Genomic DNA, 288,358 nt, shown 5'->3' with positions numbered 1-288,358 from the left:
CCAACTCTACAATTATATGATGCACAAAAGCCAGGTCAGATCATTCTGTTTTTGTCACATAGAGTGTAACCAAAACCAAAAGTATCGGCTTTCTTTTTGCATGAAAAGTGGTGTACTAAGAAAACAGTGATTATTTGGGATGGTGGCATTGGAAGTGCATTCCACTATATCTGTAAAGCCTGGATAAGTTGGAAGTTATTTCCTACCTCCCTTTATCCCCATCCCTATGTCACCTACCAGCTGAACTGCTGTTTCTCCTGGCCTCAGAGAATGTATACATTGGCGGCGGCTGCAGCAGCAGCAGCAAGCAAAGGAAGGGATGAGACAGGAAGGAGCCAAGCAGGGAGGGAAATGGGTGTAGAAAATCAAGATGGGGGAGCCTAGAGTGAGGATTGGAACATAGTAGAACCAGGAATTGGGCAGGTGGTGAATGGGCGGGATGGCTAGGGAGTGGGAACCAAAGAGTAAGAGGAAATGGGAAAGAGGCTAGGCCCATCTCTTCACCTAAAACTACAAGAACCTCCTGGAGACAATGTGGATCTCTTAGACTTTGCATTGCATCCACTCAATCACTGTATCCTTGGAAGAATCACAGAACAGCAGCAGAAAAATTAATCACGTTGCTCTCCTTTTTAGAAAATCTCTTGTGGTTATATTAATGTAGCTGGTCATGCTATTGAGGGGAAACCAATTAGTTTGAAAGATATTGCTATAAGCTTCTATGAGGTCCCGTATAAATCCAGTTGAAAAGTTATAGATATAATTAGCTAGTATCTTCTGCCATATCAGGATTGCGGCATTTATTTTGCATTGAAATGTTGTGAATGTTCATTGACTCTAGCATTTAAAAAGCAAGATTCCTGTACAAAACATCCAGTAAGGGTGAGACTTTCATCTTGTGTCTTACAAATTTCATTTCCCAAGGGCCAGGATTAAAAAAAACCCACGCTTTTGTATTCTTGTGAGGTAATTATAACGTAAATATTTAACACAGGTCACACTTAGATAGAACTCTAAATGTCTTTGGAATTGCTGTGCCTTTTGAAACTGGTCCACAAAGGAACATAAAAAGATTGTAATGCTTTTAAAAAAGCAAACAGATAAGAATAATCAGGGGAAATAGGTCAGTGAAATATGCTATACATTTTGAGAAACCTGCATAGATTGCAGCATTTATAATTGAACATAGTCACTGAAAGAACGATGAAATGGTGAACAATGAAGGACATGGCTTAAATGGCTTTAACTATAGCCTTTAAAAAAATGTATAAAAATGCATGAGATTAATAAATGAGAGACAGAAGAGAGTGTTTGACGGGAACAAGGTGAGGATTGATTCGAACTCCCCTTTCACATTTGTGTCATCTTTATTTCAGTATTATTTTTATTGTAAGAACCTTTTAATTGTACCCTGCTTTCCTAAAGTAGACTAAGGGTAAGCCAGATAAATAAACAAAACAATAACAAAACTCATGATTACCAGGATGAATAAATACTGTATTGTATCCTGAAGGCAGCATGGGTGGGTGGAACTCTGAGCAATAGTACTAAAGGGGGAGGGTATACCTGTGGCAAGGTCCTGCTTTCCAGAGTGGCGCTGTTATGCATGCCCATGGCAGGTGGGTGGGAGCATGGAGAGAGGGAGCATAGCAAGGAAGTTTCTTGCTAAGCCAAGAAAAAGGATTTATGGGAAGGACTCAGGCTGCAGGGAAATGTTTAAGCCCTGCCCCAGTGGTAACATACGAGCCCTCAGGCCTCACCAATTCAGGACCAACCCATTCCGAATCTCACATGTTCATGCAGGTCTGCCAGTTTCTAGTACAGAAAACAAGCTCAGTGATGCTCTGTTCATATGGAAGTGCTGGAAATAGGTACCTCCAGCATGGTGTCATCTGTAAAATGTCATAGCAGGAAAATCTCTTGCCTCCAGGACATCTTTCAGCAAGAGGGTCCCATACCCTATTTAGATAGTGAATATTTCCATGATACCTGCTAAAATGGAGACAGTTATATTTACTCTAGCAAGGGGAAGCAAGGCGTTCTATTCCCCTCACCACATACTCTCTGTCTCTCCCCCCAAACTGGCACTCATTGGCTACTGAGCATGCCCAGTCCTCACTGGTGTGTTTTGAGAAATCCTCCCTTAAGTTTGCAGTTTTGCAGTCATAAGAGTTCTAGTGAAAATACTGATACTGAGAATCTGCCCAGATCTGTAAGAACATGTCTGTATAATGTTTGCTATGGAATAGAGAAGATGTGTCCAGGCCATGGGAGAACAGTTCAAGGTGATTCCCCCCCCCCCCGAGACAGTTCCACAGCCTTGCCTACCCATGAGCTCAGTATGTTCTGTTCCTTTATTTATAGTGCTCAGTGTCCGCTTACCTTATTAATTCACTCATTTTGAATTATATCTGTGTCAATTTTACCTGCCACTCTGAAATGCCAGGGACCCTGACTAAAAACGCTTCTGTTTGGAAGTCAGCCACATTGAGTTCCAAGGAGCTTACTGCCAAATAATTGGGCTTTGGAAATGTGAGATACAAAAGTAGTATATCTGGTCCTTTTTGTTTTGCTCTCATTCAGGCCTGGATACTTACAGTGACTTGAATGTGAACTACTGCCATTTTAATGCTGCTTTAAACTTTCACACAGCACACAGTGCCAGCCACTGACCCAGCAACATGTATGCCAGCTCAGCAGTGAATAATCACTTTAACTGCTCTGTGTTTTTCTTCTTCATCCATGAAGCAGAATAAATGCTTTTGGCTTGTATAATGCATTCTTATAGCACTCTGTCAGATCTCTTGTTTGTGATTTGGGGTTTTCATAACCCCCACTCACCACTCACTCTTGTGTGTGTGGGTCTGTCTGGAAAAAAAATAAGAGAATATATATATCTGCCTTACAGTCCAATCCTATAACAGATCTACTCAAATGGAAGTCCTATTGAGCTCAGCTGGGCTTTCTCTCTGATAAGTAAGTCTAGAACTGCAGATTTTGCTTTGTATAGATCTACAGTGTTGACCTGCAAAAATTAGCATAGTACTCATAATTGGTTATTTATAACAACAAGCCTTTAGTTTTCAGTATAAAGTCTAACAGGTATTTTTTGTTGTTGTTAAAAAAAAGTTGTCCAGTTAAGTACTAATAGACGAGTAACATAGCACTGACATATGTTGAGTTTAGCATTGCAATAGGTTAATCATCGGTCAATGGAACCTCAGTTTACACTAACTGCAGTTGAGCAATTAAAATGTTGGCTTCCAGTGTCTAGAGATTGACATGGGAAACTGCTGCCTATTAGCTCTTTCGGCCTATTAGCTCTTTCGGCAGCCTTTGCTACCATGGGTGTTTGTCACAACCAATGGACCTGGCAAGCTTTCTTGGCACTCCTTTTGAGGGCTTGCATTCCTTCCTGGCAGGAAGCTGGTGATAGTGAGAGGTTGTGGTTAATTACCCAAGGACCTTCCCTCTGGGCCAACCATTTATAGTTGCTGCTTGGTCCAAAGTTTTTAAGAGCAAATTTGTAGCTGATTGTCCACACCTTCCGCCACATGTCACTGTTATTAGAGAGTGGGTGTGGGATTTTCCTTTGCACGCTAATTGTCTCTTGCTGCCCCATCTCTCCTCTGAACTGAGCTGGCAGACTGACAGCTCACACAAGTTAAAAGTGGTGTCATGCAGCAGGTGGCTCCCCACTCACGTCCACCATGGTGGTGGTACTAAGACTGGGCCGTCCCCTATTGTCAACGTTTAAGCTGCTCCTGCAACTTCATATTTGGACTATTGCTATACTAGTTACCATATTTTTCCATGTATAAGGCGCACCCTATTTGGGGGGACTCAGTATTAAGAAAATGGGGGGGGGGGGTTGCACAGAATTGTTGATCTTTGAGGGGGATTTCCCAGAGTTGTTAAGCTTTTTTTGGGGGGGTGTCAAAAATCACTCACACAAGGGCCAACGCTTACACTCGCACGCATACCCGAATAAACCTATTGTCAGCCTGCTTGACGCAAGCAGCCGCCGATCGCAGTGCCGATTGCCGCAACAGCGCAGCAACACACTATCGACACCAGCCCTTGCCGCAGCAAACAATCACCCACCCTAGCACCGCTACAAATCTCCTGCTCACGGCTGCACCCAGTCTCCCCTCCCACCAATGCACCCAACTTTTTAACATACTTTTTCGGTTAAAAAAAATCATCTTATACACAGAAAAAATGGTATATGAATAATTGTTGCGCTTGTCATAGAATATCTGTTAGTTTTTGAGAAAATATTGAATAGCCGAGAGTGTGACAATGACCTCTCCCCACCCCCGCCCCATGAATTCAGGCATGAGAAGCTGCCTTATGCTGAATCAGACCACTGGTTCATCTAGCTCAGCATTGTCTGCCTTGAGTAGTAGAGGCATTCAAGGATTTCAGATGGGATCTCTCCCAGCCCTACTTGAAGATCCTGGGGATTGACCCTGGCGCTTCCTGAATGCAACTCAAGTGCTCTGCCCATGCACTATGACCCTCTCCTATTGGCCTTCTAAATCATTGCTTTTCTCTTATTTCAAATGGCCAGCATTTCCTCTCAGGCATAATACTGTGACTATGTTGGACTAAACCGCTGTCTCTTTCTCTGCCATCCTAAGGGCTACTAAAAGAAAAGAAAAAGAAATATTAAATTCCTGCACCATATTGCCTGGAGTAACTTCTGGAGTAACACAATGCCGCATGTTAGCTAAAGGTTAACCAAATTTCCCTCCATGTGGGGTAGGAAAAACCCATAGCCTTTTTTTAAGGAAGGTTTTGGTTTACCATACTAAAGGAAGGGACCAAGTATTTTTTCCCTCACTAGTTTTAAACTTAGAAAGAAGGGGGGAAAGTATTGCATAGCACCTGGAGCAGGTATAAGGCATGTCTCTGCTGCAAATGATCAGAAGTAGGCAGCGGAATTGATTGGTTCAGCACTAGTATTAGCATATGGTAATTACGTTCTGGGTTTCTATAGGAAGCCTAAGATTGCAGTAAAGATTTTTTTGTAGCCATTCAACTCTCAACTTTTGGATGAATTTCACTCTTTGAAGGCTAAGTATACTTTCAAAGACATTTTACAGATATCTAAAAAAAATCCACTCTGGATTGAAATAAAGCATTTCAATGAAATATATCCATTAAATATTGTGTGAAGTTGGCTCTTTTTATCATTTGAACGTACCTTTGCATCTGCTTTTTATTATTTAGACCTTTTCTGGCCTTAAACCTCCCCTTAACTCAGTTTAGCAGTCTCCCTCCAAGAGAGTGTATTTTTGACACCACACAGAATAAAACTTGGAGACTGATAGTCTGTGATCAGATTCCATGCGACAGACGTGATCTGCTTCTACTTTATATTGCTATCAATTTATGGCTTTGTTCCTTAAATAGTTATGCTTCTTCCACATTGTAACAGATATATTGAATTATGTATGTTTGAGAGGTATTTCAAGGAATCTTAACTTTAATCATTATTCTTATCTTGTCTTAGGAACCCATAGTTTGGCAAGAAAAATAGCCTTTCAATATGGCAATTATTTTCTTATCAATTTCATATTTTCATATCCTTGTGTTTCACTGGCATACAGTACTTGACTTTACATTTTAGCTCTGCAGGAAATATTTTAAACATTATTATTACAAAGGGAGAAATCAAAAATCAAAGTGAATTCTCAGTACAATGCTGTGGTGCAGGAAGGTGCAATTGCTGTTAACAGCAGCCTGCATTATACTCTAGAACTAACTCACAGCTTGACAGAAAGTCCCTGCTGGGGAAGAAATGTAGGGGAACTGGCAAGAGTTTTACCACATTTGCTTCCTGCTGCTAATAAGCTTTAACCTGTTTCATTTTTATTATGCTTACTGTTTAGATATTTTGCTTCCAAAATTATTTCTGTAGCACTGAGAATACTTTAAAAGGATTGTGGCACGAAGGACCATTTTAATATTTAAGACTGTCAGCAAGGGAGATTATAGGCCGTAATGAGTAAGGTGGCTGCCTTCTGCTTATTGTGATTTCAAAGTTCAAGCACTGAACTCAAAAGATTAAGGATAGCGAGTGGCTAATACATACAGTTTGATGTACATTTTACTGCTCTGGAAACAGTATATTTATTGGTGTTCTTTCTACTAGTCTGATATATTTGCAGATTTTTAATTTTTTCTGTATGCAATATGTATGTATGCATTTAATTATATAAGTAAGTTTCCTGTTAGCTCTGTTGGTTAGAGCTTAGTGCTAATAAAACCAAAGTTGCAGATGTGATCCTTGTATGGGCCAGCTGCATATTCATGCATTACCGGGGTTGGACTAGATGATCCTGCACCAGCCCTGGCACCACTACCATAACGTAAGTTATGGACCCTCGTACCTACGTGACCGCCTCTCCCGGTATGCCCCGTGGAGGACCTTAAGGTCCATAAATAGCAACACCCTAGAGGTCCCAGGCCCCAAGGAAGTCAGATTAGCCTCAACCAGAGCCGGGACCTTTTCAACACCGGCTCCGACCTGGTGGAACTCTGTCTCATGAGACCAGGGCCTTGCAGGATCTGATTTCTTTCCGCAGGGCCTGGCCTTCGGCTTGGAATCAACTTGATCCCCTTCCCCTCTTTCCTTTTTCCTTTCTCCTTCTGTGATGGAACTCCTATTTGGGGACTTCCCTGGCTTTTTTCTGGCCCATGTAGGACCAGTCTGGATAGTTGGCCTTGGTGAAGATTTGACGTTTTCATCCCCAAAAAGGTTTTGATATAAGTTTCTACTGAAATGAGGTTGCATTTTAATGTATTTTAATCTTGTTTTTAAGTTGTATTTTAATCAATTGTTTTTATACCTGGTGTTAGCCGCCCTGAGCCCGGTCTTGGCTGGGGAGGACAGGGTATAAATAAAATTTATTATTATTATTATTATTATTATTATTATTATTATTATTATTACCATAACGTAAGTGAACAGCCCAGTACCTTTAGGCCCCACCCTGTGCCCTCCAGGTGTTTTGGACTACAACTTCCATCGGCCCCAGCCTCTATTACAGTCAAACCTCGGTTGTCGAACGTAATCCATTCCAGAAGCCCGTTCGGCTTCTGAAAGGTTCGACAACCGAGGCGCAGCTTCTGATTGGTTGCAAGAGCCTCTTGCACTAAAGTGGAAGCTGCATCAGGCTTCCGAAAAACTTTCGAAAACCGGAACATTTACTTCCAGGTTTTCGGAGTTCAGGAGCCAAAACGTTCAGAAACGGAGCCATTTGACAACCAAGGTTTGACTGTACTCAGAAATGGCCACTGCATAGCAGCAGTAATTTCCTGGTAGCAAGTTGTTTGTGTATGATGGCAATGCAAATCCAGGATTTCCCCCCAATGTTTGTGCATTGAAAAAGTTTACAATAGTATTCAGTACATATGAGGAGATGCTCATCTATTAAAAATGCTTGCTTCATAGAGTTAACTGCCACTGGAAGCAATTTGAGGAAACTTAATAAGGCTGCCATTTTTTCTACGCTACCCGTCCGGAAACTTTCTTGGCAGCTAAAAGGCCAGAATTTACATTTGCTTACAATTATTTGATTGTTAAATAATTAGTCCCATTACTTTTTTTTTCTTTTCTTTTTTTGCACAGATTACCTGTCTGCTACTTTTGCTGTCCAAGGAAATGGAGATTCTTTGTCATTTGGTCTATTCTAAATTAAAGAAAATGAATACTGAATTGCTAGTTCTATAAAGAACGTGATGGGATCATGAAAGTGAAAGATAATGCTACCTTAAGGAGTTGCAGTTTTTCAAAAAAAAATCTTCAGTGGCAGTTTTGATTATGATAGTGACAGGATTAATGAGCCTATAAATTATACATTTGAAAGTTTCCTCACAGTGTCTGCATAACAAGAGTGCACCGGTTTAAGCTTCAGAACAAAGTATCCTTACCAACAATAGGTTTGTCACTTGCAAAGTAGAGATTCCACTAGGAAAACTGCAGAGGAAAAAGTCAAAGTCTTTTAGAAAAGAGAAAGAGAACTCGGCTTATTCACAGCTATATCAATGGACCATATAAATCCCTTGAGTGTTTCGGTTATTCCAGTGGATGAATCTGCCTGGTAGTCACATCTGCAAGCTTGTCTTGTAAGCATCCCAAAAGTACATTACCCTACAATTTCTGCAAATTATCTGCAATATATAGAATAACCGTTTGTGCCATTTGAAAACTGTTCCCAAGTTCAGTTGTTTTTGAAAGCAAGTGTCACACTTTCCAAATGAAAAGGCAACTAAGTTTAAAACTCGCAATCCTGCCCTGACCTTTCAGAGCACTGCATTCGGTTTTTATTAGTTCCATTGATCACCTGATTAGAGGTTTCTTCTGTGTACAGCAGTCTATCTGAATAGCAGAAGCTGTAGGATTGGGCACTTAAATTGCTTAGTGTTTTAGAAATAAAATCCATGAGATTGAAGCCGCCAGGTGTTTTTCTCATTCGGTCTGTTATATAAATTTGAGAGCAGATTTTCTATAATCTATCTTATTATGTAGGTAGTTATGCTGTTGTTTCCCATTTTCAAATAAGAAATACTGATTGCAAAGAGATAAACATTTCCTTGGGTCCTTAAGGAGCAGGTATTACATGAAACTGCTTGCGTTCATTTTTGCAAGCTGCCAGATTTTGTTTCCATAAGGTTTCTTCCTCTTTAAAAAAATGACATGGCTAAGTGTTATACATTGAGGTTGTTTGCTGAAACAAGGCTATTGTATATCCGTGAGTAAAATTCTATGGTTGAGTTTAGCTGGTGGTGCAATTTGGACGTTTTCTTTTAAATAATTGAACATATTATCTAACATTTGCTGTGGAATTTCAAAGGATGAGACTACCATTATGCACAAGAGGAACAAGGACTGAAGAGCCATATAGCTAGAAAGCAGGAGGAAGGAGGCGGGGGATAATGGTTGGCTAAAAGCAGGGTTTGTCATGGGAACAGTCTTCCTGCACTGATTGTGTCATCCTAGCAAATAAGCGACTACGAAAAAGAATCCAAGCTAGCATTTCACTGCTCTTCGCACTACTGTTACTTGAACTCAAGTCTACAGAAAGACTAAGCAGTTGAAAAATATAGCATAAACCTGTAAACTGGGGGAGGCTGGGTGATTCTTATCAGTGCTAGGTTCTTGGCTCTGTTGCTGGTTTCCAAAATGGAAACATTCATAATCTGTAAATTAATACAAATAGGTTGTGGCTTATTCAAGGAAAGGACACAGGCGAATAGCACAGTGTTTTATTGAGAGCAGAGTTTTATTGATTGTGAGCAGCAGCTGCGGAACGAAGTCCCCAGCTTGCAGAGATCAATTGCACTCAGTTACAATTTGGAAAATAGGTACTAAGCGATCAGTTGGTGGAAGTGCTGATAGTGGTACAAGAAGCTGCAGTGGTAGAACATGCAAGTTCTAATAAGATGAGGCACAATAGTGTCCCAGTTACTTCTCGGGTAATTTTTAGGATCTTCATGTAAAACGATGGTCATTAATGACAGGATGGTCATAAGTTCCAAGTGGGTACAGTGGTACCTCGTGTTACAGATGCTTCAGGTTACAGACTCCGCTAACCCAGAAGTAGTATCTCGGGTTAAGAACTTTGCTTCAGGATGAGAACAGAAATTACACGGCGGCGGCAGCAGGAGGCCCCATTAGCTAAAGTGGTACCACAGGATAAGAACAGTTTCAGGTTAAGAACGGCGCTCCAGAATGAATTAAGTTCTTAACCCAAGGTACCACTGTATTCAGAAAAAAAAGGAATTGCTTACTTAATACCAACCTGAATCTAATTTTGTAGGGTTGTTTATAAATCTGCCAGAGCACTGTTCGTGTGGTTGCCAACTGTAGATAATCAACCAAGGAGGCAGGATTTCTATTGTCTTGCTCCTGGCTACCAGGCAGTGATCCAAAGGTTTAAAAGAGTTTGTGCATATACATGTAAATTCTGTCCAGATCTTTGGATGAACCCATGGAGGTCAGCAGCAGTGATGGTGTGTGTGATCCCACTCTTCCTCTCCAGGTGTTGATTAAGAACAGGAATTTTATAGGCCATATGAAACCACTTGCTCGCATATCTCAAATTCAGACTCATTCCGAGTCTCAGAATCATAGAATCTTAAGAGTTGGAAGGAACCCAAGGGTCATCCAATCCAACCCCCTGCAATGCAGTGGAGTCTTAAAATAATGTTGAACTATATACTTTTTAATCTAAATTATATCATGCCTGTTCCCAGTTTACTGAAGTCTATTCATATGTCGCCCTTTAGTCTAATGCTTGCAGAACCAGAAATGTTTTAAAACACCTGTGAAGATAATGCACAACTCAGGCTTTCACAGACCTCCAGGGAAAGGTTCTTTCGATTAACACTACCTGTGATCTTTTAAAGAAGCAGCCCAAGTTCATATACTGGATATCAGGTGCATAGCCAGTGCCTTTTTTTGGTATTATTATCGTGACTGCTCTTGGTGGGTTGTAGCAATTCTGAATGAGATTCTTTTATTTATTTCTTGCAGATGAGTTCGTTCTTTCAATTGTATTGTGAAAACTTCAATAGAAGAAGAAAAAAGATACATATGAGCTAGTTAAGGAAGAAGCTTTATGCGTTGAGGCCCAAGGAAGCAGCTTGGATTGTGCCAAGCAGGCAAATTATTATTATTATTATTATTATTATTATTATTATTATTATTCATTTATACCCCACCCATCTGGCTGGGTTTCCCCAGCCACTCTGGGCAGCTTCCAACCGAATATTAAAAACAATACAGCATCAGACATTAAAAACTTCCCTAAACAGGGCCGCCTTCAGTTGACTTTTAAAAGTAAAATAGTTGTTTATTGCCTTGACATCTGCTGGGAGGGAGTTCCACAGGGCAGGCGCCACTACCGAGAAGGCCCTCTGCCTGGTTCCCTGTAACCTCACTTCTCGCAGTGAGGGAACCTCTAGAAAACTATAGAAAGTAATGAGATCAGCCAACCACATTGTACATCAGACATGGCATCTGAATAGTGTTTCATGTAGTCGAGAATGAATACCGAATTTTTCACCCTATAGGACGCACTTTTTCCCCTCCAAAAATGAAGGGGAAATGTGTGTGCTTCCTATGGGGCGAATGCAGGCTTTCGCTGAAGCCTGGAGAGCGAGAGGGGTCGGTGCGCACTGACCCCTCTCGCTCTCCAGGCTTCAGGAAGCTAGCCACAAGCCTTGCAAGCCCGGCGGGAGTTCCCGCAGGCTCGTAAGGCTTGCGGGCAGCAGCCTGCAGCCCACAAGCTCAGGGGACAGCGGGGAGGCGCAGCGCCGCCATCCCGCTGTTCCCCGACCTGGTTTGGATTCCCCAACCTGGTTTTTTGGGGTAAATAAAGGAATTTTTTCCCCTTTATTTCCCCCCCCCCCCCAAAAAAAACTAGGTGCGTCCTATGGGCCGGTGCGCCCTATGGGACGAAAAATACGGTACATAATCTCCTACGTGCCAGAGGATGATAATTCATGTTTTGGTCCCAATCAGAAACCGAATCAGAACATGAATCCATATAGCTCAGTCTACTCTGACTGGCAGCAGCTAAGGTCTTGAGATGGAGTCCTTCCCAGCCCTCCTTCAGATGGTTTAAGTAGAGATGCTGGGGTAGAAACTTCTATTGTGCTCTACCACTGAGCTCTGGCATGTCTCCCTAAGGGTTGTAACCTTCTCAACAGGTGAAGCTGGTAAAAGGCATTCCTGATCAGTGATGCAACCTTAATGCAGGTGTACTTGAGAACATTTCTGGCCATTGGAATCCAATCAGGCCAAGTCAGCTATCATTTTCTCAGCCTTAGCTGTACTTGCCTTTTTAAGTCCAGAGACCACTGGATCAGGGTGAGAATGGCAGGAGGTGGTGTGGTCACTGTACCCATGCACATCACAATTGCAATCTCTGAACAATGTATTCAGTGTCATTACATTTGCACTGAAGAAAAAGGGGCAGGATTCAAATTCTGCAAAACGCACAGGCAATATCATGAGAACATGAGCACCCATCCCTGTCCTTTCAAGAGCATCATTATGTACATCTGTCAGGCTTGTTACTCATGCCACCAACATTGGTAGCACTTGCAGCATTTCTTGAGTTACATAATTCTAAGGCATGGCTTGGATAATTTCTGTGTTGAGAGAGACTGAGATACTCAGTAATAAAATAATCTAACAGGATATAATTGGAAACGGTTTCTCAAACATTTCTCTGTTCTGCAAAACTAGCCTCTCTGTTTTTAAAAACAAGTTGGAGGCCATTTGACTAAGAGTTTCTGCAGCACTGGTGGGGGCGAATTAAATTACTGGAAGCTCCATCACACAAATTCATACTTTAAAGGTTGAGGCCTCCGTAAAATGTGCGCTTACATGAATATGTGGGCGCATGGTGCACGGTCTTTCACTTGCAATGATGATCATTTGTTTGAGTTTGAAATTGTACTTTTGCCTTGGCCTAATTCCTGTGTATTTCTTTCCATATTCTAAATGGCAGTTGAAGGCAAGCAGAAATACAAAGTAATTGATTTAACAACCTAAGACAAGTACAAGAAAGTCGGAAAGTTTTGTCTCAATGCTTGACTTGACCCGAGACAGCTTTTTAAGACTTATTTTCTAAACAGTACCTCAGCACCTTGGGCCAACCAAGTGGCCTTTAAGCCTGAATGAGCATGACTTTTTTTCTGTACCATAAAGCTCCAGTATTCATCTTTTCAAACTGTTCTGCAGTACTGAAAGCAGAATTATATTGACAAGGTTAGAATTCATCTCCTGGAGGGAGAATTCTGTGCTACTGTTAAGTGCTAATATAACATTTATGTGTTGGTACCTTAATAACAGCCCCAGCTTACCTAATGAAACTACTGAAAGCAAACAGTACTACTACTCAGCGAGATTTTATTATGACTGAAGTGACTGCAATTTGAGGCAAATTATCCCTATTTTTGTTCCCATATCAAACACAGACATGCTAAAGAAATTGCTACAAGTTTTGGTGTGGAATTAGACTTCACTATCGTTAATCTAGATGTAAGTGCATTTTTCATGTAAACAGCTCACGAGGGTCAAGCAGCAGAGACTTTGCTGTGGAGGAAAAATGCTTGTCAATAACTTTGTGAGTGAATTTTGAAATAAAGTGTCTGCAACCTGTCATTATTCCTTCCTCTCGAAGTCAAGAGTGAGTGGATGAAAATTGAGCATGTGAATTGAAAGCAGAGTGAGTGTTATGGCCTTATCGACCCCAGGTAAAATTACTGTTTTAACTTGTAATTATTTTTCCATTCAGGGCTCAGACAATGGGCCGTATTTACTATTCTGAACTGCAATGTAAGCAAATTGGTATATCAAAAAGTTGCTACCAATACATGGACAGGCAAAAGGAAGCCTCAGTTTTTAACGTTGCTTAGCATGTGGTTTCTTTCAAGAAATGCAAAAGAAAGTAAAAGGTAGGAATATTAAAGTTTTTAAAAAAATTGAAGAAGAACAAGATATATGTGTAAATAAATTCCATCTACCCCTAACAGACAGGGCAGCCTCTCATCACTGTGGCAACAGAGGCTGCAAGGCCTTTCTGCTCCTTTGGCTTACAAGAAACTTAGATCCCCAGCAACCCAACACTCACCCCCCCCCCACCATAGCCCCTGTGGCTTCCTGCAGTGCATCTCAACATGTGGCCAGCAGGTTGGATGAGTTACGGGCATTATGTGAATGGGTTTGTTCCTGTACTCTCAAATCAGGGACCAGCACACAGTCCATCATTATTACTCAAGGTTTCAGTGAGTTCTCCAGGCATGTTGGCAGGGGATTCATCAGCCTTGGAGCCTGCTCTGTCTGGGGATGGAGCTCAGATATCTTAGAACTGGGCAAGTTGCCAAGCACTTTCTCTGTGGGGGCGGGGGGAGCATTTAAAAAATAATAAAAAATCTAGAGCTTTTAAATACTCAGAGTAGTCTTGTCAGATGGCAAGGGTGGCTGCTCACAAGTAACCAGGCAGGACTCCGACCTGTCTTTTACAGGTTTTATTTAGGTGCAAACTATTTACAGTATAGAACCCCAAAGTTCATGTCTGACTCAATCGCTAGCAGAATCCGGGAGTGCCTGTTTCCTGGACCTCCTCCAGCATAAAAGCCTCGTTACGCCCAGCCTTTTCCTTCCATCTTTGTGCTTTAGTCTTCTGCGCAGGGTGGGCGACAGAGGGGGCATGCTTCCCTCCAGGCTGGCTTTGCCAGAAGTGGTGCTGAGGCTCCCACCAGCATCCTCTGGTCCTTTCACTTCTTTCCCACTGGAGGTGGGGTTTTCCTCATCACCAGACGAGGAACTGCTTGGCGAGATTTTCGGAGGCTCCCTGTAACACAACTGCCCCTCTGTTTCCCACCCCTGTTCTGATGGCAGTTCCCTGACAAGTCTCTTTTAATTTCTAGGCAGAAGATGAAGACATGAATAACGATGTGCCTGCCGCATATGGAGAACTGGCTGTGATAGTGGTACCTTCCCTTCCCAGAGCTGCCTCTATTGAATGGCATGTCATTGCAGCAGTAGATGAGCAACAGCAAAGGCAGAAGGTTGTGCTACTGAGGTCACTTGAGAACTTCCAAATTGAATGTGAAGCTGTGCAGTCCTGTGCATCTTGTAGCACAGCTATTTCCATGTCCTTAAACCTGACTTCACCATCAACATCTACAATCAGCTTAGACAGTGTCCTGCATGACGTGGTGGAAATGTTTAAGCAAGCAGTAGAGAAGCTGTCAGGAGATGGTGACACAACTCCTTTGGGTTTTAGAACTTTCTACCGAAAGAATATCGTTGACATGGAGGCACTAGAAGCAGGTAAGTTTCTGACTTGTCTACATACATATTTGTAAGGTAAAAGTAAAGGGACCCCTGACCATTAGGTCCAGTCATGGCCGACTCTGGGGTTGCGGCACTCATCTCACTTTATTGGCCGAGGGAGCCGGCGTACAGCTTTCAGGTCATGTGGCCAGCATGACTAAGCCGCTTATGGCGAAGCAGAGCAGCGCATCGAAACGCCATTTACCTTCCTGCTGGAGTGGTACCTATTTATCTACTTGAAGTTTGACGTGCTTTCGAACTGCTAGGTTGGCAGGAGCAGGGACCGAGCAACGGGAGCTCATCCCATTGCGGGGATTCGAACCACCGACCTTCTGATCGGCAAGTCCTAGGCTCTGTGGTTTAAACCACAGCCCCACCTGTGTCCCTTTACATATTTGTAGTCGCCTCAAAAAAATACCAATTTCCAGAGTGGTAGCCCTGTTTGCCTGTTGCAACAAAAATAGCAAACAGGCTTGTGGCATCTTGAAAACCTAATCAATTTAGTCTCTCTGACCAATTTAACCAAAGCTTTCATGGGCTAAAGCCTGTTCTGTCAGATGCACAGAGAGAAATCTGTATGTGTACTGAATGGCAATTAGATGAAAAAGTACAGTAATACAATAACTGAATAACTAGAACTTAAATGCATAGTAAATAGGCCTAGCAATGCTTTACAGCAGCAGCTTGGTAGTAATTTACTCGGCGCATCAGAGATGAATGTGTAAACAATACCTGTAGCTTGTGGTGAACCAATAACGGGCCAGTACCCACACAAAAAAATACTTTTCGACAAATCTGACACCAGAAGCTTATTCACCATAAATCTTGTTGCCTGTGGCTTGCTCATACTTCTGACCTTTTCTCATGGAATATTGAAATGTGAACGATCCATCAGATCAGGTCATCATTTGTGCCAGAGCATAATGGCTTAGCTCCAGAAACAGGCTTAGCCAAACTTCCCATTTAAAGTGGGCTTTTGGAAATGTGTATTTAGAGTCTCTCAAATGCTTGGTATATAATCACAGATTTATTTTGGATTTTGGCTAAAATACAATGTGTAGAAAAGAAAGAAATCGGACCCATTTTGTGGTTTTAGACTTTTGATGATAGTACAGAAATCTTGCTCATTAAATTGGAAGAAGCTGCCCAAGGACTTCAGTGATGATGCCACCCTAAGACTGTCCCCTAAACAGCCTTGGCCCAATATAACTGAAGGAGCATCTCCACCCCCATCATTCTGCCCAGACACTGAAGTCCAGCGCCGAGGGCCTTCTGGCGGTTCCCTCACTACGAGAAGTGAGGCTGCAGGGAACCAGGCAGAGGGCCTTCTTGGTAGTGGTGCCCGCCCTATGGAACACCCTCCCACCAGATGTCAAAGAAATAAACAACTATCTAACTTTTAGAAGACATCTGAAGACAGCCCTGTTTAAGGAAGCTTTTAATATTTGATGAATTATTGTATTTTAATATTTTGTTGGGAGCCACCCATCTGGCTGGCTGTTGTTGTTGTTATTGGACATGCGTCAAGAAAGAACAGTTGCCGTATCATTGTAGTCCCCCCCCAAAAAAATCTTTGGTTTCAGAGGATAAAGGTAGCAGGAGGGCTACCAGAAGATAAGATCAGCAAACCACAATAAACACTAATGTCCATACAATACTTCATGTATGTGTATGCAATAGTTAACTGGATCAGGATCACTGCTTGTAATAACGTTTAGTGGCAGTTAGAGAAAATTACTACTAAACACATGAAAGGGTGAGACTTATCATCATGCATAGTGAGCTAATGAGTAGAAATTCTGTTAGAGAAAGGAGACAAGTTCTGTGTGAAGAATTTGCTTCCACAGACATAATCCTTTAAGATTGATAGTAGCTCAGAATATAATGGAGAGTTTCTTATCCCATGACATGAAAAAAAATGGTGTGTTCTTTTTTGTGAAGAGAGAGGATGAGCATGTAGGAACCTGAATTTTGGGCAGAATAACCATGATCTTCATAATGCTATAATTCATAAGACATTAGCTGGACACTGGGAAATTCTTCCCATTAATTCCCCTGCTTGTACAGTGGTACCTCGTGTTAAGTGCTTAATTCATTCTGGAGGTCTGTACTTAACCTGAAACTGTTCTTAACCTGAAGCACCACTTTAGCTAATGGGGCCTCCCGCTGCTGCCGTGCCACCAGAGCACGATTTCTGTTCTCATCCTGAAGCAAAGTTCTTAACCTGAGGTACTATTTCTGGGTTAGCGGAGTCTGTAACCTGAAGCGTATGTAACCTGAAGCATTTGTAACCCGAGTTACCACTGTATGTGTAATAGCAGGTTTGAGAAACCCACAAAGTGGTCCAGCATGGATCCACCACTTGGATCTGTTGCTGTAGAAAGAATCCTCTTACACCTATATGCCAGGGCTGCAAAATAGCTGCAGATCTCATTTTATTCTTACAAAAGCTAGCAGAGTTTTGTCATTGTCTTTGTGAGTAGAGATCAGGCTTCCATTGGTGACTCACATATGCGCAAACATTTTTAAAAAGATATTTGCAAAACTCAACTGATCCATATTAATTAGCTGACATAAATGTTAGCCCTCAAAGATTGTACTGTCCTATTTTTTTAAACCTAACCTGCAGCACTATTCAAAGGAAATTCAAGTTGACATTGCTTAATAGATTTAAAATATAAAAATAGAAAGCGATAAAAGTGTGGCATAGAATAAGCACAGCTAATGCATGAAGCAAGGAATGAACATATAGCCTGACAGAATATTATTTATTGTGCAGTGCTTTGTTTAAGAGCTGATAGAACATGCATCTAGCTTGCAAATTGTGTTATCATCTTTTCTCTTGCAAATCCCAAATGTTTCAAGAGATGTATAATGGTTCTGATAATAAGCTATATAGTTTTTTCTTACATTTGACAATAGGGTTTTCTTTTTAAAAATGTAAGTATACAAGGAAGAAAGATTAGTTTGCAGTAGTTCTAAGGGTATGAATAGGTAAACTTGATCCTGTAAATTTGTTCTGTCTGGGGCAGCTAAATTTTGTTTATTTAAAACATTTATTATTTGCTCTCCTGTACGGCAACAGTCCCAGAGAGGGGTACGTTAAAAAGTTCAAATACAATGCGTATGATGGAAAGAAAACCAACGCAATAAGAAACCAATGACTCAGACATTAATGTTCAGCAAACACACGGGTGAAAATGTATGTCAGATCCATCTAGGAGTTCCACAGCCTGGGTGCTATTACGGAGAAGGCCCTCAGTAATGACATAAGAGCATAAGAATCTTGCTGGGTTAGGCCAAAGGCCCACCTAATCCCACAACTTGTTATCACAGCAGTAGCGCTCTTCCCTCCTGTGGCTGGCATTCAGAAGTCTGCTGGGAGAATTCAACATAGTGCTACAGCAATCATTACATAAGTGAAAGCACTACAGTTTGCCAGGCAGAGTAAATCACTCCTCTCTGTTAGGATATTCCATTTCACCTTAAGGTACAGGCATGAGACTGTTGTGTGTCACATGTCTGTTTACACTCCAGCACAGCTTGCTGGGAACTACCGTTTGTGTATAGCTTTTGCTTATGCTACTTGCTTTGGACATGAAGGAGAGAAGACATGTTTTTCCTTTTGTCCTGATGTATGCTGAATAAATATGCTCAACACAGCCTCTTCCTGCCACTTGTGTTGCGCAACGTTATTTACTCTGCTGAGTGTGCGTGCCCAGCTTCTGAAGGCTTCTGAAGCTAGGGTCGCAGTTTCACACTGATCCAAGGATTGGAGATCACCCAGCACACCGGCCGGTGGGCTGGGGCCAGCTGGAGGCCTGCCAATTGCCCCCGATTCCTTGGCTGCATCCCAACACTCTCCTCCCCCATGAGCTGCTCTGGGGGTTCTCCCAACCCCTCCCCGCAAGCCAATTCCAAGGTGGAAGGGAGGGAGCTAAAGCCACATTGCTCTAGTCAAAGTCATTGCACAGGCTTCAACTAGTGGGACTCATTAGTTGAATCCGGCACACTGCTGGAAGTGGAAGTAGAACACAGCAATCTTGGCTGGTAGCCATGATACCCTTACCCTTCATCAATTTGTCAAATCCTCTTTGGAAGCAATCCAAAATTGTGGCTACCACTATGTCTTGAGGAAGCGAATTCCATAGTTGAACTGTGTACAGGCGGTGACCCATTTTGCGCATGTCCAATTGATGTGCCACCGCTGAGGCACAGGTTCTTTTGGGCCCGGAAGATGGCAGGGCAGGGGGGGCTTATGTGTGCTCCACTGACGCACGTGGGGGCCAAAATGTACTGTTGCCAGCTGTAGTGTGTGGGAAAGTGATTTCTCTGTACTGAATCTCCATCATTCAGTTTGATTGGATGGCTCTGAGTTCTAGTATCCACTTCATGCAAAATCATACATCTCTCTTACTCACCTTTTTATAAATGAAAACGGCCCAGATGTTGTAACCTTTCCTCCTTCCTTACTTTACCATTTTGGTGACTCCCACATAATCAATATCAGATGGTTATGGTGCTCCCTGTAGATCTTAATGCATGGGCAGGTCTATATGAGTGAAGGTTCTCCAGGCCCCAAGTTGTACATAGCTCTGTAAGTCAACATGAGCACCTTGAACTTAGTCTGTAGCATACTGGCAGCCAGTTTTCAGAATCGGTGCTAATGTGTCATCATATAGCAACTCCACCAGTGCATTTTGTGCTGACTACATCTTCCAGACCAGCTTTAAGAGCAACTCTGCATGGATCACATTACAGTAATCCAGTGCAGTGTGACCAGGCTATCAACGGTCATAGCATGAAAACCAGCTAGAGCTGATTGAAGGTGACCTTAGCCATAGGGGGTCATGAGTCACCTGCAACAGTTCTGGATCTAACAGCATTCTCAAAATACATACCTATCCTTTCAGGAGAACCGGTAACCTGCCCAATTCCCAGATTTGTGAATCTTGTCAGAATTGAATCTCAGGATTTTTTGGTCTTTATCAGGCCTCTCACTGCATCCAGACATGTCTAGAATCTGCACAACCTCACCTATAACAGATAATACAGAGAAATAGATATGTATTGTGCCACAACAGCCAAAGGTATTCAGGCGATTGATATATTGGTGGCATACACCTAGGAATATGTCAGTATTGTTCAAATTAAGCCTTTGAATTCATTATAACATGACCTTAAAACAATTTTCAGAAATCTTCTGTTAAAAAAAAAAGCATCCTAGGTTAGAGAATCAAGGTAGAACCTTCATGTCAGAGCTTTTTTGCATATTCCCTTGAAAACCTCTTTTTAAGTATTTTTTAAATGATTTTTAAATAATATTTATATATTTATATTAATTATTACTACCTTTTTACTGCCTGCTTTATATTTAGATGGTGTAAATTGCTTTTATGTTAATTTAACATCAACACTTCTGATTTTATTTTTTCCTGTTTCTACTTTATATGTTTCATGCTAATTCGGCTTGAAAATAAAATTTAAAAGATTAGCTGTTTACCATGCTGGGTCTTAAATGGGGTGGATTTTTCATTCTGGCATTATTTCAAGCCTTGCTTAGGTTTGCCGTTAGTTTAGGGGCCAGTTCACACAACCACTTCATTGCATGATGGCTTTGCAATGGTTTGACTTTTGTAATGTGTTCTGCTTTACCGATTGGATGCCATATTCAGAAAACCAGTCATGTCTGAGACCAAACTTCACTGTCTTAGGCAATGGATATAGCTCAGTTGTAGACTGCACACACTGCGTGCCAAAGTCCCCATGTTAAATCTCTGGAATTGCCAGGCAGTGCTGGGAAAGATTCTTGTCTGAAAGCCTGGAAAGCAGCTGCCAGTCATTATATGGAGTCAGCCAAGATGGTATGGACTACAATTCCCATCAGTCAGAGCCAGCACTTCCATTGGTCAGGGATTATGGATATTGTGGTCCACAAGATCTTTCAGGTGCCATTTTAGCTGCTTTAGTATGGGCAATACTGAATTAGATGGATCAATGGGCTGACTTCTATGTTCCATGTGCTATTTCTTTATTTTACAGTATAGTGCCTTACCCCTTAAGTTAGGTAGAGCCTGAATTATTTTGAGCATGTTATTTCCTTACCCTGTCTATAACAATTCCAAGAAAGCTTTCTATAGCCCTGCTTTTCAACAGTCTTCGCTGGAAATTGGAACAAAGACAAACACCAGTTAACAACAACAAAATGATCAGAGCTTTAGTAGCCATTTTGGTCCCACAAAGCAAGAAATCTGAAGCAAGTGAAACAATGATGCTCATTTTAACCAAACAGAAACCTTAAATTGGGTTCAGGTGTGTATATGTTTCAATGTTGCATTAATATTTACCTAGACGTGACTGATGTCTTACAGCAAAATATCTCAAAGTAAGTTATTGATGCACGGTTAATTAGATTAGTTAGATTTTCCTGATATAAGATTGAAATACAAAAATATTTTTTGATCTATTCTTGTTCTTTGATCTGTATCCACCCCTGAAGACGTAGGCAAATTCCTGCCGCTCTTCTCTTCAATGCACACTTGAAGGGGAAAGAATGATGCTTAGTTTAAGTAGTAGAACTTGAAGTTATCAGGGGCGGGGAAAAGGAAACTCTGCTGCAAATCTCAAATGAGCTGCTAATTAAAAGCATGTATTTTCCCCTCTTTTGTCACAGAGAATTTCCATGTTCATTTAGGCAAGTCCAAGTAAATTAGAGCGGCCCATTGCAGCTGACAAAGTAAGATGAGAGCTGAAAATATGTGCTCTCCATGTGTTGTAACAGATTACGTGGTAGTATTATAGCCAATGTTATTGATGTCAGGAGAAGCTAAAGGTTTGTGATGCAAATGTGAGAAAGATAGCTTTCTGTCAGCCTAAGATGAAATGTAAAGTTTTATTGAACCAAGTGTGGTCCTGATGGTGAACTTCTCTGAGGCAATCCCTCATAACATATGAGAGCATTATAGGCACCGTGCTGAGACCACAGGATGTGTCGGAAGCAGGGGGATTAGATTAAGCTGACATATATACTTAGTAGGATGCTGTTACGCCTTTAGAAGGCTTTAGCATAAATTCTGACCATTTCTTTCCATATTCTCATTTCCATAGCACATTAATATAAATAAGTTTGAGATGATTTGCCTGTACCATCCAGACAACTAGGTTATTCCTCAGCATGTGAACATTCTCACTATTAAGACTTTGCGAGCCTCATTCGTACAAAGTATGCAGAAATGTCTCTGAATATTTAACAGGGATTGAAAGAAATCTCTCGTTACATAATCCTTAAAAAAAGAGAAACAAATCACAAGAATAGGAGCAGATACTAGGCAACATAATAAAATGGCTATCTATTCCTTGATCTGGTTTATCACCATGCACCACTGTGAAATCATCTGCAGAGTAACAGAACCTTAAAAGGAGTACCTCATACGTAAGATGAGGTAAAGCAAATAGAACAGATCTTAAAACTCAGCAACAATGCCAGCTCAATCCCATTCTATAGAAGGCGTCATTTTTGATAAGGTCTAATAATACGTTCCCCAAATGCCCAAAATCAGAGTTTGGGAAATCTCTAGAGGAATTCCATCATTGAAGGCAGTCATAAAGAGAGCCCATCTCTATGCCTCTATACTAGTTCATAGATAATAAACTCAAGAGGATACTTGCACACAGTCTTAACAAGTGTAATAAACCTTGGGAATTTCTAGGGTAGATTCTAGTCTCATTTGCACATAACACTATGCTATGATTTGCTGAACAGACAAGAATCAACCTTGTGGGTGAGCACAGCTCCCTTCACCTAATGCTGGTTTTGTTTTCTCATCATTCTTGCCCACTCCTCTCTAACAGGGTGAGCGTCTGGGGCAGGCTGCCTAAATTAATCAGGATTAAGAGAGAACAGTGGGTTTGAGCATTATAAGAAACCATAGTTAATGCAAGCCAAGATTTGTAAGCCAGCTTCAAACCATGGCTTCATATTCTGTTCTGTTGGCTGCAAAACAAACCGTAGTTAATTGGCCATGGTGGGTTCAACATACAAACAGATCACATAAACAAACTGAGGTTTAGTGTTACATGAGAACTCAGTTCACACTTCACTCTAAACCTTGGTTCAGAAACCAGATTCAGACATCACTGTTTGAAATGGATTTGCCAATCTTGCTTTGTGCCAACTGTGGTTTGGTATGATATCTGAATTGATAAACTAGAGTTAGAGCCATGTTTGCTCTATTTCCAGATGCCGCTGGAGACTAGAATGCTCAAAGTTATTGTTTGCCTATACATTTGGAAGATGGTGTGAAACCATGGGACTGAGTATCAAAATGTGGTCCTACCTGAGAGGAGGATTTTTACGATTTACCCTGGATGAAAACATTTTTTCAGGATAAGATTAAATTGGGGTTCTGATCCAGCATTTGCATTGCATGCTCAAATTCTTCGCAAAAACCTTTATATGTTCCTATGCTGTGTTATCCCTTCTAATATAACATGAAACCTGAAAATGTGCACACACACAGAGAGGGTTTATCCCACTGTGCCATCATCGGATATGAAGATGAGATCCATGTTGAACACACCTTTAAATGAGCATTACACCATTACTTAGAACTGTTTTATAAAGGGTTTCTAAGTCCCACAAAAAAGTGGATTGATTCATTTTAAAGAAATATTTCCAGAAACAATCCTGCTGGTGGTTAAACAAAATGTCTTGGAAAATGTTCTGTGCTGTTATTGATGTGAAGACTCTGGTTTAAAAATAAAAAATAGTATTAGCACTGAAACCTCTAATTCAGAGTTCACATCCCAAACAAGTCCTTTCCAATTATAACCTGAGATATTTTTTCTGAGAAAAATTTATCACTTTTGATCTTCTTACGGCTTCCTCTTAGCCACAAAAATGATTGAATGGGAAAAAAACCCTCAAGGTTACAGAAACTCAGCCTTGAATAAAAATAATATCTTGCCTCTAGCTTACTTGGCCTTTAAAAATACACTTTTTGGTTCTAGCCCTTACACATTACTGAACCAGGTGATCAAGGTCGGAAAAAGGATACTGAAGTAGATAGATCCTGTGTCTTAATTTAGTCCTAAAAACAAGCACCCCCCCCCCAAATCTCCCATCACTCAGATTGATTTATCTCTGCCTTTTGTGCAGCCTACGATGACACATTCCTGTGGCACCTTATCTATGGAAAGATTTTCTTGAAAACGGACCCTTAAATTCAGTGTTCTTTTCGTATGTTGCAATTTGTGTTCCTTGCCAATACTAGCAGTCCCTACTCCCCAAACCCTACAGCTTCTTCGGTCCCATCAGCTGTATAAGCAGTAAATGTCTTTATCCCTTCAGTTCTGGTGTAGTGGTTAAGAGCAGTGGACTTGTAATCTGGTGAACCGGGTTCGATTCCCCGCTCCTCCACATGCAGCTGCTGAGTGACCTTGGGCTAGTCACACTTCTTGAAGTCTCTCAGCTTCACTCACCTCACAGGGTGTTTGCTGTGGGGGAGGAAGGGAAAAGAGAATGTTAGCCGCTTTGAGACTCCTTAGGGTAGTGATAAAGCGGGTATCAAATCCAAACTCTTCTTCTTCTCTTCTTCTTAAAAAGAATTAATTTCAGACCCATCCTGTGGGAGGTCAGGAGAGTTCTCAAGGCCCTGTTCACCAGTGGCAGTGGCCCGCCCCTCCTGTGCTGCTAAACACTTGAGCAAAAGCCGGATAACAGCCCTTACTTTCCAGCTAGGCCTCAGAAGTCACAAAACAGAAAATGACAAAATGGAATGCAAGCAGTGATTGGATACCTATAATATCTTTGTGTGCACCCAACATTTTTTGCTCAAATCGCCTTCCCAGAAAGTTGAGAGGCATCTGAAAATACTTTTATCTGGGAGACCTTTTATCAGGGACATTCACTCCTGTCCAAACAGCCAACCCCCTAGAAATTGCACTAAAGTAAAGGCACTCTCAGTGCAGTATTAGGACCACTCTGATATCAGATACCACTATCCTAATGCACTTTGTGTGCCCTTTTCACATATTGAAAATTATGAGCAAAAATAACAAATGAGACCATGCTGTAGATTTCAAACTCTCACTGTTTGGTGCACACATTGCCAATTAGTTAGTTTAAAGGGGTTTTAGGCCCAGTGTTAGTACGGAAACTGCTTTGATCACCCTGTGTGATTATCTCTGTTGGGAGAGAGATTGGGGAGGGGGGGATGTGTCCCTGTTAATTCTCCCAGCAGCTTACCGTACCATCATCCATGATGTCCTTCTGTAGCAGCTGTCAGAGTTGAGGGTGGATGGTTCCAGTCCTTCTTGGATGGTCATTTTCAGAGGGTGATGCTTGGGGAATGTCCTTTGGCCCTACGGAGCCTTCAATGTGAGGTTCTGTGGGGGATAAATTTTATCCTTTATGTTGTTCAGCATCTAGATGAAGACATTGAGTGGGGTCATCTGGAGATTGGGAGTACCTTGTCTGCAATATGCTGATGTCACACAGCTCTGTTTCTCATTTACATCTGCAGGTGTGGCAATGGATGTGCTGGACTGATAGGTTGCCTCAGTAATGGACTTGGATGAGAGCCAATGCACTGAAGCTCAGTCCAGATAAGGCACTGTTAGTGGGTGTCTTCCTAGACGGAATAGATAGGAAGCTACCTACCCTTGACAGGGTTAAAGTAAAGGTAAAGGGGCCGACTCTGGGGTTGCGGCGCTCATCTCGCTTTATTGGCCAAGGGAGCCGGCGTACAGCTGCTGGGTCATGTGGCCAGCATGACTAAGCCGCTTCTGGTGAACCAGAGCAGCACACGGAAGTGCCGTTTACCTTCCCGCCGGAGCGGCACCTATTTACTTGCACTTTGATGTGCTTTCGAACTGCTAGGTTGGCAGAAGCAGGGACCGAGCAATGGGAGCTCACCCCGTCGCGGGGATTCGAACCGCCAACCTTCTGATGGGCAAGTCCTAGGCTCTGTGGTTTAACCCACAGCGCCACCTGTGTCCCTAACCTTGACAGGGTTACACTGCCTCTAAAGGAGCAGGTACATAGCTTAGGGATACTTCTGGGCCCATTGCTGTCACTGGGGACTCAGCTTTGCCCCTATCTGGATAGGGGTAGCTTAAATTTTGTTGTCTATGCTCTGGTAACCTCTAGGATATATTACTGCAATGCATTATAAGAAGGACTGAATACAATTCAGAAACTGCAGCTGGTCTGAATTCCAAGGCCAGGTTGTTCACTAATCCTGGCCTGACTGCACTGCCTACCAGTTAGTTTCTGGGCCCAATTAAAAGTGTCGGTCTTCACTTATAAAGTCTTATGCAGCTCAGGACCCTAATACCTAAAGGACCGCCTCTCCTTATATGAACCGACACATACCCTGCAGTAGAGTCCCTTCTTCATATGCCCCCTTCATGGGTGGTCTAGAGGGTGGCAGCATAAGAAGGGGACTTTTCAGTGGTGGCTCCCTGCTTGTGGAATGTTCTCCCCAAGGAGGTTTGCCTGATGCCATTTTTACATATCTTTAGGCATCAGGCAAAAAAAATTCATTTTTTGTCATGCCTTTAGCTTTTAATTATCTATGTCCTTTTTGCATAATGGGGTGTTTGAATTGCCGTGGCAAAAAAAAAAGCAACTAATAAATTTAATGAATAATTATTATAATAATAGTTATAGTTTACATAAATTAAAATACACCAGAAGATTTTATATTTGACTAATTGCACCTTATTAGTTTTCACAATGTTCACAGAAGAGGGCACAAGTATTATTGTGAGTATTAATGTAATCCTGCCCGTGTCTACTCAGACGTAAGTCCATGTTCAATGTGGGTTACACCCAGGTGAGTTTGGTTTGCATCCTGAGAGAAAGTCCAAAGAAGTGTCAGTGCTAAAATGAACTTTAAAAACTGATCCAACCAAAGTTAAAGCATTTTAATCTGTTTAAATGAGAGTGAATGGCAACACAATACAATATATGTCTTTTTGAAAATAAGTAAGATGATGAACTCATTATGGGACTTATTCCCAGGAAATTGTGTATAGTATTCCATACTGAATCACATCTTCACTCTCCCATTGACATCAACAGGACTTAACTTTGGCTTTGTTGTGTTTTGTGATTTTCTCCAAAGCCCTTGTAATTTAGGCTGAATGGAAACACCATGGGCCTCAATGCCAAATGTACAGAGGTGGAAATTTCATTTTAATTCCTTGGGCTTCCTGTTAAGGAAAATACAAAAAGTGCCAAATGTAATAGCTCAGGCAGCAGAACTTTGCTGCTCTTCCAAAAAAATAAATAACTAATAGCTGGCAAAATTGGTACTTGAGGAAAGGAATAAAATTATGATACCTGTAACCAATTAGGGAACAGTGCCTTGATTCACTGCGGTGTGCTGTAATGACATTTTAAAAGGGTACATGTGGATAGACTGGGCTCCTTGCCACAGAAGAGGCTTAGAAACCCTGCCAATACCATGCCCATTCAGAAACCTATATGTGGAATGGTGGTTAATAGAATGGCAATTTGTATTATTTACCTTATTCTTCAGTTATACAGTGGTACCTCAGGTTAAGAACTTAATTTGTGCTGGAGGTCTGTTCTTAACCTGAAACTGTTCTTAAGCACCACTTTAGCTAATGGGGCCTCCCGCTGCCCCCGCTTGATTTCTGTTCTCATCCTGAAGCAAAGTTCTTAACCCGAGGTACTATTTCTGGGTTAGTGGAGTCTGTAACCTGAAGTGTCTATAACCTGAAGTTTATGTAACCTGAGGTACCACTGTACTGCTATAATGCCATCTTAGGACTCCTCACTTTTTTCCCCTCCCAGAAGTTCTACCTCTCTATAAAGGAATGTGAAAATGTAATATGGAACTACAGCAGAGGGCATTTCTCCACCAGAGCACTGATATGTGTAGGGCAGCTGTGGGCAACCGTTGACTTTCCAGATGTAGTTCCCACCAGGCCCTGTCAGCATCGCCAGTAGTCAGAGATTATGTGTGTTCTCCAGCGATGTATGGGAGGCTACCGATTTCCGACCTCAGTATAGAACAAATCACACAATTTCATGTTCTTGTTTTCAGGAACTCTGTCGAAATAATTTATCTGCTTCCTTGTTGCTATTTATTTTGGCAATTTTTAATAGCCATCCCCACAGGCATGTGTGCATATACCCCCTTTTTCTGTGTACTTTGGGGCCTGTTTGAGTCATTTTTCGTTTAGTGACCTCTGTTCTTTCTTTAAGCATCTTTGCTTTCCAGATGTATCCAACTGCCGTATGCTGTTCAGGGTAAAAGATCAGATGCCATAGCTGAAAAATGGACACGCATACATGTCTCAGAAGTTGAGAGGACTACAGAGTCTTAAAAATAAACAGCTTGGGATTTGGGATTTTAGATGAAATAGACACCTTGCTCAGTTGCTCCTTGATCAGATTAGCTTGAGTTTAGGCCATTTATTCTTGTTCTAGTAGCATGTTGCTGATAAAAGCTGTTCAGAAATTATTGCTAGCTGCTGCTGTGTCCTCATGTTACATGTTTTATTATTAGTGCAAGTTTGAAAAACATATTTTTGGGTTTTCTTCATAAGACAAACTTTTGTGTTTAAATTTTATATATTTTCAAAAATTGAAAGAATAGGCCATGATCCAAAAACTAAGCTTTATGTTACAGCTTGGACAAACAAACAGATTATTCTTTGTTTCTCCCCCCCCCCCCAAAAAAAAAAAAAACCCCAGCATATTTCCCATCAAGGTTCAAAGATGGCTTTTTAATGAGGCATCTTTGAACCTTGATGGGAAATATGCTGCTTTTTATTAAAGCAAACAGGAATTCCTTCATGAATGTCAATGTGATACAGGTTGTACCCAAAATCTCACTGCTATATAGTGTGACAGGTTCAGCATTATTATTATTCATTTCATTTCTATAGCACTTTATATTTTTAGGGGGGAGAGCTCAAAGCACATTAAAACATCAAATAAAACAATGTAGAATAAAATGTTACTAATATAAAGTATACATTCAAAGCAGCATAATTTAACAGGAAACTAAAATAAAACTAAAACCTGCAGGAACGTCTCCGCCCCCATACCCCCATCATTCTGCCCAGACACTGAGGTCCAGCGCCGAGGGCCTTCTGATGGTTCCCTCACTGCAAGAAGCCAAGTTACAGGGAACCAGGCAGAGGGCCTTCTCAGTAGTGGCACCCGCCCTGTGAAACACCCTCCCACCAGATGTCAATGAGAAAAACAACTACAGTGGTGCCCCGCAAGACGAACGCCTCGCAAGACGGAAAACCCACTAGACGAAAGGGTTTTCCGTTTTGGAGGCGCTTCGCTAAACGAATTTCTCTATGGGGTTGCTTCGCAAGACGAAAAAATCTTGCGAGTTTCCGTGGGTTTTTTTCGCTTCCCCCCCCCTTTCCTAAGCCGCTAAGCCGCTTATCAGCTGTTCCGCTGATAAGCCGCCTCTCAACTGATCGCTAAAAGCCGCTAGACCGCTAATAGCGCTAATCCGCTAAGCCGTCAATGGGCTTGCTTCGCAAGATGAAAAAACCGCTAGACGAAGAGAATCGCGGAACGGATTAATTTCGTCTTGCGAGGCACCACTGTATCAGGCTTTTAGAAGACATCTGAAGGCAGAGCTGTTTAGGGAAGCTTTTAATGTTTGACAGAATATTATACTTTAATATTTTGTTGGAAGCCGCCCAGAGTGGCTGAGGAAACCCAGCCAGATGGGCGGGGTATACATAATAAATTATTATTATTATTATTATTATTATTATTATTATTATTATTATTATTCAAAACATTTCAAAAGAAAGCATTACTAAAGGGAGTCAGATATAATATGCACATTAAAAACGGCATAATCCACAAGAGACTAAAATATTACCATAAACATGGAACCTACATTGCCAATCCTGCCAGTGGTGGTTCCTGGTGACCAGTGGTTGTAGAATCTCAGGCTTGGGGATCTGGGTCTGCGCTATGCCAATATGGTCTTTGGTCTCTTCAGAAGCCTCTGCTTTTGTAGTTACAGTCAGGGCCCCACCCTCCCAGGCCAGGTGGAAAAAGGCTTGCAAGACAGGGAGCAGGTCTTCCACGACTCACAGCCAAGAATAGGAAAATAGGTGTGTACAGTGGTACCTCAGGTTACATGTGCTTCAGGTTACAGACTCCGCTAACCCAGAAATAGTGCTTCATGTTAAGATCTTTGCTTCAGGATGAGAACAGAAATTGTGCTCCGGCAGCGCAGCGGCAGCAGGAGGCCCCATTAGCTAAAGTGGTGCTTCAGGTTAAGAACAATTTCAGGTTAAGTATGGACCTCTGGAACGAATTAAGTACTTAACCTGAGGTACCACTGTACTGCTGGCATTATAGACACTCTGTGTGTGTGGTATGAAATCTTCAAGCAGTCCCCTGTACAAATCACAGAACTCCCCACATTATGGAGAATTCACAGTTGTGGTAAATTCTGTGACGACAGAAAAATACTTTTCCATGCAAAATGTAAGAAATAACATTTCCCATATCAGAAGCATGCATAAGATCTTTTTAATTTTTTCAACTTGTTCAGAATTAACCAGTATGGACAACCCCAATGAATTCATGAGATGCTGATTAGTCTCCCTGAACATTGCATGGATTTGTAACTCAGTCAGTCGTGGTGAGCCGAAATGATCTAAAAATAGGAATATGTGGTTTGCATATTCTGAGCCTGTCAACCACACTGGATACAAAAGTTTCCGATACAAAGCTTCCCAAACTGTTTCAGCGTTAATTATTGTTACCCTTTTGCAAAATCCAATTTCACCCTCAGGTGTGAAGGCAAGCGGCAAACATCAGACAGGGGAAAAAATCCCCTATGAGAGACTATATAGACTTGGAAGGGAATCTAGTTCAAAGCCCCACTAATCTGCAAAGCACATTGAGTGACCAGTAGGTGGGACACCATCTCTCAGCCTATCCTGCTTCACAGAGTTATGGTGAGGATGGAGATGGGGAACTGTGTATGCTATCTTGAACTCCTCAGAGGAAGGCTGGGGTGTTGATTTTGCTATCGTCGTCATCTGCTTCAAGGCAGAACTTTGTGAGAATATGCTGCCTGTTTTCAAGTTCGACAAACCAAGTGCCACTGTGCTTTTTATGTGGGTGGTCGGGGTTTTTATTTTATTGAAGCACCTTTTGAAAGGCATACTCTGACTCAGAAGGAGAGGATTTATGGAAACTGTGCTTACCGTTCATATAAGTGTAGCAATTTTGTTCTGCCACCTACCACCCATTTAACGTTTTCTTTTTCCTTTTCACATATCTTTTAAAAATGCAGCCATTACAGGGGTAAAAAAAAAAAAGTGTAGTGGGGGGGGGAACATTTTTGCCACTTGCTCTGTAACTTCTAAACCCCAAAGATAGTTTTATATAGCTATAAGAAAAGTTCAGGAGAGAATTTTTTTTAATCTTTTTAAGTTTTGCCTTTGACATCTGGTGTGCTATAAAAGATGTAGTGCAGCTCTTAATGTTATTGTCAGCTGCTTTTGATACATGCAAAGCACAAAGGACCCAGTTATACATGTGAAATTTTGCCTAACTTTAGCAACAAACCCATCTTGAATTTTCCTTACATGTTTTAACCAGAAATGCAGCTTTTAACAGCCAGTATGCCAAATGCCATAATTGTGTTCCAGAGAATCACAGACAGTCCAAATATTTGATGTGATTTCCTTCTGAGAGAGCTTCAGTGGCCTGGGAACCATAGTTCCACATGTCCATGAGTGATGCAGATCATGTGGGACTTTTCTACTCAGCAGAGAGGGAAGGTGCGAGTCACGTGAGAATAAACCATGGAATCAGTTCCACGCACGAGGTTTCGTCGTGAACACATATCACATACGGGATCACACCCAAAGGAAGCTGCATGAGAGCAGCCTAGGGACAACAAAGAACTGTAACAAGAAGATACTATATAGCAAGTCGTAGAAGGCCCTGGGCATACTAGTGGTGCTCACTCTATGGGATTGCTGCTTTTAGAGAAAAAGCTAACATGGATCCATGATGTATGCACATAATTTTTACATTTTTGATGGAGCAAAATTTTGATGGGGGTAGGTTTTCCCAATTAATAAATGAGCAGAGGGTCGATTTAATATATGGAAGACTCTTGATGAATCAGTTACTGTCACACAACATGCTGACGCTCAACATCCAATGAATTTCGGAGAAACCACCAGTGAATCTAATAGGAAGCAAGTTTAATATGATTCACATTTACTATTAATGTAATGTGAAACTATTAAACTTTTATAACACATGATTTTTTTTAAAAAAAAGTTAGTTTAATCAATGTCTATTAAAATATGCTAGAAAAGGGGCACCTACATGCTTTCTTGGTGGAGAACAGAGCTCTCTATCATCTGCCTAAAGTTACTTGGACTTAAATATTCAGTGCTGGTCAGTATCAGATTTGCAGTCAGACCAAAGAGCCCCAATTGCATTGTTTATATGTGACCCCCCTTGCTCTCCACTTCAGATATTTCAGTGGGCATGGTATACTCATTCCACACTCACCTCTGAAGTCCTGTTCACTGTACAATCAACAGAAACCTCTCAGGGGCATATGAGCTACACATGATTGAGTTTAGATATCTTTTACATATGTCCCTGCTGCTCATGCTTTTTTCAGTATCAATGTCAGTGCCAAAGAACGATTCCTAGACAATTATTATATATAGGTCAAATCACAGGTTATTAATTCCTTCGGGTGTTACTACTGTGCTGCTTTGTTGGTTTTCTTCTCCAAAAAGTGTCTTTGGCTTACGTTTAGAAAATCAGGGTGTTTGTAGCCTGGTTCCTATTCCACACACTGGAATCCTAGAACAATTCAAGTGGAAAACAGCTTAAGTTAACTTGAATATACGAGACTTGGTTCCATCCGATTTCACTTTGCGTTTGCGGTTCTAAAGCCCACAAGCTGTTAAACTATCTCAGTGGGGAGTTCATGTAGCGTAGTACTAATCGTGTAATCTTGGCACAATTACCTTGGAGTATATACACTATTGGAAATAGTGAGGCATGTTTCACTATTGAAGTAGCAAAATCTTCCTCAGGGTTGTCATGAAAGAGTGTGAATTATTAGGCCTCTGGTTCAAATTTTTGCTAGGCATAAATTCTCTAGATGTCCTTCTCTCTCTTCCCTCAGTTCATCCTTCACGTCCTGCTGTGCCCCCCACCTGTAATATGAGGGTAATACTGACTTATCTTGAAAAGCTGGTAAAATGATTTTCGAAATAATGTCAGCGAAGTGCATTCCGCGATTGACATGGGCTTAGTCCAGTCAAACAGACACTCTCACATATCCTGTGCCTCTGAGACTAGGCAGTGCATGGCTTTCCAAATGAAACAAAGGATTTAAGGACTAGTGCAGATGTCTCCACCTGCTGTTCACTTCCCTGCTTTCTGCTCCATCAGGCCTTGTGGAGATCAGCTACCACTAGTGATGAAACCAACAGAACCCCAATCAAGATGGTTAAAACCTGACATTCATCAACATTACTCCAAGGCTCCACAACAAAGACTTGCCCTTTCCAACTTAAGTGTGCAGAATCCCATAGCCCATGCAAACCCATTATCCCCACTTTTTAAATCACAGGTATCTTGTAGCATTTACTGACTGCAGGAATACAAGGATGTAAGCCTGGGTAATCGGTAGCTTGTACTTGCTTAATGACAACATGATATCCAGCAAGGTTCCAGATAAAATGAAGGATGCATGATCAGTCATCTGCTGCTGCAGCAAACAGCATGTGGCCAAAATCAATCACAAAATGTAAACACCTTCCTGCTGTCAGAACTCAAACAAAGCATCCTACAATCAAAGCGGGGCAGGGGGTAGGGGGAATAAATTCCAGGAAGCTGATGAGAGAAGGAGAAAAAACAATGTCTGTTTATTGATGCAGTGGTGATCCTTTCTAAATGTGGACTGAGTAAAAGAGCAAAATGTTTGAATTCCAGATTCTTCAGTGTACATACACTACCTAACCTGCTACATTAAAACTCAAGCTTAAAGTCTAATCTTAAATTTATAATAAATCCATCGTCCGTCTGTCCCCCCAAATGCAAGTACAAGCATTTAGGTCTTAACTGTGGAGAATTCGTCTATTGTTTTAGGACACAGAGACAGGGAAGGTGAGACGGAAATGAGAGCTTTGTTATCCTCAGAGATGATAACTTTTGGAGTGTGGTAGAGAATAAGCGACTGTTGGTGTTGGTGTTTTTCAAATAGATTTACATTCTAAGTGCCAGAGTGGTGAGCATCATTTTGTACCTTGAAAGTGTTTTTGGAACTTGCTGTGAACATAACGGAGGTTTCTGCTGCATGTTGTGTTTGATGAAGGGTCCTCCTTTGCGCGTCCTTGTTGAAATGAATGGGAGTTTAATGATACTGCATGGTATCTAGCTCTGTAGGAAGTGCTTGATTGGTCTTTGTACCCTTTGCCTGATCTAAGACCTCTTGAGTTCAGTTCCTGGCTAACATATAATCAGAGTGTCATAGTAAAACGACCTCTCTTGCTTAATATCTTTGGTACCGTAGCAGACTCCCAGGCACCATGAGGAGAGTGTAATCTAGGTATCAGACCCCTTTTTCTACCGGAGGGCTGCATGATCACAGGTCAAGGTCACATTCTGGCCAGAAAAAAGCACTCAAGGAAGGCACAGAGCAGGGCCAGTGAGTGATATGGTCTGGGCAGAAGGGCATTGCCTGAGGAGGGGTTGTGGCCTAGTGAGTTTCCTGAAGGCCAGAAAGACTTGGAGGGCTGCATTTAGCCCCCAGGCCTAACGTTCTGTACCACTAGCGTGAGCTGAAACACCTGTGCTGTGCCGCTACTTCTTCTAATGGCTACTTAGTTCAGACAGTACATTTGGAAATTGATGGTTAGAAGGAGTCCAAAATGTCTGAAATAGCATGCTTTACTCTCCCACCCCCAAAACATCACGAAAGTCTGCTTGATTTATCCCAGTTTGGTATATTACAATAGACATGGGAAATTCAAGTGGTCGTATTGTAATTTTAAAAGTCTGCACACGGATCTCCTCTGGCTCCCATCTCTGCCAGGAAAATTTTTCCTGTTGTCAGTCAACAGAATGTAATATCATCTTGGAAAAGAGTGGACGTTTAAAGTGTAGAACTGACTTTTGCCCCTTTCAGCATTTTCCTACTTCTGGTCATTCCGATTTCTGCACAGAAATAATAAATTGTACACAAGTTACATAATTTATTTATTAATTAAATGCATTGAGCCTTTACTTTTGGATAATTATTATCCTGTATCTAATCTTTCTTTTGTTCTTCAATTTCTTGAACATGTTCTTTTGTGTACTATTTCAACAGTTTATTATCTCTTTTTATCCTCTTCAAACCGGTTTCCAGGCCTATCATTCAATAGATTATAGCACTTTCACTAACCATTTTTTCCCCTTTTTCTGTCCAAACAATAGCAGTCATTTGTTTTTATTTATCTGTAATTAAAAATTTTATCATATTGAATCTCCTCATCCTATTGGGGTTTAGATCCCTTCAGGGTGGTGTACAACATAAAATCAAATCGATTCCAGCCCTAAATTCCAAATGTTGGGGAAAGGGGAAGTGGTCTGGGATTGATCTGCAAGTGATGCTGTGTGCTGCCAAGAAGAGGCTCTGCAGGAGCTCTCAACTCTATACAGCATTATTTTCATTTTCCTTTGCAACCAGAGATCATGAGGCTTCTATACAAGTCTCACGGCATCATTCACAGCTGGAGACCTCGCGGAGCATCATTTTCAACAAGAGATCATGGGGCATGTATCTAAGACCTATGGCTGCAAATGGAAATGCTATTGGTGTTGGTGGCATGCTATTTAGCCAAGCTAAGCTCAAAATGGCTTTTCTTGAACCATATTTGGAGGCCACTTTGTTCAAGGAGATGAGTTTGCATTCTGAACTTTTCCTCTCAGATAGCTGCCCCGTCTCTAGTGATTGTATTTACATGACTTTGGATGGATCTAGTCTTCTGCCATGTCTTAGTGCCTGTAGTTGCATTAAGTGCAGTTATGTTCAATTATGATACGAAGTGAGAACAAAAAAGGTTGCAATTACCACTTTAGACAGCTAGAATGCCTTTAGCCACATTTGGATCCCACTTATCTCTCTCAAGGAGTGCGTAACATTGTTGGGCGGGGGAGAGCTTTTGTTTTGACTATGTCATTCTAGATGGAAAGTAAAAAGTTACTCTGTGTTTCTTGAGATTTTTATAACATTTTAAATACCTCTAGTGGCAGTATTTTGCAATACTGTTCCTGGCTTTGTGTTGATGTTTTGCACACCGGTTTTGAAATGTTGACAAAGAAAGGCAGTCGCCAAATCTGAAAAAGAAGCAAATGGAAACCACAGAAGAAGAAGAAGAAGAAGAAGAAGAGGAGGAGGAGGAGGAGGAGGAGTAGTTTGAATTTGATATCCCGCTTTATCACTACCCGAAGGAGTCTCAAAGTGGCTAACATTCTCCTTTCCCTTCCTCCCTCACAATCAATACTCTGTGAGGTGAGTGAGGCTGAGAGACTTCAAAGAAGTGTGACTAGCCCAAGGTCATCCAGCAGCTGCATGTGAAGGAGCGGAGACACAAACCCGGTTCCCCAGATTACGAGTCCACCGCTCTTAACCACTACACCACACTGTTGGGAAGAAGGATCAAAGGAAGCGGGAAAAGAGCTTTGCCCCTCTTGTTATTCCACCCGACAATTTCAATTTTCCCCTTCTGCCACTCATCCAATCAGCTATTCATCCTCTGCCGCCACCACTGCTTATCATTCCTCATCACCATTTACATCAGTGGGAATTTGCAATTTGCAAATCATCCATCCCAATTTGCAGCTTATCGAAGTTCCATTGTAACTCTCAGGGTTGTTTCCCCCCAATTTAGTTAGGAAATTCTTATCTTCAATAGCATGTTTTGTAATGAGAGCCTGCTTGGCAGCAAAATTTGGCAAAGGCCACATTGCTATTGCTTGCTTATGATAGGCATCATAGGGCTTCATTTGGTTGAGTTGGGCATGTGGTGTGGATGAAGGCCTCCTGAATACTGAAAATGATAGAATCATGGAATTGTAGGTGTGGAAGAGACCCTGAGGATTATCTAGTCCAACTCCCTGCAATGCAGGAATATCCATACGGGGATCAAACCTGCAACCTTGCCGTTATCAGGACCACGTTCTCACCAACTGAGCTACCCAGACTGGCCATAATAATGCTGCTCTATAGTCAGTTTAGTAAAGGAGCTCATTCTCAAGGCCAATCCATCCTTAGATTCTAAACAGAATTTAAAAGCCATTCTTAAGGCATGCAGGGTAAATATTAGCATATAGGGGTTCACTGCATTGGGCAAGCTTAAGATGGTCATATCTGTTGGAAGAGTGGCATGTGTGATCTCTCTAGGAGATGAGACTGTGTTGTGATGTCAGCGTTGTGAGCTTTGCTCCTCGCATAAATGCACATCTTTACATGTGTGCACCTGTGTGCTAATCTAAGAGTGGACTTACGTTTCTTATGAGAAGCGCAAACAAAATACACACAGTCACTGGTTGCACAGTCATTCCATAGCGGTAGAAAGAGAGGAAGAAGAAGAGTTTGGATTTGATATCCCGCTTTATCACTACCCGAAGGAGTCTCAAAGTCCCTTCCTCCCCCACAACAAACACTCTGTGAGGTGAGTGGGGCTGAGAGACTTCAAAGAAGTGTGACTAGCCCAAGGTCAACCAGCAGCTGCATGTGGAGGAGCGGGGACGCGAACCCGGTTCACCAGATTATGAGACTACCGCTCTTAACCACTACACCACACTGGCATAGAGGAGAGAGAGAGAGACCATGCAAGTCAAGACAGCACTCTGACGCAGGTGAAACTGAGCTTGTTGAACTGGGCTTTCGGAAACCATATGTGGGGTTTACACAAACTTAATAGCCTTAAGTCAGATGCTCTGGTTCTTAACATTGTATTGAGCTACCTTTATGTGATAAAATAGAATGGTTTTCCTTGTGATGAAAGTAAAGGGAGAACAAGCAATGTAGAGATAGGCGCTAGCATTCATCAGTTCAGGGCAAGAGATTTGGTGGGAGTCATGTAATGCTATAAACTGGAAAATATTTGAGAAACGTATTCACAGAAGGCTTGAATGGTATCCCCACCTAAAGGCTAAATGTTCTGCATATTTGATATTAATTGCATCTGCTTCATTAATTTTTCATAAGGCCTTCGGGCAGCTGGGGGTGGGGGGTTGTTGTTGTTTTAATCGGATCTTAAAGGTACTTTCTTAGTCAGCCCTCCAGCACCATCTCACAGTTGTGAACTGGAATTTGATACTCTGGGTCACTTAAAGCCGCTTGCTTCCTTTGCTTTCTGGATCTCAAAGGTGATAACTTGAGCCAGTTCCAATAAAACATCACACAATGGCTGTTCTCTAAAGTGCATGAAGTCTTCAGCCCATCTTTGATATGCTTTGGATGCTCCTTTCAGAACCTTTTGGATGTGTAAAGCATGCATAGGTGGCCGCTTAATGAGCAAGCGTGGCAGATCCCCCTACAGCAAAGCTTGCAGCAGCGCCGCAAACCATTTAACTTTCTTTTGTGTGATTTTACCTGTTTCATTACCTTTTCACTTAACTGAGCTTTCCTTCCACTGTTTAATAGTCTGTAGCAGTGGGAGATGAGAATTCACTGAAACGTAGAACACAGAAAGGAAATGTGGGTGACGAAATGAGACAATTTGTATAAAATGGCAACAAAATTGTTCTTTTTAATATGAAATATTGTACTTCTCTTTAAAAAAAAACCCATACAAAAAAACCCACACCTTATTTCCACAGGCCTGTTTTAATTGCCCAAATTAACTGAGGATAGCATTAAGCAGAATTGAAAAAGTCCACACAGCAAATTTGCCATACGGCTTAAAATAGGTCTTCTTCCCTTTATGCAGTATATTATCAATATAAAGAGGCTCACAAGGGCAATTGCTTTTCTAAATTAATCATTTTCCTAAGGCCATCTGCTTGCCAAGCATTTCAGTCACTCAGCTTCACAGAATTCTTGGTGGTACTTTTACTTGAAGTGGTTCCATCCGGCTGCCACAAGAAATACACAAGGGAATCTAGACCAGCCGAGGGCTGCGTTAATCATGAGGAAATAAGAAATGCTCATAGAAAAGCAAAAATGGGAGGAGGGAAAACGGCAGCATTCCACAACCTGGTGCCCTCCGGGTGTTCTGGACTACAATTCCCATCATCCCCAAATCAGCATGGCAAATAGTTCAGGGTGATGGGAGTTGTAATCCAAAACATCTTGACGGCATCAGGTTGAAGAAGGCTGCAATAAGGAGTAATAGTACAGAATGAGACTGATTTTTTACTATCTAGTCCTATGTGTACCGCTGTGCAGGTAAGGCGAAAGAAGTAGCTGATCATATGAAGGAGCAATGAGAAATGTGGATTTGGAGCAAGCTCACAGAAGTCCATGCATTTTTGAAGCTGGGTAGAAGGAGAATAGGAAGGCCAGCAAGGCAGAGGAAAAATATGCCAAATGTCAGTTTGAAATAACATTTTTTTAGCCCCGTTCTCTAATGTATGATTATTATGCTCAGCAAAATTTTACACAACCTTCCAGCACTGATTGTTTCTGATGCTATGTGTGCACAAAAACCAAACCTTGTCTTTAAAACTTTAAACTAAAGTTTTATTTCTGGATATGGTCATGTGTGTTTGGTAGGGCCTCCAAGCATACCTGGCACACACCAGGATTTGTAGCCCCATTGCAGTGAGACACAACTGGGCCTAGTAACTTAATGCAGTGGAGCTGAAATGACTGGCACTGACCGTCACGAATAGCAGAACTGCATAATGCACAGTTTTCTCTGACAGATTGGAAGTACTATCCTAGTAAGGTACAACTAGGCCAGGTAAGGTAAGAATCGGTTGAAACAAACAAGCTAACCCCTTATTTGTATCCTGAGCAAAATTGTGATAAATTTTCCTAGGCAATATGTCTGGTCTAATAGCATTTATTTCCCCTCCTATGTTCGACAAGGGAAGATCCATCTACTGTTTTAAGGTCTCAATTACTATCTCCTGTCAAGGGATAATGTGTAAAAATATGCAAGGTCTTTAACATTGTACAGCCCTTAAGTGCTTGATATGTGAATTAGTTGCTTTAAACTGTTACTCTTTATACAGATCAGAATTATCTGTGGCAGTTAATGGATGTATCAGAGAGAAGAAATATGTCCATTAATGATACAGAGGTTTCCAGAAATCCTTGTTAGGGGAAATAAATAAAGCAAGAGATTAGTGCATAAAGATATTTTATTATCATTTCATCACATACCAGGTGTGTTCTTTCAGGAGGACTCTAATTCAGAAAAGCTTGAGGTCCATAATCACATAAAGGACCAGCCATGTTGCATATAGCATGCTTCTCGGTGTTTAAAACTATGCGTTAACAAAACAGCTCTGAGCAGTGCAGTCCTATACAGTTCTACTCAGAAGAAAGTCTCAGAGCTTACTTCCAGGAAAATTGGGGGGGGGGGAGTGGAAGCTCATTCCATTACAAAGTTGCTCAAATGAACATTTAATATATGCATAGTGATTGAAACAGTTATGTACAACTGGAAAGTAAAAATGGTTTGGCAAAGATTACTCACTATATCACTGGTGGCTGAGGGCTGAGGGCCAATAAGCTGAATCTAAATTCTGACAAGACAGAGGGTTTGTGAGTGGGTGGTTCCTTTGTACAGAAATTGGAAATATGAGTAGGTTGGTAGTCCAAGCGTACTCATGGAACCATCTATGTCAGTAGAGTCCCAGGGGCAATCCATGACTTGGAATGCCTTTCATCACTTTCAGGTGACTTGCCAGCTAAGGCCATTATTGGACAGGAATAGCCTGGCTGCTATAGTTTTCTCGGTGGCTGCTCCCGGACTTTGGAACTCCCTCCCTAGAGAAGTTAAACTGGCTCCCTTCCTGTCGTCTTTCCACTGGCAGGTGAAGACTTTCTTGTTCCAACAAGCTTCTCAGAATTGACCACTTTTAATGAAAGTGCCTTTATTATTGTTGTTGTTGTATTGTAAGTTTTTAATAGGAGGGTGAGATTGTGAGTGTTGTAACTCTGTGAATACAACAGCATCATGTGCCATAGGACTCCTTAGCATGTGGCTGCATCACATGAACCAGGCCTTAGCTCTATCCTAGTAAGAAACACTATCTAGCCTGAGTTGATCACCCTTATGTCCTGTTGATTTCATAGGAAGAAAGAGTTGGTTTCAATGGGATTTTCAGAGGTGTGACTTGACCTGGATTGTGCTCAAGGGCATTTATTCAAAATGCTTCTTTAATAGGTTTTTGTCCTTCATTTTGTTAGTTTATTAAAATGATTGACACCAAGCAGACAGAACTTGAACCTTAGAGTTACAGCTGCTTGTTATTCAGAGTAATTGAGATAACACTGCTGATACTTGATTGCTTGATGTAAAGAGGGGGGTATTAAACTATAAACAGAGTGAAACCACAATCAAATTGCACTTTTGTCATAAATAACATCAACTGTCCAGAGAATTAGATATGCCTAAAACTTGCTGAGAGGTTAGGACTGGGAAGCATTCACATTTTAGCCTTTTGCATTTTACATGCAAGATAAATATTTAAACTCACATTGGATTTAAAAAAAATAAATCTCTCTATGAATATTTTTTTTACAGTTCTTTCACCAGAGCCATTTTTCGCCCGACTTAAAGAGATCAGCCATGCAGCTTTTCCCCCCAGTAGGCCAATTAACTATTTTGACTGTTTTACGTTTTACTTACAAAATTCCATGAAGAATAAAATTGTATTAGGGACTAATTGGCCGCCAGATGGTATTATTATAACTGAAGCAGTGTCTGTTATAATGTAGCAGTGTTCTGCACCGTGATTTTAACTATTTCAGGCAACAGGTGATGGGTAATGATATTGCTTTAATGTATAGGGTTTCCCCTCCCCCCCTTCTTTTTAACATGTATTATTCTCAAGGGAAGAAAACCCTGTTCAATAAGGCTGTAAGTTTTAATCCATTCATCAACATGATTAATCCGTTAAAACAGAGATGGGGAACCTGCAGCTCTCCCAGATGTTGCTGGACTACAACTCTCATTCCCTGAGCATTGACCAGATCTGCTGGAGCTGCTGAGAATTAAGTGTCTCACAACATATGTAATGCCGTAGCTGCCCTGTCCCAGAGGTTTGATCAAAATTTGCCCCCTAGGATGGCTACAAGCAAAGAGATTTGAGCCTGGGATTCTTGAAAGATCTGCTACAGTTCAGGACAGTATTCTGCTGGTCCTGCTGCTGCCACACTACCTGAATCTAAGCCATTGTTTGGCTTAGCATTATGTGCAAACTGGGCCACCAAGTCTCCTTACAGTGGTACCTCAGGTTACATACACTTCAGGTTACATACGCTTCAGGTTACAGACTCCGCTAACCCAGAAATAGTGCTTCAGGTTAAGAACTTTGCTTCAGGATGAGAACAGAAATCGTGCTCCAGCGGCACAGCGGCAGCAGGAGGCCCCATTAGCTAAAGTGGTGTTTCAGGTTAAGAACAGTTTCAAGTATGGACCTCCGGAACGAATTAAGTACTTAACCTGAGGTACCACTGTACTCTCTTCCTTAAACTGACATGTTTCTAGGTGTCTCAACTTTACAATTTAGACTACACCTACCCTAAAATAATCTGATGACTCACTAGCTGCCACCGTCTTCTGAGTTAACACAGCAGTAGGTCTCAGACATTAGGGGAGGTGAATCTAACTGGGATAACAAGATAGCTCCTGATCTCTGTCCCATCCTTCTACTCTGATTGGGAAATTGCCCTATTCAACTTAAAGAAATAATAATAAGCTTTTCTTTATACACCTTTATATGACTTAATCTGATTAGGTTCTTAAGTGACTGACTGAGATGCTAGTCTATCAGCACTGTAGTTCTGTTTATAACTGTTGACAAAACTTTTCATGTCACAATATTCAGTAGTGCTGAGAGCTAAATTATAGGTGGTGGCAATACTAAGTATTTTAACGTGGGGAAAAAAAGTCTCATACAAATCAGTGGTGTCTACATTGGAGATGGACCAGGAAGAGGAAGGAGGAAGAGCAGGTGGGGAACTGGGAGGCTGGCACCCAGCGATGAAGGATGGAGGTCCTCCCCTTGTTTCTCTAGATGTCAGAGACAGAGAGAAGCAGATCTACTGGCTCTTCTCCACACTTCTGGCAGAGCACAGAGACTCGTCCAGCAGTGGGGCACTTAAACATCCAAGGGCTGAACAGGAAGCGGTGGAGCTGGAGGCAAAAGGGGAGCACACAATCACGTCGCGGGGTACCACTTTCATGGGTGGAATCAGGTGCATCTTCTCAGATGGAGCTCACATGGCAAACTCGTACAGCAAGAGTTATGTCATGTGAGCTCACCCCACTTTGTCTTTCAAAACTTAGTGGAGGGACAAGCAAGTTGATTCCTACCTTATACCTTTCTCCATCTTTTTTGGCAATTGCCAAGGACAGGGGTAATGTGAAATGTGCTCTGTTTGCAAAATCATCACACAATTTTGTGGGTTTGTGGTCCTGGGGTAATGCAACCTTAATTAAAAGGCATTTTTTTCCTGCCACAAAAACTATACCATCGTTTGTAAGCCCACCAGGTGAATTTAAAACTGAATCCCATTGATGCAGCTAAGTGTGTCTTTGGGGAGAATTTTGCAGAATGGTAGATAACTGTTTTTGAAAAAGTTCCACATGTCAAGCTACAAAAATACTAATACACTTAAACGTCCCAAGTGCCTTATAATGAGATCATCATTGCAACAATACATTCAGGTCCTGCCATGTCTGAGCAGTGTTCTAAAGTTAGCAAAGAAAACAATCACACAATTGGCTCCAATTTCCATTTTACTTTAAAAGGTTGTGATCCATAACCCTGTGGCATTGGTGTCTATCTGTGTGTGTGTGTGTGAGAGAGAGAGAGAGGGGGGGGGGTGTTCTTACACAGAAATGCAGCCATGATATATAAAGCCCCAAATGTCTGAAGCAGTATTTTTTTAAAAAAAAACAGCCCTGCATTTTAATTTGTTTTACTCTTCCTTCTCAAAAGGAAATCATCCTGTTTTTATGTAAAGCCAGTTATCACAGCAACAGGCCTTAGAATTTAAGGACATTGTAATTGAATCTAGGTCACTAGGTCAAAAGGTAGAAGGAACATTGGATATAATGAGAGAGAGAAATGTTTGCATGCAGCCCTTGCAGTGAGACTGTGTTGTGCTGTGTGAGAGAGGGAGGAGAGAGAAGGCTTGCAATCTAATCACTTTAGTGTATGGGTTATATTCAGCCCATAAACTGCTCATTATTCATACAAGAAGTATGTGTTTAATGATTAAGACCCCAAGGGTTTAGTTGATAGAATAATCTGCATTTCTAAAGAAAATGTAAGAAGTGGAACTAGAACACTGGCTTTTAGTTTTTTAAAACAATATCCCCAATTTCCCTATCCATTGGCTGTCTCAGTTGGATATATGTATTGTGCGGTCTTGATCTAATAATGGCTAATTATGCAGTTGTTTATCAGCTCATTTGAAACATTTTGAAATTCAGTCTAGCTCAGCAAATTGCTTGTGCTTAAGGCATTTTCTACATTCTAGAAATTATAATATCCCCAGAAGGCGAAGAATTAATAATAAAAATCCTCTTTTGTAAAAGATTATCATTGCAGAGCAAATGGAGCATATCCTTTCCCTATCCTGGTGCATTTAGTATTCTCATTTTTTTTCCTGGAAAGTTTGATAGAAAGGCTATGTAAGGATCATGGTTTTTATTAAGCTGTTAAGAGATATGTTTACTAAACGAGGGCAGCATGTTGCCATTTCTGCAGTAGGTGTTGCCATCTAACGTCTCTCAATATTTCTAACATAGACAAAAATATAGCAGGCAACCTGACCCTGGGATACACACAAAGGACTTGGCCACTTGACTTAAGTCATGGGTAGGCAACCTAAGGCGCGGGGGCCGGATCTGGCCCAATTCCCTTCTAAATCCCATGGACGATCCAGGAATCTGTGTGTTTTTACATGAGTAGAATGTGTCCTTTTATTTAAAATGCATCTCTGGGTTATTTGTGGGGCATAGGAATTTGTTCATTCCCCCCTCCCCAAAATATAGCCTGGCCCCCCACAAGGTCTGAGGGACAGTGCACCGGCCCCCTGCTGAAAAAGTTTGCTGATTCCTGGCTTAAGTAGACCCAATCATAGGTTTGTGGCAGGGAGATAAATTTTAAGGTCATAGGTGAAGAAGAATGTTGGACTAAGCCTAGCCTTAAGAGTTTAACATACCATCTGGAACAGGAAGGAGGAAGCTGTGGCCCTCCAGGTGTTGCTGAACCACAACTCCCATCATCCCTGATCATTGGCTGTGCTGGCAAAGGCTGATGGGAGCTAGAGTCAAACAACATCTACAATGCCATTGGTTTCCTATCCCTTCTCGTTGAGGTGTCCTCATCTTACAATTAGAAGCAAAAAAAGAGAAAGAATTCCCAGTACACCTGTGAAAATGAATTTTAAAGAGTGCGAGGAAAGGTTTACTTTTCATCAGTGCTTAAACACCCACCCACCCTACTTACCATACTGGGGGGGGGGAGTCTCAAGAGATAATGAGTCCATGAAGCTTTTTGCGATCATCAACCAAATTACACACTGATGCCATGCAGCGCAGTCCTACGTGTGCTTTCTTGAAAACACAACAGAGCTTTTCCCCCAGATAGATTGTAGGCTTGTCTTGAGAGGCCAAGCACCTCCATGTCATCAGTTAAGACAGGTGTCTTGCCATTTCAAGCGATAGAGGTGCATTTCACATCCTAAGGCAGCCTTTCTCAACCTGTGGGTCCCCAGATGTTGTTGAACTACAACTCCCATCACCCCTAGCTAGCAAGGCCAGAGTTCAGGGATGATGGGAGTTGTAGTCCAACAACATCTGGGGACCCACAGGTTGAGAACCGCTGTCTTAAGGAGCATATGGAGAGGCTGCCCACCTGCAGGTGCTGGCTGTGGGCGTGAATAAGATTTGCATGAACTATTTGCCCCAGAGCAGCTTCCATGTGTTTTAATAAGCCCTGCTCCAAGACAGTTTCCCATTAGATTGTGCCTGTGATTCCCTGACCAATCCTTTATTCTCGTTGACTAGAAGCAGTTTATTGTGCTACAATGTGTGTCGTCTGAAATGTGAACGCCTTTTTTGTTTATAATATATACACAAGGAAGTAATGGATGCAGAAAGATTGAATGCCAAGAGGCAGGCAGTTCATTTGAAAGACACATCTAGAGTGTGCAAGTGAAGTAAAAGCCATTTATAACGTCTTCAGAACTTCAAGCCTGAATTATAGGTTTAGTAATCAGTAGCTACCCGTCTACTCTGTCATTTTTTGGTTAATATATTGCATAGGAGAGACTTATAGCACAAGTTTTATAAGCCTGCAATAAAAATATAACAACTGTTGTATTAAATTATTTAAGTTGTAAACCATTGTAAAAAGGAGGGAAAGTTTTATCGACATGGAGGCAGAAAAAATTATTATGATAGAGTGTAAAATGTATTGTTGCTGATTACTAGAGAGTTTTTGCCCGGTTTAGCATATTGTAAATCTTTACCGTGCCTTCAGAATAAAACATTTTATGAGAGGGGTACCTTTAAATAAAATACTGGTCACTGGTTAAAGATGAAACCACAATAGGATTTATAATTTGCAAACAAATCTCTAGAATTTGACTGGCAAACAGAAACTATCTCAGAGGCCAAGAAGAAGGCAAATACTGAAAGTGTGGGGGATCAATGGATTTAAAACTTCCAGATTTCCCTGGAGAGAAATGGAGTATAGGCGAATAAATAACTATGCACTGTATTTCCAAGGGAAAAAAGTTTACTGCTTTAATATTTTGCTTTATAGCTCATGCTAGAAGTAGAAAGCAATAACTTGGAATCACGATACAGAGCTATGGATTGTTCGAAAATACAACATTTACCTAAATTAGTTGCTAAAACTTTAAATAACCATTATAAAGATTGGTTTATCCCACAAAATAAGTAAACTTGGATGTCCATATTATATAGTAAAATGATTTTCTTTTCTATATTTTTTCCTCTGCCTCCTTTTCTTATACAATAAAATACCAAAGTGTAGAGGGGTATATTTTACTGTTTACAATAATGTGTTTCTCTAACACATTTCAGATGTTCAAATTGCACTGTGCACATTATCTCGGGAACCTTTACAACAACCCTGTATGGTGAAGCCTGGACTATTATCCCAGTATTGCATATGTGAGGGTTAGGGAAATGGCGTCACTGAAGGTTGACAGGTAGTGAACTTAGACAAGATGCTAATGGCACTTGGGAGTAAGCTGTTGAGATCAAAGGGCTTTACTCTCTGTTAAGTGTGCTTAGGATTGCAGCATTATGAGAGCCAGTGGTTCAAATTCCAGGGTTCAAATTCCCACTCAGTCATGAAGCTAATGGGATGACCTTGGGCCAAACTGCCTCCCAGCTTCATCTACCTTACAGGGTTGTTGTGGGCTCAGTGCTATACATGGCTGCTTGGTGATAAATTAGTGAAGGTTATTCCCAAGTATGGGGACGCGGGTGGCGCTGTGGGTTAAACCACAGAGCCTAGGACTTGCCGATGAGAAGGTCAGTGGTTCAAATCCCCATGATGGGGTAAGCTCCCGTTGCTCGGTCCCTGCTACTGCCAACCTAGCAGTTCGAAAGCACAAAGTGCAAGTAGATAAATAGGTATCACTCTGGCGGGAAGGTGAACGGCGTTTCCGTGTGCTGCTCTGGTTCGCCAGAAGCGGCTTAGCCATGCTGGCCACATGACCCGGAAGCTATACGCCGGCTCCCTCGGCCAATAAAGTGAGATGAGCGCCACAACAGCAGAGTTGGCCACGACTGGACCTTTACCTTTACCTTTATTCCCAAGTATTCTGGCATGGGATTGCAGCATTAAACACACTTGCGAAGGTAGTGAATGCTGTTAAATCTAGTGAAACTTGTTTCTCAGTTAGAATGTTTAGAATTGTGCTGCTGCTGTTGTTTATTTCATTTATGAATTGCTTCTCAAAGCACTTTTACAATACAATAAGAGCATATATAAAGCAAGTTCATATATAAAAACAATTAAAGACCTTTATGTATTGATGAGCTTGTGGTCAGGTGAGCTTTGAACTGGTGAACGTATGTGTAGTTTTATTTTTTATTGATTTATTTAAAAGAATATTTCTGAGTTGCCAAACCATAAGACAATTCATATCATAAGGGCATTAGAACATCACCAATTCATAAAATGCTGAACAAATAAGCAGCACTGAATCAAATTATTATGTTACACTCTTGGGGCACTTCCAAACAGGTGTTAATTGTGGGAATGGTGCTACTCATGCAGGCATATTTTTTGCGGCATCCACATGACATTATTTACCGTACATCAAAATGCCAGTCCATACTCCTCCATTTTATCCAGATATCTAATGTTAAAAGACGCGGGTGGCGCTGTGGGTAAAACCTCAGCGCCTAGGACTTGCCGATCGTATGGTCGGCGGTTCGAATCCCCGCGGCGGGGTGAGCTCCCGTCTTTCGGTTCTAGCTCCTGCCCACCTAGGAGTTCGAAAGCACCCCTAAGTGCAAATAGATAAATAGGTACCGCTTTATAGCGGGAAGGTAAACAACGTTTCCGTGTGCTGCGCTGCTGCTGGCTCGCCAAAGCAGCTTCGTCACGCTGGCCACGTGACCCGGAAGTGTCTCCGGACAGCGCTGGCCCCCGGCCTCTAAAGTGAGATGGGCGCACAACCCTAGAGTCGGACACGACTGGCCCGTACGGGCAGTGGTACCTTTTGTTGTTGTTTAGTCGTGTCCGACTCTTCGTGACCCCATGGACCACAGCACGCCAGGCACTTCTGTCTCCCGCAGTTTGGTCAGAAGCGGTACCTTTACCTTTACCTTTACCTTAATGTTAAAAGAAGAAAATGTTGCCCACAACCTGCTTGCGTTATCTGAATGTCTCTTTGCTAGATTAAGCCACAGTGTGGAATCCCCATGAGTCACTGCACAATACTTTGTCATTATTATTATTATTATTATTATTATTATTACAGTGGTACCTCGGGTTACATATGCTTCAGTTTACATACGCTTCAGGTTACAGACTCCGCTAACCCAGAAATATTGCCTCGGGTTAAGAACTTTGCTTCAGGATGAGAACAGAAATTGTGCTCTGGCGGCACAGTGGCAGCGGGAGGCCCCATTAGCTAAAGTGGTGCTTCAGGTTAAGAACAGTTTCAGGTTAAGAATGGACCTCTGGAACGAATTAAGTACTTAACCCGAGGTACCACCGTATTGGTATTGTTATTGTTATTATTATTGTTGTTGTTATTATTATTATTATTTGTTTTTTGTACCAAGCCAATACGAATGGGTTGCCCCAGCCACTCTGGGTGGCTTCCAACATAATATATAAAAACACAACAGAGAGACCCTAGAGACCAGAGAGAATCATATGGCAGAACCAAGTTTTGGTATTCTGGTCTTATTCTTAATGGATTGTTGTTGACATCCATATTGTTACTATTTTGTTGTTGGAAGTTTTGCCCTAGTTTCAAAGAGGATGGGATCCAATATTTTAAGCAAGTAAATGATTTGCTTAAGTACAAAAGCATGCTGATATAAAATTGGTGTTACTGTGCTCTGGCGAAGTAATCTATCAAGCCTTCCACCCCACTGGAGGGTTTTTCTCACCCCCTTCCATGTACTAGTGTACATTTTAAAAAATGAGGATCTGTTTCTATTGTTACACACCACCCTCAACCTCTGCCGAGCAGTACTAAGGTTCCAGCGGTTCCAGACGCCCGCCCAGAGTTGTGTTTCCGTTGCAAAATCAAGGAACATAGGAGTCTGCAGTGTCTTAGGAAATATGGTTTATTCACACCTATTTACAGCTGAAACCTTAAATGGAGAGGGTGCAGAACATTACACCTGAATAATGTATCTCATTGCTCCTGTCATAGCTTCAGCAAGCTTGAGTCGAAAGCAGCCAGCCATGGCCCCCGGTCTCTACCAGCCAGTGCACATGGAGTTCTGCCAATTTTTCGTCCCCGTTCCCAGAACACTTGTCAGAAACCTCTGTATAAAAGGACAACTTTTTTCTGTGTCACATCACACCCACGTTGGGCCTGGCCTGGCAGCCTCCCTTTTGGTTACCCGGTAGGGTCTTTTGTCTTGTTAGTGACTTTTGCTGTGGGCCATCAACTCCCTTTGCCTCTCTATCTGGCAGAAAAACAAGCTCAGCCTGTCAACTCACCTTAATTATCAGCACTCTGATTAAATCCCAGCACCCAAAAATCTAGAGGAGTTAATCTGGCACCCTGGGATCTGGGCGATCTCTGTTCCCCCATAACACTATCATAGTAGCTTTAAAACATTTATTTATTTTTTAATCTAGTTTTTATTTAAAATAACTGTTCTCATTATTGGATCACTGGAATTCACGACGTTACTGGGAAAGATTTTTGAACCTCCATTAGACCCTGTCCTCTTCACTGACATGTACTTTAATGATGGGGGCCTGATATTCACTGACAAGTTAGGGCCTATGGCAAATATAGTACCAGTGATGACCACAGATTGGTTTAGAGAGTGGGCATCTTGCTTCATTTTGCAACTGACACCTCTTATTGGATGTTTTATTTCCCTCTAGCAGTACTGTAAGATTATTAAAACTGGATGCTGTGGCCATGGGTCACAGTAGGGTTCCCCCTCCCTCCATGAAACAGGTACAAGAATAAATCACAACAGTGTTTCACTGTGCCTCACAACTTGGCCTTCTTTTTTATGGGGATATCTTCCTTGCTGAGATAAAGGTCACCTCTCCATCACTAGCCCTTCATGTTTCTCAAAAGTGATTAGAACGTCACATCAGTTTCCGTTCTCAGCGCCCTTCATTTAATAAACCCAATATCAGCTAGAGCCAACTTCTGCTTATAGCCTTCTTTGCGGATGTGGCTTAAGGCTTCAGAAATCAAAGTGCTGTTCTCCATAGTAAACACAAAGTAAAGTAGCATGGTGCTGAATCATTACTGATTCATATGCACGTTGTGTGTCATAGATGCCAAACCTCTGAGAGGTTGCCCTAAGCAAATTAGTACGCTTGCATTTGTATGGTTGCAAATTTATTAGCAAAATAAATTTGATGGAGTCACTGCCACTCACTGTCCTAAAAAAAAAAAAAATGGCTCAAGGAACATTCTGATTTGCACACCCTTGGTATTGATTATGATGTTTAGGAAGGGTGTGCAAGTGCCTATTTTTTCTCGAGAGTGACTCAAATGAAATTCCACTAGTTTATTTCACATAAGTCACCAGATACAGTAATAACGACTTCTGGTAATTGCCAAACTAGTTGTGGGATTGAACCTGTGACCTGAGAATGGCTTGCTGTGTATCCCGTAACCAATCCCCTAAGCCATCCATTACCCTCTTCCAGGCAGCTGTGATTAAACTGTTCTGAGAAGTCAAAGCTGGATCAATAGAAATGATCTACAATGAATGAATCATATTTAGCATGTTCAGTGTGGTGGTTGGTGCTTTGGTCACTGCATGTGGTTTACAGTCTTGGGGAAGACTTAATCCTACGACTTTATGGCTGCAGTCCTACATTTAACCTTACTGTAATGTATTGACACAATCAAGAACACGAAATGCAAATAACTGGTAAGACCCATTGCTTCTAACATTGTTCTCAGTAGCTTTTCCAACATAATTCTTTATTGTTCTCAACAATAGAGGCTGGAAAGAAGTATGCCTTTAGGTATGGTTTAGCTTTAGATCCCAGCTTAGCCTTGAACTCAGGCCCAAAGAGGGGCTTATAATGATTAGGATCACAGCAGGTGTGGATGGGAATTTAACTCTTTCTTCCCTTAGTGTAATCTTTTGAAGCTGTTATTTGCTGTGGAAGAGGCATTTTCCTCAGGAATGTAGCAGGGAAACAAAAGGTTAAATCGCAGCCGCTGCCACCCATGCCTGCTGTGATCCCCATTCTTTATAAGCCCACACTCCAGAGGTGCAGAATAAATGTAAAGAGACAATTAATTTCATCTCTGTTTAGGGTCCTCAGTGGCCCTAAGCAAATAATTCTACTTCCCTTCTGTAAAATGGATCTATAGTATATGGAATAATGAGCTAATGAAATTAGCATTTATACACAGTTGTGTTTTCTTGGATATTCAAAGCACTTTGGCAATCATTGAAAGCACCATGGAAAGTCTTAAAGTATTCTTATTTTCTCATATTGCAGATGGGAGCATAAAGGGGATAGAGAGAGTATCTTATTTAAGCCCATCCAATGAGTTTGTAGCCGAAATTGTTTTAAACCAAGAATTTCATGATGTGAAGCTCACACTCTTTATCACCCCAATATATTGGTGTCCACACACCAGATAAAAAAAATTCTAAGCTTAAAGAGTTATGAACATGAAGTTGTCAAATCTTTGGGGACAAAGAGGATAAATTCAGGCACACATGTACAATGTCACTCGGAATCATTCTCTTCTCTAGAGGAAGTCAGAGATTATGCTAGCATCATTCCGCTTGGAATCTCTAGACAACATAAGGTGAGGACAACACATGCTGAGGACAAGCAACATGATATACCTGCAGTTTGCCAAAAAATGGCATAGATTTTGTGCACCTATGGTCAAAGCAAACAGTATTCCATTTCTTTTAAGCATATATTGGTCAGCATTCCATTGTTGTTGTTTTTATCTTCATTCGGCTATTTCCAGCTTTGAAACTATTTGGCATAGAGAGTACGATGATACCCAACAAATGTTGGATTTATTTATTTTTTAAATCATCCTAGGATGTCAGCTCACTTAACAGACACTGTTACAACAGAGTCCATGTGTATCCACTAAAGGACATATTTGCTTCAGTATGTCTCATGACAGCTTCTTAAGGGGGGGAAATATTTAAGTGAATTTAACACTTGTGAAAGGTGCCAGATTGACGGCCCTGGAGAAAAGTCATTGATTTACAGAAGGCACAGGCAGAGCTTTCCAAACACTGCCCTAGCAAAGTTCCCAGCTCTCACCTGAAGGCTTTACTTACCACCTCTCAGATTTTGCAAATCACTGCCAGGTGATCTCAATACTAGCTAGTGCTTTGGGATTGTGTACCGCGATAAGCAGTTGTAAATCAGTCACAGGAAAGAAAAGGCAAAGGGTTGTGTCTCCTCCAAATGTGCTGCTCAAGCTGATACAATTTAGTATATGCAGGTTCACTGGGGGGAAATCTGCATTGCCAGCATGGCACAACTAATTACAAGCGCAAACCCGCAGAAGGAAGCATTAGTAGCAGCGTGTACAGGTCAGGTCAACGTTTTATATAACGAAATGTGTGGGAATAGCAGGAGGGAGGTCCCCCCCCCCATCTCGTTAATAACTTGGCTCTGGCTCACTCATATCTATCCATATAATACCGTATTTCTCAACTTGCAACACATCAATACCACTCCTTCAAAATTCAGAATTGTAGCTTACATGCCAGTAGCCATATACCCTTGAGAGTCTCAAATATCACTCAGGCCCCATAGAACTAGTGTGTAGGGGAATTTGTATCAATCATTTGATGAATAATGGATGTGGTGTTTTACTGGTGTTACTTTCTTAGTAATCATAGAGACTGGTCTTCGAAGTATAGCACTCATGAACACCATTCCACTGAAGTGTGTACTTTGTGGCAGTAAGTGTAATTTTATAGTCAAAGGGTTGAATTCAACCAAGACCCCACTTACCTAGGAGTAAGACCCATTCAGTTCCATAGGATGTTCTTCTGACTAGGGATGGTTAGAATTGCACTGTAGGTTACATTCAGAGTAGACTCATTAAATTCAATGGGAACAACTAACTCAAATCCATTTATTTCAGTAGGTCTTTTCTGGGTGTGACTCAGACAACATCTCAAAAGTTAAAGCCTAGTCTTTGTCCTCTAATCATCGTTTATACACATCTTTCAGAGGAATTCTAGGTTAATGCAAGATTCGTGTCATGAATATGAACTCTTCTCTCCCCTAGACACCCACCCAAGAAAAGCTTCTTAATTCTTCATTCAACTAGCCATATTTGATTGTGCTGAGCATGTGCACACAAGTCCAAAATAACAGCACATGCGACTCCATCTTAATGAAGTCAGCAGTGCCTTCTTAGTGTTGGCACCCAGGTTTTGGAATTTCTCCCAGGTCCTTTTGCCACTCCCTATCACTATTGTCTTTCAGGCACTGGCTGCAAACTTTTTCTTTTTAGAAAGACCATATTGGATTTATATTAACTGATTTATTAAGGATACAAAGTATGCTGAGCAGAATCCAAGACAGTTGCCTCTTTACCTGAAGTGGGCTAGAAGGATCCTGTGAAATATAAATATAAATCCATTATGCTCTACACTTGAGGGATTATGTAGTCCGCATATGCCTCACACCATATACAGGTGTTTTTTTTCTCCACAACAGTATGTGAATCAGCCCTTTTGTCTCAGCAAGTATAACTGAAAGCTCTCTTAAGTGAGGAGTGGATATATCAGACCAATCTGTTTCATGTGGATAATTTTGATGAGACTCAAGGCTGATTTAATGTCCAGAAACACCAAACAACTAAGAAGAGATACTTCTCACAATAATCTTGAGGAGATAGCAACATTCTGTGACATCTGTATCAATGACTATGGTGGTGGTAGAGCTTGGGTTTTTTAGTTCGGAAACTGCAGTCTGAAAAGAAGGGTTCTTTGCTGTCATTGTTTCTGCTCTGAAGCGGTGTGGTATGATTTTGGGTATCCATAGAAAAGAGAAGGCGGTGTGGCGGTGGGGTTGTTGTTTCTTAGATTTGGTTTAGTCACCGTCAAGTCTTCATGGAAAGAGAAAGGGGGCTGGTGTGCTCCCACCTCTTTTGTCTTGAATTACAGGGTTTAGTGAGCACAAATCCTATAGAGTCCACAAAGCTCTAATTAACACCTACAGTGAAAAATCTATTGTTAAACTGGTCATTAAGCAAACTTTACTGTGGAAAAAAAAGAAGTTAGCATGGTGGCCTGATAAAAGGATGTACTGTGTACGATGACAGGCCCATAATTGAACCTTCTCTAAAAATAACATAAATGCTTTACAGGGTTTTTTATTTATTTATTAGGCTCTGGGGGAAAATGGTAACCATCTACTTAACTTTAAAAGAAAGTCAAGAATTTTTCATTTCCTCAGCAAATGACTCAGCTCTTAGAAAGCACAATTGCCATAAATGTTAGTGCTCTCCCTACTCATGACAATAGTATCTGTCTTTTCCCTTACAGACTTGCAGGCCAAATGATATCATCTTCTGAGGCCCTTCTCGGGGTGCCCCACTGCCCTTGACTCTCTGAGACAGAGATATGTGGTTTCTCCTGTGGTGGTTCCCCAGCTGTGGAATTTACCTGACACTCAATAATCATTCTGTTCCTGAAAGCTTATAAATATGAAGTGGCTTTATTGCCTATAGTTTATCTATATTTATTGCTGCCTTTAACTGGAGGCTTAAAAAAAAAAGGAAAGGCAGGATGAAAAATATATTTAAAATGAAACAAATAATTCTCTTTCTCATTTTTGAGAAGAGTATGGCCTCTCTGGCTTGTGTGATCTCTCTGACCTTACTGGCCTTGCTGCATTTCATTGGAAAGACAGTGACGCCAGTTTTTCTGCATTTCTGCTCCTTTAGTAACTTGGATGAGGCAGAAGAGCCTTGATTTTATTCTGGGACAAAAACCAGGTGTGCAGTTGAACTGCAAGAAGCCATTCTGGGTCAGAGGACAGCAAGATAAGGCCTTTGCTGAGACCTATTAAAGTGCATGAGATAGTTCTTCTTGCACGTCTTAGAGACTGAGGGAGGTCACTGAGGGTACCTTCAATGAAGACTGGCCTGCTGTCCGGACAAAGAAGGAAAGGAACTAAAGTTTACATTCCCCAACTGACTCCCTTGTGCTCAGGTCTGCCTGGAAACCAAATTGTGTCTGGTTTCCAGGAAGAGGAATGCCACTTACATGCGCTAAAGAAGAAGAAGAAGAAGAGTTTGGATTTGATATCCCGCCTTTCACTCCCTTTAAGGAGTCTCAAAGCGGCTAACATTCTCCTTTCCCTTCCTCCCCCACAACAAACACTCTGTGAGGTGAGTGGGGCTGAGAGACTTCAAAGAAGTGTGACTGGCCCAAGGTCACCCAGCAGCTGCATGTGGAGGAGCGGAGACGCGAACCCGGTTCCCCAGGTTACAAGACTACCGCTCTTAACCACTACACCACACTGGCTCTCACTGGCTCTCTAAAGAGGCTAATAGCAGTCAATACTGAACAGGAGGGTGGGTGGTTCACTGGAGCTTCTCAAGTACTTCCAACAGCCTGTCTTCTGGCTTCAGATCTATCAAATGGCCAGGGCTGGGAGCAGGACACAGTGTTGTCAGTAGCTGCCAGGACCCATTAATGTTGACCCATTTGACCCATCTGCCCATCCTCCATTGAGGATCTATGAGGTGGCGCTGAGTACATCTGGCAAACCACCCTGCCTGCTCACTTTCTCACAGTGCCCTAAAGAGCCAATGAAGCATCATTCTGGGGCATTGTGGGAAATGGAAAACGCTGGACATCTTCCCGGCCATTGCCACCAAGTTCATGACTGGAGAAACAGAATGAGAGGCACCTTGTTAGGTGACCTATTATTATTATTTATCAAACCTAATAACAGCATTAGTTTCCCTTCTCTTTGTTGTAGAGGGCAGGCAGAGCAATTGAACTCTCTGGCCAGTGGAGTCTATAAAGCTTTGGTCTTCCACTGGAAGAGCCTGGGCGGTGTGGCTAAAAGGTGTTAAATTCCTCAAAAGCTACACAGTGAGTGTCTGTGGGCACAGAGTGTGGCCCTCTTGTGTGAGAGAGAAAAGGAAAGTGATTGGGCTGCCATAAGTGAAAAATTGGGTGAGAACGGTCGCTTGGACCATTGGTTGTTTAATCCGTTAGAATGATCTGCATTTGTTTTTTACCTAGGTATTTGGTAAAATTGGAAATTTACATTTTTGTCCCCATTGTAGTTTTGCCAGTTTCCCTTATGGTTAATCTGTTGCTTGTTGGGCCTGCTTATGTGATTTTTGTAAATTTTGTATATCCTGTTTACGGCTACAGTGACAGGCTGCAATCTGAAACCACCCTGAGATGCTTGTCTAAAACCCATTCAGTTCCAATAATATTAAATATGTTTAAGTGTAAGTCTTTCTAACGTGACTTAGAAGTAAAAATAAAAAATTGAATAGCCCTTTTTGGTCCAAGCGCCTTGTTGACAGTCAGCCACCCCTCTGAGGACAACATGCCAGCATTGGGTGTGGCTAAGGTGTATATGTGTGTGCACATGTGCACTTGCACCGCACATGTGCAATCACCACATGTACAGCAGATCCTCTCAGCAGGCATACAGGTACACAACACACACTCCCTCTCTCTTCTCAGACATGCACAGGGACACACACAGGGACACACAATCAGCTTTTCTAGCACCAGGGGTGGAGAGGCTGACTTGTGTGCTGCCTTTTGCTCTTAAAGAGCAGACAGACGGCTTTATCTGCAGTCCTAGTACTGCAATGTTGAGCACTGTGATGGGAGGATCTCTAAAGAGCAGGCAGAGTGCTTTATGTCCTGAACAGATTGGGAGATACAGCTTCCTGGGGCTGGCGGGCCATTTTCTGCGGGTTGGTTCCCACCCCCCATTTTAGGCTGTAATCCTGTACTGTACAGCCTTATCTAGGAGCAAATCCTGTTGCACTCAGCGGGGCTTACTTCTGAATAGACATGCTTAGGACGCACTGTTAGACCCTTTTATCAGGAAATAATTAAGTGGCAAGTAAGCTTATTGGCTTCCAGAGAATTATTTGGGAGTGAAAAGCAATCCACCTTAAGAGCAAACTTAAAAGGAAACAAGATTTGTTGTCTTTTTAAAACCACGTTCAGCAACCTGAGATGCTGCGACAAAACAGTTCATTTGTGCAGAAAATATATTTCCTTTCCTGCTACTGTTATTTTACCACAAAGTCAGAGATGCTTTTTTAGAGGCCTCGAGCTTCCTCAAGTTTCACGTTTTCATTGCATAGCTGATCATTTAGGGGACAGGCTTGTTCCAGACAGCTTTAATTAAACTGTGCTGCAAAACCAGATATAGATCAATGGAAATGATCCATAACAAGAGGCTAATCATGTATTTAGCAGTGTTCAGTCCAGTTCAATCACCTTCTCCTGTTTCTGTGGCTTTACATTCATGTGGCAAAGGCTGAGTGTTTGCATGTATTTTTTTCTTCTTAATCCATCCCATTAGTGGCCATATGCTTGGGCTTCAAGGGAGACAAGACCTGTCTGCAATCTGCCAGGGATTTAGAGACATCAATAATTTGTGAACAGTCATGTTGGTACTGGTCGAAGGGTTAAGTGCTCAGCACGCCAGGGGCACCTCTGTGGGGAATGAAACTCTTAGTTGACTGTTAGGAACCTGATCCCCTGTGAAGCTTCTCTTCAAAGCACATGCTGCATGTCAAATCCATACAGCTGAAGCAATGGAGCTTTATTAGCTCTGGGATTTAAAGACCTGTGCTAAGTGATATAACAGTGTATTTGGTTAAAACACAGAGAGGAAAGGTAGCAAAAGGAGCATGGCAGGGACAAATGAAGAAAAAAATTCTAGTACTCTGGCCTACAATTGTGCTCTTTCTGAAAATGTCCCTCCTCCGCTTTCATTTCAGAGGACAGAGACTAGTCCTTGTGTTTCTCTGCTATAGCTGCCAATGGCAGGAGCCTTGTTTCTGATCTAAGGCATGGATTTGGTTTAAACTTGCACTTAAGCAACAGCTTACTGCACTGCAGCCATTGTATAATGTTAATAGAGCAATCTGCAGGAAAGCATATTGGCCCTCTCTGCCTGAATTAGCTTACATAAAAGCCATCAGGATGACATTATATGTGTGTATCTTTTTTCCTTTCTAGTGGGGAACACTTAAGTAGCTAATTTGTGATTAGTGTGCACTTTAAATCTCAGAACATAAAAGTATTTCTCTCCCCTCCCCCTTCTTCCTATCCTCATAGGTTTCAGTTTCTAAAGGCTGCAGTAGTTTTGCCAAATATTCTGTCAGGAAATAAAATACTTTACTTTTTTGATGTGGTTTTAGTATTGGGCAATTGCTTAATTGAGTGATAAAAATTAAATTTAGTGGAACTTTTGTTTCAACATATTCAAGGAAGAGAAATGGATGCAAATAATGCATGGGTTGACAGCTTCGCTCCCAGTCCAATGATAGCCCACTGAAAGCAACAAAAATTCAAAAAACAGTGGCAGGCTTATGTGCCAGTGATTTCACTGGGAGAAAGGCAATGCTTTTGCTAGTTTGTGCTCTCAATGGGTTGCCTCTCATCCACTTGACAAGTGTGTGCAAATGTAACTGCCGTGTACATTTCCAGTTGCCTCATTGCAATGGTGCTTAGCTGACCCTGAATGAGCGCATTGCTGGAAAACATAGACCAAGTTGTTTTAAACATGGAACATGAAGTCCTTTTGACTTCTGAGGCAACTATTGATCTTGGGTTCAGCTCAGTCAATATTCACCTCTAACATCAACCATTTCCATCTGTTAACCCCTTCCAAGCGATGCAATATCTGCATGAGAAGACCTTGGACAATGCTCTATTCTCATAAAGCTATTAAGTAAAATAATAATAATCACCAGCAGCCGCATATCGTTTCTGAATGGCATGGGTTGTTGACAGCTCTGAAGTCGTATGGAAAGGATAATATTTTCTGTCTATGTTGCTAAGCTTTGTAATGGTATGAAACATTGCATTACTACACTTGCAGTATTGTAGAATCTGACAATGGGAGGCCAGTTAAAAGCCAAATCTAGCATCTTCCCCCCTCACCAGTGTCCTTCAGATTTGTGCTCTGCTGCACAGATATAGAAAATATTTTTAGCCACAAAAGTGCAACATAGTTTAGTAACTACCACTTTCCTTAAAAGGATGCACTATAACTTGATTAAGAAAAGGAGTGTTTCTTGCAATTACTTTCCCATCATTTTCTTAAATTATCCTCATACATTATTTGAATGAGCTGGATTTGTGGTAAATCTCATGAAATCTATTAATTAGCCCGTGGATCTCAGCATCATGAAACATTGGAGGGGCAGTCATATTTGCCAGCAAATAAATAAATTTGTTGAAAAACAGTCTTGAATTGAGTTCTTAAAAAAAAGTTTATTAAACAAAACAAAAAAGAAGCGATACAATATAACACCTAGTTAACTGTTCACAAAATGACATTTCACATTTCTACACATTTAAGAAACATTCATATTGAGGCTGCATTGTTATTTGCACTTACAGTTAATTCCAATGAACAATGGGGGGTTACTTCTAAACAGGCACATGTCTGCACTGTAAAAAAAATCTAGGAGGAATTTTTTTGGGAACTCATCTTATTTCTTTGGAGGTGAGTGTTAAAGATAAATCTGCATTATGGCACTGCCTTATTTGCTCCCTCTCCCTTATTAATTAATTGGATACACCACACCTTCATTACTAATCTGCATTTCTTGTATATCTGACAAGAAAAATAAAAATACAAAATTTGTCTCATTCTGCGTACATACACAGCCCATCTGAAAACAATGAAACAGCAGCATAGTGCAGAAGATAAAAACTGCAATCAGAATAAAAACCCAAATCTGCTGAAAAGGGTTTAAAAGCCTAGCAAAATATTTGCCTGCCCCTGAAGTGATAGCACTTGGCCCCTGTTGATTATGAGGGTACCCAGAGAAGAGCCTCGGAAGAAGATCTCAGTGCGTGACTGGATTGGTATAGGAGAACCAGCCTAATAATAAAAGACTTGCACACAAGTATTATCAACATAAACCTAAGCATATAGAAATGCAACATATTTCAAGAAGCCTATAATAAACCAGTAAATAAGAACAAAAGCAGAGTACTAAAAATACACAGTACACAAATAGGAGAATATTCATAAATAAATGCTAGTTGGCATCAAAGCTCGTTGACTGCTTTTGTCTATTGCCAGAGCTCATGTCTCAGTCTCCTGTCCGTGCTATAAAAAAATCAGATGACAAGAACTATAAAAGAGGATTGTTTACTTCTACATTAATTACATAAACAGCTTGCATTTGGAACCAACTTGCAGGTTCCAAGTTGTCTTTATTTTATTATTTATTAAATCACAGTACCATTTGTGTGGTTGAGGCAGTTTTTATGTACAGCACATCATAGAAAAGAAGTACTGGAAATTATGATATTACCAAGTTCCTGGCTTTTCAACCAACAAACTAGGATGAAACTGTGGGGAAAGCTCTCCTGCATTAAGCCGCAATCTGAACTTCTGCATAAAATGTCAAAGGAGCTGTGCTGAATCATACCAAAGGGATTTTTTTGGTTATGTTGTTTTTGAATGCTTAAATGAGTTGAAAGGTATCAATGGATCTGTTTATTTATCTTGCAGGGCTCCGAGGACATCTCGAAGAGCAAATGGGCAGGAAAACACCAGCTCTAATTATGGTACCTGTGATGGATTTACCCAGTAACAAAATTATTCACATAGTGTGTTGGCTCAGCCAGTAGCTAAACACTGAGCATTGGCCTATTCATTCCACTATAAAAGCAAGAAGACATCACGTGACCGTACTGAAAATGATGGTGGCGCATTAACAAGCAGGCCTGTCTGTACCTGAAACTTTTGGCAAAAGATACCATTTTCCCCATTTTTCAGCATGGGAGTTTTGGAATATGGTATCTGACAGGGAATTTAAATGTCACATCCATAACTCCATAATCTCTCCTGCCTTGTATCTTTCATAACCAAGATCAGATCATACTCCATTGCTTTAACATAACCTTTATAGAAGACTGCTAAATTTACGTGGAAAATCCCTTAATTACATTTATACATCCTTTGATAGTTTTGGGGAAGATTCTCAACATGTTGCCCTTAATTGGTAATTTCCTCATACTGGTGTACCTTCTGTTGATCAGAGTCTTGTTTCAAGGGAATGCACTATTTATGCTGACACAGCCCTGTTAAGCTTAATGTACTGTACTGTCATAAGTACAGTAAATGGCCCCATATTGCCTGAGATCCAGAGTCCTGTACACACATGAGGATCCCATCATTAGCTCTGAGAGGAAAACAGCTGCCAAAGCTCAAGGGGCTCATTCATGCCCCATAGCAGACTGCAGGAAAACCTAACTGAGTACTCAGAATGGATCCACTGCCAATTTGTTGTAAAAAATGAAGCCTCCAGAGAGTGCCTATTAGTATTCATAGCATGCAAATACAAATCCATCGCCGCAGCTCCAGCATTACTGGTACAGCCTTCCCTAAATAGACATTTCCGGGGAGGGGCATCTGCAAAAGGCCATCTCCTGCCTCGCAGACAAGATGGGAGAGCTTTACCAGGCAGCAGTGGCAGCTTCAACTCAGCCTCCTGGCATGGTGGCAGATCTCTAGATTGGGATTACCAAATGGAGCCTCTTGACTCGGGGACTTTTCCTCCTCCGCTGCACACTTTGTCACATGTGATGGTAGTGGCAGCACATGTTCAGACATCAGCTTCTGCCTGGGGGGGCATCATCAGCTAGATGTCTGCCATTGAAACTAGACCTTCTAGCAGCATGCCTTCAGACAGGGATTAACTTCTCAAAAGTCATTTGGACAATTCTGGACTGCAGTTGGTGCAAATGGAGTTAAACTTGGTGCACTTACAGAATATGGAAGCCACTCTGTTCAGTAATTCCATGGAGAATCTTTTCGCTAAACCAAGGTCTGAATTTTGCTCCCATTGCCTTTAATGTATTATTACATGACTTTCTTATGGATCTGGCTGCCAGGATCTTCCTGCAGCCATAAGATAAAAGTTTTGCCTTGTGCAAATTTCTGATTAAATTGATCCTGCTTTGAACTGAGCTTCTGGCTGTGTTTTACAGCATTTTACAAGCAACCCTTTTCTCACTCCCATCAGACAGTTGTTGAGGGCTGGATGCCCCCTAGAAACTTTCGCAGCCCAAAATTTATGTGAGTGAATTATACTCACAGGCTTAATTTGCCAGTATCTGCAACAAGCCCACAGCTGAAACCCACTTTGTTTCGGTGAGGCTGTGCCCTGCTGCTGTGAATGTATTAAGAGGTTTCTCCATTGCTTCATCCCATATTGATTATGGCACAGGGACATTCCATCTGAAAGCAGCAAAGCAGCTCTTTATACTTCATTGGATGGAGAAGTTTTAAGCACATCACAGAATTGTAGAGTTAGAAAAGGGTTGTGTGGGCTATCAGATCCAACCCACTAGTTCAGTGCAGTAAATCTGGAGCTACAACATTCCCCACGTGTCTGCCCAGTTTCTGCCTTATGTACAATAAGAAAGAGGACCCACCTCTCTAGCTAATTTTTTCTATTGTCAGACTCTGATCCCTTCAAGAATTTTCTCCTCGTGTTCAACCCAAATCTACTCTCCTGTAGCTTAGGCCCATTCAATCTAGACTTTGTCCTAGTCTGTGTGGCAGAACGTTATCCAGGGCAGAATACAACTAAACACTTATCCAAGCAGTTTTGCCTGAACAGCAGAACTTCACCGCCCTATTTACTTCCTCTGTGTCCCTGCTCCAGAAGGTTGGGGGGGACCCAGAACTTATTTAGGGGGCTCAATAGGAGATAAGAAAGGGGGGAAGTTCTGTTGCACAGCCCAAAGTGCTTGCATTAGTGGAGCTGTTAAGTATTTGTAGACCTAAAATGAAAGCATTTTTAGGTAGCATAAGACAGGTCTCAATGGCTCCATTTTGATTATGGAACTACTTGTCCTACAAGGTATGGCTGCCCCCGCTCCCTCACTGTTTTCCATTGTTTACTAAAGACAATTTCATTCTAGCAGACTTTTCTGGTATGTGACAGATAAAAAATTTTGCTTCATTTTGACTGCTGGGTTTGTCTCCTTGATCTATGTGTTTTCTATACCTGTTTTCACAAATTTGTAATATTTTAAGTTGTGAGCCTGCATGGTGCTGCTGCAATGGGAGTACAGGACTTCAACATTTTAATAAAATAAATGGTTGTGGTTGTTGTTGTTGTTGTTGTTTAAATTTGTATACCACCCTATACCTGCAGGTCTCACAGGATAAAATCACAATATAAAAACACAAAATACATAATCAAAATAAAAGCAAGGACAACCCAATAAAATAAAAAGGGTTTCCTTCAGTCCTCTCTTCTTTAGACCAGGCATGCACAGTCCCTTAAGCCTCTTGTATGCCTTGTTTTCTGTTCCATAGCCCATCTTCATTGCCCTCCTCATAATCAGTTCCAATATGCCTGTATCCTTCTGAAAGTGCAGCACAGGGTCCAGTACTCTGAATGAGGTCCTAGTAACACAGAACCAAGTGTGACTATTATTTCACAGGACTGGAAATCTATGGGTGATATCCATATGCTGATGGAAGGGAATCCATTAGCATAACGGAGAAGAAGGCAATTTCCAGTTTACCCCTCCCTATAGTGCCCTACATACCCCCTAAACCTGCTCTTGGCAACCCCCAGCACTGTGGAACAGATACAGAGGGAATCACAAGGGGGAAGGAAAATTGGCAAAAATTGCCTCCCCACTTCCTCTGACAGATTCCAGCCATAATTGGATACCACTCTACGGTTTTATTAATGGATACCTAAATCGCATTAGACTTTTTTGCAGCCTCATCAGATAGCTGACTCATATTCAGCTTGTGATTGATTATAATCCCAATATCCTTTTCATGTGTACTACTGACAAGTCTTTTTGAAAGAGGAAGGCATAGGCGTGCTTAAAAATTGTCCCAGCACAGCCTGAATGTTGGAGGTCACATTTCTTTTTCTTTCTTTTCTTTAGTGAACAACACCGTGCTGTAAACCAATGTACTGGCACATCGGTCAAAAGCAATATTTATTTTAATCTCTACAACTTTTTCATAACTGGCAAATGACTGGGGTATGTTAGTTAAACTTTTTAACCCTAGCATATCATCTCTCTCTCTCTCTCTCTCTCTCTCTCTCTCTCTCTCTGTTTATCCCCACCCCACCCCCTTTCATATATTGTGGCACTGAAATAATTTTGCAAATGATACAGGCTTTATATTTATCAAGACAGTTTTAATCTCATGTTTCTATCTTTTGTTGCTTCAGAGCAAAGAGTGAACAGGCAATAAGTTAACAAACAGAAAATGGGATGAAGGTCAAAGCTTTCAAGTGTGTCTGAGCTGGCTCACAGCTACTCCTGAAAAACGCAGCACTATGATCTGCACTAGGTCCACATTTAAAACAGCATTGGTTAAGGGTTCTGAGAGTTGTTAGGAGACTCCTATTCCCTTCAGAGAGCTGCAATTCCCAAAATTATCTGAGAAAAGAGATGGATTATTAATTCTTGGTACCTTTAACAAACTACTGCTACACCTGCTGAGTCTGAGGGCCCTTCTCCTGCCTCTCTCCACCAGGCCTAGGACTGATAGACTACAAAAGGACAGCTGCTGCGCTGCCCAGCAGAGATACTGGTTACATTCTTTTAAACTGCTTTTTAATTGTGTGTTTTTATAATAATAATAATAATAATAATAATAATAATAATAATAATAATAGTTTTTAATTGTTTCTAACTTTTTGTGTGTGTGGAGGGCTGTTTCTCTTTATATTTTGATTGTGTATGTTGTGTTTTTATATTGTAATTTTATCTTGTAAACTGCCCTGAGACCTGCGGGTATAGGGTGTTATATAAATTTAATAAATAATAATGATAATAATAGTAATACAGCTACCAGGATTCTTTGGAGGAAGTCGTGGCTGTTTAAGGGGGTATAATACTGCTTTGAATGTATTTTGCAGATGGGGCCTGGCCTGTTTTTTTTTGTACAAGCCAGCTTCATTTCCATCTTGGGGAACCTCCTGCAGATGCAGAACGGCGAATAACCGAAAACAACAGAGCAGCAATTGCTATCAAAGAACTCTAGGGTAGCATCATAAAGGAACTGGGAGGAGTTCATAACATAGTTCTTTGCCACAGCAGCTTCAACTCTCCCAAATCTAGGGCACTGCTGATGTGGGAAGAAGCTGCATCATGGGCAACCATGCCCTACGGCCTGGGTGTTACCCCAGTGGTCCAGGAAGAAGCTGTGCTTCTGCATCTCCCACATTACTTGAGTAACATCCCTATGTTGGATTGCGTCCCATGTGTGTATCTGGATAGCTCAGTGGTTTCCATCACATCCGAGGAGCCTGGAAACTGTTTCAAGCATATTTCCTCCTCTTACTTGTAATATTGCTTTCATTTTAAGAGAAAGGTATCAAGGTGCTATTTATTTGTATAACCTGCACAAATGATGGCAGGCTTTCAAATATGTCAATATGTGGTGTGGTTTTTGTTGCTGTTTTCAAAATAATAATGCCTACTATTTGAGTTTCAACCCTTTTCCAACCATTTTTAATGTCTACTTATAATTTTATATTGGGTGCAAAAAAACCCACTGGTCTAGGCAGGGGTTGACAATTGAATAAAAGGAAACTTATAAAGGAAACTTTATGGGAAGGCTTCTGATAACACTGACTTTTTGTCTTTGGAATATTTCACATTTGTTCCCTGTTGTATATCAGCCAGGTTTGCTGAGTTTTTAAACAGGAACAAGGCAATTTGTTCAATATTGATATGCAAGTTAGGTGCTGCTTCACTTAGAGACCCGGGACTTACACAACAGAAGAAAGCGTCTTAACACCTTTTTATCTTTTTTTAACGCTGAAATTCTTTCATTATAACTACCTGGCCTGCTGGAAGAGAGAAATTTCAAACAGCACCCCTTTTTTTCTCTCCTGGTCTCTTTGTAACCAGATTGTGTGTTCTGACGTGGGAGGAGAAATGGAGTAAAGAGGTTTAATATTTGAAATTTATAAATGCTAAAAAAACAAAAAGCTACACCAGATTGACAGTGCAATAGATTTTACCTAGACAGGTTTTGATCTCAGGAGTGTAAATACGAATGCCACAGTAAGACATTAGTTTTCAGGGCTTAAAAAAATAGATATACAAACAAAAGAAAATTTTTCGGTTTCCTTGATTTGTATTAAACCCTCAGGAAAATTTACAATTTATTCATGTTATGACTCACAAGGTACGCCAATGCTGCAAATGCAATCTTGAGAGAAAGAGCACTTCAATCCAAAAGGGAATCTGTGTTAACAGTATGCAACCTGGAAATTCTTTTTCTCTTTCTTTCTTTCTTTCTCTCTCTCTCTCTCTCTCTCTCTCTCTCTCTGTGTGTGTGTGTCTTTTTCAGTGTATGAAGAGATGAGTATCAAGACAATATATTAGTAGTAATAATAACAACAACCATTACATACAAACAATTTATGTTATAGGTAACCGACCTGAATAAACTTCCTGCATGATTAAAGCTGCAGTGCTATCTATACACACTTACCTGGGAGTTGTTGTTTAGTCCCACTAATATAAATTAGACTAACTTCTGAGTAGACATGCATCAGCATGTGCTACAAAGTCTTTAATTACAGAAAAGGAGATTAAACGGAATGATTAAGCAGGACGACAGGAGGAAAACTAGTGGAATATAACTTTCTGCTTCTCTCTTCCTGAAAGCTGTCGAAATGATAGCCTCGATGCTAGCGAGCCTTTGCAGTACACATGGCTGAGCTGCCATAAAAGCACCAGAGCCGATCTTCCTAGATAGGTTAAAAGATGACACTGTGGTATTTTAAGCAGGGATTATTTGATTCACCCCTCCCCAAGTTTTATAGGGAGGTGAATCAAAATCTGATTTGTTGCACCAGGTATCACTGGTGCATCTGCCCAAGCTTTGGAATTTGTGCGGGTGTTGGAAGCGGAATGTCTCCTGGGGAAAAGAGAGGTGATCTGAAGCAAGCGATTCTCCTTCAAGGATGCTCTGTTCAATCCATTATCTCGCGTTGGTGTGCTATAGTCTACTCTATCAAAATACAATGATTGAATAAAACATTTTATCTCAAATAAATGAATGCACTGATTTAATAAAGATTCTACTGTGTGGTATTATAGTTCCCCAGATGAACACTGAAATTTGAAATGTGCAAGGTTTTCAAGTGTCCAAGTTAAATCATGGCGGCCTCTCTAAAATCGAGATTACTTCTACAAACCCAGTTAAAATAAAAACTACCCTCCGCTTTTTGATTAGACTCTGGCACTTATTTTTAGGTAACCTGCTTTTACTATTATAACTGTCTCTGGCACTGGAGATTCATATTAAGAAGAGTTGACAATTTACTAATTTATGATCTCTTTCCGTGTATTTTAGTGTTTTTGGCAGGCTAGCCAGTGTTGATGTATTAGCTAAGCATTCAAACTACAGACTTGAGATCTTGAAAGCTTTTTTGAAAAAAATATAACTTACTTTCATCTGAACACTGAATTTTTTACACATATTTAAAATTTTAATTTACAAAAAAAAGACTGGATACCTGAGAAATGAACCCTTGTGTTACATGCAAATGCCCCCCCCCTTTTTTTTGTTGATACACTCCTTCATCTTTTATTCTGGTTTTGGGGTGGATTTTTGTCAATTGTTGTTTTTCAAGTCATTCTTTCTCCGTTTCTTTGAATTGTGTACAACTGCTTATTGGCAATACCTAGAACAGAGAGAAGGGGATGCCTACCTGTTGTTCTTGGCCTCCATAATCACTGCTCATTGGCAATGCTGATTAGGGTTGATGGGAATTCTAGACCAAGGACATCTATAGCATACCACATCAGCCTACCCTCCAACATTTCTCTGATAAAAATAAGGACGTCCCATTCCATAATGATAATTTTACTATTTATACCCCACACATCTCGCTGGGTTGCCCCAGCCACTCTGGGCACCTTCCAACATATATAAAAACATAATTAAACATTTTAAAAACTTCCCTATACAGGATTGTCTTCAGACTGCTTGTACGTTGGATAACTTCATACCCTCCAACATTTCTCCAATGAAAATAGGGACATCCTAAGGAAAAGTGGGACATTCCAGGATCTAATCAGAAACAGGCTTTCATAGGCTTCAGATAGTTGTGTATTTTCAAAAAGTGGATATTAACTATCCTATATTTATAATAATAATTTTTTCTTTATACCCCACCCTTCCCAGTTCAAAAAGCAGGCTCAGGGCGGCTAACAACAAATTTAAAACACTTTAAAACAATTATAAAAGCAGCATAAAATACAGTATAAAAATATGAATAACAATAAATTTCAAAAATCAATTAGATAATCCCCAGGGCTAGCTGGCTGAATTGGTCCTACCTGGGCCAGCAAGGAGGCCAGGGGAGAATTAGCTGTGGGGTCTCAGAGTGGGTGATCTTCATAAAAGGGGATGGGGAAGGAAGAGAATGGAAATAAAAGATCAGGCTGAATTCAAATTAAAGGCCAGGCGGAATAGCTCTGTCTTACAGGCTTCACGGAAGGAGGTTAAATCCTGAAGGGCCCTAGTCTCATGGGACAGAGCATTCCACCAGGTCAGAGCCATCACTGAGAAGGCCCTGGCCCTGGTGGAGGATAGTCTGACTTCCTTAGGGCCCGGGACCTCTAAACTATGGTTATTCATGGACCTTAAAGTCCGCTGCGGGGCATACCAGGAGAAGCGGTCCCGTAGATACGAGGGCCCTAAGCCACAAAGGGCTTTAAATGTCAAAACCAGCACCTTGAACCTGAGCCTATACTCCACCGGGAGCAAGTGCAAGATGTGTGATATGAAAATACAATACTTTGGGGTCAGTCATTCATGGATAGGGGGCCAGTAAACTGAAGCTGAATCCTGATAAGATGGAGCTGCTGTGGATGGGTGGTTCTCATGTCCAGGAATCCAATGATCATACAAAATTATGCATAATTTGGCGAAAGTGGGTAGAGAAAAGTTCTTTTCCCTCACAATACTTTCTGGGACAGCTGAGTAGGAAGAGCATGAGATTCAGGGTTGTGGCTTCGAGACCCACATTGGGTAAAAGATTCCTGCTTTGCAGGCTGTAGGACTTGTTGACCCTTGTGAGCCCTTCCAACTTTGCAATTATACAATCTAGAACTCAAGGCCATGAAGCTAAGGATTAGAAGATTCGGGACAATCAGAAGAAAGCACTTCTTCACACAATGCACAGCTAAACTATGGAATTTGCTCCCACCAGAGGTAGCAATGGCCATCAAGTTGGTTGGCTTTAAAAGAGGATCAGAGAAATTCACGGAGGACGAGGCTAGCAATAGCTGCTAGCCATGATGGCTGTGCTCTCCCTCCACCCCTGGAAGCAGTAAGCCAAGAGCTGTTGCTGGGGATCACAAGTGGGAAGAGTCCTCTTGCCCTCAGACCCTGCTTGTCGGCTTCCCATAGGCATCTGGTTGGCCACTGTGGAAACAGGATGTTTAACTGGATGGGCTAGTGGCCTGATCCAATATGCTTCTCTTATGCTTTTAATGCAGTCTATGTAGGCCTGCCTTTGAAGATGTTCTGGGAGCTGCACCAAGTGCTGAATGCAGCTCCTAGGATGTTGAGTGTGGCAGTTTGATAGAACCATGTAATGAGAGGACAGTAGAAGAAGAATAGATGAGCCTTCTTGTGTTTTGGCTCATCTTCCTCTTTTTCTTTTTTTCTTTTTTTTTCTCTCACCCTCCTTCTCTCCTTTTTTTTTTTTCTTTCCCATAATGGCTTATGTTTTATGCCATGTACTTCGATATTTTCTGTAGTTTTTTAGATTTCTTCATTATTACTACTATTAAGGAATTTTCTTTTGTAATTTTGGTTGTCTATATTTAGATGTATTTGTTTAAAGCAAAATAAAAGTATTAAAAAAAAATTTAAAATGAAGAAGAAGAAGAAGAAGAATTTGGACTTGATATCCCGCTTTATCACTACCCGAAGGAGTCTCAAAGCGGCTAACATTCTCCTTTCCCTTCCTCCCCCACAACAAACACTCTGTGAGGTGAGTAAGGCTGAGAGACTTCAGAGAAGTGTGACTGGCCCAAGGTGCATGTGGAGGAGCGGGGATGCGAACCCGGTCCACCAGATTACAAGTCCACCACTCTTAACCACTACACCACACTGGCTTTCATTGAGCTACCAGGCCCAATTTAGGGTGTTTGTACAGGGTCTTGGGTCCTAGCCACACAGAGGCTTTGTACTCAGGGACCCAAGAACTTAAAAGATTCCTAACCGCACTATCACCTTATGATCACCAGGGGAGGCCCCATTGGTGGTGGTGGTGCTGATCAGCTGGCATTGACCCATGGCTTTAAATATATATTTGTATTGTTTTTATTGGTCTGCTGCTGTGGCCTTGGGCTCTTTTAGGAAGGGGGGGGGGGAGGATAATTTCCCTAATAATTACTGAAATTTGTTGGAAGTTTCATATTTAAAGGTAAGCGTGGGCTGGGTTATGATTCAGTTTGATAACATTGTTGATATCATGGGCCACCCTCTGCTGTCATTTTGTGCCAACTTCACCTGAAAGCAGCATGGACCTTCTGACTCCAGGAATACTTCTCCAGAAGGAGGACCTAGTGCTTTTTATGGGACTTTCTATGTCTCGCTTTCTCACTTTCTCTCTCTCACTTTCTGAAAATGAGAGAGAGGAAGAGAACTGCTTCTTGAATATATTTACCATATACAATATGGCACAATCAAAAATGCTAATATTGAAGTGGGACTTAAACTGCATTTTCACCTTCCTTTATTCCTCTGATTTCCTTCTCCATGTCTGATTAACTTGTGTCCTGCTGTTTACACTTCAAGAACGGGGCCTCCAAATCTGCTGTGTATCGTCACTCTTGAGTGGTTGGCAGGTAACTCGCTGCCATTCCTTTCATTTAACACAATCTCAAGGAATACGTGGGAATATTTACCTTGCAGCCAAATACACTGATCATAATAAATGAAAGTAATCATGGACACCTCAAATGAGTCATTAGAGTGTTTCCTGCCTTTGAAAAGCTGCTTTAATAATGTTGATTGCCTTGCAAGGTAAAAGGCACGGTATAAATTAGCTCATTGATGACAGCATGGAAATCTCCACATGGTGGTCCTTGACAGCATCTCTGTTCTTGAGGCAGGAATAAAAGATAGTGGCTTTCAGAGCCAGGCGTTTAGCCCTAGTCTATTTTCAGGTGTGTGGGGGTAATTATCTACATCATATAACTATTTCGATAGCTAAACCAGTTACCCCCCATTGGTGTTTGGTTTCCGCAGTGCAAGACACAACACTCTTTATAGCACAGTCCCCAGTGCAGACAAAAAGCTTTCCTGGGGTTGAGATCCTGCCACTCACATAATTATTTCGAGACAGACAGCTCCATTACTTCAGTGCCTGCACTTCAGAAGAGGAATGGAAACATTAGGAAAAGTTTTTTTCTTTGATGTAGAATATGCTGCCACTTTTTTGTTATTAAAATAGGAGCTAACGTTAAATAAATAAAATCTTGCCTGGAGGCTTCTGAAAACTAATGTTGTGTTTTGACAGTGTTGGGTCCCCGCCCCCCCATTCCTGAAAGCATTGTGCGAGTTAACTTAGGACTTCACGATTTTTGCTTCTTGCTACATATACTAAACTCTCTTCTTTTCATCTTCCCCCTCCCCTTTGCATCCTCTTCCAAGCTCATGTACAAACTCTTGGAACTTTTATTTATCAACTCCATTATTAAATGCTTTCTCTCCCCTCCCTCCTGCCTCATATATGTGCAGACTTTTCTTCTCCTAACCAGGGGTATGAGCACTCATACCAAGCGAAGGAAGCAAGGGCTGCTCTCCTTTCTTAGATAAAGGACTCTTGAAAAGATATTGAAAAATAAACCAAGGTTGCAATCGTATACACCAGGAGCAAATTATACGCCTGTGGCCAGTGTTAGAAACTCAGATATATAAGCTAGTTGCCAAAATGGAATGCCTAGTTGCCATTTGGGGGCCAGACGGCTCAAAAGTCATATTTTTCAATATGACTCTTTGGTTCCACAAATTCATTCTGATTGTGCAGATGAAATACAGTGGTACCTCGGGTTACATACGCTTCAGGTTACATACGCTTCAGGTTACACACTTCGCTAACCCAGAAATAGTGCTTCAGGTTAAGAACTTTGCTTCAGGATAAGAACAGAAATCTTGCTCCGGCAGCGCAGTGGCAGCAGGAGGCCCCACTAGCTAAAGTGGTGCCTCAGGTTAAGAACAGTTTCAGGTTAAGAACAGACCTCCGGAATGAATTAAGTACTTAACCTGAGGTACCACTGTATAGCGGATAGGATTCTACAGGATGTGTTGCTAGTGTGTGAAAACAGTCAAGATCCAAGGATCCCCAGGCACTCACCTCCAGGTGATGGAGACGTCAAGCGCCATCCTGGCACCCAGGCATCTTCACTTGGTCACAAGTGGTGAATAGCCAGGTGAAAAATGTGCCTGGTGGATTTCGAACGTAGCCCTCCAAATGATGTTGGACTCCCATCAGCCCTAGCCAGCATGACCAATGGGAAAGGAGAATAAAATTGTCATCCCAAAACATCTGAAGGGCCAGTGTTTCACTGCTCCTGCTATACACACTTGGAAGTAAATCCTGTTGCAGGCATAGAATTGTGCTGTACATGAAACAACCTAGAATTACCTTTTGTGGGGCGGGGGGGGGGGGGAAAGCGACATAAAGAATTTTATTTGTATGTATAATGGATAAGTTGGAACTTTCCGGGTGGGGCCCCTTAAAATTAGCTCTTAATATGCATTGGGTTGAGATTGGAATTCCCTTTTACAATGGGGTATCTTGGCAAATGGCAGCCAGGATCCACAATAAGGCAGAAATTGAATTACCACATATGGTGTTCAAGCTAGGGTTGCCATATGCCCCATTAAGCAGGGTCTGGCCAGACATCACTGAAATGTCCAGGGAAATTGGTAGTCTAGATTTTGGTGATTTTCATTAAAAATAGCTCAAAAACTCAACAATCATAATTCAAGCTTCTGAATCAACCCTAAGAGTAGGCAATCTTGTAGTCTAAAAACTGTCTAAAAACTGAAGGGAGGTCAGTTTGAGATAGGCTTGCCACACGTTAGGAAAATTCCTGACAGGTTTTTGGGTGTAAAAATGACGATGTGATGGAAAAAGAGTGAAAACAGCTCAAAAAGCTTAAAATCTTTTTTTTTTTTTTTAAGTTGAACGATTTTGGGGTCTTCCTAAAAAAAAAGCTCAATAACTTTGCGGGTGTCAGGAATGTTACTTTTTGAAATATATCAACCCTAGTTTGAGAGAGCAAAGCTGGCACAGACCTTGGGGCAAGAGACAGGAGAAGGAAGCAAGGGAAATATAGCTGAATAAAGCCATACACAAATGAGGCAAAGTAGCTTATTCCCTGTGGTGTTCTGGTAAAACATGGATGGAGGTGGCGAAATAAGCTCCCACTTAGTGGGCCATTCAACCACATTTCATTTTGACTGTTTCAAGTATGTAACAATATGTGCTAATACACATACACAGGACCTCCATATGTATATATGAAAAAAATACATGCATTCAGAATTTGAAGAACCATAAAGTTTAATGCACTGTGAACAGTGCTAAGGCACATTGGCTCCAATTCAGCTCTGATCTTCTGTAAGAACCGGGTGGGGAAATGCATATCCTGTTTTTCATCTAAATGTGTATATTCAGACTGTTCAGTAGGGGCTGCGTCTGCATTGTGGTTCAGATGTGAAACTGTGACTGTTGAAACCTGCTTCCAGTACAGCTCTCCCTTTGCCTTACCACTCTTCTTGCAAGTTTGCTGGTTGTTAGCATGTACCCAAATGAGCCTTGGGGGTTTAGAGGACAGTTCTTACAATTTCCTTTTCCTTTTGGCCAAGGGTGGTGGTAAGGATACATTCCAAATCGTCACCAAAATCTGGAGTCACAATGGCACCATTCTTCTTCGTAAAATCTGATTGCATCCCTTTTTAACTGGAAACAATGAATCTGCAACATCACCCCTCGGGTGTATTCTGAACGCTTATGCTGCAGCAATTCTGTTGAAATTTGGGTCTGGCTGATGGGAGATGGTCTGGGAATCCTGTGTACAATCCACTGAGCTTGATGGAGAAAGGACCGGGCATAAATATAAATAAATAAAACCCCCATGAGTCCAACTTACCCAATATAAACACAAGAGATGGAATTCAGCTAAGTATTACTCAGAGTAGACCCACTGAAATTAATGAACATGGCTAAGTTACATTGATATCCTATGTTTCCTAGAAGAAGCTCTGGGTGATGAACACCTGTGAGGCAAGTTAGGCTAGAAGTCAGTGCTGGCCCAAGGTCACCCAGTGAGATTCATGGCCGAGTGGGGATCTCAACCCTGATCTCCCAGGCCCTACTCCAACACTCTAACCCAGGGGTCCTCAAACTTTTTAAACTGGGGGCCAGTTCACTGTCCCTCAGACACTGCTGGGGGCTGGACTATATTTTGGAAAAAATATGAACGAATTCCTATGCAACCCGGCGCGGCGTTTCATTGGCAGAGCCGCCGCCGCTTGAGGTGCTTGTTCCCATTCAATGCCTCAGTCAGTCCCCACTTCCTGAAGTAAACCCAGCGCAGCGTTTCAGCTAGATTTATGAGCCTGGCGGGCCGGATGTGGCCTGCAGATCATAGTTTGAGGACCCCTGCTCTAACCATTACGCTACACTGGGCCTCAAACTCTTTGAAATAGTTGGCCTTTATCTAGGTGTCAGAATTAGGAGCAAATAGGAGTTCTGCTCATGGAGAAGGAGTGCTACACAACTTGACATGTCTGACTAGGCAGTACTTCATAATGGGAATTTGACTGAGCTGCCACACTTGATAGCAGAAAGGAATGAAATTCCCCCCCATCCCCCCCCCCCATGGATTCTTATTTCTCTTTCAGGAGAAAAATCACAAGCCCCGCTCTGAAGACACATCAAGAATGGAAAAGATCAATCATAGAAATTGATCCTCACGGTGTATTCTTTTTACTCAAATAGAGCTACTGAAATTTCCATAGGTTCCTGTGCTTCGTATGCCTCATAATCTTGGCTTTATTTCCAAATCCTGGGTGTTCTGGTCGCTTTCTGAAGCATTCACTGGGCAATGCTGCCTCCAAGTGTTCAAGGTGAAGAAGGCCACATTTAACAGTTGCTCAGAAAACTTTGCCACATGTCATCATTCTCTGCCGATTCGGAATGATTAAAATGCTTGTTTCTGGTGCCCGTGTTATTAAAAGTGCACTTTGTTTTTGCCCTAACAATGTACCACTCGTGTGACCTAGAATAAACCCATTTATGATCAGAAAATTTGGATTTTGTGAGGTAATGCAATTCATATTCTATGTGAAAATATCAGCTGTGAGTTACTTAATATACTCAGAAAAACAAGAGTTAAAAACATTTACTGTCACAAGCACAACAGAGGAAGACCACCATCTACAACCCAATTATTTTAAAGAATTTCCTTCAATTTTAAGCCACTAGCTCTAGACCAACTAGATTTGGATTGCATTCTGAAAAAGGAACTAAGTCAGGGCTGGCTAACCTATGAACTTTCAGCTGTTGTTGAACTACAGCTTCCACCATCCCTAACAACTAACCATGATGCCTGGGGCTGATGCAGTTTGGAGACAAGCAAGATCTGAAGGGCCACCAGTTCCCCATTCCTCATCTAGGTCATTCTCTCATTGTTTTCAGTTGTTTCCTTCATCCTGTAGCTTCCTTCTATGAAGTTACATCAACTGCATTAGCTTATTCAACATGAGGTCAGATAGTTAGGTATACTGCCTGTGGTGCTAACTGCATCACTTGGAAGTCTGTCAGTTTTCTGGCTTTTTGTTTCTGTTTTGTTTTTGTTTAAAGGTAGCAGATGCAGGGGCCTGTGACAGCAATACATCGACACCATGTGCTTTTTCTTACCTGGCATAATCTCAAGAAAATGTATGATTTTGCACTGGGAACAATGGAAGGGCAGATAGGGGTTAAACATTGTCTTTTCATACCCAGTGAAAATGCTCCTTCCTGGCACTTACCTACTTACTTACTTACTTACTTACTTACTTACTTACTATTTTATTTGCTTGTGAAATGTGCAGCCCATCTTTCTGCCAAATGGTGCCGTAAATAAATAAATAACCAACCAGCTAACCAATGGGCTATCACATGATATGTGATTTGGCTCTACCTTGCATGCTCTCTTTCAAATAAAGCAAAAGAAGAGTTTGGTTTTGCTTTTACAAACCCAACAACAGTTTCTTCCTTGGTAAGTATTAGAACTGAAACACCCTGCAGAAGTTCTAATCGCTTTTCTTTGCATCTTTGATTTAGTTAGTTTTAGCAAGACTCAGAACAGCAGGAAAGGCTTATACATAAAATATAAAGAAGTAAGTGCATGCTCTACTTGAATCTTTTAAAAAGGAATTCCTAGTAGATTGCTTGGGCGTGGAATGGGAAGTTACCACAATGCTTTATATGGATAAGAACACATAATTCTTTGACAGCAATATTTTGCAAGTTCTCTAAACACTGCTCTGATCTTACTGTTGATGGTGAGAGCGCACACACCAAACTGCAGTTATGAGAAGTGATGAAGGTGGAAGAAAACTTGGGGCTTAACTTCCATTGTGTGTGATTCTGGTAATTAAATTTAAGGAGAGAACAGATGAGAAAGACACAGACCAACTATTTGAAAGCTTATCTGAAAGTAATTAAACTGGATATGCAAAAAGGGTAGAAATTTTAGAGTTGAAGTGGACTGCTTCCGAGGGCTGTTTCTAACTGAGAAATACTTCTACTTGCAATGTTTCTAATGGTCTGAATCGTCATTCAGGCACTGTGTAATATTGTCTAGTAAGAGAACATTTCTGTCGGCCAGAACAGTCTGCTACTGATCTTAAGGTGATCAAGGAATGTCAATAGGAGGTTCAGAAGTGGAACTGCTGGAACCAATAGGTTTCATTCTTTTCATTTTGGCCTGAATAGAGACAATTGGACTCAATGGGACTCACAGGCGGGCATAAAATTTGAAGTTCCCCTGGATTGCATTTGTGTTTGAAATGATGAAAAACGGCCACAGGACCACCTCTTTCGGATGTGAAAATGGCCAAGTGGTATTCAGTGACTTATTCAATAGCCAAGAATGGTAAGAATCATCTGGAGGAAAACTGTGTGTGTGTGTGTGTGTGTATAAACTCTTATAGAAAAGTAGAGAGAGGTGAGTAACAAACTTGTGAACAAGGAAAACTCATTTTTGCACTTTCTGTTCAGAAACCACTGGAGAAATGCTGTTTGTGATCCAGGTTACTGAGGGGTAGCTTGTAAACAAGAGCTTCCCTGTCAGCTCACTCAAGGACAGAAAAGGGAAACCAGGCAGAGAAACAACCTGCCTTCTGGAACAATGAGAGGCATGGTTTGGCAGCCCCAGGGGCTCTGATAAGATGTGCTTCCTTCTAAATATTTTAATGAGCTAAGCAGCGGGCATTCCCCGTTGAACACTCTCTTCATGGCTGTTGCTAAGCAAAACCAGTGTAAACATTGTTTGTTTTTTAAAAAACAAATTCTTCTAAATCTTAAAGGTACTCAGGTAGCTTTTCAGAAACCACCCCAAGCAGGTGTGCAGCTGAGGTGAAGCCATTCTTCAGCAAACACAAGGCCACCTCTTCACCCTGCGTCCTTTCTCATCTTCCATCCATGAGGATTTAAAAAATCAACATGGAGACATCACTATCCAGTCTGCTCCCTTCAGGGCAATCCTACATTTTTCAAACAAGTCCACCCTGTTTAGGGCCTGATCCACACACATTCAGCAAAACCCTGTGGTAAAATACTTCTGAGAGACCATCATTTCCGACTGCAGGCAGAAGCTCCAGGTCTGAATGTTTCCTCATAGGAATGGAACTCCATGCACACCGTAAAGGAGCACAGCAGGAAGAGGGCTAAACTGGAATCTTACTCCCCATAATCTGTGTTTTCTACATGCAAGGAAGGTGTTGTTAGTTACTTACTTACCACATTACTATCCTGCCTTTTCTCCATTTGTAGAAATGTTTTTATTGTTTCTAAGTTTCGTGGAAATCTTATTGTATTTTATTTCATTCTGGGTGGAATGCTATGCCTTGCTCTTCCAATTATTCCGTCTGAGCATTGCAGCTTGCCAGATGGAACAATGCTCCCCCCTCTCCAACCCCCATGTTCTGGAGCTTCTGCAAACGCCCTCCGCAAGCCCATTTTGCACAGTGCGAGGGGCAGGGGTAAAGCCTCATTGTGCAAGGAAACATCTCATTCAGGGCTTCCACTGATGGGGCTGGTTAAATGAGTCCCAGCACTTGTTTTTCAGGCTGGGAAGCAGTTTAAACCTTTGTAAAATAAATAAAACATTGACAGCAAATATTGGTCTCTCCTCCTCTTGTCTCTCTCTCTCTCTCCCCCCCCCCCCCCCATTTTATCCTCATAAAACAATCCTGCAAGGTATGTTGGGCTGAGAGAGCGACTGGCCCAAGGGCACCCAATAACTGTCATGGCCACCTGGAGCTTTGAACCTGGGATTTCCTGGCCCTAGCCTAACACCCTCACCCTACACAACTCTGGCTCTTTAACACGCAGAAGGCATTTCACAACACAGTGCCTCACAGCAATCCGAACTGGGTTCAACCCTTTCGTCACAGACATAAATGTGGGGAGGATGAGCTGAAAGAATACTTCTGATGTGTGACGATGTGGGTTTCAGGACACATGGTTAATAGGTTATGAAGTTCTTCCCCCATCCGCCACCCCAATCCAGTCCCCATTTTTTCTTCAGCCACTTTCTCTCTGCTGGATTCCCACAGCATTTGGAGTGCAGTTAATCGCTTGCACAGGAAAGGGGCTTTCATAAATCACAGAGGCAAGCAGTCAAGGATTTTTCATGCATTCCTTTCCTATGTAAATGATCTGTAACTTTCTTGTGAATCAGGCCCATCGATTCTCACTTGCACACACGCTGCCCTTCCCCTCCTCCCCACCAACCTCCCTGCACGACTCCCCCCCCTCTCCCCCCCACCCCACTTGCTGGATTCTCAGAATTGCAATCTAAATGGCCCTGAAACATTTGAAGACGATTAAAGTTTAGCTTTGCATATCAGTGACCTACCAGCAATTCCCACTAAAGCTCTGATGTATATACTGCATTTGATCTACAGCTAGATGATTCAGAAAGAAGTGATTCCAGAAGTGCTTTCTTCCCCCACAGAGTACTGGAAAAATGCCCTCTGGAGACACAGCATAATAGCAGCTATTTCCTATGAGCATCCTACAGGCCAGGGACACTCCAGTAAGTTGCCAGCCATTGCCTTTTGGCTTCCTTCCTGTTTTGCACAACACATAAATCACCAGGACTGATTTCTTCTGTCTTATTAGCAAGATTTAAGAAGCTTAATAAAATACATTTGGCAAGTTATACCATTGCTCCTCTTATATTCAGCCACTATACATTTTTTTTGTTCTTTAAGAAAAAACATAACCCCTATTTCCTCTGGCAGAAAGCAAAGGTTTATAACAGGATCTTTTTTTTTTTTTTTTTTTTTGCAAGTAATAATCATGTTATTTCCTTTGCTTAAAAAAAAGGGGGGGGAAGCAATACTGAAGGCAACGGAAACCAGCTTAAAATCTGTGGTGTCTCTATGGGAGCCAAATCAGGGCAGGGGGAGGGAAGCTGTGTGTTTCGTGGAGGTTCTCCGTGCTTGGACATGGTCAATCCTATCAGTGAAATGCTTGTGGTTGAAATAGCATGTGCATGTTGAATCCTTCATAAGAACATGGGAAGGACTTGCTGCATCAAGCTAGCACACCCTCCAATGTTTCTCTGATGAAAAATCCTATTATCATTATCATTATTATCATTATCATAATTAGAATTATATTTAGACCCCACCCTTCTGACAGGGTTGCCCCAGCCACTCTGGGCAGTTTCCAACATATATGAAAACATAATAAAACATTTTTAAAAAAAAAACAAAAAAAAACTTCCCTATACACTGGTACCTCAGTTGTCGAACGGAATCCGTTCCAGAAGACCATTCGACTTCCGAAACATTCAACAACTGAGGCGCAATGGGCAGTTGGCAAATTCTATTGAGGAAAATGGAGAAACATGCCTCGGAAGCTGTTTCGACTTCCGAGGTGCGTTTGAAAACATAAGCACTCACTTCTGGGTTTTTGATGTTCAGGTTCCTAATTGTTCAGCTTCCAAGATGCTAGAAAACCGAGGTTCCACTGTAAAGGGCTGCCTTCAGATGGCTCGGGGGGTGGATAACTCAATAATAATAATAATAATAATAATAATAATAATAATAATATATTTATACCCTGCCCATCTGGCTGGGTTTCCTCAGCTACTCTCCAACGTTTCTGTGATGAAAATAGTGAAAATAGGGACCTCCTGAGGAAAACTGGGACATTCTGGGATCAAATCAGAAACCGGGACATCTTCTATAAATCCAGGACTGTCCCTGGAAAATAGGGACACTTGGAGGGTCTGAGCTAATGAGTCATCAAATTCAGCATGCTGTTATCACAGAAGTCAACCAGGTGCCTATGGAAAGCCCAAAAGCAGATCCAGAGCTCAGCAGCACTCTTCTGCCCTGCAGGTTCCCACAACTGGTATTCAAAAACATACTGCCTCTGACCAGACAGAGACTTTGGTCTTTCAGATTTCAGTGGTGCCCTGTGGAAAGCCAACATTCAGTGCCTCCTTACCTCTTGCCTTCCATTCTGCTGAATTCACTATGTCATTGTTCTGACGTCCTGCCGCACCCCCTAGGTTAGGTGCCCGGTGTGGCAGAACTGGCTGTGCTGCCTTAAATCCACCTCTGCTCGGGCAGAAAAGGCAGAACATAACCTTCAGGGTTAGTCTTTTCCTCCTCAAATTGGCCTGTTCCTCTTTTAAAGCCATCCACATTGGTGGCCATCAGAGCACCTTGTGGGAGCAAATTCCACAATGCACTCTATGAAGAATTACTTTCCTTTGTCTTTCCTGAATCTGCCAACATTCAGCTTCATTGGAGACTAATATTATGAGAACGGGAGAAAAACTTTTCCCTATCCACTTTCTTCATGCCATGCATGGTCTACTATGTCACCTTTTCTCTAAATTGAAAAGCACCCAGGGTGGTATTAAACTAAAATTTAACTCAGATGAGACAAGGAGCGAATGGGATATCACCCTTTCTTAGATTTGGAACACCTTTTTTTTCAATATTTGGGTGAAATCTTATTTCTTTTTCCACTGTGGAGAAAATTTATTATTGTTATTATTTAATTGCTTTAAAAACATTTCTAGGCAGGTTTTCATTTTAAAAAACCCCAAAGCAGTTTGCTACTGTGGATGAATACAATCATGGGGAAAATATATAAATACTATAAAGCAATAATGGTAAGACATATCAGCACAATAAAGCATCAACAAGACAGAAGGCAGTTTAAAATGGTCAGGGGACCACCAGGGTCAAAAGGTATCTTTTTAATGAACGACAAACACACAGCAATACCACAGCAGTACCCACCTCTGTTTTGCCACAAGGTGGAATACTGCAAGTCATGGATCCTCTGAAGATCGTAGTGATCTGACAGGTCTACATTTTTTACCTATTTTAGTCTCCAAGAGAGATTCATGTGACCAAATATTGGTGCTCAACTGGATGAAACTGGTTTATACTATTTAAAATTTACTTTGGGACTGTCCGATGAAAGAACCGCAAGGCCCAGTCCTGTTTTGGCTGGAATTGTTCATCTTTCCTAACCAGTCATTTATAATGATAAATGATGAATGGCGAACAAATCGAATTCCAAAGATAAAACCTCAGTGCAAATTTATTCTGCATTACTCAGCATTGTGTCCATTTGAAAACAGATGTAGGTGGTCCCAGCAATGGGAGGGTGAATCCAGACCTGCCCAGTTACCTTGTGGGTATGTTGTTGTTGTTGGCATCCATTTGTCTTGATAGACAATGGAGTGTGCCTCTGGGGATGCAGTCAAACTGCTGCACTAGCAGCATCAAAATGATTTCCTTGGGGTGCAAGCCTGAGCCGTGTGTATGGAAGTCCTGAGCTTCCCAGTAGACAAGACCACCTCCCCCCTCTCTGCCTCACAGATGTGGTCCATAGGAAAGCAGAGCAAGATGTTTGACACCAGCTTGGCTGCAGGAGTTGCCAGAAGGAGGCATACAAGAGAGTTCTTAGGGACTCCACTCTGGATTTGTGTAGGGCTTACTCCTTAGCCTTTTAGAGCCAGCATGGTATAGTGGTTAAGAGCAGTAGACTCCTAATCTGGTGAACCGGGTTCGCGTCCCTGCTCCTCCATATGCAACTGCTGGGTGACCTTGGGCTAGTCACACTTCTCTCCGAAGTCTCTCAGCCCCACTCACCTCACAGAGTGTTTGTTGTCGGGGAGGAAGGGAAAGGAGATTGTTAGCCGCTTTGAGACTCCTTAGGGTAGTGATAAAGTAGGATATCAAATCCAAACTACTACTACTCTTCTTCTTCTTCTTCTTCTTCTTCTTCTTCTTCTTCTTCTTCTTCTTCTTCTTCCTCCTCCTCCTCCTCCTCCTCCTCCTCCTCTCCCGAAGATGTCCGCAAGGCAGTGGAGGTTTAGGATGAGGGTTTTCCTTATCCTACCTTCCCAGGATGATGAGCCCATTTACCCGTCACCTCCCTCTACAACACATGCAGAAACAGTCTTCTTTACCATCGGACCCACTATTGATCTAGTTTGCTCAATCCACTGGAGCCTGTCTTCACAAATGTCTAAGATTTACGCTCTGGCCCCATGGCTGCAAGTAGCAGCAGAAGCTTTGGAGCAAAATCAAGATGCTGTGTCATCTAGACTGCCAGAAACCTCTCCAACAACCTGTTGTGTGCCAATAGCAGCACAGAACTAGATAAGACATCAGAAGAAGAGTATGACCCTACGGCTGGCTGTAGTATTTATGGGGCTCAAGGGTTCGAACAACAACTGCCCTCCAACCACCATTTGGGAAAATAATTCCCAGTTCCAGAACTTCCAGAATTACCCCAGGGATCAAAGGCACAGTGGTCAGCCTGAGGTCTTCTATCCTTGTTCCCTACTCAAGATGAAGATGCTTTTCTTCTCATGTGCTTTAAGTTAGAAACTTGTTGACATGCCAGAAAGGGGTGTGGTAGCAGAACCAGTGGTAAAACTCCTCAACTGGGGCCTAGCAAGTGCTGTAGCAAGTCTGTCTCCTTCTCTGCTCTTTACTGGACAACTTCCCATATTATAGGACTGCCAACCATTTTAGGCCAGCAGGCATGTTTGGTATTTTGAGAGAATGTTCTGCCTGCCAGTCATAAAAAGGATGCCATTGGACGGATGGCATAATACAAAATGGCTGCAGCATATAAAGGAGCAAAAAAGAGACAAGACCACAAAATCAAACAAAAAGACAGGCAGACAGGAATACCCTCTACCTACCCATCAAGGGGGGGGGGGCGCGTGCACCTAAATCAGCTACTGCCATACTCACTCACAGAGAGAAACTCCTAAGTGAGAACGATTTGAGTGATAGTTTTTCTGCTTTTTGTTGATTAGTGTTCCTAACATAGATCCAATGTGCTTGATTTGCATTTTGTGATTTTCCCTCCCCCTTGTTTTATATCGTTTAGATCATTTCTTGTACTTTCATAATATTTATAGTTTGTTTTGTATTAGGAAGTGAATGTTGTCATGAGCCGTTTCGAGCTCAGCTGTGTTGCTGGGAAAGTGACACACCAAATCAAACCTTTCCTCCATAGGCCTGTTTATGAGTAGGTGGTGTTCAATACAGGAGAGGCCAAGCCAGCGCGAAAGGGAACTGGGCAAGAAAAGCAAACAGTCTCTTGTGCACTGTGGATTTATGAGGGGACAGTGACCTTTTGTGGACACTCTAGAAAGTCCTGATGGGCACAGTGGCAACTGCAGGTGCTGCCATAGGCAACCCCTGCAAGTATCTTGATCCTTGACACCCTGAGCGGTTCCTCTGCCTCTCAGGTAAGGCAGAACTTTAAGCCACGAGGCAGGGGTAGAAGGACTGAGGCATGACTATCAGTGCTTATCATACCTTACATAGTCTGTCAAAGTGCCCATCAGAGGAAGGAAGCAAACAGGTGAGGGATGCAGAATAGTTGCTTATCAGTGCTTGTATTTCTTATAATTCTCAGCTTCGAAGCTTCACCTTGTACTCTTGCGAGTTCCTCCCCCCCACCCCACCCCACCATACCTGTTTGAGGAGGTATCAACATACAGTTGTCATTGGTCCTTTGGATTTTATTGCTTTGGACATTTTCCAATGCACAAGTTGCCGAAGCTTTCATGTCAGTCATGATTAACCATTCTCTCTCCCCCCCTTTTTTTTCTTTTTTGCTTTCTTGCATGCTGGTAGGTGTAGACAAGGCTCTGCCTGTCAGGATACTGCTGTGTATGATAGGTGAAGAGCCGCGGTAGCCTGACAAACAGAATTATCACAAAGTCATTTTCCACTCCTGAAGACTGGATTCCTCCTATCTCCTCAGGAGATGGAAGACGCTTTGTGATCTTGGGATCAGTTGCTTGATTAAAATGACAGAGCTGGTGCGAGTAGGTGACATTCTCACCTTATATAAAGAACTTCATATGCCCCTCAGTTATGGGACTCAGCAGCAGTTAGTGTATTAACCTGGAGCTGCTCCATTTCATATGCTAGTATTTAGAAGAAGAAATTCTCCAGTGTAGTTTATCAATCAAGATAAAATGCTTTTGTCTCTTTATAACTCCATAGGGCATCATTGATACTGAAGACTCAGAAGGCTTGTCCACAACAAAGCAAAATGTGGATTCTCACCAGCCTGTCTCCTCATTACTGTATGTATGTATTCCACAGTATGTATTCCCTATCCTGGTGTTGTCCCATACATTTCTCCCTTCTAATGAGGAGCTTTTCAAACCTAGGAAGGTCTGAATAATAAAAAAAACCCACACATTTAAAGTGAGAATGGAAAGATTCAGGTCAACACTGAGATGGGGTACGTTTTATTCCGGTGTGGGCAATCCCGGGAGTTTATCCAGCAAAGTCTTGCAGAACTCCAGTGGCAGCCAGTGATAGGACAGCTCAAAATTTTTATTATCATCATCATCATCATTATTATTATTATTATTATTACTCCGCCGATCTGGCTGGTTTCCCCAGCCAATCTGGGCGGCTCCCAACTGAATATTAAAAATAGAATCAAACATTAAAAACTTCCCTAAACAGGGCTGCCTTCAGATGTCTTCTAAAAGTCAGATAGTTGCTTATTTCCCTGACATCTGATGGGAGGGCGTTCCACAGAGCAGGCGCCACAACCGAGAAAGCCCTCTGCTTGGTTCCCTGTCACCTCACTCCTTGCAGTGAGGGAACCACCAGAAGGCCCTCGGATGCTCCTTCAGGTATACTGGGCCAAGCCCATTTAGGGCTTTAAAGGTCAGCACCAACACTTTGAATTGTGCTCAGAAGCATACTGGGAGCCAATGTAGGTATTTCAGGACCGGTGTTATATGGTCTCGGCATCCGCTCCCAGTGGATTCCTTCATTGACACTGAAGACTGAGGGTTCTAACTTGCATCCAACAAAGGCAATGGAACCTTCTGTCTGGAGGGTTTGGAACCTCCCAGAGTAGATTTAGGGGGAAGGGCATAGGAGAAAGAGAGGGAAGGAAACTTCCATTGCACAAACACAAGTCATTCTAGGATCGACACCCAAGTCATTCTAGGATCACAACAACTTTGTTGGATGCAACCTATATGATCGTTGTTGTTCATTACAGAAGAAAGAGGAGAAGTAGGGAAAAAAGACAAATGGGGTCCTTTTTGGGAGAGCCGCTCAACGAAAGTTCTTGCAGGCTACACACACACACAGTATTCTTTTTACACCCTGCAGTCTGTCTGCACTGGTTAATATTGTCAAGGGATTCCTTGCCTGACAGAATATAATTTAGGATCTATTAAATATGATTACTTGGCCTTGAAAATGATAGATATTGAACAGAATTAGAAGATCACTTTACAAAAGAAAGGTTCCTCTTGCAATCTTTCCTACGGGCATAAAATAAAGCTTGGGAAAAATCCCAACAGAATTGTGGCACTTATGGGTTACATTTATGAATACAGGGATTGATCTTCATATTTAAAAAAAACTGAGAGGGGGAACTCACAAAAAAAGGAGTAGGATGATATAGCAAATACCTGGACAGCTCTGAGATGCCTGAGACTTGAGTGGCATGTTTGCCATGTTTCACTTGCTTTAATTACAATGGGGATGGAGGAAAGTGCAATTAATTTAAAAGTGAACCTTCACATTCTGCAATGGGAAATTAATCCCTAATGGCATTCTCAAGTTTTCTCTGTTTCCTATTATATTAGATTCTGAGGTTGATTGCACCTCTGTGAGCCATTTGCCTCTTTCCCAGGTGCCCTAATGGTTGCTGCTTCTATCTATTATGGTCCTTGATTAGTACATAAATGATTTCATCTGGGCAGCCCAGGTGGCATTCACACACCGCTTGCATAGGTTTTCTGCCATGTGCCCTTTGTGGGGAAGGGCCCATGCCAGCTTTGCCTTGGAGAGCATGGCTCTCAGCCTCCACTTACACTGAATAAACACCCAAAAATCTTCTTTAATCCATAGGTTGTTCTGGGAGGAAGATTCACTTTCTCATTGGCTGGCTTCAGTGACTACGTGACTAAGAATGGGACGCAGTACTTTGCACATTGAAACCTATACAGACATTCTGATTGCAAGTGAAATCTAGGCATGAGCAGGCAGCGTGTGGATGGGCTTATTAGGCTCTGTCCACCCCTCCAACCCTGCTCATGAAGGCCAAAAGCCTGATGTGGGGAATTTATTCCAGAGCTTGGAAAGGTCCTTTTTAAAAACATCTGTCCATCATGTCAAAAAAGGAACTAATTATAGTTCATGTTCGTACAGTCGTACCTCGGCTCCTGAACGCCTTGGGAGTCAAATGTTCCAGCTCCCAAACGATCGAAAACCGGAAGTGAGTGTTCTGGTTTCTGAGCGTTCTTTTGGAAGCCGAACGTCCAGCGGGGCTTCCACAGCTTCCGATTGGCTGCAGGAGCTTCCTGCAGCCAATCAGAAGCCTCACTTTGGAAGCTGAACATTTCGGAAGTCAAACGGACTTCTGGAACGGATTCTGTTTGACTTCCAAGGTACGACTGTAGTTTGGTTCATGTTCGGATCATAGTTCAGTTCAAGTTCATCCAAATGGTCTTTGGCCAAAAAGTAAAAATCCAGCATTCAGAATACTACTAGCTGCTGTGCTGAAGTATGAAATACATACCTAAGAAAACTACGAAAACATTAATATACACATACAATTCAATGTGAATTGCTGGAATTGTTTCCCTCAGCAATCATGATTTTTAAACTTAAAGGCCCAAAGGGTCTGAAGAGAGTGAGCGAGAGAGAGAAAAGTGTACAACACGGACATTGATGATGGATAAGAAATCGGTGAAAATTTTACCACAAACAATTCACATTCAGCCTGCCCAACAATTGTGATAACTACTTTCAGATGTAGTTCAGAGACGTTTGAACTATAGTGACCTTCTAAATGTAGAAGCTCCACACACAGTTGATGACCCTTCACAGTGATTTCAGGAGCCTCCTGCTTCGTCTCTTTTGCCCTCCATTATTTGGAGGGTGAGGACAACAGGGGAAACACCTAGTCCGATTGCCCCCACTCTACACTCTTGAATACTTCTGCAACTTTGTGTATGTGGGACCAAGGCACCTCAGGGACTGTCTTCTTGCATATGAAACTTTCTACTCACTTAGATCAGGGGTCAGCAAAGGTTTTGGGTCCCAGAGGCAACATGGATTGGGCATTGCTGGAGCTGGACATACCTATTTTTTTTGCTACTGGTGTGGATAGTTTATTTTAACACTATTTGGCTTTTGTTGCTGGATTTTGATGACATTGAAGAAAACTCCCTCTGTGCGTGTGTTTTTAAATGCAAGCGTCCAAGCTATCTTATGAGAAAAGGCAGTGCGAAAACATTTCAGATAAGTAAGTATTAACACAATCTTTGTCACTCTGTTGTAAAGTTTAAGGGGATCAATTTTACTTGCATTAAAAATTGTCTTTTAGTATCTATATTCCTATTGGTGGAGTTTCTATATTTCCCAGCAGTCTCCAGAAACTGTTGTTTGGATGAGATGCGGCACAACTGGATTTTCCTATCCTCCATCCTTGAAGCCTAGGTCAGTTAGGTAAGCTGCATACCTCTGAGCTGATTGTCAATTTCAGGAAGGTGTGCAGAGCAGAACTGGGCTCCCTACCTGTCTCCCAAAGCCAAGAATTAGCTAGAAGGGGTGAGGGGAGGAATTAGATTCCACACCTGCCTTATTGAAGCTGATGCTCAGCTGGAAAACATGTTCTGTTTCATAGCGAGTCTTTGAGTATGGGAAAGCCAGCAGGAATCCAGGTTGGTGGTATAATTATGCTCCCCACTGGTTTCCCTGAAAATTTCAGTACCACTCAGCTGAGCATCACTTCAAAGAGAGCTGCAGAAATCCAGATTTTGGTGAGAGCAACACATCCCTCTTTCTCCCCAAGCTACCTACCTGCCTTTGGTCTTAACTAAGCTGGAGGCATTATTTCAGTACAGAAGCAGACTTTTCACAAAGACAGCATCTTGTCACAGGGACCAACACTCCAATGGTCTTTCCTTTGAATGAATCTTGCTTTGGAAAAGCTGATCTGAATATGGAGGAGTGGGGAGAAGTTATAGTGAAGACAAAGCGTCTTTTATGATTACAGTCACATTCCCAGTGCAAATCTGTCATGGGAATCTCCCATGCAGCCGTTGTTTCAGACAGCCTTCCTCTGATATACAAATATATATACTCAAACATAAGAAGCTTTATGGTAATGCAGACGGTGTCTAGCCAAGTTGGCAGCTTTGTAGGATATTTCTAACAGAAAAGACAAGACCATGCCATTTAAAAATTAGGTACCGTAAACGATACAGATCCTCAGTTTATGTAACCGCTGATAGAAAGCTCAGAGAGACTGATGAATGCTGCAACAGAAACAAGTAAAATAGCCTATGTCACAAAGCTCACTAAAATATTTTTATATGCTAATGGTTTGTATGAGCAGTACAAAAGGGCATTCTGTCCATGCAAGAACCCTTTGCACATGCAACACTAGATTGAGCGATATAACCACTACTAGAGAAATGGGCCTGTTGAGCAGGCCTCTCCATGTTTTGGCATGCCCAGCAAGAGGGACACCACAGAAACAAAGGGATATCAGTGCCGTGTGCTCCAGTGAAGTCAATGATTTCCCTCCCATGCATTCTATGGATAAGAAACCCTGTTTTAGCCTATACATCAGATTTTTATTGCTGACCTCAAACAGGACCTTCCTCAACAACAGCACCTAACCTGAAGTGAAATATAAACAGCCATGTAGCCAAGCACATGCGCAAGTGTTCTATCAGACTGATATACAGTGGTACCTTGGGTTAAGTACTTAATTCGTTCTGGAGGTCTGTTCTTAACCTGAAACTGTTCTTAACCTGAAGCACCACTTTAGCTAATGGGGCCTCCTGCTGCCACCGCGCCGCCGGAGCACGATTTCTGTTCTCATCCTGAAGCAAAGTTCTTAACCTGAAGCACTATTTCTGGTTAGCGGAGTCTGTAACCTGAAGTGTATGTAACCTGAGGTACCACTGTACCTGAAGGCTGAGCATCTGCAGGACGAAGCTGCATCTGTGCCAAGATGGGGTTTCTTCAATATTTGATAGATTTTGAGTGCTCTCATATCAAATACAATCACACAAGTGGAATGGGACGGTGTATGGTAATTTAAGTACAGCATCTCCTAAAAAAATAAATACTTCCTTAGACAATGACCTTCAGTACCAAGACTGAGTTTTACACGAGTGACATAAACCTCTTTCAGTAGGAGCTTGTAATGGAAATGCCGGCGTAACCTTAGCACTTTAGGTATGAAGGGAGTAATTGAATTTTGTAACAATGTAACTCCTCCATTAAGTCATTAAGTGGATTGCTTCAGTCTGTCTGACACATTTGGTAAGTACTCCACGAGTGGTTAAGAATGTCGTGAAAATAAAATCTTTTTTTCCCTGTGATTAGCAGGTTTTATATTGTTTGCCAAGCTGCATAAAATTATTAAAATTTCCTTCAATGTTGTGTCACTTTCTACATGCTTATCTAAACATGAAGCTAAATTTCTCTTATAAAATTTGATGGCCACTTACCAAACTTTGAAAGTTGTCCTAATTAAGAATCCTAAACATTTATTTTTTTTTAGGTGGGGGGAGGTAACAAAGTAAAATCCAGCCCTTTGCTCTTATGATTTGCTACCACGAAGGACCACATATATTTTGCTGTTGCCTATAAAACCTCAATTGTGTCAGTATGAGGCTCTTTCTTCTCACCCCGTAAATTTGGGGTCAGGGACCTGTCAAGGGTTGGATGCCAGCCATAGGTAGGGTCACATCCAGTATGGGGCAGGACAGCCCTTCTTTCACCCTTTACCTGCTCCCCTTTTTCCTCCCTCCTCCCCTCTTCTCCTAGGAGAGGGTCAGATCACCGCTGAATTTCCCAGATGCTTGCCTGACCTGAGCACTGTTGGAGACAGAATGCTAGGCTAAATAAGCTTTGGACCAATCCAAGAAGGCAGCTTTTATTTTTAAGTTCAAGTCATCTGTGCATATCTAATCCTTCCTTTGTAATTTAGTGAGGCAGCCCAAGCACACAAAGTTGTTTGGACTGAAAGATGACATCACAAAACACCCCAAATTTCACAGCGGCACAGCACCCAGGACCCTTCATTGCAGATCCAGAGCCCTCTCGAATAGAAGAGTTTCTCCTTTTTACATACTACTTGAACAGTGTGGTGTAGTGGTTAAGAGCGGTAGTCTGCTAATCTGGGGAACCGGGTTCGCGTCTCCGCTCCTCCAGATGCAGCTGCTGGGTGACTTTGGGCCAGTCACACTTCTTTGAAGTCTCTCAGCCCCACTCACCTCACAGAGTGTTTGTTGTGGGGGAGGAAGGGAAAGGAGAATGTTAGCCGCTTTGAGACTCCTTAAAAGGGAGTGAAAGGCGGGATATCAAATCCAAACTCTTCTTCTTCTTCTTCTTCTACAACCATGAGAAATGATTAAAGTACTGAAGTGAAGCAAATGAAAACATAGACTTATGCAGATTTCATGCAAATGATACACTTCAGTTAACAGAATGATGAAACCCCTCCTGGCAAGTCAACTCAGGTATTGTGGTTATTGGGTATAGATCATAAAAAACAGTCCCTTATGTATTAAACACTGACAAATTGGTCTCATTATGAAGTAGGACTGGAACTGATGGCATGGACTAATTAAATTGCTAGAGCTAAAAAGTATTATGAGGAAAGAAAGGTAAAAATATCTTATTTGATTCTCTAGTGTCAAATGTTGCCCCAGGAATATTTTATATGGAATGTTCTTCAGCTGCTTATATGCTTTGCATTTTTCTGCCAAACTAATTTTGGGGCCATAAGCCCAGTTAACAGAGTGATAACGATCAGTGCGCACTTACATAAGTCATACATACAATAATTTTTATGATTGACTGGATTCCTATCCTGCCCTTCATCAGGAATTATCTCATGAAGTGTTGCAACAATTAAAAAAAAACCCAGACCAACAAAATACAATATATAATTAAAATTATCCAGCATAATAAGGTAAAAGGTAAGGCAGCGAACACCTGACTATGCGGTTGCGGCGCTCATCTCACTTTCAGGCTGAGGGAGCCGACGTTTGTCCACAGACAGATTTCCGGGTCATGTGGCCAGCATGACTCAACCACTTCTGGTGCAATGGAACACCGTGACGGAAACCAGAGCGCACAGAAACACTGTTTACCTTCCCGCCACAGTGGTACTTATTTATCTGCTTGCACTGGCGTGCTTTCGAACTACTAGGTTGGCAGGAGCTGGGACCGAGCAACGGGAGCTCACTCCATCATGGAGATTCAAACCGCTGACCTTCTGATTGGCAAGCCCAAGAGGCTCAGTGGTTCAGACCACAGCCCCATTTGCATCCCTGATCCAGCATAATACAATCAATCCATTCAACTGTCCCACCCTAGATGCCTATGACTAGGAGGCACCTTAGAAGGCAGTGATAACCACCAACTTGAGTGGCTTCAAAGAAGGATTAGACATATTCATGGAGGATAAGTCTATCAGCGGCTGCTCACCATGATAGCTATGATTGGCCTCCATGGTTGGAGGTAGTAGACATCGAAATACCAGTTGCTGGGAACCACAGGAGGGGAGAGTGCCATTGTACTGTGTGCCGTTGCACTCAGAGCCTCGTGTGAGCTTCCCATGCGCATCCATTTGGCCACCCCAATATACAGTGGTACCTCTGGTTACAAACGTAATTCGTTCCTGAGGTACTACTTCCAGTTTAGCAGAGTTGTAACCCGAGGTGTTTGTAACCCGAGGTGTTTGTAACCCGAGGTACCACTGTACTTAGTTGTTGTCAGTGGCGTAGCGTGGGGGGTGCAGGGGGTGCCAGCCGCACCGGGCGCAACATTTGGGGGGGGCGCTCACACTCGCAGCTCTCTGCCCCTACCTGGCTCACTCACTCTCTCTCACTGCAGTGCTGGCTGTGCGAATCTGATCCGAGCTGCCGGGTCACCGCCCACTGTGGAGGGGGAGGGTGCCAGGCGTGCATTGCGGTGCGGAGCGGAGAGAGAGCAAGGGAGGGACTATCTGGGGGAGGGGCAGCGCTGAGCACGGGAGAGAACCACACCCGACCAGCCCAGGCAGCAGCAAGAAGAAGCTGGCAGCGGCGGCAGGTTAGGGGTTAGGGGCGCAAATTACTTGCCTTGCCCCGGGTTAGGGGGCGCAAATTACTTGCCTTGCCCCGGGTGCTGACAACCCACGCTACGCCGCTGGTTGTTGTTATACTTCCCCCCCAAAATAAGCAATACGAGATGCTGATGTGTTATGCTAGACAAATGACTGCTGAAATAGGGGCGTGTTGTTCTGTGCTGAGTAACACAGAACTGTTCATCAGGCAGAATCCGAGCAGAGAATTCTTCAACAAGCAAAAAGTGTGTCCAGGCACCAGGCAGGAATATAAGATATCCTCTCTTGGGGCAAAGGGCTACCATTGCATCCTTTCCAGCTCAATGATTCCAGGGCCACATAGTACTCTCTATTTGTTTTAAGCAGAAAACAATGGATGTAGGAGAAGAGCGCTAGAGAAACTTTTCACATTTACTGCCAATGGGAGATTAATTAATACACTCATTACACTTGAAAGCCTGGATGTACCTGGGAACACTGAGATACCCACAGTGCCATCAGTGGTAATTTAAAAATCAATTTCTCTTCTGTAGTAATTAAATGTGTCCATTTAAACAGATATAATTGATAGTGCCTGCAACTAATTTCAAAGCAGGAACCCTTCAGGGATTCTAGCGATTAACGGATATGGCTTCTGCCTTTCCCCTCAAGAACGGAACAGACATGGCAACTAAATTGTTGATTGTGGACTGTTAGGTGAACTGTCTGTGACAGATGCCACACATTAAAATGCATCAGGTACTATAGACCTCCTTCTGGAAATAGACTTCCATTAGAGCCAAATGCAACAGACTAAACAGGCTACCCAGTGCTCCTATCCATCACAGGCAACGTGCTCCTCTTTCAGGCAGTATTTACTGCCTTTCCTCCAAGGATCTCAAAGCAGTGCTCCTGGCATTCCTAACCTCCATTTGATCCCAGTGAGTGGGCCATGACTGAGTGGGGATTTGAACCTTGGTCTCGCCGAAGAATTGATGCTTTTGAATTATGGTGCTGGAGGAGACTCTTGAGAGTCACATGGACTGCAAGAAGACCTATCCATTCTTCAGGAAATCAGCCCTGAGTGCTCACTGGAAGGACAGATCGTGAAGCTGAGGTTCCAATACTTTGGCCACCTCATGAGAAGAGAAGACTCCCTGGAAAAGACCCTGATGTTGGGAAAGATTGAGGGCAGAAGGCGAAGGGGACGACAGAGGACGAGATGGTTGGATAGTGTTCTCAAAGCTACCAGCATGAGTTTGACCAAACTTCGGGAGGCAGTGGAAGACAGGAGTACATTGCGTGCTCTGGTCTATGGGGTCACGAAGAGTCGGACACGACTAAACGACTAAACAACAACAACTCCTCTGTCTCAGTACAGCCGTGTAACCAGGGTGTGGGGAACCTCCAGCCTGTGGGCTAAATCTGGCCCATGCAGGCTGTTCGCCCAGAAACCTGCCCAACCTGGTGCCAGATCTCATCTCAAGCAGTTGTGATTCCTGCATTGCAGAGGGTTGGGCTAGATGACCCTCGGGTCCCTTCCAACTCTACAATTCTATGACTTTATGATCCCTTTGTGGGATTTTAGCTTATGCAGTGAATAAATTATTGACTCTGTCTCTGTTTATTTCAAACACCTTTCCTTCAGAGTGCTCAGGGCGACTAATGACCAAAATAAAACCATAAATTAACAATTAAAAACTAAGCCTAGTTTGGCACAGCACAGCACAACAAAGACAAGGGATGAGTAAAGCAGTCTTGATCTCCTCTTTGGGAGCCTGCACGCTCATGCTAAGACATGATTTGGCTTTGTGTGACATGTGAACTGAGTCAGCATCATCAATATATAATAGTGTAGAGATGTCAACCTGGCGTTGCTAGCAACCAACTGGCAAAAAAACTTAAGCATCTTCCTGAACAGTATTTGTATTTACCCAACAACTAGTTTTATAGTCTCAGATTTGCTATATTTGCTCCATATGTTCTCCTACTGACATCTGTTATCTCATAGGGCAGGGGTCGGCAAGGTTTACCTCGCCTGGGCCGGTTCACTCCAGTGGAGATCCCTCCATGGGCTGGATCATGTGCGTGCGTGAGCGCGCGCAGCCGCAATTTTCGGTGTCTCCGTCTGCACAGACACAATTTCCAGCATCTGCGTCTGTGCAGATGCAATTTCCAGCATCTGAGCATGCGCAGACGCGATTTATGGCACTGCGGAAGCGAGTCCCCACACCGCACCGCACCAGTTTAGCACAGCGGATTGGGACTCGCCGAGCGGGGGGGCGGCTTGTGGGGCGGCTTGTGGGCTTGTGGGGGCGAGCGGGGGACGGCTTGTGGGGCGGCTTGTGGGATTGGGGGCGGCTTGTGGGCTGGTTAAACAACCCCTGTGGGCCGCTTGTGGCCCATGGGCCTTAGGTTGCCTACCCCTGTTGTAGGGGCTTGAATTCATCCCCTAAACCTTGTTGAAAGATGTCATCATAATGCATAGGTGTGGTTTGTGCAAGAAGTTGGCAAGATCACCATCTTTTGATCTAGCTGCCTCCATACTGCATGAAATAAATCACTGCATCTTGTAGCATGGCCAAAACTATTTAGGTTCCCTGTGCCACTCCACTGCTCCCATCAAACTCCCCATCACAGGCTTATATCATTTGATCAGAGTGCTTAAATTTTCCCATGGTAAGCCGCATGGTAATTCATCAGTTCACTATTTGGATAGGGATTCTAGCTCTCATTGATTTTCCTCCCTCTAAATCCCTGTGCTTCTGGCAGCGGAATAAGTAAAAAAGAAAAAGCCAAACAAAAACACTCCCTATATTTAGTGCTCATAAATATTTTTTGGCTGTGTTTCTTGCTAATTTAAATTCTTCTGCAAATAAATTTGGGGTGGCAGTGTTGTCGCTTGATGTATGTTCTGCTACCTTGCACTAGCCGTTATTTAGGATATCTGCAAACAAGAGGATCTGACTTGATTTGCAGCACTGTCAAACTAAAGAATGGTGGATACGCACAGGCAATAAATTCTATGCTTTCCGAACACCTGCTAAGGACAGTCCTCGGGAGATGTGACTTCTGAATTTTTTTGAAGATGATTATCATATGCTTAGGCCTGTAAATTATGCCTGCAGGATTTCCTGTCCTTTTCTTACTGTGAATTTTCACACACTAGCTGCAAACAACACACCTGTGCCCTCTTAACAAAGGGCAGAGAATAACTGGGAGTACAGTTGCTGTGTTTTCAGCTATTTCTTTGTTGCAAGATATTTGAGCAAGCTCTCAAATGGATAAGCTTATTTCATGGGAATCAAACTATGCGTTGCTTCTGATTGATTAATCCTTTGCTGCTGGACAAGATGCTACTCCTCTTAATACTTCCTCTTGCAGATGGTTGGCATCAATAAAGGCTAAGTGATGCTGCACAGGTGAGACATAAGCTATGGGTCAGACCCTGCAGTCCTTCTGTAGGAGAATCTTCACTGGATCAGCAAGGGATCTGCTTTTTAAGTAAGAGATTTAAGTTCAAGCCACAGTGTAATAAATAACAGTTGAAAGAGCTAACAGGGTTTCATAATCCACTCGTTAGAGTATATCTATTCTATATTTCACAGTGATTTCAAAAAGGCATCAAAAGTGCACTTGTGTTGAGCTGTCACACATCTTAAGATTGTATTTTCCCCTCCCCCCAAAAGTGCTCCTCTTATTTAATTCTTTAAAAGACGTTTCAATCATATGTTTTCAGGCACTGCAAATTATTTCACTGTCCCAACTAGCGGGGTGGGAGGCTTAGTTTGGTCAGAACTGAATATATGCTTCCAGAGTTAACGCTAAATTCATTACTTCTGGTAAATGAGCCACCATAGCGGATAGAGGGCTGTGAAAATTTGTGTCCTGGGCTCTTTAGATTCATCTACCCATGTACTATCTGAAACCCAAGATTGGTTGCCAGATTGTTTATTATTATTATTATTATTATTATTATTATTATTACCCAGCCACTCTGGGCGACTCCAAACAGAATATTAAGAACACAATAAAACATCAAACAATAGAAACTTCCCTAAACAGGGTTGCCTTCAGATGTCTTCTAAAAGTCAGATAGTTGTTTATTTCCTTGACATCTGATGGGAGGGCGTTCCACAGGGCGGGTGCCACTACCGAGAAGGCCCTCTGCCTGGTTCCCTGTAGCTTCACTTCTTGCAGTGTGGGAACTGCCAGAAGGCCCTCAGAGCTGGACCTCATCTGAGCGATGGGGGTGAAGATGCTCCTTCAGGTTTACTAGGCCGAGGCCGTTTAGGGCTTTAAAGGTCAGCACCAACACTTTGAATTGTGCTCAGAAATGTAGTGGGAGCCAATGTAGGTCTTTCAGGACCGGTGTTATATGGCCTCAGCGGCCACTCCCAGTCACCAGTCTAGCTGCCACATTCTGGATTAATTGTAGTTCTGGATTAGATGTTCCTGGAGTACAACTTCCACAATCCCTGACCATTGTCCCCAGGCTGATGGGAGTCCGAGAACACCTGCATTAAGCTGCCTTTGAAAGCCGCTATGGTAGACAAGTCCTACCAGCGCCTTGGGAGCAAGCCATGCTGAAACAGGGAAGGGAGGACATGCACCAAGCTCCACAAGACTGCTCCTTGCAGTAGGAAGTGCTGAGGAGCATGGGCAGGCTTGTACTGCACAAGCGCACAATGAAGCAGTGCCCTGGAAGAGACCATGTTCTGCTTCCTGTGGGGCCTGGGGCCTTTGGTGCAGAAGGAAAGACTATTCAAGTAAGCATGCGACTGGTGCTTCCTTCTCTTTCTAGGAGTGGAGTGTAGAAGCTTTATGTGTTTCCTTGCTTTTCTGCATGCGCACTGCTGCATGCGCATCTAGAAATGGGCACTTGGATATGCAGGTTTCACAACGGGAAGAGAGCTGAAGGAGCAATTTGTTCCCTTTTCCAGTTTTGGGGACCAGCAGGTTAAAAAAACCACATATTTGGTAGCAGGTGCATCTGCTAAGGTGCATGAAACAATTTTGCTGTTGTTATTGTTGTTGTTGTTATTTATTGGACTTGTTAGCAGCTTGTTGCTTAAGTAGGTCTCCCAGTGACTTACATTTAAAAATATAAATATAAATGCATTATACTATAAAGGAAAAAGGCATACGAAACATCAGTTAACATTGTTATAATTCAAAGCACCCACAACACTGGTAAAAAAGTAAAGGGACCCCTGACCGTTAGGTTCAGTCGTGGATGACCCTGGGGTTGCAGTGCTCATCTCGCTCTATAGGCCAAGGGAGCCGGCATTTGTCCGCAGACAGCTTCCGGGTCATGTGGCCAGCATGACTAAGCCACTTCTGGCGAACCAGAGCAGCGCACGGAAACACCTTTTACCTTCCTGCCGGAGCGTTACCTATTTATCTACTTGCACTTTGATGTGCTTTCGAAGTGCTAGGTTGGCAGGAGCAGGGACTGAGCAACGGGAGCTCACCCCGTTGCGGGGTAGCATCTCACAAAACCACAGGTCATTTTATTCATGGGTCCTGCCATAAGCTGCCTTATTTCTGCTCATGTTACAGCAAACATCAGGGAGAGGGGGCAGAAAAAGGCATTGTTTTTTCTGTCTTTCCACCCCTGTTGCAGACTAACATGTCACAATTTTAAAGAAAACAAAGCATATATTTAAAACATTTTCTTTGCACTGTTTAGAGGATCCCAGTGGAGCGTTGGTGGTTCCAGCTGAAAGGCTTTATTTTTGCCAAAGATTTTGACAAAATATGAATCATATAGCTTGATGTACAAAATGCTAAAATTTCACCAGGGTGTAAAAACCAGCCAAATATCTGGGGGGAGGCCATATATATATGTGACATCTGCTACAAACAGTTTGAACCGTTATCCAAACTATCTAGGTGTTATCTTATAGACACTGGCCCGAAGCCATAGGAATGTCATGCTAGCTGCAAAACTTACAGGCAGTTTGTCCTTCTGGAGAGACATTGGCTCACCCATAAGGCCCCTTTCAAGTGTAACATTTGTCACAAAAACTTCAAACATTTAATTGCACTCCAAAGACATCAACAGCTTCACAGTGAGAACATCTAGGGTGAGGGTGAGCAAGCTGAAAGATCAAAGAGTGCCAGGCAAAAGAGACAAAAGAGACTTGGGTCATGGGATGTTCTCTTTGCCCAAAACATTTTACAGAGAAAGAGAAGGGTGTGCAGCATCTGCGCACCAGATCTGATTATCTGCATGATGCCAGAAGGGGGATGAGCATGCATATGTGTGAGACTCTCAGCGAGATATTTCGTGCGCCATCTAAGCTGAATAGACATCCACACTATTACACATCCACACTGCCCAAAAGCCATTTAAGTATGTGTTAAATCTTTTTGCCAGTTGATACACCAGAAAATATCAAGAGATGAAACCCAATGAAGAGAATACTTCTGAATGTTCTCTTTGTCATCAGGGTTTTAAACCCCAGAACAAACTTCTGGAGCACAAACAGTTTCATGCTCCGAACATTACTCTGGATACTGCACTAGAGAGAGAGAGTCTTAGGAGCCAAATGCTACAGGCAGCATTGCAAAGTGCACAGAAATGTATTGAAACTGTTACTGCATATGACATCCATTAGGGAGATCAGCTGGGTCGTCATCACTGCATTTATGTTGTAGCAGTGCTCTGAGTGCGAACAATGTTCTGAAACAGAACAGATGTGCAGTTTGCACAAATGTGAAGGAAGTATTGTTGTTGTTTAGTCGTTTAGTCGTGTCCGACTCTTCGTGACCCCATGGACCAGAGCACACCAGGCTCTCCTGTCTTCCACTGCCTCCCGCAGTTTAGTCAAATTCATGCCGGTAGCTTTGAGAACACTGTCCAACCATCTCGTCCTCTGTTGTCCCCTTCTCCTTGTGCCCTCCATCTTTCCCAACATCAGGGTCTTTTCCAGGGAGTCTTCTCTTCTCATGAGGTGGCCAAAGTATTGGAGCCTCAGCTTCAGGATCTGTCCTTCCAGTGAGCACTCAGGGCTGATTTCCTTAAGAATGGATAGGTTTGATCTTCTTGCAGTCCATGGGACTCTCAAGAGTCTCCTCCAGCACCATAATTCAAAAGCATCAATTCTTCAGTGATCAGCCTTCTTTATGGTCCAGCTCTCACTTCACTACTGGGAAAACCATAGCTTTGACTATAAGAACTCACAAGTATCAACAGCAGGTGAGTCGCTTTACCACTGAAAAGCCCATATTTTTAAAAAAACAGACTTTGAGGAAACTCAAACATGGTGGAGAAAATGTCTCTGAGTTTCCTTTTTCATACAAGAAAAAAATGGGAAAATGGGAAAATGCAGCACTTTAGAAGTCACAATTTGGCTCCATCAAGCAAGCAGAGTTCTGGAACCAGGAAGCTTGGACATTTGCAAGAACAATCCAAAGGAAAAGATGTTTGCTCTGGCATTATCCTAGCAAGAGCCTGAAGAAACCCATTATTTAGAAATTAATCAGAAAGGTATGCTGCGAAAGTCCGCCATGGATGATCCTATGCATTATAAAGATGACTCACTTTATGGCTCATGAGATGATAGTTTCTTTGATAACCAGAAGCACTTCAATGCACTCTTTTAGCATTCAGTAAAAATATACATAATAGACATAAAGTATGCCAATGCGACAGATGTGGAAAAACCTTTCCTCCTTCTTCCAAGCTTCAAAGACATTATCTCACACAGGATAGAAGGCCTTTGGCTGTACTCGTTACAGAAAGGCATTTAGACAGTCGTCCCATTTTAAAAGACATCAGCTCACCCATACTGAAAAGAGCCTAGGTAGAAGCTGTGCAAATTTGAAAATTTGAATTTGCTTGCCTGGGAGATTGAATTTGAATCTTCAGCTTATTTTCAGACATCCTCCTTGGTCCTCTAAGTTTTGAGAGTCACAGTCAAACCATGTAACTGAAATCAAATTGGAGATAGAACTTTGTGGATGGACTCTGATAGCAAAGATAACTTAATTCTATTTGCATAATAAAGGGTTGGAAAGGAAGCAAAGTGCTAGTGATGATTTCTCCACCAGTGAAGTCCAAGATAAACCAGCGAAGCATAAAAGTTAAAAAGGCTTTAATACCATTTAAGACATTTAAAGCACCCTTTAAACTTGAAATACACCATTAAAGTCTGCCAAGCAGAATCATTTTGAATGTTGTTTCTGACAAAATATTCAGGCAAGTCTCTTACTTGAGAAGGCATCACTTTATCTAGAAGAAGAAGAAGAAGAAGAAGAAGAAGAAGAAGAAGAAGAAGAAGAAGACGACGACGACGACAATTCAGGTATGTCAGAGAGTCAAACAATTCTTGGAAATGTAATTGTACAAAATTAGATGCTTATACAATTGTGCATTCTTCAATGATTGTTGTAGCTGTGGAATGAACCATATGCCAGAAGAGGAGAAGAAGCTGAATTGGCTTGATGGTTAGAGAAAGGTCAAGCTGTTCCATGGCTAGTGACTGGTACATTGGTAGGGACAAATAGATTCCTGGGCTAATTAGCAGCAGTGCTAATTCTGCATCAGGATCCTATAGAGAACAACTGGATCCCAATGATGTTTCTGCTAGCTTGCACAATTTAGGTTTTCTCTGCATTCAGACTGAAGAAGGGCCTTCAAATCCTCAACGTCTGATGTAACATCATATTCCAAATGCTAAAGTTGGGTTCCTGGCTACCAGGAGAACATCTGTCATTAACTCCCATTGATGAAACATCAACCTATCATTCTGGCGTATTAGTGAACCATCAATTTACAAATTATGGTCTTCCAGCATTTGTAGTGATATGTTTCCTGCCTATCAAACAAATTATTATTCCTTGGGATTTACAAATTAGTGGCAACCTTCCTACTGTTAACATCAAGAGATCATTTCCATCTTGAGTTTAACAAATCTCTCAAAAGCATACCCCCAATTTACTTCTATGAGCCAGAGATGAGTATGTTTTTATGGGTGTCAGAAAAATACCTAGGTAGTCCTGTTGAAAGTGCACTTTCATGTATTAGTATTTCCCCCCAGTGTTTTCAAGCGCCTCTGCATCACATATCTGCCTAATCTTGGTTTATTAATGAAGGTTTATATTTTTTAAAAACCCTCAAAAATACATTTTCTTTACTGGAGTTAAATATTTTACTGCTGAATGAAGCTTCTATATGTCCTTTTGTAATGAACGTTCCTTTTATTGAGCAGTTTTTTAACTTTGTGTGTGTTTAGTTTCACTTTGAAAACTAAATCTAAGCCTTCTCTGATACCAGCCCAATTGTGTTGAAAGATTGTGGTGCAGATACACTAGTGCAGCTATCCTGACCTCCATGTTACCACTGGGTATGAGTCTTCCCCAAGCTCTTCCAATAGGCTTTCAAGCTTAGCCGAACCATCCTAGTCCTAAATTTCACCTCAAGTCTTCTTTGTTTATGCAGCTGCCATAACTGTTCTTCCACCAACTGTAGCCTACCTTTGGACTAGTGTGCTTGTAACTGTTCTGTGTCAATCTGTTGACCACTTGCAACATGCTGGCAGACTAACCTAATCTGAGCTGGACATTTTAAATTCAAAATACAGCCCTCAGTCTATTAATCAGGTTTCCTCAGACTCGGCCCTCCAGATGTTTTGAGATTACAATTCCCATCATCCCTGACCACTGGTTCTGCTAGCTGGGGATCATGGGAGTTGTTGGCCAAAAACATCTGGAGGGCCGTGTTTGAGGAAGCCTGCTATTAATGGATGGCTCCCTCTAGGGATGGGAACCTGGAACCCTCAAGATGTTGCTTGGACTATGATCCCATCATCCCTGGGGGGTTGGTGGCTGATGGGAATTGGGAGACCGACAATGTCTGTAGAGCCACATGTTTCCCCAGTCCTGAGGTAAAGAAAGGAGCAGGTGAACGGCATGTAGAACTTTGCCTTTTTATTCCCACAACGTGGTAGCAGTCTTGCTCCTCTTGGCATCGTATTATGGGGAGAATTCTCACATGCCAGATAGAGTGCTGGCTTGGTTAGGGGTGGGGTGTTGGCTTCCCTTCTATGAATATAGTTTGGACATTGGACACATGTGCTGGGAGGCCCTTTGGATGGTGTCAAGAAAAATGGTGGGGGAACCACCTTTGACACTCAGCCCACCATATAAGCATGGACTCAAATGAGGTAACTGGTTCGCCTGAGAATATGGCCTGCAGAGTCCTACTTAGTCCAAGATAAATTGTCCACAAAGTTTACTGTGCATTTTACTTACAGACATAGATGGTAGAACATTTTTCAGAAGTTGTCCTGAATAAATATTTATACACAAACCAGAACAGCACAGACGGCTCCTTTTAAAGTCCTGAATATTTCAGAAAGCATCTGTTACTAAACTGAGGCATCATGTACAGCCAATCATTACTGTTTAATGAGATAAACAAAGAAAGGAACTTCTGCTATGTAAAAAAAGAAAAAGAAAGAAATACACACCATTACATTCGACAAATCCAATTCATCTGAGGCGGCTGAATCCAAGAAATAGAGCCAACTAGCATAATAGTTTGCTAATGAAAACAAAACACACACATCCAGTCTTTACAATCAAGAAAAAGATCTGCTGATGTTCTGGTTAGATAGACAACTTCCACTTAAAGGTAAAGGTAAAGGTACCCCTGCCCGTACGGGCCAGTCTTGACAGACTCTGGGGTTGTGCGCCCATCTCACTTAAGAGGCCAGGGGCCAGCGCTGTCCGGAGACACTTCTGGGTCACGTGGCCAGCATGACATCGCTGCTCTGGCGAGCCAGAGCCGCACACGGAAACGCCGTTTACCTTCCCGCTGGTAAGCGGTCCCTATTTATCTACTTGCACCCGGAGGTGCTTTCGAACTGCTAGGTTGGCAGGCGCTGGGACCGAACGACGGGAGTGCACCCCGCCGCAGGGATTCGAACCGCCGACCTTTCGATCGGCAAGCCCTAGGCGCTGAGGCTTTAACCCACAGCGCCACCTGCGTCCCCTAGACAACTTCCACATACCTGGTCTAATTTACCTAAGGCCCTTTTGGCTTGCAGTGGGAACTTTCAGCTGAGCATTTCCAGCGCCATAAATGGGAAAATATACTCAAGCTGGATTGGAAAGACTTGAATTACTAAGTTGGTAATGGCCTTCAATCCTTTAACACAAACGTATGCAGAGTTGTGGATGCACTCGTGCATTTCCAACTCACTGTTGGAGCATGACTACTGGCTGGTTTGATGCAACAATAAACAGAATATTTCCCATGGTTCTTGGCAGGACTAGATCCTGGCAGCTGTCTGCAAAATTGGGATCAGGGTGGCTATGAAATTCTTATTGCCACCAATTTCCCGCTGGAAAATGAAGGAAAGGGAACCATAAAAGGTCGGTCTGGATAACCCGAGCATCTTTAAACCCTTTCTGATCAGAATGGAAGTTACAGAACAGCCTGTAGAGCACATGCTCTAAATGCAAAAGATCCCAGGTTGGGTCCCAGGCATCGTTGGTTAAACAAGGACCAGGGACCTTCAGATTGTGCTGGCCTCCAACTCCAAGCCAGCATTGGCCAGTGGTCTGAGGCAATGCAGGGGGCGAGGTTGTCCAATGATGAGTACTTCCAGACTGTGGCAATTTTCAGGTGGAATTCAATCACATGGCATCAAATTCAACTTGCACAGTTATAGCTGATTGGGAGGCATTGTGCAACAAACCCATTTCTCCAAAGGATAGGACTTTTTGCAATAAGGCAAGTGATGGGGGAAATGCACTGGGGTTACACTTGCTGTGATGCAATGCCATCAGCCCTTCGTGGAAACAGATCAGAGTGGACGCTCAATAAGCAGCTTGTCTGGAAGCATCCAGCCTCTGGGGGGCCACAAGTATGCTATCTCTGAAAAAGGATCGGACTAGCAGGTGACGAGGAGGACCTCTGTCTGACCAAGCCGAGCCAGTAGCAGGGGGCCAAATAAGGTCATTTCCTATGTTCCCATCACATTCAAGGCAAGCAGAGGAAGTGTTTACCAATGCTGTAGAAGTTTGTGGAGTCAAGGAATGTCCCAGCCTGATAAGAGAATACTAGCATACGGTTAAGAAGAAGAAGAGTTTGGATTTGATATCCCAACTTTCACTCCCTTTAAGGAGTCTCAAAGCGGCTAACATTCTCCTTTCCCTTCCTCCCCCACAACAAACACTCTGTGAGGTGAGTGGGGCTGAGAGACTTCAAAGAAGTGTGACTGCCTGGGGACACAGGTGGCGCTGTGGTCTAAACCACAGAGACTAGGGCTTGCCGATCAGAAGGTCGGTGGTTCAAATCCCCGCGACGGGGTGAGTTCCCGTTGTTCAGTCCCTGCTCCTGCCCACCTAGCAGTTTGAAAGCACGTCAAAGTGCAAGTAGATAAATAGGTACCGCTCTGGCAGGAAGGTAAATGGTGTTTCCGTGCGCTGATCTGGTTCGCCAGAAGCGGCCTAGTCATGCTGGCCACATGACCCGGGAGCTGTACACCGGCTCCCTCGGCCAATAAAGTGAGATGAGCGCCGCAACCCCAGAGTCATCTGCGACTGGACCTAACGGTCAGGGGCCCCTTTAAGTGCTGCCTGAAGGTGTCATGGTCAATAACAATTATGCAAAGATAATACTGTATTCCAGTTGGGCTCTTTTTGTATATGTTTAATTACATTTTAAATAAATAAATAAATAAATAAATCCTTATATCCCACACAATCCAGTTCCAGGGATAGCAGACATATATGGCCTGGTCCCAAAGATATCCTGCAAGCATTGCCGCAGGTTCATATGATGGGGGGGGGGGGATTTCATTACAATATACAAACACTGACAAATGCTGTGCTGCATGTAAAGTAGGAAATTATATACAGTAATGACTGAATAAAGCATGGGTAGGCAAACTAAGGCCCGGGGGCCGCATCTGGCCCAATCGCCTTCTCAATCCAGCCGGAATCAGTGTGTTTTTACATGAGTAGAATATGTCCTTTTATTTAAAATGCATCTCTGGGTTATTTGTGGGGACGGCCTGGTGTTTTTACATGAGTAAAATGTGTGCTTTATTTAAAATGCATCTCTGGGTTATTTGTGGGGCATAGGAATTCGTTCATTCCCCCCCCCCCAAAAAAAAAAATGTAGCCCTGCCCCCCACCAAGGTCCGAGAGAGAGTGGACTGGCTCCCCGCTGAAAAAGTTTGCTGACCCCTGGTAAAGCAACAAAATAAAATCCGTACTAATATTGCTGTTACATCCAACGTCCAGCAGAGGGGAGCAGCGAGCACTCCTGTTTAAACCATTTAGGCTGAAGCCATTGCACGCTGTGGCTCAAAGCTCCTATTGTGATGATCTCTACATTTTTGGGGGATGGGGCTGGTAGAGCGAGGTAAGGGCATTGGGAGCTGCCGCACAATACCACACCGTACACACGTTATCAAGATGCGCTTAAGTCACGCAGATGAAGCGAGCTACCTTAAAGCTCTTACCAGTCTACTGTTTACATAAAGCAGCACAGAAATCAAATCGTAATATCAAGCGAGCTTTCTCATAGCTAAGTGTCATGCGTATAATTATTGAGATTTTCTGCCTATATTCTTGTGTGTGTCGTGCTGAGTTCAGGGAGAGAACAAGCACAAGCTTAGTTTATTGCTGCGTGACTTAAACTAAGGGAAAAGCTCCACTCAGAGGCGAGGACTGGGAGAGAATTATAGGCGCCCAAGCAGGTCTTAAACCACTAACTTAAAACCATGAGCATACCAACAGTGTATAACGTGTGAATGTGTGTATACACGCACGCACGCGCACACTTTGGTCACTTTTGCACCGGAGGAAGTGGGCTGCAGTCCAGGAAAGCCATCCTAACAAAGCTGCAATCCTAACCCCGCTTCCCTGGGAGTAAGCCCCACTGAATTCACTGGGACTTACTTCTGAGTAGAGAGGGTATGGATTGCGCTGTAACTCTTGTCATAGCAGACACTTTCACCCTAACTTCACGCTAAACGTGAGTTATTGTCAGGTAACCGCGTGCAGGATCGCTGCTGTCATTAAATTAAATTAAATCAGGTTTGCTTGCAGATCAGAGTTACACTCTTCGTTGAAAACAAGCGGTTTTTGACGCGGCCACTTCTCCTCTGAAAGCGGAAATCAAGACACAAAACAAAAGCTCCCGCCCCTCTGTTTGCAGCAAAAATAAAAAATAATTTAGATAAATCCCCTCCCTTCTCAACTATTCGGTTGCACGCGGACACCTGGCGCTTTCCACCTTTCCAAGTGTATAATGCAGATTCTAAACATACAGGGCAGTGCTGCGCCTGCCCACTCAGAAGTAAACCCGGTTGAGTGTATGGGACTTCCTCCTTGCTAAGTCTGCATGGAATGGAACCCTCAAGGAGTCACTCGAGGGAGTGGACGTCATGCTATAATTTCTATCTCTATGTGCCCCAGCTTCTCAAGGCGAGGGGAAAGGGAAGAGGCGAACGGAATCTGTAAAGGAAGCGGAAGTAGCGTGTGTGGCGGCAGCCGTAGCGGCTTCAGTCCGGGCGGGAGAAACCATACTACGGGGGGGGGGGAGAGAACGGGCAATACCAAGCGTGGTTCTCAAGAGAGAGAGGGCGGGGAGGCTGGCCTCGTGGAAGAGGCGTGGAAGGGGCTGCTGCGCGGAAACAACATGGCAGCGGCGCCGGCGATCTCCTCGGCGGGAGCCCAGCAGGAGCCGCCTGCGCCCAAGAAGATCGTGGCTCCCACCGTGTCGCAGATCAACGCCGAGTTCGTGACGCAGGTGAGCCCCCCCCCCCCCCCACATCATACCCGAAGGGAGCAAAGGGATCCGGAAGATGCTGGGCTCAGGTGGAGAGAGATCTGGGGCACGTCCCCCTTTGAAGGGGCACATGAGGGAAGCCCCCACCCCCACTAGGGAGGATCCCTTTATCTATTGATTGCATTTGTCTCCCACCTTCAGTTCCCCCCTCCAAGGAGGTTCTTCCCTCGCCTCTCATTTAAAAACCCCCAAAACAACCGTGCGAGGTAGGCTAAGGTGGGAAGTCCAGGGTCGCCCAGGAAAGTATTTGAACCCTGGTCTCCCAGTTTTTCGGTCTGTCACTAACCACTAGGCCACCTTTATGATTATAGAGGCACTGTGTCTCTGGGTAAATAGGTGGCTAGGGGTGCTGTCCTTTGGTTCGTTTTTGTTTCATGAAGTTGGTTGATTGCAAGAAGAAAACACCTCAAAAGCCGTTTACGAAAAGATAAAACCAGGAAAAGTTGACGGTGCGTTGAAATATACAAGAATTCGCACCGGGATTTCTAAACATCTGGGTTGTTGTGGTTGTTGTTATATTTCATTATACCCCGCTTTCCCCCCTGACAGGGACTCAAGGAGGCTTACAGATAAAAATAAGAACAATGAGAAACCATTAAAAACAGTTAAACACTGGTCGAATTAAAACTATGTCCTGCTTGTGAATTTTCCATAGGCACCTACCCGGTTGACCACAAGGAGAACAGGATGTTGGGTTATATCGGCCTTTTTGATCTGATCCAGCAGCACCCCTTTTATGCTCTCGTAGGAATAGTGCTGCTGAATCAGACTGACATTTCATATTCTAATCCAGCACCTGTTTTCTGCAGAAGCTGGATAGAAGCCTCTGGGAAAGCTTTGGTAAAATATGGAATCAATAGTATAGTTAGACTAGGTGCACTGCCCCTGAACATGGAGGTTTTGTTGATGATCACACTAAGGCAGGATGCCTCAACCATGTTTCCTGCAAAACATCATGCGTCCAAAAGACTTTATGTCTTCAGTGTCAAAAGTATTGTATTTGTGGGTGTATTAAGCACATATGACTTGTTTCTCCCAACACTGAACTTTGTATTTAATAATAAAGCAAAGCAATTGTTTTAAATACCCACGGACATTGGGATGCGGGTGGCGCTGTGGGTAAAACCTCAGCGCCTAGGACTTGCCGATCGCATGGTCGGCGGTTCGAATCCCCGCGGCGGGGTGAGCTCCCGTCGTTCGTTCCCAGCTCCTGCCCACCTAGCAGTTCGAAAGCACAATTAAGTGCAAGTAGATAAATAGGTACTGCTTTCTAGCGGGAAGGTAAACGGCGTTCCGTGTGCTGCTCTGGTGCCGGTTCGCTGGAGCAGCTTCGTCACGCTGGCCACGTGACCCGGAAGTGTCTGCGGACAGCGCTGGCCCCGGCCTCTAGAGTGAGATGAGCGCACAACCCTAGAGTCTGTCAAGACTGGCCCGTACGGGCAGGGTACCTTTACCTTTTACCCATGGACAACAATTAACACATTGAGGAAAGGTCATTATTATGATTTGTTGATTGCGGTTGCATATAGTTGCAGTAAGTCTTTTGACAGGCACCATCATTTTGCTGACTGATAAAATGAATGGCTGGACCACACACAGAGGATATACCATATTTTTCGTCTATAAGACACATCAGACCACAAGATGCACCTAGTTTTTGGAGGAGGAAAACAAGAAAAAAAATATTCTGAATCTCAGAAGCCAGAACAGCAAGAGGGATCACTGTGCAGTGAAAGCAACAATCCCTCTTGCTGTTCTGGCTTCTGGGATAGCTGCGCAGCCTGCATTCGCTCCATAAGACGCACACACATTTCCCCTTACTTTGTAGGAGGGAAAAAGTGAGTCTTATAGAGCAAAAAATACGGTACTCACTGTACTAACTGGGGAGGGATTAGGACTGTGCCCCCAAAGCAGACCATTGTACTAGTAAGATATTTTGCTTTATAAATCAGGGCTCAAAATAAGAATCTCTGCCAGTCCTTTTTCATTATTTAAAAAAAATAGCTTTCAACAAACTGGTGTGCATGCCACTCCCCCAGAGGAAACAGCTTGCTTACTGCAATCTGGCTCTCTAATGAGTAGCTAGCTCAGCCTTTACCCACCTGGTGCCTTTGACATTGAACTGCAATGTCCATCAGCCCCAGCTAGTACTGGCCAAAACATCTAGAGGGCAAAGATTGAGCAGTGTTTGAATATTCAAGTTATTAAACTATTATAAACGTTTGGAAACCAAAGTGCAGCTTCTGATTGGCTGCAGAAAGCAGCCAAGCGGAAGCCCCGTCGGACATTTGGCTTCCATATATAGTTCACAAACCGGAACAGTCACTTCCAGGTTTGCGCCATTCGGGAGCCAAAATGTTCGAGAACTAAGCTGTTTGAAAACCAAGGTACGACTGTATAAAACCTTGCATCCTTACCCTTTTTGTACACAGAGGGAAAGTATGGAAATATTCTCATGTTATCATATAGAATGGAGGTTTGGTTATAGTAGGCTAGGACTTCTGATTGTATATTTTAATGAAATGACCTTTTATCTTACAGTTGGCAAACAAGTACTGGGCACCATATGTCAAGAAAAGGCTACCATTTGAGTCAAAGGTAAATGCTTAAAACATTGTTAGTTCTATTTTAAATTGGTAGTGCAATAAATCCTAGAAACTCGTATTTAAAGTAAAAAAAATTATTTTGGATTACAGAACAGGAAGAATGTTGATTTGATTTCAGCACTTTGTTTAAAACTGTACAAATAAGCCACCCTGACAGCAGCTTTTACATTCTATTCTATATTTGCTGCTTATATAATGGAATATTTTGTCAAACCTCCAAAGGTTCCTTGAAGTTTCTTTTAAAAACCAGTTTGATTTCAGTACATAGATTATTATTCCTTCCCTGCACAATCTTCTTAATACTTCTGATTTCATTTGTTGAAAACATGAAGCATTATTGTAGTTTTAAAACTGTGCTACTGTGTTGATGGTGTTAAAGAATTCATCTCTGAAAATGCATGTTACTGGAAAGAGGAGATAAAGGAGAGCAAGAATTGTGCTGCATATCTTTTTCTTTTTTCAAAAAACCCTCTCTCTTCCTTTGTTGTAGGTTATTGAAGATGTGTATGGAAAAGAAATTGTTAGGTCCAAGTATGTATACTGCATTTTCTCTGTTATCCATTATCTGTATCATAATAGACACACTTTTGACTTTTCAAACAATGAAGTCTCCATAAAATAAGTGTCTGAATTCTGTGTATGTATATGCTTTTCTTGCATAAATTGTCTTGCAAGGACAATTTTTTATTATTCCTTAGAAGAAATACAGGCCACAGACCAGTGCATCTCACCACTGATTATGGGCACCTGTCTAGAATTTTTATTTAATTATAGGATTTATAGTCTTTTTCTGTCTTTATGAGTACAGTGGTACCTCTACTTGCGTTCACCTCTGGTTACGTATCCTTCGGGATACATACGTGGCAAACCTGGAAGTATTTTTCCGGGTTTCACCGTGCCCATATGCCCAGAGGTGGTCCCTCCAGTTGCAGAAACATTGGGATCCAACCAGCGCTCCGGAATGACTCCCATCCGCAACCGGAGGTACCACTGTAAAACTTGTTCAAGGTGGCTTATACAATAAGAGAGAAAAATACAATTTAAAACTATAATATAAGACTTGCAACCTTCATATATCCCAATGCCATCTGGACTGAATGAAAAAGAGAAATGCAGCTGGGAGTTGTTAGTGTTCTGATGACATCTCTGATGGCAGTTTCATGTTAACAGTGAAAGCTGGTGCCCATCACAACTGGTAGGGGAGAAGGGAAGGAGGCCACCAGCCATAGACAATGATATTCAGAACCAACTAATTCAGGTTTTGTCCCCATCCTTCTCCCTGTAACACTGAGACTAAGGAGGAGAAGGTTGATAGCCAATGCCACCCGCTGAACTATTTGTAAATGGGGACAGACAGGTGGGAGCTGGTTGAGGCAGACTGATATTGATGGTCCATTCATTCTAATAGACCAGCCTCTGCTGGATGTTACATAGCATGGGAGACATCAGAGAACCCAGCAGTGCTTTATATCACAAGTGATGTGGAGCAATCAAAAGTCCATCATCAGCACCATATGGAATCTGCCATGCAGGTTAGTTTATATCCTCCAAAGCACAGTACCCCTTGAGTTCAAATATACAACATAAGGTAAACTAATTTAGGCAAGAGTTGAAATGTTAATTTTCCCCCCTGCCTGTGATTTCAGATTTGCGATTAGAAAAATCATGCTTCTGGAATTTAGGTAAGTGTTTTTAGAGAAAGAAATGCACTTTAAAATGATAATCTGACCCGTGTGGGGTAGTGTCTTACTGGTTCAAAAATCTCCTTTGCCATAAATTTACTAATTGGCTATTAGCAATCCACTATATCCCAGCTTAATCTCCACACCCTCCATCTGCAAGATGGAGATGATAATTTTGTTTGTTTGTTTGATACATATATAGCCCACCTTTTCTCCAGAAAACTCATGGCATTGTCATAACGACCCTGTAAGGTAGGACAGACCGAGAGACAGTGACTGGTCCAAGATCACCCCTGAGCTTCGTGGTTGCGTGGGAATTTGAACATGGCTCCCTAGTCCAACACTAACCACTGTGCAATGCTGGCTCTATCTCTGAACTTATCTTACAGGGTCGTTATAAGGATTGCTGACATAATTTGTATGAAATGCTTCAAACATTCTAATTTCTGTCCAAATAATATTTGTATTTACCATTACTAAGGCAAGGATGAAGTACCGTAGCTGTTTGGAAAGATAATGTAGCTCATTCCTTCACTTGGCCATATCCCGGTGTGTCATAAGCTGTATAGTTGAAACTACAGGAAATACAATGTTATGCCAGCTAAAGTATAGGTTTTGTTTAATTCTTCCAAACATTTAGAGAAAACAAAGCTTCCTCCTGCTTCGTTTTTTTGCTGTAAGCAGTGATGACACCCTGGGTGTTTTATGTAACTCTGTTGAAACCTTTATTTTTGCACTGAGCCTGTAATGCATAAACTTTTAATGGGTTGTGATCCTTGCCCAATTAGATTGAAAAACCTCTGAGCCTTTGCTGGAAGAATGGAGATGGGCTGGGTAAATAGGTCTTTGGATGGAACACAAATAAATTTTCATAATGGGGCTTGGAGGAGCCTCTACATGGGCTAGATGTAGAAAGGGTTTGTTGTTTTGGTTAGGGCAGTGGTTCCCAAACTTACCCCTCTCCCATGGACTACTAGAAAATTGTTGATGGTGCTGGTGGACCACTTAAATATTTTTCTGCTGGTAGTGGCAAGCGTAATGCAGAGGGATAGAGGCAGTGGTATTGTTATTGCTTCTTCTGTTTATTATATTGTAATACAATGTATTACAACTTGCATTCCAAAGAATTCAAATAAGATACAATATAGGAAAATTTAAAACCCCAATATGAATAAAATTTAAAAATCAGTATGAATATTTAAGGGGGACATGCTGCAGACCAGCTGAATGACACTTGAAGATCACTGGTGGTCCACAGACCACAGTTTAGGAAACCCTGGACTAGGGAGAAGCAAGTTATAAGGTGCTGTAGGGAGGAGGAGTGCATGGAAGTTATTTGTGGCCACTCTAGGTTGAATATCCTCAACTCCCAAATAGGGCATCCCAGTTCTGGGCACCACAGTTCAAGAAGGACACTGACAAACTGGAACGTGTCCAGAGGAGGGCAACCAAAATAATCAAAGGCCTGGAAAAGATGCCTTATGAGGAACGGCTAAGGGAGCTGGGCATGTTTAGCCTGGAGAAGAGGAGGTTCAGGGGTGATATGATAGCCATGTTCAAATATATAAAAGGATGTCACATAGAGGAGGGAGAAAGGTTGTTTTCTGCTGCTCCAGAGAAGCGGACACGTAGCAATGGTTCCAAACTACAAGAAAGAAGATTCCACCTAAACATTAGGAAGAACTTCCTGACAGTAAGAGCTGTTCGACAGTGGAATTTGCTGCCAAGGAGTGTGGTGGAGTCTCCTTCTTTGGAGGTCTTTAAGCAGAGGCTTGACAACCATATGTCAGGAGTGCTCTGATGGTGTTTCCTGCTTGGCAGGGGGTTGGACTCGATGGCCCTTGTGGTCTCTTCCAACTCTATGATTCTATGATTCTAGGTTTTTGATTTTGCTTGTGAAACCAAGTTGTCCTGCTTTTTAGCGCATTCGCAAGTGTCCATGCTGTCGATTCATTTTTTTCCACAATTCATGTGATGGCTTTTATTTCAAGAGACAGGAGGCATTTGCCTTTGAGTACTAAAGCAAGTGTCTGCTGAAGTGCGTGTCGCAAGTAGGAGGGATGCTTATTCTTATTCTCCTTACAAAATAAGCATGAATTAGTGTTCAGACTAATGTAGTGCTTGTGCCAAGTACATGCAAAACTTCTTTAATGAACAGAGTGTTCCAGAGGGCTAATTCATGTGCTGTCCTCACTCAGATTGATTTAAATGGCCCTGGTAACTTTTATTGCAGTGACCTGTGTTGGAGGCGACATTGGAAGCTACGTACAAATCATATAGATAACTTTTTTAGTTTTTATAAAAGATCATTATGTTTCTTGCCCCCCGATGAATGACATATTAGATGGGTGGTAACTCTCTTGTCTTTTCACTTTTCACAGCCAGTACCTTGAAAATTACTTGTGGATGAATTATTCTCCCGAGGTGTCAAGCAAGGCTTATTTGATGTCAATCTGTTGTATGGTGAATGAAAAGTTCAGGGAGAACGTTCCCGCATGGGAGGTAATAGACTTCAATTATAGCCTGCAGTAACTTTGAGCCACAATTTGCAACTTTCACATTGCCCACTTAAAGTGTCGTCGCATGTCAGAAAGCGCAATACCGGCTGTCACTGTGCCTCGTCTGAAGTCGTCTGCCGCAGCCTTTTAAAACAACAGCAGGCTCCTGTTAGAGAATAGCAAGGGACAGTTGAAAGGTTTCACAGTGGAAGCAGGAGAAATGTGAAAAGAATTGTTTCAGTGATTGGAGGTGTTTTCTCTGCGTTGTGACTTGACAAAGTCTGGCACTTAATGGTGAAGTTTTTTGTGCTGTCAAAAGATAATGGCAAGAGAAATGTTCGTTTCTGTAGGACAGCTTTATTGGAAACTGGAGAACAAGTTTGCTTTGGGGACATTTTACATTATCAATAGTTTCCAGTCTCCATGGCTCCATCTTCCAGTAATGCTAAGAGACATCCTTACATTAAGAGACATGCCTGTGGTAATACAATGAAGCTTTCTTTGGGCAGGGGGTGAGAGCATAGTGACCTTGGTGGAGGCAGAGGAAGGAAGCAGCAATACTGCTGTGATTTTAGGAATGGGGTCTTGGTTTCCATTTGGAGCCAAAGGAGATGAAGTTGGACAATACACATTTTTGTTATGTAAGTAGCAGCCTTGAGAGTTCCAGAGGGGAAGTAATAAGTTTTAACTAATTATTTCCCTGTCATATTCCTGATTTTTTAAAATTAAAAAATGCCTCTCTGAAGCTGCATTTCAAGGAAAGCTTCTGTCAGCACATCTTGTTTGGGTCTCAGCTTATTTATTTATTATAAAAAGCCTTCAATTTTCTGTACATGGTCTATTTCTACTTTTACTTTTTGAGTTTTCACTGATAACCCGATTTCTATCCTGTTGCAGGACACAGGTCTGTTGTGAATGAATCACTTCTGTTATTTGCTAGTTTGCCCCCTTTGTACATTCAGAAAAAAGATGTTGTGCTTACCCTTCCGCTGGGTATAGAAGTGTGGGTGTTGTATTTGGGTACTGCCCAACTATTTCTCCTCAAGAAGATAGAAGTGATTGATCTGACTCCTGATTCTGTCCCTTAACACTCTTCAGCAATGTAGTCACTTCATGATATCCAGTGTAAGAGGAAACCCATTAGCAGACCTAAATAATTTTAGTCCATTGATTTCAGTAGATCTACTCAGAGTATAACTAATATTGAATATCACTCATTGTCTTTTGCATTGTTCAAAGATACAGCTGTTCTGTTGGTGTTCATCACCAAATTGCTTACTGTGAAGCACAAATGCTACAATGCTACGATTCCTACTACATAGCTAGTTCCAGCAGTAAACCTATGAGCAAATGGCCAGTCTGTGCTTGCCAACAGCTTACAGTTGTCATGTCCAGTGAGTGCATTTCCCCCACTATGCATCCACTCAGCACAGAAATATGAAAAAGATGCTCCATGTGAGCTCACTGCTGACTTTTATGTTCCCCTTAGACATTCAAAAAGAAGCCAGAGCACTTTCCGTTCTTTTTCAAACGTGTGCTGGATGCTTCCTTGGCTGAGAGTGACAACGAGTTCTCTCTGCAGGAGCAAACCATACTCCTGCTCTTCCTTGACCACTGCTTCAACAGTCTGGTAAGCTTTATTCTTCAGAGATTTATCGTTGTTGTCATTTATGGTGCGTTTGGCAAATACAGCAGAAGTGCCCATAGTCCTGGCTACTCAGAGCAGCCTCCTCTTGTTAGCATGCTGTGCCTCTCCACATTCAGTCGTCACAGTTTTCTTCTGAAGGAGCCCTCTTAAGTGGCATTTATTACGCTAGGATTCCAAAGATCCATTTAGAGCCATTCCCAGTGCCTGCTCCTCAACTAGAGATTGTATTTCTCTTGAGGACAAATCAGAGCCTATGTTTGAGCAGGTTCTGCAGGTGTTCCAAGACCTCTTTAACTGGGCAAATATGCTGTACCAAAGCCCTAGGATTTAGTAAGTGGGACTGGCATGAAAGTGTTGTATTGCAGAGTAACTTTTGATCAGTGTTCCTGCTAGTCTTGTCCTCTTTCAGGCTACTCCAGCCTCCCTCTTCCCCATCTTCCCCACAGATGTTTTCTTTCTCAGTAGCCACATTGGGCTACATAGCTGATAGAATTCTGCATCTTTGTTTGCTCTTAGTATATATAATACTTCAAATGGACAGTTAAGTCTTCCTTTTGGTTAGCATTTGGATTTATAGAGGTGATAGCCAGCCTAGGCCTCTCCAGAGTAGGGGGGTTATGACTCGGAAGCCACTCCATGCACAGAAAATTCTATAGACAGAGATGATAACCCCTTCACATCAGATCTGCAAAAAAATTGACCCACCAAACGAAGTGCATTAGCGGGGATTTTTCTTCTTTTTCCTGCTTTTGGACAACTGTCAAGCCATGATTTGTGGCTCACAGGCCATGCTTGGTTTAATGGAATACTAGTGATATTGGCCGGCTGTAGATTATTTATTCCCCTTTCCTCATAGAATAGAGCTTTCCTGACTTACCACTACACCCTTCCAAAAGCTATTCTGGAGGGTTTGGGGGTCCTCCCAGTAGAGCATGGGAGGTGGCATGTTGAGGCTGTAGTGGGAAGGGAATTGCCAAAAGTTGGGGACACCCCTTCCTCCTTGTGCAACTAGAAGTGCCTTCCATTTGTGCAACTGTCGTTTTGAATCCAAGCCTCATAAACATACTAATAGCCTGTTCTGTTTCTTGCAACAGGAAGTAGATTTGATCAGAGGGCAAGTCCAGCAGCTTATCTCCCTGCCCATGTGGATGGGACTGCAGCCTGTAAGTTTTTCATAAAGAATGCAGGGAACCTTTGAAGCATCATGTGGACATGGACATGTGGACTGGACCAATTCTGCTGCATTCTAATGAATCTTTGCATGACAGCTTCTGCTGTCAGAGATTTATTGCTATTTTAATCAGTGGTTTTGGAGACTTTTAAAATCTTCTGCCTTTACAATGGGCAGGCATAAGTTCTTGTTCAGTTTGGGGTTTTGAAATTACCTTTGGGGCACCCAAATTAGATGGATGGATATACTAGAGATCTAGCTCATCATACTATTCAGAATTCATCGTCTCACCCTTTTAGGCTCGTCTGGCACTCGAATTGAAAAAGACACCAAAGCTTAGAAAATTTTGGAATTTGATCAAGAAGAATGATGAGAAAATGGATGAAAATACTCGGGCACAGTAAGTTTAATAGTATTGCTTTTAATAAATCATGTGTGGGGATTGTAATTTGCTTTGTCTGTGAAGAAAAGCTGTTTTGGCAAAGGCCCATTTGTACCTCATGCTGCTTGGGGAAAACAGGAGTTGGGCTGACTAAGACCCCACATCTGCTTGCCATCTGGGTGTAGTGGATAGTGGATGTGATACAGTGCAGCTGTACCACAATATGTTCCTGCATATTATACTGGCATATTTGGTTTATTCATCCAGTACAGACACATTAAATAGACTGACCAGGAACCTTCCCCAAGTAAGCCAGGTTGAAAGACATGCAGTAAGACAACTGCTTATGTGAGAACATAAGATGAGCCTTGCTGGGTCAGAACAGAAGCTTATCTAGTCCAACGTTCTGCTTCCCGCCATGGTCAACCAGATCCATCTGGGAAGTTCATAAGCAGGATGTGGAATCATGTCTTGTTGTTTTTTAGGGCATTTCAAGAAAGAAGATTCCTTTCGCAACTGATCCAGAAATTCATCTCTGTATTAAAATCAATACCCATTTCAGGTATGTAGAGCAAATTGTAAGTGTATGGGCTTATGCAGGAGACCCTCTTCTCTTTTACCTTGCCCTTTGCCCAAAGTTAGGCATCCCAGATGAAAATGTGATTTGTCCTGTTTCAGCCTATTGCAGCTTATAGTATCTTGGAGGGAGGGGATGCAAGTACATTTCTGCCTTGAGCGCTCGCTCCAGAATGGGAGCAAAATCAACATACTATTAAATGCACAGGAGTTCTATTCTGTAGAACACATTATTTGAAAAATTATCCTCGTTACACGACTTTGTTTCTCTGATGCAAAACAAAGGGCGATTTCTCTGAACCCTTTTATGGGAAGTTTTTGTTCTTGTTTCACTGTGTAAAATTTGCTAGACTGACGTAGTGACTTTACTTTTGAAGTGATTCAGTTGAAAAGCAGTCAAACAGATTTGCTAAATATCGAAAGGGAACTGTCTTTTTTTAAACTAGCTTCAGTTCTTCAAATGAATAGGTCACTTGTAAATTCTCAGAAAACTACTTTCAGATTCAGCGTCGCATTGTAAGTTTGAAGTAATGGCAAGTCTTATTCATGCATAACTTAAGAGTCTGTGCTTGCCCAACTGCAAATTAGCTCTCTACTTTAAACATACTTGGCTTCGCATTAAATATTATTTGGTGATTATTTTTTTAATATCCACCAGGGTTTCTCTCCCTGCTGAAAGACCCAACACCTCAAGGATATCTCTCCACTGAGGGTTTATTTTTAGAATAGACAAACTTGGCCTGAATATTTTCTGCTTATACAGGGAATAATAATTCTTCTTTTTTGTGGCCGCTGCCACCTCCTAAGCTTTTGAGTTGGAAGTAAGGTAGGAGAATGCCAGGGACCTCTTTGGCTGAGGAGCCCTAAGAAACCTCTTCACTGCCTGCCCAGCCTTTCAGCTTCACAGCGTGAAAATCATATGGGAAAAGTGTTGGAAGCTGTCCCCTGAAGGTGGTTTGTGCACCTTCAGATACCTGCTCCCAACCTTGTATACCCTCACCCTGTCTGACCTTCCCTTCAGGAAATACCAGGTCAGTTGGAACATTGGGTAGCATTGCCTTAAGGTGCTCTGTTCAGCTTCAGGCTCCCCATTTGTGGAATGCTCTCTCCATGGAGGTTTGCCTGGCACCATTATATACCAGGACCTTCCATACTTGGGTCTCAAGCAGTTCTTGTACTGCAGTTCCCATCATCCCTGACCACTGGTCCTGCTAGCTAGGCATGATGGTAGTTGTAATCCAGAAACAGCTGGAGACACCTTTAGGCACCAGGCGAAAACATTCCTCTTCAGCCAGGCCTTTGGCTGACCAACACCCTATATCCTTTTAAACGTGTTTGTGGGAGGGGTGGTTTTTGCTTTCTTCTGTTTTTATTATGTATTTTGTGGTTTTATCTTTTATTTTTATGCTGTGAACCGTCCTGAGATCTGTGGATGACGAGTGGTATACAAATTCAATGAAAGAAGTAGAATAAAAAATAGTTGTGGCAGTCCCTGATGTGCCAGAAGAAGGGGGGAAAGGCATTTTCCTTGCCAAACTGGACTGCAGTTGGGGCACAAAAATAGAAATTGTTTGGCCATCTCTGCCTAGAACCAAGGGTCTTGAAATAACTCTTAAGCATCAGCAAAATTTGATTTGGATGCATTATACATCAGTTCCAGGATTACCTTTTTAATTACCTGTATTTACTTCTAGGTCCTCTCTCTATGGATAAAGTGCATTACTGTGAAAGATTCATTGAACTCATGATAGATCTAGAGGTATGCCTAATACGGGATAAATATAGTGATCTACTGTAGCATCTAAGCCTCTTGAATAACTAAAATATGTGCTGTGTTAGTCCTAGTGTTGAAGCAGCTGACTGAAGTATGTTTAACTCGCACATAGAGCATAGGAAGTCCTCTTACACTGAATCAAATCTTACACTGAATCAGATCATTGGTCTGTATAGCTCAGGTTTGTCTACACGCTGACTGGAAGCAGCCTTCCTATGGTATCTATATTGTGAGAAGGTCCCAGCAAGGCTTTCAAAATCGTTGTTATTATTTTTTAAAATGCCTAGCGGCATTCTTCTGGATTTCCTGAAAATTTCTGTTTTGAATAGCGAACTAGTTCATGCATTGGTAACTGACAGGAATCATATCACATATGACTGCCTTTGTTTTATTTTAAGATGTGTAAAATTATTTCAGCAGGAGAGACTCTGTAAAAAAGTGTGGCTGTGTCACCCACTCTGGATGCAGTTAGCTACGAAGCTCCACGGCTTTAATCTTCAATAGAAATGTGATATGTTCTCATATTTGTTTGCTCTGCTAAAAACTCAATGTTTCCAAGGAGGGACATGGCTGGTATCATTGAGCCTATCCACTCTGAACAGGATTCTGGCCCCAGAGAGAGGGTATGCAAGATATTCAGCTGGGATGCTGCTGGATCGTAGCCAAAATGCCAAGCATCAGAACATTTCATGTAGGTTCATTCTGCGCTAAGGGCATTACAGGAGAGTTAAAGGAGTTCAGATAGTTTCTGAAGCCTGTTGTGCTGATTGGAACTGGCAAACCAGAAATCGTCTATAAAAAGCCATCACATTTGTTCTCCTGTAGCTTGTCCCATCTGAACAGAGTGTCTTTACCTATACTTAAGATCCCTTTTCTTCCCCCAGGGCGTTTCAGGGTTTTGTATTCAGTTACATCTATATTGTGATTGAGGCTAAACTGCCAGAGCATTTCAGCGATTAGCATGACTTTGGTGGAAGTGAGCCATGTGCTCCCACCAGTTCATTTTTTATTGTCAATAAATATGCCCCCCCCCCCCACGTTAATCAGTTCAGGCTTCTCATTGCCATTAACTGTGCTCTGTCTGTAAAACCTTTTGACAGTTATGGCCATATAAGGTGTTTTGCATTTCTTATTTCATGTATTTCTGTAGCATGGAGCTGTAATGATCGAAATAGCTGTATTGCAGTAGTCTATTGACCCCCAGTTTCTGCTGTGGTTTTTGACATCTGACAAGGAGATATTTTAGGAGGATTTTTAAAGAAAAGAAACATTTTTGTAATATTTTATTAATGAATAATTTAGAAATTGTTGTTTAAATGAGAAGGAAAGGGCTTAATTCTTCACATGGCTGCTCAGGAGTAAATCCCATTGAATTCAATGGGACTTCTCTCTTTTTGGTTTTGTGTTGTTTCTGATCTTTGTTTAAATTAGCCCATTGGGCAAGCCCTGTGGGCATTGCACAGATACTACTATCAAAATGGATATTGCAAGGACCTCATGACACCTAATCACTACCACTACCACCACTTTTTTTTTGAAAGCACTGAATTCTAACCAGTTTTCTAGTTACTAACAGCCTCCCAAATGTTGACATATATGTGATTGTATATTTTTTAATTATTATTATTATAGGCCCTACTTCCAACACGACGCTGGTTTAACACGATACTTGATGATTCCCACCTCGTTGTGCATTGTTACTTATCCAGCCTAGCCAAAAGGGGCAAGGAGGGTCATCTTTTCTGCCAGGTACGACTCGCTTTGATTTTGCAGAGCACTTCTTTCAGCACCTCAAAATCCTCGCTAGCCAAGGCAACACAACATTATTACCAAAAAAAATACAGCATCACAGCTGGAAAGTGATGGTTGACAACCACTGCTTGCTGTTGGCCCCTGTTGTGTTGCTTAATGAGAAGCATGTAATACAGGAAGGCAGCATAGTGCAACCACAATGGCTAAACATTGCTGACTTTGGGGGGGACACTAGATGGAGTACAACTATGGCTGAAGCAATTTTGTTAAACCTGCTTATATTTGGGTTTTTTATGCTAAAGCCAATTTTAAAAGTATGGATGAGCTTTAGGGAGCTGCACCTAGACTAGGGGCAATTGGCACAGCTCTCAGTATTGCCTGCAAGGCCATCTTCCTCAAACCATGGCCACCTGCCCACACCTGAGATCATAAGGAGCAGGTAGAGATGCGGCTGGATCAACTGCGCAACCGAGTTCCCCCACCGCCCATCAGCTGCGTCACTGAGTTCCTCTTGGGGAGTTTGATTGGGCAGCTGATCCCTGCACAAAGCAGCTTTGCCAGCTCTATGAGCGTTGGGCCGGCAAAGCCCCTCATGCTATGCTTTCAGTGCCTGACAACCAGCCTCCTTTTGAACACTTGGGAAGCTCAGTGCAGTGGACTTTGGTAGGGGCAACAGGCAACCCACCTGTCTATCTTCTGGCACTTTAATGTTGTCAGGTCAGGGTTGCCCCACAGGGGTGGGGACAGATAACAATCTGGCCTGATGGGCCTCATCTAACACACACAGAAGTGTAATGTCAGAATACATTTATTTATTTTTTTAAATAATATTTATTAAAGATTTTCAAATATAACAAAAAAAGAAAAACATCCAAATTTAAAACCTTATTTTCATTGGCTTCTTTCCAGGACTTCCCCTCCCCTCCCCCTCTTGTATTCCAGTTCTTTCAAATAGATTCAACAAATTCTTACCCCAAATTTTAAAATTATTATCATTGGCCCAATTTAAAAAATATTTTCCCATCCCCTAAAATCGACCTGTTCCCTTCCGCGAGTTCCCCTGTTTAATATGCAATACAGATTAAGATAAACAGAAAAATAGAAAAAAGAATAAAATGTAATTTAACACCCTTTGGATTCCAAATTTCCCGCCCCCCCTTCCCGGTTGTGTCAGAATACATTTAAACAAATGTTTTTACTGTATGTATGACTAATGTTGGATGTCGGCTCACTGTCGTGAGGTGTGTGCATGTTCTGGATGTGATAATACATCTTTTACTTCCCCTTTGGTAGTGGGAGAGTAATAATGGAAGGGTGAGAGAAAACATGAGAAGCAAGGGTCCAGCTTCTCCTCACTATGTTCTCTTACAGCTGGCTTGTAATGGACTGAAAAATGAAATTGCCTTCTCTAAGCAATGAAATGATACAACTTGTTTTGTTTGTTTTGCATTTTGGAAATAAAATGAAATATCCCTCGACTATATAGTATTGGGCCCCATGTGGTGGCTAATGACCCTGCTTTTCTGTATATCTAATTTGTCATCATTTTGTTTCAGCTTTTAGACATGCTCAAATTCTACACTGGTTTTGAAATTAATGACCAGACTGGAAATGCATTGACAGAGAATGAGATGACTACTATTCACTATGACAGAATTACTTCCCTCCAGGTATTTAAAGGCCTCCGGTGTAACTGAAGGCTTTGACATAGATTTAAGATTGCTTGTCAGACAAGGGGTGATGACAGATTTAAAATAAACCCACCTCATTTGTAGGCCTGGTTTCATGGGTGGAAATGTCTGTTCTTAATATGAATAAAGTACTGTTGGTAAATAAGTGATCATTCAGGAAACTTTGATGTTTAGGGGCATGTCCTTGGTTTAGTAAGTGGATAGTACTGAAAGTCAGCTGCCAAAGCCCTGTGCAGATAGCCAATCCGTCCAGGCAGGGGGGAATTTGAATCATGCTGGCATTCCCCAACTCCCACAGTGTGGTGTGCTGTCCCTCTCCTGATGTTTGCATTAAGCTTCATGTTAACATAGCAGGCAGTCCATACATACAGATACAGTAGCATTTGAAATGTTTGGCCCCTCTCCCTTGTAATTATTGCAGCTTCTGTTAGAATTAAAATAGCTGCCATGTCTTTTTTGTTCCAACTGTTTTCTTATCAACCACCCTATCCTAACCGGTATTCAGAAAAAAATGGACATCATTGAGTTGCATCCAACAAAGTTGCCCCATATATTGGGATATCCTTTCCACTTTCTGCATGCCTCTTCCCCAAGTCTGTTCTGGGGATTCCCCCAGCCCTCTAAAGCAGATTTGGGGGTCACACACAAAAAGTAGAGAGGGGGGGACGAAGTCTTATTGTGCAGGTGGAAGTCCTTGTGCTAATGGGACAGCTTTGTTGGCTACAGCCAACATGGAAGTGTGACACAGTTCTCATGTGTGAACTCAGATCCACTAACAATGTCCTCCCCGCCAAATAAATCAGGTTGTCCTTGCTGTGAGCTAGCCTTACGCTATTTGTGGGGATTTGTACTTGCCCTGTTAAATTGCCGGATGTTGCATAAGTCACGTTGCCAAGTAAAGACAGCATTTGATTTCTCATCCTGGTTCTTTGTTGGATTCTAGAGAGCCGCTTTTGCACATTTCCCAGAACTCTACAATTTTGCCCTCTCAAATGTATCTGCTGTAGACACACGTGACTCCCTCATAAAACTTTTTGGACCTCTAAGGTAAGTTATATTTTAATTTATTTTATTCTCATCATTTGCTTCTTCTGGGTGTGAATGATTTGGTGCGGGGAGTAGGAAATCCCACAAATTCACAGTGAGTTGCTGATTGTTTGAGCAACAGTTAGTATTGGAAGCCCCCTTTAATAACAACAACAACAACACACCACAGCTTGGTTATTCTAGTAAATGTTTTGCCTAAATAAACCCTGAAATGTTTGCCTAAATAGAAATAGTGGCCACCTGTAGTAACCAAGCAGTAGATAAATTTAAAACTATGATTCAGAGAATCATGAGTGATCTCTTGTTTACTTTATCCAAATAATAACTCCCCAACAGAGTTTTAAGAGGGGTGAAGGGAGGGAGAGCAAAGGCAGCTTCTGAAAGGCAATGTCTCTTGTTGTTTAGTCATTTAGTCGTGTCTGACTCTTCGTGACCCCATGGACCAGAGCACGCCAGGCCCTCCTGTCTTCCACTGCCTCCCGCAGTTTGATCAAACTCATGTTTATAGCTTCGAGAATACTGTCCAACCATCTCGTCCTCTGTCGTCCCCTTCTCCTTGTCTCTTAGTATATGTGTAAAGGCTATCTGGTTTACAGCCTTAACTTCACTGTTTGGGGGTTTCATATGTCAAAAGAAGTTGCTGAATTTGTCTGATTGTAGGTTGTTTTTTTAATTAAAAAAATATGAATAATGATCTCTGTCAATAATCCTTTCAGTGTTAGGTTCCTTGCATAAGAGCAAAGAGTGTTAGCTAAAATGAAGAATGGCCCAGATCAAAATCTTGGTCAGTAGGCCACACAAATAGTTATTGTACTTTTTTGGGGGGAGGGCACTGACAGAATTTCAAAGCAAACAGCTCCATTTATTAAGCTCAAGCGCTATGTGACTTTTGCTTTCTTCTTTATTCTTCAGTCCAGAAACACTCCACCAGGTGGCATCCTATCTCTGCTTATTGCCAGCCCTACCTGAAGAGGAAAATACAAGCTATGACAAAGAGTTTCTGCTCGAGCTGCTGGTAAACAGCCTTATGTCTGTCTTTGCTGGGTCAAGCTGTTTTCCTTCTGTACAATGATATCTATGATGTTGAATAGGACACCATGATTCTTTATCAAGGCATTAGATGGCAGGCCAGGGTCCCCCCCCCCTTCTGTCCTTGGGTTACCTCAAATTCTGCACCAGAGACTCAACCATAGTCTGGGTCGGGCTGCAAATCCCTGGGGTGTGCTCCAAACCCTATGCACTGTGTTTTCACATCCTGCCAATAGCACAAAGAATTGTCAAGAGTACATGAATTCATAGTTTCAATAAGTTATATATTAGGATCTGAAAGGAGAAAGGGGCAACTTCTTTTTATCACAGTAGATTTCAAATGTGACTAAAAAGAATTACCGTATTTTTCGCTCTATAACACGCACCCGACCATAACACGCATGTAGTTTTTAGAGGAGAAAAACAAGAAAAAAATATTCTGAACGAAACAGTGGATGTATGATTTTTGTGGTTCATGCTGTGGCCACAGACATGTGATCTAACAGTGAGTTTTGAGTAGCCCAGTGCAAAAATCCTGAGGATCCATGTGGATCCATGCTTTGTAACCACGTTTTTACACCACTGCGGACCCAGGCAACAGTGGGTGCATCATGCACCCACTGTTGCCTGGGTCCGCAGTGGTGTAAAAACGTGGTTACAAAGCATGGATCAAGATGTAGCCATGGGCATGCTATGTGATCTGATGGTGAATTTGGGGTGACCCAGTGCAAAAATCCTGAGGATCCATGTGGATCCGTGCTTTGTAACCACGTTTTAAGTGGGGAGGGAAGGAAAAGCACTCAAGGGACAAGGAGCACGCGTGGGGTGTGTGGAGAAGGATGCTGCTAATAATGCAGAAGAGGGGTATAAGGGGAGAAGGCTCCTCTCCTCTCCCACTTTGCTCCTTTAAAGCAAGCAGGCTCTGCTTTTCTCCCTCCTCCCCGCTCATCCCCGGCTTAGCGAGCTGAAAAACTTTGCTGCTATGTAGCAAGCTGAGTGGAGAGGAGAGAGGGACAGAGAGCCTGCTTGCTTTAAAGGAACCAATCGGACAGGAGCCGCTTATACTCGTGTAAGCGACTCCTCTCCTCTCCCGCTTTGCTCCTTTAAAGAAACAGGCTCTCTGTCCCTCTCTCCTCCCCACTCAGCGGCTCTTCTCCCGCTTTGTTGTTTCAAAGTGAGCCACGGAGGAGGGAAGGAAGGGGAACCATGGATCCTCTGCTCACGACTGCAGCAGATCCCCCCTCCATCTGTAGGCATTCCCTCCATAACACGCACATACATTTCCCCTTACTTTCTAGGAGGAAAAAAGTGAGTGTTATGGTGCAAAAAATACGGTAGCTGAATTAGGGTTGGGTATAGGCAGTGCTTTTTTAGGGGTATGTATACGCATACCCCTAAACATTTTGTGAATCTAAGTTTGGCCTCATTGAGGGGCAGTATTTCAATATGAATAGGAAAATGAGAGTACCCCTAAACATTTTTTTAGAAAAAAAAAGCACTGGGTATAAGCATGCATAGGCCTCCTAGGTTAAGATTTATGCCTAACTTTGCTGTTCCTTTAACTGACTCTGTTCCTTTGATTCCCCGCCCCCAGCTTTACCCCTCAAAAATATCCCATTTAGCAAGGATTTTTTTTCTGACATTATTAAAGGAGTTATAACCTCATGGTCAAGAGTTGGGCACTGTTGGAGTGAATGGGGCTTTAGCTGACACATTAACGCAGTGTTTCTCAAACTTGGGTCTCTCGCTGTTTTTTGTACTACAATTCCCTTCATCCCTGACCACTGGCCCTGCTTGCTAACTGGGGATGCTGGGAGTTGTAGTCCAAAAACAGCTGGAGACCCAAGTTTGGGAAACACTGCATGAAAGATTTATATTTGCGGCATAGCATGGATATTTAAGCCATTTAATAAATTCTTCCTTCTAACTGAATGGTCATTAAGACCTTTTTAGTATGAAGGGTATTAATTATTATATGATCTTACCCAAGCATCTTAAATATCAGTCTTGTGAGTTTTTAAAAATGCACTTGCTTGGGAAAAATTGTTCAGTGAAGTTGTGCTGATCACAGTTCTTAATTTGTCAACATTATTCCAGCAGTGCTTGTGTATTTTCAAGTCTTTACATACTGTTTTAGTTGCCCACTCAGATAGCGCTACTGAACTTTAATTTGCAGTTACATTTATTTATTCATGTGTCTCTCAAGAGACTCACAAACAGATGGAGGCAACATCCTAACATGTCTGGTTTGAACTTTGCATTTTGTGTCACAACGAGGTCACGCTGCTAACTATTGTGTGATGCCATGAAGATTTACTTGTGTTGGGTGGTGGTTCAAGCTCTCTGCAATGTTGCTAATGCGTCGCTGGACGTGTGCCATGTGCTCTGAGGCTCTGTTCAAAACTGTATTCAAAGCTGTGTAGTCTTTCAGCCGACCAGTGGACTGCTGGGGAAGAAATACATTTTAAAATTGTTATTCAGGACTCCCTTCCACCATGTTTGTGCAGGTGGATATTAGATTTTCTATCAAACCGTTCCCAAAGGGTCAGGTTGGGTTCCCACGTCTCTGCGAATCTCATCACGAATACGGGAACGCCGCAGGGGTGTGTGTTGAGCCCGCTTTTATATACGCTCTATACAGCTGACTGTGCCCCCAAATACCCCAGTAATAAGATCATTAAGTTCGCAGATGATACAACAGTGGTTGGTTTAATCATGGCTGGAGAGGGGGAGGCGGCCTATAGGAAGGAAGTTGAGCAGTTGGGGGAGTGGTGCAGGAAAAACAACTTACTCCTTAACTTAAAGAAAACAAAAGAGATCATTGTGGACTTTAGGAAATGTAAACTGAATATTCAACCACTTATTATTGAGGGGAAGTGCGTGGAACAGGTCTCAGTGTTTCGATTTCTGGGAATGGAGTTGAGAAACGACCTAACCTGGGGAGAGAACAGCAAAGACCTGGTGAAGAGAGCTCAGCAGAGGTTATATTTTTTGAGAATCCTCCGGAAAAACAATCTCTCAAAGGACCTGTTGATGGCATTTTACCATTGCACTGTGGAGAGCGTACTAACTTATGGTGTGTGTGTATGGTTTGGGAGCTGCACGGCCAGGGAAAAAACAATGCTATCCAGGGTTGTAAAGACTGCAGAGAGAATAATTGGGTGCACTCTTCCCACCTTAGATCAAATGCTAGGCTGCTAGGTGCCATAAGAAAGCGGCAGAGATAGCACAGGATAGTACGCACCCCGGAAATGATCTCCTTCAGCTTCTGCCTTCTGGAAGAAGGTATAGGGTTATAAAGGCCAGGACTAGCCGCCTGAGAAACAGTTTCTTTGCAAATGCAATTCTGGTTCTAAATGCAGCATAAGGGGTTTCTACAGTATAGTGTATTTTAAAATAGGGTTTTAGAGTTTTTAGGGGGTTTTTGAATGTTTTATGAAGTTTTTATGTAGTTTTATGTAGTTTTTATGTAGTTTTTATGTAGTTTTATGTAGTTTTTATGTAGTTTTATGTAGTTTTTATGTAGTTTTATGTAGTTTTGCAATTTCATTGTCCTGCATGGAACAATGACAATAAAGATATATCTATCTATATCTATCTATCTATCTTCCTCTTCCCCTCCTCCAAATATATAATATGCAGCCTAGATAGGCTTTTTTTAATTCTGTGAATGTCCCAAATACATCACAACTTTTTAGACTTACATAACTGGGTGCTGGCAGTCATGTATAGCAATGTATCTGGGGGTTTTTATATTCCTCAAGTTTTGGGACTTAGGTTGTGGAATGTGTGTGTAGCCTGCTGCAAATGTTGCATTGCCCAACTGCCCAACCATAGTTAGACAACTGAGAATGCGTTGTAGACATCCGTGCTGCTCACACAGTCTCCTATCACATAGACATCTCCCTCCTTTCAGTTTCAAATCTCCCTAAACTGGGTTGTATGTGTCCTGCCATTTTCAATAACCATGGTTAGCAAACAACCTAATGCTCATATAATGCTAACCATTGTTGGATCCGAAATTAAGAGAGCAGAGGGAATGCCTGTATCAAGGTAAAACAATTCATGAACCTATAGCTGAGAGGGGGAACTTTGTCCCTCCAGATGGTGCTGAACTACAGCTTGTATGAGCCCCACAAGCATGGCCAATGTCCAGGAATGATGGGAATTGTAGTTCAGCAATATCTGGAGGACGAAAGGTTCCTCACCCGCCAACAGGGTGTTTTTTTATGCGTGTGGTGATCGGGCACAATTTTTCATTTTGTTGCGTGTCCTGGCGAAAATGGAAAACTAAACAATACAACAAATAGGAGCTGCTTCAACAAACTTATAAAAATATATTCAGAGCTAGATATTGGCAACGTGGCCACATAATACTAAAACATGATTTGGTGCTGTATGGATGAAGCTGAGCAAACCCAAGCAAAGTGACGGGCTGATATGCTCTCCCCTTGTGCAATGTGGAGGAGGGCGTCACTGGGGTTCCTAGTTTAAAACAAACTGGTTAGTTTAGCAAGCCAGCTTCATAATCAATGGTTTGAAGTTACAGAGTATGTTTTAAACCACGATCACTGGTTTGACTGTAAAGCTCAGCCAAGATCCTTTAAAAGTGAGACTAAACTCTGATGAAGAGTGTATTCCTGGTTGCATCAGAGGAGGAGATGGGACAGGATTGCACAAGCCCGATGCTCATTTAGGATTGTCCACATTTGTTCTTGTTTGGCTTATCATATAATTTACCTCTTAAACCAGTTGGTGAAAATTAGTCTTTTCAGTCTTCTTGAGTATCCTTCTATAAATATTTGTAATTTTGTTTAGGGCACATGACAAGATGTTTTTGTCTTTTTTAGGTGTCCCGGCATGAATGTCGCATTTCTCAAATTCAACAGCTCAATCAAATGCCTCTGTATCCTACGGAGAAGATTATTTGGGATGAAAATATAGTCCCAACTGAGTACTATTCTGGTGAAGGTATGTTTTCTGGAAAATGCTTAAATTTTAAATGTTTCTGGTCTGCCACTGTGCCTAAGCATGGATTGGTGCAGTTGACATGATTGGAGTAGTTATGATGATGTACTATAAAACCTCCCATGGGGGGCGCTGCACTCTGTCTTTATACAAATCCAGGATTGTGCTAAAGAAAATTCTCCAGTGGTAGCTGCACAGTGATGGACTAGTGCAAATATTGTATAGAGAGATGGCTTCCCCAAGTTCCCATACTGATGCGGAAGAACAGCATGGGGCTTAACCAGCCAGCTCCTGTTAGCTATGTAATTTTTGATTGGGGCTGGCGGTCTGAAAAGGAAAGCTTGTGTAGAGTAGGCTCCCCTCTACACAAGTGCCCTTTAATGAAGTGTGGCCCTGCTCCATGTGATTGCAATTGCATAAAGCTAATGGCTGAACAAGTCTGATATGACAGACAAACAAACCATTCCTCCTCTCTCCTTTATCTTTCCTTAGGCTGCCTCGCCCTCCCAAAATTGAATCTACAGTTTCTTACTCTCCATGACTACCTCCTGAGAAATTTCAACCTCTTCCGCCTAGAGTCTACTTATGAAATCAGGCAGGACATTGAGGATAGTGTCAGTAGGATGAAACCATGGTAATGGATGTAACTATAACCTTGAAGTTGTTGGATCAAGAAAAACTTTCCTCTGTGTGTGATTTCTCTACTCCTTCCCTACCCTGGTTTTTCTGGGGCCATTAGAAAGGTGTTGGCATTCCCTAGGGTGAGTTATAATCTCAAACAGGGACAGATTATTTGCTAACAGCGAACAATTTCCCTTGGGCTGAATTTCCTGGATAAATTGCAGGAAGAGATGCCGTACCTTGGGTTGGTTATTCCCAGCTGTAGGACTGGCGGTCCCTTGGGCCCTTCCAGTGGTATAATTTTGTATATATTTGAAATGATGTCATTAGCTTTGGTGTGTGTTAGAGATCTGAATGCAAAAGTCTCTTGTTTTGATCTTGCTCTTCAGGCAGTCTGAATATGGAGGCGTTGTCTTTGGTGGGTGGGCTCGAATGGCGCAGCCCATTGTCTCTTTCACGGTCATAGAGGTGACAAAGCCCAACATTGGAGAAAACTGGCCCATGAGAGTCCGAGCGGATGTCACAATTAACTTGAATGTTAGAGACAACATCAAAGATGAATGGGAAGGTATGTATATGTGTGTAGCTATAGCAGTGTGACGTCGCATCCCCGGTTATTTGGGGTGAATGTTACGTGTTTGTATGGTTGCTGCGTTTAAAACGTATCTTTTCCCTATTAAGTCCTGCTGCTTAAAGAAAGAACACTAGTGCTCTCAGTAAAACATAGTTTGGGATCATCAGTTCTTCCTAGTTCCATATTTTTGAAAGGGGGAAGAAAGCATTCTTTTATTGGTCTAGCCGTTCTATGACAGGAGTGATTAAAGGTTGGTATGGGGATAGCTAATTCCTCTGAGAGATATTTGGGTTTGAACCTTATATTCTGACTCAGAAACCTATGACCCCCTTTGTGAGACTGATCTGGAACTGTTGTAACAATATGCAATATTCATTCTGTGTCACCATCCACCCATTTTCCTATATCTACAAAATGCCAGTCATTTAAAATGGGAATATTACTTAGAGCTGCAGTTCTGTAAATCAATGGGCATCAGTAAATAGTCTGATCCTCCTAAGTCTACTTGGGTAATAGATATGAAAGGTGAGAAAGATTCTGACTTAATTGAAATGAACATTTCTTTGATGGGGTTTCTGTGTGTTGTCAGGACTTGCATGCCACTACAGTCTTCTCTGTGTTCCCTAGTGTATTGTCTCAAGGCAGTGCTTTGCTGCTTGGGGGATTATACTTGGATTGACCTTTTTGGCAAGATGCATTGGAACAACTATTCATGCTCTGGGGGGACACTGATGGCTAGTTCGGAAATTCAGCAACAGACGTGTTTAAAATATGATGGGATTGTGTAATCCTTTTGGTTGCATGTCGTGATTCAAAATGCAGAGCCTACACTAAGATGCACTAAAGTATTGTGAATTTTTATATTTTTAAAACATTTGTTTGGATTGGGATCCTGGCTTCAAGCCTCAGATAAGCTTCTCTTCCTACGTTCCTAGTGGAGATCTTTGTCTTGGAAAAGGTCTGCAAATGTATATGAATAAGATAATCACATATTAATGATAGCACGGGAGACAGAGGTAAAGCTGCTACTGGCTTAATTATATGCATGTCCTTCAAAAACTATTTCTGTACAATCTCCCTTTTGCTTTTTGCTGACCTAAATTGTTCATTTATTCAAGACATTTATATACCACCTAATTATTTGCATTTCTAACCTGTGTACATAAAAGCAATACAGAGAAAATGACACAATAAAACAGTAAAAATGTATCCTAAAACCAAACACTGCCTTAAAAGGCCTGCTGAAACAAGACAGTTTTGATCCTATCTCTGAACTTCAGCAAGGAGGGTGGCTGTCTAATCTTAATTGGTAGGGAGTTCCCCAGGCTTGGACCCACTACACTGAATACACACCTCCTAATTGTTACAAGCTCTGGATCTGAGCCATGTGGGGGACCAACTTTATGAAGCTACAGCATAAAATAACCACTACACCTGCAAATGATCAGAATGCACTGACGTTTCCCCCCCATTTAGGTCTGCGCAAGCACGATGTTTGCTTTTTAATTACTGTCCGACCCACACAGCCTTATGGTACGAAGTTTGACAGAAGGCAGCCATTCGTTGAGCAGACAGGCCTGGTATATGTGAGAGGATGTGAAATCCAGGGAATGCTGGATGATAAGGGGCGCGTCATTGAAGAAGGTATGTCAATAATATCTGAAAGACCATCTCCTTCCCTGCAGACCCTCCTGACTATTAAGATCAGAAGAGGAGGCCCTCTTGGTAGTTCCAGCTGCCTCAGAAGTTTGGGAGGAGGGCATTTGCTGTGGCATATAATTTATCGAGCACCCTCCCCACAGAGGTGCACTTGCCTTCTTCACTATAAAGCTTTTGATGAGTGCTGAGATCACACCTCTCTGCCCCTGGCAAAGATGTCTGAGATATCTGTTTGCAGAGCCCAGCCTATTCTTGTGATTTGTGATCGGATTTAACTGCTTTAAATTTTGAATTTTAAATCATTGTAACTGTGACCAGCTGGTTAAAGGATGGGTAATAGATAAAGAACAACTGAATATATTTAGTTGAAATATGAAGGTGACATCTACATTGCACTTAATGGTAGGCATAATTTCCCCGCTAACAGCATGTGTGTGATTGTGGCTCTAAGATGGTGAATGTTTCCCTCCCTGTAGCAGCCTGGCTAGGATGGGCAAGCTTTAGAAACCCTGAATATGCCAGTTCTTGCCAGGCTGTAGCAGTGCTTATTCTAGAGATGGTAGGAACAGAGCTGGTTGACCTGATCCATTCAGTGACACTGGCTGGTATGTAGAGCTGACCTAAATAGTCCCAATGCCAGGCACCTGTTCTTGGCAGAATGGATCACCAGATGTGAGCCAGGAAGGGACAGTCTGGTTAGGCAGGGGCAAGGAGAGGAGAAAGGGGCAAGGAAAGTTGGAATCAGTTGGAGAGGATTGGCCGTGGTGTGAACAGATTACTCAAAAGTGGTGGTGTTGTTGTTTTGCAAGGCATTTTCTGTTTAGTTTATCTTCCAACAACTTTGAACTTTATTTGCCTTTCAATGCAAACAGGACCAGAACCGAAACCAAGACTTAAAGGTGATTCCAGAACGTTTAGGGTGTTCTTGGATCCCAATCAGTATCAACAGGACATGACCAATACCATCCAAAGTGGAAGAGAAGATGTCTATGAGACATTTAACATAATTATGAGGAGAAAGCCAAAAGAAAACAACTTTAAAGTAAGTCACGGTTCAATTTTCTGTTTAAAAATAAATGTTGAAAGCAGAGTATTTTTTGGAACTTGTGTCAATGTGGGCCATATGTCCATTAAAAAAACGTGTGGTCCTCCTCGCCCTCCTTCTCCCACTGTTTAAATGTTTGTCTTAAATCTTAAACCCATTCATGGTGAAACTTCATGTACCTAAAGAGCTAAATTTCCAAATGAATCTATTGGATCTTGGACTCACCAAGTTTCAGATAGAATCCACAGCGTAGGTCACCTTATTATCAAAGCAACATTAAATTTGGACAAAAGGTGGTTAGTGGGTCGGCTTTCAGAATTGCAAGCAATGTGATTCTGCTTTATAAGCTATAATGTAAAGGTAAAGGTAAAGGTACCCCTGCCCGTACGGGCCAGTCTTGACAGACTCTGGGGTTGTGCGCCCATCTCACTTAAGAGGCCAGGGGCCAGCGCTGTCCGGAGACACTTCCGGGTCACGTGGCCAGCGTGACATCGCTGCTCTGGCAAGCCAGAGCCGCACACGGAAACGCCGTTTACCTTCCCGCTGGTAAGCGGTCCCTATTTATCTACTTGCACCCGGAGGTGCTTTCGAACTGCTAGGTTGGCAGGCGCTGGGACCGAGCTATAATGTAGTAATGTAGTAATGTAGTAATGTAGTAATGGCTAAATTAAGAATATGCCACCAGAGCATCTGCCTCTGCTGCTAGCAGTGTAGGAATCATGCTGGTATTGGGGGTTTTCCCCTTGAGTGAAACAGTTTAAATCTGTATCGGATGCTGAAAAGATTGCTCAGTGTTCTGCTGAAAACAAAAGTTTTGCCTTCAAAGTTTTTAAAAGGTTATTTGCAAGCAAAGGACAGTCAGACAACCAGATAATACAGAAATGATTTGGCAGTGTCTCTTTAATTTCACATTTTTCTCATGTTAAAAGTTAAACCAATTGATGAGGCTCAGCCTGCTTCTTGGGATTGCTCTATCCCGGAGGATAGGTTATCCCTATCTGCTCTGTGCCTCCTTGCTCACATAACAGAAAATAAGGTAAGTCATTCTCACTAATGACAAATGTTGGTAGTGTGTCAAGCAGATAGCAGACAGCTTGATTTCTCTGCTGAGCCTGTAGGGAGAAAGATGCAAAAATCTTATGTAGTCTCCTAAATTAAGCAAACATGACAGCTGTAGAAGCACAAACATAAAGCGATAGCTAAATATGACAGTCGGCACTTCGCCATGGTAGGTCTGCCCTCTTGCCTTTTATTGCTTGTGGCCACTACATCAAAGAAATATTAGTATTTTGGAGTTTGTTTCCCTTTATACTAGTCATCTGTTGAATAAATACATTTTTCAAAGATGGAATGTTGCCATTTTTAACCAATCACCTCAAATAACCTTGTGTGCCATAAATACAGCTGCTGCTTCATCGATTGGCAAGATCAGGTATTATGCAAATCCATGCAAAACTCCATTCTTCCTGTCTGATCATGAGGTGATGTTCATCTGCTACGGCACTTAAAAGAGTTTTATTAGCTGAACAGATAACCTGTCTTACTGTTGGAGTTGCCAATTGTCCTGAATTGGTGAAACGAAGATTAACGCCTAGTGCTTTTTAAAAAATGGACTGGACTTTCTAGAAAGAAGAAGGAGTCCTTTGCAATTATTGGTGCAATTTTTAGAATCCTGGTTGCTTTGGCTTACCTGTAATCTCCTTTTGTGCTGAGTACCTTTACATGTACTCGGCCAATATTAATTAGTTTATAATTGGCAGTACAGTTGCATTTAGTCTCGGAAAAGATAAGGTGATATATTTGGATCTGTACATGTAAGAGCCTGGAAGCTTTCAAATTTCACCGAGGTCTTTATGAGATAAAGGGTGTCTAAGTCTGAAACGATTTGGAGATCAAGGTTACTGGGAAGGACTTCTGTCCTAAACTCTGGAGAGCTGCTGTCTGCTAGTATACAATACTGAGTTAGATGGACAAGTGACCTGATGTGGTGTAAGATAGGTTCCTATGTTTCTAATGCCCAGGACAATTTTTGTGCCTTACTACTTGCAAGGCTGTCATCCAGAGTTGAGCATTTCCCAATGGCCCAGGACTTTAGGAGCAGCCCATCACTGATCCATAATGTTGGCTGGAGCCCAGACAGATGTGGCTGATGCTAGCAGCTGCCATTTTTTATTTCCCCACAATACCTTGTTGGCATTCCTTAGGAGTGATATGGCCTCGGGGCTCCAGAAGTATTGTGAGGAAATGGCAGGTGCCAGCAGTAATGTTGGCTGGCTAGACTGACTGCTTTTCTTTTTGCTGTTTTTGCTGCTACCCTTGGCTGCCACTGTCACTGCTGTAGCAAAAGGTGAAAACATCAACAAAGCCCTGCCAGGGCACACATACTAGTCACATCCACGGTAAGAGGAGAGATGCCCACCCTGAAGGTGCCAAGTGCCCTGACAAACCTGGCACCGGTCTTGACTTCAGGATCAAGCTTAACAGTATGTTGATCAGCAAGAGATCAGGTGGACATTATTTTTTATGTCCTGCTCTTCGCTTACACATTAGAACTAGTAAATATCCTCAATGCAGAGGATTAAGTAAAGGAGCCATCCTTCAGATGCGAGGCCACATATTTTGTTTTAAGAGAAATTTCACAACTTAATCCAGTTAGGAAGGGAGACAGGGAACTAAGCTGTTTTTAAGTATGAAGATCCCAAACTATTGTTTATTAGATAGAACAGTGCCATTCTGTACATATTTAAAGAGACATTTCCAGAATATTATAGGGTAAAAAATAATTCATAGGAGGCCACAAATTTTGACTCTGCTTACTAGATGGCTACAGTCTGCAGTTGGGTGGAAGAGACCTTTTTGTTGAGTTTTGGAGCATGCAGAAGCAGTTTGCATTGCTTTTGCCTGCTTCAGAGCTCTGCATGGTATAAGAAGACCCCTTCCTCAAAGAGGCTTCTCACGTCATGCTGAGCAGGAACTGTCACCAGGGAAGGAGGGATGCTAGCTGCTGTCAAGCAGGTAAATGGATTTTTTAAAGAGTATGTACACACAGTTTTATTTTTTTAAATTTATTTATTTGATTTTTCAACTTAAAATTTTACAGAGATATATCAAACATAGATCATAAAAACAAGATTCCAAGGAATGTCCTGGACTTCCATCCTCCCCTATGTGGGTCCTATTATTAATCAGTTCCTCCCACATCTTTTATGATAATCCAAACCCTTTACTTCTTCCATTATGTCCAGAATCAACCTTAAACTACAAGTGCTATTCCAGTCCTGCTAACGATCTTAGCTGTTTACAGTGGTCTTTAAGATAAGTTCTAAATCAGGCTTCCTCAACCTCGGATGTTTTGAGACTACAATTCCCAGAATCCCTGACCACTGGTCCCGCTTGCTAGGGATCATGGGAGTTGCAGGCCAAAAAATATCTGGAGGGCCGAGGTTGAGGAAGGCTGTTATAAATTTTCCCCATTCCTTATTAAAAATTTTGGTCTTCCTCATTTCTGACTCTTCCAGTCATTTTAGCCATTTCAGCATACTCCATTAACTTCTGTGCAGCCGTCTACACACATTTTTAAAAGAGTATTCGTTATTTGTCTAGTATTTGATAACATGGTAATAATACTGCAGGCCACGTTTGTATATATTGTTCCACATGGAGCACTGAATGGCCTTGGGGCTGCATTGACTGACCTGGTGTCTCCACCAATAAAGCCACTGTTTTCTGGTGGTGACTCGTGATTGCACTGACACTTTCCCCCCCTGCCATTGCATTCATGTATGTCTTTGCTAGGAAGCAGCTGCTGTATTTTATGAACATCCTGCTCAGACATTACTTCCTTTGCACAGCTGTGCCCTAAAGCTGCTCTTTCTGGAATGGCTTCTCCGTGAATCAGATCCGGGTGAAAGTGACAAAGTAGTCTGTTTTGATTAGGATTTGAATTTCGCAACCTTTATTATTTTGTAGAATTTTTAAAATTAGTTTTCAATTGTTGTTGTTGTTCTTTAGTCGTTTAGTCGTGTCCGACTCTTTGTGACCCCATGGACCAGAGCACGCCAGGCACTTCTGTCTTCCACTGCCTCCCGCAGTTTGGTCAGATTCACGTTTTTAGCTTCGAGAACACTGTCCAACCATCTCGTCCTCTGTCGTCCCCTTCTCCTTGTGCCCTCCATCTTTCCCAACATCAGAGTCTTTTCCACATTCCAATAATAACCTCATTATAACAATGCAAATTTATAACACAATTATTAATACCAATCATTCAAATACCAATTAATATAATTTAATTAAAGTGGCCCCCTGTGTGCTAGATTTGATGGCTTTCTGGTTTTCTTTATTTCTGCATTCCAAAATCTTACTAGTTTCAGTTACATCCCAGTCATCATAATAATCCCTTATACAACAACTGCAATATTAATAACTTATTTGTGTTGACACATTAAGTGATTTATAAAACATAAAATGAGGGACTCAAACTTTATCATTGTTCTTTCCTGTATGTAGCAATTATTCTGGCTGTGATGTTTCTTCCTGTCCTTGTAAGATGTTATGTCTTTCTCCTGATTGTTGCTGTTATCTATTATGCCTTGGGCAGAGCTGATATCCCATTGTTGTTCCAGAAGTTTCTCCATCATTCCATCCCATGCTTTGTTGTTTTGCACCAATAACTTTTAACAATAAGCAAAAGTCGCTCTGTCCCAGTAAATAAACTGTTGTCACCATTTCCCCCCCTCAGCCTGGAAGGAAGTGCGGTCTGTCAAACTACAGATGACTCAGTAAGAAACCTTTATCAGTTCCTTGGCAGCACACATCCTTTCATCCTTCCAGCTGGATATATATGGCCAATTATCCTTCCAGTTAAATTAAATTCCAAGTCCTTTAGCATTATTCAATTCACTTCATAGATAATAAAGGATGGGAAAGAACCAGCTCTTGAGTTTCCCTTCCTTTTTCTCTTCTTTACACACAGAGTTCTGTTTGATGTTATAATCCATATTTTTAATTCAGTTTCCTCCATCCTCACTTGTACAAGTATAATTTTAACTAACATTCAGGAGAGGGTTGCCAAATCATAAATATAGAGAGGAAACCAAACTGTAGGCTCCACTGCCCCCCACCGTCTTTTGCACTGAATGAAGTCTTCTCTCAAATTCAAACCTTAACAACCTTAAAGTTGGTTCTGTTCCGCAATTTGTGATCTCAGCTCTTCTAGCACGCTCCTGTACTTTAGTCCAATTAAGCTCTAATTAACAGGAGAACCTCTGCTTCTTAATGGCAGCGTAGGATGCTAAAGTGAGGTTAACCAAACAGCTTCCAGTCTCCTCATGGAGCCACTGGAGGACAAGGGGGCATGGCCACACATAAGGCTCTCCTAGGCTCATTCTCATAACAATAAACCATAGTTTATTATTATGTCTGACTCTTTGATTGAGGAGGGGCAGAACTGGTTTAATAGAACTATTTTATGTGTATTAACCTTGAAGTTAAATTGGGGCTTGATCGGTAACAGCACTTAAGCTTGTTAGATAAGCATTCCTTTCAAAGTCCCCTCCTGCGCCTTATTCCCCACACCTTGTGTTTTCTCACTGTTTTTTACATTGTAACCTGGCCATTAATGCCCTGAAGAATTCAGCTGCCAGTACTGCACAGGATGAAGAAGATAGAATATAATCTATTTTGTCCACCTCTGTTACAGAATATTCACTCTGCAGTTGTGATTCCATGTTTACAGCAACGTCGCTTTTCTGGCTAATGTTCCTGCAGATGATATAAAGATCACCATCGTAATTTTATTTTATTTTTTGTCAACTGCACTGAATTTGCTCATTCTAATGGGATAGTTTGGTAGTTAGAGGCTGTCCATAAATACTTCTTGTCTTGCTGAACTAGCTCTTTGTGGGCTGACGTCAGCTGAAAATCTAGTTACTGATTCAGTCTGACCAAACACCTGTCATTGGAAGAAAACTTATTTTCTCCGAAACACACAGAAAGGCTGAAATAGCTCGTGAAGTTGAGTGCAAATCTGTTTGAAACCAGAGTACAAAACTGGCATTAAATCATGTCCTGTTTTATTTTAGGCTGTTCTGGAGACTATAAGGAATTTGATGAACACCGACTGTGTGGTTCCTGATTGGTTACATGACATTATCCTCGGTTATGGAGACCCAAGTAGTGCTCACTATTCAAAAATGCCAAATCAGATCGCCTCCCTGGATTTTAATGATACTTTCCTCTCCATTGATCACTTAAGAGCCAGCTTTCCTGGATACAGCATTAAAGTTACAGTTGAAGACCCTGCAATGCAGATTCCTCCATTCAGGTGAATTAAGAAACACCAGCTCTCAAATACTGTTCATGTTCATTCCAAGTCAGGCCTGCTCCCATCTGATTCTCATTTTCTTATGCATGGGCATGCCTGTCATAGAAAAGCATGTTAATGGTGGACAGCTTACGGTTCTGTGGAATTTGCATGTGTTGCACTTTGGGAGAACCACACAGAATTTTCCAGAAGGGCTCTTTCACACTGCTAATTCATAAGGTGCCATCTTCTGTTTGACTGATTTCCTGACTTTGGTAGCTTTACAACAGCGTTGCCAAAACTTGGGTCTCTCGCTATTTTTGTACTACAGTTCCCATCATCCCTGACCACTGATCCTGCTCGCTAGGGATGATGTGAGTTTTAGTCCAAAAACAGCTGGACACCCAAGTTTGGGAAATGCTGTAAAGCAGTATTTCTTCCATCTTCCATCTCTTCCCTCATGATTTTAAGAATCAGTAATTTCCTTCTTTGCAATTTTTAATGTATTGTATGTAGTCTCTCTTCTTCTTCTTTTTTTTTTTTTTGCCTTTGTCTCATGCCTCTAGAAATCTACTTTATTGATATCTTGATGCCTGTCCTGCCATTGTCTGCAGCAACTGCTGTCCTGTATATCAAATGGTCTCCTTATCTAGTCTCTCTCCTAAAAAACAACAACTCTTAAATTAAGAAAAGGAAAGCACACACACCATACTGTGTTCTCATGGGTTTCAGTCATCTCAGATTTAATCTTCCCTGCCTCATGCTGTCATCTTCATTTTGTTATAAAGGTCAAGGTTTGAGGGTACCGGGGCTAGCTAGTCTGTGGCGGAAAATAGTTCATTGGAAGAACAGTCTCATGTAAGAAATAACATGAAGCTGAAGAACAATGATTTCCCTCAATAGGATAACATTTCCAGTCAGAAGTGAAGCAGGAAAGAAACGGAAAGAGTGTGATGAAGAAAAAGCTGATGGCTCAAAAACATTGATTGTTGAGCCCCATGTCATCCCCAACAGAGGACCTTACCCATATAATCAACCCAAACGGTAATATCCGTGTACATCTTTCTAAAGGGATCGGTGTTGAGGGCATTTCTGTTACAAAATGTCTGTCAGTGAAACAATTTGTTAAAACATGAAATCATGTTTATAGGTCTGGATTTGCTTTCTCTATAAGTCGTTCTTTCCATATGTTTCAGATGTCATTATTTAGTTTATAAATATATATATATTCAAATGAGAAGAATCATTTTCTTGAGGTAATTGTCAAGTGGGTTATCACAATTTACTGCTTACAGAGTATTAAAGTGATCTTCAGATGTGCAAATCATATTTATACAGCTAAGTCAGTTTTGTTGGTAAAGCGTATGTTCTTATCATTGTTGAGTGAGCAGCTCCTCAACATATTGTTGGTGTATTTTTGTTTTGTATGGAGTCATGCATGTTAAAATGACATTTAGCAGTAAGTATCTAGTCCTTTCAAGCTCAGTGATAAAATATGACTTCTGACATTGATCAAATTAGCTGTTTTGGTCAATGGCTTTGCAATATCTAAATTACATGTGATGAACCGTCACTTAATAGTTTCAGAACAGTCATGTAATGACTTGGAGTACTGTAGTGTTATCTCAACCCTAAAGGCAGAAATTGATTTCTCTTGATATTTGTGAATTCCTTCATCTACCCAAATAATGTAAAAAGCATATTTTTTTTAAGCAAGTTCAGGTCTCCTTGACTGCAAAGAAAAATAACATGAAGGAAAATATTCATGAAGACTATATTGAATAAATTCATATAACTTCAGTTTATTGTCTCATGCTCTGGATTAACTGAATTTACTTTAATTCAATTTTCAGCAATACAATTCAATTTACCCATACACAGATTGAAGCTATACGTGCAGGAATGCAACCTGGATTGACAATGGTAATGATGCATATTATTACATGTTTCCTCTTTTATTAACAAATTATGTTTTTTAATATTGTCTAATCTCTGAAGTACATGCAATTCTTATTTCTTCTGCCCACTGTGTAAAATTAAATGGTGCCAAAAGCGTGGTGTGCTCCTTAACATTGAGTAGATTTGTATTTTTCACTAGACACTTAAAGTGGGGAAGAAGAGGGGGGAAATGTATTTTTTCTCATAAAAAATAAAGCTTTACCAGCTGACCAAAACATTTCCTTTGACTGGAAATTTTTGTTCCATGTGGCGGAGCCAATATGAGTTCCAGTAATCAGAGTAATAGCTTTATTAGATCAAAAGCATTTTTAATGGCTTTTATGGGAGCAAATTCCTCCCTTTGGTTTTTCTATGGGGTTTCCCCTTTTTGGAGATTCAGGTAGTAGTAGTAGTAGTAATAGTAGTAGTAGTAATAATAATAATAAGAAGAAGAATAATAATTATACCCTGCCCATCAGTCTGGGTTTCCCCAGCCACTCTGGGCGGCTTCCAACAAAATATTAAAATACAATAGTCTGTTAAACATTAAAAGCTTCTCTAAACAGGGCCGCCTTCAGATGTCTTCTAAAAGTCTGGTAGTTGTTTTTCTCTTTAACATCTGGTGGGAGAGCGTTCCACAGGGCAGGTGCCACTACCAAGAAGGCCCTCTGCCTGGTTCCCTGTAACTTGGCTTCTTGCAGTGAGGGAACCGCCAGAAGGCCCTTGGAGCTGGACCTCAGTGTCCGGGCAGAACAATGAGGGTGGAGATGTTCCTTCAGATATACTGGACCGAGGCTGTTTAGGGCTTTAAAGGTCAGCACCAACACTTTGAACTGTGCTCGGAAACGTACTGGGAGCCAGGTTCACAATAGAACCGTTAAATCAGATGTTGGGGACCTTCAGCCTACTGGCCAAATTTGTCCTAGGAGACTGTTTTCCCTAAGCCACACCCTGTCATATTATGCCAGCTTTGGGGCAAGTAAAGACAAATGTAGAATCAGCAGTTTTAAAAGTATACTCCTGATTGTTTTTGGCTATTGGGTACACTAAGGAGTTCTGCCAATGCCTGCTGAAAGCAGGGCTTGCATGGCCCAGCCAACTGTCCAGGTGGCCCATTGGGGACGCTCAGGATCCAGCCAGTGGCCTGTTTGCCACCCCTGCATTAAACTCTTTAAATGTGTCTTCAACATGATAATGTATACAGTCCATGCCTAGATGGCCAGGATCTACTTAATTATCATTCAGGTCCTTGGGATTCCCTTGCCAATTATTTATTCTCATCTTCACATGCATTCACATGTATGTTTGTATTTACTCCCATTTACCTATGGGTAGTGTTGTTGTTTTTTAAAAAAACACTTACAGCTCTGTTCTTGCCTAATATATACTTTCTCAGAAGTTTGTCCCTCAATGAGAAATTCATTTTCTTTTTGTAGGTGGTGGGGCCTCCTGGTACAGGCAAAACTGACGTGGCAGTGCAGATAATCTCTAATCTCTATCACAACTTCCCTGAACAGAGGACCCTGATCGTTACACATTCCAATCAGGTAAATGAACGTTGTGCCCTGTTATTCCTATGACTGTTCCTCACTTCAGTTTCAGAACATGTAATGCAGCTTGCAGACGGTCCTTCAGAGAAAGAAAGAGTTTTATCTAACAAAAAAAGAAGAAAAAGGTAAAGGACCCCTGGATGGTTAAGTCCAGTCAAAGGCGACTATGGGGTTGCGGTGCTCATCTCCCTTTTCAGGCCGAGGGGCCCCCGAGTTGTCCTGGTCATGTGCCCAGCATGACTAAACCACTTCTGGCCCAACAGAACTCTGTGACAGAAACCAGAGCGCACAGAAACACCATTTGCCTTCCCGAGGCAGTGGTACCTATTTATCTACTTGCACTAGTGTGCTTTCGAACTGCTAGGTTGGCAGGAGCTGGGACAGAGCAACGGGAGCTCACCCCATCACAGGGATCCAAACCAGCAACCTTCTGATCGGCAAGCCCAAGAGGCTCAGTGGTTTAGACCTCAGCACCATCCGCGTCCCTGCATTTACCTTTTTATCTGGCTATCCTTATGTGCCACTGTGGAATGGGAGGCTATAGGCTCTGGTGAAGCTGAGCCAAGTCTCAGCAAGCAGCATCTCCATGCCACAGAGAGATACTGCCATCATGTTTTATGGTGTCTTCACATGTATTCTGCATCATTGACACACCAGGGGCCCAGTTTGCATATACAGTGGTACCTCAGGTTACATATGCTTCAGGTTACATACGCTTCAGGTCACAGACTCCGCTAACCCAGAAATAGTGCTTCAGGTTAAGAACTTTGCTTCAGGATGAGAACAGAAATCGTGCTCCGGTAGCAGCGGGAGGCCCCGTTAGCTAAAGTGGTGCTTCAGGTTAAGAACAGTTTCAGGTTAAGTACAGACCTCCGGAACGAATTAAGTACTTAACCTGAGGTACCACTGTATCACTTAGCCATTGTTTGCTTTTTTAAACAAACAAAAATCCAAAAAAGCAAACAAACAAAACATGAGTCAACCACAAGTTGTCCCACTCCTGTGGTTAGGTGGTCAAAACAAACTGTGATAAAGAAAGTGTCCTGTTTTTACATTTAATCATTAAAACAAACCAAGGTTTGTAAGCCAACAACAAACCATGGCTTCAGCTCAGCTCATGGTTTGTTGGCAGTAAATGAACCATAGTTAAGCCACTTAGCAGGGTTTTGGCATTATGTGTGAACTCTGCTAAGTGGCTTAACTATCGTTTTATATGATACATAATAATGAATAAATCACAGATAAAATAAATTGCTAAATTATGTATCTGAGTAGGCTTGCTGAAATAAATAAATAAAACAGCAAGTGTCTAAAAACAATATTGTGAGGGCACTGGCCTAATGTCAATAGGCATTGGACTAGATAGGAACATTGCTCTTTTCTAGAAGGGTTTTTATCAGCAGGTTTAAATCTTATACAGTCATACCTCCGGTTGCGAATGTGATCCGTGCGGGAGGCACGTTCGCAACCCGCAGCGTTCACAACCTGAAGTGCCGCATCTGATGCACGCACGTGATGCGATTCAGCACTTCTGCACATGCACGTGACATCATTTTGTGTTTTTACGCTTGCGCGAGCGCCAAAACCCAAAAGTAACCCGTTCCGGTACTTCCGGGTTTGGCGTGGTCCATAACCCGCAGCGTTTGTAACCCGTGGTAAGACTTTACATAGGTGTATGCTTGGCCCAGGTTGGATTGAAAGAGGAGTTGGGTCCTTTGGAATCAAAAGGCAAGCTTTCCCTATGGTTCCCAGTGCAAATAGCCTCTTCATATTTGTTTCGTTTCAATTTCTACCAAAATAGGAATGGTTTTTCTAACATCCAGGGTTTCCCCGTAATAGCATCTGGATTCCTAAAATCTACTTTCCTGTTGCTCTTGTCAATCTCCAGGCCTTGAACCAGCTGTTTGAGAAAATCATGGCTCTTGACATTGATGAGCGCCACCTCCTGCGCCTTGGTCATGGGGAGGAAGCACTGGAGACAGAGAAAGATTTCAGCAGGTGAGCTGATAGCTCATAAGAAGCAGAACCATGTAAAATGTATGCACATAAGGAAGAAGGGTAGGGAAGACCTGATAATCGTTTGTTTTTATGGGGGTGGTTTTCTGTTGGGTGCCTTGATTTCTCTGAACAGCTGAAGGGTACTTTATTTCTGAGTCCTGCAACTTGTCCAAAAGCTCCAGGAGTAATGGAAGCAGAGTGTCTCCTGTAGACTGTTTCCCTTGAATATATAAGGGAAGTTGCTGTGAATAATTGTAAAAAAACCAAATACAAAATCATTTCACAAAAGGGATTTAATCCCCGCCCCCTCCTTACAATAATAGAACCCAGGGTCATTCAGTGAAGCTGAGTGGTGGGAGATTGAAATGAAAGAAGAACCGTTTTCACACCATGCTTAGTTAAACTACAGAATTTGCTACCCCAAGAATGAGTGATGGTAATTGACTTGCATAGCTTTAAAAGATTAGACAAATTTATGTTGGAATTTCAGTGACTACCAGTCACAATAGCTATATTGCCTCCAGCATCAGAGGCAGTGTGCTTCTATAATACCAGTTGTTGGCGATCACAACAAGCAGGAGCATGCTGTTGTATTCAAGTAGCTGGGGTAGCTCTGTTGGAAAAGCACGAGACTCTTAATCTCCAAGTCGTGAGTCTGAGCCCCATGTTAGGCAGAAGGATTCCTGCATTGCAGGGGGTTGGATTAGATGACCCTCATTGTTTAGTCGTTTAGTCGTCTCCGACTTTTCGTGACCCCATGGACCAGAACACGCCAGGCACTCCTGCCTTCCACTGCCTCCTGCAGTTTGGTCAAACTCATGTTCATAGCTTCGAGAACACTGTCCAACCATCTTGTCCTCTGTCGTCCCCTTCTCCTTGTGCCCTCCATCTTTCCCAACATCAGGGTCTTTTCCAGGGAGTCTTCTCTTCTCATGAGGTGGCCAAAGAATTGGCGCCTCAGCTACAGGATCTGTCTTTCCAGTGAGCACCCAGGGCTGATTTCCTTCAGAATGGAGAGGTTTGATCTTCTTGCAGTCCATGGAACTCTCAAGAGTCTCCTCCAGCACCATAATTCAAAAGCATCAATTCTTCAGCGATCAGCCTTCTTTATGGTCCAGCTCTCACTTCCATACATCACTACTGGGAAAACCATAGCTTTAACTAGACGGACCTTTGTCGGCAAGGTGGTGTCTCTGCTTTTTAAGATGACCCTCATGGTACCTTCCAATCCTACAGTTCTGTGATTCATGTCCCATTGTGGGCTTCCCATTGGCCACTATGAGAACAGGATGCTGACTTGATGGGCCTTTGGCTCTTCTTGTGTTCTTAAACTGCAATGCAATGCAGCTTTGCAGACTATGAAGGAACTCCCTTGTTCAGAAGTGACTTGCCGTTCACTTTGGAAGGTGGTTGTTTGGGAAACAAAAGTTCAAATCTTCCTCAGGTGCTTAACACTAATCACATGATACTTTGTGTGTTTGTGTCCATGCAGCTTTTTCACAGTCCAGAAACAAATTGGTAGTCAGCAAAACTGATTCAACCATGTACCTCATTCTTCACTGTATTAATCTGATTTGCAGGTATGGAAGAGTAAACTATGTTCTAGCACGGAGACTGGAGCTTCTGCGGGAAGTTGGCCGATTACAGGAGAGTTTGGGGGTCCCTGGTGATGTTTCCTATACTTGTGAAACAGCTGGCCACTTCTTCTTATATCAAGTAAGAAATTAAATAAAGATCAGGCGTGAACATAGCATTCTAAGGAACTTAGATGGGGAATTGGGATGAAGTTCTCAGAACTTGGACTGAAGAACCCGTTGTTTCACTCTCAAATGCAAATGGCAACTGAAGCTATAATTATGCTGTTACTTCTTTTTGTGCCTATTGTTTCCACCCTGTGTGCGATGAGTCATAATTAGAAAGGCCAATGTTCTTGCTTTGTGTGACTTTTGGCAAGGAGTCTGAACTGGCGTACCCTCTCTGCCTTGATTATATATTATATAAGCAGTAACCCACCTTGAATGTTGAGAGATGTATTCTAAAAGAAAAGAAAAGACTTTTTATTATTTGCAGGGGATCTCGGTGAGATGTTTCATATTTCCTAATGAAAAAAGTTATTTCAGTGTATTTGTAGATATGTTACAGTATGGACTTACAATGGTAATTTAAAATGTTGACCTTGTGTTCATAGACTAGGGTCCAGGGATGCACAAGTGGAAGGTACTTTCACATGCCCATAGTGGGTTTGCTGATTTCTGTCTTCCAGCTACATCTCCTTGGATGTCTTGAGTCCCATGCTAGAGAGGGGATACTTTAGAGCAGGCATGGCCAAACTTGGCCCTCCAAATGTTTTGGGACTACAGTTCCCATCATCCCTGACCACTGGTCCTGTTAGCTAGGGATGATGGGAGTTGTAGTCCCAAAACATCTGGAGGGCCAAGTTTGGCCATGCCTGCTTTAGAGGTTCCAGTAGAGCATGGAGAAAAAGGCCTGGTGCTCTCGCAGTGATCTGTGCAAAACGCTTCGGAATCTGGCCGTAGTAAATACAAGATTGCAAAATAGCAATGTTAATGTGATCACTTTTTTCCAGGTAATGTCTCGTTGGGAAGAGTATATGAGCAAAGTGAAAGTTAAAGGCAGCAAACCTTCAGATGTTGCTGATATCTGCAGCTTCTTTCCTTTCCATCAGTATTTTGCAAATGCCCCTCAGCCAATTTTTAAAGGCAGATCTTACAATGAAGATATGGAAATCGCCGAAGGATGTTTTAGACATATTAAAAAGATATTCACTCAGCTCGAGGTAAGGTTTATAAGAAGTTAACTGTGGCATTCCTTTTTCTGTTATAGGGAGGGAAAGAAAGTTCTGATAATGAAATGAGTAACACTTCACATACTATACACACCATGTATACTGAATTTTCATAAGGTCCTGTAAATTGAAACTTGTCAAACAGTAAATAATGTAAACTTGGAAACTTTCTTGGGGTTGCAATTCTTTGAAGAGAAACGGTTGTACAAAAGATACAGCTGCATTTGTGTGTGTTAAATTCTATTACTATAAAGTATCCTATCAGGAGTGTTTTAACACCTGAAATGATAATAAATATTTATTTTTAAAAATGTAAGTCATTGGAGATATAGCAGTATCAAAGTAGATTTTTTTTTTTTACTTTGATGAGATTGTCCTAAAAAATAAAGAATATTTGAAGAATAGGGTTGAACAAAGGGAAGATAGAGCCTAAAACATTAATCTTGGAAATACTAAAAACCATATGCAAAGATAGAATCAACAATTGGTGGGGTGCTTGCTTCTAAAAGCAAACATCTTTTTTTATTAAATGATTATGCTATTCAGTAAAATGAATGAAATTAGAAACATATATACAAATTAGGCAGAGTTTAATAAGAGGCTATAACTTTTCTAAGATCCTTTTGTAAGATGTGGGTTAGAAAACCTATATCAAGCAATATTTAAATCCATTTATGATGAAATGTTACTGGAACATCCTGCATGTTTGCGTATTTTGTCTTATGTTATTATTTTAATAAGCATTCAAAAAAGCCTGTCCTGGTGGTATTGTGAATATGATGCTTGTTTTTAATGTATCTCAAAATTAATAGTAAAACCTGGGGGGGGGGGGAGAGGGGAGAGAAAATTGATCTGCTCGTCCTTGTGCTTAGAGGTGTTTTTTCTGTTGATCAGGGATCAATTGATCATTGTTGATTAGGGATACTCCTAATTTTCCCAAATGTGCCAATTTTGAAATTCTGCACAAAGACAAATATACAGGAAGACAATTGGTTGTCTATGCCCATCTGTGGAACCCTGCGATGGATTTTAAAGTAGGGAAGAACTTTATGCCCAAACATCTGTCTCTGACATTCAAATGAATGGGAAAATGTGTGTGTGTGAGTTCCATCTGCGCTTCAGAGCACCCACAGACCCCTGGATTTTGCAACTGTTTTGTTTGGTGGCAAGTTGAAAGTCACACAGTTTTATTGTAAGTGTGAGTATTCTGCATTGTTTCACAGAAGTGTGGCTCTCGCCTATTTTCTGTAGGAATTCCGAGCGTTTGAACTGCTCCGCAGTGGACTGGACAGATCCAAATACCTGCTTGTGAAGGAAGCAAAGATCATTGCCATGACCTGCACGCATGCTGCTTTGAAACGCCATGACTTGGTTGAGTTGGGTTTCAAGGTAATGCCACTGTGGACAAAATGCTAAGGCTTCCCTGTATTAATTGTGTGTCATCTGCTGCTGTTAGTGTTGGAATTCTGCCTGGGTCAGAGGAATGTGCCACAGCGTAGGCACCGGCAGATATTCCTTGGCGACCTCCCGGCTGCTACTCCCGGCAGATAAGCTGGCGAGGTCTCGGCGATTTTTCTCAGGCTGTGAGAAAAACACACCGTTCCTTCTCTCTCCCCTTTGGTGTCCCCCAGGGAGGGGAAAGAAGCAGACAGAAAACTATTTACATCTTTTATTTCTGTCCTTTACATCAGTACAGAGAAAACATGTCTGCACTCAACAGCAGTAAGAATAAAAACTCCACCCATGTACTTCCAGTACAGGTCATATGACACACACACTGAGCTAACATCCGGTGCTCAATATGGGGAATGGACTGCCCCTTTGTTCCCATGGCAACAGTCACACACATCCTGTTTGGCTTTCCAGCCACAAGCAGCTGACTGAGCTGCTAGAGCCTTTGCTTGCTGCTGCATTGCTGCTTTATAATAACAGTTAGGGGGTTATTAAGGCAACAGGTAGGAGAAGGAATGCGTTGCAAATTGGCAAAAAGGATGGATGCTGGATTCAATTGGCCACAGCTTTATTTAGTTACTTAGCTATGTCATACACATAGGAGCATTGTGACAGAATATCAGTACTATTCTACCTGATATGGACTGTGGAACTGGTTTGCCTGTCCAGCCTCTTTTGTCCCTTGGGTACCATGGCTCAAGCCTTAGCCATGAAGCTCTGTACTACACCATATGGATAGGTAAAGAGCTGGTCATAGACCCAGAAGCCACCCAGATCTCCCGGATGTCTCACACCTTCACCATCCTGGAGGGAAACTTACCAGAGCAGCCCAACTCTGGAATGTTCTCTTGTGCCAAGATACCTTCTAATAGTCTCCAATCTATGAGCCTGTTCCTCTTCCCTGCCTACTTACTTTCAGGATCTGTTAGCAGGTACCACACACACTGTGAAGTCTAACTGCAGGCATACCAAGCCAAGAACATACGTGTCAAAGACATAGAAAACTCATTCAAATGTTGGTTGCATTCAGCATCCTGTCAGGTTTGAGCTTGGTGTAGCTTCACTATATCCTGACTAGACATGTTCATATCTTTCAGGTAGCTCTGTTTATGCAAGCAAAAAAAATGAGAAACCACTACTCAGAAAGTCAAATTATACAAGTTTTACTATGAGCAAAATACATTATGCACATACTATATTATTTAATAAATTACCAAATGCTGTGTGCACACCAGTAAGCAAATGGCTTCCGATATGAACTAATCATTCCCACATTAAAACAAAAACGTAACATATTTCTCTTTAACCTCCTAGTATGACAACATCTTAATGGAAGAGGCTGCTCAGATACTGGAGATTGAAACTTTTATACCACTCCTCTTACAGGTAAGAACACTAACAGCAACTTCAGTTTATGACCATTATTTCAATGTAATTATTTTACTATTTGTCCTTAAGATTGTATTGGTTAATAACATTAATTTTTTTACCATGCGTGAAAAAAGAAACATTCCAATTGACACTTTTGTTATGAATGTTGGAAAGCCTTACGAATAAGGAACAATATCAGGAACCTAACAATGTAGCTGGGCTTCTCTGGATTTAAAATAAGATTTATTTTCAAGAATTTGCCTTATGTAGGAATGATTTGCACAGGGAGGAAGACCACATTACTTGCTTCTTAACACACAGTGGCCATAGAAGAAAAGACTGCAAGTGACAGTGTTGTAGTGTAGAAGAATCTATTCTTCCTAACAGGTGGTTTTTTTGCACCTCTTCATTTATGAATACAGAATAAAGATGAAGCTATACATTTTTCTAGCTTTGAAAGTAATGTTCACCACAGTACAGTAAATATAGAGCTCAAAAATAGTGGTCACTAATAGTTCTAGCATTTCAACCCTGGCATCTTGCTTGTTTTCGATAGAATCCCCAGGATGGATTCAGTCGACTGAAGCGGTGGATTATGATTGGGGACCATCATCAGTTGCCACCAGTCATTAAAAACATGGCTTTTCAAAAATATTCAAACATGGAGCAGTCTCTTTTTACGCGTTTTGTCCGTGTGGGAGTGCCAACTGTTGACTTGGACGCTCAAGGAAGAGCAAGAGCAAGGTAAGGCAACAGGAAAATAAAAATTATAGGAGGTCTTGTATGAAGGAAAACTATCCATACAGATATTGAAGGCTATGTGTGCCTAATGATTACTATAACTAGTTTTTCGTAGCGGTGGACTTTTCTCTCTTGTCAGTTTCATAACAGAAGCCACTCCACCTTTTACAGTGTTCAAATTGTAATGCTAAGGTTATTGAATGAACTGAAGAAGGCAAATAAGCCATTTCAAATCATGCATTACTTCTCTAGGCTATAATGATGGAGAAGGAGCATGCTGTGAATTGTGCTCAGTGACTCACTCAGGTGATACGCAGTGGTATCAGCAAATACAACCTGAAGTGAACATTGTTTGTAGGTGAATAATGACTATCAGTTCTGTTCTTTAAAGGCCCCTTGAAACATTGAAAGGAATTTTGTATCAGTATCCAGTGCACTTAACCCATTATTGCAAAGATTTATGCTTGTGCAATGGAGCATTCTATCCTCACCCTGAAACCTTCTGGTTTGGAGGGTCGTGTGAACCCCCCAGAACAGATTTGGGGGGGCATGGGGGAGGATAGAGTGAAAGTTCTGTTGAGCAAGCATAAATCCTTGCACTCACACAGCGGCCAGATTTTGACCGTTGGGCAGGGTCACCCACCTATCTGTCGGGGTTCAAGCCTATATCAGTAGTAACTGGCAACTCTCCAGGCACCTGGCTTGATCTCCTGTTGACCTCCCTGTCTGCATTCCCCAGCAAGATCCAGACAAGGTCGCGATAGGCGATTCTTCTCAGAGTGAGAAGAACACACACCCTCTTTCTTGCCCCCCCCCCCGGCAGGGGAAAGAGATAGACAGAAATGTATTTACATGCCTTTATTTCTGTCTTTGCAGCATTACAGAAAACATGACTGCTCTCTTCAAGCTCCAGCAGTCGAGTGAGAAACACTTCCTGTACTTCCTGTACAGGAACAATAGGAAGAGCTCATATTACACTCTGAGCTAATTCCGGTGCTTCGCACTGTGAATTGACTGTCCCTCTGTTTCCCACGGAACAGTCCCACCATTCCATCATGTGATGTTTTCAAGCTAGCAGCTCACAGCTGCATTGCTTCTATATCGTAACACTATCAATCCCATGGTGTCACAAATGAAACTGAGGGATTTGGTGCTTTGAAGTCCCAAAGTCAAGACTTCAAAGCACAAACAGGCAGCAAGATGCTGCTTAAAGGAAGGTCCCCTCCTTTGTTTCAGCTGTTTCACTGCAAACCCCTTTAAGTGCTTTGAAATCTGTGTTGCATCTTATTCTACTTATTGGTACAATTCCAAGTGTTGGCAATTACTTGTAGCAATTTAAATATTTCAGACCTTACGGAGTCTGGTTGTTCTAAATGTGTTCTCCTTTTATTGTGATTCTCATTTTGCAGAATTGTTCTCCTTCCTTGCTCCTCACTGTGGTCCAACAAACATGTTTTGTAATAATGTATTTGCTTTTCATGCATGAAATTGATTTTAAAAGCGACATGGAGAAATAGTAAAGGAATATATTCACTCATGTTGACAATTGACAATAATGGTCTTCAACTCTATTTCCCATAAAGCTTATGCAATCTCTACAACTGGCGTTACAAGAACCTGGGTAACTTGCCACATGTGCAGCTCTTGCCAGAATTCAGAACAGCAAATGCTGGTTTCCTGTATGACTTCCAGCTCATAAATGTAGAAGATTTCCATGGCGTAGGAGAATCTGAACCCAATCCTTACTTTTATCAGGTAAGGGGGAAACAATTCATAATAGTTTTGGTACTCACATCAGGGTGTGTATTTACTATGAAAACAGAATGCAAGTTTTAGTTTTGTAATATTAAGTTAAATTGCAAGCACTGGGCAATAGAAATCTTCCCTCCATCACTACCACCCCAGCGTACAGAAAAAATATATCTTATGGGTTGCGGGTGATGGAGACCAGTTGCAGTTCGTGCCACTTGGCTGGAAGTGGGAATGTTCGTTTCTGAGAGGTATATGTAAATATGTGTGCATATACATCTGTATACTACCATAGTGTCTTAAAAAACTGTCGCTATACAGATGCCAATAGCATTTAAATTTCCTTTTTTTGCTCTCAGGAAGTCATATCAAGGAAATGTCTTTAATAGGCAGGAGTCATGTTCTCCCAAGTGGTGGTTTTGCTCTATCCTAGCTGCATGAATATTATCTGACCAAGTGCATAAAACAAGTTCCTCTCCTTTGCAGAATCTTGGTGAGGCAGAATATGTTGTTGCACTGTTCATGTACATGTGCCTGCTAGGATACCCTGCAGAGAAGATAAGTATCTTGACAACCTATAATGGCCAGAAACACCTCATTCGGGATATTATTAATCAGCGTTGTGGGAATAACCCAATGATTGGAAGACCAAACAAGGTAACATTCCAGATACTATTCACTTGCATCTTCCTTCCTTCCTTCCTTCCTTCCTTCCATATATTTATAAACCAACCTACTAGTAGGATTTTTAGTTTGTTCACTGGTTGAGCTGATTGCCGCCCTTGGATTGGATGCCACTATGTCATTTGTTGTTTTTCCTGTCTAATGTTGAGCCTAAAAAGCAAATTAGGCACAGAGATTCTAGCTGGTGAATTGCAGGAGATAATATAGCAAATTATAATTAGATGTCAGATTTATATGCAAATGGATTTTTGCATGGAGTCATTAGTTCACAAAAGGCATAGCTTTGTATCTTGAAGGAGAATATTTTAATTATTTTAATTATTCAAGACTTGTTCAAAAGCAAAAATAAGCCCGGAAATAGAGCACAAGATGTTATAATGGCTAATTACATTGCATAGGCTTTTGCCAAGGCTTGCCCCATAGCGGTATTTATAAGCAACATCAATTAAGATTAGGAAAACTGTAACCATTAGTAGCTACATTTCAGGAATCACATTACTATGCAAGAACATGATATACGGCGCCTCTTAAATTTTGCACAGATGTTTTTTGATGAAAACATTAAATTTTAAATAAGCAAAGTATGCATTTTCTTTGTATTCCGAAAACAGTGTAGTTAAGGCACACATCTCTGGTTTTAGTGCATATTTCATCATTTTTATTGCATAAATGGCCTTTGGTGCATATATTCCAGGAATAAAACAGTACCAGGTACTGCATATGTCACCAACTTAAAGCTCCAGTTTTGCAGGCGTAGTTTTGGAAACATTGGATCTAACAATGGTGACGGTGTTCTCAGGCAACCCTTTGATCCCCAGGAAGGCCATTGAGAGGCTGTAGGATACTGTGGACCTCCCTCTGCACATGCTTTCTGGTAATATGTTATGGTTCGAGAATCCACAGGGACCACAGCCTCCTTGATTCCCAGACATGCACATTTGTTTATTCATAAATCTTTTACACCCCATTTCCTCATTAATATGTGGATTTTTTAAATAATAAACAAGATTTGTATTGAAGTACATACAGTGGTGCCCCGCAAGACGAATGCCTCGCAAGACGGAAAACTCGCTAGACGAAAGAGTTTTCCGTTTTGGAGGTGCTTCGCAAAACGAATTTCCTATGGGCTTGCTTCGCAAGACGAAAATGTCTTGCGAGTTCCTGCGTTTGTTTTTTTTTTCCTTTCCCCCCCCCTTTTTCTAAGCCGCTTATCCGATAAGCCGATAAGCCGCTAAAAGCTGCTAAACTGCTAATAGCGCTAATCCGCTAATCCGTCAATGGGCTTGCTTCGCAAGACGAAAAAACCGCTAGACAAAGAGAATCGCGGAACGGATTCTTTTCGTCTTGCGAGGCACCACTGTACTTAAATATGTATTTTGTCCCAGTGTACACATTTCTTGAGGAATCTATCCTAAAATAGACATTGTGGAAAAATTCAGAAAAGTGAGAAATCCAAAGGATAATTACATTCTAATTTGTATCTTAGTCTGGGAGGTATAAGTCAGGTCAGTTTGCTTAAAAATGCAGATGAACAAAATTTTCCTCCATCCCTAACTCAGAAGCTGTGTTTGTACATGCACAGTCATCTGGATTTCTCCGATTATGTCTAGGAGTTTCCATTACGAAGACGGGTGTTTTCCCCGTTGCCCCGTTCCTGTTTGTAATGGAGTAAATTTCCACCATCTTTTCAGAAAGAAGCCTTTCAGCTTAGCACCAAAAGGCCAGCTTGCTTTCACTAGCCTATGCCAGTGAGATGCCAGTGAATTAACACTCTCCATGTTTCTGCTAGGTGACAACTGTGGACCGCTTTCAAGGTCAGCAAAATGATTATATCATCCTTTCACTTGTGCGAACTAAAGCGGTTGGCCACTTGAGGTAAGTAATAACGTATCTTCGCAAAGGGCAGAGTCCAAATAGTGTTGTGTAGTAGTCATAAAGATGGCTCGGGCAGAGCTCAGTAGAGCCTTGCTTATCTCTCACCCATTCATTACTCAGAATGTATTCTCCTGCATGTAGAATCCTCCAAACTGCACCCGCTACATTTGTGAGTTTCGTTAATAAGCACACCATCTTGTGATAAATTTAATTGGGTATCATTGGTGCTAAACCTCAACTGGAATTAACTCTTGCAAGGATGACTGATCAACCTACGCCTTAGTGAGATGTGGATTACGATAATCCCCATAACGGTAAATTATAATTCCTGTGGTATTTGAATATGCATACGGATCCACAAGTAATAATTGGAGTTGTTGATATTGTATCTAAAAGGTGAGGTCATTGTGATCAATGGCATCTCCAGAGCTTCGTAGGAGAAAGTGTGCAGTGGTGGGGAGGCAGACCATTAAGTACCTTTAACAGTTGAAGAGGAAATAAAATGTTTTGCAGATTTTCCTATGTCAGATCAAACTGCAACCTAATGGTGCTTAAAATATTATCCCCATGACCTCAGGAGTAGAGCACAAGCCATGCATGCAGGAGATCCTAGCTTTAATTCTCAGCATTCAGGTAGTTCTGCAAAGTTTGTAGCAATTGTAGTTTATTCTAACAGTGTGTCAATTTCATTCTTATTTCTTGAAGGGATGTTCGGCGTTTGGTGGTTGCTATGTCAAGAGCAAGACTTGGGCTTTATATTTTTGCCCGAGTATCGCTATTCCAGAACTGTTTTGAGCTGACTCCAGCTTTCAGCCAGCTCACTGCTCGCCCTCTTCAACTGCATATAATCCCTACGGAGTATTTTCCAGCAGCCCGGCAGGTATGGAGAGCTGTCTTGAATTACGTAAATACAGTCCGATTGAAACAGCAGGTTGTATCCAAGCAGAGTTGCACTCACACAACAAGACTTCCCCTTCTTCTGCTCCCACCATGTGCCCACAAAATCTCCAATCCTTTGGAGCAATTTTTGAGCATGCACCAGTGGCGAGAGGGAGAGGAGAAAAAGATGAATTTTCATTGCAGAAGTGGAAGTCCGGTTGTCTGAACAGCACAGGGGGTTGCATGCTACCAAAGGAGTATAGCTCAGTGGTAGAGCATGTGCTTTGCATGCAGACCACGTTTCATTGTTCAGCTATCTTCATCTTTTTTCATCTTTTGATGTGTTTGAATACCTGTTCTTCTTCAAGAGTTTTAATAGTTTGTTTTATATTTTTGTGAACTGCTTAGAGGTTTTCTTACTGTTAAGTGGTATATATATTTTTATTAAGTAAGGTAGGGCTAGGAATGCCTGTTGCCTAAACTCATAGGGATCAGTGTAAACGATCCTGAGCTAGATGGACCAGGGGTCTCCCTCAGTATAAGGGAGCTTCGCCTTTTCCTTCCTAAGGCATAACTTTTATTGGTTGGATTTTGAATATTTTATCTTACTACAAAAGTGCTCTTATGTTCATTTTTTTGCTTTAAATATCTCAATAGTACTTTTCCCCCTCCTCTAGAATGGAGAACACCCATCTCACCAAGTCCATGTTATAAAGAATATGCCTCAGATGGCCAACTTTGTGTACAACATGTATATGCACATGATACAGAATACACGCCAGCACAGACAGGTAAATATTACTGAAAGTTGAGAAAACGTACTTTTTAAAATTGGGAATGCTTTGAGTGAAAGCATTCTTAATAAATCTTTGATAACAAGTAAGTTAGTAAATGTCTGACCTCTTCCTTTGAACTTGCAAAAGCAGTGTTTCTGAAATCTGTCATACGATTGGTTTCATACCTTCAGCATTAATTTGAGTCTTCATGAAGCATAACAGTTTCAAACCTATTTTTATAAAACAGAATGATAAGGCCTTACCATTGCCTTGATGTCCTTGTGTTTAGCAAAACAAAAAGAGCATTCATTTGGAAGTCTGGCTGATTATGTTGATATAAATCTGGATAGTTTTTTGAGGTGGGGGGCGGTCTTAAAATATTCTCTTGTAAGAAAAATAAACCACTTGATGCCATTGATCATCCTGTGACATGAAAAACACCTTTTGCATATTGGTTCTACTGTTCTGCTAGAACAGGCTTGTTGATATGAACAGGAGTTGCACTGGCTACATTCTCTGAAAAGCAGTCTGCATGCTCAGTTTATGTTCGAACACTTACAGGCTATAGTGCAATGACTAGATAACCTTGTAAGTCCATAACTCATGCAGACTTGCAGCAAATGCTCTGGTATGTATTCTCTGTAGCACTACTGAGATGTTATTTTTACCATCACATTAGTCCATACTTACAAAAAGAATCGAATAACCGTTATCGTGCATGGATACCAGCTGCATCGCAGAAGGAGTTTCATTTTGTATCCGGCAGCATGAAATATATATTTTTCCAGGGACAAAGGAATCCCTTATTTGAGAGATTCAGCTTTCCTTAATCCCTATAATTAGTCTCCCCAAAATAGCATTTTGGCCACATATTAAGAGATCCAGATATAGTAATTTCAAAGTTTGAGTGTCGTTCTTGAAATCTCTCCTCTCCATGACATGGCTGTCAGAAACATGAGTTAATAGCAGATGCAATTTCAGTTTAATAGTGTGCGGAAATGCTAGTGTGAAAGAGCTCATTGGAACAACGAAATGGAATAGTGGAAGAAATGTGGAGGAAGGTGGGTGGGGTTCTCTGCTATCTTTCCAGAGTTGAAAATGGATATTTTTATTTTAAAAAGTTCCATTGTTATTTCAGAAATATGTGCAACACCATACACCACAATCCAGACAAACAACAATAACAGTGTTTTAATAATCAAGACACTATGCTTCTGTTGATACAGCCTAGAATAACATTCACTTGTTTTTTTTTCCTGCTGCATCACACTATTGACATGTTAAGCTCGTGATCTACTAAGACCCCTGGATCCTGTGCAGCTGATTCTTCCTGCCTAAGTGTAGAACAGGGGTCAGCAAACTTTTTCAGTAGGGGGCCAGTCCACTGTCCCTCAGACCTTGTGGGGGACCGGACTATATTTTTTGGGGGGGAAATGAATGAATTCCTATGCCCCACAAATAACTCAGAGATGTGTTTTAAATCAAAGCACACATTCTACTCATGTAAAAACACCAGGCAGGCCCCACAAATAACCCAGAGATGCATTTTAAATACAGGACACATTCTACTCATGTAAAAACAAGCTGATTCCTGGACTGTCCGTGGGCTGGATTGAGAAGGCGATTGGGCCGGATCCAGTCCCTGAGCCTTAGTTTGCCTACCCATGGTGTAAAACCTTACATTTGTCCCTATTGAAATTCATTTTGTTAGTTTTGACCCAGTTCTCAAATCTGTTAAACTAATATTGAATCCCGGTTCTGTCTACTGCGGCATTAGCTACCCATCCCAGTTTGGCGTCATCTGAAAATCCGATGACTTCTTCATCAAAGTCATTTATTAAAATTCTGAACAGCAATAGGCCCAGGACAGAACCCTGCAGCACCCCACTTGTCACTTCTTCCTAGTATGATGAGAAACCATTAGTGAATACTCTTTTGGTTTGGTCAGTCAACCAGCTACAAATCCATCTAACAGTTTCTTTTCCAGCCCACATTTTACCAGCTTCTCTGCAAGAATATCATGGGGGACTTTGTCAAAAGCCTTAAGGAAATCAAGAAACACTATGTCCACCGCATTCCCCTGATCTACCAAGCTTGTAACTCAATAAAAAAAGAAATGAGACTTGGTTTTTTAGAAACCCATGCTGAGTCTTTGTAATCACAGCATCCTTCCTTTCTAAGTGCTCACAAACCAACCATTTAATTATCTATTCTAGGACCGCTCAGTAGTTACCTAGGTGTTCTCCCCCCTTTTTTTTAAAGATGGGGACAACATTTTCCTACCTCCAGACTGCAGGGACATCACCTGTTCTCCAATAATTCTTAAATATTCTTTTAATAATCAGATTGCTTTATAAGACTTCTATGAATCACCTCATTTGTAGCTAGCCTTTTAAAAATTGCATCTCTCTTGTAGAATCTCACGTCAAATAATATTTTATTACATATCTTATAACCAATGACAGTACAGTGGTGCCCCGCAAGACAAATACCTCGCAAGACGAAAAACTCGCTAGACGAAAGGGTTTTCCGTTTTTTGAGGTGCTTCGCAAGACAAATTTCCCTATGGGCTTGCTTCGCAAGACGAAAACGTCTTGCGGGTTTGCTTCCTTTTTCTTAAAGCCGTTAATACCCAGGGAATCCGCGCTCCGCAAGACAAAAAAATCGCAAGACGAAGCAACTCGCGGAACGAATTAATTTCGTCTTGCGAGGCACCACTGTACGCTATTAAGTAGATTAATTGTAATTACAGTCAGCAAGCAGTACACATGGAATTCCTGAGCAGCAACACCTGCATTCACATGCTAGTACATTATTGAATTGTATTGAAGTCTTCTGATTTAGGATGCCTAGGTTGTCCTGAATGGCATTCAAATATGGGTCTGTTAATAAAACAAAAAGCAGGCATTTTCATAATGAATTGTTTAATTTTCTTACTAGCAAAACTTGCTGCCTCCTCCAACACTTGTTGAAGAAATCGAAACACTTCAATCTCAGGAAAGTGAAGAAGTTCAGAGCAAAGATCTTGAAATGGAAACAGAAACTGAAGTCAAACCCACACCAATGGAAACTGCAGAAGAGAAAGTTTTCAATGAGAAACAAAAGGTAGCAGAGGAAATTGAGGAGGAGCATCGGAAAATGCCTGAGCATCCTGGGAGAGACAGTGATAGTGAAGACAGTGAAACTGAAGATGGCACAGAGAAATGAACTTTCCTTTTTCAAGCGGACACACAGAGATGACTAATCATATGTATATCCACGAAACATGTTAGTCGGTAAAACAAGCAACTGTTAACCAAGAGTAAATATTAATGATACTTTTAAGTATCATTTATGACTAACATATCGTTAGCAAAGGAGATTTTTTTACTTGTATTGTGTATTTAGTAAAGTGGGGTTTTTTATCAATCCTTTGTGTAACTCCCCTTTTTTTGATACTATAAAGTTCAATTTGGAGAGATTTACAGTCAAGTATTTTCTTTAATCAAATACAATGTAGATAGCTGGGGTGAGCATAGACCACAATATTTGGTCCTTATCCTGATTTGAAGCTTTGGAAAAGAACACCAGAGATTGTACAACTTAGCTCAGGGTTGCCCCATTTTTCTCCTAGTAATGGAGTCTTTTATTTGGAAAAGCTTGCGGTCATGTCCTGTACAGTATTTGCATCTGTACACCCCAGATGCACCCCAGGTGGTACACCCCAGGAAGTTTTATCACATGATCTGTTTATAATCGAAGACATCTTAATTGTTTCTTTAGCTTGAGGGAGGGATGATGTTATAAGAACATAAACCCTGCTGGGTAAGGCTCTTGGCCCATCTAGTCCAGGATCTTGCCAGCCATAAGCTCATAGTTATATGCTTTATTGACTCAGAGCTATTTAAAAAAACAAACACTATTTGCAGTTTTTTATTGGATTTTTCTAGATAGCTGGTGATAGTTCTGCTACATCAAAAGAAAACTAAAGGGAAAAAATCCAAAATCTAATAATTACATTTGCCTTATGAGGTTCATGACTCTATTGACAACATGGTGTCTTGCAACGCTTTGGTTTGTAGCTAGTGGGAGTAACGGTAGAATAAATTTGAAAAAAGCAAATATGCCTTTGATTTCACAGGCAAAATGTTAAATAGATCAGTAAAATTCTACCAGAGTAGGTGTTCTAGAATCATTTTCAATTGAGCATCCTTCTTTAAATTTCCAAATTTACAACTGAGAGAAATCATCTTGGCAGATCATTTTACATCTATAAATCCCCTGGACAAGCAGTATGTTTCAAAGTTAACTATCACCCAAATTTCACGTTCTTTGCTGCCAATGTTGTATATTTGCTTGCAAAGTTGCCAATAGGATTGCTTTACAAAAAGATATAGATCATTAAAATAGCATTCAATCTTCAAGCTATATTAGATATATTCCATTAGCCTTGCCTCTGGTGGTGCAGTTTATCCGCATACAAAAATAAGCATAATATTTTTTCCCCTCACAACATTAGATATAGGATAGAGATATCTTCAGCTAATGAGAATCAATTTGTTCTCAGTCTTCCTTGCATTGTAAATTGCACAGAATCTACAGTTGCTAATTTAGACACTTATTCATTTACATTCTTGAATTGCCTTGCCAGAAGAAAATAAAATTGCTTTGGAAATATGTGGTTCCATAAGTTCCACCATGCACAAAAATAAACTGCAGCTTTTTAACCTGTCACTGAGAGAGACCTATTGGTGCACAGCTTAGAGACACTGTGATACAGTTTCATAAACTAACATTCATATGTTTAATCAGGGATGAATGGTACAAGGCCTTCAGGCAACATGTGACCAGCTCAGCTAAGGATCGTCTGCTTTCTAACCCATTTTCTAAAAATATTCTAGTATCTAACAACTTATTTCTGCTGTTTTTTTTTTTAATAAATCCCAACACTGGCAGGAACAGCTGCTGGTAGTTTGTATGTATTTAATGAAGCAACTTGAGATATTTTTGCTCATACTTTAACCTGGTGCCGGGATAAGAGTCTCAATAGCAAGAGTACATGGCCCAAATGAATGCAATAAGCAACTGGTGATATTTTGCAGATTCCTTTGGCAAGTGGTACCTCTTAAAGTGTGGGAGCCAGCTCTTGGACATGTTTTGGGGACACTGAGCTGTGTGAAGGTGCCTGCACTGGCATTTGTCAAGCTGGTAAAGTGGGCATAACTTGTGAGGGATATGGGAAAAGTGCCCAAAGACACTGCTTGGAAACAGGAAATTTTATTAAGTGTTTTATAGGTACATCATCTGCTATATAGAATATCCAAAGATGGATCCTAAAATTGAAAACTGGCCTGGTCATCGATGTTCTATCAACCATGGTATTCAGATTATGGGGAACTATGCACCATCCAGGTGGGAAACTGATAATAAAAGTCTTGGCACGTCAATCTTTACTGGAGATAAATGTGACAGGGCCCATTTATCAGCTATAAATTCCTGAATTACCAAGCAGCCGCGTTGGAGCAGTCCTGTTATGCGTCGCAAGGCGCTTCAGCATCCTGCTGCTTAAATTTGACATCTCTGTTGTCAGGAGAGCTATTTTTAGATTGATAGTCTGGGGACATGGAATGTTTACTAATTACTGTACTGGGAAAGGAATGGACTGTGAGGAGGGAGTGCTCCTTTTTAGCATTTCTAAGAGTGTTCTGGTGGCAGGGCAAACTCTTGTTCTTAAAAGTGAAGCGTTAACAGCAAAAGATATCCTAACTGAAGTTGCCTTGTTGGCATGAGAGGTTAAGAAATTTTAAATAAAGTAAATATACCCAAGGACTGGTGCTCTACATTGGTGATATTTTCTTTTTTGACAAGTTTCCGTTGTGAACAAAGAAGAGAGCCAAAGAGAGTGCACAATCCTATTCGGAATAAGGAAATTTCCCTTAAAAAAGGGGGAACGTAGACAGCTATGCAGTGTGCAGATGGCCACATCCTTGCTTCTTGGTGGATAAGAAGCAAATGTACTTTTCACCCCAGAGGGGTCCCTTTTACTGCTGCTTTACTTTCTTCTATGTAAGTGAATGGCTGCTGTTTAAGAATGAAATGCTACCCTGAGGCTGTGCCTCATGGAGGTGATGCACCCTGCTGGATCCCTTGAAAAGCTTCCTTTAAACATGAACACTGCTCAGCACAATTCTAGATGTTCTCCTAGTCCACAATAGTGCTGACCTATGTAATTGGCTTTTTGAGCTCCCTTTACTCCAGTTCTAAACATGCTTGGGTATTGCGGGTTGTATTTAACTAACTCCTACTCAGAAGAGACCTGCTGACATTAATGAACCTAAGTTAGTTGTGTTCATTAACTTTAATGGGCCTACTCTGAGTAGGCCTAATGTTGACTATCATGCTATATATTTTACTTACCTATTTTAATAATAATATGTCAACAGCAGCCTCCATTATCTCAGCCAGCATGGGCAATGGTCAAGGATTCTGAAAGTTGTAGTCCAACATGTGGGGGACCCAAGGCTGGGGAAAAATAACTTCTCCACTGTCCCATTGCAAGATAGAACGTCAATGGAGTGTGTTCTTTTCACATATATGGCATATATAATACCAGTGGAGAGTGCCCTGTGCTGTCTGTGAATTTTTGGACACCAATAAAGTATTGTGATTTTTAAATGGATGGTGTAATTTTTGAGTTTGGACTTGTCACTCCAAAACCCAGGTGAAGTCACACCAAAGTCACACTTCAGTCCACCATCTTGATTCAAACGGGCACCTGGCTTCCAATTGGCGACAAAGTCTGCCACCCCGACCTCAGGAACCCTCATGCTGAGTTTGGCAATGATATCTGGAGAGGTGACCAAACCTATGCCCCAAAATGGGCAAAGTCACACCAAAATGATTTTTTTTAGACTGCCATCTTGATACAAAATGGTGGATAGTGTCCAAACATTGATGAAGGCTGCTGCCCCAACCTCACGATCCCTCATGCTGAGTTTGGCAATGCTATCTTGAGTGGGGTCCAAACACACAGAAGGCAAACAAACCATTTTCTAAAATATAAAGTAGATAGATGGGTATGCATCCTTATGTGCACCACATATTAGCACCGGAGAGATATTCTTAATGGGTATTTCTAGAGTGTCACAAGCAGTTTTTATCTGGGAATGTAATTAGCAGGTAGGCATTAGCATGACTAATAATTGAATTTGCATGGGGGGAAAATCTGTTAAGTGCTATGCATGCATGGGATGGATGGTAATTGTTTTGCCTGTTAGCCATGTTTTGCCAAAATTAATTCCTGTCAATATGATGTATGTCTCTATCTTTAATTCCCCCCATAGTTTTCCTCATTCTAATGGCAGAAAGCTTAACTTAATTCCACACAATTCCACACAATTCCACACAACCTTCAGCTAGAGCAGCAGCCTTCGTCTTTTGGTCCTGTTGCAGCCTGTGTAACTTACAGATGGCTGAAAATCAAGGGATTGTAAAAATGGTTTAATGACTGTTCACTCTCTCGTGACCCTTTAAAGAGAAGTCAAATTGTCACAGTGGGAGAACTTGCCCTTTTAACTGCTGCCATGTTGCATTATAACCTGAAAAAGTGCAGCCAGGTTGACAATAATCTCTGCTGTTGCTATCTTTTTCTTTTTTTGTGGGATTCCTAACTATAATATTCATCCTTGATAACTACTCACTGAACTATATTCATTCAGTTATAGATACTAATGGACCTAAACAGATTAATTTGGGGGAGATTCTGGTCTTCCCTGTTGTATCTCCACCTTACTTTTTAATATTTTTAGTAATGCGTATACTATGCCTTCATCTCGTCTCAATTATAAATGCAGGTCAAATTTCATTGGTGAGCCATTTGTCCTAAATTACTCCCTACTCATACAACATTCACCCACTGGCATCCTGTCAGCCTAAACTATGCAATAAAAGGAGGCGTTGACAACAGCTGCTCCTTCTGACTCATCTCTCTCCCAGCCTTACTATAAAGAATGTTACTATAATTTTTTAGATGAAGCGAGTAAGTTTGCTGATGTAGACTTATTAGTAAGAAAACCCGAGGAACAGTGGGTGGCTTCCTATGGGCATGCAAATGTGCTTATCTCCCCACCCCCATTGCGTATGCCTACATGTTTTAAAGAAGGTGGCATTTTTGCTGGAGTTGATGCTGAAGCCTCTTGCACGCACAGTTTGGAATATATTCAGTTGTTACCTTAACACCTATATGTTGTTCCAATGGCACAACAGGCTATTTATCGGCGGGGGCGGGGGGGGGGGAGATGATGAGGTTGGCATGACATCAGGCCCAGCCAGCATGCTTTTAGATGACCCATTGAATCCATTCACTTCTAAGAGAATGAGAAATTCAATTTCCTTCTCCCTTCAAATAGCTAACCAATGACACCTTCAAGATCCACCCCCTGTTGCATTTTTGTTATTGCCTCCCTCATGCCTCCTCTTTGGTACAATTGGCTTCCTGCCTGTTTTCTTTCAGGTTGTTCCTAAAAAACAGTTATTGCAGTTTGCTTTTAATTAGGAGTTAATGGTTCTGTTAATGTATGTTGTTTTTAATGGCTGTGAGTTAGGGTTTTGTATTTTATAATGGGACTGCTGGCTTGAGATCAAATGGTTATACATATCTTTCTATATCTTTCTATTTTAGTACCTTAAAATGACATTATTTCATATTTTTACACCACTTTGGAATTTTTTGTGCTTTGAAAGGTGGCTAAGAAGTTTCCAAAAGTAAATAAATCACATATTACCAAATTACACATTTAACATAACTTGTAGTCCACTAATATACCAGTTTTTAAGCATTTTGTGAATACAGAACTATAGTAAAGTCTTATTGAGAAGTAAAGCAGCAAATCTTCATTTAATCCATCACTTAGAATCTGATAAGGCATATAGCTTCTTTTAAGAGTTTAAAGGTAAAGGTAAAGGTACCCCTGACCGTTAAGTCCAGTCACAGAGGACTCTGGTTGCACGCTCATCTCGCTCTATAGGCCAAGGGAGCATCTATTGAATTTCCTGTTCCTACATGTATTTTATTTATTTGTGTATTTATTCAATTTCCAGTATTTCTTACCCACCCTTCACTCTCAGGTACCAGTATTGGTTAGATAAACTAAAATACAACCACAAAATAATGAATCATCAAAAACCCAAAAAATAATGACAAAAGCATAACACAGATACAGCTAATAATACATTTACCAGGGGGACAACTACAACATTCTTGCTTCACTTCCAACGGCCAGGGTCAACAGGTGCAACTTAAGTAGCTAATGGAAGATGTAAAGTGTTGTGATTGGTGCACCTCTATGGGGATGTAATTGCACAGTTTTGGAGCCACAGAAGAGATGACCCTGTCAAAAGCCACCATTCCCCGGACCTCTGAAGGTGATGGCACTAACAGTAAGACATCATCTGCAGATCTCAGTACATGAACTGGTGCATATGGAAAGCAGCAACACTCCTCCAGATATTAGAGGCAGTTAGGGCTTTATAGACTAACAATTTGGGTAGAAACTTCAAAATAAGTGCAGTAAGAGTACTTGCAGTCATATTGTAGCAAGGGGTCAAACCCTATAAAAAGTCTTTGGCCAACAAGACTCAGGAGCTGGGAGAAGATAGAGTCCAGCCAATATTTTATTACTTAGGAAGCAATAGGTTACAGTCGGATCGTTCCACAAGAACTAGAATCATAGAATCATAGAATTGGAAGAGACCACAAGGGCCATCGAGTCCAACCCCCTGCCAAGCAGGAAACACCATCAGAGCACTCCTGACATATGGTTGTCAAGCCTCTGCTTAAAGACCTCCAAAGACCTCCAAAGAAGGAGACTCCACCACACTCCTTGGCAGCAAATTCCACTGTCGAACAGCTCTTACTGTCAGGAAGTTCTTCCTCATGTTTAGGTGGAATCTTCTTTCTTGTAGTTTGGAACCATTGCTCCGTGTCCGCTTCTCTGGAGCAGCAGAAAACAACCTTTCTCCCTCCTCTATAATCCCCCAGCTAGGGGTCTAGGGGGGTTATTTATAAGTTTCTACACAAAGCCCTTTAATTTCATCCAATCATATGTATAGAAGTATTTCACATTACCCCATCCTAATTGTTGGATACATTTCAGGTTAGTATGCCTGCGCAATAAGAACCGGCTATTTCTGCTGACTAGGCTTTGATTCCCACTGTGTCTGTTATGGCCTTCATATAGGAATACATTGTTACACAGAGCTATTGCACTTTGTAAACCTGTGTGTTTAGCTGCGTGTGTTCTGTGATAAAAATGTTAGCTGCTTTTCTTCCCATGGGAAAGGCCTTTTGCATTCTCAGCAGTTTCAAAGCTTTAGCATTAACAGTTTCATAGCTTTTTCTCAAAGCAATATAGCATTTTCTTAAAGCGACATACTATCAATTTTTGTGGCCCTTGGGGTCCTCCCTCCACATCAGACATTATCCTAGCTTCCATATTCTGCACCTCTAAATAGTCTAATCCAGGGGTTAACAAAGCATGGGGTAAGTGTCCAAGACAGTTCTGAACTGGAGGCAACACAGTGGTGAACCAGTCATAGCTGGAAAATAGGCACTCTACTAAGGCCACATGGGGTCTTTCCAGTTAAGTGCAGCCCCATACAGAACAGGCTGCCTAATCACATAGCAGACTTAGGAACTTGAAACACACAGCCAGTCCATTTCTAGCCCCAGGCACAAGTCTATCACCTCATCTTCCTCCTAATTCAGATAGTATGGGGTGACAGATAGTATATGCCTCCACAAGAAGCACAGAAGATGTAGACAAGCCACCCACATTTAAAACAGGACACTATCATTGCCATGTCAACATATTACCGTTAAAGTACTATGAAATTTAGAATTTGGAACCCCTTTGATATTCAAATGGATTGTGATGTGCTCACTAGAATAAGGAGAACCTGGGAATTCTAGTGGGTGTGATAATCTGAGGAAACCCAGCCAGATGGGTGGGGTACAAATAATAATAATAATAATAATAATAATAATAATAATAATAATAATAGTAATAAATCATCATCATCATCATTGTATTTTGCTTTGCACTCTGTTTATGTTCTGGAGCTGCTTTACACAAACTCACCCTCCCAGTTTAGATTTAGGAGACATTATTTCATCCATCGGCTGGGTGAGGACTGCGGGGCCTGCTCCCTTCCAGGGCCTTTTCCAGCTGGCCCAGGGGGCGTGGCCCAGGCCCTCTCTCCCGGCTACAAAGGGACTCCTGCTGCAGTGAGGCCTCGGACCATCGGCTGGGTGAGGACTGCAGGGCCTGCTCCCTTCCAGGGCCTTTTCCAACTGGCCCAGGGGGCGTGGCCCAGGCCCTCTCTCCCGGCTACAAAGGGACTCCTGCTGCAGTGAGTCCTCGGACCATCGGCTGGGTGAGGACTGCGGGGCCTGCTCCCTTCCAGGGCCTTTTCCAACTGGCCCAGGGGGCGTGGCCCAGGACCTCTCTCCCGGCTATAAAGGGACTCCTGCTGCAGTGAGGCCTCGGACCATCGGCTGGGTGAGGACTGCAGGGCCTGCTCCCTTCCAGGGCCTTTTCCAGCTGGCCCAGGGGGCGTGGCCCAGGCCCTCTCTCCCGGCTACAAAGGGACTCCTGCTGCAGTGAGGCCTCGGACCATCGGCTGGGTGAGGACTGCAGGGCCTGCTCCCTTCCAGGGCCTTTTCCAGCTGGCCCAGGGGGCGTGGCCCAGGCCCTCTCTCCCGGCTACAAAGGGACTCCTGCTGCAGTGAGGCCTCGGACCATCGGCTGGGTGAGGACTGCAGGGCCTGCTCCCTTCCAGGGCCTTTTCCAGCTGGCCCAGGGGGCGTGGCCCAGGACCTCTCTCCCGGCTATAAAGGGACTCCTGCTGCAGTGAGGCCTCGGACCATCGGCTGGGTGAGGACTGCAGGGCCTGCTCCCTTCCAGGGCCTTTTCCAGCTGGCCCAGGGGGCGTGGCCCAGGCACTTATTTGGAACAAACTTTTTGGGAAGGGTGGGAAGTGTTCTGCCATTCTTCCCTGTTCCAGGTGGTTAATGTGCTTTAAAATGTCCTCAAGCAGTCGGTGGCAATTTAAATTTAAATTTAAATTTTTATTTTCCTTTTTTCCATTGTTGGGGGTGGGTGGGATGGATATTTAGTTGGGGATTAATTTTAGTATAATTGTTCTGTTTCTTTTTGTTGTTGTTGTTTTATTGGTTCTGTATAGTTTGTGTTTTGTTTTTAAGGGTCGGGATCAGGGCTGCCTGGGAGTGGGGCCCCAGCCAACACGATGGCTGGGACAAGTTCCACGGGGGAGGAAGCACTGGGACATCCGATCTCGGTGATCATGGGCAGGAGGCGGAGTTACGCTAAGACCAGACCATGTCATTACCGAGGAGGCAGGTTTAGTCGTTGTTTGAAGACTATCCCTGCCTCCGGGTCTGGCCTTGACCAGATGGATACTGGAATCAACAGGGGAAACCTACATGACCTGAAGGTGTTGCTGTGTAATGCCAGGTCAATGATGAATAAAACCACTGCCATCCACGACCTGATTGTGGATGGAGGATTTGACCTGGCATGTGTGACAGAGACCTGGTTGGAGGAAGCAGATGGGCCTGTCCTTGCCGCTGCTTGTCCACCAGGTTTCTCTTACGCACAGCAACCCAGGTTATGTGGGCGGGGAGGGGGGGTTGCAGTGATTTTTAGGAAGTCACTAGCTTGCACCAGGCGTCCTACTGGGAAGATCCAGTTTTCTGAGTGCATGTTCTGGAAGTTGGGCAATAGGGGCAGTACAGGATTCCTTTTGGTGTACCGACCTCCCCGCTGCACCAAGGATTCCCTGTCTGAGCTGCTTCAGGTCGTGGCGGATTTTCTCCTGGAGACACCTAGTTTGGTTGTCTTAGGAGATTTTAACATCCATGCCGACACGACCTTACAAGGGGCTGCTCGGGACTTCGTGGAAAGCATGGCCTCCATGGGGCTGTCCCTGAATAAGTTTGGCCCAACTCATAGTCATGGACATGCCTTAGACCTGGTGTTCACCTCTAGTGACGTGGGTGATCTGACACTAAGTAAAAGTGAAACAAAAGAAGTGCCATGGTCAGATCACTTCCTGGTGCAACTGGACTTCTCCGCGACCCTTCCCCTCTGCAGGGAGGTGGGACCAATTCGGATGGTCCGCCCCCGCCACTTAATGGATCCAAATGGTTTCCAGAGAGTGGTAGGGGATGCTTTATCCCATGTTGATGGCCTTTCAGCTGATTCCCTGGTGGCCCGCTGGAATGCGGAGTTAACCAGGGCTATCGACTGTCTGGCTCCGAAGCGCCCTCTCCGATTGCATGGAGCCCGGACAGCTCCGTGGTTTTCTTCGGAGCTGAGGGCGATGAAACAATCGCTGAGACGGCTAGAGCGTCGGTGGCAAAAAACTCACTCCGAATCTGACCGGACACAGGTTAGAGCTCAACGTCGAGCCTACCAAGTGGCGATAGCGACGGCGAAGAAGACTTTCTTCACCGCCTCTATTGCATCTGCAGAAAATAGTAGCGGGAGACTCTTTCAGGTGGTTCGTAATTTAACGGAACCACCTTTACCACCGGGGCCTTGTAAAGACCCCAAGATCTCCTGCAACGATTTTGCAAAGTTTTTTGCAGATAAAATCACTCATATTCGGAAGGAGCTAGACACCTCCGTGGGAGCAGTGCCGGGGTGGGAGAGTGCTAGAGCTCTGTCTGGTCAAGTTGCATGGAATCAATTTCAGTCCGTTACCCCCGAGGATGTGGACAGGCTGCTTGGACGCGTGAAACCAACCACCTGTCTCCTGGATCCGTGCCCATCTTGGCTAATAAAAGCAAGCCGGGAAGGGCTGGGCGATGGGCTCTGCGGGGTGGTGAATGCTTCCCTCTGTGAGGGAACATTCCCAGATCCGCTGAAAGAGGCGGTCATTAAACCGCTTCTTAAAAAACCATCTTTAGACCTGGCCAGTATGGCCAACTATCGCCCAGTCTCAAATCTTCCTTTCTTGGGCAAGGTGATTGAGCGCGTGGTTGCTGAACAACTCCAGGCACGCCTGGAGGATGCGGACCATTTGGATCCCTTCCAATCGGGATTCAGGCCTCATCATGGGACTGAAACTGCCTTGGTCGCGCTGGTTGATGATCTCCGGCGAGCTAGGGACAAAGGTGAGAGTTGTTTCCTAGTTCTGCTGGATCTCTCAGCGGCCTTTGATACAATCGACCATAACATCCTTCTGGACCGTCTAGAGGGGCTGGGAGCTGGGGGCACTGTTATACAGTGGTTTCGCTCCTTCCTCCTGGGCCGTGTTCAGAAAGTGGTGGTGGGGGATGAGTGTTCAGACCCCTGGGCCCTCACTTGTGGGGTGCCTCAGGGTTCCGTCCTCTTCCCCATGCTTTTTAACATCTATATGAAGCCGCTGGGAGAGATCATCAGGGGGTTTGGACTGGGTGTCCATCAATATGCAGATGATACCCAGCTCTACCTCTCCTTCAAATCAGAACCAGTGAAGGCGGTGAAGGTCCTGTGTGAGTGCCTGGAGGCGGTTGGAGGATGGATGGCGGCTAATGGATTGAGGTTGAATCCTGACAAGACAGAAGTACTGTTTTTGGGGGACAGGGGGCGGGCAGGTGTGGAGGACTCCCTGGTCCTGAATAGGGTAACTGTGCCCCTGAAGGACCAGGTGCGCAGCCTGGGAGTCATTTTGGACTCACAGCTGTCCATGGAGGCGCAGGTCAATTCTGTATCCAGGGCAGCTGTCTACCAACTCCACCTGGTACGCAGGCTGAGACCCTACCTGCCTGCGGACTGTCTCGCCAGAGTGGTGCATGCTCTGGTTATCTCCCGCTTGGACTACTGCAATGCGCTCTACGTGGGGCTACCTTTGAAGGTGACTCGGAAACTACAACTAATCCAGAATGCGGCAGCTAGACTGGTGACTGGGGGCGGCCGCCGAGACCATATAACACCGGTCTTGAAAGACCTACATTGGCTCCCAGTACGTTTCCGAGCACAATTCAAAGTGCTGGTGTTGACCTTTAAAGCCCTAAACGGCCTCGGCCCAGTATACCTGAAGGAGCGTCTCCACCCCCATCGTTCTGCCCGGACGCTGAGGTCCAGCGCCGAGGGCCTTCTGGCGGTTCCTTCATTGCGAGAAGCAAAGCTACAGGGAACCAGGCAGAGGGCCTTCTCGGTAGTGGCGCCCGCCCTGTGGAATGCCCTTCCAGCAGATGTCAAAGCAATAAATAACTACCTGACATTCAGAAGACATCTTAAGGCAGCCCTGTTCAGGGAAGTTTTTAATCTGTGATATTTTAGTGTATTTTTGGTTTTTATGGAAGCCGCCCAGAGTGGCTGGGGAGACCCAGCCAGATGGGCGGGGTACAAATAATAAATTATTATTATTATTATTATCCAGGAGTGAAACAGAGTCAGGCACTTCATATGTTCAAAGTCTTGGTCTTTGCCATTCCCAATATGCACCTGACATAGGATATGTAATGAGTGGTGGACCTGAGTCTGTAAATTTCTGAGATTGAATTTGGTGGAAGCATCTCATAAAAAACCGGTGTGGTAAAAGAGTTAATTAGAAGAAATGGATTCTTAATTTGGGGTCCCTACTGAGGCACAAATTGAGGATATATGAACACACTGCCAGATGTGAGGGTGCAAATTGCCTCTCAGAAATATTCTATTCTATTCTCTATGTCAGTGTTTGTAAAAAGCAAAAAAAAAAAAAAAAAAAAAAAAGAAGGAAAGGGTTCTGACCTCCCTTTGTCTCCTCAGCCTGGTCCTCAGACCCTTGTCAGCATAAAAGAGTCCAGAAGAATATCCTTGCAGAGTTTTATTCTTAAAAGTCTTTGTGCAAAACATGACTGAATAACTATACACACCAGCACCAACCAACCAACCAACCCAAACACCAGCCTCAGCACAAACTAACATTTCTCACTTATATATACAACTTGGTGCAGACCGCTGAGTCATGCTGACCCAGCTTTATTCGCATTAAAGAAACAGCGGCCATTTTAGCCGTGACACCCCTTCTGTTTCTTAAATGTGGAAAACCCCAACAGAAACAATACATACATACATTATATACATAAACCCAGTTTTGTCATTAATTCATTATGGCATGTTGCTGGCAAAGGCTTGGTAAACAAATCAGCAATATTATCTTGTGACTGACAATACTCCAGTTTGATTACCCCATTCTGTACACAATCTCTAACATTCGCATGACGGATAGCAATATGTTTGGATGTGGATTTCATTATTTCTGAGCCCACTAATGCAATGCACGATTGGCTATCTTCATACACTTGGATAGGCAAATCTATTTTACAATCTAGATCTTTTAGTATCTGTATAAACCACATGATTTCATTGCATGCTAGTGACAGATTCCCATATTCTGCCTCACAGGATGAGGTTGCAACAAATCCTTGTTTCTTTGACCTCCACCCAATTATGGAATTGGCAAACATCATAACCATTCCACTTGTAGATTTTCTAGTAGCTACACAGCTTCCCCAGTCTGCATCAACAAATACTTCTAGTTTTTCGTCTTTTGTACTAGATATCTTTAAACATACATTTAATGTCCCCTTTAGATATCTGATAAGCCTTTTCAAAGCACACCAATCGGCAGTACTGGTGTTGGCTCAGAACATTTGTAGCACATGCAATGTCTGGCCTTGACCACTGACTTAAGTACAACAGTGATCCTATTTTTGAGTGATACAACTCAGGCTGATCAAATTCATCATCACACACTGTCTTTGGGAAATCTGGTGTCATGGGAGTCTGAACTGGCTTACAGTTTTCCATGCCAAACTGCTCTATCAAATGAAGAATTTTCTCTTTCTGGCTCAATAGGAAGCTTCCATCAGCTTCCTGCCTTACTTCTACTCCCAAGTAATTGCTTACAGGCCCTAAGGCTTTAAGCTTAAACCTTTTTCCCAGTTGACTTGTGAGCTTCTGGATCTCATCTGTGGAACTCCCTGCTACAAGCAAATCATCAACAAAGACTAAGAGCATTAGATATTTGTTGCCTGTCCCCTTGGTGTACAGGCATGGATCAGCCACACTCCTTTTAAAACCAATTTTTACAAGGGCTTCATTTAAACACTGGTTCCAACACCTTCCACTTTGTTTGAGACCATAAACAGCTTTTTTCAAACGCCAGACTGCACCATTCTTCTCTTCAAACCCAGGGGGTTGTCTCATTAACACTTCATGGTCTAAATTTGCATGCAGATATGCAGCATCAACATCAAAATGGTGCACTGCTAGTTGTCTTACAGCAGCAATGGAAAGCATTTAACGAAAAGTTTCACTCTTTACAGTGGGAGAAAACACTTCATCACCACTCTCCCCTTTAATCTGAGTGAACCCTCTGGCTACTAATCTGGCTCGAAAACGTGGTTCTCCAGATCCAAGGGTTTTTCTCTTGTAAACCCACTTGCATGACACCACTCTGCCACCAGGTGGTGGCATTATGACCTCAAACACTTTGTTACGTTTAAAAGAGTCCATTTCTTCTTTCATAGCTTGTTCCCACAAAGCACGTTCCCCAGGAGGTAAGTGTAAGACTTCAGTATAACTTTGTGGTTCCACACAACTCACATTGCATACTCTCACTCCTCCTAGGGTCAAACGTTGAGGACGTTGGGAGCGCCTAGGCACAAGTACTTCTTCTTCCCCCCTTATCTCTGGCTCTTCTTCCTCTTCCTCTAGAGAAGTATTATCTATTGCCACATCTTTTGGGAAAATCTGTGCCTCCTCCTCATCCTGCTCCTGTGTTGCCAATGGCTGAGAAGAAGCCTCTTCTCTTACTTGCATGGGCAGTAGGCAGTCTGGGTTGGCATGGATCACAGTCCATCTGTCCTGGTCAGCAAAGTCTGCGCTTCGTGACAGAACCACGTGTCCTGGGCGTAAATTGAAACCCTTTGCCATAGGACTGATATCCCACAAACCGCAGTTTCTGCACTCTAGAGCCCCCTTTCTGGCGCTGAGCTTTGGGGATATTTACATGTGCCCAAGCACCCCAGTTATGGAGCATTGTCCACTCTGGTTCTTTCCCAAACAACACACGATAGGGAATATCTTTTATAGAGCTTGACCAGGTTCTATTAATGAAAAAGTTCGCTGTCAGAAAAGCCTCGCCCCACAGCCTATGGTTGTGACCCAATCCTGCATCCACTAGCAGGCAGTCCTTTACTGACTGTATTACAGCCCCACGTCTTTCACACAGACCATTTTCAGCAGGGCTATAAGGGTTAGTCAACCAGTGAGTGATCCCCTTACGTCGCAACCATGCCCCAAATTGTTTGTTCAGAAATTCTCCGCCCCTATCTGTTTGCAACTGCACAACAGGGCGAGCAAAGAGCTTTTCAGCTTGGGCAACCCATTCTCTGAATGTGGGGAAACACTCAGATTTCTGCTTTAACAAAAACAACCAACTGAAACGTGATTTATCATCTATTACCAGAAAAGCATATCTGGCGCCCCCTTCAGTCTTCTGTGGAAAAGGGCCTATCATGTCACAATGGACAAGTTCTAAAACCTCTTTAGATACTCTGTCACTTTTAGAAGCCATAGGCTTTCTCTTAGATTTGGCCATTTTACATACACTGCAATCTAGGAAACAGTTACAGCTATTTACTTTTAGGTTCTTGCACACCTTTTGCATCTCTGAAAGCACACAGAAATTGGTGTGACCCAGTTTTCTGTGCAGTTCATGTACACACCCCTTATGAACTGGCAAATTATCCTGAACCACCTGGGCTGCTTTAACAGGCTTGTCCTGCATTACATATAACCCATTTTGCATCTTTGCATGGCCACATACCCGAGTTTCATTCTTTATCAGGCAACCATCCTCCGTGAACTTAACACTATACCCTGCATTAATCAAACAGCTTACAGACAGCAAACAATAGTCCAAACTGCTGACAAACAGAGTCTCTGGTAGAGTAGTGTTCAAGCACTGCAGGAAACATGTTCCCTGGCCATCAATCTTGCTTCTACGACCATTAGCAAGATGGATTGAGTCTTTTCCATCAGCTGGCTTCTCCAGGGTCTTAAAGTCCTCCCGACTGTTGCAGATAATCCTGCTACTCCCAGAGTCCAGCAACCATGTTCCTCGAGGTATTTTCCTCTCCTCTCGAGAAAATGCAGACACAAACTGAGCAGAACGCGTGTTCTTCTTCCCTGAAGAGAACCCCTTCTGCTTACGTTTCTGCGTCAATTGCTGTCTCTGCTCCACGCCGTCTCCTGGAAGTCTTGCCCTGCATTGACGTTGGAGATGCCCGGGTAGGTTGCATCTATAGCACCTCCTCACCGCCATGGCCAAGTCCAAACCTTGGCATTGCTCCATTGGCAGATTCTGCTGCTGCCCCCCTCGACTGTAACTCCTCCACTCTTGGAGTTCAGCCTGTCTATCTGACCTTCTTTCTGCTTCTTCAGTCACTCTTCCAACCACATACTCAAGGGTCAGATCTCGGGGACGCATACTCTCCATGCTGTTAATCACAGGCAACCAGCTTTCAGGCAAACTTGAAAGAATAATGTAGGTTTGGTCAGTCTCTCTTTTTTTTAAAGAATAATTTTTTATTAACCGACCAATCACATCAAATCAAACCAAATTACATAAATTCCAAGTTACACAGCCGAATTTTAAATTTTTGTTGGGGGTACCCATATTTCAAGTTCTGAAGGGATCCAATCAACTTCTTGCTTCTTACTGCTGTTTTAATGTCCACAAATCTAACCTTATGATGTTCACAGTACTATCCAGTCCTTTCTTATTATTTTTCCACATCTCTTGTTGTTATTTTCATATATTTTTCCTTTCTCTTTGTGACCTCTGATAGTCTCCGCAAGCTGGTTAGAACAGTTTGTAATCCTGCGTGGATATTATTTTTTTTATCCAGTAGCCATATCCAGACGTTTTCCATATAACATCACTTCCATACATCAAAACAGTCTTAGCGCCATTAATCTTCACCAATCTGCCTCCTTTCTCAAAACCTCTGAGGAGATTCACTAGGAATGCAGTCTGAAAACAAATCCATTCTTCTTCCCGGCTATAAATCCTTTGGCAAGATGGCGACTCCGAATTAATTGCTGCGCCATTCCCAAAAGCTCTTATTGCTTCTCGGTCTCCATAAAGCATACTTTTGGTTAAAGTTTATCTCCACACAGACCTTAATCATTCTGCTTGGGTCAGTTCAACCGACGGTTCTAATGAGGAGGGGTTCTTGTAAATCACATAGAAGGAAAGTAAAAAAAGGTCGTCGTCCCCCCCATTCAGCCCCGTTGTCAACATACCCCACCTTTGGTGTATCTTCATCGTAAAATATTCCTGTTTCTCCAGCCCGTCGTCTTCTTTCGCTGAGGTCACTTAAATTAGCAGACTTCACTCCCCTTCTTCACTTGAAATATGTGCATTTGCTTCTTTTGTAATTAATTATTCCAAATTGCTGCAACTAGTGCGCGATCAGAGACAGCATCCACGAGAGCCGAGGTCCACACGGGGGCATTCTGCCTAGGGCCCTCACCCCCTTCTTTTGAATTAGGGGGTGATTTATGGGCACAACAGGCAAGGGCAGTGTTCCCCATTTCTTTGGGGCAACAAGGGAGGCTGCCTACTCCCATAACAGCCTCTTAATTACCCCATGTGGGTCGGAGAGATGGTATTGTCGGCCATCTTCCAATGCGCCCCCTAGTGGCCCCCCAGGTTTGGTCAGTCTCATCATAATGCTTACCTCTCTGCTGTAGTTGAAGAAACAGAGATTTCAGCGTTTGAAGATGAGTTGCCAAACTCTCACCTTCCTTCATAACAGTCCTGAACAGCCTTCTGGTCAGAGAAATTATAGTTCCAGCAGTTTCTCTGACATGCATTGTCCTTAATAAATTCCAGCACTCAAACGCTGTGCTAGCATTTGCTACATGCAATAACTGAGAGTTGCTCAAACACAGCATAATTTGGGCACGAGCCCTTTAATCCAGCCATTTTTTCTCAGCAGAGTCCCGTCTCGAAACCTCAGTTTCAACACAGTCCCATAGTCCATCTCTCCTTAACAACTGCTGCATTTTAATTGACCAACTCAGCCAGTTGTTTTCTGAGAGAAGTTCAAAAGGGATGCCTCCCACAATATTTACAACTTGGGAAGACTGGAAATCTGCCATCTGCTGGTGCTTGCTGAGCCCCTTCTGTAGGGTCTCCAACAATCTCTCCTGACTCTCTCTTTAGAGTCCAACTGGATGGTCCTGGGTGGCACTCACCGGCTTCTAGCTGCTGCCTCTGTTGACCCTCAGGTCCCGCCTGGCTCTGCAACTTGTGTAGCCACTCTGTGAGTCACCTACTGTGGTCCTCTAGCAGTTCAAACTGTTCCAGTAGCCGACGCTGAGTGCTTTCCTGATCCTCAGATCCTAGCCGCTCCAGCGTCGCTGCAGACAGTTACAGCTTGCCACCAACTGCTCCAACGCACAGCCACTGGCTCCATACACCACCAGGACTCACCAGCTCCCTGCTGAGATGCTGTCAGTCGTTCTGCACTCTGCACATGCTCAGAAACACTGGGCCCATAACCCGTCAGTGTTTGTAAAAAGCAAAAAAAAGAAGGAAAGGGTTCTGACCTCCCTTTGTCTCCTCAGCCTGGTCCTCAGACCCTTGTCAGCATAAAAGAGTCCAGAAGAATATCCTTGCAGAGTTTTATTCTTAAAAGTCTTTGTGCAAAACATGACTGAATAACTATACACACCAGCACCAACCAACCAACCAACCCAAACACCAGCCTCAGCACAAACTAACATTTCTCACTTATATATACAACTTGGTGCAGACCGCTGAGTCATGCTGACCCAGCTTTATTCGCATTAAAGAAACAGCGGCCATTTTAGCCGTGACACTCTATTCATACCACAGTCCTTTTTAGGAGTGCTTTGGAAAATATTTCCACACCTTTCTCTTGCATGCCTTTATAAAGAATTTCTGGAGTCAAGACTTTGTCAATGACATTGCAGCAAAACCTTCCTGGAACTCAGCCATGCTGACAAGCACAAGCTGCGTTCTAGGATCTTTAAAGAGAGAGCACTAGAATATCATTCCACAGTACCTTTTCATTCCAGCTTCTCTGTGGTAGAATGAGAGCAGATTTAAAACACTAAACTGGAATGTTACTGCCAAGGTGTGAGTGCATTTTCTGACTGAAATGTGCAGTTCTGCAACCTTCTTATGCTATTCTGTAATAGAAGGATAGTGAAGCTGCAAGTTTGAGCTTGCCCTGACTGCTGACAAATCTGTTGTCGGTATGGTTGGACTCTCTCTTGACTTTCTTCCCAGTGTAGGTGACCTCTGGCAGTTTAACAACTTCCTGGAAAGATACTGCAAATAAGCATAGAGTAAAGCAGTTTTTAACTTTCAGCTGCTGAGGGCTGTACAAAGAGGGGGACAGTGAATGTTAAACAGCAATTTTTCAAACAGAAAAAATGTTTTAGGTGGCAGAGTTCTCTCTCCCCTCTTGCAATAGAAGTATTATTTTAGATTTCACATTATTTTCCCCTCTCTGTTCTTTGATACTAATATCATCATCATTTGCAGCAGCAGCATAGAAACACTAGGAATCGGAGAATGAAGTGGGTTTCCAAAAAATGAAACAAGGAATTCATATTGTGTTTCATAATGTATAACACCCCAATCCTGAATCTTCTTGGGAGGAAGCCAAATTTGTTTCAGTGGGGTTGCCTTCTATATTATTAGCACCATAGCCCAACAATGCAGTCCTATGCATAATTTCTCATAAGTATGTCCTATCATCAACAGTTCTTACTCAAGTAAGTGTGCAAAGGATTGCAGTCTGAATCAAATCACTGAGGGCCTAATTTGTACACAAGGGCCAGTGTGGTGTAGTGGTTAAGAGCAGTAGACTCGTAATCCGCTCCTCCACATGCAGCTGCTGGGTGACCTTGGGCTAGTCACACTTCTCTGATGTCTCTCAGCCCCACTCACCTCACAGAGTGTTTGTTGTGGGGGAGGAAGGGAAAGGAGAATGTTAGACGCTTTGAGACTCCTTCGGGTAGTGATAAAGCGGGATATCAAATCCAAACTCCTCCACTCCTCCTCCACAATTGATGTAAATGATGTGGCCTGTTCCTGCGTATATGTTTGGGAGCCTAAATTTCATTTCCCTTTCACTTTTGGAGAGGTATTATATATACTCTATGACATTGAGTGTGTGTAATTACAAAGCTATTTTTTGCAACCATTTCCCCTGAAAAAAAACTGAGCAAAACGGAGGGGGGCGGGGAGAGAGAGTAGTTGTTCTTAAAATTGCACTGTGTGGTCTGAACCAAAACTGAGGAGACTGCAGAGAGGAAGAGAGAATTAAAAAGCTAACTCAATTCTTTGGTTCAAATTCTAGCCTTGTATCCAGGATCAGCCAAATGGTTAGGAATATTTCCAAAACAAGGGTGTTTAGCTGAAGCCTAAGATAAGTGAGTGAGACAGGGCCTGTGGCCTGCTTCAGTCTAGTCTGAGGGGAGGCCTCTTGTTTCTTCAGGGTAACGGCAGCAGCCTCTGTATTGACTCTAAATGAGGGCCTGTGTTTGATTTAGCAACACTTTGAGCCCGTTACAAATACTAATGTCCTCCTGCACTGGCTTAATAAGCTTTACTGTGGAGGATAGGCAACCCAATCTCCATTGTCCCTGCAGCCCATCATATGTATAGCCACAAACTTTTGAATTGGCAGAGCCAAGAGAAACGGCACCATTGTGACTCTGTGAGGGGTGAACGACAGGGCCCAGAATCCTTTGAGCGAAGGAGCGTCCTTCATAGCTGTAGCCTGTACACAGCCTGCCACAAGTTCTCTTTGAGGGCAGGAATTCTCTACAGAATCAGCTTCTTTGTGTGTTTGCCTGAGGTAAAAAATAATAATAAACAAATAAAGCAAAAGCTGTGTAACAGGCTCGTTACAAAAGCGCCTGACTTTAACACAAGCTTTGGACAGGTAAGGTGGAGGATGCCTTGACAGGTATGATTTGTGAGAGACGCCTTGGTTGCCGGGCAAGAGGAGAATTAAACAAAGGCCTGTCTTTGAGGTAATGGGATTTGAAGAGAAGGGAGAAGGCGACACAAAATAATTGACTCAGGGAAGAGAGCTGTTTGCAAAAATATTATATAAACAAAAATATAAGCAATTAACCAGGATGGCACAGACTCTTTATTATTCAGTGTACTTGCTCTTTACATTGTTGAGCACAGGAGTCCAGTAGTACTTTATTTTCCTCTGGAACATCTCAATATCTCAGCGTACAGAGGCTCCTTCATGAGAGAAATAACGGGCCCTGCTTCTGTAACATCCACACAAATAGTGCAAGTATTGGGGAATTAAGCCTTTAAACAGAGGAAGGGAGGGAAGTATTCCTTTTCTTCTTTTGCTTTTGCTTCTTGTGAACATGATGGGGACTGAATTTGGGATTTGTCATGCGTTCAATTCAGCTGCAGCTACTAACTTCTAGAGCATGAAAATGATGACAAGGGAGAATGAGATGGATATGGGGTGTTACTAAGAAATAAGAGCAAGCTAACAAGACCCAAATGTGCTAAGAATGGACAAAAGAGATGTGTATTTTTACATGAATACGGGAGACAAACTCAAATAACTAAGAACAATGCTTTTGTGTGTGTGTGTGTGTGTGTGTATGTGTACCTAATTCTTACGTAGTTGCCAGCATTTTCCCAGACATTTCCATAACATTTCTTACAATAGAAATGCTTGAAAACTACAGTGTATGACCTCATTTTGCTTAGCATAGCCTTGCTGGTCAAATCAGCTGACTTGCATGAAGAGAAAGAAACATACAGTGGTGCCCCGCAAGACGAACGCCTCGCAAGACGGAAAACCTGCTAGACGAAAGGGTTTTCCGTTTTGGAGGCGCTTCGCAAAACGAATTTCCCTATGGGCTTGCTTCGCAAGACGAAAATGTCTGGCGAGTTCCTGCGGGTTCCCCCCCTTTTTTCCCCTTTTCCTAAGCCGCTAAGCCGCTTATCAGTTGATCCGCTAAACTGATAAGCCGCTAAAAGCCGCTAAACCGCTAATAGCGCTAATCCGCTAGGCTGTCAATGGGCTTGCATCGCAAGACGAAAAAACCGCTATACGAAGAGCCTCACGGAACGGATTAATTTCGTCTTGCGAGGCACCACTGTATTTGTAAGATACTTCTGGTATTTTGCTTGTGGGTGTTGCCTTAGCTTGCTTGTTTACTTCTATTTTAGTAACTGCTTGGAAAAATAAGGCCGATTTTCAAAAGCCATTATAATCAACAATTCCATACAACATAAAGGTAAGTTTGGGGTGATTATTATTATTTGCACTTAACAGCTAAGCAGAATACTTTTTTTATTACTGGACCATTTAACTTTATCTGCTGGTTATCTTTTTTCCTATTTTAATAAATCACATTTTCCTTACTAAGTACATATTGCAATCATCACCAGCGGTGGTAGTAATTGTTTCTTTTTTTGAGACAAGTGTCATCTGTGCTGAATCAGATATTCTCAGAGCAAAGAAGTGAGTTAGTAGTGGGATTCGTTAGGAAGAACAGAGACATTTAGATAATAAATAATAAAAAAGTTACTGATTGTTGAGCGCCCACTACAGTTTATGCCTTCTTGCAACTAATGTATTAAAAAAATTATGCTTGATTTTATCTGTTAGTGTATTTCATAGAAATCAGTCTGCCTATATATATACCTTCTGGCCTCTATTCCCCCTCCCCCGACCTTTCATATCTCCATAGGAGACAACCAGGTTAACTTACTCAGACTTTCCTGAATGTATCTTTCATTGAAGTAAATACATTCTTTTGAATTTATCCTTGGACTTCTGGCTTAGGTTCATGATGATAAAGCTGCCTAAAGATTTCATTCATGTATATTATTCTTTTAAATAATTGTATCTAAACCTGGCCTTTTCATCCAGATTGGAATCTTCAAGTTAATTAATAATCTTGACACCACATCCACATTCACTGAAGTCTCAAATGAGGTGTACAGTGCAACATCTGCTGTAACACCATGGAATCTGTTTCCATAGATTTGGCTTGATATGGATGAGGTGCTTGCAACAGTGTGGCCAACCATTTGTTTCCTCAACCCTTGACTCTCTTATTAAAGTTTGCCAGATGGATCAAGGGTGTGGTCAACACATCCTTGCAATAGGGTGTGGTCCTAGCCACCTTGAAAGTGGCAGTGATCCAACAACGCCTGAAAATACAAGCACACCTGGACCTATCAGTTTGTGACAACTACCACAAAGTCACAAATACCCCCTTTTAAGGAAGGTGATTGAGAAGGTTTCAGTGCAGCAATTGCAAGTGCTCTTGGATGAAACAGATTATCTTGACCTATTTGAGTTTGGGTTCAGCCCTAAATAAGCCTTGGTTGCCCTGATGAAAAAACAGTGTGGATTGTCAATTAACTTCCAGGCCTGATTCAAAGATAGCCAAACATTGAATATAATGTTCCATAGTTGCAAAAGTTAATGTTGTTCCTGGACTGAAGTAACACTTTTTGGATTCTGTTATTAGATATCTGAGCTGGCATCAAGAACAGTTTGTTAAATTGACTCCTTCTAAAAAAGTAACTCTAGGATTACTGTATTTTAATATATTGTTGGAAGCTGCCCAGAGTGGCTGTGGAAGCTGCCCAGAGTGGCTGGGGAAGCCCAGCCAGATGGGTGGGGTATAAATAAATTATTGTTGTTGTTATTATTATTATTATTATTATTATTATTATTATTATTATTATTAGGAAAAGGTAGTTATATATAGGGATGCAGGTGGCGCTGTGGTCTAAACCACAGAGCCTAGGGCTTGCCGATCAGAAGGTTGGCAGTTCGAATTCCCGCGACAGGTTGAGCTCCCATTGCTCGGTCCCTGCTCCTGCCAACCTAGCAGTTCGAAAGCACGTCAAAGTGCAAGTAGATAATTAGGTACCACTCTGGAGGGAAGGTAAACGGCGTTTCAGTGCATTGCTCTGGTTCGCCAGAAGTGGCTTAGTCTTGCTGGCCACATGACCCGGAAGCTGTCTGCGGACAAACGCTGGCTCCCTCAACCAGTAAAATGAGATAATCACCGCAACCCCAGAGTTGTCTGCGACTGGACCTAATGGTCAGGGGTCCCTTTACCTTTACCTTTATGGTTATATATGCTTGCTTGCTTTCGAAATGCTTTCATAGTTATGGGTCTTCCTATGCAGTAATCATTTCTAAATGTGGTCTTATATACAATCACAGGTGTACTAAGAAAATATAAATTTATGCACTACAACACTGAAGTATCATGAGAGCAGGGTTGCCATATTTCCAGAGGTAAAAATCCGGAGAGCAATTGCCCACTCATCCCCCAGCCATCTGCCAAGCCTGAGCAATCTGAGCCAGAGCCAGAGAGTGGGTTGCCTGTGCCAGAGCCCAAGACAGAGATAGAGCCTAGGTTGCCTACACCCAAGCCTGAGCCTGAACCCGAGTTGCCAGGATGCACACACAAAAATTAACCTCCCCCAAACAAGCACATTTGCCTTAAATTGTAAAAATCCCCCAGATTAGCATGTAGCTCCCCAAAAAGAGTACATGTTTGAGATTCCTAGACGTATGGCAACCCTGCATGATAGCAGACCCCAAAGGCATAACCAATGGAATAATAACACAGCTATCTATAGAAGCCCATTTTAACCCGGAAGCCCACCCACACTGCATTTGAAACTTGTAGGAATCAAGCTGTGTTGAGCTGTGGAGTGAAATGCTTTTATTTTCGTCCCTTGGAAAGAGCTTGTATATCACTTCTTAGACAAGTTGTATTATGCCTAGTATTATTCAAATGCAATCTTGTATTTTGAAAATAAAAGTAAAAATAAATATGAGGAGCAGTCTTTGTTCTCCTTTAACCAGCTAATAAACAGCATAAAAGTGATTTTAGGTACTATTGTCTATTGGTGATGTATGCCCTCCTAATGTGAGTGTATACAAAAAAAATATCCCTATTTCGTAATATCCCAGCTTTATTAAAGTAGTTGACTGTCTACATGCCAATTTCCATTATGTCCATATACAAAAACTATATATTTACACTTTCAATTTTCATGTTTTGATAATTGGATTTTATTTGTAACACAATCCTTTATAGTTCCGTGTATTTTTGTAGGGATGCTGAAATATTAAAGGAAATTTAATCTGTAATCTGACAGTCTAGTAAATAAAATGCCTTTGTATCAAAACTTACTGAATTAACTCAACTAATTGTGTTACTAGGGTGAAGATGGATTGTCTCTGTGTCACCTGGGGAATAATTTGGTTCGTCATACTGTACTTTATTGGATGGCCCATAAGCATATTCTTAGGAGGACTGTATGGATTTATAGTTCCTTTAACTACTTTGATAGGTCTAGATGATGTTGGTGAAGTTTTGTTGAAGGGAGTGAATGTGGGGAAAGTGTGTGCTACTAATGTACGCAGTGGAAAACCTCTCTGTTAACAACAAGACTACCATAATTACCCAGCATGTATTGTTGTCCAGTGGCAATGAGGTTTTATATGAATATTTGGTTTTCATCAGTAAAGTATAAAGTTCCCAAATTGTACTTGAAACTGCAATTCCTATGTATATTGCATTTGTCTGTAATGCACTGCAACTGGAGAGATCTGAATCAGAACCTCAGATTCTCAAACTGTGAATGTTCAGAAACTTGGGTGCAAACAGCTTGTAAATATCTAATCAAAGAGAGAGAGAGTTATGAGATTTGTATTTCTCTGGTTTTGTGTTTTTTGCTTTGTGCCACAAATTATCTAAGGCTTAAAATTGTGTCTCTCACTAAAGCGAATTTTGCATCTCTGTATACAGTTACTAATGTATAAATCAATCTGTATTAATTGTTTATTATACTTGGTTGTGAATATGCTTTAGAAGCCATTGTTTTTGTTTCGCTTCTCTATAATGTAATTATTTCGGTATGTTAACACCATAATACATAATAAAACTACCTGAACTTTCTGTTTGTGCACACTGTATTTTAAATTCATATTACTGTTGTTGCTGATAAATCCTACATTCTATTTATCTAGGAGGAACACATTTATACACAAGATAATCAGCTCAGAAGCCATTATCTATGTCAGATCATGGTTAATGTTATCAGATTGTCTCTTATATTTTCTGTGTCCCTTGCTAAGCTGCAGAGGAGAGTTTCTTCCTTATTTGTCACCCAGTCTGTTGACCTCTTAGAACAAACAATGGTTATTCTAGCTTATGCTCCTGCTAAAATAGGAATTGGGACATTTCATAACATATTGTATCTTATTTATAATATTTTGATAAAGCAAAATTGCAGTGCTCAAGGTAGCACCCAACATAGTTTAAAAGCAATTATATAAATTCTTATATAAAAACTATAATCACAAAGGGGGCGGGATGAGGAATCTGTGGCTGTCCAGGTTTCACTGGACTCCAGCTCCCATTTTCCCTGATCATTGACGATGCTGGCTGGGGCTGATGGGAGTTGTATGTCAGGCACCAGCTGGAGGGCTCCCTATCACCAGAACAGCACAACAAAAAGAAGAACCTGAAACAATATAACAACCAAACCTCCACAAGATTCTCCAATCCATACGCCTTCACAAAAATGTGAGGCTTATGCAAATTTCTAAAGCTGGAGATAAACTTACATATACAATCTGTAGGAATTGTTCCTTAATATAACATATAATGCAATACAGAGAAAGCTCTGCTTCTTGTTGCAGAAGTTCTAATACTCCAAACTAATAACCAAACTAAGGGAACCTGAAGCAGAATTTTTGAAGTTGACCTCAGCAGATAGATGGGCATATATGGGGAGAGGTGATATCTGATGTAGTCTTCAGGTGACAGTGGGGTTTAAAGTTCTCAACATCACTTTGAATATTGTCTGAAAATCTATGAGTAGCTAGCACAGTTGAGCAGCAGCGTGTTTTCATTTGCCTATGCTTGCCAAAAGCCAGGCTAGGGCTTTTTGGACATTGCTGCAGGTTTTGGACTGCAGCCTCCAGACTATCTTCAAGGAGAGCCTCACATGACAGAACACATAATTTGAAATTGTAAAGCATGGTTAACTTTTGCAAGCTTCTGATTGTCTAGGAAAAGGTATCGCATATAAGCTGATAAACTATATTATTGGACCCTACCAAAGCCTGCTTATCCAACGGCAGTGTTCCAGGTTATGCATCCTGATGCAGCCGCTGGGAGAGATAATCAGGAGGTTTGGGCTGGGTGTTCATCAGTATGCGGATGATACCCAGCTCTACCTCTCTTTTAAATCAGAACCAGTGAAGGCGGTGAAGGTCCTGTGTGAGTGTCTGGAGGCGGTTGGAGGATGGATGGCGGCTAACAGATTGAGGTTGAATCCTGACAAGACAGAAGTACTGTTTTTGGGGGACAGGAGGCGGGCAGGTGTGGAGGATTCCCTGGTCCTGAATGGGGTAACTGTGCCCCTGAAGGACCAGGTGCGCAGCTTGGGAGTCATTTTGGACTCACAGCTGTCCATGGAAGCACAGGTCAAATCTGTGTCCAGGGCAGCTGTTTACCAGCTCCATCTGGTACGTAGGCTGAGACCCTATCTGCCTGCGGACTGTCTCGCCAGAGTGGTGCATGCTCTGGTTATCTCCCGCTTGGACTACTGCAATGCACTCTACTTGGGGCTACCTTTGAAGGTGACTCGGAAACTACAACTAATCCAGAATGCGGCAGCTAGACTGGTGACTGGGAGCGGCCGCCGAGACCATATAACACCGGTCTTGAAAGACCTACATTGGCTCCCAGTATGTTTCCGAGCACAATTCAAAGTGTTGGTGCTGACCTTTAAAGCCCTAAACGGCCTCGGTCCAGTATACCTGAAGGAGCGTCTCCACCCCCATCATTCTGCCCGGACGCTGAGGTCCAGCGCCGAGGGCCTTCTGGCGGTTCCCTCATTGCGAGAAGCAAAGCTACAGGGAACCAGGCAGAGGGCCTTCTCGGTAGTGGCGCCCGCCCTGTGGAACGCCCTTCCAGCAGATGTCAAAGTGATAAACAACTACCTGACATTCAGAAGACATCTTAAGGCAGCCCTGTTCAGGGAAGTTTTTAACGTGTGATATTTTACTGTATTTTTGGTTTTTATGTAAGCCGCCCAGAGTGGCTGGGGAGGTCCAGCCAGATGGGCGGGGTATAAATAATAAATAATAAATTATTATTATTATTATTATTATTATTATTATTATTATTAAAGTACAACATGCTTACCATAGAGGTAGTTCTATTACATTTGACCTCCCATCAGGCATCACTTCAATCTGCATGTGCATTCCAATATTAATGCAGCTGTTCTCAAAACAATTAATGTCATTAATTCTACCTCCATGCTAATGCTTTTTGCAGTGCTAACACAGGGGAACTGTATATACTACCTTTATACTTTATATGAAAGTGCAGTTTATAAATATTTAAATACTTAACAACTTTTCTCCTTTCTCTGTCCTGTCACTGAAAAGCACAATTAAAGCACTGTACAATTAAAGCACTATCATACCACTTTAAACTCATGACTTCCCCACAAAGAATCCTGGGAACTAGTTAATGGTGCTGAGAGTTTTTAGGATGCTCCTATTCCTCTCACTGAGCTACAGTTCCCAGAGTTTCCTGGGAAGAGGGATTGACTGATAAACCACTATGGGGATTATAACTGAGTGAAGGAAATATGATTCTCCTCCTAAATCTTAACACCCTTAACAAACTACAGCTCCCAGGATTCTTTGTAGGGAGCCACTACTGTTGAAAGCAATATACTACTATTTTTAAAGTATAGTGTAGATACTGAAGTTGCAAGAGGAAGGCATAGTGCAACCATTCCAGCAGTGTTAACCCTCTTCTGATTGTTCTCAAAAAGAAACATCAAAAGGTTAGACAGATAATAGATTGCATGTAGCAGTATATTTCTTCTTTTGGACAATAGGCGTTGTCAGGGACTCAGTGGGAGCGCAGGGAGGAGAAGAGATGGAGAGCGAGGGGGAGCAATCCGAGGGCAGCGTAGGAGAATATGACAGCAGCCCGAGAGATTCCATGAGCCTCTCCAGCGAATCGGAAGATTCACAGAAGGGGGCGCTGATGGGCAGGGCAAGGGGCGAGCCAAGGGGGACACCCCAGAAGCAAGGGGCCAGCGGGGACTCCCAGAGCAGCAGTTGGAAATCAGGACCAGCTTCCCCACCAGAGCGCAGTGGGGGGGAGGAGTTCCAGGTGTCAGAGCCCACATATGCACCACCAGCGAGAGAAGATGAGTCAGGGTTGACCACGCCTCCATCGGAGAGCGAGTTAACGGTCAAGAGGAAAGTTGCAGGCTGGGCGCGCGCGCCAAGTTCAAAGGTACAGGCGAGCGGCACAGAAGGTAGCCCGGATAGGGAACCAGGTCCTAAAGCCCGCCGGAAGGAGGGGCAAGAATCGTCAGGGTCAGCGTCAGAGGAGTCCAGGAAGGATGAGACCCTAGCGGGCAGGAGGGCCCAGAGGAGAAAGGAACTTAGAAAGAGGTGGAGCAAAGCGAGAGTCTTAAACTGGTGTGGAAGGGGAGGAGACTCAGACGGGACTTCGCCGGTCTAAGGTCGGGACGTAGAGCTGCACGCTGCGGCTTTAAAATGGAAACTGAATCTCAATAAAGACTTTTGTACATAACTACAGCCTAGCGTTGGTCCTCTGTGAGCTGGGACCTGGAGGCAGCTCTGACAGGCGTGATCTCTGAGTATTAGAAAAAAACATTTACTCTGGGTGCAATTCACATTCCTTTGGAAGTAAAAGCACGCATTCTCATTTTAATTGGTCTGATATTCATCAATAAGCTTTAGGTACAAAAAAAAAAGATTATTTGAAATGACAAATGCAACTTGGGGAAAAAACTTATTAAATAAATAAATGTGAAAGTATATCATTATAAACGAACCATTAGGGAAACAGAATTTCAGGACAGCTTAAAAGAGCATTAAGTCTTAATGTCTTAATGGACTATGTTAATCTAATTTACAGAAGTCAAATGACATACTGAAATTTCCACTACATATTTTTATTTATTTATTGTTCAATTTATATCACACTTCCCCTCTGAATAACTCCAGGCTCTGTACATGGCTCTCCCGCTCCCCACTCTAGCCTCACAGCAACTCTATGAGTAGGTTAAGCTGAGAGATGGGGACTGGCCCAAAGTCACCCATGACTGGAGGTTTGTCCAAGCGTCCCTGGAAAAGAGACACAGCCCACTCTAAAAAGTCAATGACATTGCAGAGTAAGGCACAGATAGGAAATCTTTGGCCCTCCAAATGTTGGACTACAACTCCAGTTATCCCCAGTCATTGGTTGTGCTGGCAGGGGCTGATGAGAGTTGAGTCCAACAACATCCAGTTTTCATGTGAATAAAATAACTCTCAAGACCGTGCTTAGATTATAGAGAAGACAGAGGGCTCCAGATATCCTTTCTTTTTGTACCAGCTTCCCTCAGCTACTGTGTTGATTTGGCTAAAATTGGGGGGTGTTTGGGGAAGGAGAAAGAGGGGTTATAAGGCCTGCCCCTACCTTAACCCCCTCCAAATATTTGGCAGCAGAAAGATGTTTAGGTAACATAATGCACACATACACACCACACCTCAGTTACACACATTACTCTCGGTTTTAGTCCCCATCTTACATATTTACCTATTCTGATCTGTCATGAGCAGGTGCCCTAGTAAGGCTGAACAGGAGAAGTGGAGTGGTACTCTAGTCTTTTAGATTTCCCTAAGTGTGACATCATACTGGTTACTTAGAAACAATGATGCTTTGAGCAGCCTGTAAGCATTCTATGAGGGGATGCCTGGATTTTTTTTTGTAATGTTCTTCTCTTCAAAAGCCTGCTGATGTCTTCAGATCACAGTGAACACCTGAAAACTAAATGAGCCATTTTAAAAGAGAATTGTGGGATATTTATATATATACGAGGTAAGCCATTTATTTATTTCGTGAGAAATGTACTTTGAGTTAAATGGGAGAGTAAAGAATAAGAACAAATAGTGGCAAAGTGGTTTGCAAGTCTGTTTTGCCCTTCATAATAGATATAGTAAACCTGGTAAACTGTAAAGACCAGCAAGCATGAATGTTATAGTTGCTTAGGGAACCATAAGCTTGAAGCAACATGATAGCCCCAACATTTTATTTCAACATTAGCAAGGCAGAGAGGTAACACAGAGAGATGTGAAGCCCTATAACAACAACTCTGCCATTTTGTGTGTGTATCCTTTCCCCCCATAAGGATCTAAATGGAAAAATGAAAAAGGCTGGGGGGTGGGGGACAGGGAACCCCCAAAATTACTAAACTTGGGTTTTCATAGGGAATGAAACATCGTTTAAAATCAATTGCAAACCACTGCCTAATTGGCTTGCCAACCCACATACCTCCATCATACCTGGCTCAGGTTTCAACTTCTTTGCCCTCATGATCCATCCCAAAATGCCTCCATTCAGAATTTTCAGTCTCCTGGATTTGGTAGATGTAAATGAACGGTAGAGTTATGTCATCCACATAGTTGACATTTTAACCCAAGGCTCCAGATGACTTCTTACAGCAGTTTCACAGGGATGTCAAAAGAAATCTGGTCAAAAAGATGTCAGGGGACCAAATAGAACCCTAAGTCATCCCAAAGGTCAAGTCCCCCGACCATTCAAAAAGGATCCAAGCAAAGTTAACTCCATGCCTCTTGAGTCCCATCTTGGCAAGACAGCCCAGAAAGATTGTTTAGGAGTATAATCTGGGAGTTTTTCAAGTGCCTTAATCCTGCAGAAGGATGGCTTCCCCCTTACCTAGGGTCAGACTTGATGTGGCATTGTTCATGTGACCATCATGGTCCTGAACTGGAGTGACCCAGGCGCAGCCAGCTTTTATTCTGAGGCGGACCATAGTAAAGACTTCCTGACTCCGATCTGCCAGCCAGGTTCCACCCCATGATTAAGCAGTTCAAAATTCCAGGGTGGTTGGGTATCCTGCCAGCCCAAGCTGCTGGCTGTGAGAGGTCTGGCTGGCTTTCACCCCTTGGGGACAGTGGGGGGCCACAACCAGCCACCCCTGCCCACCCCCAAGCAGGGCAAGCGGTCATCTCCAAACCATTGCCAAAAGCAGCCTCTTGTACAAAACATTTCAATAGCCCAGATATAATGCCAGTTACAAGAATTCACTGGCTATCAAACTATGCAGTGTCAGTTCTTTCCACTCCATAATTCACATTAACTAACCCCCCCCCAAAGAAAACTATCAAGAAATAGTGTGGGTCACTTGGTCAAGAAGGGTAGTGTCTATTTATCATGAAGCAATGCTAAGCAGGGAAAGGGGATAGAAAGGACGCAGATAACATGGTTGATGTGTTTGTATAAACCACAACTACATGAGCCCTCTCACAATATAATTTCATTTGCAGGAATGTTCTGATGGATAGCAATAGTATGTTTTTAAAGGTTCAACAGCTTATTTTCATCTGGAACTAACACTGCTTTTAATTTGGTGTCACTAATAGCATATTTGAAAGGAGCGTGCTTGATAAGCAATGTCTGCTTATGATGAAGGAGAAGAGGAAGGGGACCCATATGAGGACATTACCGAGCCAAAATCAGCTGCTGCTGAATCACTCCTGCCTAAGGAACCTGAAGCTGCTCCAAGGTATAGGCTCTTAGTTTTGGTACAGATTCTCCACATTTCATGCATTCCATTTCATGTACAGAACGATGTATTAATGCTAAACTAATGATATATTTCAGGCAAGAAGGTAAGTACCATATTTAAAGCAATTTAAAGACAAATCAGAATGCCATGTCTTCAGGATTTACAGTGCCAATTTATGCATGTTTATTCAGGAGTAAGCTCTACTAATACCTTCTGGCAAAGAGAGCTATATATGGCAAATGTGCCTTAAACTGCAATTCTGTCCATATGTACCTGGGGTAAGTCCCATTGAACTCAGTGAGGTTTATTTCTGAGTAGACATATATCAGATTGCACTGATGGAAACCTAAGCAGCTGGAGAGGAAAATGAGTTTCTCATTTTTAGCTGACTTCCATGGGGGTTCAAAACACTTTGAGACTCTATAATTTGCAAGGTATATGGAATATAAATAAAATTCTTATCTTAGTACTTCTAGGCAAGTTACCGTATTTTTTGCTCTATAAGACTCACTTTTTCCCTCCTAAAAAGTAAGGGGAAATGTGTGTGCGTCTTATGGAGCGAATGCAGGCTGCACAACTATCCCAGACGCCAGAACAGCAAGAGGGATTGCTGCTTTCACTGCACAGCGATCCCTCTTGCTGTTCTGGCTTCTGAGATTCAGAATATTTTTTTTCTTGTTTTCTTCCTCCAAAAACTAGGTGCGTCTTATAGAGCGAAAAATACGGTACATGTTGCATGTTACCTGGATTATTAGAGGAAATGGCAGAACTTGTGTGTGGGTTTGCCACAGGCATCTGATAGGTCACTGTGAGGACAGGATGGGGCACTGGCTTGATCCAGCAGAGGTTTTTCTTACATTCTTAATTACCTTCATCATGCATAGAATTGGGCTATGACTCTCATTGCCTGGATCCCATTTCTGAAATATGTTTAAGCAAAGGAAGAAATAATGAGTAGTCTATATAAAGCTGTGCATGTCTACGAAGAAATGAGTCTCACTGTGTTCAGTTAGTCAATAGAGCATGAGACTCTTTATCTCAGGACTGTCGGTTCGATCTTCATGTTGGGCAAAAGATTCCTGCGATGCAAAGGGTTGGACTAGGTGACCCCTCGCAGTCCCTCTCCCAAATCTACAATTCTATGATTCTATTAAAATGTGCTATGAAAAGAGCAGCAGCAAAAAATATTCTAAATGATGTGTGTGTATGCTGAGCATGGTGTCCAAGATGTAAAAGGAACATAACTTGAAGAATGGTCAAGACGATAAAATATTAGTTAAAACTATTTGGTATTTTCCAGTATTTTGTGTGCCTTTCTTTGTTCGATGATAGAAAAGGTTATTTTGGCTTAATATTGATAAAATTCAAGGAAATGGCTTTAATAAACAAATAAATCGTGCACAGAATAGCTTGCTCATAATAGCAGCATTTCTTGTTGGATACAGGTATTTACCCTTGTATATTTGAATTTCATTCATGGGAAAGATATCGGAAGAGTGCTGCTATGTTCAAGTTTTTCTTACAGGTTTCGCATAGTCATCTGGTTGGACACTGTGAGAAGGGGATGCTGCAGAAGGGCAACTAGCCATAGTTGTCCCACAGAGAGAGATTCAGACTGAGTCTCAGGGTCACATCTGTCTCCCCCACTCTCCTTTTCAATCCCCTCACTGCCATGATCCAAGCATCATTTCGTAGGGCTCAGTACACAATTGTAATGTGGGTCCCCTCCTAGACACACACAATGATTCCATCCAATACATAGAATTTTGTTACTCTCAGGAAAGAAAAGTTTATATTTAAAAATTCTAAAATTACATCTTCTGCATATCTGAAAGTAAACCATGTCCTAAAAAAAGAAAGAAAACCTGGCTTGAAGAAGAGTTCAACAACCCTTAGCTAACTATTTTGTAACTTTTGGTTGGTCCAAAATAAATAAATAAATATCCTGTCAATGTTTCGTCAAGGATGATGGGAAAAGGTATATCTGCTTGGAAAACTTTGCTTGATTGGTTCTTCTTTGTCATATGTTCCACAAGCAAATATCTTTTGTGATATTATTAAGTGTTTTTAAAAAGAAAATAATGTGTAGCTGTAATGAAAACATTTATATATATATTTAAAACAGTTAGGCTTTTATTTTGTTTTGTTCTAATGAACCAATATGAACACAAGCATTTTCCCTGCACAATCATGAAATATCTAAAAACAAAACAAAATAGCTGGTTTAGCCATTCTTGCCCCCCCCCCCTTGCAGAATGATGGCAGGCTATAGCAACACTGGCTCTTATGGTCTTTTTGATAAGTGACCCTTATTGTTATGGCACTTTGTCCTGCCTTTCTGTCTGTGCACAAGGAACACTGTAGAGTGGCCTTCTGCCCTACTTTCCAGTCCTTTAGTGACTTCTTTCTGAAGGACTGTCATGTTCAAAGAACTATATCAAGGGAAAGCAGCAGAGACCTTGAACTTATATTCAACACACAGTCTTGCCCACTTGGGTAAGATGTACTCTTTTTCTGTTTAAATGATTGCAATTATTTAAGAATTTGCATCTGTAAGTATATATCACCATATGCAATTTTGCTGCAAATAAGTGTCCTCTTTTTTGTGGGGGATGGGTTTATTTAAGAATTTGCATCTGTAAATATATATCACCATATGCAATTTTGATGCAAATAAGTGTCCTCTTTTTTGTGGAGGATGGGTGGGGTTAAAGTATCTAGTGGCCGCCTTAGAATTGTTGAACTGGTAGGTCTTGAGAGATCATGTCACCTGGGGAAGCACACATTTCTGTCTCTCAAAAGACAAGGGCTGTTTAACTGCACAAACATACTTTCTCTAGGACAACAATTCACTGTTCAGAATGTTGCCTGCACTGCTTCTTGGCACTCCAGCAAATCCAGACAATGGGGACATAGAGGGAAATCAGTTCCTAGAAACATCTTCAAGCATAATAATCAATTTATCCCCCCCCCACACCTTAGTAATATTGCACCCTTAGCCAGACTCCTCTCCGCACCTTACCCTGCCCACATGGTAGGACTCTGTTCACTTCAAGGAGCAGTAGACAAGTGAACATCGTTATCTGAATGTGGGGTCTTCCTTGATGTTGCTGGATTATGCCCTCCTTAAAATGGAAAAGGAACAATCTAGGCTCATCTTTTTTTATGGAGACAATCCATTGCACAGACCCTTTATTGTCACGAGCCAAACTCTGAAGCTTGTCAGAGTCTCTGCCAGAACTGACCCTTATAAGTAGACATTCTGCAACCCTGAGCTACATTCAGCTTGGTGGCATTCCTAGATAATGTGTCCAGGGCATGGCCTTACAGAGGCTCTTTAAACTTTTTCTCGACCCTTGAGTTGCCAAATGGGACAGGTGCCCTGATCCGGAAGAAGATGGAGCCACCAAGAAACAGAGATGGGAAGGAGCTACTGCGACAGCCGAGTGCAGTCCCTGGTTGCCTTGGCAATGCAGAACTGAACTTTACCTGAGGCAGCCCAGGAAGCATTATAAGAGTTGGGAAGACACCTCGGCCCAAACACAGTTTACCACTTGTGTCAAGTGAATGCCGCTAGTCCTCTTCCTAGCCCATATATTTCACATATACCTGTGTGATGCAGTGGTTAGAGTATCAGAGAAGGTTCGCTGAGGCTGGGGCTTCACATTTCCACTCAGCTATGAAGATCACATGGCAATGATGATTACTTTGTCTCAGCCTAACTGTTCTCACAGGATTGTTCTGAGGGTAATATGGAAGGAAGGAAAAATCATAGGAAGAAATGTTGGATGGAAATATAATTAAAATAAAACATGGAGGGAGGAACAGGGCAGTTGGAATTCATGGAGGCAAAACACTGGAGATTATTGCAGATTACAAAAGGAATCCTAGCTTTGAATCGTCTGAATCTGCTGGAAAAGCAGTTCATCTGCTTGATAATATGTTTGCGTATTCTTGGCTGGAAAATTTGTTTCCCCCCCCATGTGAAATCACAGTAGAAATGTACTTTAAAATGCTTCAAACTGTAATCTTTTTGTTTCTTTATTGTGTCAGCACCCCACAGCCGCCAGCTGGTAGAATGGACTGCTGCTGCCTTCTGTGGAGTATCATCTGGTTGGTGGTGCTGGTGGCTTTTGCTTGGCCCTTGAGTGTGGCTATGGCAGCCCTTTATGGATTTGTATCACCCATGATTACCCTAATAGGACTTGATGATATCAGTGAGTCTCTGCTACAAGCAGTACATGTGGGACGAGAGTGTGCTCAGAACGTCAGAATGGGCAGGCCTATTGCTTGAAGAAAAGATCTCGCAGCATTAGGTGTCCCTTCCCTTTACCTGTATCTTATCACGAGTGCTGATCTGTAATTCATCTTTTTCAACCATCTATATTAAAAAGTTCTTATTTCACTATAAAATTGGTTTCATGATATTTTTACCTATCCGCCATTTTAGCCATCACCACTAGATAAATAATCTAACCACTGCAACTTAAACTCTTGCAAAGACATCATCAGTTGAGATGGGCAATTTGCTTATTGATGCTTTAATTGATCAATACCAAAGTGTCAAGAATGTATAACTTGCTGTTGAAATGGAATACTCAGGCTGAAACGGTGAAATCTGTTATGATTAAATGGGCACAAGACGTTGGACATAATATTATGATGGCTGACTGGAAACAGTTATGGACCACAGGTATGAAATTCACGGCATGTAATGCCTTAAGAGAGAATATAATGAAAATGATATACAGGTGGTACATGACACCAGTCAAGCTTGCAAAAATCTATCATCTGCCCGATAATAAATGTTGGAAATGTAAAGAGACCGAAGGTACATTCTTTCACCTCTGGTGGATGTGCCCAAGGATTAAGACCTTCTGGGAGATGATCTATAATGAAATGAAAAAGGTATTTAAATATACCTTTCTGAAGAAACCAGAGGCCTTTCTCCTGGGCATGGCCGGCCAATTGGTGCCAAAGAAGGACAGAACTTTCTTTATGTATGCTACAACAGCAGCAAGAATACTTATTGCAAAGTACTGGAAGACACAAGATTTACCCACCCGGGAAGAATGGCAGATGAAGGTGATGGACTACATGGAGATGACTGGCAGAATCCGAGACCAGGGAGAAGAGTCGGTGGAGGAAGATTGGAGGAAATTTAAAGACTATTTACAGAAACATTGTAAAATTAATAACTGTTAGAAGGATGTTGGAATAATATATGATTTTAGCAGGAATGATATAAAGGATTTGGGAATAACTGACTGTTAATTGGTGAAAGGAGGAAAAGTAAAGGTACATTATATTAAGACAATTTACAGGACAAAAATTTTAAAAGAGGGAAAGGATTTGCTGAAATGGATAATTGACCTAGAATACAAAAAAGGGAGGTGTGAGGAGGTCAAGGAAATAAATTAATGAAAGATTAGTAATGAGGAGATCTGATGTATTTTTTTTGCGTTTTTGTTTTTGTTTAATGGGTTTTTTATACTGTGATGTGTTGTTTTGTTTTTGTTTAATGTGGTATTTTTACTTTTTCTTTCTGTAACCTTTAAAATTTTAATAAATATTATTTTAAAAAAAATAATTGATCAATACCAAAGTGGATTTTAGTGTGTGCATAAGAGGACATATTTTACCATACATTATAGTATTGTGTGGACTGTGCCAAAAGCAACAAGATTTGGCTCCACACTGGTAATAGATTTGGCTCCACACTGGTAAAAGGGGAGGGTTGATATCTTTTTGTAGAACCAGCTTCTGTTGGAGACATTGAGCATTTCCACATGGCAGATTCTGGTAGGTTTGGTGCTGCTTGTGGATGCAAGCTTTGTGCAGTGTCCATGTGACACTGTCATCATCAAAATGTCATCCTACATTATTTTCCCATTTAATCCAGATTTACCATTTCTGCAGAAAATCCAGGAAGTGAGAAACACAAGAAGAGAACCTGCCATTTTCATGCCAACTAGTGAAACATGTTTAAGTGGCAGGGGTGGGGAAGAAATTAGATTTAGTTTACATTTTAATACAGAGCTTCCTAATTCGTACTTCCTAAAGCAATAAGCAAACCAAAACACAATTACCCCTCAAAGTTTGCAGTTGTCTGAATTTGGGGGTGCGATTCTTCAACCAAATAATGTCTATACAAATGTTATATTAGGGACAGTGTGTATAGAAATGCACATATTTTTGAAAGTGGCATTCAAAAATGCATTATATTTTGGGAAATTGGTCGCAAAAACATATATATCAGGAAAAATTGCACACAAAAATGTGCATAGCAGGAAGAATTAGAACTAAAATTGTGGAAAAAATTAATGAGGACTTTTAATGAAGAAGGCGCAGGGACGCAGGTGGCGCTGTGGGTTAAAGCCTCAGCGCCTAGGACTTGCCGATCAAAAGGTCGGCGGTTCGAATCCCTGTGGCGGGGTGCGCTCCCGCTGCTCGGTCCCAGCGCCTGCCAACCTAGCAGTTCGAAAGCACCTCCGGGTGCAAGTAGATAAATAGGGACCGCTTACCAGCGGGAAGGTAAACGGCGTTTCCGTGTGCGGCTCTGGCTCTGGCCAGAGCAGCGATGTCACGCTGGCCACGTGACCCGGAAATGTCTCCGGACAGCGTTGGCCCCTGGCCTCTTAAGTGAGATGGGCGCACAACCCCAGAGTCTGTCAAGACTGGCCCGTACGGGCAGGGGTACCTTTTAATGAAGAAAAATAATTTGCCAGCTGACATAGAAATGTGGAGAACTGAACTCAAAACTAGAAAAAGGAGACACTGAGATTGACAGATTTGTCCATACCTGGGAAATAGTAAACCCATATTAAATGGGAAGGAAATATGGGATGGCATTTTGATAGGGGTGGGTATTGTGTGGACCCTGAGAAAAACTTCATTGCTGGAGCATTTTAAGAAAAAAGAAAAAAAAATGCTACATGATTTCAGTGTAGAAATGTATTTTAAAATGCTTCTGACTGAAATCTTTTTGTTTCTTTATTATGCCAGCCCAGCACCACCACCCACAACTCACTACTGCTGTCTTCTGTGGAGTATCATCTGGTTGGCTGTGTTGGTTTGTTTTGCTTGGCCCCTGAGTGTGGCTCTGGCAGCCCTTTATGGATTTGCATCACCAATGGTTACCCTGTTAGGATTTGATGATGCCACTGGATCTTTGCTGCAAGCAGTAAATTTGGGAAGAGAGTGTGCTCAGAACATCAGAACTGGCAAGCCCATCATTTGAAGAAAAGATCTCACAGCATTTTAGCATTCCATTCTTTCACAAGCATCCTTTATATGTATTTAGCACTAACAGTCCACCTGTATCTCTTCTTTTGACCATTCACATTAAAAAGTACTTAATTCATTCTAAAAGTGGCGTTATGATATTTTTACCTGACCCATCCTTTTAGCTTTTGGCATGTAAATATACTAACCAGTATAACTTTAAAACTAGGACCCTACCCTGAAAGATCTTCACAAGCACACATGCCGGCTGTGAAGTGGTTGTTTACTGGTTGTTGGTGTTGCAATTAGCCAATTCTATTGGGCTTGAGTCCCTTTTAGTAATTTAGAGACAAGGGTAAATGTTGGTCCAAATCTTGAAAATTCAATGTCCCTAAATTGTACAAGTCCCCAATTATGGGGACTGGAAAGCCCTATTTTGCCAATCCAACTCACACGATTACAAATGCATGATGCAAACACATTTCCTGATGCCTCTCAGGTGCATCATTCGTGCCCGATCAGTACACCTCTCCATGACTTTTAAGGATAGCACCTGCAGTGGAGAGTTTGCTTTAAGCACAAAAGCTCATAGAATCATAGAATTGTAGAGCTGGAAGGGACCTCGACGCCTATGTAGTCCAACCCCCTGCAATGCAGAAGTCTCAACTAAGGCTCTTAGATCCCTGGAAGCTTGTAATCATGCGAGGGGAAATGCCTGAACTGGGCTAGAGATTATGCCAGTATCTAGAAGAATCTGTGCATTCCTATATTTTATAGGGGGACCATTTCAGCGAGAGAGACATCCCTGTGTTCCAGACCATGGGTCAAGCATTGGCAATTTGTTGCCCATCCAGGTGTTATTGGACTTCAACAGCCTTCAGCCCCAGCCAGAGTAGCCAATGGTCAGAGAAGAAGGGAGTTGTAGTCCAGCAACATCTGGAGGATCACAGATTCCCCATCCCTGCCATAACAACAAATCATCTTAAAATACACCATTTCCTCCTATTTGATCTTATTTATACATGAGAGTAGGTCCTTTTGAATCATGCTGTGAGTCTTTACTCTGCCCTCAGTCTTGAAATAATGTCCCAGATGGCAAGGATGAGAACTAGAGGCAGGAAAAATCCAAGCCAGATGTGGTGTCTCTTTGAAGTTTGTCTAACAAGAAATTTATTTAGATAGAAGCTGTGGGTGTCTTGCAGTAGTGCAGTGAACTCCTAACTCTTAGTCAAGGTAGCTGATCTGGAGAAGATGAGAGAGGTTTGTGGAGGGCACCTCTGGGAACCCTGCTCCCAAGATGACAACTCATCTAATGTCTCATAGAAGGAGAGTGTCGCTCTAAAGAAGAGGGGAACAATCCCTTATAAGGGACAGTGAGTCTCATGCTGAGAATAGGCTTCTGAGGGTGGGCAGGTGGAGATTTAGGGGCTCCTGGAAGTGAGTGATTTGATCATTAGAAGAATCAATTTATTTACATCTATTCATTATTAATTTAATTTATACCCCTCCATTTTTCACAAAGGAGCCCGGGGTGGCAAATAGCTTTATGTGAGATAGGGGGGGTGTAAACTGCATTGCTGACTTGCCTGCTTGATGTGAAGGTTCAAGATGCCATGTTCTATCAAGGTAGGCTGAGCAGTAGTCAACAGTCATGGTGCACATTAGCAATGACAGGGCAGAGTAATTTAGATATACAGTCCTGGAAACAAAATTTAGGTGGCTAGGTAGGAAGTTGAAAGTCAGAATCCCCAAGATAGCTTTCTTAGAAATGCTATCTTTGCCAGGTGATTAACTGAACTAATGCAGAGCTATGGGGCCTCAACATGTAGGAGGTGTCAGGAAAAGGGGGGTAGATTTGTTAGGCACTGGAGAACTTTTGGGCACGACATGTGGCTGCTTTATTCAATATGGACAATACAACACTCTCATACTGATATCCAAGTGGAAATGCCCCAAAGTGTCCCTTGTAGACAAAACCCCATGACCTCATCATGTACTCTTGAATACAGACATGTCAAAGCAGTTGGTTTGAATATGTATGCCATCAGCTTTTCCGCATTTCCCATGGAACAGAAGATTTGCTTCTGGTAGCACCTGAGGCCCTATGGCTCCATAAATAAAACAGCTGTCTTTGTGGATATCTGTCACTTCAGAACTCACAGGAAGAAGGGAAGCTGTACATTAGTTGTACACTTTAGTTACAAATGCCTAGCAGCTCTTTTGGGAGATGTTCCAGGCCATTCCAATCTCTAATCATTCACCTCCTTATGATCAGGTTAACTTCTTCTGTGCTGAATTGGCAAGAGCTGATCTGGTATTTTTGAAAACAAAGGGTGGAATTCAACGTAGCGCTAAATGGGGTATGCTTGAGGGGAACAAGATCTGCTTGCACGACAGGACTTTCTCCTCCCCTTGCATGCCCCCTAAACATTTTCTGGGTTTTTCCCAACCCTCTAGAGCAAATTTAGGGGGGCCCTGGGCGTGGTAAGGAGAGGAAAGGGGGGAAAGCCCTGTTGTGTGAGAGGAACTATGCAACAACATAGTTGAAAAACCTGACTCTTCCAGTGTCTTTTTGATCCCAACATTATATAACTCTCAAGTAATGTTTTTGTTTGTTTCCTGTTCACCAGCCACTGTAACATCACTTTCAGGCAGGAAGCAGTAGGATTTTGGCCATAGGAATGAGTTTTATTTGGGTCCTTTGGGAAAGGCTGTAATGGGGCAGATGCCATTTTTTTATTTACACACATTAACTTACCATTCTACTCCACAGAGCTTTTATAATGAATGTTTCAATAAGTGGATACTTCCAAGGTTTTGAAGGTAATAAATGGATAGTTTTGATTTCTGCTGTCCTTTCAGTAAAGCAAATTAAGCGTGGACAGACTAAAACTCACTGATTTGTCAGTTTCAAAGCTATACACTGTGATGGCTTTAGAAGTTCAAATTCACCATCTCCATCCATAACACACCCACAGAAATGCCTTTGTGTGCTGTGGAAAGGCTCCATTGCTTATATTCTCTTGGGGTGAGAGGAAGTTTGGTATCTATATATTTCTAGAGACTGAAAACATTTCTCCATACAATTCTGTTTTGAGGAGGAGCCAGTGTGCTTGGGTTTTTGTTACAACTTCTCTAATACTTTGCAAATTGTTATTAGCTCCAACACTGAGGATAGGCTGAGGAGAAAACCAAAGGAGGATTAGCATCCTGAGCTAAATTCCTCACTGACTATTTACACACCCAGTGTTTCATCTGTTATAAGGTCAAAAAACACCTAATTCCTCTATTTGGTTACAATACCCCAAAAACAATGTTGTTAAGTAAGATTGTATTTCAGAGAAAATAATCTGAAAAAGGTGCAAGTTTTGTAATTTCTTTTATGACAGCACATACCGCAACATCTGGTGTGTTGTGTACATCAGATTTTTGTGCAGGAAATGCTGATAAAACAGCAAAATACAAGTGCATTGTGGCATACACCTTTAATTAGAAGTAGCTAGCAGAGTCCTCCTCTCCCCCTTCCTGATGCTTGCTTTCCAAATATCTCACATAGACATGCACATGTCTGGATAATTTAAAGTCTGAGTTCCCAAAGGACATTGTACTCTGCCATATAATGAAGTTCCTCTAGGATACACATTGACAATCTGGGCCATTGCATACCAAGCGAAGCCCACTCAACAACTGCCTCTCCGGTCTTTCTATTTTTAACTAAAGAACAACAAAAAATCCTTAAATTGTTGGGATGAATCTTTGAGATTCCACCGCTGGAGCAAATTATGAATCTAGATGTTTCAACAACTGAGCAGGGAAGCAACTGCCACATTTCATTAATACCAGAGCTCGCTTTTTGGTTTGTTTGTTTGTTTGTTTGTGGTTCAAGTTGTTTCATCTTCCTTGTGTGCATTACTATGCAGTAACAATCAAACGTGCTCAAAAAAGGACAAAAACTGGAAGGTTAAATGAACATGTGCTAATGCAATCCATCAGAAACATGCCCCCGCCACACACATCTTGCCTATTTGCCAAATTACAGGAGGCAAGCATTTTTCTTCCCATGTTTATCAAAGCTTAAAGACACTTCTAGTGCACTCTGTGTCAGAAACATATGCTGCTTTCTCTCTTAGTTAGGTACTTTTTCATGACAGTCTCAGTAATCAGCCTGCGCACCTGCTGTTACTGCATAAGAGCTGGCTATGAAAGAAAGAGGAAAAAGAAAGAAATTGGTGAATTCCAAAACACAGTTTCTTTCTTTCTTTCTTTCTTTCTTTCTTTCTTTCTTTCTTTCTTTCTTTCTTTTTAAAAGAACCCCATGAAAAGTTATTTGATGTGGATGGTACTGTTGAAAACGACCTGTGTAAATTTCTGAAATCTAGCAATACATTTTTTTAAATTTATTAGATGTATCTCCTGTTCTGTCCCCTGGGTTCAGAGCAGCTTACAGCAGTTTCTCCAAATGTGGACACTTCTGTCCCCAAGGGACTCAGTCCAAATACATTATGAGACCTTCTCTCTGTGTGCATAATAAGCAGATGGATAAGAGGGGACTCTGGCCATGCTACTGGCACCACCTCTGACATCATATGCCACCCTGATGACCTTTTCACAGGTCTGGAAAAAATCACCTATGTCCACACCACTTTTCAGATCTTTCACTCTGTGCATGAAGGTCAGAGGCAGCACCAAGGAGCGCATGACATTGTGGACCAAGCTAGTGAAACAGTTCTGTTCTCCCTTCCTCATGAATTCCTTGTACACATTGCGAAGTTATGATGAATGAGCTTGTTGCTTAGATTATGGACTTCTTAACTCCAAGAGCTGCTGCACATAAGACAGAATTTCCTGTATGGAACTCTGCTCTGGCATGACAAAACTTTCAGTTAACGTTATCAATTCATGCTTTCATTTGTCCCCTTTGACAAACTACATGCAGCTTCCTGTATGGATGTGATCGCTGAATAGGAAATTGGTCTAGATAAGAAGCCAGTGAAGCCTTTTACTCCATTAACCACCCGAATCATCATCCTCATCAACTTTATAACAAGGTAAAGCGATATGATGATCACTCCCCAATTACAGACCTGGATTTGAGACATCCTAGTTTGCACATAGCCAGCCTCTGGATCTGTGGCTGACCTAAAGTTTAAAGCAGGGGCTTTTCAACCAATGAACCATGCACTAAAAAGCCATGGCTCTACATCAGCTCTCAAATATGTACTTACCATTGGCTCTAATGGCCACTGCATGATGTCACAAAATCCCTTCACTGGGTGGGTCATTGCCACAATTCTAGGAATGCCCAGCACCATGAGGTGAAATGTCTCACTGACATGAAAATATTGAATAGCAATGGAACACAGATGGTCGTGGAAATAACTCACCTGCATTTCAGCCACTTGTGATTCATCACTTTTTATTTACTTTTTTATTCATAGAATTTCAATACCACCCTTCATCCAAGGATCACAGGACAGTTTACAATACAAAATCAAAATAAAATACTCAATTGCACTTTTTTAACATTTTGTTAATGAGTCAATATGTTTCAAATGTTCAGGATGTGAGGGCCATTCCTCATGTAGCTAGCAGGGCTGGGGGAATCCCCAAAGTTTGCAAATGTACAAATAAAAGTGCTTTTTTGGGGGGGAACCCAAAGGGAGAGGGAACCCTGAAAACAGCCCAATGGGAACAAACCTTGCTAAGTGGCCATGGGATCAGGGCCGTCTTACCCATAGGCACTAGGGGTGCGGGGCACCCGGGTGCCGGGCTCTCAGGGGCACCAGGCCAAGAGTCCAGGGCCCAAGAATTAAGTCCGGGGAAGAGCCCATCCGTCGGCTGAAGTGTCACGTCATGCTCTTCTGCTGTGGGCGGCTCTGCGCTGCAAATTCAGGGGCAACCGAGCCAGAGAGACGCTGAGGCAGCCAGCCAACTCCATGCTCTTGCACGCCTAGGACTGGGCAACCTGGGGTGGTGGTGGTGGTGACTGGGCAGATCTTTGCACCCTGGCACTGCATATGCTTAAGACAGCCCTGCATGGGGTACTGGTTGGCTGTTTGGGGGCTGGCTGGGGACAATGACAGAAAGTAGAGTGGGAACGGAAAGGAATGATCTCAGAGAAATGGAAGCACTGAAAGCATTCAGCTGCAGAACCCATTTATTCATTCCTTATAGGTATTTATTCAATTTCTACCCCACCCTTCCTTACAAAGGAAGGCAAGGCAGCAAAAACATAAATAATAAAACTTTTCCCAAAGCATTCTGAAAACAGTGCAAACAGTCCAATAGACAGTTTGAAACATTCTCTCGCCGGCTGATCACCCCAAGTGCAGAAATTGATTTTGGTGAAACCTCCTTTCTGCTTAAGGAATGTTATAGATTAACAACCCCTTATGGGGTGGGGTTGTGCAGTGGGGACAAATATCGGGGTGGGGGGGAGAGATGATGCTGTGGTGTCGGAACCCACACAGAAGGCAATGGGGCCTGGGCTGGGGGAGGGGAAGCTCCTCGTATCTTGCTGAAGGAATCCATCCCTGCCCTTTGAAAGCTTCTCCCTCCCCTGTCTAGTTGCCGACACCCCCACCCCCTGCAGTGACACATGCCAGACACTGTGGCAGCGAGAGCTTAATTCATTGATCTTTCCACAGCTTTGAGATTCTTTAAGCGCACCAAGATGGAGAAAGCCATTTCCATTCATTGAGGAGGCATATGTGTTTTAACTTGCCTCCAGAAGTGGGTTGGCATGAGTCTTCCCCCCCACCCCCCCACCCACATACACACATACACACAGACTCGCCCCCCTCCCCTTCAGAAGGGTTCCCTATTTGGCCATCCCCCTTAGCAGCTGGACTACAAACCCCCTCGGCTTACCTTACATGGGCTGTGGGGCCCCGAGTGTTTCGCCCGGGCTGTGACTTTTGCCTTCCCTACTCCATTAATGGCCTCGCTGCTCCTCAATGGCGTGAAGGCGACCAAATAAGGACAAGGTGCCTGGCCGGTCCCTCAGGAGCCGGAGAGTGACACCGCCACTCCGCCGAGTATAAATGGGTGGCGCTCCCTGCGAGTCGGGACCCAGCCTGGTGCTCAGGACCCCCGCGCAGTTTTAAGTGTTGAGCTGGTGAGTAGCGCAGCTGACCAAGCCCGGCCGTCTAAGCCTGGATGCGGCAAGGCAGGAGCCGCGCTTGGCATCCTCAGGGCAGCCTCCCTGCCAAGCACCTCGGTTGCCTTCGACGGGACGTGTGTTTGCGCCACTTGTGCGATCCAGAGAGGTTGGGTGGGCTACGAAGCATTGAATTGGATCCGCTGCGCAACCCTGCGCACAGATCTACCTTTGGAAACAAGCCACACTTTGTTCGATGGGGCTGTGCGCACTTGCAGCCTCGCGCTGCGATCCTAGCCCCGCTTTACCTGGGGGTAAGCCCCATTCAATAGGACTTACTTACGGTTAGGATCGCGCTGTTTCAGCCAATGAAGCGCCAGGCAAGAGCGGTTTAAATTTACTCTTCCCATCCGGATTGTGGATCGCCTTTGGGCTGCGCTGCGCGTCTTGCGCGCACGGAAGAGATAGCTAGAGAGTAACAGGTTTAAGTTCAACTACCCTCAGAGTTAACTGTGTTGGATTGAGCTATTTGGTCTCCCTCGGGAAATGGTTTTGTTTTGCTTGCAGCACGCTGCCCGAGACAGAACAAAGAAATGTTGTGTTTGCTCTCTTAGCCGCCACATTAGCGCTATTTCTAACTTTACATTTCACCCTCTCCACTTTTACAGTTGCGGGGAGGGGAATCCCAAGAAATAACGACTTTTGAAAGTACTGACACCCCTCCAAAAAAACCTTACGGGGATTCCAAATTTGCGTTCAGTCAAAAATATGAGGGTCCCGAGTTTGGAGACAGGTCAATACAAGAAAATAGGAGAGCGCTGCGATCCACAAATTGCTTGAGGCGGGCGGTGTTGAATTCGAGAGGGGCTAACTCCCTAAAGCGATCCAAACACGACACCTGCTTAAGCAATGTGTAGACCGCGCCAACGACAGTCGTGTCTCCCGTGGCGCGAAGGCATTCTGACCTGTTGTAACTGGAGCCCCGCCGGATGAATTAGAGGAGCGCAGCCAATGAATATCATGGGTGGCATGTGGGGAAGGGAGCCCGTTGCCTGGAGCCTGGAACCGGCCCGAGCGGGGAACTCTGTTGGCTGGAGTTTTGTTGTTGTTTGTTTTGTCTCTTCGTGCTTAGACGTGAAGGGTCTTTTGAGATCGGGAGGGGCGAAGTGACCCAGCCTCGGGGGCTCTCTGCTTAGCGCCGCCGCCGCTTTCGGTCTGGCCACCGGCCCCGACGACGCGCCCTACTTGCCGATCTTGTGTCTTTCAGCTCCCTGATTCCTTCCCGAGATGTGTGACGACGAGGAGACCACCGCCCTGGTGTGCGACAATGGATCGGGCTTGGTCAAGGCAGGCTTCGCCGGAGACGATGCCCCTCGCGCCGTCTTCCCTTCCATCGTCGGCCGCCCCAGGCACCAGGTAAACTTTCCACCCCCGACGACACCCAAGAACAAGGAGAGACCAGTCTTTTCCTTTGACTAGCCCGGGGGACTGTCAAACTAATGCATACAAGTGCAGTGTACGCGAACACGCGTCCTTTTCCCCTTTTCCTTTAAAACCCGTCCTAGCTCCACTGTATACTCCGATCTTTCCCTCTCCAGATTTTCCTCTCCCTCAGCAATCCTCTCTTCTCTAACTTTCTCTTCTTCAGCCTGCTGCAGTGAATCTCCCCCTCCCCTTGCCGCAAACTTTTCTCTTCTTTATCTGTTTGGCTGATCAGTTTGTGTGCCTCCCACAAATCATAAACTTGTAGCATTGGGCATAAAGAGACACAACGCTCCTCAAACTCGTTTTCTACAGTACTTGGTCATTGACCGCAATAGATTGATTGAATTCATGTTCCAGTTTTTGACATTCCAATCCCCTCTCCGTCTTCATTTACTTGCTAGTAACACTTCAGTTCCTTGCCCCCCCTTTTGCTTTGATCTTCTATTCCTCTTCCCCATTGGCGAGTTCCAACTTTTTAAACTGGAAGTGATTTGAAAACTAATATAAATCGGTCTTCCCCGTTCCTGTCTTGTACATAGTTGCTGCGCATAACTAAACCTTCCCGCCTGGCACAATGCCACTTCCACAGTGCCGCATGTTGCAGGACCTACAATGTACAGTTGGCACCTTATATAAATGCTCATTAATAGTAACCTTCTCTCCCAGTAGTTTGCAGCTGCAAAGCAACTTTGCATGCCCTGCTTCTATAATCCTATTTTCCTCACTTGCATTCCAATCACCTTCCAAGGAATTTAGGTCAATGTCAATGGGGTTATTCCATATCTCACAACAGACTTGTGAGATGGACTACAATCAGAAATACTGTAGTGACTTTTTCCATATCACCCAGAGACTTGAACAATAATGTCCAAGTCCTCTTACTACTCCATGGCCCCTTAAACTTCCATTCTATTGCTTCTTTTGCTTTTAATCCTCTGCTCCATTTCTCTCCTTTTCTCTCCTGTATTTACTTCTCACTTGTATCTTATTCCTTTGCTTACTTTCCTTTTTGCGTTACCTCCCAGGCTGTTACTTTCTCTTATTCACTTTCCGTTGAAAAATAGTTTTAAAGTTTTGTATGTTGATTGGCAACAAACTCATACCTATGATAAATACATGACTTTTGGGTCTCCTCAAATAAGTAGTAGCAGTGCCAATACTTATTCCATACTCACCCAACGTTGTTGAACTACAGATCCCATCATCCCTGGCTACTGGCCATGCTGAATGGGGATGATGGGAGTTGTAGTCCATCATCCTCTGAAGGGCTACCCACTTTCTTAAAAAAAACCCACTTTCCCCATAACCATAGAAAGGTTAAATTTTAACTTGTCATGATTTCTGGAACATAACATTGGATGTATTTGCTAATAAATGTGATGTGTTGAACTATGTTGGCCCATTCAGGTTCATGGATGCAATGAAAAACAGGCATGACCCAGACCCAGCTATCCAGTTCAAGTGAAAGAACTTGAAGCATGCCATCAGTATAACTTCAAAATGCTTTAACACTGTTTCTTAAATTTCTGAGGCTGCATTTGCCAAACAGCAGTAGTTTACTTCAACAGTAACCAACTATCAATTACTTTATCTTGGGAAGTACGTGGAAATATTGTACAGGAGTAATGTCCACGTTGTGCTGCCAGTGAGGAGACTAGAGAAGTTGTTGTTTTTTACTATGGCAGTTAGTCCTGGAACAAACTAGTAAACTACTACTAAATGGCAGGTGATGCAAATGCATTTTATATATTAGCTTTCATTCACCCACATTTTATACCTGTTTCATAACCAAGTGAAAGAAGAAAATGACCTTTTAATAACATGAATTAAATGATGAATTGTTGACACCATCTTTCATCAAGTTTCCTCTGCTTGTCTCACACTGAAGTCAATCATTTTGTCCTTTATGCTACACTGTCTCACAATGCCTGGTATTGTTTTCTTGTCTCTCCTGCCCTCTAGGGTGTCATGGTTGGTATGGGCCAGAAAGACTCCTATGTGGGTGATGAAGCTCAGAGCAAGAGGGGTATCTTGACCTTGAAATATCCCATTGAACATGGCATTATCACTAACTGGGATGACATGGAAAAAATCTGGCACCATACTTTCTATAATGAGCTGCGTGTTGCCCCTGAAGAACATCCCACCCTGCTCACTGAGGCTCCTCTGAACCCCAAGGCCAACCGTGAAAAGATGACCCAAATCATGTTTGAGACCTTCAATGTGCCTGCCATGTATGTGGCCATCCAAGCTGTTCTATCCCTTTATGCTTCTGGACGTACTACAGGTAAAAAGCAACTGGTTGTTTGGCTTAGCAGTCTCTCTACACCTAAGTCAACCAAGTTCACTCCCTCCTTGTATTCTGCATTAAATTTGGATCAGGGATGGGGAACAAGCGACTCCACAGAAGTTGGAGCACAACTAGGATCAGCCCCAACCAACACCAGGCAGTAATCAGGGATGATGGGAGTTGTAACTGCAGCAACATCTGGAGTTGCCATAGCTTCCCCAACCCTGAGCTAGATTCTCAAAAAGCTGTAGTTCCTACAATAATGCTCAGTCTCTATTGCACATTAGAGCCCCCAACTTTTTCTTCCTTTGCAGGCATGGTAATAGCCCACAGGTTTAGCCCTGTAAACATTATGGCATCAGTATATGTATTCCAGATCCTATAGGGCCTGGCGCCATCTTGGAGACCAACCAAGCTGGAGACCAAAGGGCCCAATAAACATATTTAGGAGCACCTGGGAAGTTCCTCCCTTCTTTTCCTGCAGTTGGCGCCTTCCCATTTTTTCTTTATGATTTCTCTAATTTATTTGAATGTCACCCCATAATATGAAATTATCTGTATGGCTCACAATATGCAAGTAAAAAATGCCAACTGAAATGCAAAATAAAACATAAAGCCATTGAAAAGGAAAACAACAACAAACAACATAAGTACAACAAAACTCCCAAAATTAAAAACAGATTTTAAGAAACAGAGACTCAGCCCCAGATTAAGTTATTTAAAAAGCCTGGCCTGGGTGAAGAGAAAGGTCTTCAGCGGGTGCCAAAACAAACACAAAGAAGGGAAGATGATTCCATAAAGGGGTTACCACTTTAGAGAAGGCTCTCCTACTCTATAGGCAGGCCAGTCATGTGATTCCTTCTCACCTGGTCATTGTCTAGCCAAGATGAAGGATGATGATCAGGTGCTATTGGCCCTTTATATGTTATAGCAGCTTTGTGGGATAAATGACACCATTTTGTGAATACAGCATGGGCACGCCATGCTGGGGGAAAAACAATCTGTAGTAAATACTCTCAGTATTAATATATATATATATCTTACCATAGTTGTAATGGAAGACAGTACCATTACTGGTTGAAAAGGTAAGCTGAAGATGAATTTCAGGAAGTCTTTGCCTTGGATATTATGGTCTGTGGAATGATGATGAGAACTATTTGAAATAAGAAAGCTCTCCCTCCTCAGTCATTTTTGTTATACCACTTGAGTCTTTATTTGCATACAAATTCTTCTGACCTGCTAAATTGCTTGTTGAAAGGCCCCATCACTCCTGAAAACATCGCTATAGGTTTGTTTGCGTAGAGGCTTATCTGATCTTGGCCATTACTATCTCACAGGTATTGTCCTTGATTCTGGGGATGGTGTTACGCACAATGTCCCAATCTATGAAGGTTATGCTCTCCCTCATGCCATCATGCGCCTGGATCTGGCAGGCAGGGATCTGACCGACTACCTCATGAAGATTCTAACGGAACGTGGTTATTCCTTTGTGACAACTGGTAAGCACAATTCAGGCTCACTTGGAAATGCTGGTTGGGGGGGAGCAAAGGTTTGTTTTAATATATATTTCTGTCTGTCCATGAAGTTTTTGACTATATATACACACAAGCACAGCAACAAAATGTTGAACAAACTACATACATTGCCTACATTGTCACCACAATTAAAAGGTATTTCTGTGAACTAATTCCTCTTATTATAAAACCCTCCCCAAACATGTTGATTATAAAATGTGCACATTTAATGCAAAAATATTCTGCTTAACTTTCTTTTAAAACATGAGTTCTGCTACATTCTACACTAACACATACCACTTTTAGAAGACTTGAAAATAGCAACTCAGAAGAATTAAATTCAATGATAGCCGAAGTCACATAAAATGGATTTTTTTAAAAAATCTTTTAATCCTCTGACTGGAGCTGTGCTTCTTGCCTGATTCCACATGGGCCACACCCACTACCATTTTCTCCTCTTACCCTGCAAGACTTTGCTTTTGTGCAAATCCTGCTTCTCCTACAATTCTTCAACCCGTCTAGTTTATTGAGTGATGCTGTAGGCACCTCCAGGATGTGACAGATCTCTATACTCCTGTTTGAGTGCAGGGAACATCTCAGAGAAAGGGATGGTTTCTTTCCCCCATATATTTTCATTCACCTTGGTTCCCACTTGCCTTTCCTTGGCCTTTATCTCCTCTTCTCTGCCATTAATTTCTGGTTTTGCCTTTACAGCTGAACGTGAGATTGTCCGTGACATTAAGGAGAAGTTGTGCTACGTTGCTCTGGACTTTGAGAATGAAATGGCTACTGCAGCCTCCTCCTCTTCTCTAGAGAAGAGCTACGAGTTGCCTGATGGCCAGGTCATCACAATTGGGAACGAGCGTTTCCGCTGCCCAGAAACTCTCTTCCAACCATCTTTCATTGGTAAGTGTCCTGAAGCATGCCACATGCAAACCTCATCTTTGTTACAGAATCCCTCACAAATTTCAGGATCATTACTACTGACAAGTGCCTGACGGAAGGAAGTGTGTGTGGTGATTGGGGGGTGGGGAAGGTAGTGGGATGGTTAGGCCAGATTCAATCATAGAACTAAAACTTCTGGTAACAAACTGGCCCCCCCCAACAAGATCAGTTAAGGAAGAAAGCATCTCACTGATTACATGGCATATCACACTTATAGAACAACTAGTGCACTATCTACAGTGCTACCTTAGGTTACAAACACTTCAGGTTACAGACTCTGCTAACCCGGAAGTAGTACCTCAGGTTAAGAACTTTACCTCAGGATAGGAGCAGAAATTGCGTGGCGGCAGCGCGATGGCAGTGGGAGGTTAAAGTGGCACCTCAGGTTAAGAACGGTTTCAGGTTAAGAACTGACCTCCAGAACGAATTAAGTTTGTAATCAGAGGTACCACTGTATATAATATACAAGTTACATGCAACACATACTTTATAGCCGCAAAAAATAATAGGCACCTGCTCTTGACTATCCATAGACTTGCTCTTCTACATAATAAATAAATGGTATCTTCCTTAAAAGGAGGATTTCTGTACCAAAAGGAATTATTGTGAAAATAAGTAGTATTGGGGTGGGGGGCGCCAAATTCTGACCTTACTCAGGGCACCATATTACCAAAGTCCACCCCTATTCCAAGGTACTCAATCAAGATGGCAGTATACATGGTTTTGCCCTTCTCCATTTTATCCTCAAAACAACCCTTTGTGGTAGTTTAGGCTGAGAGACAATGACTCGCCCAAGGGTCACCCAGTGAGCTTTCATGACCGAGTGTGGATTTGAACCCTGGTTTTCCAGGTCCTAGTCTGACAAAAACCACTTCACCACATTAGCTCCACCGTATAGTTATGTCTGTGTGGAATGGCATCCCATCCCCACTGTGAGCCTTGTTGATGACCAAGGACCAGTTTAGGGGGGCTTTATTGTATTTAGCAGGTGATAACAAAGTCTAAGGAGATGGACTGCTTTGTTTAGACAGTGTCTAGCAAACTGTGGCACTAAAGGAGTAAATGTAGCATTGGAACTGGCTATCAGCTGCTGCTGCTGCATTCCTTTTTTGGGCACACGTTCTCACCACACAGCAAAAATCCTCATTTGTTGAGTTTGCTCTTTTTTGGGGGGAGGAGGAGACATGTGTATCCTGAAGAATTACTGCATCTAGTCCAACAAACATGTGCGTCTGAGGCCTAATAACTTTATCCTCTTGGTTATTCTTCTCAGTTAATTAAATTATCCAACCATGTGAGGCTTCTCTCCATCAGCAAAATGACTAATTACACTAGGGGTGTTGGGGAGGGTGAGGAGACATCCATTAGGAATATCTACATATCTGACTAGCTCTCTACTTTTATGTGCCGAATGTCTATTGCCATGGACTATTAGATGTGCCTGTGTCGCAGGCATGAATGTCAAAGGCACAACATCATTTACTTTAAAGACCAGAGTGGTTGGCCTGTGCCAATCACATTGCGATGTTCAAAAAAAGAATATAATCACAATAAATACTCCTCAAATATAATTTTTTCTTGAATGCAATAAAGAGCAGGTCTTCTGGCCTTGCAGAAACTTGTATCCACGGCTAATTTATTGTTGACCCTTCCAGTGCCCAGCAGCAGCAGCAGCAGCAGCAGCAGCAGCAACAACAACAACGATTTATTAAATATAGAATGGCACTCCAGATTATGCCAGATCCAGTATGTTAGTAACATCCAAGTGACGAGTTTCAAATAAAGGAAAGTGATATGCTTGAGGAAAGACTGTGTGTTAGGAGCTTGGCATTGTGGTTTTGATTGACTGCATTTGTGAGTTTTATTTGAGCCATAGTTCTGAGGGTTTACGGTATATACCTTAGACAAAGGACATGATGCACCCCGTGTTGCAGAGGTTTTACCTCCTTCAACTTCAATAGAGTTTGTAGGGACAACTCCGCATAAAATCCATTGATCTACTAGAGCAGTGCCTGAGAACTGCACCCTGTAAATGCTCCAAAGATAACTTGAAGCTCCAGAAAGGCTAGGGTAGATTCCTCTTCCCTAAAACCAACCTTTGATTTGATTGAGATAGTAATCTCCCCTAGTTCTGCCAAATAAATCTGATGGATGCAGCAAGTGTTTATAGTGTAAGTTTTGTGTGTTTAAATGCAGCTGCCCGTCAGCTGCCGTTTCGTTAAGGATCAAGTTTCGGTTCACTTTAAGCAGCCACCTGTCAACTAATACATTGGAACGTAACCCATAAATTCTTACTTCTGATGTATTTTCTCCCCATGCTCACAGCTAAGCTCCTGCTCATACCTTCATCTGTCGCCTTCATAAATACAGGCTCTGCATTTCTCCACTTTCAAATGCAATTGCTAGCATAACCTACTGTGCCTTGAAGTTCTCACCATGTGGGCTATCAGTCTTACACTGCATCACGTCAAATCAAATTAGCCCAGTCATTAAAAAAACCTGTGCTGTGTATAAATTTATGAGGACATGTGCTGTGCATATCCATCTAACATGCTGACACAAAAACGGTTCATACAGCACTTTTTTTTTGTTCATGCAAACAATCTTAACATTCCCTGGAAGGTTGCTTTAAAGCTTTGGTGTGCTAAAGTTGCCTCGAGAAATGTAAAAACGAATCAGTGCAACACAATAAACAACCATTTCTGTGAACACAGTGATTGTGTTTCCACAGTCCCTATATATATAGCCAAATGTCACACAGTGACACCTGTGAAGTTCTGAACAAGCTAGATTTCTGTGGTATAACTGGCATTATGCCACATTCTGAACCATTATTATTACTATTATTATTATTATTATTATTATTATTATTATTATTATTATTATTATCATTATTATTATTAAAAACTATCCCACCTGCTTCCTTTCCTTTCATACCTTATTTATTAACCCAGATATTAGGGTTTTTTAAAAAAAACTTTACCCAATTTTATGGCAAATTCTTGATGAGAAAATGGCTTTTTGCATTTTCAGTTCTCTTTTGTAGCTTTCTGCTTACGAACAGTATTTCATAAAATCTCCTCTACCTTCATCATTCAACAGCTACACATTTTCTTTTCTTTCCAAGGCATGGAATCTGCTGGTATTCATGAAACTACTTACAACAGCATCATGAAGTGTGACATTGACATACGTAAAGATCTGTATGCGAACAACGTACTGTCAGGTGGCACTACCATGTACCCTGGTATTGCAGATCGTATGCAGAAAGAAATTACCGCTTTGGCTCCCAGCACCATGAAAATCAAGGTGAGCACATCTTTCATGTTCCAAACTGAAAATCAGAGTAATTTCAACTTTACCCAAATCTGAAAATGTGTATGCATGTTGTGTGTTGATGTCTTATGGGACAGCAGAAACAATGATGCAAGCAGTTATATTGTCTGGAAACTGAGAACCTTACTTCTTTCCCTCTCTTTAGATCATTGCCCCTCCTGAGAGGAAGTACTCTGTCTGGATAGGTGGTTCCATCTTAGCATCTCTTTCAACTTTCCAGCAGATGTGGATCAGCAAACAGGAGTATGATGAGGCTGGCCCATCAATTGTCCACCGCAAGTGCTTCTAAGCATCTCCCTGCCCTCCCCCTCCACTCATCTCCCACTCAGGATGACAACATGCTTCTTGAAGTCTTTTTTTCCAGTAATCCTTCCTGAACTTGGTTCAGTTATTGTACAGTTTGTTTACACACACCCGTGCAATTTATTTGTGCTTCTTTGAATATTTATTGCTTTATAAATAAACATGATCTGGGACTTGCAACCTAAATATGCTCTTCAGGCAGTTTTCTTTTGTGTGGACATCCAAAAGCTGATTATATATATATATATATAATTTGTGGCACTTAGCGTTCAAGACATCATTGTCCTCCAGAGTGATCCTGTTTGGTGGAACAAGAAGCTCAGCTTCTTCCTATTAATTCAATCTGTCTATGTATTTTTGCTTTCCTTTTGAAACTTGAACAGATAAATATTTGATGCTAATATTTGAAAAGCAGTAGCCCGGGGTAAATAAAATATATAGGACAGGAGTGACAATCTGTTTTGCATTAAATCACTAGATTTGGAAAATTTTCTCCCCCAGTAAAGCTCAGCGTAATCTAAGCATTGAAAGCTTAAGCACTGCTCAGCAAACCCAATTCTGTTATGTTAATATGATCAGAGAGTTTTTTTATAATAAATTGGGTTGATTTCTTAATCCTTCAAATACCCATCAATTATTTTCTTTGGGCAAGACAGAGCAAAGGAAAACACTAATCTCTTCTGACAACTTGCCCTCCCCTACCTTCTCAAGCCTACGCCAAACCCTGAAAGAAACAACTGTAAAGCTTGGATGTGCTGAAGCAAACGTCTGGAGCAGTTACAATTTTAAACAAAATGTTATTGGTGCTTTTAAAGCCCAGTTCTTATTCCTGTCTGGCACCAGGCCAGGAAATTCTCCACCCCACTGTGGGTGCTATTAAAATAGCAAAAGTAGGTGGTGAAAGGCCTGGTTATTTCTTTATGCTTTTCAATAGTTTATCTACTGTTTTTAGAATCATAGAATCATAGAGTTGGAAGAGACCACAAGGGCCATCGAGTCCAACCCCCTGCCAAGCAGGAAACACCATCAGAGCACTCCTGACATATGGTTGTCAAGCCTCTGCTTAAAGACCTCCAAAGAAGGAGACTCCACCACACTCCTTGGCAGCAAATTCCACTGCCGAACAGCTCTTACTGTCAGGAAGTTCTTCCTCATGTTTAGGTGGAATCTTCTTTCTTGTAGTTTGGATCCATTGCTCCGTGCCCGCTTCTCTGGAGCAGCAGAAAACAACCTTTCTCCCTCCTCTATGTGACATTCTTTTATATATTTGAACATGGCTAACACATCACCCCTTAACCTCCTCTTCTCCAGGCTAAACATGCCCAGCTCCCTTAGCCGTTCCTCATAAGGCATCGTTTCCAGGCCTTTGACCATTTTGGTTGCCCTCCTCTGGACACGTTCCAGTTTGTCAGTGTCCTTCTTGAACTGTGGTGCCCAGAACTGGACACAGTACTCCAGGTGAGGTCTGACCAGAGCAGAATACAGTGGCACTATTACTTCCCTTGATCTAGATGCTATACTCCTATTGATGCAGCCCAGAATTGCATTGGCTTTTTTAGCTGCCGCGTCACACTGTTGGCTCATGTCAAGTTTGTGGTCAACCAAGACTCCTAGATCCTTTTCACATGTACTGCTCTCAAGCCAGGTGTCACCCATCTTGTATTTGTGCCTCTCTTTTTTTTTTGCCCAAGTGCAATACTTTACATTTCTCCCTGTTAAAATTCATCTTGTTTGTTTTGGCCCAGTTCTCTAATCTGTCAAGGTCGTTTTGAAGTGTGATCCTGTCCTCTGGGGTGTTAGCTACCCCTCCCAGTTTGGTGTCATCTGCAAATTTGATCAGGATGCCCTTGAGTCCATCATCCAAGTCGTTGATAAAGATGTTGAGTAAGACCGGACCCAAGACAGAACCCTGTGGCACCCCACTAGTCACTCTTCTCCAGGATGAAGAGGAACCATTGATGAGCACCCTTTGGGTTCGGTCAGTCAGCCAGTTACAAATCCACTGAGTCAAGACCGCATAGTCAAGACCGCATTTTACCAGCTTATTTACAAGAATATCATGGGGCACCTTGTCAAATGCCTTGCTGAAATCAAGGTAGGCTACATCCACTGTGTTCCCTTCATCTACCAGGCTTGTAATTCTGTCAAAAAACGAGATCAGGTTAGTCTGACATGACTTATTTTTCAGAAATCCATGCTGACTATTGGTATCACAGTATTCCTTTCTAGGTGCTCACAGACTGTTTGCTTAATGATCTGCTCCAGAATCTTCCCTGGTATTGATGTCAGACTGACTGGGCGGTAATTATTTGGGTCCTCTCTTTCCCCATTTTTGAAAATAGGGACAACATATGCCCTCCTCCAGTCTGCTGGGACTTCGCCTGTTCTCCAGGAATTCTCAAAGATGACTGCCAGTGGTTCTGAGATCACATCTGCCAGTTCTTTTAATACTCTTGGATGCAGTTCATCTGGCCCTGGAGACTTGAATACATCTAAACTAGCCAAGTATTCTTGTACTATCTCCTTAGTTATTCTGAGCTGTGTTTCCTCTGCTGAATCATTTGCTCCAAATTCTTCAGGTTGGGCATTGTTTTCTTTATCGGAGAAGACTGAGGCAAAGAAGGCATTGAGGAGTTCAGCCCTTTCTGTGTCCCCTGTTTGCATTTCACCAGCTTCTCCTCTGAGTGACCCCACTGTTTCTTTGTTCTTCCTTTTGCTACAAACATACCCATAAAAGCCTTTTTTGTTGCTTTTAACCTCTCTAGCAAGCCTGAGTTCATTCTGTGCTTTAGCTTTTCTGACTTTGTGTCTACACGTGCTGGCTATTTGTTTGAATTCCTCTTTGGTGGTTCCCCCCTTTTCCATTTTTTGTACACATCCTTTTTTAATCTTAACTCAGTTAAAAGTTCTTTAGATAGCCACCCTGGCTTCTTTAGGCACCTTCCATGTTTCCGTCTCATTAGTATTGCCTGAAGTTGTGCTTTTACTATCTCCCTCTTAACAAACTCCCAGCCATCATGAACTCCCTTTCCTTTTATTATTACTGTCCATGGGTTCTCACCCAGCACTTCCCTAAGTTTTATGAAGTCGGCTTTCTTAAAGTCAAGAAATTGAGTCCTAGTATGCTTGGCTGCTCCTTTCCGCTGTATAGTAAACTTCAGAAGAGCATGATCACTCACGCCTAATGATCCTTCCACTTCTACCCCACTAACCAGGTCATCAACATTGGTTAGGACCAGATCTAAAATGGCTATTCCTCTTGTTGCTTCTCCCACTTTCTGGACAATGAAGTTGTCTGCAAGGCCAGTGAGGAATCTGTTTGACCTTATGCTCTTGGCTGAGTTTGACATCCAGCAAATATCCGGGTAATTGAAGTCCCCCATTACTACTATCTCCCTTCCTTTTGCATGCTTGGCCATCTGTTCCAGGAAGGCATCATCTATGTCCTCCGTTTGGCTTGGGGATCTATAGTAAACTCCCACAATGAGGTCACTGTTATTCTTCTCTCCCTTAATTTTGACCCAAATGCTCTCACTTTGGCTTTGAGGTTCTAAATCTTGGATCTCCTCACAGGTATACACATGAACGCCACTCCTCCTCCTTTCTTGTCTGGTCTGTTTCTCTGAAATAGATTGTATCCCTCCATTATTACATTCCAATTGTGGGACTTATCCCACCAGGTTTCAGTGATGCCTATTATGTCATATTTAGTTTGCTGTACCAAGAGCTCAAGCTCATCTTGTTTATTACCCATGCTTTGCGCATTAGTGTACAGACATTGAAGTCCATTAATCATTCCCCCATGTCTCTTATTTAAGGATTTTTTCCTCCCACCACTAGGTCTGCGTGCTGTTTGCTCCATTTGGTCTATGACATTTGGATGATCATCTTTATCCTCCCTTCAGGAGCACTGTCTCCCTCCCCCACATTAGTCAGTTTAAAGCCCTACTGATGAGGTTTCTGAGATTTTTGGCAAAAACATTCCTCCCAACCGTTGTGAGGTGCAGCCCATCGCTTGCCAGAAGTCCATCTTCAAGAAACTGCAGTCCGTGATCTAAGAATCCAAACCATTCCTGTTTACACCATTTGCGAAGCCAGCTGTTCACTTCCACTATTTTTCCCTCTCTCCCTGGGCCACGTCGTTCAACTGGGAGGACAGATGAGATGACAATTTGTGCATTTAATTGCTTCAATTTTCTGCCCAGAGCCTCGTAGTCTCTTTTGATCTTCTGGAGGCTATTGCTTGCAGTGTCATTGGTTCCCACATGAACCAAGAGGAAGGGGTATTTGTCAGTGGGTTTTATGATTCCTTGCAGTCGTTCAGTTACATCTTGGATCTTAGCCCCGGGGAGACAGCACACTTCCCGAGACATCTTGTCAGGCCCACAGATCACTGCTTCTGTTCCCCTCAGTAGGGAATCCCCTATCACCACTACATGCCTCCTCTTAGGATTGGTCGGGGTTCTTCCGTGAGCTGTCCGTTCCAAGGTTGTCTGCACATTCCCTGAGGACTGACTTTGCTGCTCGTCTTCATATACCTGATCGACTGTAATGAGGGAGAGATCCTCAAATGGAGTCTGCTCTTTTAATCACAGTTGCCACACTCCTGTTCCACATGTTAGACTCACAATCTGTTGGGATTACAAGGGACAGCACACAAATGTTTTAGCAGCCATCAGTAGAGTTCCACCTAGAGACACCATCAGTCTTAGGGACAGGGAGGTCTTTGAAATGAGCTGAGGCTGAACTGGAGATGATTGCAGAGATCAGAAATCAGATCTACTATACCTTTAAATGTTAGTAAAACACAGGTGTGTGTGTGTGAAATTTGGAATTATTATTGTGGTTGTTGCAAAAGTTGGATACCAACCTCTGCAGAGCAGTATAAAGCATTCCAGGAGCTCATGTTTCCATTGAGAATCAAGGCTTAGCAGGGGCTGTTGTAGCTTTAAGAAATATGATTTATTCACATATTTATACCTAAATTCAGATGAAGAGAGTCCAGATCTTACAACATGGTCATCTCAAGAGGGGCTTGTTCCCCACAGCAGTGCAGCACTGGAGTCCAAGGCATCTCTCCTAAACCTGCCTTCAGCCAACTTGCCAAGATGGTTCTGTCTTTCCAGACCACGCATGGCGTTCTGGCCTCTCCAGCAGCTCATGGAGGACTCCTCTTTGTTCCCCTCCTCTTCTGCCAAAGCACATCTTGCTTTAAAACCCAAACTTCAGACCCATCACCTTGGTTACCAGTTTTGCACAGACCTGAGAGATTCTTCTTGAACTGCTATGGACTATCAATTGTTCCATAATGACTTACATTCAACCAGCCCATCCAGGCTCATTTGCATAGGCTACACCCAGGACTGCTGCAGCCTGCATTTCCCCCTACAATATCCCAAATATTAGCTAATTAGAATAATAGATCCAGTTACAGATAGGTAGCCGTGTTGGTCTGCCATAGTCAAAACAAAAAAAATTCCTTCCAGTAGCACCTTAAAGACCAACTAAGTTAGTTCTTGGTATGAGCTTTCGTGTGCATGTATCTGAAGAAGTGTGCATGCACACGAAAGCTCATACCAAGAACTAACTTAGTTGGTCTTTAAGGTGCTACTGGAAGGAATTTTTTTTGTTTAGAATAATAGATTCATTTATTTTTGGGGTTTGGGGGGGGGATTTCCCTCTTCCCAAACTCCCCCAAGCAACAGTATTGTTATTTTATAAATTACCTGCCCTTCATCAAAAGGCCGCAGGGTGGGTTATAGCAATTTAAAAATACTGTATTAGAAAGACTGTAAACACTATGGGCCATAGTGTTGGAGGAGAGGGGATCTAACCCTATCAGACACATACCTATACTGCTATCAGTGGGAAAAGAGTTTTACTCTCAATGGACAAAGACCTTCTTAGCACTTTAGTCTTAATCTGATGTGGGCTTACCAGAGCTTTTTTTCCTTTTAAAAACAGTATTTAAATAAATGAAAGATCCAATTCTGGATCTCCACCATTTTTTCTGGTTTTGCTTTAAGTAGCAGAAGTTGTGGTAAACGGGTCCCCAGCCGCTTGCCCCTCCCTCACCTGTCTTTGCTCTCTGGCCAGACCAGGTTTCTGGAGCAGGGCTGGCAGACCCCTCTACTTCTACAGAATCAGGACAAAACAGAACCGGTAATGCTACCACTCCCTTTGTCTCGGGGAACCCAGAGCCACAGACCCAGGGAGAAGACTGTGCCCCGTTATTGCTGGTTACCCCACTCTACAAGTTGCTTCCACATACTTGCAGGCAGAAATTCTCAGGTATAGCGCAACCAAGAAGTAAGGCGTTGGAGTTAGCTTTCCCCCCGGATAGGCACACAGAACAAGAAAAGTTTCTTTCTTAAAATTTATTTTAAAAACCATAAAGAAACATGCTAAAAAGCAGGCACTTCCTTTGTGGATTACAAGCAAGGAAAAATAACAACATTGTAAATGATAGCTGACTACATACTCACTTCTACACACTAAGGCAAAGATAGGATAGTTCAGAGTCCTTCAGTGATCCTCATTCATAGGTCTTAGCAAATCTTCATCACAAAAGAACAAAAGGACGGCTGCCAGGTGGAACGTTAGCAGCCGGACAGATTTGCAGATTGCAGAGCAGGCTTTCCTAGCCATTCTCAAGATCTTTTATCCATAATTTACATGTGGAACCAGAAACCCCAGACCCAATCACAACCCTTGGCTACATTCAAATTCTCCAATGACTAGCTTGTGGGCTAATAATTTTAACTTGTGACAGCTGGGCCAATTAAGGCTCCAGAGCCTAGATCAAAGGTGTTTCTTCCTTTCTGTGGAGCTTATGCAGATGCATCTCCTTTAGGCAATTAAAAGATAGATAACATCACCGGTTGAATGTGCATAACTTCAATCCCAGGTGTCAAACCTTCACATTATCCAGAGAGCTCCTTTCCCATAATAAACCTTTTACACCCTTGGAGACTGCTGGTCTGTGGGATAAAGCAACATGACCTAATTCCCATCATTCTTGTGGCTTGCTGATTTCCCACAAGGCCTTATTCTCTGCTTGACCAAAGAACAGCTTCTTAGAAAGTACTAACTTTACTACAGAAGTATTTTACACACTATCACACAGTCATGTCACAATTATCTGGAAATTTTGTGTTTGCATGGTTACATTGGGATTATACTGGTGTTTTCTTGCGAGAGAGAGAGAGAGAGAGAGAGAGAGAGAGAGAGGAGACACTGATTTGCACATCCCTAAGTTACACCTGGGAGTAAAATTACATCCCTTGCGCACTCTTCATTGTAAAATTTCCACTGAAGTAGACTTAAGGTGTAGTTCTTCTAGGACCTTGTCACTGGCAGAGTAGTAACCAATGTCAGCAAATTTCAGCCATTTAGTGTTCTTTTGATACACACAAAAAAGAGCCAGAGATAATTTTTTAAATCCCAAAAGAAGCAACTGAGGGATGAGGGGGGTCAGTGGGTTCTTCTCTGACCTGAAATTTTGTACCAAGGAGTTTTGGTTGATTCTGGAGATGCATAGGTTTGTTTTGCTCTGTGCTGGACCCAAAGCTACAGCTCGAGGATCTCCCTGAGAACCTAGTGGGAAGGCAAGTTTTGTGGAGAATGACTGCTGGGAGATCCTCCATCCTATGTTCAGGTTGTATATATGTGCAAATAAAGCCATATTTCCTAAAGAGACAACAGCCTCTACTGACCTTCATTCCAAGAAAACGGAAGTCTTGCTAGGTGCGTGCACTGCCGAAGCTTCTCACCATCCCAAGACTGGGCTGTGCATAATAATAATAATAATAATAATAATAATAATTTATTATTTATACCCCGCCCATCTGGTTGGGCCTCCCCAGCCACTCTGGGCGGCTTCCATAAAAACCAAAAATACAGTAAAATATCACACGTTAAAAACTTCCCTAAACAGCACTATATAATGTGTATGCTGTATGTATACAGTGTGTGTGTGTGTTCAAACTGCTCCCTTCATAGTACTACAGATCTCTTTTCTCCTAACTGTAAACCACTGAAGTTCTCCATTGAGCAGAATGCTGGAAAAGCTACGGGGTTCTGTTCTGCAAAGCTGCTACAGGTGGGGAAATGTTGGAGCAGACCGGACATTTCTCTGATGTATCTGGCATGAAGTATTTCTTCTTATTCAGCAGCAGCCTCTCTCCAGCTATGTTATTCATAGCACATTAACTTAATCATTGCCCTGGGAATTCTGTCCATTGCTAGGAGAAAGGTAAGGGAAAGGCACATTTGCGGCACTGTGGCTGCCTTTCCTTGGAAGGCCTGATAACGTCTGTCATGCCACATTTTCTACCTAATGACAAAGCTTGCAGCAGCTCCTCAGCTCTCAATGTGCTCTCAGCTCCGAGCTTCCCATTCTGCCGCCCCCCTGCAGCCATAAGCAGCACTAAGTAAACACACTGACATACTGTGGCTGGACAACATGGAGATTAGGCAGGCTGGTGCAAAGGTGGTGGGTTATTTCAATTCCATTGAATTGTTTGTGTTAGGAAAACAGTGCACAACTAGGATACAGATCAGACAAAAATTGATTTACGGCATTCATTTATTTATAAATATGCATATGCCACTCTTCCCAAAGAAATGCCAAAACAGTAAATATGAGACAAAACGCATCAGTTGCTCAGCTGCCATCAGTCTGTCTTGGGAGACAGTGGAAGAGTGTGCCTTCAGGGGTGAAGTCAAACTGTTGGAGGATTAATGCACCTGTTGTGGCTGTAGAGACCAATATGGGAGAGACGTGTTTCGTTGCAACTGGGGCAGCTGAAAGGTGTCTGATTGTGCTGTAGTGGTTAAGAGCAGTAGTCTTGTAATCTGGGGAACCGGGTTCGTGTCTCCGCTCCTCCACATGCAGCTGCTGGGTGACCTTGGGCCAGTCACACTTCTCTGAAGTCTCTCAGCCCCACTCACCTCACAGAGTGTTTGTTGTGGGGGAGGAAGGGAAAGGAGAATGTTAGCTGCTTTGAGACTACTTCGGGTAGTGATAAAGCGGGATATCAAATCCAAACTCTTCTTCTTCTTCTTGCAGGTGTACCATGGCATTTCTTCTTTCTGTGCTCCTCCCAGTGGTCATTCCTCCTCAGGATGCACAATCTGACTGTCTGTCTCCAGGCACTGCAGACATCTGCAAGGGATTTCCACATGGTGGGGCTGATGCTGCCAGTCTTCATGTCACATTTGCAGACATCTTTGTAACACAGATTTGGTCTGCCAATGGGCCTGGTGCCCAAAGCTAGCTTCCTGTAGAGGACATCCTTGGGGATCCTGCCATTTTCCATTCTGTGGACATGACCAAGCCAGCATAAAATACACATGCTCCACAGCTTGGTATTTTCCATGGGATTCAGGCTGTAGTATGGCGTGAGCAGCAACCACAATATTTGCCTTGGATCTGCAGTGTTTGGAAGCAGCTCAGTTTGTGTCAGATCAGCTGTGTGTTCCAATTCCATTCAGGTTCAAATTTTATCTGTTAAATCCAAGCTCTGTTGTGTCCCCAATGACTATACAGTCATACCTCGGGTTACAGATGCTTCAGGTTGCATGTTTTCGGGTTACGGACATGGCAAAACCCGGAAGGACCGGAATGGGTTACTTCCGGGTTTCAGTGAAAACAAGGAAAACAAGCAAAAAAGCCCAACCTCAATTCAGGTCTGAAAAAACACATGAGTACAATAAGAAAAGCACTGTGATGGAGCAAGTGGGCAGCCACATCCCATGGATTTTATGTAAAAAGGATCTAAATAAATGATGCTCTTCCCCCCAGGAATACGATAATCTCATCAATAATATTTGTATGGACATATCAGGCCCTTCTCTTTAAACACACAGGAGATTCTGTACCTTAGATAAAATTGGAAACTATTTTCAAAGTTGGTTTCCGTATGTAGACATGATAGGAAATGATTGGGGAGTATATCCCGGGGGTTCCCTACTTTGTCACAATGCATCCTATAAGGTTGTTCCATTGGGCTTGTCTGAGTAGTAATGCGAAACAATGAAAACAAATGCTTCCCTTCGGGAACCATCCAATGCCTTTCCACCACCTTCCTTCTTAAATTGTTAGAATTTAAATATATTAAAATAATTTCCCGAAGCCCCCTTCCAATGTTTAATGAATGCACTTGGGGGAAGGAGTGGGTTTGTAGTCGCAACTCCCTCCCAAATCCATGTGCCTTTGTTTTGAAAGAATCCATAGGTCCTACCTATTTACAACTGAAAGTCAGTCCATAAGTCTATCTATGGAGCTCTTCAAAAGGAATTCACTTGACTTCCGGTTCAGCGCGACTCCGACTCAGGCGGGGATTTCTTCACTGCGGAGAATCCCGAGCTTTTCGGAGGAAAATAGTAATCCCCTGAAAAGTATCTGGAGGGCATGCAGATACACTGGTTCCCGCGGAGCCAAATCGCGGACCTCCCGGCCGTCAGGTAACTCCGTTTTCGGAGCGAAGAGTACGGCGGGGGGAGAAGCGGGCTGAGGGAAGCCATAGCTGCCTCCGAGAAAGCGAAGCCCTGAGCCTGAGGGAGAAGCGCTGGATTCTCAAAAAAAAGTAAATTCGAGCTCAAATAAGGATGGAATAATGCGGATTTGATTTAAAGACAATTCGAACAAAAAGGAAGTCAAAGAGAGCTCAACTTTCATCTGAAATCACTGAGGACGCAGAGATCTAGGCAAAGCGGTGAAAAACGTGAGTGTCGCTAGCGGTCAAACTTCTCTCCCCTTGGAAACTTTCCGGACTATTTGTAACTAAGTAACTGCTAAAAGAGGAAAGTAGAGGGGAGCAAAAATATACTATATTGCTATTTTTCTTTGTTTTTTTTTTCTTTTTTGATTCCTTCAGCCCCCATTATAACGGTGGGAAAAGAAGGGACGGTAGTTTCACTTTTGAAAGTTCTGTGCAACGGAAGATTCCATTGTGTTAGAGACTCCATTGTTGTTTTTTTCTTTGCTTTTGTGTGCCAGGAAGAGGAAGGAGGAAAGAGGCTGTTTGTTTTGCACGGCGTTTTTATTTTATTTAAACCCAAATATACTTTAGATATTTAAAGCAACTGTATCACCGGTATCTTTGGGGAACTAAATCTGAAGCTGGGCAATTTTTGTTTTCCTTTTCTTTGGTATTTTCACTTCACCTTTTTTTTTCTATTTTTTTTTACTTCTCTTTGCCGGACTGTGGTCTCCTGGTGGTTGGGAGAGAAATTTCAAGCTGTTTTTTTCTTTTGTTTCTCGGGCCTTGGCTGGACTCTTTGGGCTGACTTGTCGTTATTGAAGTGGGATCTCTGGCTGACAGGAAGGAACTTCAAAGAATCTTAATTTGTTTGAGTGCAGCTCCCGGAATATCCCCTCAGTTTGAGCCTTTATGGGAATTAGCCCAACTGAGGGCAAGAAGATTAAGAAGATCAAGAGTGTTGATGTATGCAATTTGATATGGAATAGCCTAAATGGTGGCAGGAAGATTTAAGATTAAGGTTCGATTGGATTTATATATTGGATCTGAAATTAAAGTACCTTACTTGGTGGATTAGCCTAATTGGTGGCAAGAAGAAGTGAAGACATTGAAAATTGAAATTGAACATTGGACATATATCTAAAAGGCCTGCTATAATCATATTAGGACTAAAAATATTTTGAATGTGGATGTATGGAATGTTGTTGGATGGAATGCTGATGGAAGGTTGATGGATTATAGAATTTAATGATGCAGTTGTGATTGTGGTTTGGGAAACTAATCTGCTCTCCTTTTTTGGGGGGGATAAATAATTGGAATATCTGGAATAGCGAAAGCAGGCTTGATATTTTAATTAGTGGATTACTAACAAAATTGTGCGAAATGTCGCATGTACAGAAAAAAAGTGGGGAGGGGGGACTCTGGGAGAAAGAAAGGGGTCTAAGCAAGAATCAGATTTTAGATCTGAAATACTAAAAATGTTCGCAGAAATCAGGCAGAGAAGAACTTAGAAACAAAAATTGAACAGGTGGACTCAAAGATTGGGAAAATGGATAAGAAGATAGACGAAACAGTAAATGAACTGAAAGGACAAATCAAAGAAGTATCTAAAAGAACTCATGTGTTAGAAGAAGGAATGAAAAAGACAAAACTGGAAATGAGGGAACTGAAACGTGAAGAGGACAAAATTAGGGTTGGTCTTCTGGAAACTAATAAATCACAAGAAGAAATGTGGGACGCCATCTCCATGAATGAACTCCGACAACGGGAGGTTAACCTAAGGCTGAGAGGGATACCAGAAACTCAAAGTGAGAATATTAGACAAAAATTAATAACAGAACTGGCACAACGGTTGGAGCTTCAAGAAGGGGAGGTGGCAAATACAGTACAGAATGCTTTCAGAATGAAGGTAAGAACGACTAAAGCAAAGAAATTTCCAGGAGACTGCCTGATAACCTTCAAAGATAGAGATATGAGAAATTTGGTTCTTCAAAAAAATAGGGAAAAAAGACTGACTATAGATGGTTGCTACATAATTATTTTTAAAGACATACCAATCAGGCTGTTGAAGCGGAGAGACCCCTACAAATCACAGGTACAAATCCTCAAGAAGAATAATATAGAATTCAAATGGGAATTCCCGGAAGGGATCTCCTTTACTTATAAAAACAAGAGACATTGACTGACCAGCCCGGGGGAGATAGGCAAGTTCCAGAGAAAGTATAAAGAATTGACAGCAGCAGAAGAAGAAGAAGCCAAAGGAGCAACCGGAGGTGTGGATGTAAAGATGAAAAATGGAAGACAACTGGATGAAGAGGAGGAAGAAGAAGAAGAAGAGGAAGAAGAAGAGGAAGAAAGATTATAATAACTTAGGCAAAATTTTTATATTTATTAATTGGAAACAACATGGCTCTAAAGATATGGAATTGGAATGTGAATGGTCTGAACGAAAAGAAAAAACGAAATAAGGTGGAACAATTTTTAAAGAAGAAGAATTTAGATATAATTTGTATGCAGGAGACACACGTGGCAAAGAGACACAGGAAAATTTTGATTAATAAAAGACTTGGAAATGAATTTATATCTTCAGACAAAGAAAAAAAGAGGGGAGTGATTTTGTATGTAAAAAGTAAAATTGAAGCCCAGCAAATTTTCAAGGATGACGAAGGAAGAATCATTGCAGTTCAAATTAATTGGCAAGGCGAAAAAATAATGATTGTCAGGATCTACGCACCTAATGGAAATAAAACTGATTTTTATAAGAATTTAGAAGAAAAGCTGTTGGAATTTGCAGATCAAAAGATAGTTGTGATGGGAGATATGAATGGGGTGGTTGTCTTCAGAAATGGACAGATTAAGGAACAATGGATCGAAAGAAGGAAAACTACCCAAAACTTTTTTTGAAATGGTTAAAAATTGCAACTTAATAGACATTTGGAGGTTAAGACACCCGTTGGAAAAACAGTTCACATATTATTCGGAACCAAATCAGTCAATGTCCAGAATCGATCAAATTTGGATATCAAATGAATTAACTCCAAGAATTCTTCAAGTGGAAATTCAACCGAGAGTTGTCTCAGATCATAGTCCCATTAAATTAGAACTTAAAGGCTTTGAAGAAAGAACATTTAGATGGAGAATGAATGACTATCTACTAGATGACCAAAAAGTTGTGCAAGAGGCACAGAAGAAATTGAAAGAATATTTTGAAGATAATTGTAACAAAGGAACGAAGATGAGTACAGTTTGGGATGCAAGCAAGGCGGTGATGAGAGGGTTCTTTATACAACAGAATTCGATCAAAAAGAAAAATAGAGAGAAAGAAAAGAAAGAAATTTTAAAACAAATTATGGAAAATGAACAAAAATTAATCAAGAAACCAAATAACGTAAGAATTAAACAAAGTATTAAGGTTCTACAAACTCAATTTGCAATGATAATAAACAAGGAAGTGGAATGGAACATCAAAAAATTGAGACAAAAGAACTTTGAATTCGCAAATAAATCAGGAAAGTGGCTTGCTTGGCAGATCAAGAAAAGAAAGGAGCAAAACACAATAAATAAAATTGAAATGGGAGGAGAAGAGATAACTAATCCTAAAGATATCAGAAAAGGATTCCTGGACTTTTATAGACAATTGTATAAACGAAAAGAAAAGAACAACACGAGAAAAATAGAAAGATATTTAAAAGAGAAAGAGGTGCAAAAGATCCCGACAGAAGCACAAGAAAGGCTGAACACCCCAATTGATATAGAGGAGATGAAGGCGGCGATAAAAAAATTGAAGAATGGGAAAGCCCCAGGACCAGATGGTTTTACAGCAAGGTATTATAAAGAATTGGGAACAACCCTAGTGTTACCACTGAGAGAAGTAATGAACAACATATTAAAGGAGAGAGAAATTCCAGAGACGTGGAAAGAAGCATTCATAACCTTTATTCCAAAAGAAGATGCGGACTTAACTCAAGTAAAGAACTACAGACCAATCTCTCTATTAAACACGGATTACAAAATTTTTGCAGGAATAATTGCAGAGAGATTAAAAAAGGTTTTACAAGAAATCATTCATGAAGATCAAGAGGGTTTCCTTCCTGGCAGACAGATGAGAGATAATGTGAGGAATGTCATAAATATTTTAGAGTATCTGACAGCCAGGAATGAGAAACAAGCAATGTTGATGTTTGTGGATGCCGAAAAGGCATTTGATAACGTATCATGGGACTTTATGTTGAAAAATATTGAACAGAGGGAAATGGGGAATGATTTCTTTAATGGAATAAAGGCAATATATACGGAGCAAAAAGCGAAGTTGATAGTGAACAATATGATAACAGAAGAAATTAAAATTTCTAAAGGTACCAGACAGGGTTGCCCGCTATCACCATTATTATTCATAATGGTCCTTGAGGTTTTTTTAGATTCAATAAGGAAAAATGAAAGCATAAAGGGGGTGACAGTAGGCCAAAACCAATATAAAGTTAAAGCCTTTGCTGACGACTTAGTTTTGATGGTGGAAGAACCGATGGGGACTGCAGCCGAGATACTGGAGGAAATTGAAAAATTTGGAGAGGTGGCAGGTTTTATAATAAACAGGAAGAAAACCAAAATTATAGCCAAAAATATGGAAAAAACAATGATGGAAGTATTGCAACAACAAACGGGTATTGAAATTGCTAAAAAGGTGAAATATTTGGGAATATGGTTAACTCCAAAAAATATTGATCCGTTCCAAAACAACTACGTCCCGGTGTGGAATGGAATTAAGAAGGACCTGGAAGTATGGAGAAGACTAAAACTATCCCTCTGGGGTAGAATCTCAATGATTAAGATGTCAGTGCTACCAAAGATGTTATTTCTATTTCAGATGATACCAATATTAAAAGGAGTGGCGATCTTTAAAGATTGGCAAAGGATGATTTCAAGATATGTCTGGCAGGGCAAAAAGCCAAGAATCAAATATAAATTATTAACAGATGCAAAAGAAAGAGGAGGCTTTGCCCTGCCAGATTTGAAGTTATATTATGAAGCATCATGTCTTTGCTGGTTAAAAGAATGGATTAAACTTAAAAATACAAAGCTCCTGGATTTGGATGGATTTGATAACAGATTTGGATGGCACGCGCACCTTTGGAAAGAAAAGAAAAAGGGTTATAAATCATTTGAAAATCATATCTTCCGGAGATCGTTATTGGAAGTTTGGGACAGATACAAAAATATATTAGAAATGGGGGTCTCACATTGGTTATCCCCATTAGAGGTTATAGGTGTCAAAAAAATTAATATGAGAAGCGACTGGATTACCTATGGAGATTTGGTGGTGAAGGAAGGGGGGAAGTGGAGATTAAAACCATACGAACAAGTAAGAGAACATGTTTATGATTGGTTGCACTACTATCAAATAAGTGAAATGTTTAAAAAGGATGTGAAAGAAAAAGGGTACAAAGAAAAAGATTCAAAATTTCAAACAGAAATTGTCAATAATGATTGTAAGATAATTTCCAAAATGTATAAAATTCTGTTGGAATGGCATACAATGGATGAGGAAGTAAAAGTGGTCATGATTCAATGGGCCAAAGATTTAGGATATAACATAGAAATGGATGATTGGCAAAGAATATGGAATGAAAACCTGAAGTTTACAGCATGTGTCACATTGAAAGAAAATGTTATGAAGATGGTATATAGGTGGTATATGACACCAGTAAAATTAGCAAAAATGTACAAAACTTGTAACAAATGTTGGAGATGTAAGGAGAAAGAAGGTACATTCATGCATATGTGGTGGGATTGTAAGAAAGTAAGGGGGTTCTGGGAGATGATATATAATGAACTAAAGAAAATGCTAAAATATAGCTTTGTTAAGAAACCAGAAACCTTTTCTGCTGGGAATAACAAGAATGGACATAAATAGGAGAGACTGTAAACTTTTTCAGTATGCAATCACCGCAGCAAGAATACTGTTGGCCCAAAAATGGAAACAAGAAGAAGTACCGACTTTGGAAGAATGGAGGACAAAATTAACAGACTATGCAGAACTGGATAAATTAACTGGGAAAATCAGATTCCAAAAGGATCACAGGTTTTTTGAGGACTGGGGAAAATTTACGGAGTATTTGAAAACTGTATGTGGGGACTGTACAACGCTAGTGTGCTTTAAAGAAGCTTTGTGAAAATACAAGGAATATTGTTAGAAAGCAAATAAGGTCAGAAATATAGTGTTTAATGGCAATATTAAAATTAAGGAATGTGAAGATAGGATTCGAACTACGAATGATTGTCAGAGAAGTTGAGGGAGGTCCAATAAGCTAAAATATGTGATGTGTAAATTGATATGACTGGAGTTTTTCATGGAAAATTTTTAAATAAAAATTTATAAAACAAACAAACAAAAGGAATTCACTTTGGTCCAAAACAGGGACTTCGGCCACAGTCTCACTGCCCTTCCCACCACACATTCAATGGACGCCTGGAAAGAGGCTTAACAGATGCCATGAAGGTTTATTAAGTTTCTAAGTGTCAGAGGCACAGGGGAGTGGCCAAAGGTTGACATTTATCCCTTGTAGTTTCATCACTAGTTAGTCCCAGGCTGTGATCCATCTTGATGACACTAACCGGCTCTGTCTCCTGATTGGGAGACAATCAGGGAACCACATGTACCCTGTCCTAGACTCCTAAGATATCAAGACAGAATAAATGCAAAATATAAATGTAAAGAAATAAATAGCAGTAGCTATTTTCCAATCTACAACCCGGTTTGAGAACAATACAAGTACCACTGGACAGATGATTAGTCTGCCAGGAGGGGGCGTATCAGGAGAGTGATTGTGTTCATTTTTTAAAAAATAGAATCCACAGTTCAGCTATTTTTGTCATAAATTAGGAGTTGCTGGTTTCTTATAGAGAAGTGTGGAAGACCTCAAAGCCATCTAAAATGGAAAGTTTCTATATCCAAAGCAAGGAATTCATCAGTCAGCTAAAAAATTGAGGGCGCATTTGCATTGGAAATGTGTAAATGAATTCAGCCTCCGAGCAACCCATATACAAGATTATATGGGCCACTCTGCTACAAAACAGGGTAGCTTTGAACACCAGTTGTACATAACAGAGCTGGCCTTCAAGGAAAATACATGAAAGATGCTAAACAGCTTGTGCATGCTTTACACTGTTACATTAAGAAACCAGGGCTTCTGTCAAACTTCTATCATAGTTGAAAATAGTCTTCTGACTCCCTTCTCTCAAGTGTTGCATTAAGGCCAGCATAAAACAGGGGCAGAGGAGTGTGACTAGGATGATCAAGGGTCTGGAAACCAAGCCTTATGACGAGCGCTTGAAGAAGCTGGGTATGTTCAGCCTGGGAAAGAGGAGACTGAGAGGAGATGTGTTAGCCGTCTTCAAATATCTTAAGGGCTGGAAGATGGAGCAAGTTTGTTTTCTCCTGCTTTGGAGAGTAGGACGAACCAATGGATTCAAGCTACAAGAAATAAGATTCTGACTGAACATCAGGAAAAATATGCTGATGGTAAGAGAAGAAGAAGAGAAGAAGAAGAGTTTGGATTTGATATCCCACCTTTCACTCCCTTTAAGGAGTCTCAAAGCGGCTAACATTCTCCTTTCCCTTCCTCCCCCACAACAAACACTCTGTTCACCAGATTACGAGTCTACCGCTCTTAACCACTACACCACACTGGCTCTCCAGATCTGTTTGACATTGCAACGGACTCCCTTGGAAGGTGGTGGACTCTCCTTCTTGGAGGTTTTTAAGCAGAGGTTGGATGGCCATCTGTCCTGGATGCTTTAGCTGAGATTGCAATGGGTTGGACTAGATGACCCTCAGGGTCCATTCTAACTCTACAATTCTATGATTCTATTTTGCAGGCTTCCCATAAGCATCTTGTTGGCCACTGTGAGAACAGGATGCTGGACTAGATGGGCCTTTGGCCTGATCTTGCAGAGCTTTTCTTATGGTCTTAGGGAAAGGCTGGACCTGAAGGCTGTAGCTCTTCACCTCCCACCCAACCCACTGTGAATTCACTAATTAAACACTTTGACCTTATATCTGAAATGGCTACCTGGTGTGTTCTCTTATGATGGAACATATGACCATGGGGAGGTCTCTAACTCACCTCTTGAAATGGTTGACTGAAGTCATTACCAGCCAGTAGTTCTAAACCATAAGAAAGGTTCCAACAAATGGCATGTGTTTGTTTCCCAGGGCACAGCTGCTAAATGGGAAGGTCTCCAGTTTTCCATCTAAAGGGGTGAGAAGGAGCCCTTGCAGACTGCTATTCTAGTTATAAAGTTACCCCAATTCTCATTCACTCATATATATTTTTGCATTGTTGCACCCATATACAGACAGAGGATGTGTGCCCCAGGAGAAGAAGGTGCAAAGAGTGTTGTCTGTGTCCTTCTTCCTGGAAAGCAGATGTGAACACACAAGCTAGGTGGTCAAATCTGTTCAGCCACTAAAATTTGTTTTCTTTCCCAGTCAAATAAGTTTCTCAGTTAACTGAGTGAGAAAAAGCAAGGTGAAAGTGAGATAACATAGAATTAAATTGTGAAATATATGAAATACGATTGAGCTCTGTTAAAAAGAAAAACCCTCACAGAAATACAAGAATAAAAGTCCACCAGCCCCAATTTAAGTGAAATGCTTTCCTAGGGGGAATTGCATCTGCCGCAGGCACCAATTTAGAGATTTTCCTCTCTATTAAAGAGCCTGACAGCCAATTATCTACCAAACAACAATCATTTAGCCAAACAGGGATCATGGATGAAATCATGTGCTGTATTGCTTAGCCCCAGCTAAAGGCACACACTCCCTTTATTTTCGTCCGTCAAACATCATTTCGTGCACATACCCCCATATACATGTGTTTCAGGGTTACATATATTTCATTTGAAATAAATAGACATTTTTTCTGCTCCTTTACATTTGAATTGCAGAATTCCACCCCCCAGGGCCTCGAACAGCATAGAGATTTAAAAATAAAACAAAAACTGAGTTCCCTACTGAGCTGCTGATTTCCACCCTCCTTGTTCACCACAGATGTTTCACTTTCAAATCAGTCGCAGTGTGGCTCTAGTAATTTCAACGGACTGCTTCAGCACTGCCTTGCAATTTAATGTAATGTGAATTCTTCTTCGGAGACTGGTGATAAGAGAGAGGTGGGGATAGAGGAGAGGGCACCAGGAATACCCAAGACATATGGTAGTGTTACCATCAAACCAAGGGAAAGAAGCACTGCCCTAAATCAGCATATTGAAGTAAGAACTGCCTGGAGCATGTACAAGATTCAGCATTTGAATGAAGACAAAAGGAGACAGGGCATTGTGCTAGGTCCAAAAGCAATGCTGTGTGTGAACAAATTCATACTGAAATATCCCAACGTGTCTTCTCACATTTCACTGTGCTTTCTCAGCTCAATGCTGAGAGAGAGGCCCATCAAAGTGAAATAAAAAGAGTTAGTTGTTCCATATGTCAAAGCAGTAAGTATTACAGATGCTTAATAATAATAATAATAATAATAATAATAATAATAATAATAATAATAATGTTTATTTATACCCTGCCCTTCCCGGTTCAAAAACCGGGCTCAGGGCAGCTAGCAGCAAATATAAAACATTGATTAAAATGCAACTTAAAAACAGCATAAAATACAACATAAATGCAGCATCAATGTCAATAAAATTCAAAAATTCAGGGATCATCTTGGGGGGGAAAACCGCAGTCAGTAAACATCAAATGATCACCAGGGTTAACTGGCCAAGTTGGTCCTACTAGGGCCAGCAAGGAGACCAGGGAAGAGTTTAAATGTGGAGTCCCAGAAGGGTTTTTTCATAGAAAAGAAAAGGGAAAAGGGAATGGAGAATCAGGCTAATTCAGACTGAAGGCCAGGCAGAATAGCTCTGTCTTTCTTACAATACCCCTTCTAAAATGGCATTTCATGACCCATGGGATTATTTTTGAGGACTATGCACCAGATTCGGGCCTATTTGGAGGGATAAGGGCCTCATTTGAGTCAAGTTGAGACAGGCTCGGATTGCTACAGGCCAGGTTGAGTGGCCCAAAGCCATCTGGGGCCAGGGCAGCAAGTCCCATGTTGCTGACTGAAGTGAAACGGGAAGGTGCTGCCCTGCACACACACTGCATGTCGCCCGCCTCCCTTGCTTCCGCCGTTTAAGCTGTGCTTACTGGCATTGCACAGCTGCAGTTCTGGCGAGATCTCACAAGAGCCCTGAAAGATCGTTTGGAGGCCTCTGCACAATCTTGCCAGAACCTGGAAGCCACAGCTGCCTCTTCTCTTTGCTTCTCTGGAGGCAGTGGCAGGGGGAGAGCATCCCGCCAGAGGTGCCCCTTGGACTCTGCCCCCTGGGGCAGCAGCCTCAGTCTACCTCATGGATGAGCCAACCCTGCCTCCATTTCTCATTTTTCTAGTCTTAAATTCAGTTCCTGTATGGGAAATCCAACCAGAAGACCAACTGTATTGGGGAAGTAGTGAGTCTAATATGGCTACCCTTCCTGCCTCTGTTCCTCCCCCCTTCCTGGCAGCTGTTAAGTTTTTGAAAACAACATAGTGAAATTGACTTGCGAGGTGGTGTGTTGTTCGATAAGCACACAGAGTGCAACGAGACTGAGTGGGGATGGAGCATAGCTGTCAACGTTTCCCTTTTTTAAAGGGAAATTCCCTTATTTTGAATAGGATTCCTCACAAGAAAAGGGAAAAGTTGACAGCTATGGGACGGAGGCTCCTTTAATTTCATTGTACACAGGTTGTACAATGACAATAAAGGTATTATTATTATTATTATTATTACTGAAGGTGTGAAAACCTCCTCTGATGTCCTAATCCAGGCATGGCCAAATTCAGCCCGCCAGCTGTTTTGGGACTACAACTCCCATCATCCCTAGCTAACAGGACCAGTGGTCAGGGATGATGGGAACTGTAGTCCCAAAACAGCTGGAGGGCCAAGTTTGGCCATGCCTGTCCTAATCAGTTGGGAGGAGGTGAAGCCCCCCACACAGCTGCCTTAATCAGTCTGGGAGGCTAGTGTTGGGAACCTTCTTTAATGTTGGAAATTGTTATTGGAAAGTGAGGCATTGGGAGAAGGTGGCTATCTATAAAATCAGATGGTTTGGGCAGAGTGATTTAGAAGCTTGTGCATGGACTGATTGGCCACAGGGCTGTGCAATCTAAGGCTACCTGGGGGAGTCACTTGGCTATGTTTGAGGGCTTTCAAGTGGCAGATAGAAGTGTATACCTGGTATGTATATATTACTTGCTGTTTAGGAATAAAATCTTCTTCTCAGCCACTTGTGTTTTGCATTGCTTATGATTTTTTTTTTAAGAACCACCTCACATTTGGCAAGACAGTTCCCCACATTTCCATATCTATTTGCAATTTCATTTTTTTAGGCCATCCTGAAAAACCTTTAGTATTTTAGTAAAAATTACTCCTATCTACACATTTTTGCACACGTTCCACTAATATAATGCATTTTTGTAGGTTATTTTAACTAAGGTTGTGTGCACTTCAGCCCATATGTGCATTTTTGTACATATTGTTGTCTGGAGAATTGCATTGCAAAATTTGAAGACACACACACTTCAAAGGATGGTTGAGTGTTGGTCTGCATATTGCTTCAGAAAGTGTGAATTAGGTAAATTTGCCATTAAGTGCAAACTGAATCAGATTTCTCCCCTCTCTCTACTAATAGCTCTGATGTTGCAAAGGTTAATGCAACTGTTACAACAGTTCATTTGTGAGCTATCAGTTCAGGTTCTTCAAAGCTCATTAGTGTGCAAGAGTAGAGTTTACGAGTACAGAATAAATTGCTCAGGTCCTCTGATAGGTAAGTAACATTGTGCATTGAAACACTGTGTGTCGTGAAATGCGCTCTCTTCAAGAACTGAGATCCCACAGATAGCAGCAGATGTCCTCATATGATTTTATGAATAAAAGGTACAATCTGATGCAATCATGTCATTAATACACACGCAGGCACCAGATGAAAACACAGCAGAGCAGATGGTTTTGAGATCTTAGATGGGTGTTTTCAGTTCAGCAGCTAATTATTTAGCTGTTGTGGATTAAACCAAACACTGTCTGCAAAGCTGCTAGCATTAGTCTTTGAAAGAAAGTTCATCAAAACACTTCACGTCTTGCACTTGGAAGTGCTATTTTAAAGCACCCAAGTGCAATTACACAGCATAAGGAAAGAAATGCATGGGTTATATTTGGAAAGGGTTTGTACCTTTTCACAAAGTGCTAAATAACCGCAAACAAAAGCCTCAGAGGGGGTAAAGTTGAAATAAAGCATATTGGGTCCAGTAGAAGTTTAGAACAAAGGAATAACATCCTATGACTTTTACAAATTGCAGCGTTCAGGCATTTGGGAGGTTAAAGCCATTTGTTCTGATCTAGAGCCCCGTGTGCTTGCACACACAGAGCTTCTGCACATATAGAATTTCCTTGTGCATGTATGGGGCTTCCTTTCCCCTTTGATGTGAATAAGGGAGACTGAAGGATCCAGTACCTTTTATTACAGCCTTGATGGTAGGGTAGGCTAACAAACTTTTAAGGTGCACAGAAGGATCCTTTCATGTCTAGACCCTAATACTCACTCTTTGACACTCCTGTGATTTCAAAAGCTGTAATACTTGAAATCATTACACAAAATCAGAATACTTTGGGAAAGATCCCGTGCTGCTGTTTGAGGTTCTGCATGTGTGCAAGAGAGAGATTCTGATTTTCTACAAAGGCCACTCATATTCAAAGCTACAAATAGCTTAGCGTTGCAATGTTGGATCACTCAAATACCAGTGATGCTCGACATCAAGGGACACTGTGCTTCAGTCACAGCTTTCCTTGTATACAAGCCTCTCCATGCCATGAGAACAGCTTAAGGTGCCTTTTATGTGTGAAATTTGGGGAAAATAAATGTTCATGTCAGTGCTTTGGAAAATTCATTCATTCTATGAGATATGCTTTCATGCTGATACCATTGGTTGGGGGAATCTTCAGCTGTGGTTTTCTGGCTGCTCTTTGGCTAAAATTGTTAATAATACTAATACTACTGCTACTACCACTACGACTACTACTACTACTAATAATGTAATTTATTATTTATACCCCGCCCATCTGGCTGGGTTTCTCCAGCTACTCTGGGCGGCTTCCAACAAAATATTAAAAATACAATAAAACTGTTTGATGAAGGTAGCATAAATAAGCCGGATCTCTGAAGCAGGTTGACCCATAACTCCTTAGAGACAAAGCAACCTCTCATTGGCATCTACACTAAAAAGAAATAAACATTAATCCCTTGGGCATCCTCTGTGAATCACAAACATTCAAAACATACACTTCCTTCTGGATATCTGGGAAGGAACACAAATTTGGCATACGCACACAAACTCACAAACTCCTTTTCTTTACCAGAGCCAGTTCCCTCTCCATAAAGGAAGATTTGACTTTTAAACAGCATGGGTACAATTGATAAAATGTTAAAAGGGACTGCTTTGACCCTGCAAACAATATTGCTGCTTCATTAAGAAACAAATCGTTGTAAGCCAGAGAAGATCAAGCTAACCTTAATCCTAGAGGATTGTGAATAAAATGTAGGCTGATTTACTGACAAAAGTGCCACATTCAGCAAAGCACACATTCTGGACAGCACAGCAGGTTGGAGAACTTTGGCTCTTAGGCTGCTAAATCCTTATGGAGTGCTTATAGACACTTCCGTTCTGCACATGCCTTACACCTTTCCCAGTCCTTTATTTTCACCTTGGCAGCTTGCAGAGCAGGGCAGTCTGACTCCCATTTTATTGTGGATTTCAGATACATTCAAACTTAAACCAAGTCCTTGCAGAATGTACGCCAATGATTTAAGAGACAATGATAAACGTATAGAGCACTAGAGGGTGGACTAGCCAGTAGGGCTTTGGTGTGGTGGCACTCATTGGCAGAGCCAATCAAGCACTCTTCTGGATGTGTTTGAACCATGTCATCACACACACACACACACACACACACACACACACACACACCTTTGAATTGATTTCAGTTAGGAACTGAACTGATTTAGGCAGCAAGGATGTGTTTGGTGTACAATGAAATAAACACCTATCCAACTTTTAGAAGACATCTGAAGACAGAAACTTTAGGGAAGTTTCTAATGTTTGATGTTTTATCGTGTTTTTAATATTCTGTTGGGAGCCACCCAGAGTGGCTGGGGAAACCCAGACAGATGAGCAGGGATTTGTATATTTATTTATTTATTTATGACAAGCAAGAGTACACAACTTATCCAAGAAGGCCACGTCATAAGCTGGATGTCTTTGGTCAAGTTGTGAGACTCAGTTACATGTGATTAAAAGGCTGTTTTTTTTAAAAAAGTCACAGTTATTTTTATTTATTTACAGATTTATAAACTGCTTCAAAACTGAAAGTTTTCTGAGATATACGGTAATGGGCTACATACTGCGGCAAGCAAAAGGCAACAAACCTATTTCTAAAACTGTATAATTATTATGAATTAGTTATGAAGCTTTCGAGAATCAAGAGCTTCTATCCAGTCCACCCTCCCACATGAATCCTCCAGTGTGGCCAACAGGGATCCTTCCCAAGGAAGCCCACAACCACTTGAGAAGCAGAGGAGGCTGCCACCCCCTTTCCCCTAATTTTTTTGGGGGGTGGGTGGGTCAGAGAGGTGGATCAGTTTCCTTGTGTTCAAGGAAATGGAGGGACTCTTAAAGGGGTTTTTAAAACATAAATGTGAAGAGGTCGCATTTCATTTCATGGACATTGAGGAGGAACTCCTACCGTACTTTCTCTAATTTTCTTTATTTGCATCTATGCCCTCCCTTTCTCCCATGGAATTCAAGGTAGCATGCATGGATCTCACCTTGCCCCAATTTTATCTTCACACAACCCTCTGAGCTAGGTTGGGCTGAGCAATGTTGAGCTTCATGACAAAGCGGGGAATCTGAACCTGGATCTCTCCAGACCTAGTCTGGCTTCCATAGCTGTGCTATGTAGAACTTACATCTTGTCTTGCTCCAACCTAGAAGTCCTTATGCAGACAAAGCTCCCGTCAGAGTAGACTTTTCCATTCCCTCATATACGTGGAATGGATTCCACATCTGAAAGGGGAAAACCACAAGCACGTCTGATAGATTTATTCATTTTTTCTTTCTTTCTACAAGCATTTATAATACACTCTTCACATGAAGGTCTTATAAGATACATAAGAGTGACTTATTCCATTTTGGGGGCTTAATTCTGCCCAGAATTATGAACAAGTGAAAAGGCACTGATTCCCCTAAGAATGATATTCATCTAACCCAGCCTTGCTCAACCTGTGGGTCCCCAGATGTTGTTGAACTACAACTCCCATCACCCCCAGCTAGCAAGGCCAAAGCTCAGGGATGATGGGAGTTGTAGTCCAACAACATCTGGGGACTCACAGGTTGAGAACTGCTGAACCGTAAGGAGACACTTAAAGTTAAAGGGACCCCTGACCATTAGGTCCAGTTGTGACCGACTCTGGGGTTGCGCCACTCATCTCGCTTTATTGGCCGTACAGCTTCCGGGTCATGTGGCCAGCATGCCTAAGCCACTTCTGGCAAACCAGAGCAGTGCACGGAAATGCTGTTTACCTTCCCACCAGAGCGGTACCTATTTATCTACTTGCACTTTGACATGCTTTTGAACTGCTAGGTTGGCAGGAGCAGGGACCAAGCAACGGGAGTTCACTCTGTCATGGGAATTCGAACTGCCCACCTTCTGATCGGCAAGTCCTAGGCTCTGTGGTTTAACCCACAGCGTCATCTGCGTCCCAAGGAGACACTTAGCCTAACAGTATTCAGCAAACTGATTAATCCTCACATTGTTGTTGTTAGCCACGAAGACTAAAAACTTCATGGTCAGAAAGTGACATTCCAGACCAGCAATAAGACTATGCATCTGCATGGCTTCGGCATTATTGCCAGTCAGAGGTGCCCTGTGGGTGCCCTGATGCCAGTAATGACTCAGCCACTGTGCTCTGTCTCTTTTACATTTCCACTGCCACCCATATGGCAAAAAAAAATTAAAAAAATAATTTTCCAGTATAGACCAACTAAGTTTGTTCTGGTATAAGCTTTTGTGTGCATGCACACTTCTTCAGATACATAGATACCCATATGGCAGTTGGTCTGTTTGATGCTGTCTTGTGCCCAGGAACACACCCTCACTCCAATGCCTAATTTGCAATAGACTCATTTCCCCCTTTCGTCTACTTGCACACACTCCAGCCAATCCGCAGCAGTACCTTTTTAAAAGGGAAACCTTTTCAATTAATGAAGTTAATGAACTGGTATATTGGTGCATTGATGTAGCGCAGATATGGGATTTTAATTATGACAGGTATTGTAAAATGCACATTAAATTCTTCTAATCGTTAAAGCTATAAAGATCTGAGATTTTTTATTTTTTTTGAAAGGCCTTCCGTTAGGTTCCATAAAGTTTAATTACTCCAAGGCTATGCATTAAAAGTCATTCACCCTATGGCGTAGGAACCGGCATGTAGAGTTCAAGGTTCTCTGCTTACAGTATAATCTGCCACTTCTGGTTTTCAGAACTAATGAAGTTTTGGTTTTGCGTCTTTGCAGCAAGCTGTTAGACTTGATTTTCCTCATTTCTTTCCAGCTGTAACTTACTCATTTGTATTGTCTGTTAGTGTGTGTGGTTCAGAGCTATTAGGTAAATGGGTGAAACTAGGAACCAGCTGAGAAACCACAAGCATGTAAAAGAGCCTCATAAAGAAGTACAGTGGTACCTCGAGTTATAGACGTTTCAGGTTACAGACTCCGCTAACCCAGGAAATAGTACCTTGGGTTAAGAACTTTGCTTCAGGATGAGAACAGAAATTGCACAGCGGTAGCGGGAGGCCCCATTAGCTAAAGTGGTACCTCAGGTTAAGAACAGTTTCAGGTTAAGAACGGACCTCCAGAATGAATTAGGTTCTTAACCCGAGGTACCACTGTACAGGTGGGTAAAACCAGGGCTTTTCCCCCACCTGGAACTCACCAGAACTCAGTTCTGGCACCTCTCAGGTGGGCGCCAATGCCATTGTAAGAGAACAAGGGAGGCATTCATGGTGAGTTCTGGTACCTCTTTTTCTAGAAAAAACAGCACTGGTAATAAAGGCCACAAACTGTCCCAAGTGGCTACAGACTTCAAAGAGTTAGTTGAAAAGAACGATGGTTGCCAGTTCATTTCTAGGCCCAAGTCAAGGTGCTCACATTAATGCTTAACACCTTAAACGGCTTAGGCCCCAAATATCAGAAAGACTGATCCTTCCCTCCAGACTCTCAGGGTCAGATCAGTCGAGGGGGCTTTCTTGGCAGTTCCGCTGCCCTCATGAGTTTGAGGGATGACAAGAAGGCATTCTCTGTCGCAGCCCCTAAGATGTGCAATTCCCTCCCCAGGGAGGTGAACCTGGAACCTTCATTATGCAGTTTTGGTCAGGTGCTGAAGATGTATGCTGGACTTTTGCAACCCAAGACTCAATTTTTTTTTATGACTCGTCCATTTCTCTTACCTGCAGTGTGTTTTAACTTATTAAAAGATTGTATTTTTAAATAGTTGTGACACATATCGAGACCTCATGAGGAAGGGTGGGTAAGAAATCGAAGAATGAGATTCAGCTGGTGAGTCCTGGCAGTAGAGGCTTGCACAAGCACTTCTACTAACACTATAGGGCTTTCCCCTCTCTCCTTTCTTGTGTGCCCCCTTCACCCCGCCAACTGGCAGGAGGTTGGAAGAACCCCCCAGAACGGGGGGGGGGGGGGGAGGAGGGAGAAGAAGGCAGATCATTCCACCAGCAAAGCAGAAATGCTTGCGCTGATGGAGCAATCTGCTTAGCGCTATGTCATAGCTATCAACTTCTCCCTTTTCTTGCGAGGAATCCTATTCGGAATAAGGGAATTGACAGCTATGCACTACGTTGAATTCTCCCATAAGTAATAATAGTAATAAGGGGATGTAGAAAATAAATATGCATTAGTAGTGCAAATGCAATTAATTAAGGAGGGTCACACGTACATGTTATGTGGAAAATAACTGCAAACATTTTTGTAAAAATGTGTACTCGTTAATGTACTGGAATGACAAGTATTGCAATATTATTTCTTGTTATAACTGACTGTGATATATATTAATCTGTCTCACACACAGAGATAGTTCATTATAACAAGGAACAATGTCACATCACTCTAATGCACTCTAATGAAATGAGGCCACTTTCCCATAGATATGCACATGCTATGTACATATCAAACTTACAATACAACATTTGCAATGCACCCTTAGTTGCATTTGTACTACTAATGACTTAGTGAGATACATTTTGCACTCCTGTAAGGACAAACAACTGCCCCCTTTGCAAATAATTACTAGATTTTGTGTAGTGCAAACAGCTGTGCCATATAAATGGAGTACACTGAGTAATTCTCTAATTTGAAGCTCACCAATCTCATTTTTTTTAGAAAAATGAAGTTATTAAAAGACACTGAAATGATACCATCTAAATCTTGGTATTTGTGCTTTGCATATTATTTGGCTACCTAACGATGGCAGCAGACCTGCGAAACACCTCTCTGTTTCAGTAATGATTCTTTGGCCCCTAGCATTTCACACATTAAAGAGACAATCCTGGGTTCACCAATGAAAGTCCACTCAGGAGGGAACTTCAGTCAATCACAGCTCTGTGAGATGTGTAACTGAGCAAAACATATATTTACTGAATTCATACTTTACCTTTTTAGGCATCTCTTTGGAAATGTGCACCTAAAAGAGGTGTGCATGCTTAGAAATCCATATTTAAAATGCGATGTGTGAAGAGGCAGGACAGGAGAAGCTGATATGAGCTAGCTGAACCTTAATTTTACTTTATTTCTTACAGTTATGTATCTCCTACCTTTCAGGATACAAATCCTACCACGGCAGCTTACAAGTAACAGTCAATTGCATATTTGGAAAGCACAATAAACAACAATAACATATTAAAAAAAACATCCTTCCCATGGGGCAGTGGATGATGTATCACCATGGGGTGAGACAATGATGCCCCTGCCCCTTTTTCCTGGAATCCTCCCCACAGGATAGTAGGTGGCATGTGGGTAGTCTAGCTGGAAGAAGACCTGAAGAAATGCTTGCCTGCCACGCTCTCTCTCTGGCCTATGGAGGCTTCCTTCTTGCCCCCTGAGTGGACCCAGGTTTCCTCACACCAGACAGAGGCTGGTGGCTTTCTCCTCCCTCCTTTTTCTAGGCAGTGGGGTGAGGGGACTGAGCCCTGTGGCGCTGCAGAGAGAGGGAGGGAGGGAGAGCGAGAGAATATAAGAGCACTAGCTGCAGGCTCTGTCCACCTGCTCTCCCTTTAATCTTTCCGCAGGAGGTCCCTGGAGGGAGAGAGCAGGCAGGTGTGCAAATGGCCCAAAGCGGCCAGCCCACCATCTTGTTAGCTTAGCACACATGGGCTCTCTCCTCCTGGTGGCATGGCAGTGCAAACTGGGCCCAGCAAGCGCAGCCCTCAGCCCTCACCCCCCCATGCCAGCCAGAGACAGAGGGAGATGGTAAACAAACTGAGATGTTGGCACCACCTCCAGAGGAGGTGCAAGAAGCAGCCACAGATCTTTTACACAGGTGATCTCTTCCTCACTCTGCGCAGCCTGCTAGGCCCTGTTGCCCATGCAGACCAGCCCAGAGAGGCAGAGGGTGTGAGCAAGTTGAACCTCCCAGAGGGAGAGGGAGGCAAACCGTGACTGATCCCTCCACCTGCCTGCAGCCAAGGCAGTAGCAGCTGGTGTCCACACCTGGACAGGTCGGTGGAGTCAGAAGCAATGACAGGCAATGTCCCCATTCTCCTCCCTGCTGAATTCTACAAGGGGCAACACTGAGACTAAGGAGGAGGAAGTGGAGCGGCAGTGATACTCCTTGGCCTGGTTGCAAGGAAGAAGATGGGCAAGTGACTGAGATTGGTGGGGCAATGCCCCTATTCCTAATGGGCCACCCTCCCCACTCAAGAGGCTTTTTCACAGGCATCTGGTTGGCCACTGTGGGAACAGGATGCTGGACCAGATGGACCTTGGGCCTGATCCAGCTGCCTTATTCTCTTATGATGTTGAGGCTTCTCGAGCTCACCTGTGCTCTCCCTTTGGGTGGTGTAGAGAGGGCTCAGCGACATCCAGGCTGATTGGGCCATTCTTTGCTGCCACCAAAACTCAGTTCACATTCACACACGTTTAAAGTACACTTACATCACTTTAACAGTCCCCTTCCAGGAATCCTGAGAGCTGTAGTTTGTTAAGGGTACTGGGAACTGTAGCTCTGTGAGGGTCTCCTCCCAACTCGGTACCTATAACAAATTATGGAGCCCAGAATTTGGGGGGGGGGGGCGCAGCATCTGTTAAAGGCCGTTTAAAACGCACGGTGTGGAGCAGCCCTCACTGCAAGTTGCAGATGAGGTTGCACCCCCTCCAACCAAGTGGGGCCCAAGCTCTCCAGGCCCAGCTGTACCTCCTCAGTGGGCCTTCCTAGCTGCTGGGGCTTCAGCAGGTGTGCCCAGATGGTGCTGGCGACTGGCATTTCCACTTGGCAAGCCAGTCCCAGGGCAGGAGGGCTCCTTGCGCATTCAACGCCTGTCCTCTTCGGGTCTCCCTTTGCCAGAGCTGCAGCAGCGAAGAGCCAAGGAAGACCAAGGAAAGGATGGCGGCCTTTGCGCTCTTACCGTGCGAGAGGTTTCTCACGCGCCCAGCCTGGGGAAGCAGAGGCGCCATTCTCCGCAGGGGAGGGGGGCTTCGGCGTCGAGGGCGCCCCCCGACCTGGCGTCCGGAGCAGTGATCGTCGCCAGCGGCCCTCCGTTGGTCCTGCTCGGCAGTCGGGGGGAGGGAGGGGGGTGTCAGCTCCTGATCTGCGGGGATCCGATGCTTCAGCCTCGCTTTCCCCTCCCTTCCGGCGCGAAGGAGGCTGCTGCGCCTTCGACTCGCCTCCTCTTCCCGTCTAGCTGGGCTGGCGACGAGCGAGGAAAGCGTCCCTCCTTCCCTCCCTCCCTCCCTCCCTCCCCACACGCCTTCCCTTGTCAAGGACGCGGCGCAGGCCAAGTCCCCGGGAAACGGCCGCCCGGAAGAAAGGCAGGCGCCCGGATCCGGCCCCGGGGAGGCTGGCCAGGCGCCTCGGGATCCCCTGAGGCCACAGTCCCCTCCGCGCCATTCGTTACCTCCTCCTTGCTCCGTGGATGGCGAGGCGCGTCGTCGGGGTCCCCCATCCCTCTGCCCGTCCCCTCCCCAAAGGCGCAGCTCTCGTCGGGGGGCGGGCTGGGGAAGATGGGCGCCCACCCCACGCCACCCCGCCCGCTGGAAGGGTCCTCGGGGGCGGCGGCGGCGGCGGCGGCGCTGTGTGGGGGTCGGCTTTGGCGATCCCTCTCGGGCTGTGGCGCCGCCGCTCGGCTGCTCCCCTCCAACCTGGCCGTGACGCAAGCAGAGCCTACTTAAAGGCGGCCGGGAGGCGGGCGGCGAGACACTGAAGGCGACCTCCGCCTGGGCTGCGCTGCGCCAGGCGATCGCCGCCCAGGCTGGCTCGCGGCAGCCGCCCCGCCTGCCAGGCAGCCCGCCCGGCCGTGGGGCAGCGTCCCTCCCTGCGCACGCCGGGCGGCTCGGGCCGGGAACGCGCGTCTCCGCCGCCGCCGCCGCCGCTCCTGCGCCGCCGCCGCCGCTGCCCGAGCCTTCGCCTCCCGATGAACCGCGATGGGGGAATGGACCATCCTAGAGAGACTCCTCGAAGCCGCCGTCCAGCAGCACTCCACTATGATAGGGAGGTAAGCGGCCCGACGGCTCCCGGCGCGCCTCCCTCCCCGTCGCCCTCTTTGACCCTGCCGGGCTCCTGCGGCGGAGGGAGCTCCACGGGGACGCTGCGCTCCCCTGCGCTCCCTCGCGCGCTCCCTGCCCGCCATCCTAAATGGCATCGCCCTGGAAGGAAGTCCCCTGGATTCCTGCGGGACCGGCTTCCAGGAAGGGGGAGTTGGGGGGGGGGGAGGATCCGCAGCCCAACCGGACACCTTGAAGCACCGGATTTCCCAACAACCCCCATTCCCAACCCCCTTCGACATTCCCAATTATTTATTTGGCAAACTTGCTACCGCACAGGACTGCGCTCTCTCTCCCCCCCACTCCCTCCAAACCGCTTCTCTGCTTTGTTTCAGAGTTCACTACTAGTGCACGGGACTCTCTTAACCTTCGATATAATCCACCCCACCCCCACTTCCCTTCCCACCCCCGTCGGCTTATTCATTAAAAAAGAAAAGCGAATGACTGAATGCACATTTAAAGGAAACAGAAGATGTGGATGATGTTTGCTGTTAGGTGGCATAATAGTAATAATAATAGTAATATTTAGAATGAGTCACTTTCAAAGAGTCATATTATTATCTAGCTGGTGATTGCAGCTGGCAAAATGCAAGGGTAAAGTAAGGACAAGTGAGCTCCCTTACCTTTGATTTGCTTCCCTCCTCTCATTTATGGTTTGATCAATATGCTGCATACCATAGAAAGTGGGAGAGGTGCCACTCTCTTTTATTTGACCGACATCTGTTTTCGGACACTTGAGGTACAGGAGAAAAACACGCACACAACTGGCTGCTTAGAACTGTCATTGTGGTTATAGATTCTCCCCTGTATAAGCCAAAGTAAGATTTGTGCTCAAATAAACCAAGCAAGCATTTCCTTCTGTTTGCTGTAAACATCCGTATGGATAAGTACATTGCTTAGGCAATCATTTTTTGTTTTTTGTTTGGTCAAGCCACTCAAGAAAAGCTGAGAAGTTTGAGAAGGTTGAATGAGATACAAGATCAGCACTGGACAGCTCCCCATAATGATTGAAAATAGCCTGCGTTTTCTTAACCTCTTTAAGTTCAAAGAATATAAGAAATGCCATGCTGGATTTGACCGGTGGTGCATCGGTTTGGTTATTTTATAAATTTGTGAATCACATTCACTACTTTAAAAGTGCCCAAATTAATGTAGAATAAAAATGGTTCCTAAAAGGTAGTGCACAGCCATAGAGAAAGTGTAAATAAAAATAGCAAAAAAAAAGGGGGGGGGGAATAACAAGTAATATCCTGGAGAGGTCTTTGCATATAAAAATATTTACACTTGTTTGTGGGAAGAATATACAGAGGCAGATTGCTAAACCCCTTCTAGGGCATCAGCATTGCCTTCTAGGGCATCTAATGCATATCTAATGGATATCTCTGACTGTGGCCAGACAGGAGCAAGCTGAGTAAGATTATGACACCCATCATGACTTTTATGGTTTTACCATATAATAATCACACTGTCTCTGAACACAGAAGTTGTGCTTCTGACTAGCTTGGCTAGTGGCCACCAGCAGAGCTATACTCCATTTATGTGCTTTCTTTAAAATAGTAGTGATTTTTTTCAGTATTCCTCTTCTGCCCTGTAAATGTGCACTCATCTAACCTTTGTTTTATAGGATTCTGCTGACCGTGGTGGTGATCTTCAGGATTCTTATTGTGGCCATTGTAGGAGAAACTGTGTACGACGATGAGCAGACTATGTTTGTGTGCAACACCTTGCAGCCAGGCTGCAACCAGGCATGTTATGACCAAGCATTTCCCATTTCTCACATTCGATACTGGGTATTTCAGATCATCATGGTGTGCACTCCTAGCCTCTGCTTTATAACATATTCTGTTCACCAATCTGCCAAGCAGAGGGAAAGGAGGTACTCCACTGTCTTCCTCACTTTGGACAGGGATCAAGACTCCATGAAGAGGGATGACAGCAAGAAGATCAAGAATACCATTGTTAATGGGGTGCTGCAGAACACAGAGAACTCCACCAAGGAGGCAGAACCTGACTGCTTGGAAGTAAAGGAAATTCCCAACCCAGCTATTAGAACCACCAAGTCAAAGATGAGGCGGCAAGAAGGCATCTCTAGGTTTTATATCATTCAGGTGGTCTTCAGAAATGCCCTGGAGATTGGGTTTTTAGTGGGACAGTATTTCCTATATGGATTCAATGTCCCATCCATGTACGAATGTGACAGGTATCCTTGCATTAAGGAAGTGGAGTGTTACGTCTCCAGGCCCACTGAGAAGACAGTCTTCTTGGTCTTCATGTTTGCCGTGAGTGGCATTTGTGTGGTGCTCAATTTGGCCGAACTGAACCACTTGGGCTGGAGAAAGATCAAAATGGCAGTGAGGGGAGTGCAAGCAAAACGGAAATCCATTTATGAAATCAGAAACAAAGACCTGCCACGTATGAGTGTGCCTAACTTTGGCAGGACTCAGTCCAGTGACTCTGCTTACGTGTGAGGCTGTGGCAAAACCAGAAGACTTTGCTGGGGATCACTGACCTACTGCGCATTAGCGTTAGGGAAAGGACATTGCTGAAGCAATCATTTCCTCAAACCACCAAGAAAGCCGTTAAGGTACTTGATCTGCACTTTCTAAACCAGATACAAAACTGTGTGCTAAATAAAAGACTGATGAAGAAAACAGCTATACAACAACTTCAATCTGGCCTTACAGCTCAGTTATTTCCTCCCCTGAGGGGTCCATTGCTATTTGTTGACTGGAGCATCTTTTCAACCGTCATGAGGACAAGAAAATTTTCCTAACTGATGGGAAATGTGTCTAGAATGTTATCTTGAAAAACGGCAAGGGAGCCATCTCTTGAGGGAGGGTTGAGGGAGGGGGTCATAGCAATATTCATTTGCAAGCATGTCTATAAAAGCCGAGGGAGAGATTTGCACTGTCCAGGCATCTGACCGTAAAGCCTGTTAGTACATCCATGAGCTTCATCTGATGGATGCCTGACTTTACATGGTCAGCATCACACAGTTGATTACTGTGTATGGTTAGCATTTTTCTATCCTTGTTTTTGTACAAAAATCAACTACACAAGAAACGGTAGTGCTGAAAATACTTTTGCCATTTATTTATTTTTTGTTTGCCTGCCTACTTACACCAGAGACCTTAATCGTTATTATGCTAGTTGTGATCTACCAAATTCATAAACAAATAAATAAACCACAGCTCCCTGCTATATGCATACAAATGATTGATCTAAAGTTCAGCCAAGTTATGTATTTACCGACAGGTTGTGTTTTTTTTTTTTGGACACATATACCAAAGGAGTAGAATTTATCGCTATTAACTGTGAATATATGTCACCGCCTCTTTGCTCTTATTTATATAAGTGCCATACTTGAAGTTAAAGAATTTAACTGTATTTAGTCAAAGGCTTGGCAAGGGATCCCAACTTGAAACCACAGGGTTTTATATCTACTTTTTATTTTAATCAAGCTTTCCCTTTCCTCTTTCCTTTAGTTACTGCAATGGTGTAAAAAAAAAGCAGCTGATAACTATATTGATAATAAAATAATTGCCTTTTTGTAAAATAGAAAGTTAACTTTCTTTTATATATACATACTATATATAAATATATATTACTAGCATTGCATTGTTATATGAAGATGAAATTTATATGGATATCTATCTAGAACATAGGGATTATTATATTACAGCCTCTTTTATATTCATGGCCTGGATAATATCCAAAACATTTGGATATGAAACATTTATATGATTTTGGGTTGTTGTTTTTTACAATGACATGGTGCTATAGTAGGGCAATGAATTTGGATAAGTAGGAGATGCAGCATGATCCAGAAAATGCAGGTTTTACTATTTGTGTGTATATGCATGTGTGTGTGAATATTATATATAATCTCTCTCTCTCTACCCTTAACTTCCTTATCATTTTTCATAATGTGAGCCCTTCAGGGACAGAGAAGTATGCTTTTCAAGTATATAATTTCAACTACCTGGACGTTGACAGTGTTGTCTGCACGCACGCGCACACACAGTCACACACAAACAAAAATTGGTTAAAGCATTCAAGTACATAAACACATAGGAATTTGTTTTGGGAACCCAAAATGTCACTGAAACCAACTTTAAGTAGCCTGGAAAATTTAGATTACAGAAATCGAAATATTTCTAAGTATTGATTGCATTATGTTAAATCCCCTGTATGTGAATGGGATCCCCTCCCCTGCTTTCCCTAGGACTTTATAGGTCACGGAGGCCATCCGATAAACAATCTAATTGGATAAATTGTCACTTATTCAAGGCTCAGACCATTTTCACTGGGTTGTCTGTATGATCAAATGCATGGTGCATTGCAGTAACTGTGCATATCATCTTGATCTGAGATCCAATTCACAAATTGCCTGGAAGTTGGGAAAGGAGAAGGAGTGCCTCACACTTTTGCCCTCCCCCCTTGCTTCTGCTGTAATGTGTGAAGCGGGTGCACATGATTCCCAACCTTTCATATGAACTATCCCTGACACACCAGGCTTTCCATGACAGAACACTTTGAAATGCGAGTGAAATTGGTTTTAATCCACATCTAGGTTTCCTTCATATCCTCATTAGTCTGTCATCCTAAAATCAGGCCCACCCCAGTCCTTATCAAGGAATCTCCTCCTCTGGATTGGGGTGGGAGTAAAATCAGATTTGAATATGGATATGTCGTCTGCTTTCAATAGAATGTACGTGCGGCCATTTCCATCCGCATTTTGGTGCAACTAGCCATGTGTAACTAACTGCACAGGGCTATTGTTTATTTATTTATACACTGTCTTTCCTTAAATGTTCAAGGCAACTTGAGCTGCATTGGGAAGCACAAAGGACAGGGATAACCAGTGGACTAGATTGGTCTTAAAAGCTCAGTGCACACTGAGCTTTGAACCAAGGTAATCCATAGCTAACGGATAGGAAACTGCTAAGACTGAACACATTTTATTGTTATTGATGAAAACAAGGCTGTTTCCATTTTAGAATGGTATTCACTGTTTGCTTCACATGGACATATGCTTGCCTGTTGAAACAGACAAGCTTCGGCAGTAAGTTTGCATTTATTTCAATGTACATTTCTTTGTAGACTTCTGAAACAAAACCCCATTGACCACTGTATTGTGCTTTATGCTTGTAAAATCTGACCACCTTTCAGTGCAGAGATGTCACTGCAATTGTGAAAATGCTTGGAAAATTCAGGGCATGCCACTCAATGCCATAGTTGTTTACTGTAGGCAGCTACTTCTATCAGACTAAAGCTGTGAATGAAGTGCTGAAGTTGGATTCCAGTCCATGGAACAATGTCTGTGAGCAACTCATTCTTACTTCAGTGAGGCTAATGTGGGAGCAGCACTTGGTGGATTGAGTCTGAAATCAATAATCCTAAATACACTTGCTGGGATGTAACGCCAGGCAGGTTCACACATGTGTCTATGTCCCTTGTGGACACTGTACACCTGAAGACTGGCTGCTTACCAGTTTGGGAGCTGACTCCACTGAAAGGTGTTGTGCTTTGAAGTGGTATTAAAATGTCCCAGCATCTGTGTTATGTTGTATGAACTATTCACACATGCAAGCCAGTCAACAAGTGGTGCATGTGTGAATCAGGTCATCCACTCTAATCAGCTTGTGCTACTTTCAAGTAAGTGCATTTAGGATTGCAGTGCCAATTTGCTGCTTAACCCTTTCTGTCTCTTATAAATAATGGTCATCATGAGGTTGCTTCAACATGTGAGGTAGAGGAAGGATATGGGCAGCTTTAAAACATGCCTTTTTCATTATCGTTTCATTAAAATGAATGGTTTTTAATTGATTATGGATCCTTCCCTCCATTTGAAAGTACTTGTGACTGTTTCAGTGCATACTCCTACTATCTAATAATATGTAATTGCAGAGCATGAATGTTATTTTTAGAAGGCAAACATGGCAGCTAAAGATCTCCATTGGTAGTATAACAAACTCCTAAAGAATATTTTTTATACATAGGCAAATCTGATTTTCTTTTTATACACCACTGGGATAACCTTAAACAGCTCCTTTACATGGGAATTACATTATTGGTCGTAGTAGTAATAATAGTAGTAGCAGCAGCAGCAGTGGTAGTGGTAGTATTAACAGAAGCAACACTAGCCACAGTAATAGTGGTAGTAATAGTATTAGTAAAAATAATAAGTAAACTGTAATGCACAATAAACAATAGGCTGTGTAGAAAGAACCTACTTAAACTCACTGATGTCAGTGGCTAAATACCAATGGATTTCACTAGTTCTGGATCATGCTCAGCATAATTAAATGTGTACAGATTCCATAGTGTTAGGTCCATGTTTTAAGTTCTCGGTAGTATATGTAGAAAATAATGGTGAAGGCATGCCTTGAAACCTGTCAGACAATACATTTCAATGCTTTTAGTGAAAAGCACAAAAAGGGTAAATACTAAAAAGCAATGCCAGTGACTTTTATTTTTCACTACAGCAGCTTTTATATAGGCAATGCACATCTTGTTTACTAGATTGGAAACATGCAAATGGATGGGAATAAAATGGAATATTAACATGAGCCAATTGTGCAAAAGTGTTTGCGTGCATGGAATACTACAGTATTGTTGTTCATGGAAACTCACAACCCCATAAATTTTGCTAAAAACTCCAATAAATACATATGTATATAACAAAAACAGAATCTTATTTCAGTGGCAGAAACAATAGCAAATTGCAGCTGGGATTAGAAGCAAATTTGGAAATTCTGGGTTAAGCTAACCATGGTGGCCATAAATACCCACATAACACCAACCATGGTTAGTTTGGAAACTGTGATAGGGAGGGCGGGATGCCTGTGTGGAAGGAAGGAGGGGGAAGGAACACAAGGGGGGAAAGAGTTAGGGTATTAGGCTCTGTTACAGCTGCTTCAGTGCCAATTTTTGGAAGGCGCATATAAATCAGTACAACTTGCTTCCAAGTAAAGTTAACTCAAAAGTTTACCATACCAAACTACAATGAAATTGATCTATTCATTTTTTCCTCCATTCATTACATTCAGTGTGATGTTCCCTGCTCTGAGGAGGCTTCATAATATAACTTAATACAAATCTGTTCTAAGCAGATTTGATGCAATGCTTCTGGTACATTTCTGTTGAATGAAAACCTTAAAATGTGTGCAGTGGGTGGGGGTGGAGAGGTTGCTTCTTGAACTAGAGAGGAGTTCAAATTTCAGATAAACATTTATTGTTTGTTAAACGCTTGTGTTGTTTGTTTTAAAGCTAATTTTTATTGGGAACCTGTAAGGGATTTACTAATTTTGCCTTTAACTACAATTAAGTAACATAAAGCAATGACAACAACAACAACAACAACAAAAACAACAACAAAGCATTGCAATCTCCTGCTTGAATAATCAATGCATAATGTACTGTGTTTTGAATTGGATGCTCTGAAAATTGGTCAGGATTGCAGAAAATGTATTAGGATGAAGGGTTATGATGAGAAGAAGATTAAGGAAATTTACAAAATATCAAAATTGGGAAAGAAGGATTTGCTAGTATTAAGGGGGGGGGGGGCAAAGGAAGAAAGAAAAGCAGACAGGATATGGGCTGACTTGTCTTTACAGTGTCCTTGCTTTTGTGACCTCCATCAAATTATCTGTGTTAGACATTAACCCGTGTCCAGACATTAGTGAGGAACTGTACAAGGATTCTTGTATTATCTCTTATATAAGAAAAACTGTTTTGAATGTCATTTGGCAAAAGTTGTCCATATACTTCCCAGACAGGACTGTATATTATATTACCGTATTTTTTGCTCTATAAGACTCACTTTTTCCCTCCTAAAAAGTAAGGGGAAATGTGTGTGCACCTTATGGAGCGAATGCAGGCTGCGCAGCTATCCCAGAAGCCAGAACAGCAAGAGGGATTGCTGCTTTCACTGTGCAGCGATCCCTCTTGCTGTTCTGGTTTCTGAGATTCAGAATATATTTTTTCTTGTTTTGCTCCTCCAAAAACTAGGTGCGTCTTGGGGTCTGGTGCGTCTTATAGAGCGAAAAATATGGTACATTATTGTCCAATTTGAAGCTGGGCAACTTGGGGCACTCCAGAAGTTGTTAAGACTACAAGCTCCCTCCCATCATTTCTGACCATTGACCATGCTGTCTTGGGCTTGTGGGAAATGGAGTCCAACATCTGGAGGATCACAGGTTTCCAAACACTGGTCTAGAGAGCCCTTAAGGCCACTTATAAAAACAAGTTCCCCCAAATGTGATTCAAGAATAATGTTTCCCAAATTTGTTTCTCCTTTCCAGCTGTTTTTGTACTACAATTCCCTTCATCCCTGATCACTGGTCCTACTAGCTAGGGATGATGGGAGTTGTTGTCCAAAAACAGTTAGAGGCCCAAGTTTGGGAAACACTGTTCTAGAGGTTGAGGTCCAATGTGTCATGGAACATAGGAATCTGCCTTATCAGACCAATGGTCTGTCCAGCCCACAGTATTATCTACAATGACTGGTAGTGTGGGGGGACCTTTGCAGGGGGGTGGGAATGCAGCACATCTCTTTGTCCTCTGCATACAGACACACATTGCTGCCCTACAGGATTCGTACACGTGAAAGCAGTCCACCCATGGACAGGAGTGAAGTTCCAGGTTTAGTTAATTAACAATACGGTCTCAGGGCAGATTGCAATAGGAAAACAGAATATACAAACAGAAAACAAGATAAAACCATTACTGCTAGAAAGCAAGAATCCTGGTACAGTTCTTCTGTGCATGCAGGTTGCTTGAGTCACCTGGATTGATTTACTCTGCAGGCGTTTTATGATGGACCTTCTTTCTGCCACCACAGGCCAAAGGGCATGTTATGATGGACTTCTGTAACTCCCAATGTAATTTCCTTTGTTGAAAATCAGCTGCTCTCTCTCTCTCTCTCTCTCTCTCTGTGTGTGTGTGTGTGTGTGTGAGAGAGAGAGAGAGAGAGAGAGAGAGAGATTGGAATTGTAGCCACAGTGCAGGGATAAGCCCTTTGTCCCTGCACCAGTTGCCTGATTTAAATCTCCTTTGAAGCTGCGATAAGACACACAAGAGAATACCTAAAGGCACAATTGTATGTCTGTGTGTTCCCTCGTCTGCTGCTAATAGAAGCTTGTGGGGGTGGGGGTGATATATATTGGGCATGGGGGAAAGCATAAGGTCCCTTTCTCCCTGTCGCATACTCCTAATGCCCGACTGCATTTTAAAGAAGTTTGTGTGGTGTGTTCCACTCATAAGATTCCAAACATCATCACCATTGTTATGAATGAATCACCTTTCTTCCAAAGGAGCACAACAGAAGGTAAACAATGAATTCATCAATGAAAAAAAAACCCACATGAAAAACTAAATAAAATAAACACATATTTACATATTACTGTCATGATCTACCATTTTGTGTAGTTGGGACCTATGTTTTGGACCACTTATGCTCAGTCTGTGGAGAGTTGGTGGATGGAGTCTCCTATGTTTGTGCAGCGGCTTAGACTGCAGGGCTTTGTGGTTTTTTCTAACTGCATTCTGGTTCTGTAACTAACTCACAGAGCACCCAGACAGAAGAAAAGCTATTTTGTCATAAATCAGAAATGAATGGCAACTGAAAGTTATGGTCTTGGTAACACACGTGCTGGAGATAGATCCCCTCTTTTCCAGAAATACAAAACACATTTGCAAATTTGACAGTGATGCTTGGCATCATCTTGGGTACATGACATAGGTGCCAACTCCCTGGGTGCCTGAGCACTCACAAAATTCCCCATGAAGGGGCCAGGCACCCTCAAATTTTGGTGCCAGGGCCTTGCACACTGCATGGCACCCATGGCCCTAGGCACCCACAGTCACAGGGCCAAGCTGACACTCCTGGTACATGATGAAAACATTTATTGTGTTTTGGTGATTTCAGAGACACCAAAGTCTGTGCTGAGGTGTCTGTCTTTGTTCTTTATGATGGCATATCTGCATTGGAATTTCCCTGAATAGTTTTTTAATGCTACTTTTTATTGGTAGCAAACAGATGAAGCTTCTGTATATACAAAAGGCAGTGAGATTTCTCCCCCACTCACATGGAAGCCCACTGATGCAAGAGCTCCATGTCACATTGGCTTTGAAAGGAAGCATTGCATTTGCAAGAGAAAGAAATTCCTTGAGAACCAGAGTAAGCACATATTTTCATACATGAAGGAAGGAACTTCAATGAAACCAATTTCAGTCTGTCTGATTCCCCTCCCTTGCAACTAATTAGATGTTCCTTAGCAATTTTATCTCTTAGGTTTTAAGGAAAGCGGGTCATATCTCACTTATCTTTAAGTGAAATTCTGTTTCAGAAGGAAGCAGAAACTGATAGGAAATGAAATCTGATGAGCAGAAGAGGATTAGCGTATAAATGTGTTTACAATGATTTCAAAGCAATCCACAGTTTTAATCTAATATCTCTCTATATCTGCATCTATCAGACCTGTCAATGCTTAGATAACTTTGCTTACAAATGATGTTGCTGAGTGTTTATTGGTTATTTAGGATCAATGAAGTTCAAGAGATTATGTTGAATCCTGTTAGGTAGGACTGAGGAGTGGACATGGGATGATGTAGGTTACACTCTGACCATGCTGTGGTTCTGCATTGTATAGTTGTGTGTACATATGTGTGTGTTTTAATTCCAGTGATTATAAGCCAGTGCAACCAGCTGGTTTACTAGTTTTTGTGTTAAATAGGGCTTAAATAATTATGCACAATATGACCGAATCTATGTGGCAATTTTTGTTTGCCTATTTTTAAAGCAGTTTCTAATTTTTTTGTAGGAAACTTGTATATCCATTTTTTTTATTATGAAGAGTGCTTTATCTCATTCATGCTCACAATGAATCTGTGAGCTGATTCCCCTCCCCTTGTTTTAAAGATGTGGGGGGCAGGGAGAAGATCATGCTAAGCTAGGGTCTCTTGGCCTGCAATCACACCAAGCAGCACAAGGCAGGCTGGCAGGCAGACACAATGGCACCACCCATTTCCTACAGTAGAGAAGGCAATTCCATGTGTGTCTTTGTAATCTTGGGGTCTCCACTTCCATTGATATGAATGGGAGCTTTAGCACATACCAAAGGGTGGGTGCCTCAAAATACAGGGCCACAGCATTGTGAAACATTCCACTTCTCTAGCCACTAGAAGTGCTGGGAAAGGTGTAGAAAAGGTGAAGCAGAATGACCAGGGGGGTGGAGCTCTACCCCATTATGAGGAAAGATTGCAGGGGTGGACTTTGGTAGTATGGCACCCTGCGTGAGGACAAAATCCCCCCCCCCCATTTTCACAATAATTCCTTTTGGTACTTTGAGTAGATGTCTTTTACCTTTCACCTTACCATATAAATATAATTTGTTGTTGTTGTTGTTGTTGTTGTTGTTGTTGTTGTTTTGTGCCCCCTTGGCTCAGCCACCTCCTCTTCCCTGGTGGGGCAGGGATGCCATTTTGTGGTTACCTCAGGTGCCAAAATGTATGGGGCTGGCCCCAGATTAGGTGAACCCTGCCCAGTAAAACATGATGAGAGAATAGAGAAATAAGATGATAAAAGAAAATGAAAAAGACAAATGAATCCCCATGAAATGGGGTTACTTGCTTGCAATAGTTCACCAATCGCTTTGCAGGCAAGAGTAGCCCCCCCACTGGAAAAATAACTGGGTGAAATGGGGGGGGGGGTGCGCGCCAAGCTAGGCAGAAATCCCGTGTGCACTTCAAAGCTCACAAAGGACTCTGTGTCTGGGTGACTGTACATTGTTATCCAGTTTTCATGGATTCATCAAATCAGACAATTGAAAAGGACAGGAGGGTGTTTAGTTCAGCCAGGGCATGACCAGCCACCACAAGGCTTCTTTGGGTCAACGGACAGTGTCTAGGCCAAAGGGTGTCATGATCAGAGACAAAGGAGCAACTTTGCACTGTTGTCAACGCAGGAAGTAGCCTCAGCCAGTGGCATCTCTATGGCAAATAACATCAGTTTGCAGTAGAGGATCTTCCAAAAGTTATTTAAGGCAGTAACATAATATATTGTTTTTTTCCCCTCCATCCTGTCTCGTATCAATCAAACACATTACACAATTTGGAGCAGCGAACTATGAGGAAATGTCGCAGCATTTGGGGCTTTTTCATTTAGAGAAAAGGTGAGGGATCAAAGTTTATAAATTATACATGGCATGGAGGAAATAGATAGAGAACAGAATTCTGGACAAGATGAGCTAGTGGCCTGATCCATCTGGCTTGTATTATGTTCTTACGTTCTTAAGGCTGGTTCCACCACTCTGGCTTCTACTTGGTGGGAGAGGCTATGCATTCTGCCTAGAGGAAGTACAGAGTGCAAATGTGATAAATGTGTATGACCTTTGCCCCATCAAACCTCCATATATGGTGTTTCAGTTTCTTTGGGAATCCAGGGCTTGAAGGCTGCCGATGCAAAACTTTGAAATGTTGCTTTCTTCTGTAAAGATGGCTAAATGTTGTTTGGAGAGATCCCCGGTCATGTAAAAATGCTTTCTGAGAAATTTAATTGATTTAATTAATATTTCAAACCCTTTGCATTAAAAATGAGGAATGAAGTATTTACACTTCTGTGGACCAGGCGGTCCAGCTGCTACTACTATCAATGTCACTCATAGATTCAAATTGCTGGGCTGTGTGTTAAGTTGAATACAATTATACCTTGATATTTCACTGTCAAGCTGATAATTTCCACTACAAATCAGTGCAATATTTCAAAATCAGTTAAAACTGATTAGGTTCAAAAGCTCCCCTGACCTTTCTTGCAGTGCCTCCCTCATGATAAGAATAAATGCCAGGGAATGACAACACTGGCAAAGGGCCCCCAATAAAAGAGTACAGGGGGTACGACTTTACAAGGGTCTTGCAGTTAAATTAGTACTTTTGAATTTTTTCTGCATGACAGACTTTAGAATGTTGTTAGTCTGCTGAAGTGCCCCTGTAAATTTCTTCTGCTAGATTTTATCCTTAAATAATTATGAGTAAGGAGAAGAAGGAGAAGAGTGGATTGTACACATTATGGAGACCAGCTAATGTTGTGTTCCAGTGATTGGTCTGGTGGGATGCAGCCACAATGCTAGCTTCCTGGCAGGTGTGCTGCTGCAGTTTGCCAGGAGGGACAGGTTGTGGGGAAGTCAGCGCAGTAGGGGTGCAGTGGTGGCCCTCCTGCTGGTGCACCCACACCACACCAACCTCCCCTCTGGCTGACCCCACTCAGTAAGTGTAGTGGCACACCTGCCCAGATTCTAGCACTGTGTTTCCACCCTAGTGGGTGAGCTGCTTCTAGTTCTGGTGTGTTTATACCAAGCACATGCCATTATATAGCTGTGGCTCTAGAACAGTGCACAGTTTGGGCACAAAATGTGCTTTGCACATGGTGCTTGAAATAAGGAGCCTTGGTGTACCATATATTCTCAATGGAATGCTCATCTGTTGTTTTTTCTTAACCTCAGTAGTCTCAGTGAAACAAATCTGGTTCCATGTAGCCACCAGAATCTTTTGCCGAGAAGGCAATGCCGAGGTCCTCTGTTGCAACGTTATTTTTACAGGCTTATTTTACCTTCTGCCATACAAATCACTGAGGCGAATGCACCCCTTTGACTTGTACGGGACAAAGGAAAATGGTATGGTGGCTACATCTCCAGTAGGTTCATTTGAGAGATCCTGCAAGAAATAAGAATTGATGTGTTCCAATATTCTTGTTCAGAGGCTGGCACCAAGAAATCTGAAATGACAGAGGCCTGTCGTAACCACTCCCTCATACATTCAGCTGATTTTTAAAAATTGCTTTATTAGTTATTAAAAGAAAAAACAGTTAACAAAGAAAGAAGAAAAGAAGAAGAAAACCAAAGGATAAAACAGATTACATAAAGTAAATTGATTTCTTACAACACAATTTCAGTGTAGTGATTTACGATGACTCTCTCACACCAAGACACAGCAAGCTGGCAGGTTTATTACTCTTCGATTTATTTAGTAATTACATAGTAGTTTCAGCCCGAGCCCTCCTGGCTCAGTCCTCTCCCGATGAGGCAGTTGGACCCACTGGGTGACTATGCCATCGCCAGCAGGATATCCTCCACTGGTTGCCCCACCTCCTGCTGGGCTGGCATTGCACCTGTATTCTACTCTTTCACCTACCAAGAGGAGATTAGGGAACAGCTTGCCCCCTCTTCCTCTTCTTGAGCTGAATCTAACAGCGGCTGTTCCTCTGAAGCAGGCTCTGTCCACCCTGTGCTGTCTTGGGGATTTACAGCCTGCATTCCTGAGTGGGAAGGGCTCACCTCACTCTCAATCAAGCCTCTACTCCCCTCAGCCGGCTACCTTTCTTCTCTGGAGTCTTCGCTGTCGCTTTGGGAAAGCACGTTCCTGACATTCAGTTATGACTTCCAGTCACACCGTTGAGAGTCCTAAGTTTCTTTCTCCCCCCCCCCCACTTTTCTTAAGACTCCAAATTTATACCATTCAGCTGATGTTGATGTGCACACCATAATATGACCCTCAGCTCCTGTCTCTTGCCATTATTGACCATCTGAGGATCAATAGACAAGGAAGAGGCGGGCCTACTACCCAGTCATTCTCTCTCTATTTCTGCAGGTTAGAGATGGGTATGGATTCTTATGTATCCAAAACAGCACTACCTCCACACAAGAGGGAAGTGTCAGCAAAAGCACAAAAAGTATTTGGGGAGAGGAACCATAATGAGGAACAACCTGGAGTGGCTACTCATGCATCACCCCCAAAGAGCAAATGCATCATTTTTTATTTTTTTATTAAAAAGGAGGGTGAAATAAATTAGATTTGCACTGAAACGTGCATCTAGTAATCTATGTGTAAAGACGCACATTTAGACATACTCACTTTGGATTAATTAGAAACACAATACATATCATAGTGGGGAAGACTGTGGCAAATGTGCTTCCTCAGCCCTGCTGTCCAAGTGCTAACTCCTTTGGGCAACACCAAGGCCTCTTCTCTCCCTTCTTACATTTATTTGTCTTTAAACCAGACCTGAACCTGAGATCCCTTGAAAGAAAAGTGTATTTTAAATATTGGGAGATCCTTTGACAGCTTTTCAGATGGCTGTAAGGTAGGACACATGCCTACCCTAGGACAGGAATAGAGGGGAGGGGAATGGGATGTCATACAGTGCAAGAAGGCATGGCTGAGTGACTGGGACACAGAACAGGAGGACTGCAACACTGCAGTCTTTTGCTGCAGACCCCAATTGTTTTCCACTAATATCTTTTTGTCCTTAAAAGCTCAATCCACAAAGCACTCACTCCTAATCCGTCTCATGCCTGCTATGCCTCAAACGAAGCCTTCTAAATGGAGCACACACACGAAAGGTTGATCTTTAAAAAAATACTGTACAGATTATTTGCGAATTGTTCCTTTCAAGTGAAATTCTAATTTCTTTTTTTGTGTCTTTTACCTAAATATAGCCTTTTCGCACTTAAGGATGAAGAACTCTCATCCTGATTAATGCACTTGTCTTCTCAGCAGGCTGAGTGTTAGTAGAAGGTGTTAGAAAGCTTAACGAATGTACACATGTGAGGGATGATGCCATGCTATGTTCATTACCACAGAGGAAAAGTGTCGCTTTAATATAATTCATGTTTTAGTTGAGAAAATGAGAAGAACCCTGTAAAAACTACTTAATTCATTGGTATCAGAAAGAGGGTGCCTGTGAATTAAGAAAATCAGCTTGTCTTTGTTTATTTCTGAATTGTTTTTACGACTTGTATGTATGTTGCCACATAAAATATATGTATGTGCATGTTTGTTTGGTGTGTGTGTGTGTATCTATATCTACATCATAATAATAATAATAATAATAATAATAATAATAATAATAATAATAATATGTTATTTGTACCCCGCCCATCTGGCTGGTTTCCCCAGCCACCCTGGGCGGCTTCCACAAAGACCAAAAATACACTAATGTGCTTTTGTATTACTATGTTGCTGTTATAATGCATTTTATTTATGGAAACCTCTGCATAGCAAGTGACAAACAAGTCTAAATACCATACAAATACAAATAATCCGCACATTGCTCTATATAGGTTTCCTGTGTCCTAGCGTCTGTGTTCATTACCGTGTTTAGAAGGCAGAACGACGTAAGCACAGTGGCTTTTCCTGCTCTGCTATTACTATTAGCAGTGGTCAGTTCTTTGGAACATAATTTTCTGGGATGTGTAGTTTCCTTTCTGGCTCCATGAAGGAAAGTGTTTGCTTCCTATGGATAAGAGCAATTATCAACTGGAAATGACTAGCCAATATTGGGGGCAGGGAATTTTCACTTCGCAGATAGAAAGAAATGAAAATATCTACCAACATTTCCATTTTAGAAATGGTTGTTGGTATCTGACTAAGGGACATTCTTTGCTCTGTCATAATCTGCTTAATAATATTCACAGTAAGCAAGGACCATGAAGATCTCCTTTCTTCCACCTCTTTTTTCATTCTGCCTCTCTTTTTTCTTTTTCTTTTAGGGGTGCAGTTTTTCTGATGGTTGGTCCAAAGGCTCTCTTCATGCCTTTGTACGTTTTGCAAGTATTGCCACTGTTAGCAGCAAACTGACACAGCCTTAGTCAGTAGTCATCGGCACATTATCTGGCAATCTGCTGGACATCGCTCCTTGCTTTTCTCAGTGCAGCAAGTGTCTTCTCGCAGGACGTGTACTTGTAGTCCACAAGTGCCTTGCGCTTTGCAGCGACAACAGCTTCCATGTTCTTAATGACAGTGTCGTACCAGCTGGGAATCTGCTGCTGTCTTTTGCCAAAAGAGGACATAGCTGTCTTACAGGTTCCCACTTTGATGTGGTTACACCTTACTTTGATGCTGTCTCTAGGGCAGTTCAGTAGTGCTCTGTCAAACTTTAAAAATAAGGGCTATAAAAAATAAATTAGGATAGAATTCTGCCCATGTGAGAATTCTATCTTTGCTTTCTAGACTGCAGACAGTTAATGTATTAGATCATAGCCTCTTTGAAAATAACTATTAATTCCCCTTCCCCTTTTTTCTTGTTTCAGGAAATGAACTTCATTCCCATTATAAAGTATACCTATGATGAGCACAAACACAGTGTTCAATCTGATGAATCACAGTGACTTTAAAATATGTGTAATTTTGCATACACTTATTTGTAAGGAAGTAGATATGCATAAGACTCGGCTGCCTGGAGCTTAACTTTGGCTGAATTATGCCCAGTCTTTTAACTTACAAATAGCTTCATCAAATATGCAAAACACTGCATACCGTCTCATCAAAATACAGTAGGCTGATCCACCTAAATGTGCCATTTTGCCTGTTTTGTGTTTCTCCTTCTCTGTAATGACCAAGGGAACAGCTATCTTTATATGACCTCCCCGCTCCATCAAATAACAACACCCAGTAGTATCCAATAATAACACTAATTTCTAGCAACTCATTTTAGGGCTAATTTGTAGAATTCTAGCCAAGCAAAATGAATCTTCTTTAAATAGCTACAAATGTCATTCATAATTTATTCTCCAAGATTTGTTTGTTCATAGTAAAAAAAAAGAAAAAATACACCAAGTTTCAACTCAAAATGTGTTGACATGTCAGCTCATCTATAAATAAGGAATACTTCTGTACTTTTACTTGAGGGAGCTGTCATAAGAAACATTTTTTTCAGTTACGTTGGCATGTAAACATCAATGGCCTGTTATTGCAAGTATTTAAGCTCCTTTTTAAATGTGTTTGAAAAGTCCAGTTGACTAGATTTGTTTTGTACAGTGATTAATAGCCCACTGAAGAAACGGAAATATTCTAGATCAGGGGTAGCTGATTTGATGCCCCTCAGTTATATTGTTATGTTTAAAGTGATGTTATCATAGTCCTGGGGGGATTTGAAAGCTCTGTATGATCCAGATTGTGTACATCTGGATTCAGAGTATACAATCCTCCCAGGTTGTAGGACTGGAATTCTATTGAAGCCAGTTGTATCAAAAGGATCTGCTCAGTTTCCAGCATAACAAACCCACCTTGCCTTTTTGCATACAGAGAGGAGCTAAGCTTTCGGCATCAGTACAATAAAAACTGCTGATCCATTTTTGCTGCAATCCAATTTGCTGTCACATATAATTAACCAAAAAATATGCACCTTTGGGAACAGTTTCCAGATAATGAATTTCTCTGAAGGTGAATCTTTTCCTTCTAGCTTTCTTATTTTATCTGCTCTTTCTCTTGAACTTATTGGAGGCTTTGCTTTCATATTCAAATACTAAGGCTGAATGGTATGATCACAAGAGTGCCTTTGACTACATCTTTTGCCCAAATTCAGAACTGCTCATGATAAAGATATGTCATTTGAAAATTCTAGAGCTGGGTTTGTGATTCCAGAAGTGGGCTGAGTGGCCGTATGCTCTGCAACTTGGGCTACATGGCCACTACCTGGGTTATTTACTCTTCACCCCAAATGACAAAAGATGGCATACATTTGTATGTGCTTATTTATATGTATTGATACCACTTCACTATAGCTGGGAAGACTGGCCTAGTTATCTGTATGCCTGCTTAGTCTACTATCCAGGTTCTAACTACTGATGGGCAACTTCATCCTGTTCTCCCTTCATGTGGTCATTTATTACTAAAATCTTGGACTAAACAGTTCTTCAAACAGAAGACTCACTTCAATAGAGGGCTGTCCTTTGTAAAGTTGGACACATGGCTGCCCTAATTGCCCATGGGGGAGACCTTACATGAACATTAGCTTAGGTTTACTCTCATGCGTTTATGAGTTGATGCCAATTCATTGACTTTTTAGAGATTAACAGCCCAAACTCAGACACACAGAAACAGTAATTACCCCCATGTTAACACATGAAGCACTACAGAAATCCAACTCCTTCAGCATTATTGAGCTAAGAACTTGATTCTGAAGCCCAGAAGAATTAAGTAGTACAGCTTTCCCTGGTCTGTACTACTTCAGACTGCAGGAGAAAAATTTACATGTTGAAATTTCCCTTGTGGTGAGAGCGGGGAAAAAAACCTACCAGCAAAGATTGGGAGGGGTTCAGACCAGGGATATCAATGAAACAGTATTCTTGCAAGGAATTTTATTTCATGGAGAAGAGTTAAGATCTGCAACCCTTCCTACCTGCAGTCTGAGATAATGATATTCAGGCAAATTGTTGTTATTTGATTCTGCCAAATGTATAAATCATCTTGCACTTAGATAGCACAACCCAAGGGCAGAATTCTAGAACCCCTTGCTGCAGTTTAAGATAGTAGGGGTTTGTTTGTTGGTTTGCATGGTCTCAAATGATGGACAGGGTGAGGAAAAAATGGTCAGGGGCTCCCAAAGAACGTTGGTGTTTTAAAGTATTAATAGGCAGAAGCAGGTATGGCAAATTTGGTACATGCACGGCACACAGTCTTTATCCCTTGAAATCCAGTCAGTGGAATTCTCTATTGCTGCTTTGACATTGCTGTGGTAAAAATCAAGGCAGTTAAGCTTGGAGCATCATCCTGCTGAACTCAGCAGCTATTTAAATTCTAAGTCTTGTTTCATTTTAATGTAAAACCACAGGGAACAACATGAACATTTTCTATCCCACGGCACAGTCAAGGAGAATAGGCGCTGTCAGATGCCGCATACTGTCAGCCTGGAAACCTGCCATTCTGCTGTAGAACGTTTGTGATTTAACCCAGTGATATCTTGCGGGCAGAAGGTCTGAGTGCTTTTCTTAAAAAACAAAAAGTAATTCAGATTTTGAATGACCAATTCAACAATAACAACTGTTTTGGCAACACCGTGTGCCTTTTCTGTTTGCACTTGCTTAGGAAGTAGAAGAGGTAAACAGCCACACACCTAACATCTACCTTTTGCATAATACAGAAGTGATTATGAACTGTTTTTGTTTAGAAGTTGAATTGAGAACTTTAATCAGCTTGTTTTCTGAAAAGACAAATAGGAGTAATTGTCCTTTCAGTAAACAAATTAGTTACAGTTCTCAATTTAATTTCACAACAACACTATATGGGCCTTAACTAATCACCGCATGTAAACATGTGCTCTAAAACCAACAATGGCAGTTCCTTTTTGAAGCAAGCAGCTTCAGGAAGGGGCAACAGAGCGCAGAAGTGGTTTGTAGCAGGGGCTGCTTAACCAGTTTTATGCCAACTACAGTGGTACCTCAGGTTACATGCGCTTCAGGTTAAATACGCTTCAGGTTACAGATTCCGCTAACCCAGAAATATTACCTTGGGTTAAGAACTTTGCTTCAGGATGAGAACAGAAATCATGCAGGGATGGTGCAGCGGCAGCAGAAGGCCCCATTAGCTAAAGTGGTGCTTCAGGTTAAGAACAGTTTCAGGTTAAGAACAGACTTCCAGAACGAATTAAGTTCTTAACCCGAAGTACCACTGTATTTCTCTACTAAGATATTGTCCACCCCCAGCATCTCTCCCTCCTGTGAGGTTCCAAATACATGTTTGTGAAGGTAAACACATATTTGAATCTCCAAGGTGGCAAATGGCCTTAGCATGGCATTTAAGGAAAGAAGAAGCAATGGAGAAAGAATTAAGCTTCCCTCCCTGCTAGTTCTTCACTCTAGATCGTCACCTTCTGAAGTAGCTTTCTTTATAAAAGAACAAACAAACCTGCTGGAGGGTCTGTTATACCAAGGTGGCTAATTTTTATTTTGGACTGAAGAGCATATTGACAATTGACCACTGTGGATTTCTTTAATAAACACACCGCTGTGATGTTTGAGATGGCCACACACAGGAGAACCCACAAAAGTCGAGTCAATAGGCATATAAATCACACAGGCTTGCATAGAGGCATTCCCTCCCCTTAGTTTTGTACATGTGTAGAAATTACGTCATGTTCTCAGAGGAAAGCAAGGGAAAAGAATAGGGTGCCTACTCTGTATCAGGCCAGCTCAAGGCAGAGTCCACCCCCCCCCCCGCAGGAATTCTTGGCACATTCTTAATACAATCTGAGTAAGCACATTCTCCTAACATTATCCTTAATGCAGGCCAGGTAAAGGGAATCAGCAGATTCTGAGGTCCAAATATCAGGGGTAGGAATGACTAACACACTTGCACACACAAACACAAGCTCACTGCATATACAACACATGTAATGACCACATGCCACACATACAGTCCACACAAACACACACACACACACACTCATCATGCACAGAGCAGGAACTCACACAGAGCACTGCTGTGAGGAGGAGAGGGAATGCTGTCACAGAATGATCAAGCAATGATCTCTGGCAAGCAAGGGACAGCATTTCCTCTCCTCCCTGTCACAGCACTGCAATGTGGAGGAAAGCCCTTGGCTTACCTGCAAAGTCACCTCTTCTTCCTTTGGCACAACACTATTTCTAGATGGCATTAGCAAGCTGGGAATGTGAAAGAGTGTTCCTTCCTGCTTTCCGCACACTAAGACCTTCTAGCAACGTGGGAGAAGCGGTGCCTTTGCAAATAACTCTGGGCAAGAGGGAGAGCACTCAGTTTGCATGATGCACCCATCACCATGATGATTTGCACCCATTTGCACCCATCTGGGTGTGAGATGGCAGGAAAAGAGTATCTTTAGCAAAGTGTGCTGGGGAGAAGAAACAAGAACAAAATAGACAGGGCAGGGCAGGCTGGCTGGCTGAAGGCAGGCTGTGAGAGATGCCTTGGACTCCAGTGCTGCACTGCTGTGGGGAACAAGCCCCTCTTGAGATGACCATGCTGTAAGATCTGGACTCTCTTCATCTAAATTCAGGTGTAAATATGTGAAGAAATCATATTTCTTAAAGCTATGACAGCCGCATCTCCAATTCTCCAAAGGAGCACAGACCCTGGGTGAGGGCCAAGACCCCTTCAGCAAGGATTGGGGTGGCCTGTAACACTCTGTTCCTACTTCCCTAGTTTGGGGACTCGTGTCCTGCAAATACTGGGGAGGAGGTTTGCAAATGTCCCTGGTAAGCCTGCGCCATCCCTCATAAAGACTGCATTCATCCCTAAACCATTATTCTTACACTTTACAAGAGAAATATCAATGCTATCTATCGATTTTTGTATTCCTTTAAGGCTTTTTTTAATGTTATTGAATTCAGCAGTGTGGCAGCCAGAAGTAAACTAGGCCAAAATGATGTCCTTAAAGTGTATTGTCAAAATTCAGATCCCCGAGAGAGTAATTTGACTTCAAGGGCAGGAGGATGTTAGCTGAATTGTACCAGGAGTTAAAAACAAGGTGTAGAACACCTAGCTATAGATCTGCCTTACAAGGAAAAGAGAGAGAAATTTTATGCGCATGCCATGATGTTTACATAGTGGCATTTGACTCCCCCACACCACCCTGTGGTTTTGTGTTATTGTTTTTTTGCTGACAGAAATGCATGTGTTAGATGTGCATCCAGTATGGATTTCTAGGCAGAGAACTACAGTCAACACGCCAAGGTGAGTAAAGATTGGCTGCAACTTTGTTAAGTAACAACCATCATTGCGAAACTTTCAACAGCTAAAAGGGCAGACACACATGTGATCTAGCAACTAATTCATCTGCCTGGTGAAACATGAGGAGAATAGCACAAGAGAGCAGAAAACACTGGCCAGTGCCTCCTCCTCCTTGCCATTGCCCAGGTGGTTTGGATCACAGTGTGGCTCATGGTTGCAAATGTGTCCCCAAACTCTCATGGTGTTTCCCAGGATGGGTGGGTGTTTTATGGTGTGTTCTAACCTATTTACCTCACTAAGTTCAGAACCGAGGGTCTTGTCACATGTATGAAGGTCCATGACTATATACAGTGGTACCTCAGGTTAAGTACTTAATAATAATAATAATAATAATAATTTTTTTATATAAATTTTTTATTTGCATTTTATAAATTTCCATCCAATTATTCATTTAATCCCGCATACAACAAATTGTGACTGTTTTTGACTTCCTTCAGCGTCTCTGACAATCATCCATATTTATACCTTTAATACACATTCCTTTCTTTCGTATTGCCATTATTCCTCCTTACTCCCATTATTTCTAATAAACAATACTTATTTTTATTTACAGTGCCTCTTTAAATCCCACTAGTGTTGTGTTTACACCACATATATTTTTCAGATAATCCACAAATTTTCCCCAGTCCTCGATGAACTTTTGGTCTTTAGTATATCTGATTTTTTCAGTTAATTTATCCAATTCTGCATAGTCTATCACTTTTGATCTCCATTCTTCTATCGTCGGTATCTCCTCTTGTTTCCACTTCTGGTAGAAGTGGAATAATAATAATAATTTATTATTTATACCCCGCCCATCTGGCTGGGCCTCCCCAGCCACTCTGGGCGGCTTCCATAGAAACCAAAAATACAGTAAAATATCACACGTTAAAAACTTCCCTGAACAGGGCTGCCTTAAGATGTCTTCTGAATGTCAGGTAATTGTTTATCGCTTTGACATCTGCTGGAAGGGTGTTCCATAGGGCGGGCGCCACTACCGAGAAGGCCCTCTGCCTGGTTCCCTGTAGCTTTGCTTCTCACAATGAGGGAACCGCCAGAAGGCCCTCGGCGCTGGACCTCAGCGTCCGGGCAGAATGATGGGGGTGGAGACACTTCTTCAGGTATACTGGACTGAGGCCGTTTAGGGCTTTAAAGGTCAGCACCAACACTTTGAATTTTGCTCAGAAACGTACTGGGAGCCAATGTAGGTCTTTGAAGACCGGTGTTATATGGTCTCGGCGGCCGCCCCCAGTCACCAGTCTAGCTGCCGCATTCTGGATTAGTTGTAGTTTCCGAGTCACCTTCAAAGGTAGCCCCGCGTAGAGTGCATTGCAGTAGTCCAAGCGGGAGATAACCAGAGCATGCACCACTCTGGCGAGACAGTCTGCAGGCAGATAGGGTCTCAGCCTACGTACCAGATGGAGCTGGTAAACGGCTGCCTTGGATATGTTGATTTTGCTGTAGCCCGTGCACAGCGGAATGATGAGGAGTACGTGCCACATACTCTATATTACTTTATTTACACTTCAAAGCTGGTAGATTACAGAAAAACATCTTGCCTCTGCCGGAGCAGAGAAAGCATCCTCTCTCCTCTAAAGCACGGAGAGAACACTGTGTGAACAGTGAAAAACAGGAAACCAGTGTACGTCACATCCAGTCTCCTTTCCCGTGGGAAAACCCAGCAGCACAGACTGTGGAATGTAAACACCTGTCTCGTGACAAGCACTTCGCTGCACAGTGAAGAGAGCAGAAACCAACAGGATACAGATTTGACCTGTGCCTCCATGGACAGCTGCGAGTCCAAAATGACTCCCAGGCTGCGCACCTGGTCCTTCAGGGGCACAGTTACCCCATTCAGGACAAGGGAGTCCTCCACACCTGCCCGCCTCCTGTCCCCCAAAAACAGTACTTCTGTCTTGTCAGGATTCAACCTCAATCTGTTAGCCGCCATCCATCCTCCAACCGCCTCCAGACACTCACACAGGACCTTCACCGCCTTCACTGGTTCTGATTTAAAAGAGAGGTAGAGCTGGGTATCATCCGCATACTGATGAACACCCAGCCCAAACCTCCTGATGATCTCTCCCAGCGGCTGCATGTAAATGTTGAAAAGCATGGGGGAGAGGACAGAACCCTGAGGCACCCCACAAGGGAGAGCCCAGGGGTCTAAACACTCATCCCCCCCCCACTTTCTGAACACGGCCCAGGAGGAAGCAGCGGAACCACTGTATGACAGTGCCCCCAGCTCCCAGCCCCTCAAGACGGTCCAGAAGGATGTTATGGTCAATGGTATCAAACGCCGCTGAGAGATCCAGCAGAACTAGGAAACAGCTCTCACCTTTGTCCCTAGCCCGCCGGAGATCATCAACCAGTGCGACCAAGGCAGTTTCAGTCCCATGATGAGGCCTGAATCCCGACTGGAAGGGATCCAAATGGTCCGCTTCTTCCAGGCGTGCCTAGAGCTGTTCAGCAACCACTCGCTCAATCACCTTGCCCAAGAATGGAAGATTTGAGACTGGGCGATAGTTTTTTTAAGAAGCGGTTTAATAACCGCCTTTTTCAGCGGGTCTGGGAAGGCTCCCTCACAGAGGGAAGCATTCACCACCCCACGAAGCCCATCGCCCAGTCCTTCCCGGCTACCTTTTATAAGCCAGGAGACAGGTGGTTGGTTTCACTCGTCCAAGCAGCCTGTCCACATCCTCGGAGGTAATTCGTTCTGGAGGTCCGTTCTTAACCTGAAACTGTTCTTAACCTGGTCCTTGAGGTTTTGTTAAATATGATTAAATATGATTAGAAAGGATCAAGAGGTTAAAGGTATACAAGTGGGAGCTAAACAGTACAAACTGAAAGCATTTGCTGATGACTTAGTATTGACTTTGCAGGAGCCAGAATCTAGTACTAAAAGGGTATTGGAACTGATTCGAGAATTTGGACAGGTAGCAGGTTTTAAGTTGAACAAGATGAAAACTAAGGTTTTAGAGAAAAATTTAACTGTGAATGAGAGAGAGAAGTTTCAGGAGGAGACAGGATTAAAATTGGTTAAGAAAGTGAAATATTTAGGGGTTAATATGACTGCCAAAAATGTGAATTTATTTAAAGATAATTATGAAAAATGTTGGACTGAAGTGAAAAAGGATTTAGAAATATGGACAAATTTGAAGTTATCATTGTTAGGCCAAATTGCTGTGATAAAAATGAATGTGCTGCCAAGGATGTTGTTTTTGTTTCAAACATTGCAAATTTTGGATAAGATGGATTGTTTCAAGAAGTGGCAGAAAGATATTTCCAGATTTGTTTGGCAGGGCAAGAAGCCTCGAATAAAATTTAAGATATTAACTGATGCCAAAGAAAGAGGTGGATTTGCCCTGCCAGACCTTAAACTGTACTTTCACCTTTCATCAACTGTACTTAAACTGTACTTTCACCTTTCATCAACTGTACTTTCACCTTCTTTCACCTTTGGTGGACATGCCCAAGGATTAAAACATTCTGGGAGATGATTTATAACGAAATGAAAAAGGTATTCAAATATACCTTCCTGAAGAAACCAGGGGCCTTTCTCCTGGGCATGGTCGGCCAATTGGTGCCAAAGAAGGATAGAACATTTTTCATGTATGCAACAACAGCAGCAAGAGTACTCATCGCGAAGTATCGGAAGACACAAGATTTACCCACGCGGGAAGAATGGCAGATGAAGTTGATGGACTATATGGAACTGGTGGAAATGACTGGCAGAATCCGAGACCAGGGAGAAGAGTCGGTGGAAGAAGACTGGAAAAAGTTTAAAGATTATTTACGGAAATACTGTAAAATTAATGAATGTTAGAAAAATGTTGGAATGAAGTTATATGGCTTTAGTAGAAATGTTATAAGGAATTAAGTATAAACAGATTAATAGAGTATTAAAGGAAAAATAAGGTTAGAATGTGCTAAGATAATTATAGGATAGAAAACAGAGGAAGATGGAAAGGAATTGCTGAAACAATTAACAGAAGTGGAATACAAAAAGGGAGGTGTGAGGAGGTCACGGAAATAAGTGAATGAAAGATAAGATACTGAAATTATTTGATGTGTTTTAAACTGTTTTTGTTTTGCTTTGTTAGTTTAATGTGTTAGTGTTATGTAGTGTTTTTGTAGTGTATTGTATTGTTCTTCTTTTTTTGTAGTGTTTAAATTGTTGGAAAAGTAATAAATATTATTTAAAAAAGAAGAAGAAAGAAACTGTTCTTAACCTGAAGCACCACTTTAGCTAATGGGGCCTCCTGCTGCTGCCGCATCGCCGGAGCACGATTTCTGTTCTTATCCTGAAGCTAAGTTCTTAACCTGAAGCACTATTTCTGGGTTAGCAGAATGTGTAACCTGAAGCGTATGTAACCTGAAGCGTATGTAACCCAAGGTACCACTGTATCTCAATGTTCTGTTTGTTTTTTAGAGCAGGCACAGAGGGCTCTGATTCTTTTATTGGTGCAAGTGGAATTGGGAGAGTGAGTGTAACTATCTCCCCCTGTAATATCTCGGCCCCAACTTACTACCAGCTGTAGGAGGCAAGGGGAGGTAATACAGCTTACAGCATCTGTTTTAAAGTTTCAAGTAATATTTTACAAAAGTGTAGAAAGCCTGAGAAGTCTTGTATTATGTGTGATTTGACAACTCCCCCCCCCCCCAGAACCTCCCTACATTTTAAGGTATCTTTTATACTCATCAATTTTGTTTGGATACCTATTTGGACATATGGACTGCCGATATTAATCTATACATTTAAATCAGAATTGGTGGAATATTTTTATTGTTAATGACATCTGGAAATTTCTTTATTTACATTATTTTTTGGGGAAAATCTTTTTAAAAATACCTTCTTATAACAGGTGTTAGAGATGCATTGTATAAATGTTTCAGTTATTTCTGGATTGCATTTTTATGCTGTTCACTTCCATGGGTCCCCATGATAGGAGAGCTGTAAGGAAATGCAAACAATAATAAATTATGCTCATACCCTCTAACATTTCCCCGATGAAAATAGGGACGCCCTATTACATAATGATAATTTTACTATTTATACCCCACATATCTTGCTGGGTTGCCACAGCCACTCTGGGCAGCTTCTAACACACACACATATATAATAATAAAACATTAAACTTTAAAAAGACTTCCCTATACAGAATTGCCTTCAGACGGTTCGGGGGTCAAATAACCCATACCCTCCAACATTTCTCCAGTGAAAATAGGGACGTCCTAAGGAAAAGCGGGACATTCTGGGATCAAATCAGAAACAGCTTCTCTAAATCAGGGATGTCCCTGGAAAATAGGGACACTTGGAGGGTCTGTATGCTGAAATGCAAACAATAATAAATTATGCTGAAAGGAAAAGGAGCCCTCTTCTTTGGCACACATGCACAGTTATATACACAGCATAGTGTGCTATCCATAACACAGTCTGGGACAGGGGTCTGCAACCCGTGGCTCCGGAGCCACATGTGGCTCTTTTACACCTTTGCCGCGGCTCCGGGGCGGATACTAGCGAGGGGAGGAGGCTCATTGTGCGCCCCGACACTCCCCACTGTGGCGGGCACTGTACTGGCTGTGACGTCGCATGGGGGCGGTGCGTGCGTTAGTCACGCACCGTCCCGAAATTACCTTCCTGCCCGCTGTCAGATCGGAGGACAGCGGTGCGCATGCTTTAAATGTCGCAATTGTTTTGCGGCTCCCAGTTTTTTTTTCCTTCGGAAACGGGTCCAAGTGGCTCTTTTTGTCTTAAAGGTTTCAGACCCCTGGTCTGGGACCTCCCGTGCACCTCCTGTGTCCTCACACAGTTGTCACTGGCCTCTCTGTGCTCCAGGCCAAGAGTAACTTGTGAGGCAAGGGGCTGCAGGAGGCAAATGACAGTTGCACATAAAGACCTTGAGGAGGCTATCAATGGCTACTAGCCATGATGGCTATGCTCTGCCTACGCAGCCAAGGGCGGCAATTCTTATGAATACCAGTTGCTGGAGACCACAGAAGGGGTGAATGCTTGGATCCTGCTTGAAGGTTTTCCACAAGCATCCAGCTGGCCACTGTGAGAACAGGACACTGTACTAGATTGGTCATTGGCCTGATCTAGCAGACTCGTCTTATGTTCTTACCACCTGGTCTGTGCTGGAGTGTTTCAGTGCACATGCAAGGGGAGATTCAGGAATGAAGTGTAACACAGTGGTAGAACATCTGCTATGCATACAGAAGGTACCAGCTTCAATCACCAGCATTCCCTGTCTGGAAACTATTGCCAATCAGTGTAGATAATGCTGAGCTCGAGGGACTGTTGCAGCATCCTATATAAAGACCGCTCACCTCTTCTCTGGGGGAGTGGCAGTTGCACCTTGGGGGTCCCACATGGCCGGCAGGGGACATCAAGTCTTCCTTTAGTGGCTGCAGGGGGCTGATCGAAGCTGCCCACAGCCCAATCAATCACAGATGGGCCATTGGGTAGGGTCTGGGGAGTGGACCTGAGGGAAAACTCCTGCTCTCAGTCTTTTGTTTGGTCCACTCCCTAGGCCTAAGAAAGTGTGGTGACTGGCCCCAACAGCTCAGTCAAAGCGGGTCCCACCCAATACAGTATTTATGTTTCAACTTGCTCAATGAAACATTCAGTCACCATATTTGGGGTCAAGCAGGAATTTTTCCTCCAGACTCATTGGGCTGTCAGGGAGTTTTGCCTACCTTGTGGCAATTATCACAACTTGTCAGTGGATAAGGGATTGGGTTGGATCCTTAGTCCAGACCAAGGGTGGGAGTTGGGGGATCCCCCACCAAAGGATTGGGTTACCCCCATTAAAGGGGTCCAGGGGGCAATGCTTCCCCCCAGGTGGCAGTTGTGCAGGGGTTGCCCCAATGTATGCCATAACTCACAATCGACTCTACCACAGCAATCAGCTGACAGATGGCCTGGCTGATTCAGGGTAAATACCCCATGCCTACGCCCAAACCTACTGACATCTGCAATCAATAAAGTTGTGGCTTGATTACAGTGGTACCTCTGGTTGCGAACGGGATCTGTTCCGGAGGCCCATTTGCAACCTGAAAAGAACACAACCTGTGTCTGTGCGTGTGTGAGTCACGATTCACAGCTTCTGTGCATGCGCGTGACATCATTTTGCACTTCTGAACATGCACGAGCGGCAAAACCCAGAAGTAACCCTTTCCGGTACTTCTGGGTCGCCGCGGAACACAACCTGAAAACATGCAACCAGAAGCAAACGTAACATGAGGTATGACTTTATATCCAAGATGATTGTCCTGTGTTTATTGCATCTCTCAAACCCTGGTCTTATCAGTGGCAGGGTCATTGCACCTGGGCCCACAAGGTAGTTTGTCCTGTGCTAGATGGAAACATAAATAAAAGTATATCAAGAACTGGACACAGCCAGTGGTGCTTGTAGGGAGGAGCAGAGTTTCATTGAGACCTGTGCTGCTCCCTGAATTTCATTAAATTAAATTCATTTATCCACACTAAAAATTTTCTCCCCTTGGTCCCTGAGGCAGCTCACAAAACAAAATATACCAACAATATTGGTTAGAACAAAACAGACAAACAGCAATGACATAAGGCTATCAGTCTGCAGTCATCTTATCAACTGTCCTGTCTGACTACTCATTCTGAAGCTGGGATTTATTTATTTTTTGCAGAAGTCACTTTCCCACATATTTAGCTTGTTTCTCTAAATAAAAAGTTCATAAAATAGAAGGGGTACCCAAGGAAGATTTCAGAACCACCACCTTTCCTTGTGTTTTACATCTCTTAAAGACTGCAAGCCTGTGGCGTACCTGCTGTATATTGTATTCTGTGGACAGAGTATCTTTAGATATTTTATAAGCAAAATACTTAAAACTATTTTATTGTAATGTAAATAGTAACAAAGGAAAAAGCTATGTGAATGAAATCTAGATTGAATACTGTAGCATTTAATCAGAAAGCAAAAGAGAGAGAGAGAGAGAGAGAGAGAGAGAGAGAGAGAGAAGTAATATATAAAATCCAGATTCAGCTTAGCAGGTGGTCCATAGAAACAAGAGGGCAGCATAAGCTTCTTAGCAGCTCCAGATTATAAAGTAACATTTTTTGAAAGAAAGGAAGAAAATTGCTGATTCAGAACAGAAAGAGATGTGAATCTTTGTCTGTAAAATGGCCTTATGAGATATTCCAGTGCTTACACATAAGGATTCTTAAAAATCTGTTTTCAAACCAGATGGACGTGCAATTCAAATGATCAGTCTTATCCTGATCATACTGCTGTTGATAGTATTTTAACTATTGTCTTCAAAGACAGCAATAGCTCCCCCTCCCTCTCTCCCTCTCTCTCTCTTTCTCAGTACAGCTAAATATAGATCACCTGAGATGACTCAGTTTAAGCAGCATCACAGCCAAAGTGATACAGTGGAACATGCACTCTGGTTGCAATGCAAAGAACCAATGGCAGTAAGGAAAAGAACAATGCTTCTAGTTTTAATCATCTTTAATCACTGCAATTTTTCATGCCATGGCCCTGATTACTGCTAAGCGCTTGTACAGGACTGCAGTGCCAAATGATGTTTCATGAAAATGAAGGAACTTCATCGCAAAGGCTTCCAATTGGCCACCACCATGCATACTCAGAAGTAAATCCAGTTTACTTCAGGGTGACCTACTCCTGTGTAAGTGAGCATAAGAATTCATTCACTGAGTGGTAGAATTTCTACAGCATGGGACTGGTGGCACAGAAGTGACGTTCATTTCAAAACAAAGAAGCAATATGCTTGCTAATCCATTCTGAAGCAAAATGGGTTTCTATTTACCCAGAGCTTGGGGCAAAACAACGCTATGCACATGATACAAAGCTGCATTCAAATTCAGGAGCGGATTGTGTGGTTTCTTTCAGTATGGGTCATGCTGACAATAGTGAAGATATGATTTTTTGGGGTGGGCCGGTATTGGTTTTGTTTGTAACTACATTATGCATTTTTGTGTTTTTATATCATAAACCACCCTGTGATTCACAGATGAGAGGCAGTATAGAAATTTAATAAAGCCATAAATAAGTATAATTGCTGATCCAACCTTCTCTACTACCCAACTAGATGGCATTTAATGTATCCTGCAGTGACATATGTTTATATGGTCTATATCCTTTCCTGGGCATATTATAGAACATGAAGGGGATACCTGACAAATGTGATCCTGAAGTGAGTTAGGAGGGAGATATTTGATAAGCACTTTGATTCAACTTCACTGCCACCTCCCCCCACCAAAAAAAAAAAAAACCCCTTTCTTTTTATAGGGTAGGATAGGGGGCATGAAGGATGAGTTCATGGAACCAAGAGGGTGGTGGGCTGAAAAAGTTTGGGAACCACTGATTTAGGGCTTTATGGACTATTGTGAGCACCTTGCCTGGAAGCAAATTGGCAACCAATGCAACTGTTTAAAAACGGGATGGGCTAAGAATTTAAGGATCTTATTTTTTCCAGTCTTAAGCTGAGTTCTCCATATTACTGCAGCAATTAGCAATTTTTTTCTTTAAAAACGCTCATGAAAATCCACCAGCCTTGTAGTACAAATTTTTCCGAATAAACTCATTTTTGTAGGTAGTTTTGACTGATATACACATTTTTTTGCAAGCAATTTTCCCTAACACGAAGCATTTTTGTATATTACTTCCTCTAATATATTCATTTTTATGCACACTTTCCCCTAATACAGGGGTGGCCAACTCCCGAGACACTGCGATCTACTTTCAAGATTAAAATCTAGCCGTGATCTACCCCTGCTCCCTCTTCGGAGGGAGGGAGGAACACAAACAGCCACTAACCTTAAGATTGCTGGCCTGGCCAGGTAATAGCCTCCATTTCTAAACTCCAGCTTCCCTTCTGCAACAATAGAGGCTGGCGCAGGGAGAGGGGCCGGGGCCGGAAAGGGGGCTAGTGATCAACTGCGATCTACCAAAGCCTTCCAGGGATCAACCAGTAGATCGTGATCGACGTGTTGGACATCCCTGCCCTAATAAATGCCTTTTTGTAAACATTGTTTGGTTGCAGACCTGCTGTCAGAGACCAGGCTGAGGAGTACTGCTCTGATGAGGAATGGTGGGAGCCTCCCCCTCCTCCTGCTCCTGACAAGGATCCTGAAGCTGCCCAGGAGCAGTATAGATTTGGAACAGTGGTTTGCAGAGGGACATAGTTCTGAAGACAAAAGTTGGGAAGAACTGAGGGGTGAACAGCAAAGTGAAGAAAAACAGGAAGAGAGAGAGCTAACAGACTCTATCTCCCTGGAAAGTATTCAGCTTATCAGTCCAAGGTCACGTAGAGCAGATAAGGGGGCTACACAAAAAGCAGGGTGGTTGTGAGACCAGGTTGCAAGACGGTAGTGACTGGGGGGGGGTAGTGGGGAGGTGAGTGGAATTCTTAATTGGGAACACCTTAATTCCAATAATAGATGCTTTGTTCTTTTGCTGTGATCATTAAAGACTCTTTAAATGGTAAAGGACTCTTTCCACTTTGTCCTGCTTATCTATGGCCAAAAAAAGGGGAGAGGAGCCAAGTCCCAGGAGCCTGATACCTGCATTGCAAAATTCAGATAAACATGAATTCTGAAGAATGGTGGTGTGTCAGCCTGCATATTGTTTTGAAAAGTATGAATTGGGCAGGTTTGCCTTTCAATGTGAACCGACTCATATTTCTCCCCCATCCTTAGCCTAGAGTGCCTGCTGAGCTATTCTGAGTTAGTATCAGAGGCCATGAGACAAAATTGGACTTAATTAGGCGTGATGAATATCCAAACTCTGCTACCTTGCAAAGGATGTATCAGAGCAAGAGAGCTGCAGTGAGATGATTCTCTCATTATTTTCTTACCTCTTGGCCCTTGTTGCCTTTGCATTGGCAAGTATGCTGAGAGGATGGATCACCTGTGAACTGACAATAACATTTCCCAATGGGGTTAGTCATAAGGAGTTATATCTAAGGTAACATCTCCCAAAGTAATTGAGAGAAGATCTGCAGTATGCCATGTTCTCTTGCACTGCAAAAGTAGACAAGCCCCGGTGGAAAGAGCCTCCTGCTCCAATATATATACATGTCCCCACAGCTGAGGCTGAAAGGAAAATCTCCTGTCACATTTATGCATGTTAATTTATGAGAAGAAATGTTACTGGTACTAGTGCGATCTGCTCGGTGGTGGAAGGAAGGTGCCAGGCAATTAAAATATAACGACAATCAGGCATTTGTCTTTGCTCTTCATACCCAGAATGTACAGTGTGTCGTGTTCAGGGCTGTCTTTAGCATATGCGCCGCCGGGGTGCAAAGATCCACCCAGCGCCCCCAAATTTAGTAAATTTGCATGCACGCACCGTGAGAATGACAAGCACCATGGCTGAGTTTGACAAACGCCGCCGTTGTGAATGACAAGCACCACTGCTGGCGTGGTGTGTCTTTGGTAAATGAGCGCACAAAGTTGAAAGTCCTTTAGTGAAACAGTAGGTATACATTTTGGTAATACCTAGGTACAGTGGCACCTCGGGTTACATACGCTTCAGGTTACATACGCTTCAGGTTACAGACTCCGCTAACCCAGAAATAGTACCTCGGGTTAAGAACTTTGCTTCAGGATGAGAACAGAAATTGTGCTCCGGTGGCACGGCGGCAGCAGGAGGCCCCATTAGCTAAAGTGGTACTTCAGGTTAAGAACAGTTTCAGGTTAAGAATGGACCTCTGGAACGAATTAAGTACTTAACCCGAGGTACCACTGTATATATGTGTTTTGTTTTTCTAGCTTGATTAAAATTATTTATTATTTCATAGCAGGTTGATAGTTAAGAGCTCAGGCGGTTTCAGTGGCGGGCACCTGGCACCCCTCAGAATTCAGCGCCTGGGTGCCCCACAACCCTTGGACTCCCGGGTAAAGATGGCCCTGGTTGTGTTTAGTATTTCAGACAGTGGAGCTCTGGAAGGTAAAATATGGCTTATAAGGAAGGATGAATGAATTCAGGTGGGATCGAGTTGAGCTTAATTTGTTGGTGACAATGGAGGAGAGCACCTTTGGGGGTGAAGTAAATAAGGGGCCGCAAGCGAGGACCAAGCTTGTAAGAACAGGATTGTCTGACTGAACTGCATAGAGTTCCAGTTACAATTCTATTTCTAATGCATATGGGAATCCATAATGCATAATGAAATAGTGTCACCCCAAAGCAGAAAATTCAACTGAATCATTTCTCTAAACACTTTCAAGATACAGATTATAAAGTTACAGGGAGATTTCCCCAGTGATTAGTAAGTAGAAACAGGCCCACAAGATGAATTGCTGCCCTGACATTATTTGTTTGTGCTGTAGTTACAGAAAGCTACGGTAGCAGTGCAGGAGGCTGCAGATCTTGGCTCAATATCTTGCTAAGTGGTTTGCTGTTACATCAGCAGAGTTAAAGGAAGGAAGCTTTCCTCTCTCCTTTTTCCTCCTTAAAAAAAAAAAAAATTAAAAAAATGTGTAACTTTAGTCCAGGGATGGTAACTTCACTTCACAGAGAGCAAATGGAAAGCTTATTCATCTCCTCCCTTTTCTGAATGCTGAGTCTTCTAGGAAGGACCAGGAAACCAAGCTATTCACCTTCTTTTGTTTAAAGGATTAGCTTCTGCAGCAGAATGTCAGCAGTTTTCTGCCCTAGCTGACAAAATCCAGCTAGTGCTAAGCAAAAAAACATATAAAAAATATTGGGCAGCTAAGATTTCTGTCTCTGTTTTAGCAAAGCTTACGATACAACCCTATTTTTATGTGCTTAACTTTTAAGGTATTTTCTTTTAAATGAGAAATGTTCTCATTAATGACTTCAAAAATATTTTTTTGCCCATTGAGATCACAGTGTCCTCATTTGAATTAACTAATTAAATTTTATCTGAATTTTGGTTGAGCTTTGAGGATTGTAGTCAAAGCCATACAATAATTAAACTGGATTCATACATGCTTCCTGACAACTAGACAGACACAATTTGTACCTGCAACATCCATTGTATCCATTGTGTATCCATTGTGCTTTGGCCAGGGATTCCAGCCATGCCCTCTCTAAAGATTCTGTAAGGGTGAGGAACTCAAGCATGGCATTCCACACACTCTATATTTTTCTTTTTCCATTGGAATTCAATATTTTGTGGTTATTGAGCATGCCACTAGGCAGTTTCCAGATGTTTCCTTTCCTCCTCCTCCTCCTCCTCCTCTTCTTCTTCTTCTTAACACTTTTCATTTATTTTTTAAAAATAGTTTGTACTTTCACAAACTCCAATTTCCCCTGAGGATTCTGGGACCACTGTTTTGTTTCTTAGTGGCCTCATTTTAGCATCAATCCTGTCAGCACTTGCCACTTGAGTCCAGTATAATAGAGAGTAATGAACTCGCAGGAAGGTGCCAAGCCTTTCTTTACCCTGAGTTTGAATATTTAGACACGCACTACCAAAGCCAAAGAGTCTGGAATTGCAGTCCACTGATTTCAATGGGAGTGTTTTAGGCATGTATATATGCACTTATCTAAATCCTTTTTAAAAAATCTTGCTCTTACTCCCTTAGGCGGACAGAGCAATGTACAAAAGCAAACGGAGAAGTAAAATGTAACAGACAATACAAACAATAATTTAACTATCCCTCTGAAATTAATGGGACTTAAACGTTCCTAATTTTGCAGTCATTGTTCCCCACATGTTTTTATTTTCTGTCAGAAGAGTAAACGCATTGTTTCCCCTTCTAAAAACAGATCAGTGTGTCAGCACAACCTTGATCCCTGTGTGGCTCAGCTGTGGCTATGACGTGCTCAGAAACTTCACTGTTGGAATACAGCTGGTGTTAAGGATCATACTGACAGAAACACATGTGTAGCCACCAGTGTTTTAACCTCCTAATTAGAAGTTAGGGGAGGGCAGGCGCTGATGTGATATGAAGTCTT

At 42.4% G+C, this 288,358-nt stretch overlaps 5 protein-coding genes and 6 long non-coding RNA genes across 17 annotated transcripts in view; 8 read left to right on the top strand and 3 right to left on the bottom strand.

The window, feature by feature from the left end:
- The window catches only part of DPH6 (diphthamine biosynthesis 6), a 228,915-nt gene extending 164,780 nt beyond the window's left edge, over window positions 1-64,135 (top strand). For 3 of the 4 annotated variants that reach the window (XM_079954618.1, XM_079954617.1, XM_079954616.1), the window contains 2 exons: window positions 14,455-14,860; window positions 61,524-64,135. In XM_079954618.1, coding sequence (XP_079810744.1) covers window positions 14,455-14,860; window positions 61,524-61,642 — 525 coding nt within the window. In that variant the 3' untranslated portion in view covers window positions 61,643-64,135. The remainder of the gene's footprint in view (window positions 1-14,454; window positions 14,861-61,523) is intronic. The other variant, XM_079954619.1, reaches the window with a different exon arrangement.
- A 13,357-nt stretch (window positions 64,136-77,492) lies between these two features.
- LOC307204269 lies at window positions 77,493-89,087 on the top strand. Of its 3 annotated transcripts, XR_013833553.1 has the most exons (5): window positions 77,493-77,688; window positions 78,034-78,193; window positions 80,279-80,359; window positions 85,836-85,918; window positions 87,720-89,087. It is a non-coding gene; the product is annotated as an uncharacterized lncRNA (long non-coding RNA). The 3 variants fall into 3 exon arrangements; XR_013833554.1 differs by having other exon boundaries at window positions 77,493-78,193; XR_013833555.1 differs by having other exon boundaries at window positions 77,493-78,193; window positions 85,836-85,922.
- Window positions 89,088-98,612: 9,525 nt separating this feature from the next.
- Window positions 98,613-101,764, top strand: ZNF770 (zinc finger protein 770; the record flags this gene model as incomplete). Its single annotated transcript, XM_079987023.1, is given in 7 exon segments — window positions 98,613-98,693; window positions 99,698-99,850; window positions 99,854-100,009; window positions 101,377-101,484; window positions 101,488-101,503; window positions 101,506-101,640; window positions 101,643-101,764. Coding segments are annotated over 7 exon segments (771 nt in total).
- A 6,751-nt stretch (window positions 101,765-108,515) lies between these two features.
- On the top strand, window positions 108,516-162,990 carry AQR (aquarius intron-binding spliceosomal factor). The gene is made up of 35 exons (XM_079954386.1): window positions 108,516-108,700; window positions 111,281-111,337; window positions 111,836-111,876; window positions 112,992-113,027; window positions 115,409-115,529; window positions 117,015-117,155; window positions 118,268-118,336; window positions 118,644-118,744; window positions 119,212-119,288; window positions 120,997-121,061; window positions 122,709-122,825; window positions 124,385-124,498; window positions 125,463-125,566; window positions 126,479-126,581; window positions 131,446-131,566; window positions 132,056-132,197; window positions 132,574-132,752; window positions 134,235-134,402; window positions 135,290-135,459; window positions 141,543-141,784; window positions 142,667-142,807; window positions 143,617-143,686; window positions 145,138-145,248; window positions 147,140-147,249; window positions 148,830-148,965; window positions 149,837-150,046; window positions 151,307-151,444; window positions 152,822-152,893; window positions 153,435-153,622; window positions 155,203-155,374; window positions 155,855-156,025; window positions 157,842-157,927; window positions 158,633-158,807; window positions 159,484-159,597; window positions 162,523-162,990. The coding sequence occupies exons 1-35, from the start codon at window positions 108,590-108,592 to the stop codon at window positions 162,787-162,789; spliced, it is 4,440 nt and encodes a 1,479-aa protein (XP_079810512.1). The 5' UTR covers window positions 108,516-108,589; the 3' UTR covers window positions 162,790-162,990.
- On the bottom strand, window positions 136,345-181,785 carry LOC307204351. The gene is made up of 2 exons (XR_013833626.1): window positions 181,561-181,785; window positions 136,345-136,574 (listed from the first exon to the last, which is right to left on the bottom strand). It is a non-coding gene; the product is annotated as an uncharacterized lncRNA (long non-coding RNA).
- Window positions 181,786-183,164: 1,379 nt separating this feature from the next.
- LOC307204174 lies at window positions 183,165-188,645 on the top strand. The gene is made up of 3 exons (XR_013833513.1): window positions 183,165-183,520; window positions 184,876-184,943; window positions 187,907-188,645. It is a non-coding gene; the product is annotated as an uncharacterized lncRNA (long non-coding RNA).
- Window positions 183,803-193,431, bottom strand: LOC307204196. The gene is made up of 2 exons (XR_013833523.1): window positions 193,335-193,431; window positions 183,803-184,114 (listed from the first exon to the last, which is right to left on the bottom strand). It is a non-coding gene; the product is annotated as an uncharacterized lncRNA (long non-coding RNA).
- Window positions 193,432-193,457: 26 nt separating this feature from the next.
- Window positions 193,458-202,698, top strand: LOC307204175. Of its 2 annotated transcripts, XR_013833515.1 has the most exons (4): window positions 193,458-193,616; window positions 195,182-195,324; window positions 199,381-199,898; window positions 200,944-201,671. It is a non-coding gene; the product is annotated as an uncharacterized lncRNA (long non-coding RNA). The 2 variants fall into 2 exon arrangements; XR_013833514.1 differs by lacking the exons at window positions 199,381-199,898; window positions 200,944-201,671 and adding an exon at window positions 202,333-202,698 and having other exon boundaries at window positions 193,461-193,616.
- A 6,831-nt stretch (window positions 202,699-209,529) lies between these two features.
- On the top strand, window positions 209,530-219,709 carry ACTC1 (actin alpha cardiac muscle 1). The gene is made up of 7 exons (XM_079955101.1): window positions 209,530-209,668; window positions 210,918-211,066; window positions 213,098-213,422; window positions 214,763-214,924; window positions 215,654-215,845; window positions 219,012-219,193; window positions 219,366-219,709. The coding sequence occupies exons 2-7, from the start codon at window positions 210,938-210,940 to the stop codon at window positions 219,507-219,509; spliced, it is 1,134 nt and encodes a 377-aa protein (XP_079811227.1). The 5' UTR covers window positions 209,530-209,668; window positions 210,918-210,937; the 3' UTR covers window positions 219,510-219,709.
- A 19,104-nt stretch (window positions 219,710-238,813) lies between these two features.
- Window positions 238,814-245,119, bottom strand: LOC307204424. Its single transcript, XR_013833687.1, has 2 exons — window positions 244,913-245,119; window positions 238,814-239,436 (listed from the first exon to the last, which is right to left on the bottom strand). It is a non-coding gene; the product is annotated as an uncharacterized lncRNA (long non-coding RNA).
- Window positions 245,120-251,755: 6,636 nt separating this feature from the next.
- Window positions 251,756-258,484, top strand: GJD2 (gap junction protein delta 2). Its single transcript, XM_079991776.1, has 2 exons — window positions 251,756-251,863; window positions 253,537-258,484. The coding sequence occupies exons 1-2, from the start codon at window positions 251,793-251,795 to the stop codon at window positions 254,378-254,380; spliced, it is 915 nt and encodes a 304-aa protein (XP_079847902.1). The 5' UTR covers window positions 251,756-251,792; the 3' UTR covers window positions 254,381-258,484.
- The last annotated feature ends 29,874 nt before the right edge of the window (window positions 258,485-288,358 follow it).

Source organism: Podarcis cretensis (assembly GCF_951804945.1).
Source record: "Podarcis cretensis genome assembly, chromosome: 1".
Classification (NCBI taxonomy): domain Eukaryota; kingdom Metazoa; phylum Chordata; class Lepidosauria; order Squamata; family Lacertidae; genus Podarcis; species Podarcis cretensis.
The sequence above is the reverse complement of the archived record's forward strand: the minus strand, read 5'-3'. Positions and strand labels throughout refer to the sequence as shown.

Coding starts and splice junctions, on each gene's coding strand:
- AQR (XM_079954386.1), top strand. CDS start 108,590: ATGGCAGCGGCGCCGGCGATCTCCTCGGCGGGAGCCCAGCAGGAGCCG. Junction 132,198..132,573: donor GTCAGTAGGATGAAACCATG/GTAATGGATGTA, acceptor CTTGCTCTTCAG/GCAGTCTGAATATGGAGGCG. Junction 152,894..153,434: donor TTATACCACTCCTCTTACAG/GTAAGAACACTA, acceptor TGTTTTCGATAG/AATCCCCAGGATGGATTCAG.
- ACTC1 (XM_079955101.1), top strand. CDS start 210,938: ATGTGTGACGACGAGGAGACCACCGCCCTGGTGTGCGACAATGGATCG. Junction 213,423..214,762: donor TGCTTCTGGACGTACTACAG/GTAAAAAGCAAC, acceptor ACTATCTCACAG/GTATTGTCCTTGATTCTGGG. Junction 214,925..215,653: donor TTATTCCTTTGTGACAACTG/GTAAGCACAATT, acceptor TTGCCTTTACAG/CTGAACGTGAGATTGTCCGT.
- GJD2 (XM_079991776.1), top strand. CDS start 251,793: ATGGGGGAATGGACCATCCTAGAGAGACTCCTCGAAGCCGCCGTCCAG. Junction 251,864..253,536: donor CACTCCACTATGATAGGGAG/GTAAGCGGCCCG, acceptor TTTGTTTTATAG/GATTCTGCTGACCGTGGTGG.